Here is a 213,591-nt window from a genome sequence, read left to right as displayed (position 1 = left end):
TTGTAAGCTTTCGTACTTGGTGTGAGGCGCAATTTGCAAATGTTCTGCATGGTGTAGACTAACTGTGTCCTTTAACAGGACACTCCAGTGGATGTTTACTTCTAAAGGCCCTTTGCAAACGACAATATCTTTGACATTTGCGACGCCCTTTGCGTCAACGCTGTTTTTAAGCTCCAGGCTGTCACAACAGAGCTTCTGTTAGTGGACAAACTTACCTCTCCAAAGGTTTAAATAAGACTTAAAACCAAAAGTAATGAGATTTCAGACCCCAGATGGGTAAATCAATCCCTTTATATCCCGCTGTGCCCAGACTCTAATATGGAAGAACATTCATCACCGTCGTGATGACTTAAAACGAATCGTACATCTGCAAGCCAACCCTTATCTACATCACATAAAAAGGTTGAACGGTTCTCCAAGGACATGTAAAGTCAATGGAATAACCAAAAAATGTTTCTGAAAAGTGTTCACTGCAGGCTCTCTCTGATGATTAGACCTCGGCATAAACGCGCTAAAGACATAACCGTCTGTCCGTGAGTCGAATGGAAGAGCGTTTTGTGTCGGGGGTTATTTTTCTTGTCATTAGAATAGTACAGGCTTGTGAAAATGAATGCAGTTGCAGCTGTGGTAATGGTGTTTCATTTTAAGTGAGCGGGACATAGCGACTTGACCCCCTGCCTGACCTGTCTGTTCTGTGATTGACAGATATTGTGAATTGACGCCTTTGATTGACAATGAAAATGTTCTTTTAAACACAGCCAAACGCCCTTAAGGTTTCTCTGTGGTGGTATTGTGTTGCTCGAACACACAAGGCCGTCTGTTGTCTTTCAGCAGAACATCTAAGTTCTTCTTGACACCCGTGCAATTGTCCAATGACCTCAGTGGTAGTAAAAAACTACCTTTTTGGTATTGAACACCCAACTTAACTTCCATCCAATTATTTGGGGACAAAATTGTCTTGCCGGAGAAACCATCTGTTTTCAGTCCATTGGTTGGTCCATCTTCAAGAACACACATTTTCCATGACACTAGAATAATTACACTAAGTTCTTCCAGGGAGTGAATGACACTGTCATTAACACCAGGGGTTGAGAAGAGAACATGCCCTTCAAATTATGTCCTGTTAAACTGCACCTTCTTGAAAAAAAGATGTTTACAGCAATTACATCTTAATGATGTTCCCCTGCAGTCCGAGCCTTCAAGACTTCGAGTCATTTGCTGCAGAGGTCTAATCCGACTCTCCAGACGTTCCGAAAGGTACATTGAGTTGCGTGTATTCAGATTATAAATCATAGAGAAAAGTGTGTGATGTAGGCATGTTTAAACAATCCGTACACACTGTATGTTTTTTCCTAACGCTATTGTGTATATTGGGTCAATCGATCATTTTTATAGTGGATAAAGAATGAGAAATTTGATTTCAAAGGTGATAAATCTAAAAATTGTTTTACAGTGCATGCGCCATAAATACCCAGAGGTCCTGGGTTTGCGTCAATGGAACCGAAAGAGGAAACCTGAGGCACTCGTGGTGGCAGAGGCAGACCCAGGGGTGGTGACATCGGACAACAGATTACTTGGCTTGTAGGGCAATCTGGGATGCCAATTACGCACAATGCCAGATGGAGAGGGCAGGGGTGAAACACTAACCGGCTCGATTAATCTAAACCCTCCATCCGCAAAGTAAAACCCTGCCTTTGACTTTTGTCGAGAAAACTTGTCGACAAGATGTTTATTACCGTTTGATCGCTGTGTGGAAAATAGATTCCCCGAACCAGACACCGTCCTCTGTTTGTTAATATTCCTGCCCAATCAAAAGTGTAATTAGCACCTGCTTTCAATTACATTACTGTCGTGTCAAGCCGGAGATATAGATAGATAAATCATGTCTCACATCACGGAAGATGTGTCGAAATTAGAAAACTATTACAATGAGCTCATAGACGCTTTGACTTCAACGGGAAGATCGTTTATCTTCATCAAAGCGGGCTATCCTTGAGCAACTCATCTGGGGGGGCGTGTAATTGAAAAATGCAGGGAGATGTGATTGTTGGGAGCAATAATAATTTATTACTCTGGGCGCTTGGAGCTCGGGGAGCCATTTGTTTTCATTAACGCGAATTCAAATTACCTTTGTGATTAAAACGTGACGTTGACAGGCAGGAGCTCTGATCCACGAGACAGAACTGATGAGACCTCTAATAAGGGTTATTTGTTTCCCCGGCCGCCGAAAAAGAAGAGCGGTGCTGTTCCTTACTGCTTTCATTTCGCTGTTTATGTGATTGGAGATGTTAACCGTGATGGCTGCAAACTGTCTCTTTACAGAGAATGTGTCCCTGGTCATTAAAGAGCATCAGCTTATTGGATCTGTGAAGACAAAGGCAGAAGACGGAGATCAGAGATGGTCACTGCCGTACAGATGACATCATATGATACTAAGCAGCCATTCTTCCACTCGACTGGCTTTAAAGAATGGTGTTGAATAATGTGGATGGGTGCTCTGATAGCTTATGAACGTAAACAAGTGCTAACTCAATTTGGCACTATTGGAAGCGAGTAAGTTTATCAGATGTGCTCTGCCATGGGTCATTTGATCAGTGGGATGTCAACGTGGCTTATCTGACAAAGTCACTTCTTTTGTTAGAAGAACAGGCAAACATTGAGTTCTCAATTTGCAACCAACACTTTCTGAGAATGACTAAACTAGAGAATCTTTTTGTGGAAAACAAAAGAAGATGTCTTGAGAAATGTTTCAGACTTTTGTGTCCAAACAATAGAAGGTCATAAAAGGGCTGGAATGTTGGGTATATGAAAGTAAAATGTTTTGTTCTCCTTGAAAGCCTAAATTAGTTTGTAAAGAACACGTAGTGATATGCTTTATTCAAAAATTGAAAGAAAAAAAAGAAAAAGCTCACAGGAAATCAAGCAAACACTAACTACAATTTTAAATGTACATTTAGTCATTTCACATTTATCCAAAGTGACTTACAAAGAATTCAGGGACCTATAAGTGATATGTCATAACAATTTTATCAATATTAATATTTTGTTGATTTTCTTTTGCAGTAAAATTTTTTAGCCATTCTCCTGGGCCTTGACTTGATAAGTTTATTTATTAAAACTGTATATAAACATCTGTCTGAATAGAGTGGACATCACCCCTACTACCACCAATAATCCAGTTTAAGCATATGGTAATTTCTGGTGTTAAAGTGATAGTTCCCCCAAAAATGAATTCTGTCATCATTTACTCACCCTCTTGTCCTTTCAAACCTGTATGAAGGTTTTGGCAGAACACAAAATAAGACATTTTGAAGAAAGTTGGTAACCCATTTGCTTCTCTTGTGAATGGGTGCTAGTTAACAACATATATTTTTTTGTGTGTTCTGCGGAAGAAAGAAAGTCATACAGGTTTGAAATAACAAAAGGGTGAGTAAATCATGACAGAAATTTCATTTATGGGAGAACTTTAACACTCCTCCTGTTTTTACATGAATTGGGCTTTTATAGATGTGAAGTGTGTGTTTTATAGATGTAATATCCCAGAGCGATGTCAGAATATTGAAGAAATAAATAAAAAGAGATGCCTGCAGACTGAATTGTGTACCTGTAGATGGCACAAGAGGACTCAGTGGCATTTCTGATGTTTCTGTGCATCGGTGTGATGCTGATAAGATCCATGCCATTTACAATGCAGGAAAATGTCTTCTTCTCTGTGTGTTAATTTGTAGTTTCATATGGATAATAAAATGACCTTTTTTCTCAGAAGCTTGGAGAAATTACATATTCAAAAAACAGCAGCAGTGTTTTCCATAGACAATTTTCGGGTGTTTCATAGTTTTATAATTAGGTGTGGGTAGGAAATGACTTAAAACATTTTCCATAAAATATTTTTAAGCTTGAATGGCTTTCATCGGCACAAAAGTTTTCCTTTTCGGAAAACTGAATTTGACTGCCCGATTGTGAAATGTTCTGAATGTTGTTGTCCAAATTATTGTTGTTTTTACCAAGCAATATTAGCAACGTTTTAGTCGTTTTCCAAAATATGCTCCCCAAAAATTGGAAAATAAAGAAAATAGCTTTGTGCAGATCCTAGTAATAATGCTCATAAATACATTCTCCCAGGTGTGTGTGTTTGCGTAGGAAGAGGAAGTTCACAAGGTGTCTGAAGTTTTAGTAGCCGGTTTATACAGTATGAAGGATATGGAACATGCCATATTTCTCACATGTTGTCACTTCATTAATAATAAACAACGGTCACTGGCAGACACACACTCACACAGACTACTAAAGTGTTTTGCCTTCAGTATCATCAACCTTCTGGTTGAAAAAAGTCTCAGAGAGAGACAATGGGAAACGGGAGCTCCCCTGTCCCTACATAAAACGCACACAGTCTCCTCTCATCGTGTGGTAGATTTGGCTCCGGTTACCACACTTCCTCGTAATTCATCACTCGGCCAATCAAAAGGAGGAGCTGTCGCCCCCAGTCCACAGCTCGTGTTTCATCCAAATATCAGTCAATAATCAGGCATATCAGTCTGTCTGATCTGAGAGAACTCAGCTGAGGTCGCTTGGAAAGTGAGCTAAGAAAAAAGACATCAAAGGGTGTAAGCTGTATGTTGTGTATTCATACATCCAGCCAGCAATTTACCTCTGAAACGACTTAATTGATGCATAACGACTTGCTTCAATTTCTCCCTGCCTTTACGTTGTCCAAAAACAGCACAAATAGGAGAATTAGGCAAAAGAGAGGAAAAAGGAGAGGAAAGCCCAGGTGATGTGTTTGCACATATGGAATCCCCCTGTCTCTGTGGGCAGCTTGTTTCATTTTCCAAGCTTCTAAAAACAACAGCCATTTCACGAGAGGCACCCCTTCCATCTGCGAGCGGAAGATATTTAAAGTTCGGCTTCTTTCTTTTTTTCCTGAAATCAGCTGACCTGTCAGAGCTTATTTGATTCTGGAGATGTAACATTCTGCATATATGTTCTTGTAGCTCAAGTGGTTATTACTTTTAATAAAGGTGGCTGGCAGAAAATGTGGCATTTATCACATTCCGTAGATTACTACATTGAAATAAAGATTTTGACAAAACCGACTAAGACTGAAAATGTGTTTAAGGGGATCCGTACCAAAGGGTATTCTGAGCAATTACATTATCAAATCCATCACGGTTGCTTGTAAAGCAATGAAAACCAAAGCCGCTATGAACAACATCGCTGACATGAAATATCACCAAAAGAAAATGTCTAGAATCCCACAGATCTTCACGCAACAGTAAATGAACACTCCTCTGCTTTTTTATGGCTGCCTTTTACTGCTGCTAACATTGAGGTTCAATGCCATGATAAATGCCACACAACAAAGAACTTTCAGTCGCCTTTGTTGTGAAGTGTGAAGCTCACAAATTGTTAAGCCAGAGTTGAAATATTAAGTTTCCCTCCTCCACCCAACGTGTTTTAATGGCAGAAGTGGGAGAGGGCACAAATGCCAGAGGCTAAATCCAGGCCATCTGCTGTTCTCTGTGTAAAACAATGATAATATTCTCCTTTCCCATCAGCTTTGCCTTATCCTAAACATCCTTTATGTGTTTTCATAAATGCTTATGTAGATGCAGGTAAGAGCAACTAAAGTTGGGTTGGTTATACACTTATACGTGTATATGGCCATAAACAAACAACAGAAATAAGATCTTTTAGTATCACAGATCTCAATGTTATGAATATAATTTATATATAATCATGATCATTTTATAGAATTTTAAAATTTTTACAAAATTTTCATGTATAAGATCCAAAAAACTGATTTTTCACATATTTTTAAATAACGTTGAAAAAACATCAAATTACAGAATAGACTGCAAATTTGCAATATAAACAGGGGAAAGTGTTATTTTTACAGGGAAAACTGTTTTTTACGGAATATTTATTAATAATTAAAATAATTGTAATATAATTTATTTTTTTAACCGTTTTGTTTTACACTATATGAATATTAATCCTATAAAAATTCTCCCAAAGTCACATAATCCGTGTTCAGCTAGTTTTTGTGTATTTTTTATTTCTCTCGTAGAATTTGACACTTTGCAACATTAATGAGAACTTCATGAATCTCCTGAGTTTTGAATAATCTGTGCAATAAAAACTGCACCATTATGTCAGTTTTCTTTTTTCTGTATGAATTCAGCCACACATCCAGTAAATCACGTATGAAAATGTGTCCCACATGAAATAAATCAATACACTTTGTTTACACAGATTTCAAATAATTTAAGAAAAACAATTTCCATTTATTCAAAATAGACCTATTGAATTTCTTATAATACTTTGTAAATTTTTTCAATCTGAGAGTATTCTGGCTTGATTTGCCTGACCCTCTTAAACTGAAAACAACTGCCCTATAAAGCCACAGAATAATGATGATAATGAAGCTCGCTGACACACATTGTTTGCAGGAGAGAATTTAAACGTCTCACCTACAGTCAGATCTGGACCCGCGGGCCGCAGCGGGTGAGTGTGACTAATTATCTGGAGAATAGTATTTATACATGGCAGGGCCATTAGCAATTTAAGCTCATGGGTGGCACAGCGGGGAGAAACGACAGGCATTGTAACCGGCCACATCAGCCTCACTACGTCTTATTCAGCCCTTAAGCAGAGTCTGCCATTTCAGAGACCTTAACCTTCTTAGCGGGTTAGCAAAACAAACAAACGTCTCCCATTATGGAAAACTGCACTTGTTCTGCTTAGTCTCCAAAATGTTAAAAAGTAATTCAGCTCTGAATGCAAATTCAACTTGCAATATACTAAACAACTTGCATCTATGTTCTAATTTAATGGTTGCCCGTAGTGCATTTGCAATTGATTCATGCATTCGAGATTGAAATTTGTATGTTCGGTTTGGCCATTTACATTCTGTGCATAATATTGGTTAGACAGGAATTGTAAAAGGCATATGTACAAAAAGCAAAAGATCGACCAATGAAAAAAGAAAACCTGCCTGTCCATTGATGGAAGCCTAATGGCAGAGTGGTCAGTCATCATGAGCTTTCATAAAAGGTGTAAAAATACCAGACTGCTCCAAGATAAACTCTCTCTCCCAGAGTGTGGCATTTACCCTGGCCAAAGCCAGAGGGCCTGCACTTACCTGGAGAAAAGCTCCATTGATGTGAACTGGTGCAAAACGCTCGCTTCTGTTTGAAGTGTGCTGCACATGCTAGCCTGTGGGAAATACTGGGTTTTTCCATATTCTTCGCACTACAGACCGTGTGTCATGGGCAACCCCTGTTTGTACAGGTATTGGTGACAGCTTTTAACAGGGATATCCGAAATGACTCAGGATCACTTGGTAATTTTGGGAAATCTGTTTTTATTATAAAGCTGTGCTTTTTTACAACAGAAATGGTACCCAGAGACAAGAAAGAGCACCGAATATTCAGATATTTACAAGCATAACGTGCATTGGATAGCAAACAAACAAACGGAATGTAAAATGCTGCTCGATTCTTTTTTATAAACCTCACCTCAGTATTTCTATTTTTGGTTTTTATTGTTTAACTGTTGTTTGAAGCCAGTTCCGTACAAGTTTACAAAAAAGTTCATTGAATTAACGATAGAAATTTATTATTTTCCCAGTTGTAACCTCACAACAAAAATGATGATATTGTTTTATCATTACAAACATAAGAGACTTGCTTTATATTTTAAATAATTTTTATATAATGTAACACCATTCAAAGTGTGGTTAATAGTCTACTAAACATGATTTGCATGATTTGCATGACGGAATTATATACCTTATATTAAAGAATGTAGATTAATAGACTGAATAGATGTATGTGATCTCATTGAAAGAGGAGAAATGCAATAACTTTCATTCCATCGCTTTACTTTAAAGCACTCTCAGCACGTGTCAGCTCACCCATTGTCTCTCTGTGTTACCGTAGTGAATAAAAAGCCCACAGTTCAGGATATACATTTTAAGATCAGTGTTGCTTTAAGGACTTTGCTTTTAGCGGTTGAAAAACAGAGCACCAAAAGAACAGAGCAGTCACAGGACAAACATTTCTTTGGCTCTTTTTTGCTATGATTGATGACTTTTATCTCCAGTTTCAGTTTTATGTATTTATGTTTAACGTCTTTACAGTACCAGACACCCTGTGACGTTAAATGGTTTTTCCAGCTATTTAAAAATACCGTGAAGTGTTGTTTATGTAGTATAGACTAACAAGTAGCACCTCTGGGAAATTTAAACAGGAACATACCGGATTCAAACTCTTACAGTTTCCCGAAAATGCACAAAATCGGCAGTGTTGATTCATTCACATGCGTGTGTTTTTTGACAACCAAGACAAAGGAAGGAAAAATGTAAAGAAATTATGCAATTATAACTATTAAGCAAGAATGCACATCAATGTTAATAATTTTGTTGGCCTACACCAAATGAGTGAAGAGATAAAAAAAGGGAAATATCCACAAAACGTATATTTCAGTTAAATCAAACAGTCTGCAATTATTATGTATATTTATTCCAGTAAAGTTTGGGAAAATTTACATTACATCACATTTTGACATTTACTTTGTTCTGCGTCTAGCCAGATGTATAAAAAAAATCTGTGCAGAAATCTGTGCAGAAAAGTGTCTCTGCCAAATCACCACAAAGAGAAGAGAGCATCTCATGACACCCTAAATGATGATGTTTCACTAGCATGAGGTCACGAGTTACAGGAGACCTTACTTGTGAGTTAAGAGACAGCTTTGATCTAGCAGGTAAAGAGCATTAGACCCGCAGGCACCACATCACACCTGCCGCACAGTCCAGCTGCTGTCATTTCCACATCTGATGGCAATTATTCTTCAGTTATCGGCACCACGCCATTAACTTCATGCAAAAGTCACACCAAGTATGACAAGACTCATCAATCTTACGCTGTCACTTGTCTCCGAGACGCTGCTGCACTGTGAAGTGTTGCGCTTACATACTCAGAAAGCCCAATGATAGACCTATCTCTGATTCAGCACTCTTTTTATCTCAATATAATGTGATTTTTTTTACAGTTCCATGTTTACACTTTCACTTCATTCATTTTTGCTTTGCTTGGACACGAGGGGCCCTCGCTTACATAAGTCTTTCAAAACCCCAGAACCCGCTTCAAGAAACGCTAGCTTTGTTCTGTTTACCTTAACACTCCCTCGACCAAGGATACCTTTTCAAAGTTTTGGCACTCGTTCTCACATGGAGGAGCATGAAGATATCCAGTATTAGTTCACCAGCGCTCGTAATGTTCCAAAGGCCGTCTCATGGGCAAGACTTTGACAGAATATAAGGACTGCCGTGATTGTACTGGCACAGACTTTGGTCTTCTCTGTTTTTGCAGAGGCCTTCTTTTCTCAGCTCCTCATGTCGTGGATGTGTTTTCAGCATGCCCAGCGGGTTCTTAACTATCCACAAAGGCCTCTTCATTCATAGGCGGAGAATGCCAGCTGGTGTGAGCACTAACCAAATAATGACTCTATCTGCTCCAGCCCACTGACCTGCAGGGACAACACACACGACACCCCGTGGACTGGGAGCAATGTTTTGTGGGAAAAAATGTTGGATCATCAAGAGAACTAAAAAGGTATTATCGCTAAAAGGAGTTGGGATGAAGAAGGGGTTGGCAGTGTTTCAATAAATCCAATCATGTGTACACATCCACAGAAACAAAAGCCAACACAAGTCCGAGTTAATCTTGCTTCCAGTGATAATTGGTGCTGGAGTCATGCGAAATTGAATTAAGATGAAAATCATCATCTTTGTTCCTGAGTAGAACAGGACAAGCATTGTCTTGACAATGTTTCGAAAACCCTCTAATACACTCTACTTAATAAAATTAAACGCACACAATAACGCACAAACAAGTAAACAAAATGGAAAATAAATAAGGTAAATTAGACAGATTTTTATAGAAGCAGTGCCTGTTAGATGTATTCCCCGTGTGCACATAAGGCTGTTTTAAAAATACAGTTGTAGCTTGATTTTATATCAGAATTGATCAGATATGGTCACACTAAGATCAAGAAGTATTTTTCCGTCTCTATTTGCTGCTGTTAAGTTTTATAAAGTCTGAAAACATTAAAATTAGTTGAAAAATTAAACAAATTAGCTATTTCCTAAAATGTAGGAATATAACAAATAATCGTTATGTGTCTACATTTCATGAACAAATTATTTGTGTTGAGTTGATTCCTCTGGATCGAAACATAATTTTAAATATTAAACTGTTTTGAAGTAAATTTGACCTATTTGTATGCCTGTTATTTATAAATAACTGCTATTGTGTATAGTGTCACGGAACGCACGACAACGCCTCCTCCTAGTGTCATTAGGTCCCTCTCTCCTGCATACTAGGACTGCCTATCCCATTATCCAGTGCGTGTTATTCCCTGATCACCTCATTATAGTTTCATCAGTCTCACCTGTGCACCCTCAACTACCCTTTATCTGGACTGCTCTGTTCTGTTCCCTTTCGTGAAGTATTTTTTTTTTTTACCAAACCTCTGTGTCATTTTGTATCTCTTGGTACGCAGTGCTTTGGCGTTATCTCGTGTATTTGAGCTTGGACTTTGAACTCGTTTTTGTGAACCTTTGCTGCCTGCCTCTGTCTATTGCTTGATCGATTTTGATTCTGAATTACCCTTGACGTCTTTTGCGCTATATAAAACTGCATTTTGTTTACATGGATAGCTCTTTAAACAAGTTACAAGGTCCAGAAAAATGTCTTTGCTCTGTATTCTCACCCCTCATATTCTCATATTTGATTTATGTCATTTGACGTATGAGTTTGTTTGCACCATCAGTAATGCTCCAAGCTTAGACAGAGGTTAACAGTTTTAGGAGCCGGGGCATATAGTTAAAAGCAAATGTGGACATGGAGGACGACGGCCTCGTTTAACTTTCAGCATGAGTACTAAATTACATTGGCCTTTCACCTTAGTTAGCTTTAGATTAATGTCATGCATTATCAACCATAATATTCACTCAGTCAGCTCTAAGGGAGGACTCGTTCAGCTGTCTTTGGTATTTACAATCATGTTCCAAAGTTAAAGGTCAAAATTTTAAAGAGATTGTGCATTCACGGCCGTTGCATTATCACTGATTTGAATGTATGTTTAAGCTAAGCCGGAGCTTGACACAAAGACCTGTTCAGATCAGATACTAGTCATACTTATTGCATGAAAGGATTATATACTCTTTTATTTTGTCTTGACTTCATTTAATAAAGTAACGTCATTTGGTTCATTGTTGGGTTACAGCAGCAATAGTCTTAGAATGGTCTGTGCAGTCTGTTGTGGTTGTTTTCCGACGGGGTGGTTCGGTACTAGAATACAGTATACTGTACTATGCATGTGTGTGTATGTGTTTACTGGAGGAACGTTTCGAACATTTACTCTGGAAATGCTCCCAATGTAACACCTCAGGAAGTCTTGCCTGGTGGTCTATGGTCAGGCCTGTTAAATAACACAATTTGAAAGTAAAGTTTGGGAATGCATCCATTTGATTTGAGGATAGCAACATTCTGTGACAGCTACCTGGAACTTAAGTTCACTGCTTCTTGGTAACATCTGAAATATTTTCATCAGGAAAAACAAATCAGAAGACAGCAGCTGTTATTTTTAGAGCTGTTTTAACTCCACAGAGTGAAAATCTTCAAACCAAACACAGTTCAAACAAGAAGGTCTTTAGAGTTTCTCTTTTCAATCCTCAGTTCACAAAGTCGGCGTAACATTACTGTTAGTATTTCTTGTGCCGCAACATGTGCCTTCCATTACTGCATCTTTTTCCAGCGTGGTGTTGTTTTAACTGTAAAGCTGATACTGTCTTGATCAAGCTAACCGCATACGAGTTGACTCTGTAAGCTGGGACTGGATGTGCCCCTGTGCCACGGCTGATGATCGTATGGCGGGGGGGCTGACTTTCTGACCTGTTCACATGGCTAATAAAACATTCATAGAAGGAGAGGAATTCCAGTGTATAGTTTTGCCCTGTCTGTGATGTTTGGAATCCTGCAGTGACCCCATAGAGAGCGCCATTCTGTCTGCAGACAAAGGCCTGCTGTTCCTTCCATATCATCATGGACTAGACCAACACTTCTGACTGCACGCTGCTAAGCTAATCAAATATTTTTCTTCCACCGCAGAATTAGTCTCAACAAATACTTTATTTTTTGCTTGATTTCTTCCCTATTTTTTCTCGTAACCTCTGCAGATTCATCATGTACCAAATTGTGCCGCAGTTCATGCAGGTGGTCATGGGATTTGTATTTTTTGTGTGGTGAAAGTGGCCTCTTGAGTTGAAGACTGAAGCGAAGATTGAGTTCAATTGCTCTTACAACCGCCCGATTTACCCTAATTGCATGCCTTGCGTGTTGGAAAAATATCTGCTAGATTCCACAGCGGATCTGTTTGTTGTTATTTGGTTTTTTTAATTGAGACTCTAGAATTATACTTCATCTCTGTCAGCAAAGTCCAAGAGACCAATGAAATATTTATCGCTTTGGCTAAGATGCTCTACACAATCATTTCTTGAAAGAGCCATGTGATGAAGTTGGCACAAGAGGCAGTTCAGCTAAACAAATGATGGTTTGCAGTATTCCTGTCGGATTTATGTTTATTCACTTTCCTGACCCACAGGCACTTACCGTCCCTTTTCATCACAATAGACACTTTATGTAGCTGTCAGCGTGAACTCGCTGTGCATCAATTGTAATGGTTTTGTGGTTGGCGTTTAAGTAATCTTCCGTGGCTGTGAGTCTTACATTTCCCAACAATGAGAAGGGAAAGGGCTTTTCATCAAATTCTCATCATATTTTGAAAGGAGCCTCATCTTTATAGAGTCACTTTTATGATTCCTGATAGCTAGAAAAAAAATGTTTTCGGAGTCTAAAGCTGTCTGCCCCAGACAATGGAACACTGCAATTTCCTTCAGTTTTATATTCCAAAATCGGTTTCCAAAAAGGAAAACGTCCAACGCCACAGACACGGTGTTGTATTTGCAAAGACAGAGTTATATTCATTAAAGTCTAAGCGGTGCGTTGTCATTTCCTGAACAAGTCCCAGAGGCCCACGACCTTCACCTTCACAGCGAAGTCTTAAACCTCTATCGGTGACTGCCAGAAGGAAATACAATCAAAAGAAACTTCTAACTGTTGATTTAACAATGTAATAGAACAAATATGTAAAGAAATTTATGAGAACATTAACAGTTTTGTATTAATAAGCTAACTTTAATGGTTTGCAAATATATCTCTTTGACCTCATGCTTTCAGCTTGTTTAATGAAATAATATTTTCCCCACCAAAATTATTGCTTAGTTCAAAAGACAAATAATTGGGTAATTTTATAAACCTTCATTTTTTTATTTTTGTAACTTGCACTGACAAGGTAAATACTTATTGGCGGGAATTGCTTCTTGTTTTTTTCAATAATATAATATTAAGCTTCTCGTATTCAGCTGGAAAAGCAATATTTCTAAACCATTTTGGGAACATTCTTAAATAGGATGTAAGATTCACACTCCTTCCAGACTGAACAGTTTCAGGCTTCTATATATTGGATACGGATCGTCATTCATTGAATCTGTCTTATTCTTAAAATCAGCATCTTGTGATCTTGTCAGAACTCATTTGATTGGTTGTTTGATCATAATCAGATATTGCGTATCCATTTATTTCATGCAACTTCTAGTTTTGCTTCCCTTCGAACTCAGTGAAGTTTCTTTCTAGTTTTCTTTTTTTTTGTGGAAATATCAGGCGTAATTTTGGCTCAACTTTCACCATTACATTTTGCGATTTAACCAAATGACCCCACATTTCGTGCTCAATGGCGTTCTGGAGAAATTGCCGGGATTACCGTATAGTGTTTGATCAGAGCACAACTGTGCGAGCAAATTGTGGCCTCTGGCTCACCTCTGCCTTCACTTACTCTAAATGATGGCTGCCAGCATCCCATGGCTATACATTATGACCTTTCATTACCCTTTTTTTAGTTGCAAACAAACAATCCTGCCTTTTCCAGTTATTTTCCCAGTCCAGAGAGAATTCATCATAACAATGCTAAGAACAGAGAGTCCAAGGGGCCTGAATGATATCATTCTTGTAACATTAAAAGCCGTTAAAAGTCTCTATGAAGATTTTAACGGCCATATTCTCTGCTACAGCTATCATCCCTGTAGTGAATAAAAGTTTCAATGCCGGTCCTGGGACTTGGAATCGTACTGTACACATACAATGAAAATCTAAATAAACTGGTGTTGATTTTTATACAGATATAAATAATAAACAGCCGGGCTGGTACGTAAAATGATGTACAATATTGCATGTATCCCAAGATAGTATTTATTAGATTTATCTGCTGCTCTGGCTTATTCTTCCTGCTTTAGACCATATTTTACAAACTCAATGAATCTAAATACCCCAAGCTAGCATTACCATCTCCCTCGGCTCTTTAACCCTGCTAGTCTATATATTTTTATTGGCACGCGTTTCAAAAGGCCCCACAGAAATCCACACAGGTAAAGTAACGTGCTGAACGCCTCTAGACAATTGAGGTCAGGCTGCCTATAAGTTTGGATGCTGAGCGCCATTTGTGTGTTGTGGCATTTTGAGGCTGAATGTTTTGGATGGTTTTGAAATTGAGCATTGCAGAGGGTGCTTTGTTTGATCCATTGTGTCGTTTATTGAAAACACACAGATGTAAAGCTGTTATGATCTTCAAAGAGAAACGTGGGTCAATGGATTTAGGTTGGAATTTGGTTTGTTGGCGTATAAGGCGTGGTGAAGTACTGTAGAAGAGGGCATGATGTTACATTTCTGAACATGAGTTTCATTTGTGGAGAATCTTGCATGGTGGCTACAATTTCCTTGTGGCTTTGCTTCCTTTTGAACTGTGAGGGCAATTTGGGGCAAGTTTATGAATGTTAAAGAGGCTAAATTGAATTGAAAGCTTAGGATAAAAAAATAAGAAATACACATATATAATACATTAATAAATAAATAGCTTTATCATGTTTAAAACTAACTATTGAAATGACCTGGTGAAGTCTAAAATGTCTTTTTATCAGGTTAAGAAAATATGTCTATATACCTGAAAACATTTTGCTTTCCAGATTTAAAAGCATATATATGTGTCAGCTATGATTTATGTTGTATTGATTTTGCTCTGATTTGCTTGTAAAATAAACCTCTAGTTGCACTTATAGCTTTCTGGGTTTGGTTCGCAAGAAAATCTCTGGATGGATGAGCTGTCTCTAAAACCCTTTAACCAAGCCAGGATCAAATATCTTTATGGTCCTCGGCGATCTGTTTATGAGTCAACTTAGAAATGTAGGTCTTAACATGGACAGAGTGCTTAAACTCAGTAGACTTACTATTATGGTCAAATTATGAAAGGGATAAAAACACTCAATGTGGACAGAAAGATGAATAGGTGGGCAGAATAGCAGAATGGTGACGTAGTGTTACAAGAGCACTCTTGGAAGCAGTCACTCCTGAAAAAATCATCAATGTCCTATTCACCTTTTGTTGATAGAGTAAGGCGAGCAAAGAAGCTATTTCAAAAATCTTTCTGTAACCTTTGGTGTACAGAGACTGAAGAGGAAGTAAAATGTCTGCATTCTTTGAGCACTTGATAATTTAAAGAACAGGGCTGTGTTTCCCAAAAGCATTGTAAGCCTACGTTAACCGTAGCTCCATTGAAGACAGTGGTTCTAAGATCAACTTAAGGTTACGATGCTTTTGGGAAACGCTGCCCAGAACTTTAAATAAAAGTTTTAAATAAAAGTTATTTTATCACTTTAATTTATGGTGGGGGTTTTTTTGTGATAAAGTGAAACAAACACTTTTTTTTTCATTTACTTGTCTCTTGTCATTTCAAACCTGTATGACTTTCTTCTGCAGAGCACAAAATAAGTGATTTAGTAATTATCTTTTGTGATATGCAGAAGAACACAGAAGTCAAACAGGTTTGACCTGACAAGAGGGTGCCTAAATTATGACATTTATTGTCATGTTTGGGTGAACTATCCCTTTAACGTATATAATTATTTATTTGGATGGAACACTGTGTTTATGCACTTATAATGCTGTGTTCCAGGGGAAATATTGCCACCATCATTGCCAACTCTTTGACACTGGAGTACATATAAAAATGCCTATAGAATAATAATATATTTTTGTAGAATAAATCTCAATAGCAAGCTTCACTAACAACTTAATCACTGCAGCAAGAGGACAGTCAGCTCAAAGGTGACATGTGGCACTCGTGTGAAGCACCCAAGCTCAGCATGTGACCGTTTTCATGAAGACATTCAGCATAAACAAAGCCAAGCTTGTTCTTGGACAGGCCTCTGCGGGGAGAGAAAAGAGATCGGTATTGAAGGATAACTAATTTTGATTGACAGAAAGTTAAAGATGAAAGCCAGTCTGGTCCATGAGACCTTCTGATCACAGTAGTTAGGGGTGAAATCATGTTAGCCTTAAAGCCACAGCAGTGAGCTAGTGCAAACAGGACAGCATGAGGGAGTTTTATTACTTCTGGACCAGAACAATGGATGCACTGCATCTCTCCCTAAAGCCAAGTGATCTCATGGTCAGGCAAGGGCCACCGTCCAGAACTGGACAGACATTAGGGAATCTACCAATTCTTGCGCCTCTCCTATTCAACCTGTACATGCTCCCAATGAGCCAAATAATGAGAAATAACCAAATTGCTTACCACAGCTATGCAGACGACACACAGATATACTTAGCCCTATCGCCTAACGATTACAGCCCCATTGACTCCTTGCTCAAATGCATTGATGAAATAAATAGTTGGATGTGCCAAAACTTTCTTCAGTTAAACAAAGACAAAACTGAAGTCATTGCGTTTGGAAATAAAGATGAAGTTCTCAAGGTGAACGCGTACCTTCACTCTAAAGGTCAAACAACAAAAAATCAAGTCAGGAATCTCGGTGTGTCTCTAGAGTCAGACCTTAGCTTCAGTAGTCATGTCAAAGCAATAACTAAATCAGCATACTATCATCTGAAAAATATTGCAAGAATTAGATGCTTTGTTTCTAGTCAAGACTTAGAGAAACTAGTGCATGCTTTCATCACCAGCAGGGTGGATTATTGTAATGGGCTCCTTACTGGCCTTCCCAAAAAGACCATAAGACAGATGCAGCTCATACAGAACGCTGCGGCAAGGATTCTGAGCAGAACCAGAAAATATGATCATATCACACCAGTCCTCAGGTCTTTACACTGGCTACCAGTTACATATAGGATAGATTTTAAAGTTTTACTACTGGTATATAAATCGTTCAATGGCCTAGGACCTCAATACATTGCAGATATGCTCATTGAATACAGACCCAAAAGAACACTCAGGTCATTAGGATCGCATCAGCTAGAAATACCAAGGGTTCTCTCTAAGCAAGGAGAGTCTGCATTTAGCTATTATGCGAGCCGCAGCTGGAACCAGCTTCCAGAAGAGATCAGATGTGCTCCTACAGTAGTCACATTCAAATCCAGACTCAAAACACATCTGTTTAACTTTGCATTTGATTAATGTGCCACTGTGCCTCTGACCGTCCGACTGTTTGCGCTGTACTTTATTTTATTGATTATCTAATCTAAACTATATTTTATTTTATTTTATTAACTGGTTAATTTTTATTTTTCTTATTTCTTCTAAACTATGTTATTTTATTTTTTTATTCTTAACTGGTTACTTTTATTTTTCTTATTTCTTAACTGTTTTATCAAATGGATATTTTTAATTTCTTCTATGTAAAGCACTTTGAATTGCCATTGTGTATGAAATGTGCTATACAAATAAACTTGCCTTGCCTTGCCTTGCCTACCATGTCTATGGGGTTCATACCAGAACCATGGACATGGACGGATTCAGATCAGTCTGTTCTATTCATTGCATTCCATCTTCTGGATCGAGTTTGTGTAATACCTCCTGTGCTATACAAAGATGCTCTGTGTGGGTCAGAAATAGCAAGAGAGAGAGAGTGAGAGGATAGATGGACAGATACTGATGTATGTGGACTACAAACTACTCAGAGACAATAGAACAAGTGATGAGGAAATTTCAAATGACAAAAGTTACATATTGCATGCCATTATATCACAAATATACAGAAAGTACTCACAGCTAGCCAGGCTTGGCTCAGTGAAGCCAAGCAAAACGATTTGGTTTGGCCTGAAATGACATTTCATGCTGCTAGATGTTTAGTGGCAAAATGAAGAGAGAGAGAGAGAATGGGGAATACTGTATGGCATGTTAAATATTATAAATATAAAATCCAATTGCAAACCAACTTAACATTATTTTAGTTTCTTCATATTATTCGAGATTTCAAGTGTTCCACGAAGAAAAGCGAATTCGAACTTAAAAATGATGAGATGAAAAAAAACTATTCCTTTTTAGGAATATGCTAAGTATTGTGTTTCAGATCATGTATTTACAGAATAGAACATTCAGAGCTTTGACAGAGATTTACAGTCTAATAAAAACATTGCTTTCAAACACTTCTACTCTGTTATCTTGCAGGTATGCTGGAAGTGACTGAAGCCAGAAAAGATGCACGTTGCCATTAGGGCCATTTGGTGAGATTGGCACGTTGATATTGTGCTGTTCCAAAAGCCCCATTGTGATTGATCACTCAAGCCACTGCATGGATAATTGTATTTCACTTGAGATGCCATGATAGCCAATACAAACAGGGAAAATAGAAACAGAGAAGGTAATGACTTACTGCAGTTTCATTTTAAACATTCCTTGCAGATGCAAGATTTAATATATGGTTTCCTAAGATACACCATTGTCCTGATGCTGAGGAAAAGTGATTTGCAAATGGGAAGGAATGTCCCTTATTTTAAATATCAGCAACCATTTTATCATCCTCAAAAATATATAATATAAAATAATATAAATAATTAAATTAATAGATAATAGGTGCTACTGTCTTTGTGTGTAGTTTATCATTTTGTAGATATCAGAAGTAGACAAATAAACACATTGTTGCCATTAGTGGCTCAAGGATTCAGCACATGAATCTCATTATGTACTTAAAGACATTTTCATGCAAATGTTACATGCTAATGTCATGATAGGCCTATCAAAATCTCGCATTTTTCACTGGAATAACATTAATGTGATTTCAGGTTTGACCACCTTCTCCCCTCATTTTAACTTATAGCAAAAAACAGCCTCAGGAAATGAAAGACGCATCTGCCATTTATGAATCAAACCACGTAAACTGTTTATGTATTGACAATTGAGTTTAGCAACGCTATTTATTTTTGCCACCTATATCACATAACAAATCCATTCTCTTAGGAGTGGTTCACCACATTATTTTTATGACTATCCATTAAAATATTGTATATCATGGTTATTCATGGTATGACGGCAAGCTAAAACCACAACAAAATTTACTCAAATGAGGAGAACAAATAACTGCCAGCATAAGGATAGTATGAGAAAAGGAACAGCAATTGAACTGCTTGCCATCTTGGAGTCACATATTGTTTCTCGTTGTTGTTTTTAATATTATTTTCAATGTGATTTTCAAAGATTTTTAGTGCAATCTGTGAGCAGAGACCTCATATACTGTATGTCAGTAATGAGATAAAAAGTTTGTAAAAGTAATGAGGTTTTATTTCGTTTATACACATTTCAGCCCATTAATTTACTAAAAGATTGAAAAGAAATGCAAAGGATTTGCATATAAATGAAAGGAAGGCAGACAAGAAAATTGTGTGCTTTACAAGACCACAGGACCACTAGCTGTTTTATAATAAGGGACAAACATATTAAGGGAATTTGTTGCCAACCCTCTAAACAATACCTTAAGCTTATTCGCATCAATTCTTAGTTAGCTTGTTCATTAAAGAATCATAGTATTTTCCAAGACCAGCGGTATCTACGACAGAATAGCTCTCTATCTCTCTCTCTCTCGCGCTCCAGTCCAACTTAGAGATCCAACTGGTCGGCCACATTCAATAATCAAAGGTCTTCTGTGAACCGGAGTTAATTTGAATTCTTTCGCCCTTGTTCTGTTTTTATTCATTTTTAAAAGCGGTGTTGGATTCTGAAGCTTAATAGCTTCACCTTCCCACCGTCTAGCAATAAAAAGAGCTCTGGAAACAAAGCAGAGCAGAGGTATCTCCCCTCCTACTCGATTTATCCTGATTCCTGCAATTCACTCAGTAACAGTGTCCTAGTGGGCAGGAACGGCAGATTTTTAATGCAGATTTAGGGACACATTCAAGTGCGAAGTAAAAAGGGGGTCTCCAGTTGGGTCTTCAGGGGCCACAGGAGGTGTTTAATGGCACGCAGTGACCCAAACAGCCGAGCTTGTTACGGCCTCTCCACTGGAACCCCGGGCTTTCACAGAACCAGCATTGTTGGCATGGCACTGCAGACACTTCACACAAAAAACAGAGGTGACAGGGCCGTTCCCCCCAGTGTGCTTCACGTATTGAATGAAATCGCTATAATAAAAGTAAATAAAGGCACTCACTAATATTGAAAACTCTTTCAAAGTAGCTTTGCGTGTTATGCGTACATGAAGAGAAGAGAAGAGAAGAGAAGAGAAGAGAAGAGAAGAGAAGAGAAGAGAAGAGAAGAGAAGAGAAGAGAAGAGAAGAGAAGAGAAGAGAAGAGAAGAGAAGAGAAGAGAAGAGAAGAGAAGAGAAGAGAAGAGAAGAGAAGAGAAGAATGGCCATATGGGTCAGAAAGCATGCTTGATGGCATGTTTGTGAAAAGAAAAAACAACAGTAGAATACCTGAGCATCGTTCAATTCCAACGTATTCCCAGACTTCAGTGTGCATGTTGCTTGTTTGGTCCTCCTCTCGGCCTCCTGCTGGATCGGGTGTAATGTAGCGGCAGCTCCCGTTGGCTGATGGTCGGATACGTCAGCACCTCACTCAGCTTATGTCTGTTCCGTGGATTGTGGCGGTCAGAAGAAATAAGTCATGTATTACACGTTATGCACGAGACTGCTAGAGATCGTATCCGTTTCGTTATTGCACTGCGTTAGAAAGACGAGAAAAACAAATTTAGCATCACTGGAAAACGCTTTTCCAAGGTTGATTTCATCCTATTGGAAACCCTCAGTGTACTTTAACCATCTCCAGCGGTTTTCATAATCTACACGGAATTCAATATTCTGGAAAGTCTTGCTTTTGTTTTCATCATGGCATTTAAAACGATCGTTTTGACGCACCTGTTACTGTTTTGGGTTGGATCCGTAAGTAAAGCATCAGACGCTCCTGAGAGAAGTGCGCGCGACAGCGATGTGCTCGACATCCCGATGGACGCGCTCACGGCCACTGACGCGCTGGTGCAACACATGTTTAGGCTGTACGAGAAGTACAACGTTGAACCTAATGGACTTAAAGATGAGAATACTGTGAGAAGTTCTAAAGCAAAACCCGGTAAGTTAAATTGTTTAAAATAGTGCACGTGTGACATGTTATTTTAACGAAGGCTGTGTTTATGCCTATAGTGCTAAAAAAGGTGCGCTGTAAGAGTTGTTTTGAACTGAAATGACTTTGCATGTTTGAAAGTGACAAACAATATTTTTGTGGAATAGAAGCTGAACAAATTTTTCATTGCCTTTATAAGACAAACTGTGATGTTATGTCTATTCACTTGTTAAATTAACGCCATACAATCTATAAATATCATCATAGATTAACAAATAGGTAAAACCTGAGGTTAAATATTATAGAATTTAAGGAGCAGATTTTTTGCCATTATTTTGTCATTTAAAGTGTTTTGCTTGTCAGTGCATTATAATGTTATTCTTATGAAACAATACAATCTTAAGTTTATTAAAGCATTTACATATGTTAAAGCATTTAATCGATCAAAGGACATGCATTGTTAAAGGGTCTAATTCTTAGGGGAGCCTAAATAAACATTTCCATATGTCTGGTGTAGAAGTTCCATGTCTCCTTACTTCCTCGTGCTGTCTCCAAACCCATAGACACGGAACAAAAAGCCTGTTGTTTTACCCCATTTTCATAATTAATATGTAACTCAGCAGTTTCTCTCATATCTCTGCAGAGAATGCGGAGCAGAGGGTCTTGTACCGGCTGAATCTTACTTCCCTTCAGGGGTCCGAGGTGATTCTCACGTCTACATTTCACTTCTTCTTTGACAAACGGCCACGCCAAAGGTCCTGGTTCTGCCAGCGCTTTAAGAACCCGTCTTGTCGAAACAAGAACTACAATCATCTGCCTTCTTTTCATCTTCTTTTTCGCTCTCCCACATCTGGCTCCGCTTCAGGATCGTTGCTCGGAAATATCACCGTGGTTCCTCACAGACGTGGAGCCTGGCTGACCAAGGATGTGTCTGTCATTATAAAAGAGGCCCGAGATAAGAATCATCTTTTGATCACAGCGGAGCTGGATTACGGAGACAAGTATCAAAGGTATCAGGACCAGCTCTCACCCTCCAACCTACCATACTTGCTGGTGTTTGCAAATGACCTTGCCATATCAGAGCCCAACAGCGTGGCCCTGAGCCTGCAAAGATATGACCCTTTCCTCACAGACCACCAGCCGACTCAATCTCCACACGCTTCACCTGACCTACGCGTGAAGCGCGAACTGGACATAGATTTTCCCGATCCCATCGAAAACAATGAACTCCCGGAGGTGGAGTACAACAGCTTCAAACAGCATGATATGTGGGAAAGCGCTTACTTTGCCCTCAAGCCAAAGGCATTTAAAAAAGAGCATCGGAGAAAAGGCCAGGAGCACAGTGATGGATTCAGCAAGTCTCAGGTTCTCAAGTTTGATGAGAAAACCATGAAGAAGGCTCGGAGAAGGCAGTGGAAAGAACCTAAGGGTTGTTCCAGGAGATACCTGAAGGTGGACTTTGCAGATATCGGATGGAACGAATGGGTCCTGTCGCCCAAGTCTTTCGATGCCTTTTACTGTGCCGGAACGTGTGAATTTCCCATACCAAAGGTCAGAGGAGCCCACAGCGTGGCAGTGAATGTGAATAGTTTAGACATGTTGAAATATTTAAAAACGACTATGGTTAAAACCCTTTCTGTAGCCAGAGATTTTAAACAAAGAATCCCTTCAGAAAACCTTTCAGTTCCAGCACAACTGAAGCACACCAACTTTATGTGTAATTACAGTAAAGTAATTGTGTGCTAAATGGGGGTTTAAAACACACTTTGGACACATTTTCTAACTTTCCTACTTTAAATTTGAACTCTTTTTGTTAGAACAAAAATCTCTGCTCCATTAAGGAAATCAAAACGTTGCATACTAATTTACCTTCATTCTGTTTTCTGCCTATTTCAGGTGGTCCGACCCTCCAACCATGCAACCATCCAGAGCATAGTCAAAGCGGTTGGTATAATTCCAGGGATCCCAGAGCCCTGCTGCGTCCCTGAGAAGATGAAATCTCTTGCCGTACTATTTCTGGATGAAAGCAAAAACATCGTATTGAAGATCTACCCTAGCATGTCTGTGGAGACTTGTGCTTGTAGATAGACTGACAGTGGAATGGTCACAAGAGAGACATTGTTGTGGTTTTGACACCAGATTTGAGGCATATTGTCTGTAGTACGCACTTGTTAGAAAGTGCACACGTTGAGGTTACATTTTAAGGACTGCATCTTACTCATCGTATGTATTAAACCTTCCTTTCTGTAATATTTTAATTTCCTCTTTTTATCCATGAGGTTGTAAATATTTTTCTTGGTGCTAGATGAGTAACATGAGCACTTATAATTGCTAATATTTGCCGTCATCGCCATGACATGTGACTGTTCTACTTACACTTGTAAAATACTGGATGTACAACAAGGTTTTATAGCATAGGAAATATAAGGCTTTGTTTTACCAGAACTATTAAATTTCAGTGAAATGTAAATTAGATGGAATTATTCTATACTGTTTTTCTCAATGCTTGATGTAGTGACAAGTTGACCCTACAAAGTCATGTTGTATAGCTTCATTTTAAAGTCTAAAAATATAAAAATGTGAACCTTTTTTTCATTAAGCATTTGCAAAAGCTATTAGAATGACTGCAAAGCAGTCTGGTAGTTCAACTTAAAATCTAATCTGAGTTTAGTTTTGAAACAAAACTAACTTTGAGGAAAAGAAACAAACTATTAACAATTTTGTTTTGGAACATTTCCAGAGAACATCTTGCAGTTAATGGCTGAGGTCATAAATGCGTAGCGCCGGCGAGTTGCCTGTGTGTTTGTTTTATTTTAAGAGATGTTACACAATATTCCTTTGTTCTCTCAGCGAGGTACAGTGAATAAGACCATCTTGTATTCTGACACGTTTTCTACATGATAGTGTTTGGATTGGTGCCATATGCAAAGAGTGTTTGGGCCAAGTGTTTTAATGTGTATGAAACAGTTGTTGACTTGGATTCAATATATTATATTTTAGAGACTGTATTTTTGTAAATGTGTGTTTTAAATTATGAAAACTTGTCTTATAAGTAGAATAAAATATATAAGCCACCGTGTGTGTTTGTTTTTGGTAACATAAATATATATTGTAATATATTGTAAAACTGTGTGTAAATATATATTTGTTGTATCTGGTTGCCTCAACAATTTTGAGTTAATTCAGCTTAAAAATATAAATTGGCTCAATGTATTTGATGCACACTATTGACTAATATTTTAAGTTGAAGTAACTAAAAATATTTAGGCAACCAGGTAACTTATTTTTTGAACCAACTATTTTACCGTGTTATAATGATTTGAACACGATAAAAAATGTACGGATACAAATTCTCTCCACGGCTAGTATGCAGTTTCTACACCTGAACATCAAAGACATCGCCAACCCCCAGTTCCCACCTTTAACCAACTTCAAGAGCATCAGGTCTCAAAGTCCAGGAAGTTCACTTCTTATTTCAATAGATGACTTCACTCAACTCAAACTTAATTTGACTAAAACTCTAAATCCCACCAAGCCATGAATAAAAAGGGGAACCCAATTAGCCTCCACCATGTCCTCACTTTGCATAGTGATGTGTGTTGAATGCTTTCTCTGTGTGGTGTGTGAAAAGAGACTTAAGATATCAACATGGTTGAGGCAGCCACAATGCTAGATTGTGAATCGGCTGCTTAAACTGTGGACCGCTAAAATATCTAAGCTCGAAATATAATTTTGTTTTACAACAGTTCATTGACTTTGTGTAAAATAGCACTCGTCTACATTTATTAGCTTAGAAATTCAGCATCCAACTCTTGAGATGATAAATAAATGGATTCCAATGTAATAAGCTGTGAAGCTGTTTTCATCTCGCCTCTATGACCAAGTGCCCAGTTCTGACAGTGTCAGCATGAATGAGGTTTGTTGAAATGCAGATCATCTCACACAGAGACCATAAAATAACAGAAGAATTTGAGTTCCAGCGTCTAGCGGTAATGCCAACATCCACTAAAGCTACCCAGAAGCATTGAGGGTATACTATCAGGTGAATCCCCTCAGGCTATGTTTAGTTCTATGGGGAAGACTTTAATATTTAAATCAGTTGTAAATGAGACCAGAGGTTTCACCAAAATGTAAATACTCAACAGTTACCAAAAACCAAGGTCAATATTGACTTTTCCAAATGAGGCCTGATCAATTAATGGCCGTGATGAAAGATGCTCTTTAGAGCGAACAGAGGATTTTCTGTGTTGGTATAAATGACTCTGTCCTTAAGTGATTAAGGTCAGTAGCAGACTGCCAGGATCCTAATTACACCAATATTATGCAAGTGTATACATGTTAAGACATTTAGTACTTACACTTTTCAATAAGCAGAATCTTTGATTTTTTTTAGTTGAATGCAGAGAGGGATCCCTTTGACTTGCCTGTGAACTATCTCAGAGTGCTACCTTTATTACTTATGACTTTGTTTATAATTAAAGGGAGATTTTAACAAAACGAAGAATGTTAACAAAAATATGACTTAAAATGGGAAAGAACACATTGAGTTAGTCATGTCTGGCTTATTAACACAGCTGCTTTTTCACTTATTGCGAATTCAAACATTTAAGAATTGTTAGAGTGCACTCTGCTGGACGGTAATGCGATTGCGCATGTGTCTGAGCTCTTGCATTTCAAAATGACCTAGAAAGTGTATCGAAATCAACAACAGCAGTTTTTTTCTTGACAGCCACATTTTTACGTAACCAAATTTTTACATAAAGAACTTTATTACACACTGAAACCTAAATTGCGAAATAGGCTGAATAAACAGTTTGATACATGTTACATTATATTAGGGAACATGCTATGTTGTTTAAAGAGCAGCTGAAATAACTTGAAAACTAATACCTGGAATATACAGACTTAAACATGTATTAATGTTAAGTAAATTTTTTTATTTTTTTAAACAGCTGGCACTTTCACTTTCCAAATGTCATTGTGCAGTACTTCACATTAAAGAGATACCCCACCCAAAAATGTAAATTCTGACATCATTTCCTCGCAAGTTGTTTCAAACCTGTCAAAATGTATTTGTTCTGCTGAACAAAAGTGAAGATGTAAACAAATGTTATCAACTGAGATATCCGGAACATAATTGCCTACCATTCAGAAAAACTTTAAATGGCAGTCAAATGAGCCCTACAATGGCTGCTTTTCTAAATTCTACAAACTATCTAATTTTGTGTTCAACAGACTATGGTAGTCAATGATGTCCCAGAAATGTAATTTAGGAAATGTGTTACTTTGTGTTTCTATTCAGAAAAAAAATCATTTTATACAGGTTTGGAACAACTTGAGGGAGAGTAAATTATAACATCATTTTCATTTTTAAGTGAACTAACCTTTAAAAAAACAAGAGGCAAATATATGAGGATTATGTTCAAAATATTTAATGAAATGTCATTTTTACAATATTTTAATAAATACATCCTTCATGTCATTGTGCTGATAGAAATGTAGTAAAAGCAGTAGTAGATATCTGGGAACAAAACAACACTGTAACATAAAGGTTTGACATAGTGGTGGGAAAGGTTAGCAATTTCAAATATAAAATCTCTGTACAAAGCAATGTTGCAACTATTATTTTGCAGTCAGCTGTTAGCAAACGTGAAAAATACTTTTATAATATTAACCTTCCTCTGTAACATTTACATGTTCTTATCCTGACATTTGCAAGGCACTGTTACGTTGAAAATTCCTAGGGAATTAAACAGTAGTGATATCTAAGATGAAAATGATGAATCTCTATAGCCACCTAGTGGCGAGGAAGGTGAAGCCACATTTGCACTACATAGATCAAAAAAACAATAACTTGAGGGGAAAGACAATAACTTCTTTCCAAGCGGTAAAAAGTTTGAAACCTTTTTTTCAATCAACACTTTTCAGTCAATTCAAATGTTCTTAAAAGTAACCTAATCTGAAAAGTATTGACACTCCAACAACAATGGACCGTTATGTCACATATACTGGACAAATCCTATGCAAATCCTATTTCTAATTATTTCTACACTGTACACAAATTATGTGATCAATAACTCGTGACAAAGTGTATTTTTGCATCATCTAATTTCAAGCACTTTTTACATTTTTTACGTATACCTGTAAAAGAAAGTGACCTGATTCTTGTCTGTGAAACAACACACACTCGTGCATGGCATCTCGAAACATCGGTCTCAAATAAAGTGCGATTGAATAGTCTTAGTTATGAGAGGTCATGTGACGTGAGAGATGATGACGCTCTCTAAAGTACTCATTGCAGATGGGGCATGTAAGTTTCTCCTCTCTCCTCCGCCTCACCTGTGACTCTGCGGCGAACTCTTTTTTATGATGTGAGCGCATGTGAAACACTAAGTCGGAGGTCATCCGAAACGAGAGGTTGCATTTGGCGCACCAGTTCTGAACTGAAACACCCAACGGAGTGAAAGTAGGTGGAAGAAGTGTTAAAGAAGAAGCGGACTGCAGCTGACCACCTATAGCTCTAGTCCAGTGCTCGGGAGCGTAATAAAAAGAACATCCTGTAGCCAAAGAAGTGGGCATCACTCCACCTGCATTGCTGCCTGGCAAGTCTCCATGAAACAAGTGCGAGGCCAATACATTTCTGTATCCTAGAGCATGTTTTGATTTATAAGTGTCTGTTATATTATCCGAATTCTGTGGAGAGCATGGTTGAAGAGGTGAATGATTTTGAACTTCGGAGACAGGACGTTTGAAGGGTTCACAGAATGCGCTCTTCTGTTCCGCGTGCGCGCTCTTGGGCAAAACGAACGAGAACGCACTGCAGTCGGACTGTAGACTTGCACTTAGATTTTGTGACATTACATTCCGTGCCGACTCTTCTGTGCTTGACATTGTTGGTGTTTTTTTAACCTCAATAAATGCACTGGTTTTAGAGATCTTATTTGTGGATACATTGTCTGAAGTGAGTTTAACGGCAGATTCCGACAAATCCTTGAAAAGTGGATATTCTTTGTTTGCGTTAGTGGTGTTAATGTGATTACTGATGTTGGTTTTCTCCAGTAAAACCGTTTTTTTACTCGGAGGGCTTAAAGAAGCCTCGCATTTCCTTTTTCGAGTTATGGCCACGTCTTCTGGAGAATCGTTTGTTTTGTCCTCCAGATCTCTCGCAATGTTGTGGAAATCTACAACTTTGCGCTGTCGCTTGACTTCAGATGGTTTGTGATCGTCGTTAGGTCGGATTATATTGACTTTTTCCTGCGCGCATAAAAAACGACAGTGCGCAAGGAATGGGTTTTCGTTCTTGAAGGCCTGTCCGCATCTCGTGCATGTGAAGCCTGTAATGCAAATAAACACGCTATCAGACAATTTAGTACAAACTACATTATGAAATAATATCTAACAACAATCTATCTCTCATCAACTAATGATTTGAGAATTGTATATTGTAATAAATACTGTAGATCTATAGCCTATTAGCAATAATCTCAAAATCTCAACTGACCATCTGCCAAGGCCTTTGACTTTATGTCTGCGAATCCCAAAAGATGAGACAACTCCTCGTCGTACCAAACAAGAAGTTCGTCTCCCTCTTTCACGTCTCGATTAGTACGAAAGTGCAGTTGTCCATTCTTTAAGTAGGCCTCAGTATTCTGGTCTTCTGCACTCATTGCAGCCTGCACCAACCGTAGCCAAGGAACCACCAATGGGGAGCTTTTCATCGCATCAGGATCTATCTGTTGATAGAGAGGAAATATAGGCTATACACTATTTTTTGCAGCTAAAAAGTCACCTTTAGACAGAAATTTAGAACACAGTGCTATACTTTGTTTAGCTTACACGTATGCCCTATTTTACATTGTTCTCAAATTGAATTCACGTCGAACTCTTATTTAATTTAGAAAAACTGCAAACATCACCACAATAAAGCAATGTATACTAACATCACAAGCGTGAGACCAATGAATACATTTAATTGTGGGATTATTCCAGTGGTAATTACTCACCCTAAATATATACGATTTATTCCTTTTATCACATGATTTCAATGCAATGAAGGCTATCGTATCGTAAAATGCATTGTGAAGAACACAGGGTCCGAAAGAAGTCCCAGCTGGTACATCATGTGTAACTTGGACACTGGAGAAGAAATCTACGACGTGGTGATGGAGAAATTTGCTGTCATTAGTCCACAAGGAGCGGGGAATAAAGTTGTGCTCCATGTTTATTTCTATAAGAAATTGAAGAATTTAAAATATTAGTTTAACATGAATAAGACAAGTGAATCATAATAGCCTTTTGATATCGCGCAATGTCGAGCACTTAAACGATCGCTGACATTTGAAGGATAAATAGTTATTTTTACTTGTAAATATTTTAAAATAACAGTTTTGAAAGACACCACTTCCTTTAAATGGGTTCTGCTGCGCAAATCGTTTGAATACCCGACTGTTTTTAAATGACTCTTGAATGTAATGCCCGTTAGACAGAAAATTGCGTTTCTGTAGCCCATAATCATCCGTTTTAAAAAGAATGAAAACATCAAGCAGTCAATATTTCAACTCACCTAAGCCAAGGGATGACGGTATTCCAGAGCAGGTGCACAGTCCAAGCGGTCTGAGCGAGTATTCACACGATCACGACCGTCTCTTGATCCTGTCAGTCTCTTAACTGTCTTTTGCGCTGCGCTGTCACGCGTTTATCTCGCTCAGGACTGGACCAGGAGAGCTGGTGCGCCTCATTTCTCCCCAAACCCCCCTCGGGGGGCAATTTGATTGGTGTTTCAGCAGCTTTTTCATGCGTGCTAATGAGAAGAGAGGGTCATCAGTGACAAAATTCACAGCCCGTTTGATTTTAATCTGTGCCACACAGACTACAGTTAAAACAATTTAAAACCAACGATTATATAGAAAACACACACAGACAGACAAGAAAACCAGAGAATAAGAAATAGAGATGATGCAGTGCACTAACCGGAAATTATAAAAATGACATTGACATGAAGAGTGATAATCTTTCAATAAAAAACGTGTAATAACGGCTTCAAGCAGATCGCAATATACTGAAACTTTATGACATTTTTCTTTATCACCTTTTGACTGTTGAAAAGTTCTGTCGGCTTCATTTTAATAATGATTTGATCAAATTAGTCGAATCTGGTGTTTTTCCAATGGGTTTCACTCTGCGCATTATTAATACGCCTAAAGGGTTAACTCCATTCTGCATGTCTGTATTAAAACAATAGTAATATATTATAAAGTATACATTTATATTAGCTTTCTCGGAAAAAGGAAGTTTCAGTGAACTGTTGCCTGCATGGCCGCTCATCGTCCGATCTGGCCGCTCCTTCCTGAGGAGGGGCTTTCTCTGTTTTGGAAGCGGAGCTCGGGTGACTACGGAATATTATACTGTGATATTAGTTTTAAGTTATTTGACGAATACATATCCAGGACACGCCTTTTGTCTGCTTCAAAAAGGAAATGAAATGCAATTTGGCCAATGTGGTTTTAAAACCGATGAAATGGCACGTTCAATGATTTGTATGGGTCTTGCTGTGGGTATGTTAGGGATTCTTATGTCCGGTCTTCATACAGCAAAAGCGGAGTCGAGTTTCGAGAAAGATAAGAGGTCCTGTCATGGTGCTTTCGATTTATATTTTGTTGTCGACAAGTAAGTGCTCTTCTTATTTATGGCTTTTTATTCTCTGTGCACACTGCTGCGCGACCACTCTGACGCGTCTAGACTCGCAAGAGCCGCTGAAGTAGGCTAACAATGTTATAGACAGCAGAATAATACAAATGAATAACATTAAAAGCTTTGAATGCAATAGCACATGGTGCTATTAATTACTTATTTTTTCCAGGTATTCTAAACAATACGAAAGGGAACGTTTAATGATAAGAAAACCATATAAACTATATATAAGCCTATTGTTTATTGTAAACAAAATGCAAAGTTTGAAAAATATCTTATGGTTTTGTAACAGTGGAATCCTGATGTTTGTGTTTGTCAAAAGGTTTTAGACTCAGTTGATTTATGAACATGACTCTTTGCCCCTGGCAAAGCATGATTTCTTTTCTCACCTGGTGCTGCATGTTCACGTGCATATTTGTGCATCAAAGCAAGGGAGTCTTAATCAAAGGGCAAATTAAGAAATGGTTTTTAATTGTTTCCTCATTAAGATCACTTCAGTTCAACATGATTAAAAAGTAAGATGGATATAAAAAAGTAAGATGGACTGTTTTCATTTGCTTTGTCAATGAGACTGCTTCCAGAGAGAAGCAGAAACACTCTATAAGCCAGTTGATGGCATTTCAAAAATGCTTTGGTGACCAATGAAGGTACTTAAACCGCAGACTGCATTATGCAACTGACTGAGTATTTCTGTCTGATTTAAAAAAATGTTTTACAGTTTATTTTGTCTAACTATGCAACTAAATGTTTTCCGAACTTAGTTAGTTGTTTAAATATGTTGTTTAAATACAGCTTTTAAGTGTGTAATGAGCTCTTGAAGAGTGCAAGTAAGTAGTAGTAGGTGGTATATTTGCAGTTTCTCAGGACGTGCAAGAATATTCAAACAAGTTGGAACAGGCATGAGCTCAGTAAATAGTTTTCAGGTCATCAGATTTAGGTGTCTTTCCATTTTCGAAAATAATTTGGCTCATAAATGGATATTTGTATGAAACTGACTTATTTATTAATGTTTTAAAAGTGTATAATTTAAATTATGCAGTTTCAGTTCCTGCAGTTATAACCCTTTGTTGTTGCTTGAAGTGTAAACGCTTTTTAGTAACACTTCAGTTTGCTCTCCTGTTTTTAAAGTTTTCTGAATGCCTTTAGAGACCTAAGGGATTGCATGCATCATCAAGCTTTTGCCACACTTTCACATTTTTAATCAGCTCAATGGTTTTGGCTGAATTTGAGGCCTGAAATGCCACTCAGTGACCCTACACTAATTGTATATATCAACCCATCGGTTCAAAGAGTTTGTGGAAAGAAAAGCCGCTGGAGGGTTTTGCAGAAGTCAAATAGGCCGACTTTTGATAACCGTGACAGAGCCTTATACAGTCTTTGTACAGGGCTGACATTACTGATGTTTCTTGAAATATAAATATACTGGCCAGCAGCAGTGTTGTATTGCAGACTGACCTTAGTTCAAAAATCTAAAGAAAAAAATACAGACAGGATGAGTGAAACATCAAAGGAAACTACCACAGTCGGTTGCATAGTCTTTTTATTCTTGACTGCTGCACATCACTACTGTATTCAGATCACATCACATATGTGCCACAAGTAAAATGCCTATACTACAATAATATTCAAACACATGAAAGAAAAAGTGTGTATATTGCATGATTTGTACAGTCCACCAAACTTATCACTGTATCTAAAAAAACATGTATAGCATTTAAATGCACAATATTCCATTTTAAAACAGAGTACAGATCTCGCCCTTTTTGGCACAGACTATTTACACTAACTCCGTCCACCAATATGTGATTGGAATAGAAACCGACGCAAAGTTTGTAGGCCTATAGGGAGATAGGGATTGTTATCCACCTCTCGCTGAAAATGCTCTTTAATATTTTATGTTACCTAATTGATCATAAAGGCATTCAATCAAATAGATTTAAGACTTAAAATTATTTTTTATTCATAAAGTTTAGGTTTAGGGTAAGGGAAATTTTAAATTAGACTTTAAATTAGTCATATGACACAGCTAAAATTTATGTTGTCGTTTTTTTAAGATTTAAGGTTCAAAAACGCTGTATTTTCCACATAACATGCATATTTGTATCTCCTTTTTGCCCCGCCTCTCTAAAACGAGCAGAACTTATACAAAGCTGATCGCTCTGAAAAGCGAGGTGTGCTATGATTGGCCAGTGAACCAGTGAATAGCGATTGGTCGAAAACTGCATGCGTGTGACGGAAATGTAACGCCTCTTACCATATTTGGAACTTCAGGTTCCAAAGCAATTGTACTGACAGGTACGCCCACCTTTACATTTGGGTGGTCTTAGTCAAGTCATACCACTAACTGACATAGATTTGTGGGGGTGTGGTTACACGAGGGGTTTCAGGGAGGTCTGGGTGAGGATTCGGTTTAGATAGATTGCATCTTTTTTTCTTTAAAACTTTAATTTTTGCAATTGTACGTGTCAAATACATGCATGGGCAACTTAATTGACGCCACAGACAGAAAAACACGTATTCGCGCCATATGACCCCTTTAATATCTCCATAATTAACTATTTGTAAGTAAGTAACATCTAACTACTATTTCTACGTATAAGGTTATCGTTAGGCTATAACATATCTCTAAATGCTGCTTTTTTCACTTAGTGTAAACCTACTATTTAAACTTAGTGTAAATAGCATCGCTGCAATTTAAAATTACTGGTTTCATTGGAAATGTTTGTTTTGTCGTTGTTACAACCATGCTTACTAACAGTTCTCTAGCTATACAGTTTACAGAAGCCTCTGTCCCACATGTTCATTTGGGGCAGCGCTGAGCGCAGAACTGCTTGACATTCAAGTACCGTGAGAGCAATTCAAGTGCAGATTGCTCAGTATATTTCGAATCCCTCTCACCGGCATTTGATGTCAATCGCAGATCCTGTACGCGCAGCGCGGCACACACCTTTCAGTTTGCGTAATGTCACATTGTGTAACCAATGATGATGAAAATATGCAATGATATTACATGATTGCAAATGGCAAAGTAATTTTTTTAACATTGAATCGGTTGTCGTAAGGGCACTTCGGTGAAGAAACAAGCTCACTTTTGTTTGATAAACCACCTAAAACATGATCGTTTACCCACGAACACCCATTTGGAATTCGTCCAGTAAAAAATGTATTTGTCCAGCATCAAAAAATCCGAATTCCGGAAAGGGTTGTTACAATTGACACGCAGTTCAATCGAGGGTTTTGTTGCTGTGCATATTTGGGTTTAAAGTAAATAAACGTAAGGCTATAAAGCTTGTTAATCAGCGTCAAGCCGTGTTGAATGTTGCGCCATCTTGGTAGGATGGCTGCTTGTGCGTTCAATTCAGTGTTTTGTTTTTCGTGTTTGCTTAGGAAAAATAACTATGGTAGGTCGGTCTTTGTGTGTTAAAAACTGCAATAGCATTACGCAGAGTCGTTCAGGAAAAGCCCATTCTTTCGATTTCTCCACATATCAAACAAAACAAGCTGCCGTACATAACAAAACAAAATAGCAGTATTATACTTCTAAGATGGCGGCGCCACTGCAACATAGGGCATCAGCTTCACATTCTCTAATTAATATTTTTTGTATCACGCTGGTTACAGCTGAGGTATACATATGGTACAAAATACAATATTTTCTTTCAAAAGAATTGTAACTTTGAATTTTGTTTTTTTGCAAGCTGAAGTTTTATATTTTCATCTAGGCATATCAAGCTCCCCCAGTGTATTGTTGTGTAGGCTACATCTTGTTCAGGTGTGCTAAGAACTGACATGAAATTAGCATTGATTGCCTCATGTGGTGTTACAGAGTTGTTTCCTCACCCTTGTCAGAGATGGAGCTGTGAACCTTTTTGGAAGCGGATGTAGACGTCAGCTCTGTTTTGGATCCCAACCTGTTACATTCACCCGTTGCCATCTGTTCTCATTTTAACGGCTGGCTTCAGGAGGAAGGGGTGTTGCTACTGACTAGCAGGAGGCAGATTCATCTGACACAAAGGCAATTAGCCCTTGTTGGGAGCACTTTAAGCCCTATAATTAATTAGCAAGATGCGCACATTTTATAGAGTACCGAGGACTCAAGAAAGATAGTAATTGTTGTGTAATTCTGGTTAAAGCAGCTTTTATAGTACACAGAAGGCTTTGAAGCTTTGTTTATGTTATCGAATAGTGTATAAAATACAGGTTGTGGTTTTTTTCTAGATCTGGAAGTGTCAAACACCACTGGATTGAAATTTACTCCTTTGTGGAGCATCTTGCCGAGAAATTTATAAGGTGAAGCCTCTGCTTTCTTTGTGTTATACATCATACTTTGATGAAATCTTGTTGAATATGGTGTTGATTTATTTTTATAGCCCAATGTTACGGATGTCCTTCATAGTTTTCTCCACTCGTGGAACTACAATTTTGTCACTCACTGAGAAGAGGTACAACAAAACACCCATTAGCTTACCCAATGTGTCCAGACAACATCCGTGTTGCACATCTACACTTTACACTTACTCACAAAAAGTACTATTTACATTTTAATTAAGGGATGATATTACCAGAGGCCTAAATATGCTGAGGAGAGAAATACCAGGCGGTGATACATATATGAACCTTGGATTGGCAAAGGTATATGTATTTTTTAATCACCTTAAAAGTCTTCTGATTTACCCATGTTTAAAGTTACATCATGTCAGCCATGTAGTTCGATTCTGTTCATATGCTCCAGTATTGTTTGGTGGTGTGCTGACATCTCCAATCTAGTTCGGATCACTTCCCAACCCCCCTACCCCATTTATCTCCCTACCCCTTCATGACCCCTTTTTAAAGCCTGTCATCACAATCATTGATCTGTACACCTGCTTTTCAATTGCAGGCAAATGAGCAAATATATCACAGAACTTATGGTGAGTGTCACTCTGAATCAGCGTGCAATTCATTCCCACTTCCACTTGTATTCTGAAAAAGTGATGCTAAATGGAATGATGTTTATTTTGCAGGGGCAGCCAGTGTTATCATTGCACTGACGGACGGGGAGTTAACTGACTATCAATTTGTCACAGCGCAGCAAGAGGCAAGTACACAAGCCACTGATGTCACTATAGATGTGGCCTGTTCTTTTCTGGCTGTAATCAACAATGGCATGTGCTCAGTGCCAGAGCTGACTGTGTGATGCTCGTCTGTGTAGGCACAGAGAGCTCGGTCAATGGGAGCCATCGTATACTGTGTGGGTGTGAAAGACTTTAATCAGACTCAGGTAACAGCACACCACTGCACAATGAGTTACGTTGATGGCACCTGAGGTGTTTTGATCTCACCTGGCCTGTATTGGCATGGTTGTGCTGCTGTTTTAGCTTGCCACAATTGCGGACACCATCGAGCATGTGTTTCCTGTGATCGGAGGATTCCAGGCACTTGAAGGAGTGATCGATTCAGTGAGTCTCTTTGTTTCATGGGTTATGATTTTCATTTTTAAGTATTAAAAGCTTTTTCTTTTCTATATAGATAATCAAGAAATCCTGCATCGAGATTTTAGCAGCTGAACCGTCCAGTGTCTGCGCTGGTGGTAAGACTGATCTCACCATTTCACATTGTCTCTTTGCATGAATTGAAAACATTAAAATGCATTCACTAGGGCTGTCAAGCAATTTAATATTTGATCTTAAAAATTACATGACATGCAGATTATAAGAATCTTTACATTACATATACTGTAGTCATTTAGTATTCCTTGTTATCATAATGCAACTTTTAACATGATGTATGAAAAAATCACGTGATTAGACATTATCAAGAAAACAATACTACACAAAAGTCCTGTTAAAGGAATTTTCACCCAAAAATGAAAAATTCCATCATTTACTCACCATCAGATTGTTCCAAATTGGATACATTTATTTTTTATGCTAAACGGAAAGGGAAAGAAAGATATTTGGAAGAATCCCAGGAACTAAACAGATCTCATCCCCCATTGACTCCTATAGTATTTATTTTCTCTACTATTGCAGTAAATGGGGGATGAGATCGGTTTGGTTACTTCCAAATATATTTCTTTGTGTTCAACAGAACAAAGACATTTATACAGGTTTGGAACTTGATGGCGAGTTAATGATGACAGAATTTAAATTTTTGGGTGAACTATCCCTTTAACTGTGCTAATTTTGAGAAAGTGGCAAGCGGTCTAATCGTAGCTTGCGAGTTGCTCTTGCAAGAAAATGAAAATGGATCATGTCTGGACGAAGCTAATCCGCCTGTCCGAATCACCGGGGAGATGGCGCAGTAAGTGCACTCTCGCGCAGTAAGTGCATGCTAATAAGGTCATGTCAAGCCACATCCATCCTCTCTGGCCTACACACCAGTGCTCAATGTGGCAGGCCTGTCTGCTGAGCTGCAGCCAATTAAACAAATGGGCATTTCATTGGTAAAGGCGGTGCTGAACTGCAGCGCAGCTATTTGGCAGTAGCACCGCTAGACAACAGATCTGATGTGGCAAACTAGGCCAAGACGAACCAGCCAGGCAAAAAACGCACAGCTCTCTAATTTCACTTGAGCATTCTTAACAATAAGTTCTCTGTCACGTTGCGAGACATCAAACCCTGAAGCACACGGAGGGAGAGAGAGAGTATGCAGTGACCACTAGCACATAACAGCGGATAACACAACAATAACCCTGAAGTCTGTTCGCACATCCACTTTGTTGCCATCTCCTGTATTAATCTGTTTAATATAATATAATTCAGAATGATGGTTCCTGGAGGACATGTACAGTATGTCTACTTGCTTAAAGTCTAAATTGTATCTTATTGATGTCAAAGATAATGAAAATAGATACGGAAGATATATTTTCCATTCCTATGCGTTAGACTTTACAATAATTTTGTGATGGTTTCAAAATCATTAGACCCAGACAAATGTAGATTGAATGTAAATGACCCTACACCGTTCATAATAACGATTAATGAACATAATCCATAATGGAAACATTGCATGACAATGAATGTCTTAATTAATGAAACGTATTGTTATACTATTAAATCATTCTGGAAGTAATTCACTGTGCACCAGTGTCATCAATGAGCTACTATAAAAAAAATATAATAATATACATATAATAAGAAAAAAATCTGTATCATGTTCATGCACAGCAATGTCCGCATCTCAACATGGTTTGTTTTGGGGATAATTTCATCCCATCATTGGTTTGGTTTAGTTATAATGTAAAGGCAGTTCCACAGGAGATCAAACTGATGAGAAGTGACCAGCTCACGCAGCCTGCAAACAGGCCATCACTTCTGTCTTGAGAGAAGGTCCAGTCATCAAACGTGACAGCAATCGTTGCTTTGATTAATCCGCTTCCCCCCTTGAGCAGTGATTGAAGTGTCCATACTCGGACGTGGCACCTCCGCTCCAAACAGCCTGACCCATCAAACTATCAGGTGTGGATGGGAAGCGTCAGCTCTCCTGCGCGGCGCAGCGGGCACGAGCCAACAGCGTACCAGCCCCTGACCACCATCTCGCTGCCAGCACTGCCCGCTGCCAAGCCACTGTTGACCTTTTTACCCCTGCGCTGTCCTGTCAGAACCCGACACACCACGTCTGACAGTAACACGGGAAGAAAAGGACATAGATGTTGATGCCCGGACTCCAAAATTAAATGGAATTAGCCATTTCGGCTGCACGGACGTCACATTAAGCAGGCGTGAGCAAGAGAGCTGGGTAAATTTAGACACAGAGGTGGGGTGGAGAGGGGCATTTGCATGGCCGACAGGGTTAGGATAATTAGAGAGGAAATGACAGGTTAATTGGATGGGAGTGGAATTTGTTTTTCTATGAAAAGACAAGGGGATTTTTTGTACGGAGAATATTCGTTGCCCACGTTTCCCATGTTTCCCATGCATTATGTAGTTATGAAGGATTTTTATAGCTTTCTAGAGAAACCATTGGCATATCACAACATGCCTGTTTCCAGTTGAATGAGTAAAATGGAAATTCTGTCTTAGTCACTAGAACCTCATTTTGTTAATGCTAAAGGTTTAATGATACATTTGAATGTTTTTCACAGATTTTTGAAAGGAAGTAAATGGTACCCAGAAACCTTTGACCACAAATTATGTATGCACCATAAAAGTAGTTTAATGGTCTACAGAAGAAAATATTATATAGAAGACAAAATATGTTTTGGGTAAACTAATAGACTTTGATTAATGCCAAAAAGTTGTATATAGTCTCTCCCAAAAATATGTATGTATATAAAATATATATACAGCCACAGAAAGGGACTATTTTTTACGTTTTTTAGGTAAAATAATTTTTGTTTCAATCTGTGAACATAATATTTTCAAAATTTCAAATATATATATTTATTTGCAGAAAATGAACAGGTCAATGTTTTTTAGATCTCAAATAAGAAAAAAATAAGCAATACAACAGTAATATTTGTACATGTATTTAGGAAAAGTAAAAAAAGTTTATGAAAACCTTTTTATTTGTATAGGTCAAGTCATGCTGTCAGTCTTTCACTTTGCTGTTGGATGACTTTATGTCATTCCTGCGGTTTAATTTTGTTGAAATTGGCCACAACACATGTAAAAATGCTGATTGAATGAAAATTTGGAATGGTCTCTTAATTTCTCAGCGGCTGTATACATACATATTCGTATAGGAAAGAGCTGGTAGTGTTTCTTAAATTGTCCCTGACCTTTTTTTCTGATGGTACACTGCACAGAATATTTTTTATCTTTTGAACTTTAAAAACCATAATTGTCTGCGATGAAGCATCTTTCAGAACTGAATGGCAGGCACATAAGGGAATTCACTCAAATGCCCTCAAATCTCTGTCCAACACACACACGGATGCCCTCGATGCCATCAGTAAGGTCACATCCACTCCGTGTCCTCTGACGCCCACTGAGACAGGTTCTAAGTGAGCATGTTTTTCTCTCTAACATATGCTGCTTAGCAGCCGTCAGAAGGTCTACGGCATCCCCTCGGGGGTCTCAAAGGTCAGGAAGCCAGCTTTCTCGGCCACCAACGCAGCACCCCCAGCTACACGACTCCAAGAGATTTGTGAACCTCTTCACTTTTATTATTAGCACCAGTGGAGCAAATGCATTTTTTGCCAAGTTGAGTTGAGTGTTCCTGAAAGGTTAAGGATGGAAAAAGAAGCCCTCCAGCTAAGCATACTTAATAATTTTATAGTATATGTAAGAAAAGGTCTGCATGACACAAAGATCCACAGGAGATCTGGCATAGCCTTAGAGGGGGCTTACAATAATAAAGGCATATCAGTAATAAAAAAGTATTTAATGTCTTTCTCTATTTTAATGTCACTTCTCTATTTGTTTCACAAAACATTAATTTGAATGTGCCATAAACAAACCCTCTGAAATGTTTATAAATGTGTTCTTGTTTAATTTCTCCTAAGATTCATTTCAAGTCGTTGTCAGGGGAAATGGCTTTTTACATGCAAGAAACATCAAACAGGTTCTGTGCAGCTTTAAAATCAACGAGACTGTTACATTGGGTATGTTATATTACATTGCAAGCTTCACGTGCCCCTAAAAAGATGATGTAAATACACTCAGTAAATTGTTTTATATGACTATATTGGGAAATCAGATCGAAAAATATTTTCATGCTATTCTTTTGCAGATGAGAGGCCAGTCAGTATTGAAGACACGTTGCTCCTTTGCCCAGCACCGGTCATAAATGAGACTGGGAAGTAGGTGCTCTTCACACTGTCATATTTATGCATTACATGTTGGTACCCTTGAAAAATTAGGGTCAATGTCATGAAGAATTACGCTTATCTGTCAATCTCTACGCACCCTAACATGTGGAGACAACAGGCATGTGGTGTAAAAAGCCAGAGATGAGCGTATAATTAGCCTGCACGGAAGATTAGCCACCGTGGGCATGACCTGCGTGAAGTTTTCAGTGAGCGTGCGCTTTAACCCAAGGCTCTGGTGACGTTCTCAGCTGAGAAAGAAAAGAACAGACAGTGAAATACGGAGCCAGAGCAGAGCCCTCAAGAGTGACTACAAGTTTCTTCTAAGGCCTTTCACAGCAAATGAGCTACCGTTGGCGTAATGATTTGTACCGTCGGCTCTAGACACCTTGAGGATTTCATACGTCTTGTTCGTGTCAGGAAGATTCCTTGAGATAGTTTGAGTCTCCTCCATGTCCCGTTGATGGATTTTGTCAGCAAAATAAATTTTATTTAACACATAATTAGATTGAATCTACCATGGTTCGTTGGAAGTTCTGGTCTTGGGTATACTGTATACCTTAAGACAAAAATACATCTTTTAATGATACAAGCATGTTTATGTGCAACAATGTATGTAATAAATCAATATTTAATAAGGAAGTGCAGCTTGTCAGTGTGCATACATAGATAAGTTGTTTCTTCCTTGAGATTGGTGTTTTGAGACCAATTACTAATAGTTTTTTTTGCTAACTATTGCTTGTAATCTACGGGTCCTAAATGGAGAAAAAAACTTTTTCATTAATAGCGACTCTTGCTATCATCTGGTTATATGAACTTAAAGGGATAGTTCATCCAAAAATTCAATCATCATTTATTCACCCTCTTGTCATTTCAAACCTGTAAGACTTTCTATCTTCAATAAGATATTTTGGAGAGTTGGTAACTGAACAGCACTGGCACCCATTGACTTCTATTGTATGAACACAAAACCAATGCAGGTCAATGGGTGCTGGTTAACAGCATACTTCAAAATAACATTTGTGTTCTGCTGAAGAAAGAAAGTCACACAAGTTTCAAATGAAAAGAGGGTGAGTAAATGATGAGAGAATTTTTGGTTGAACTATCGCTTTAAATGTTGAGTAAATGATGTCCTGCATTGTAGAAGTCCATGATCTGGTATTTCTTGATTTCTGAGGGGTTTAGAAAAGGCAAATCGCACAGACTGTCGTCTCCTCCTCCGTGGGACAAAGCTGTCATCGCTGTCACTTAAACACGTGGTGACTGAGAGGCCTTCTGAAGACGTGCTCAAAAAGAGCCAGTCGCCTCCTGATTGATGGAAAAGGAGATGGATCTGTCACCGGTAACCCCCTCCCCCCTTTCTTCCTGTTGTGCCCCCCTTCAAACCCTCCCCCAGTTTGCCAACAGAGTGGCACTGGAAGGGCTGTGTAAGACAGACATGAAAGACAGAGGAGGGATGGGGGGCAACACCCCTTTAGTAACTTATTTTCAGCAAGAAATGTGTGTGACATCTTCCAGCAGATCAGCGCTCTGACTGCCTGTGGAAGAGCCAAACATGGAAGTTCCCTGAGAAATTGTCACGCGAAAATATTGAACATGGCATCATTGATTTTGATGTCGATAAGCAAGTCTTCATGAGCCATCGCATACAAGCCCATACTTTTCCTTCTTTCTCAAAACAAGGTTTTTCCCACATCACATTCTGGAATCTCCGGTGAGAATAACTTTATGTATTGTTCTTCAAAGTTTTGACATGCACAGCTCTGTTGTGCTTGCTAAGATAGAGCTTATCTGGCGAGTTCCTGTGCCTACGTGCTTTGAGCATGCTGGTCTCTGTGGGTCGGAGCTGTCCGCCCAAGAGGAATGCACTGGAAGTCTTTTAAGCGGCTGTGTCAAACAAACATTTACCACAGTTGAACCATTTTCTTACCCTGGCTCCAAATTCCACACGATAAAAAGAAAATGCTGAATGTAATCTAATTTAATGAGTCCATTACAAGCTCGCACATGTCCCTCAGAGGAATGTGAAGAGCTTGCTTTATTCAAAGGGTGTGATTGCTTTTCTCTCGCAGGGTGATATATCTGCAGGTCAGCATGAATGAGGGTTTGTCCTACATCACAAGCTCAGTGCACATCACCACCACCGAGTGTGTGAGTAGATCTGTCTAGCAACACCTGACACCTGAATATTTGTACCACTTATTTTTTATTCATCTTTTCCTTCCTCTTTCTCTTTCGTTTACTCTTTTGAGGTCTCCTCTGCTTTCTTTCATCAGAGGAGTCCGGTTTTGTCACGTAAGTTTAATTTGTTTCTTTGAACACCTGTTTCCCTCTTTAATTGTTATCTAAAACACCTAATTTAATCTCCTAGATCCTGTTGCAAGAAACTTAAATCTTAAGAACTCTTACAGGTAGATGTAATTGAATGGTTATGTCACTCATTTTCTTATGGTTTGAATGTCAGTAGTAAAGTAAAATAAGGTCTGTGGTTAATATAATTTAAACAGACTGTCCGGTTTCGTTCTACAACATACATTAAAGAGTCAAATTTTTTCGCAAATGTTTTGGAATTGTTTAGGCTTTTAGGACTACAGACTAAACAGCTCTGTTGCATTATGCAAAAAATACTCACGAAGATGTATGTTTCTCGCTGAACACAGTTTGATGGGACCATCCTGCTCATCTCATTACTGGTGGTCTCTCTGTTGGTGGGTCTAGTGTTCATGTGGTGGTTCTGGCCACTGTGCTGTACTGTGGTACGTCCTTTTCAGTTTCAACCCCAAAAATGATCAAACTATACATACTGTATTTATTTTTATTTTGAATGGCACATTTAAATCTTCCAAGTCAGGAAAAAGTTTAAACATCTCTCAAAGTATATGCAATTAAATATATTTTTGCAGTGTGTCTTAATTGTCTAAACATGTTGTTACCAGTTTATATTACTGTATACGAGTAAATGAAACATAACAATACATTTTGTTAGTAGATACTGTGGTATACATTACAATAGACATTCCAGAGATACCCAATTCATATTATTAACATCCTCACATTAATAAAATAAATGTTGGCGTTAATCACACTTTGCACAGCCCTATTCTGTGTTTCATACTGCACTATGCATTATGATGCTTTTATAGTGTTATGTTATTTTGTGCTTAGATTACATTCTTTTACAGATATTGGTTTCTATTTTAGGTCATCAAGGATCCGCCTCCACCCCCGCCGCCTGAGCCTGTGAGTCTAAATTTCTCTCCTATTATGTGTGAAAACAGCCAAAAACAATTTACAGTCGATATGAATCAGGCCGCTAAAAAAATTCAACTGCGTACCAGAAATACCATAATCCCTTGCAAACCATATTTGTTCACTGCCAGTGAAAGCTATGAGTGTAAATGCTTTTAAAAGCAGTCCGTTACCATGTAAGGCCATTTTCAACCTCAGATACACACTCAGTCTGAGCAAACCGTACTAGTGAGTGAGGAAAACTGCAGCCGTGAAAAATAAAGACAGGCGGGCAGTGCAAGTGGCCAGTGGGGACCACGGGCTGAACTGCAGGAAGACTGAATGGCATAATGCAGGGAAAGCCTCATAATGATCCTCTTGTGTTTGCTTTGTTACAAGAGGTCAAAGGCAAGCAGTCACCGAGGCTGATGGCAAATAAAAGAGCTTTGTGCAAATAGCTTTAGAGTGTGCATCTGTGGCTCTTAACACTGAGAGTGTAAACGGGGTGCTCTGTCTCAGGGGCTTCTATGGACGGAAGTTTCCTTTTGATATGATGACACAATGCGGTCGCCGCTTTTGTGGCCAGCATTACTTGACTGCATCTTTGTGTTTATTTTAACTATGTAGACTAATGTTTAGACAGTGTTTTGTGCATTGTCCTTCCTGCATTGATTACAGTAGGCCTATATGCCAATTGTATTTTGACTTGCTACAATCTTTAGGTTCAGATTGCATGTTTGCTTCTCAGGACTCTGAAGATGAAGATGGCATGCCCAAGAAGAAATGGCCTACAGTAGATGCATCCTACTATGGAGGAAGAGGAGTGGGCGGAATCAAAAGGATGGAGGTGATGTCGCCTGTTGTGCTCACAGGGTGTGATGCAGCTTCATATAGGGTTTCATTTGATCATAGGTTAACACAGGCTACAGGGGAATAAAGACCACATGGGATGTGTGATGTTATGAACCCTCGAGCCTTTAGAACACATCACTGTGACCTTAAATGCTCGCTGTCTGTCTGGTGCCAAAACTAGATCATATGACAGAGCTAGACACGTCTGTGCCTGTAGATCTACTCCTGTTATCTTCCAACAGTAGCTATTATGAAAGACCCGAGGATTATTGTCCTTTATAAAATAGATGCTTCATTCTTATTGCACGTTAAATGCACTACTTAGTAACACGTTGGTATAGTGTGAATGTATTATTAAGTATGTTGTTTTTCTGGGCGTAGGTCCGTTGGGGTAACAAGGGCTCCACTGAGGAAGGAGCTAAATTAGAAAAGCCAAAGAATGCCGTTGTGAAAATGCCAGAGGAGGAATATGAACCCTATGAACCAAAAGCCAGACGGCATGATGCACACAGATCTGCCCACCACAGAAAGTGGTACAGTCCTATACAGGTACAAAGGTTTTGTACTTACATTTGTGGAATTTCATGACATCTTGTGATGGTAAATTCCAATTTTTGAAAGATTTTAGTGCAACAGCTTTGTTTGTTTTAAAGGGAAAGCTGGATGCTTTGTGGGCCCTTTTCCGTAAAGGTTACAACCAGGTGTCACTCATGAGACCTCAACCTGGAGATCAGGTACAACCATAACAGTTCCATATTCCAAACAGCGTTCTTTGTCTTAATTCTAATGTCTTCATTAAGTTTATTCGATTAACTAAATCTATCTTCGGTCTGTTATTTGTAAACGTCCAAATGAAAGAAAGAACTGATTTCAATTTACTTTCTGTGTTTACGTTAAAAGAGTTTGTGTTGTTGCATTCCAAGTTTTCTTGATTAGTTTGTGATTTTTAGCTTGGAAGAATCTGGTCAACGCAATTTCCAATCCATGACAGTATGAACAAATAATGCATTGATGGGTTTATTTGACTGTGATTTGATTTCTCAAGGTTTTGTTAAAGCGATGGTTCACCCAAAAATGATTCTGTTATCATTTGTCATTTCAAACCTTTTTGACTTTCTTCTGCAGAACACAAAAGAAGACAAAGAATGTTGGTAACAGAACAACGGCGGTACCCATTGACATTAATTTTGTTCATACAATGAAAGTGAATGGGTACCATCTCAGTTACCAACATTCTTTAAAATATCTTATCTTGTTTTCTGCAGAAGAAAGACATACAGGTTTAAAATAACAAGAGTGACTTTATTAGTTATGTTAGTTATGTGGTCATATCAAAACAGGGGTACCTTCATTATTTATTTTTCTACTAGGGGTTTTGTTAAACAAGTCTATGTTTCAACACAATTTTAGTGTTAAAATTTCCTTTAGTCAGAGAAACACCCTCATGCTTTTTCCTTTGCGTGTTGTGGTCCAACCCTCAAGACAGCGTAACTTTCCCATCCCCACTGAGCATGCTCCGCATCCCAGACAGGAAATAGCAGTCTAATTGCGTTGTGTTCTTGTATTCTCATGCCGCTCATAATTCCTCCCCACATGGAACGGTCGTGTGGCCGAGCACAGTCTCTCATTCTTCTGCCGTCTTTGTAAGAGACGTCGCTCAGTTTCTGCTCTCTCTTCAGCCCGCATTATTCCATCAGCACAGGCCGTGTCATGGCAACACATCTGTGCGGCAATGAAAGGCATCTTTCATGTTGGCCACAGCGTATCGGCCGTACAGTATGATCCTATTGTAACTTCACTGTCCGCAGTAGATGGTCTGATCTGATTTACTCTGGTTTTATTCTATACGGCTTCATAATGATCTGCTTGTCTGAGGGAGCGTCCGAGTCCAGCTGCTCTGTGTAAGCTTCTGAAGGTGCTGGTGGAAGCGGCAGACTATGTAAAGAGATGGTTTGGGTGGAAACAGCTGTGCTATTCAGGGAGCTTTGAGTTGTTGTGTGCTTTATGCCCACCTGCAAAACAATACACTATGAGCTGTGCTCGTCTAGACTCAAATGGATCACTGTGTCCAAACAAGACCTCTGGTGAGATACAGACAGCTTGATTTCTGTCGAAGTCTGATATTCATTCGCTATATCATTCTTTCTATCTTTTGACTGTTTCTTTGCCCGTAACTGAACTTTAACACATTTTAGTTTTTTGTACGTTGATTAGTTTTTCAGACATTTCATTGGTTTAGAACGCTATTGTTTATATTTAACAATAATTGTATTATACATTTGCCTTTAGTGCTGTCACAATAAAAGATTTTAACTACACAAATATTGTACCCATTGGTATTATCACGGTATCTACTAATACGAAATAGATGTTATCAGTTGAATTCCTGTTTCATTTTGTTTATTTATTGAACCAGACTCAAAATACAAGTATAAAGATGCAGAGGCTTTTAAAGTGAAAAAATTAAAATTCTGTCATCATTTACTCACCCTCTTGTCATTTTAAACATGTCTGTCTTTCTTTCTTCTGCAAAGTGTAAAAGAAGATATTTTGAAGAATGTTTGTTGGTTCCCATTGGTTCCCTTTGAATTCTATTGTATGTACACAAACCAATGCAGGTCAATGGGGACCAACAGTTTTCGTTTACCAAAATTTTTTATGTTTTGCAGAAGAAAGCTAATCAAACCGTTTTGAAATGGGAGTAAATGTAAAATTTTGTTTTTGGGGCGCACTACTTCTTCAATGTTAAACGCTAACCCCCGCCTATTTAATTGTAATGTCTACTGATCCTAGCTCTAGGTAACTATTTACAATATTATGATATGTGTAGTATTGAGACAATATTAATAATCATGATTATTTATATAACGATATGGTATATAGTGACCCCTAATGAGCACCAATGCATTCTTATTGTTATAAACTAAAGCTTTCAACTCCTACCCCCTTTGAACTCCGACCAGCTCCCTTATATTATGAATGAATGCTAAACATTAACGTGTATGACCTAAACTAATGTTCCACAGATGCTTCTAGGGTCAAACTCTTTACCCATAAGCCCCAGCGCACACATTGTGATGCAGTGGTGACAGCCTTGCTTTATTGCCTGCTTATAGTTGTTGTGCAAAGAAAGAAGCTCTTGTTGTCGAATATCTTTGTTGGTCTTTTTGTCTCCCCAGTTTACAAGCCTCACCTCACATGGTCACTATCTGCCCCCTCACGTCTGAGAGCCATTAACATCCGAAAATCTGTGGGATAGAGAGTGTTTGTGACCTGCAGGAATGTAAAAGTTGTGACAAGAAAGGCTCTGGTTAACAGAAGGAAGTGGCTTTTTAACATAATTTATGAGTGAGGCTGAATGACTTGCCTCTTGAATTGTTCTCCATGTCACAGAGGTCTACGGTAGACTCTTGCCCTCATGTAACCGAAACTTGGTGGTCTCATTTAACATCTTATTAAACGGAGAGCCCCATAACGTGACATGGGGCCAATTCAGCCGGGTTTTATTGTGATAGTCCATTGTCAGGTTGGCGGGGGGTGGCGATGAATGATTCAGGTCTGTTGGCCGGGAGGCACAGCCATCACTTTGCCGGTCGTGTGTGACGAAACTGACAATTTGGTGAGCGGCACAGCAACAGGCGCACACAAGGGTGAGCATATGGTCCGAATGAGAATGGAGACTCATGAATACTGTGCAGATGTGATTGCAGGGAGAGAGGAAGAGAAATCTTGGCCATATGCTGTTTAATCACTGTGGATGGTCTCAAGAAGGCTACAAGCTTCTGTGGGCTTTACATGGTGCTGATGGATGTAAAATGTTATGTTCAGTGTGTTAAACCACAATGGCTGGTTTCACCTTTCTTGCAAGATGCGACAAAGCATCTAAACCTTTCCCCTCAAACGCAGTACACTTCGATACATGAATACTTCTTAACGGAATTAATGAATGTGTTTTTTTACTTTTATTTTTATATAAAAAAAAATTAACAGCAATTGTTAAATCATTTCTATGCATGAATTAGAAATAAAAATATGTTTTTATTCTGTATATTCTTTAAATTTATATTTTATTATATAAACTCTAATAAGCCTATAGTTAAAAATAAATAATCACGTTAGTAAAAGTTAAATGCAAATCCAAAAAGTTTTGACTCTAAATTTGCATTATATAAGCCACATTTAGAGTCTTGACTAAAAATGACTATAAATGCACGTCAGCAAGATCAAATTCTATATTCATGCACCACGTTGCTTGGGAAAATCCTAAGACGCGAGTATAAAGAATATTACTTGTGGGAATTACTGTGTAAATATCAATATTAAATGTGACTTTTTTTTTAAATGAATAAAATATTATTTAGGAGTCAAACATTCGCATGAAAATCAATCACAAGAATGCCCAAAGCAATTATTGTATTAATCTTTAACAAAAAAGCACAATATAAATAAATATATGTCCTGCTCTGATCTCTCACAACTCCAAACATTTGAATTACTTTCACTTGAGGGGAAAGGAGAGCTTATACGGGGGCGCCAGCTCCTGTCATGCTGTTTGAGCGTGTATCAAACAAACAGATGGAGAGTTTAAAGGCCACTAGCTAAACGGTGACAGTAAATATTCCCATCCTTTTGTTCGAGATTTATAGCATTAGACTGCAGATATAGGCAAACTGACCACATATGTGATTCTTGTATAATATTTTTATTATTATTTGAATTATATCCTCACCCTTATTTGTCTCATTTGTATATTGCATTATGGAATTAAAAAGTTTGCACATGCAAAATCAGGTGTGATCTGGTCTTTCACTCCAATTTAAATGAAATATCTAAACGTAAGAACCACCGTTTATAGAATAAAATATGAATGTATACAGAATAAAAACAGTCTATTGCTGTTAAATAAATGTTATATAAATAAATAAAAGTAAAATGATTAATTCCGTTTATAAACATGTATCCAAGTGTTCTGAGTTTGAGGGGTAAGGTTTAGATGCTTGGTCTCAATGCACTTGCATACGAATACATCACATTTCTTAAGCCTTGTGAACTCCATCACCAAAAGTGGGTGTGGAGTCATCCGGAGTTTCATTTTTTTAACTCAATGAGGCGTAAAGTGAGTTTTGAATGGCTTGGGTCAGTCTTTCTCTAAATTTGAACCCCAAACTCCTAGTTCCTTCTATAATATAAGCCCTTTTGACAACAATGAATCACTTCATTTTTTAAGAATGTATGCTTTCTCCTAGTCCAGCCTTTTCACTATGCCCTCCAACACTGTTTTTTACAAATAGCTATTCTTCTTAACGCTCTCTGCAGCGAGTCTTCAACCCCACCCCCATGATTTTAGGGACAGAATTGCAGTTGACAGCTGAGTTTCTGAATGTCTGAAGAGCTGTGGGTTCATCTCCTGGGCATTTCGAGCAAACTAGCAAGAGAACGCAGAGTAGGATCAGCTGCAGCAGATCTCAAGCTTCTGTTTTCGAATCCCACGCATTTCACAGAGAAGATCTCCAACTTGTCACCTCTGGTGTTTATCCCTCATATTGAATTGTAAAAACAGCATATCAATGCAAAATACAAAGTTTGACCTTTGTTTTATTCCTGGAGAGGACAAAAGTGATGGCAGTAGAATTTCTGTTTTTAACTGATAGTGATTCAGCCATCTGTCCTATTACTGCAGGGACGATGCATCAACTTTACCCGATTGAAAGCAGAGGAGCCAAGGTCACCACCACACAGTCACCTTTCACCTCCGCCGCCCCCTCCAGACCATCAGCCACTGATGCGGCCGGCCATATCTCCTCCGCCCACAAGACCACCATCCCGGGGACCCTCCATCAACCGCTCACCCCCAGGACCTCCACCGGCCCGAGCACCCCCAGGCCCCCGTGGACCCCCTCCGTCTCGACCCCCTCCCTGCCCTGGGAACAGCCATTGAAAACAATGGAGGGCCTTGAGAATGTTTGTAATCCAAATTTGTGATATTTACTAAAGCCACTGGTCTCCCACCGTTTCAGATTGTAGGTTTGTTGATCTGGATTTGGTCTGTTTATTTGGAACGAATCAAATGTTCTGTGACTTATCTGTTTATGTGTTGACCATAAAGAGATGCTCTGCATTCAATAAAATGGTGGCAGAGAATATAACACAGGCTAAATGGATGGAAAGGGTTTAAAGCACTTAATAACTTTTGAATGTTAACTCTGGGTGTTTGTATATAACATTTAGCATGTGAATTTGTGTGTCTGAATAGATGGAAAACAAGGTTAGAGATTTTTTTTATGATTTTAGTATTGAGTAAGTATGGTCTCCATTGTGCCCTGTTTTAGCTTTTTAAAGTGTGGAGTCGGAAAACAAAAATAGAAATTCTGATGCGTTATGACTGCAGGGCAGTGCAAACCGCTTATTTATTAAGCCTTGGGTTCCTGGTAGGCACTTGAACACAAATGACAGCGTGTCAACCAGTGGTACACGACACTTAACATTATGTTGTATATATTTTTTGCATTTTGCCTCAAGAATAATTAATAGACATGTGTATACAGCAATAAAATATTCATGGGCTTTACATCCTGTGCATTATCTGTATGTGCTTATCTACTTGAAATCATATGTGAATGTTATTTGGCTTCATTAATAAAAAATAAACCTTTCTCCCTCCGCCAGTTTTTTTTGAAGCGAGTAAATCAATAACATCCTTTTCTCATATTTCATCCTAATAAGAACTGAAAACGGTTTTACAGTAAGTTATCAAATCAATCAGTTGAGAAATGTCCAACAATTGAAATGTTCTTTGAATTCTCTCTCACGTTTAACATTTTCTTTTTAATTCCGATGTGGTCATCACAGATGTGTTTGGTTTAGTTATCAAAATCAAAGCCTTTATTGTCACATGCAATAAAGTTGTTGCATTGCTTGCCACTGTCTGTGTGCCATTCAAAAAGCTTTGATGAATATCCTGATGCCTGATCCCGAAGCTCGCCCCACTGTTAAAAGCTCCATAAAGAATTCATACTCAGCGGGGTGATGAGTCACATCATGTAACATGACATGATTCATATGGTCTTCTGACTGCAGCTCCTTTGGCTGGATGCACTGAATACTCTGTCAGTGTGTTGACAGTAGCCACAAAACCTGGAGCCCTGTGGCTGCTCTGGAATGTTCCCATTAGAGCCACTGACATCCACACATTATGACTAATATCCCTCAGCCTGCTGTGCTGAGACACCTCAATCCAGCTCCAAAAGAGAACAACTCGATATTATTTAATGACTTATCTGTACATTTGTGATATACAGTCTGTATCGTCCATATTATGGCTAAAGAGGAGTGAAAAAGCAGAATGCAGTCTATTTCACATCCTCTGAGCTCCAGTTTACTGTGAAGTCAAACAGTGCCCTCTGCTGGCTGTGAATACATCATACAACATCAACCTGGTTCTGTTTGGATAGCCTTCTTTCTTCTATCTACTATAATGTTGTACTAAATTTGATCAGTTTAGATCATTGATTCAAATACTCTGAACTAAAGGCTAGGAAATCATGTTATATTTCAAAGGGGCCATTGTCAGTGTTCGCTGCTGGAGCTAATCCAGCAGACGCCACCTTGAGCCGAGACTGTATCACTGTACTCTCACTGGGACCATTAGGACAGATCCATTCGAGTTTATTACAGTAAGATGAGACGTGTGACCTTCAGAAGACCATGATCACATTCGCACACATTATCATCTTCTGCTGAACATCTGTGGACAACATGAATGACACAGGGACATGTATAAGATCTAAAACACACTAGAATTGTATTTGTCAATCATTCAAACTGGGGTCCCACCAAGGTGGATCCAGGGGCCACAGATTTTGTGGCATTTTATTAAAGATAGAAATTGATCATACATTTTATGCCATCCAACATCAGAAAAATAAAACCATCAATCGAAATAATTGATGTTCTAGTATTGTACAGTGGTGTGAAAAAGTATTTGGAGGCCTCTCTAGCTTCAGTTAAGGTCAGTGTTCATGATTCTACAATAAGAAAGAGACTGTGCAAAAATGGCATCCATGGGAGAGTTCCAAGACGAAACCACTGCTGACCAAGGACACCACAAAAGGCTCGTCTCACATTTGCTAAAGAAACATCTTTATGATCCCCAAACATTTGGGCAAATATTCTGTGGACTGACGAGCCAATGGTTGAAGTTTTTGGAAGGCATGTTCCGTTACATCTGGGGTAAAACTAACACAGCAATTCAGAAAAGGAACATCATACCAACAGTCAAACATGGTTTTGGCAGAGTGATGGTCTGGGGGTGCTTTGTAGCTTCAGGTCCTGGACCACTGGCCATAATTCTGCGCTCTACAAGAAAATCCGAAAAGTGTCCGGCCATCGGTTTGTGACCTCAAGCTTAAATGCACTTGGGTTATACAGCAGGACAGTGATCCCAAACACAACAGCAAGTACACCTCCAAATGGCTAAAAAACTAAAATAAAGGTTTTGAAGTGGTCTAGTCAAAGTTCACACTTAAATCCAATTAAATGCTGTGGCATGACCTTAAAAGGCTGTTCGTGCTCGAAGACCCTCCAATGTGGCTGAATTAATTCTGCAAAGAGTGGGCCAAAATTCCTCATGTTTTTGGTTAAATACACATTCTGAGTAAGACAAGTCTTTATTTGGGGGGCGACAAAACCATGCACTCTACACAAAGATGTCCTTACCACGAAAAAGTATGAAAACCACTTAAAGAAACTAACATCTACCAACAGAAACATAGTATTAGTCAATGTTATAAGGGGTTTACCACATGCATACTGAAGAAAGAGACATGGGATAACTGCGTGATGTTTTCATTGCACATTTAGATTGAATGATGTTAATCGATTTAAACAAGGCACCTTGAAAAGCATTTTTACTCTTAAATCGACAAACATGTTTATTTTGTCCAACTTAGCAAGTACATAAATACATTTTGCACAAAGCTATCATCAACCTGCCATCTGCTTACAATAAAACCACAGCAAACATCATCTTTTGAGGAGAAGCTTCCATAGGAAATTCTCCTAAACAAGCATTAATACAGGATTTTTTCTGTCTACGTTTAATTCCATCATTCCATGAGAAATGACAGCAGCTCTAGGAAGAACCACAAGAAAATAATGTTATCCTGCAGATAAAGTCAATTTTCTGCCAGCATTCAAACACACGTGGACCGTGTTGATGTGCATCTCAAGCTTTTCTCTTACTCTGCAATGTTCTCTTTCCAGAGAGTGCTCCTTTCTTGGCTCCTCTGACCATACCTTTAAACTGGCCCTGCAGTTTGGCCTTTTTCCTGTGAACAAAGTTAAAGGTTCTGTTAAAAGTCACAGATATGTAAAGCGCAAGTGCATAAAGACTGAATCCATCTTATACCTGCGGTTCAGCTGGGCTTTTTCCAGAGGAACATAAGCGTACGGGTCAACCTTGCCTTTCTTCTTCACGTCACCCCCGTCCCTTCTGCAATGAACAGAGAGATGTTTCTTAAGGACCATTGTTAAATGTCATCACATGTTTTCATGTGTGTTGAAACATGTGTTGGTCACTATTACCAAATTGTTTGCTGTTCTATTCTCACCTTAGATTTATACTCCATGCCAACCTCCGCTCCTCCACCCAGAGGTCTGTGGATGCCTCTGCCACCAGCTGAGAGGTTCAACAATACAAATGTAAGAATCTTCACACATCTCACATTAAACCGGGCACATTTTTAGAGTTTACTCTACAAATAAAACCACAACTGTTGTGTAGTACCTTTATATTTCATTTTGGGTTCAACGTCCATATCGTCATCCATATCGTCGTGTATTTTCCTCCTTGAGTTCTTCTTCTGTTTTATAGAAAGAAACATCATTATTAGACAAACCCTAAATATAACAAACCTTTAACAATATTTTCCATGATGGTGATGCCTGTATATTATTGTATACATTTATACTTAAGAATATGGCAAACAATTTTATCCAAAACTAATTACAGTGCATTCAATAAGTATACATACTCATAACATTTTATAAGTATACAGCTGAGGAAAAATATAAAGAGACCATTTCAAAGACCATTTTTAGTTTTTCTGAATGTACTTTTTATAAGTTATATGTTTAGGTAAAATTATCATTTTTATTTCATTCTGTAAACTACTAACAATATTTCTTCCAAATTTGAAATAAAATTGTTTCTATTTGCAAAAAATTAACAATTAAGAAACAAAATAACAGAAAAGATGCTCTTAATTTGCCAAGAAAACAAGCTTATATTCATTTTTAAACAATACAACAGTAATATTTTAAGTTTAAAAGTATTTTTCTATGTGACTACCTCGATTTTATCACAGTTTTTGTGACCGTGTTTTGTCATACTGTCACTCTTTCAAATTGCTGTTGGATGACTTTGTCACTCCCGAAGTTTAATTTTGTTGAAATTCAACACACACTGGACTATAATGGCCACAATACAGCTAGAAATGCTGCTTAAATGAAAATTGGGAAAGTGTTCCTTAGGAATTCAACACAATCCTCTTCAAACTAAGTTACAGGAACACATATAATGTAATTACACATATACTCACCATTTTGACACCAGCTTCTTCCAGTATATCATCCATTTCTGTGTCTAAAAAGCAATTGGCAAATGATCAACATAAGGTTTATAACAAAAAGGATTTGGTATAAATGATGTCCTCCTACCTTTAGTTTTGTCTTCCTCATCATCATCATCATCTTTAATAATCAATCGTCCGTCTGACGTCACCTTGAACCCATGATCAACTTTGGGTGCCTTCTTCATGTCAGGATTGGTGGCTGGATAAACATATTTGATATAAATCTAAAATGTTCAACCTGTTGAAGACAATTATCAACCATCAAATAAAAAAAAGAGGTCTCTTACCCAGAACTCTCTGTGCTGCCTTTGGATCCAGGAAGTTGAGTGGTTCATCTGATACACCTTCCTTCAACCAGGCCTGACTTTTCTTCTTCACCACCTTCTTCTTCTTCTGACCCTTCTTGGGCTTCTCATCTTCATCAGAGTCAGCAGAGTCCGTCTCAGCCAGAATGTCCTCAATGCTGCACAGAGACAGATCCGTCGGTTGAATTACCAATAACAAAAAGGCTGACGTTTCATTTCATTAAAACTGGACACTCTTTTTGTACCTCTCTCCCTTCGGTTTAGACGTCTCGTCCTCACTGTCTGATTCATCCTCATCTTCCTTAACCAGCTGCTTGCGTCTTTTATTTCTGGCCTCCACTTTACGGATGTTCACCAGGACCTTGTGGTGGTCGGCAGGCAACATGCTCTTTACCAGCTCAAAGCTGAAAACAATTTACATGATGTTGCAAACAACAGAGATGAGCTCAAAGAAATGTATCAGAGGAACAGATGGTTATGTTTGGTCAGGTGACTCAACTTACCCAAATTTTCGAATTAATTTGGTGTAAATACTCTTAAGTTTTGCCCTTAAATGTCTTCGCATGTCATCTTTCATATTACTGATGCCTTCCATCTGCAAAAAAGAGAGCAATGAGAAATCCTCTTCTGCTGAAAACTTTAAATGTTAGTTCAACTATGAATGTTTAAGGACACTTACAATGACAGTCAAGTGACTGGCTAACACTTTCCCTTCCAGAGCGAAGAGAAGGACCTTGAGGAAGCCCAGAGATGCTTTGACTATTTCTCGTGTCCTGCTGGTGAGCAGCAGGCAGATGTTATGCAACAGCTGCTCCAGTGAGGTCACATCTATAGAATCTGCACACAATAATTCCACATTTATCTGGGCTTTTATACAATCTTGCACAAAATAATAAAACTATTTAAACATCATTAACAACAAATATAATAAAGCCACAAACTAAGCAATCGTTTTAAAGTTAACATGAAATAGAAGTTGCGGTGGTGTTTTCTGCCAAATTGTTATGTATATCTGAATAAAACAGTTTCTGGAATGTGGAAAATGCAGGGCGGGTCTTGACTTCATCTTTTGGGAATTGATTGGAATTTGGAAGTCTGGTTGTTGCAAAGACATTCAATAATTAATATCAATAAATGATTTATAATAAACTTAAATCAAAAATAATATTCTTTAAATTAAATTTTATCACTTTAAAGTAAGGGGAATATCTAAAGATCCTTTATTTGTGTTACAACGCATGTATAACGTCATTCTTTTTAAGCAAGATGATTTATAATTACTTAAAAATAATTACCAATAAATACTTCATGAACACTTACATTATTTTTCACATAACATAATGAAAACTCCAAAATAACAGGAAATGTGTTGTGTGACAGTCATCATTCTCACCTTTGTAATGAAACACTAGTCGTGTAAGAGCCAGCACTGTGCAGGTTATCATTGTGACGGAGCCAATGAGTCCAACGAACACATTCCCCAAATATTCATTCACAGCATCTGAAAAAACACACCACTCTTTATTAATTCCGTTCATATGTCCATACATCAACAAACCTAAAAGTTCAATCTGGATTTATCTTCATACCTTTCTGGTTCCCACAAAACCGCAGAAAAGCATTACCGATCTCAACCAGGAGGGTGTAGGCGTTTTTGCGGGCCCCTACAGACATTTCCTTTGTGCAAACGATGACCTAAACACACATATTTCATGTCATAACAATAAAGCTTTGATGAAGAAAACTGATTTCAGACAGTGTCACATGCAACTGTTCCTCTCATCTCACAACCGTACCTCAGGAAGCACTGCGATAATAAAATCCTTGTGTTCCGCGTTTATCTGCTTCACTATGTGGATTAGACACTTCAGTCTGGGCTAGAAAGTCAAAGACCAAATATTACTGCCATGCATTGTAATATCTGTTAATGTTTTTACAATCCAGTTTACTCGGGGTTCTTACACGTTTGGCAGGTGAGGACGCGGTCTTCAGGCTGTCCAGAAGAGTTATTTTCAGCCGCTCAAGATTAGTCAGAACAAAAGTTTTACAAGGTTCTCTCTCTCCTCCGCACATCTCCTCTAATACTCTGTAGGCCTTCTTCTGGATGCCTGAGTCCTTGCTCTATAAAACACACGTGTGTGCAGAATAATTAGATGAAGCCTGTTTATATAAGAGGTGTAAATATAGTTTGAGGTGCAAATGGGAAGATTTTCACCTCCAGGAAAGGTTTTATTAATTCAAATGTTTGGGTCATAGATGCTTCATCCACAAATGGAGCCATTGCTACAATCAGATCCATTACAGCAAGTCTGAAAAAACAAGAGCAGGTACATCATGAAGCTAATCTATCTGGTTCTTTCAGGCACTTCTCATACATAAAAGATCTCAAATAATTCTGTATTTAAAGATATGTTGAGCCAAAATAGAAAATTATTTCATCATTTACTCACACTCATGTCATTTCTAAGCTATATAACTTTCTTCTGCAGAACACATTAGAAGATATTTTTAAGAACATTGGCCTCCGTTTACTTTCATTGTATGGACAGAAAACAATTGTTTCAAAATATTTTCTTTTGTGCTCCACAGAAGAAAGTGTCATATACAGATTTTGAATGGAATAATGACAGATGTTTTATTTTGGGTAGACTCATAGTAAATGGCTGTAATAATTTACCGTGTGAACTCCGAGCTGTCTGCGCTGCCAGGTCTCTCCAATGCTTTCTGCAGGAACGTGCACACCATCTGATACACAAGAGCAGATATTCAGCACATCAAAAATCAACAGCATTGTGGAATCATATGTATTCTTCCAGTATGGCTTCTTAAGCATCCGTCTTCATTAGTACCTTCTGATCTGTGATGGTCAGATAAACTCTTATTGTGTCCAGGACAGCCATCCTAGAAACAAACGCCGCTCCAGGTGTAGGCTCCTGACTGTATATGTTAAACAAGATGGGGAGGAAGTTCTTGGCAAAGCGACTTACTTCCGCTTTTTCATCCTCTGTAGTAAAGCAATAGCATCCAAGAAAGTTTTATTTCCATATTGTAGAATTCCAAGGATTCTTATATTCTTCCGCACAAATACAAAGAAAGGCTGACCTGTTTCACAACTCTTGTTGATGAGTATGCGCAAGGCCTGACAGATGCACAGGCGGAGATCAGGGCATTCATTGAGAGCCTCACCCAAAGACCGGGCAATGTTCTTGAAAGATGTCAGATCTGTGGTTTTAGTGCAGAATCCAGGCAACATGGTCCAAATCTAACATAAGACAACATTATTAATAAGTTAATAAAACCAAATAAATCAAAAGAGTTACTCATTTAATCCAATATGAACATTTTCACATAATGGCATGAGCTGGTATTTATTGTACCTGCATATGTAGTGTCTGATAAACTTTGGCCATCAGTTTCTGACCCGACTGCTTTAGTTCTTCAGCTGGGATTGAAAAAGAAATCAAGTGACATGTTTAATTTAGCTGTCAATAGATTCAAATCTTTAATTCTGCAACTGATACTAATTGTTTTTACTAATCAAACCCATTATAATAAGTGTGTCCTTCCTACCTGTCTAAAAGGTATAGGAAATATACAGAAAATAAATAAAGTTCTCAAAACACTTTACAGTCTTTACTGCTAAATACATGCAGCGCCGCCGCTCCCACCACGCGCATCACGCACTGTGCGTAGGGCACCAAGTGCCGAGGGGGCACCAAAAATAGCCTGATGAATTTTAAAAATTTTAAGGCATATTTTAGCCATGTATATGTAAAAAAAAAACGGCCGAACAATCCTATATCACCCCATCCACACCACGGCAGTGCCGGTTGATCGCGCGTGCGCCTGACGCAGTTTGACAGAGGCCAGCTAGTGAAGAGCTATGTAGTGTATAAACCTCACTATCAATCAACAGAGACAGAGAGGGGGGGGGGGCATCATAATGGAATTATGCTTGGGGCACCAAAATGGCTAGCAGCGGCCCTGAATACATGAAATACAGAAGAATCCTCATTAAAGCAACAGCAGCACATTTAAGAACGCTGCCGCTCTAAGCAACTCTATAATGCACTTCCTATATATCCTAACACTATGCATTCATTTAAGACTTCATTTAACTCGTTGAAGACGAGAATTGCTTGCGAGAATACTAGACAAAATGTGCTTTCTGGCATAATCTTGTGTTTTTGTTCATTCAAGCCCGAAAAAAAAGTTAATACTCGTGCGCTTTCTGCCAGATTCTGACACAGCCTTTAGCCCAAGTGTACACCTGACGGGACCGCTGTTGCGTTGAGCCGTGTTCCACAGCCAGAAGCGACGTGTCAATACAACCATTTCAAGTGGTTTAGTGCCTAAATATTGTGAAGGCCTTTATATGAGTAAGAGCGGGATTATGTCATGTAACGCTAGACAATGATGACAGAAAAAAAAGAATGTTTTAAAATATTTTGAACGCGTTAAATCTGAAAAGAATGTATCGTATACGTTAACGCTGACAGCCCTAGTTAAATTATTTGTTTTTGTATAAAAAATAACAACAAGCAGCATTTTATCAAGTGAAGAGCAATGTGTACATGTATGAGAAGCACCGACACACCTGTTCGTCTGAGTTTGGTTGCCAGGGGTAAAAAGAAGGATGTAAAGTATGCCAGCCGTGTGTTCTTCACATGATCTCTTATGACTGGGATCAGCCAGCTACGTGGGAACTCCAGATCATCACTGCCGACAAATAAATACACAATTTAAAGTTTCAGTGTATAAAATGTAGCGCCATCTAGATTGCAACCTACAGCTCACTCCAGCCCTCCATTTCGAAGCACTACGGCAGCTGACAAAGAACTAAGATGTCTTCGTGTTTTCGTTTCTTTGCCAAAGGGGATAACATATTTACAATATAAAAAAAAGAATGCTCTGTAGAGCAGTTGTCCGTTTAGGGCTACTGTAGAAACAACATGACGAATTCCATGCAAGGGGATCCACGGTGTATCTGGATAGAACTGTGAACTAAATTTCTGAAACCGTGAGAAGAAACAGTTGATCAGCTCAGTTACTCACTCTGTTCCAGTGATGAGGAGGGGGATCGCATTCAGGACCACCTCTGGACCCATGCTTTCTACCGCACCACCCACAGCAAGATCCAGTTCTCCAGAGAAAGGAAAGCGAGGGGTGGCCCGGAGTTCACTGAGAGACTGAAGACTCTGAGGATGACATATACAACAGTTTATAGACATCTTCTAAAAAGAACAGCTTTTTACTACATCTGAAATTAATGCAAAGGTAAGGTATGGTCAGTCAGAATGTCAAAGTGCTCTGACAGGGTGATCTGAAGGATTTTATTTTTATTTAATATATTTATATGACTGTCTTGACTTCTAGATCCAACTTTTGAAGTGGCTCTGTATAGAATATACCTTAATCATAATGGGATGAGCCTGTTTTCCTGCGCCTTTGTAGAAGCAGCCTAGAATTTGCAGCACAAACGGCCAGGAGGCATGATAACGGTAGGACAACCCTTCCTCCACAGTGCTGAAGAAAAACCAAGAGGTTTATATACAATGTTACAATACATCAAGTTCTGTAAAATAACATGACAAGAGTCGTTCAAAGCAGCTCACCGGAAAATCTTAAGGATGTAGACCCCATTTCCAGATGATGTGCTTGGTAGAACAGGACCAATTTCTGCCATATGAGGAGCCACACATTCATTTATCAAAGTCTAGAAGGAGAAAATCATCAGCACAGAGTCAGAGATAAACTCCATGACAAACATCTGATGACATTGTTGACTGACTTCAGCACGTGCCATACCTTTAGCGTCTGAGATGCGGCTGAAACAACTTGCGTGTGTGGAGACAGGAGACATGACATCGAGATGTTGAACAAGCGAGGAAGATGTCCGAGACTCAGAGTGCACTGTAAACTAAAAGCCAGAGATGGAATAAGAACAGATTCTTCTTGAAGATGAAACTAGTGATGTGCTGAACAAGTTTTACCTGGAGAGATGAACATGAGCCTTCTCCATTACAGCAAGCCATGCTAATAAAGGCTGTAGATCATTCTCACTAGGAACATAGTCATACAAGGCCTGAAGGTGAGAATGTCATAGAATGATTTAGTAACACATGCAATGCAGAAAACACAGACATAACCTTTTAACGTAAAACAGATCAGATTGAAAAGAGAATGAATTTTGACGCTCACTGTGATAATCTGGGCGTTGAGTTCAGCAGACATACTGGAAAGATTGGATTTGCCACTGAAGAGTTTGTGGAAAGCCTGCATTGCAGCTGCGGTCACCAACTTTAGAGAAACAAAGGTGGGGTTTACAATCTCTCCATCGTGCCCCATATAATGACAGAGATCGAAATGTATGAGTTAAACATTCGTACCACATGGCTCAGGGTCATGACTCGCAGGAGGGTCTCGCAGCAAGACTTGACAGAACTGAGAGGCAACACAGACAGAAGTTCCTTCAGGAGACCCAGCACGTGGAGAGTGGTAGTGTGTTCTTTGTTTCCTTGAACAAAAAAGACAAACACTGTTCAATAGTTGATTACAAATGGAGGAATGACACAAGAAAGTGCTGGTCTTAATTATTAGGATGAAAAGTCTATTGATATACACCATTGCCATTAGGAAACAACAGTCGAGTCTGCTAAATGGAGTGATTGACCAATAAGAATCAAGTATTCCAAAGACAAGATCAGTAGGGCTGACAAACGATTAATCGCATCCAGAATTCACGTTTGTGTTTACATAATATCTGTGTACTGTGCATATAAATTTTGTATTTATAAACACACATATACATACATGCATGCATGCATGAACATTTATATGTCATTGTAATTATTGGTAAATATAAATAAATATATCTAAATATGAGATATGTATATTTTTGTGTTTATAAATACAGAATTAATATCCCCTAAATACTAACAATATTGTTAAATAGTAACATAAAAAATTTTTATAACTTGGATTGTTTAGTTATTTAATTGTAACTCATAAGACAATGATATGAGTCAGTGTTCAACTGACCTCCTGACTGCTCTATTTCCTTGCAGCAGAATTTGGCCGTGGTCACAGCAGCTGGGTGGTGGCTCGGGGCATTTTCAGAGAACAAGAACTCACTTCCGCGGAGGATGGAACAAACACCCTGCTGTGCCGCCTTTCGAACCTGTATATAGATTATATCATATCACAATAAAAAGATTAAGACTGTAGTGTACCATAGTATTTGATATTGAAATTGTAGTAATCTTGTAGAAAATTAATAAACACGGTATACACGAGTAAAGTTAAAAACAATAGTTTCTAAGAATTTTCCTGCAGTTTACTATTGTAAATACTATAGTATACTACGGTAATTTATGTGGACAAATATACCACCATTCTATAGTAAAAAAGGGAAATTTTGAACAAATTTAGGTAATCTTAAAATGATATGGCCCTAATTTATCCATCTGTAAGTAACATTAATGTCTTTTGTCAGTTACCTGCCTATTCATGATGAACGGCACTTGCATGTTTTTATTAAATGATGACAACAGCAGATTTATACTTGTGCTACAACTTTTGGGCCTGTGCTACCAAACTTTAAACCTCTCTTGCACCAGTGCTATTTGCTAAAAAAGTTAACCTTCAGCCTTAACACTAATAATAATAATTACTGCTTGCCTTTGTTTAATAGCAGTCACTGAGAGTAGGCCTATAACCAAATTCAGGCGGCAAATAATAAACTTTTATATTATATTATTATTTAAATTAAACATTTAAATTAAACATAATTTTCTTTATCTTTGGAAAAGTAATTTTTGATTTGACAAATGTACTTTTCCGAAGGAAAACCACATGACAATGCTTAATGTCAAGCCCTGAAGTAATCTGTATTTGTTATATAATAACGTCTGTTTCACAAAATGATGACAAACCTTTGGTTTGGCGTGCACTGTGAAGCTGAGGAGGCCGTGGTAAATCTGTAGAGTTGATGGGTAACTCCATACTGAGGGATCCTGTTTCCGCAACAAGGTTGCTAGACAGGATATAATCTGTGCAGAAACATAGCAGCAACAAACAAAGATAACCAAATGTCCTCATCATATCATTTCATTACAGCAGATCTTCTGTGCAAAAATGTACAAATCAATGCAGAATATACAAACCAAGCGCAGGTAGGACAAAGAATCAGAACTGGCTTGATTTGACATCACATCCATTAGGGCCTTGGCTGTGTCTGAGAACTTTTTCTTGAGTACTGCAGCAGGCACCCTTAAAAAATAAGATGAAAATTGGAAATATTCCTAGACAGCGGTTACAGACTGATGACTAACAAAACACTGCTTACCTTTTCATCACCAGGCTGAGGAGGTAGGCAACAGCTGCCAGTGATTCACTGCTTTCCACAGCTTCAAGAGTCGTCATCTGTGGATTGACAATGCATAAAACATTAAGTGATAGCTCACCCCAAAATAACTATGTTATTATTCACCCTCGTGTCACTTAAAGCACAACACAGGATATTTTGACAAATGTCTACCAGGGTCGGTGTTGTTTGGTTACCAATGTTCTTCAAAAATTATTTTGTGCTCTGCAAAAATGAAATTACATCGACCCACCAGGGCTGCAAAGTATTCTGTCTCTGTTTCCTTCCCTCCCTGAGATCGTATGACTTCTGTGACAGCTGCCAATACAGCGCAGATCTGTAAAACCAAACAAACACAGCTGTATTCAAGACATTCAAGGTGAACATTTGTACTATAACAACTCCATGATGCATGTTTGCACCCAATTTATATGCAGTACCTCCTTATGAGCTGCTGAGTTTGACTCCCAGTATCTCTGTACTTTCCTAAAGGTCATGTTGGAGCAGTCTGACAGTCCACTGAGGAATGTCCCTGAGGTTTTCTCGGTGAGTGCAGGCTCTTCCATGGCATCTCCTGCAGCATCACTGCTTCTCTCCAAACACCCTGACTGAAGCTCATTGTGGAGTTTCAGAGCATCTACTGTCAGATCACTCTTTTCTGAAACAAAAACGTAGGTTTGATAAATCCCACATTCACAGAATCAGACCAGTTTACCACTAAGTGTGTAATGTTAAGACCGTAAAAAGATTGACAGTCATACTGTAAGACATAAATACTGTAAAATATACAGCTGCTTTACTCATAAAAGTTTTTCGAACATCGTGACATCAAGTAAGTCGTCACCCCAAGTAAAGAAGCATTAATTTGATGCTGTTTACAGTGTAAAGCAGCCGATTTATCTGTGATCAGATACCCACGTGTTGTTAGCCAGGCCAGTCTTACCTATTGGTCGACTGAAGAATCGGCTCCTCGCAGCCTTTCTGAAACGACTTGTTTCTGGATTCGAGTCGCTGCTGTGTCCTTTCTTCCACCGCTTTAATTTTTGGGCTGCTCCGGATGGAAGTTTTCCGGATTTTACCATTTTGGCTATTTGGATTCTCTCAGTCCCCCAGTCACGTTGGTCTCGTGCCTCCTGCCTGCGTGTCGCACTGGTCATTACGTCATCGCGATGCGCCACCTACCCACACCGCGAAAGTGTTGTCAAAAAGCGCTTAATACTCCAATTTAAATACATTTAATTTGTTTTAATGTCAAACTAAATTTTTTAAGTTGATTTGTTGTAAATAACTACTACAGAAAAATAACGAACACTCTAGATAATTTACTAAATTAAAGTATGGATACAGCCATATACGGTAAAATATAAGTATACATAAATAGACATTGTATATCAAACTTTCATTTTTAGCACGCAAAAGGTGTTTTTACTTCCCTTTACGAATATTAATAATTTTTTGAGCTACAAGAGTAACCATGGTCTTCTGGAGTATTGATTACTTATGGCAATGGTTTTAATACAGTAACCATCGTTTAACTATGGTTTTTAAAACATGGTTTTCGTAACCATGGATATATTGTGGTAGCCATGTTTTTTAACTGTTGTAAAACCATGGCCACTTTTCGTAAGGGTTTGATTTGACATTGATACAGAGTAAACTAACAAATCTTCTTGGCTTGTTTTCCAGAGAAAAGGGAAAGAATAAATGTGAAACCTTCACTGTTCTAGGACTTTTTATCATGTAATCATACAAGACATGTCAGGTAAAGAATACATTCATATTAGTCGTAGTCATTTTTCTGAAATATTGTTTTATTTATTTTTCATCAATATATGTCTTAAAAAAATAAACATACTGGAACTAATTGATGCATATATTATAGGGTTCAACAAAATGGTTTGTAATGTGTTAATAAAACATTTCACATCATAAAATAGTACAATCTACTTGTGGTAATCTGGATTATCCCACAAATGTTGAGGACAAACCAAATAGTAAATTGATTTACCCAAGATTTACAATACAAAAGTAAAAAAATATTTCGATGGCTTTGCCAATTCGGCAGCACATAGACAGAATTCTGCTAAAATAATTGTCGCAGTACAAAAATAATTAGAAACTTAAAACTGTTGACACTTGACAGTGAAATTATATCACAATCTTGATCTAATTGTCTGCGTATTTCTATAGCACAAAATATTCTAATTTACAAATATTTAGAGTAGAAATAAACCATTAGATAAGAAATTTAAAATGCTATAATTATCTGTAAAAGTACAGCTACAAACAACTGTTTGTACACTGTTTGACACATTAATCATCAAAGATTATTAGTTGATAAGACCCGATATTTTCTTAGAACAATTCATCAATTTACAAAATTAAAATGATATGTTTTTCTACTTTATAATGTAGGCCAAGCTCCTCTCAACTCTTCTTAGTTTATAAAACTACCCCTAATGCGACTGTGATATATGTGCAATTGCAAAATAACGTTCCATAAACTTTGAAACCTTTGAAATAGGAAACGCGGTAACAACAAAAAGCTTCCTCATGGTCTTGAGTTTACTGTTTCCTTGTTCATGTTTGTGTCCTCATTTGAGAATAATGGGCTGACTAATAACGACCTGTATCACAAAGTCCTTCTGGATCTTGGTGTCCTGCAAGCGCATTTTATCTGTCAGCTGCTTGCCAGAGAAAAACCAGCGCTGGCAGGCGGCATCAATGTCTTCCTGAAGCTGAAGCTGTTTCTTCAGCTGCCGGATGGAGTCGGCCATGCTGGCACTGAGGCGGAGGTCTTTGCCGGTGGATAGACGCACCTTTAACTGAAACTCATTTTCTTTCTTTTCCTGTAGCTCTGATTGTTCAGACACATCTTTGCTCTCTGAGATGAGATTGACCGGTGGAGCCAAGCAGTATCCAGGAAGCTGATAGCGGTTTCCCAGTTCATCATAGCACTCCATAAGAGATCCTGAAAAAACAAAGCAACACCAGTCATCTCATAATTTGTGTATGTTTTTTTCTATATTTGAAAATATTCAAATTAGTCAATTAAATAGTTACTCCTATATAATTTGTACAAAAAATATTAGATAGCATCTTTTTCTATAGTGACTTCACACTTTTGTGAAACGTTATTAAATTCTTTATCTTTACCACAAGGCAACGTGATGCTGGCTCCATCTACAATAGCTTGTGCAAGCTCATGATCATTACACTCAACAGCTACTGCTGCAGCTTTCAATGCATCCCATATCTCTTGACGACCGTCAAAGGCAGGTGCCGTGTCCCAGAATTCATCTCTTTTACTTCGCAGTTGGCCCTCTGTCATCGGATAGTCACTTTTCCATTTAGGTTTGTCCTTTTTTAGAGGCTCATTGCGACCTGCAAAAGACAAAAACAAATGTAGAAATGTCACCTACAGAATACGTGGTTAATGATGCAAAATCTGTAGTGCAAAATGTGTTTACCCAAAGGGTCTTGTGCAGAAGAAAGCTCTTGAATAGAACTAGATAGATATTAATGTATCAGCTATGTGGTAGATTTTTATTGAATATTGACGTTTCACAGAAAAAAAGCACATTTACCAATTATATAAATGTGGCTAACAGCAGTTGGAGAAAAAACAAAAATTTTTATAGTGTGTGAGATTAAAACCTTAAGCAGGTGCCGCTTAACAGGATTTAGTGGCTTCTTACCCATCATGCATTACTCCTGGCCAGATGGGAATTTAGAAGAGAAAATCTTCGCCATGCACAACAATTAATTTGAAGTTTAATGAATAATTAAATGAAAATCAAGGTATCAGTTATTTTGCTTTTCACTGCACATAGCCACACCACGCTACAATAATCCACAATATTCAGGTATATTTATCAAGTGATCATGTCATTGAGGTATCATTGGGATTCTATAGTCAGACAAACCCAAACAGTCTGACAACTGCACTGTGCTCAAAAATCCTCTTTTCACTCAACTATGCAAGATTAAGTCATTGAGGGAATTCTCAATCTAAAACAGAAACTGGTAAAATATTCAAGAAATAGACAAGAAATGTCTTTAGTATCTTTAGGTTTGTACTTCAAAACTAAAAACACATTACTGTACACAGTGTGTGACATTAAACGAATAATCTTCAAACAAATCAAATCACAGACGCTTCTGATCCTTTACGCACGTACAAGTACAAATTGTGTGGTGTACAGTACTTACTTTTCAGAACGACAGTAATTGTGGGTTGATAGTCTCTTGAGTTTGCAACTCCCATGGTCAGATCAGACGGTTATTCCTTCAACCTGTTATTGGACAGCTTCTGAATTCATGCAGAGACCCAATCACTTCATGTGCACACTAGGTATCCAGCAAGACTTTGTTGGGACATTTGTGCAGTGGCTTATTCCAGTTTTCTTGCCCAATGTACACGCCCATCACCTCTTCCATCAAACTAAATACAACAAGTGGACAAATATAAATCAAAGTAGGTCACCAGAATAACATCTAGTGGCAAGAAATAGCACCTGCTTTTAAAATCACTGTTTTAGGTTAAAGCGTTTGTACTTTCACAACAAACTTAATCCTGTCAAATCTATTTAAGACCAGGACAAAGGTACAAAAATAAACTGTGACAGTAAATCCCAGGATTGTCCAGAGCAGAAGGCAAGGAATGCTTCTCTGGGAACACCCAAGCGCTTCCAAAAATCCCCATCTAAGCTAAGATCTTGATTTCTTGGTAAAAGAAGCTGTGGAATAACATATTTGTGTCATTTAAACAGAAATCTAGAAATTGCTCAGTCAATCCAATGTCTGTGCGTCTTCAAAAGTAAAAAGCATACTTGATGGTTTTGTAAACAGTAATTATAATTTTTTTGCAATGTCTGACAGTGATGAGAAATGAGCTTTGTAAACAGTGTGTTAATTTATTTATTCACTCTAAAGAGCATCAAACAGAACCGCTTAGACAGGAGTGGCCAGGAGATCAAATCTTACCTCGCTGTTTTGTGCTGTATTTGGGTGTATTTCTGAAGGACAGGTGTGTGCCTTGTTGCATCATTCGATAACAACATCCCATCCCTCCTACTCACGCAGCTCAGACCATGTGATGATTGCATGCATGCAAATTAATAAATGCATTTTGTGAATGATACCCATATAAAGCCAGCCAATGACGACAACAACTAATTTTATAAAACCAGCTGGCAGATTATGTTTAATTCACTGTTCTGGATAATTCTGTAGATTCAGCATGTGTGGATCAGCAAACATTGCTTCTGGATTGTGCCAGTGTGGTGTTAAAAATGACTCCCACAAATTATGACTCCCAGAATATAAGATTGTCAGCATATAAAATATGTTTTAACTAAAGATCATGGGGCTGATTATGTTATTTGACAAAAAAAAAGCTGTTTTCAGGAAAATGTCCTAAAGTCTATCGTAATTAATAAATATACTTAATTTTGATATCTAAAAATAAATTGAAATCTTAATTTAATATATTGAATTAAAAACACATACCAAATATTAAATATAAACAATTTACAAATTAAAATAAAACAATACAAATTAAATCAAAATATTTTTTTGTTCCAAAACTAGTGCTTGAGGTAACTAGTTATCTTTGATATTAACTTTCTTAATGGGTGAATGACCAATTAGAAAACACATACAGTAAGAGTTCAAACAGATGCTATTCTACCACCTAACAGCAAGGATGTTGATTTATATGTTAAACAATTTCATTAATGTTCATTATAGGAATTAATTTACTGATAAAATGTAAAATCTAAATGCAGAGGGAGAGCACACAGGCAAAAAGATAATGCATTGTTAAGAAAGGCTACAAACAAAAGTGGCAAGACATGTTTAATGTTTAAACATTACAAGATATTGTAAAATGTTGTGGAAAATATTTTGAGAAATTATTTTGTGGTTTTGTGTCAATGGAGACCAAATGTTGTTGGCTCCAATCTTCTTCAAAATATCTCCTTTCGTGTTCTGCAGAACTTTTTTATAAAGATTTGGAATAACATGATGGTGAGTAAATTATGAGCAAATCTATTGCGATGTAGATGAATTTGGAAAGAATCTATTGCATTTTAGATCATATAAATCTTAAATAATGACACTGTGTAACATACGTTTTGAGTTGACACCCTTATTTACACACATAAAAACGTTCCACATGGCTGCAAACCCCTGCTTTAAGCACAGTGTTTTTCATAGTTTTTCCTAGCAGTCAACATCATTTCATTACAAAATATTAATAGAAAAGATAAAAAAGAATATCCATCCTAAAGGATAGTCCTTTCATTTGACCAGAAAGAGCAAAAGTCTTCCAATGAGACTTTTTACTTTGTAAATCTGGGCTCTGCATTTGCCGTATTTTCAGGGCTTTAGTTTGCATTCAGCCATGGCACATTGGGTGAGAGTCACCTCCGACAGTGTTGGCCATCACCAACTGAGACAATCAGATCTGTAATGTCTCAGACTGGTATCATGTCTTTTTTAAGAGGGTGGATGTCCCATGTCAGTCCGTCACCATAAGGGGCATGTCCAGAGGGCAGGAAAACACGTGTCAGCCAATGACTGCGGAGATGTAACAAAACACAAAAATGGTTACAATTCAGAATACTACAGCATTTAGTACTTGTTTAGTACTGAGGTCATAGACAAATATGTTATGTGTAGACAGTCCAGTAGAGCACTGAACCGTCCAGTAGTGCAAATAACAAAACTTTAAGCAGGTGTGCAGTGAGGGGGGGAGAGGAGAGTGTAGCGGTATATGAGGGGCAGTGGGATCAGCGAAGGGCAGAGTTCAATAAAGAGAGTCTGCTGGTCCTGGTCCGGAGGCACCTGAAACGCCTGCCGGAGGGCAGGAGAGAAAACAGTCTGTGGACGGGATGAGAGGAGTCCTTCAAAGGGATACTCTACCCAAAAATTTTAATTCTGTCATGAATTACCCACCCTCTAGTTGTTCCAAACATGTATAAGTTTCTTTGTTCGGTTGAACACAAAGAGAGATATAAGCAACCAACAGTTCTGAAGCAACACTGACTACCAATTTAAATGGTAGTCAAAAGTGCCCCAGAACTGTTTGTTTTCCTACATTCCTCAAAGTATCTTCTTTTGCAGAACCAAAAAATTACTAATGGCATAACTATGGCAGTTTCAGAACTGTTGGTTGCTAACATTATTCCAAAATATCTCTCTTTGTGTTCAACCGAACAAAGAAATGTATACATGTCTGGAACAACTAGAGGGTGAGTAATTCATGACAGAATTTTCCTTTTTGGGTGGAGTTACCCTTTAAGAATGCCCTGAGCTCCACATAGACAGCATCTCTTCTGAATGTCCTCAATGGCTTGAAGTGAAATCCCTGTGATGCCCTTTTCACCCACCTGTGACACAGGTGGTCAGGATGCTCTCTTTTGTGAAGGGATAGAAGTTCACCAGGATAGACGGGGACAGCTGGTTATTATTGTTGCTATTAATTTCGTTGCCTTAAAGTTCCAATGTGTCATTATTGGGAGATCTATTGACAGAAATGCAATTTCATATACATAACTATATCTTCAGAGGTGTATCCTTACACAATGAAGCATTAGGTTTTCATTACCTTCGGCAAAGAAGCAAAAACTTGACGACATGTTAGTTCTGTGTCAGCCGCCTTAAGGGGGTCGCACAACGGAAGCGCTGAGCTGCGAAGCGCCATGTCTAGGACAACTCTGTTATTAATGTGGTAGACTCGAGAGGTTTCTGTATTAATGGGCTGTTTTTCTGTTATTCCCAAACAGATAAATGCATCTTGCAACTTATGGTGAAGTCAGTGTGTACATTAAATTATTTCAGTCAAATAATATCTCATTTAATTTTATACTATGCGAGTGGCGGGTTGTGGCGCTGCAGGACTCAGAACAGAGTTGTAGAGTTACAGTTGTAGTGAGGCGCGGGATGGCAGCGTCGGTGTGTGTACACTCATAGAAAACAATATGTTAATTTTTACAAACAATGGCGCTACACTGTGTGGCTCTGTCCTTCCGTCTCCGGTGTGAAACCCCATTTAGTGTTTCGAAAGGGAGGGGTGGAGTGAGCATCACAGGTAGATGCCGCTATATTTCATACACTGGACCTTTAAACAGTCCTGTAGACCAGAATGGTTATAATAACTGGTCTCATATAAGCTGAAATCTTTGTATTAGACTGTAACAATAAGAGCCGATGATAGGAACAGTTTAAATTGATTCGTTTTAAGTCTTACCTTCTCTTCTCCACACCCAAAAACACCTTCCAGTTGTTTAGTTTTCCATAATTGAAAGGATTCCGATAAACCTTAAAATAATAAAATCAAGTTGATTTCTATTTCACTTAAGATAATTTTAAACGGCTTTACACAGATATATTAGATTTAAATGTTAGACTCATCAGATTTAAATCAGACATTACGGACATGCACACTCACCCTTCCACGTTTCGACAAGCGCTTGGCCTCTTTGTTATTTATATGACGTTCAATGCTGGTCTCTCCACGGGTGATCAGTATAGCATGCCATAATGTGAGAGCTCCATTAGCCACTGCCACTGTACTGATTCAAAAAACATTAAAGATGTGGGTCTACAGAAATATTGGAAGCAGTATTGGAGCTTAAAGAATAATCTTTTCAAAAAATTTACCTTGTGAGGACCCACATGTATATAATACTCTTGTGAAACATCCTGTCTTTATAGGTATATGGAGGTTGAAAAACCATCTGTGTCAAGGTAAGAAGAAAAATATTATAAACTGTAAGAATAAATAAATATTACTTTTTTTAATATTATGAATGTATCATCATACATGACTATATCAAATGTTTTCAATGCATTCTTAAAGTTAACTGTTGGACTACTTGGAAAAATAGAAATCTTTCAACTCTTCAAAAATTTACTTTTGACGTTTATCACGGAAAAAAAGGAACATAAGGTTTCAGCAAGATATATAAAAGCTGTGCAAAGCTTACAGAGGCTAAAGTTCAGGAAATCCTCCCTCAACCATCTGCTAGAAAAGCAATTTAAATATAATCCTAATATCATTATAACAGTTGTAAAGGCAAGCTAACAGCAAGAACCACAGAAAACAGAGTGGTCTCTTATACCTTCCCAGCAGTGGATTCTGACGGTACAATACCAATGAGCATCCCAATCCCTGTCACCGGGACCCCCTGTTTCTCCCCTTCCATGTGCCTAAATTGCTATGGAATAGCAGAGAGACCACATTCTTTAAAAACAGCTACCCACTACAAAATACGTTTTTGAAAAAAGAAGTGGATGATACACACACAAGCAGAAAGAACATACAATGCCATCCACTATTATTGGCACCCTTGGTAAATAAATCTGCATTTGTTCTTGTTTTGATCTTTTATAAAAAAAAAAAAGTAAACAATTTGAAATGGGTTTTTTTTTCTCTGATACACACTGGGCACAAATATTGGCCCTCCTAAATTCTTTTAATATTAAAATTTTCTGAGCACAACAAGGTGACTAGAAACACCATGAAACTTCTTGTTGCACAGAAGAACAATATTATGTAACACAAACCCCCTTAATCATTCATAACAATGGATAAAACCAAATAATATAGTTCTGATGTGCAGCAAAAGATTGTTGAGCTACACAAAATAGAAAGTGGATTTAAAAGGAAATGGTTGAAACAATAAATAAATCCCATTTTCAACATCAGGACAACGATTAAGAAGTTTTAATGGACTGGAGATGTTGCAAATCTGCCTGAAAGAGAATGTGTGTCTATCTATCTTATTTAATACACTCCGCAAAAGTTTTACAATGTGATATTCCCCCTACTGCAAATAGTTTTCCTTCAATGAAATATTGGAATTTTTTAAATAAAAGATCAAAACGAGAAACAATGCAGATTTAGTTTTACAAACTTCTTTGTTCATATTTACCAAGAGTGCCAATAATAGTGGAGGACACTGTATACACCACTATATACAGAATAAGATAAATAAGCGCACAGATTTAAAGCTTGTAAGTGAATGAAAGGTTCACATTTACGATACAGCTAATGAATCCTAAATTAAGTGAAAGTAAAAAACAAGGCCTTACATCTATGGAGTGGTATGCATCGATGAAGAGATTACGGCCACTGATGCTGCAATACATGCAGCCCAATGTCAAAGACAGACAGAACGAGAAGAAATAACGATGATTGAAATGACCAACACAATTGTTGAGCCAAGCTGAAAATATAGAATTAAGGAATAAAACACACAAGATACCGCCATAAGACCTTAATCACTAAACATGAGCAGAACTAATCGTGTCTCCAAGTGGCCCTTGGGCATCCTTTTTATTATCGTAATATTTGCTAGTCACATTTCAATATATCTAATGTGTCTTATCAATAAGGCTCTTTCAAACTTATTTCATTATGGCTTTCGTTAATTTTTACTAAAAATTAATTCCTTAAAAAAAGTTTGCTCTGTTTGGCAAGTAAATCAAGAAAATCTTATGTGTATTTTTCAGAACACATATTGTACGTTAATGATTTCAAAAGGATACGACAATGATGATCCATTTTTAAAATACAGCTGGAAAGAAAACAGAAGTGTGTTATTTTTTGCATGATAGTAAAATATGCTGTTGATCTTCAAATTGGATATGCATGTTCCAGAAATGTGTAATTCTCTTACGTTTTGCAGATGCCGCAGTGATGACTTCTGGCTGGTTTAGGAATTACACATTTTTTACAGAAAGAAACAAACGGGACGTCATTTTTCATCTGAAAGAATAGAATGAAAGAAGAGCTGTTACTGTTGCTCACACATGATGTTAAACATGCACTGAGATTTCCTGTGGCTCAGTGGTGAGAGCACAGCGCTAGCAATGCCAAAGTCATGGTTTCTATCCCAGGGATTGCACATACTTAGAAACTAATGTATAATATAATACAATGTAAGTCGCTTTGGATAAAAGCGCCTGCCAAATGCATAAATGTTAATGTAAATGTACTGCAGCTCTGCTGAAATGTGGTATATCAGTGGTTGGTAAACCTTAGGAGGATTTCCAGGAGGGGTCTTTGTGGCTTTATAGTAATGGAAGGCTATCATGACTATTATCCAGTGTCCATAACAGATGTGCCACATTATCCAGCCAGGAGAGTATGTTTGCAAGATCAGTGGTAGAAGGCAGTAGTATGCAATGAAGATAACAGAACTGGTCAGAGCTACTACTAAAAAAACAAAGACCTAAAAAGAAACAGAAAAAGTGCAAGATATAAGATACAATTTCCCCACACTAAAATATAAACAATACAATAATGAAAGGATAATTGGCCATTTACCATTCCAAACCAGCGTGTGACAACCTCCACCATCCAAAACACTGGCTCAAGAATGCAGTCAAACACCACTTCAGAGTTTGTGAGTGAATTAAAATAAAGCGACTGGAGGATGAGTTTCATGTAGCTTACAGGTTGCCTCAGTCTTCGGGGCAGGCGACTGCGGCTGTGCCTGCTACACCCCCGCAGGCATCTCAGCAGCAGGTGCATGGCGGTAGAACAGGGTTGCATATTCTACCCCTGTAAAAGGCAGGCTGTTATCGTTTACAAAGGAATTCCCTGAATATCGGCACAAGCAAGTTATACCACCGATGAGCAGCTACCTCAGCTACGATCTTCTTGTGTTAAGCCTAATTAATGAAGTATCCGCCAAAGCAGCTGGCATGGATTGATCCAAACAAATAATGCAAGCATGGTTTAGTTTTCTGATACCTTAGATGATCTGATACAAAGAATACAAAGACACAACAAATGGATTACTCCAAATATTGGGTGTTTTTGCATAGTTTAACACTGACTGCATTGATTCACAGCACATAAAAAGGCATGGCTATTGTAGGTTCACTTTACAAAACATTGCATAGCATGGGTTGGGTCAAAACGGGCATGGTTACGCTAGTGACTAATGCTCCTTTCCCTAGATTTGTGGTTCTATCTAGACAGTGCTTTAATCTTACTAGAAGAGTTTCAATTCAACCCATAAAAGTCGCTTTGGATAAAAGCTTCTGCTAAATGACTAAATGTAAAAGCCACTCTATTTGTTATTCCCTTCTGACATCTTAGTCGCACACAGACATCTGTAGTCTGTAATGATACGAAGATTTTTAGCAACCAAAAATATTTATATAGTGGAACATGAAATAAATGGCAAACCAACTTCCAAACAATAACTGCATAGATATGAAGTGTGGACACAAAAAACTTTATGCTAGCATTACAGTCTAGACATTGTACCAGTAATGTAACCTACAGATCCAGACATTCTACATTGCTGACACAAAAGATTCTTGTTGAGAACAGCACCACCCATCTACTGTTTATTGATTGAGAACAAATAGAAAAGAAAAAGGACATTTAAGATCAATAATGGATAACAAAAGGAACTGTGTGGTTTTTATAGAATATAGTATGCCCCACTATACCCCCATATTATAAACTGCGGCTTTAGTGATGGGACATATTGTGCGTCTATCGCTTAAAAATGATTATTAAGACGACAAGGGAAGGCAAAAAATACACATATTTGTAAATGTGTAGGTGACTTAAAATACAAAATAGAAGTTATATCTTATGAAAGGTCATCTATGATGTTTAGTATCTATTATTTAGTATCTATATTTAATTCGCTCTGGCTGGATCAAAACAGCGACGGTGGAACATCGCGGAAATATATGCAGTCTGTTTTCTTACCTGCTCGAGATCTGCCCTTAACGACGAGATAGACTCAACTCATGATACCGCTAAAAGACAATCTAACCGTGACAGATGGAAGCAAATAAATGCTAACAGTAGTTTTCAACCCATTTAATTTAATCCTATGCCTGCTTGCTGCGCAGGACTGTGACGCTGAGAATTCTGGGAATTGGGGTTTGAAGGAGTGGAAGGCGAAAATACTTGCTGAATTTTTTTTTTATCCGTTTATTATTTTTATTTGTACATTGCTTCTCATTTTAATGACATTTGTTAAATAATTTTAATAATTTGTTAAAAACTCGTTGTTTAGTTAGAGTGCGTGTATTTGCGACTGTCATCAAACAGTGGCACAGAATCATGGGAATTGTAGTATTACCTTGTAGCTGTTCGCACGTGTTCTGGCACTACAGCGACTGAAAGCGTAGACATGGCATTCAGTTTCAACTTCGATATTCCTTTAAATGCAGAGGAAACAACTGATAAAGAAAGCACCGACGACAAGGCAAAAGATGTGGAACCTAAATGCTCGGTATGGGAATTTTACATTCTAACGTTAGCTAGTTCCGGCTTAATATGCTAAAGCACCGATATAAAGTTGGTTTTCGACGTTGGATGTTAGAAGGATTTTCTGTCGCGAATAATGTCAAAAGATCTTTAGTGGATAAGTTTAAATGTATACTATTAAGGTATTAACACGTAGAAGTCGACACAGATGACATCTTATATGTTTAAATATTCCTTAATGCGCTGCAACGGATTTACGCAGGTTAGGGACCGTCTGCAAACTACGTGAAACCTTTTGCCTTTGATAAATATAGGTGTAGAGAGAGATAGGACGTGATTTGAGAGGGATCTGGAAGGACGCCAAGCCGGGAATCAAACTGATCAAAATAACCCCACTTGTGGTCTTTGAACTTCACCACTTGACTACTTTCATGACATATTTCCAGTTTTTTGGCCAAAGTGTTCTAGTGGGCCTGAAGTTCCCAAGTGAGCATGTAGTATTTCTAACCCCTTTGGACTAGGGTGGCCATACGTCCGGCTTTTGGCCGGACAGTCCGGATTTTGAGCCCCCTGTCCGGCGTCCGGCGCAGCATCAAGCCGGACACTCATTTGTCCTCCTTTTCGGGGTTGCTCTGAATCGGCCTTAAAAAACGCGCTGTAAAACCTTTATTGGGACGCAGCAGCATAGCGTCTGCCGCCGTAAGATCTCCGGTCAAACAAATGATTGGCTGAAAGAGGTGTCAAATAAATATCTGATATATAATTGGTTAAAAACGTAAACAAGCCTCCACGAACTGAGGCTACATCATAACGTTAAAATGCCGAAACGTCCGACATCATTTAATCCGGAATGGACAGAAGAGCACGAATTCATATCAAAAAGCAGTAGTGATGCTTTCCATGGATTTTGCATACTATGTCGCTGTGAAGTGGACGTTAGTTGTAAAGGGAAAGCCGCCATTGACCGACATGCCAGCACTGAAAAACATAAAGGTAACCGATGAGCTGCTGGTACGTCTTCCCTTAGGTCTTAATTTCGAGAGGCAACATCACCCCAGGATGACAAAATCTCTGCTGCAGAGCTTTGTAAAGTCTATCATGCAGTCACCAGTCATACAGGAGTATCTTGAATAAATACAAATACTGTGAACAAACACTTTTTTGCCTCTGTTACACATAGGTCTACATAAAGATATGTTGTTGATCAAATTGTCTGGCAATGAATAGAGTAGGCTATTTCAGAATCACTGTATCATGATACCATAGATATGATAGACAAAATTGTATTGTTTTTGCGAGTACACCAGATGTAGTTATTCTTGCCTCACTAAATGCCGCAAAGTGTCCTCCTTTTTGGTGTTATGGAAATGGCCACCCTACTTGGGACACACTTAGCCACTGCAAACCTATAATGTTAATTGATGTTGTGTTTCTATTATGTAATATTTAATTACATAGTCAAGTCAGATTTATCTTTATAGCACTTTTTTTGTATTTTATCAAGCAGCTGTACCCGAAAAAGCAAAAACAAAACGAAACACATGTTCCAAACATGGAATTAATAAAGAGATAACCAAAAAGAAGTTGTGTGACTTACTCTGTAAAGCTTCCCGCAACATCTCGCGACCCGGGCAAAAAGTCTCATGGTATATGAGTCCTCACTGCAGCCTGTAGCGTGATGACGTACTGGATCAGTCCAATACGTCATGTATGTTGTACTACAGATGCTCCGTGGTGTATTTTGAAGACACATGCGCAGTAATGGTGCAGATGAACTGAATTTTTGTTATTGTACGTACTTTAATGCTTACGATCTCTCAGTTTGCTGCAAAATCTTTGCCAGTTTTTTCTTATTTGTTCCATTTCAATAGATTTTCTTGTGCTATAGTTTTGTAAATAAAACCAACATCAAACTGTTCTTCTTTGAACCAGAAACAACAGACACCAATTAGATTTTAAATGTATTTTTTAATTGAAGCATTTAGATGAAATAACAGTTTTTGCTCTTTGTTTTTGCTTTGCAGACGGTCCCTATCCTAATACATTCAGCATGTCTCTTGTCATTTTGCTAATTAGGTAAAGAAATATTGATGTTTTCCGAGGTTGAATATCTGAAAAATGTCAAACGTCGAACCAACTTTACATCGGTTCCTAAAGCTGCTTTGGAAGACAACTGATTTGAAATGATGCTGATATGAATGCAGGATTTATGTAGAATAATACATATTTTTGGGTTTCTGTCACAAGAAATCATAAGCGCATTTTTTTCAGGAAGCAAGTCCAACAGTCCAAAAGAAACAGAAGGATGCTCTAGAGCATAAACCTTTGCTCGATCCACTGTCACATCTTGAGAACTGGGTGTCCGAAACTATCACCATAGGTGCACTACCTCCTCTTCTGTGTCTCAATGAATCTGTGTTTGAGAGGACTTCAGCTGAACGTGAGGACACTGAGGAGATACTGGCCAAGACATTGACTGAAAACTCGGATCTCATCTCTGGAGTTTATGAGGGTGGACTTAAGATATGGGAATGCACTTACGATCTTCTTGAGTACATTGATGAGGGGGGAGAAATCTTCTCTGGGAAAAGGCTGTTAGACTTGGGTTGCGGAGCGGGGATACTTGGCATACTTGCATTAAAGAGGGGATCCAGCAAAGTTGATTTTCAGGATTATAACAGCACAGTGATAGAGCAGCTAACAATACCAAATGTGTTTCTCAACTGTGAAGATGACATCGATGATGAGGAGACGGGAGAGAAAAATGGCAGCCCACCAACAAAGAAAAAAGCCCTGAATGCATCACAAAAATCATTGTTAGATTGTTGTGGCTTCTTTTCGGGGGACTGGAACTCTTTTCTTTTACTTATGAAAAAGAAAAATCCTTTACCGAAGTATGATATTATAGTTACGTCTGAAACCATTTACAACACAGACTACTACTCATCGCTTCATGATGTATTTCGTGATCTGCTCGCTGAGAATGGCATTGTTTATTTGGCAACCAAGTCTCACTATTTTGGAGTAGGGGGTGGCCTTCATTTGTTTCAGAAGTTTGTAGAACAGAATAATGTTTTTCAAATTAAGCATTTAAAAGATGTGGAACAAGGTCTGAAGAGACATATTTTATCATTGACATTCAAAAAATGACCATTTAAATCTAGTGCAATGCTGTCAGACTGCAGTCATGAAGGGCCACATTCCTGCAGATTAGATCTAGTCCTGCTATGCAAGGCAGTGGACTTTCAGTTTGGCAATGGGCTGGAATGACAAAGGTTCTGCTCGCCACTCATTATTGGGATATAAAACAGCTTTTAAGTAGCTTTAAAGATAATTTCTTTGAGTGTTTATGGTCATAGATCTAACTTTCATAACAGTGCCTAAAGGTAAATGTAAACTGTAACATGCAATGTTGAACCTGTAAAATAAAGTACACAGTATATTTTCTCAAAGCACTTCATAACTACAGTATCATAAAATAAAGAATTGAACATGATAGATCAGAACTTAACACTGGTTTAATGTGAAATTAAACAGATTTATGATACCTATTTAGTACAAAACAGGCTTTTAAAGAAATGTAAATGGTCCGAGTGAAGTTAATAAAGCTTGACCAAACATTCTTGTCAAAATAAAGTGGAGACTTAAGTGGTAACTTCTTTAAAGGAATGTCTTGCATAAACAAATGAAAAACAAAATGTGGTCCTTGTAAACGGTTTAAACAATAAATATTGGTAATTATGAATTTTTTATCAACTTGTACACACAACTTCTCATCAATCTCATATAGAACTCGCCTTTGTTGAACATTTAACCGCTTAAAGCAATTCAGTGCTTGTGTATAATTTAAAATATTTCAAGAAAATACTTTATTTCTTTGCTTTTCCCTGGGCAGCCACAGCCGCCATGGCCTTGCGTACAGTCTCCTTGTCTCCAAGGAATTGCATGGGCTTGATAGGCTTCAGGTTCTTGTCCAGCTCATAAAGTATAGGGATGCCTGTGGGCAGATTCAGCTCCATGATGGCTTCCTCAGACATTCCTGCGAATGTGAGCATTAATTAAGAGAATTACATTTTCAGACTTATTTAAAATATTTGGATAATTACACATTTTCCATAATCATGGGAATTTAAAAGATAAGGTCTAACATACCTTCTAAGTGTTTCACAATCCCTCTCAAACTGTTTCCATGAGCAGCAATCAACACTCTCTTTCCCTCCTTGATCTGAGGCACAATCTCCTCGTTCCAGAATGGTAGTGCTCGTGCAATAGTGTCCTTCAGACTCTCACAGGATGGCAGCTGGTCCTCAGTCAAGTCAGAATAACGTCTATCCTATAGAAAGAACAGACATGCAACAAGACATAAAATACATGTATTGAATACATGCTAGCAGACCTACTACAAGTATTGCTTGACTTCTAGCCAACAGAAGAGCCAGATTGCTAAAATTATATTTGCACATTTCCTTCCATACAAATAAGCTTTGCTCTTTGTTTTCTGAACCTTAGCACTTATTAACCACACACACGTCAGTTTCAGCACATAACATCAATGTACAGAGATAAACAAAGATGTTTAAAACTAGCACACCAACTTATGAGTAGACCTGATTTTCTTTATTATAAACACTGCCATGGTCACATATAGATAAAACTGGATCTGCAGGTTCTTTTATAATTTGACAATGTCTCATTAAAGCTTCTTAAACCAAACGACTTACAATGACGGCTATAGACATAAATATAAAGGAATATAAATAATGCGTATTTAAAAACAGAATATGTTACTGTCCCCCGGTTTCACAGACAAGGCTTAAGACTAAAATGAATTTTGAGCCGTCTAAACTGTCTTAAAATAAGGTTTCAATAGTACTAGTATAAAGGAAAAGGCGTAAGCTGTCACACCTCGCTGATGAATCTGTAAAAGTCCTGATCTTCATCCATGACTGGCGGTGGGATGTCATAGGAGCGCCTCCAAATCTTAACCTGTGCTTCACCATGCCTGGCAGCGGTCTCGGCCTTGTTTAAACCAGTGAGACCACCATAGTGGCGTTCATTCAACCGCCAGGTCCTGTGTACAGGCAGCCACATCTGATCGATGCTGTCCAGGACGATCCATAGCGTCCGGACAGCTCTCTTCAGCACCGACGTGTAACAAATGTCAAACTCGAACCTTGCATCTGCAAAAGTAAAGCGTTTTGATCCAAAATCTTAAATACAAGATATCTCTTTCTTTCGGTAAAATGACACATCAATGGAAATGTTGAGAAATTTAAAACGTGAGAAATTAAAAAATACGTTTCATACAGCACGTTCGCATCCTAGGTCCCGCCCACAAACTCCTGTAAATAATATGCAAACTACCAAGTCATTGGTTCAGATTTCATAGAGCGCACACGTCACATTGAGGAAAGGCTGCAGTTTTATATTTTCTTCTTAAAAGGAAGGCGTTTCAATTCCTAAACTATAAATCATATATAAATATGAAAAGCAAATCAACCGGGGGTCTCCAATTTAGACACAAGCGTTCGTTACAAACATCTGAGGTGATAAAACACAGGACGGAAAGTTACATACAGTTTTCGTTATACTAACAGTCTCACATATCACGAATCCTTGTTTCAAACAAACCTTTTAAAGCTTGACCGCCTCTCTTTGCCTCCCGAACCCCTGTCTCGCTCAGGTCCGCGTCGAACCATCCACAGAAACGATTATCTTGGTTCCAGCAGCTCTCGCCGTGGCGAATGAGAACAATCTTGTAAGCAGCCATTTTTTATATATATAAATATTAGAATATGAGAGGTATTCACTGAAAGTCGGACGTTGGTTGAGGTCTGAACAAGTTGAAACGTTCTGAGTCTGACAGAACCTTGTCAAGAAGACCCTCCTCTAAGTTGATCCGAGTCTGTGAGGAATGACGTTCAGACCGCCCATCTCAGCGCTGCACCAATCAAAAAACTCGAAAAGAAACGACCAACCACGTGTTAAACCCCAAGCTCGAAGTGGATAAAACGGTAAACGTGAAGTAGGATTGCACGGTATACCGGTGCAACGGTAGCATCGCCTCTCTATTTTTGAAATGGTAGTATCGTTATAAATGATGCATATGCGCATTAATATTCTTTTGAACACATACATCTGCCTTTTTGCGGTGTTTATCTCCTAAATCAGTGTGTGTTTTGAATGACTCGAAGGAGACAATGATTCAAACTAGCGTTCTGAACGAGTCTTTTAAATGATTCACTAACTCAGTGGAAAATATACGACACCTACTGGCCGTCTTAGTTCTGCATTTAAATTAAGCCTAATATTTCCCTTTTTAAAGACTGCTGTATCAAAGAAAATTGTCCCACATTTGAATTAGTTACCACGTGAAAAAAATCCAGTGTACTTTAGTATTTAGATTAGATTAGATTCAACTTTATTGTCATTACACATATACAAGTCAAGTACAGTGTAACGAAATGTAGTTTAGGTCTAACCAGAAGTGCAATTAGCAAGTGCAGGATATACAGTTAGAATAAATACAGAATACAATATTGGGAAAATATTATACAGTGGGCATGGACTATGAAAATATTTTACAGTAGGTATGTCCTTATGAAAATATGACAGTAAACTACTAAAACTCATAGACACTAGTGTTTTTGAGTCTTACCATAGTAAATACTTAAGTATACTAAAGTATTTGCTACAATTTATCCAGTTACTACAGTTAATACAGCAACATATTTTAGTGCAAACTATAATACAGTTTACTGACATGTTACAGAAATGTTAAAGGTTAATATTCTCAAAGAACACACTATGGGGCGCTTTGCCGGACAGGGATTAGACTAGTCCTAGACTAAAATAAATGCTAGAGCTTTCCAAACCAAAAACAACTTGCGCTGCCATATCTTAAAATACATCATTGCTTTTGTGTTGTCTCAAAATGCACACAAGTAATGTTTTTAGCAAGGCCTGTTTGGTAAAACATCTTACATTTCCTGATTAAATTAAGGCCCAGACCTGATTTAAAAGAATCCCTGTCTGGGAAACCACTCCTATAACTTTCATATTTAATGTAATTTTATAGTATAATCTGTACTGTATATAAATAATATATATAGTACTTATTATATATAGTTTTTGTATCACTTTGTAGGTTTACTTATTGAAATGAACAAATTTACAAACAAGATTAACTATTTATCATTCTCAAGGCAGACATAGTTAACTAAAATCTGTAACAGCAATAAGTCTTAATTCAATATAAAATGAGGGAAAGAGAAAAAAAAGATAAATAAATCATAAAAAGTACTGTTTCGTTTTGTTTGTGAGTTACTAAACACCAATCACAGACGTCAGAAAATTGCCCTCTGAGAAAATGTGAGTTTTTTTCTCTCACACACGCGCCACCTGCTGGAGGAGAAAAAAGATGCAAACCGAGTACTTGCGTAGACAAGTCGTATTAGCTGTCGTCTTCGAACTCTGCATATGAATGTTTTAATTATTTGGTAAAATTGTGCAGAATGCATCAGGCAACAACATCAGCACAGATAGCGCACTGGTTCACCGTCGGGGCGCAGTTTGCGAACATCAGAATCACAGATGAAGTAAAAAAGGAAAGCGAAGCCGACGGTATTTGTTCTGCGGACAGGTAAGAATCTTGAAGGCATTATGAGTGCTTTTGCTTTTAGTTGGGAGAACAAAGCGCCGATGTACTTTCATAAATTATAACCTACTAAATAAAGTGTGTCAAGAAGCTAAAAGCTTTATCATCATTTCTGACCTAACCGGGTCGCTAATGGCGCTAATTAGAGCAAACACCATGAAACACGTGGGCAGATCCATTTATCAGCTATCTTAAAATGTTTAAAAGATGATGGACTTGGTTATGATTGCCCTAAAAACTTAGTAGTTTTGCATCGGTATGGCTGATAGATAATGTTAGAATTGCATAATCGTGTGACACGAGACAAAACCACACACATATCCTCTACAGGTCTTTAGGGCCGTCTTCTGAGCAGAGCTCTCCAGAAAAAGACAAATCAGATGGGGGAAACCAGAGGAGGAGAAGGCCAGAGAAAATAAGTAACTATACACATCTGTATACATGCACACTATAGTTTATCTGCCAAAAAGTCTAGTATTATTTTGTAACCACTAGAATAATGTCAGATAAATATGTAATTTGCACTTTGCCTATTAATTGACCTGTTTTGACATGACCTCTGAACCCCAGGTCCAGGGACCAACCCCCCTCTACTGGCCACTTATGAGTATCCAATTCTTCCTATAACTAAGAACAGACAAGAGGTAAGGATACGAGAGCACAACATAACCAACGTTCTCAATCCCTTAAAATAAATCAAGAAGCATATTCAGATGCATTCATCTGATCAGCATAGTATATGTTTGCTTTGCTTATATATCTGCATAATTAAGCTGTATTGAAGTATGGGTTGTTAGGATAGGACAATATCTGGATACGACCGTTTTAAACTCTGGAGTCCGAGGGTGCAAAAAATCTCGTTTTTAAATCTATTTGTTAATCTATCGTTTTGACCCTTACAATATTTTTTTTGGCTTTTTACTAAAAGTTTTTCTGTGCGACTTAAAGTAGCAATGTGGAATTTTAAGGAGGATCTATTGACAGAAATGCAATATAATAAACAAAACTATTTCTTCAGAGGTGTATAAAGACCTTATGTAATGAACCGTTATGTTTGTATTACCTTAGAATAAGCTATTTATATGTACATACAGAGCGGGCATACATTGAATTCGCCATGTTGCGCCGGCATGTTTTGTACAGTAGCCCTAAACGGACAAACAGCTCAACAAAGGGCGCTTCCGCTCCTTCTACCCTGCGGTACGTAGTCAGGCTGTCCCTGACTTCACAAAGGGGGGATGTCTACTAACTTACTGCTATCTTGCGGTCAGATCAAACGCCTTTGGTCCAGGGTCACATATGTTTAAAAACAAATTCGGTGATGTTGTGTCACTGTCTGTATTTTGTGTGTGTATGTGTCTTTTTAGTTGGTCTCTCTGATTGAGAATAACTCCGTCATCATTATTCGTGGAGCAACAGGCAGTGGGAAAACCACCCAGCTTCCACAGTTCATCCTGGATCATTATGCAGAGAGAAACATGCCGTGTAACCTGGTGGTCACTCAGCCTCGCAAGATTGGCGCCACCAGCATTGCCCGCTGGGTAGCACGTGAACGCAAATGCACCCTGGGGAGCTTGGTGGGGTATCAGGTGTGAGATGCATGCAGTAACCTGCTTTCTAAAACTTAATGCATTTTGAAGGTTCAACAAACAACAGAGTTGGTAACTTTCTTGATCTATTACTCTTCAGGTGGGTTTGCAAAAAATGGCCACAGAACACACCAAACTGATTTTTGTGACCACAGGAGTCTTACTGCAGAAGTTAGTGGGGTCCAAAACTCTCACAGAGTACTCGCACATCTTCATTGATGAGGTATGTACAGTTTTTAAAGTTTAGAGTGTAAATTAAGCCAGTCAGCACAGTTCTGTCAGTCGCTGTTGGGCTCAATCTCATGCAATCTCTTGTTCAGGTCCATGAGAGAACAGAAGAACTTGATTTTCTGTTGCTGGTTGTCAGAAAACTACTTAACTCCAATTCCAGATATGTCAAGGTTTGTGTGCCAAACACACACACACACACACACACACACACACACACACACACACACACACATTTGTCCGTGTTCTTTCACTTTATATAACACAGGATTCAAGGAACATGATTGCATTTGTAATTGAGCCTATAGGATAATGTTTAGCTGTTTCCACAGTTTACATTTTTACAAAGTTTGCTTTAACATGTCAGAATGCATGTTATATGTCATACATCCTTATTTCATTACCTTTGCCTAGTATATAGAAGTTACTAAAATGTGTCGTTTTGGGGAAAATATGCCCAAAGCTACTTTTCTGTAGTTTTAAATAATCACTCAACACACAACACATTTGTATGTTTGTAATCCAATGTCCATCTCTCCTCGCCCTCCAGGTCATTCTCATGTCTGCCACCATAAACTGTGCTGAGTTCGCTGAGTACTTTGGAACTCTTATCCGCAATCAGATGAATCCGGCGTATGTTTTTGAGGTGGAAGGAGCCCCGTACACCATTGAAGAGTTTTACTTGGATGACATCAAAACCATCCTGCCCGCTGGAGTTAATGTATGGCAGATAGAGAGTGTGCATTTGGAACTTTGTGTTGTAGCAGACACACACTGGATAAATGTTTGTGTGTGTGTGTGTTTGTCAGGTGCAAGTCCAAGATGACCCATATATTCCTGAGGAGATGTATAATGTTGCTGTCTCCCTCATCCAGAACTTTGATGAGATGGAGGGTAAAGATCAAAGGTCAGACTTCACAATCATGTATGCAGGGTATACAGCCGTGGAAAACAAGCGAGAGACCATTTCAAATGTTCATTTAATCAGCATTTATAGATGTATTGTGGTCATTCCAGTCCAAAGTCTGTTGAATGTTTATATGAGACTCTCAGTAATACAGCTTCAGTGGTCTCCGTGTGTGTGGCACAGATGCTCGGAGCAGGCTGGATGTGCTTCTCAGCCGGAGAGAGGCAGCGTGCTCGTCTTTCTGCCTGGGCTTGCTGAAATTCAGTATATGCAGGAGGCCCTCGGAAAACTGGTACGCAAAAGGTATGTCTGTCAATACTGTGTTTATATGCTGTAAGTGTGCATGTTTATAAATGTGCTTACAGGTGCATTTGTGCTCTATCAGGTTGCAGGTGTATCCTCTCCACTCCTCAGTCACTTTAGAGGAGCAAAATGGGGTGTTTTTGGTGCCTGTACCAGGGTACAGAAAGGTATTCTTCATCTAAGCGGAAGTCTTGTTCAGTTAGCATCATTTGTGCATTTGTATGCCTCTTGTGTAAGAAGGATGTGGTAGTCCATGGACTCCTGAGTTTTTGTGTTTACAGATTATTCTCTCCACAAACATCGCAGAGAGTTCGGTCACTGTGCCTGATGTTAAATATGGTGGGTGTTATCACACTGGTCTTTAAAACACCTATATGGTCTTCTCGTGAAAATTTGTATGAGTTTTTTTCTACTCTGTGTGTGTGTTTCATGCAGTGATTGACTTCTGCCTGGTACGTCAGTTGGTTTGTGATAAGGAAACCAATTACAGATCTCTCTGTATCACCTGGGCATCAAAGACAAGTTGTAACCAGCGTCGAGGTACAAAACATGTGCACTGAAGTTTAATTCAACTGGTGTGTGACTGGTTTTCTGAAAGGGAGTTTGCATTTCTTCCCAGGTCGTGCCGGACGGGTATCTAAAGGGTTTTGCTACAGGCTGGTGACCAGGCGCTTCTGGGAGAACGAGATTCGGGATTATACAATCCCAGAGATGCTGGTGAGTCATCAATTCATATACAAATTCATATTAAATTCTTAGGAGTTGGTGATAATTTATGAGTGTGTATGTATGTTTTGAACCGCAGCGGTCTCCGTTGGCCAGTACATTACTGAAGGTGAAGTTGTTGGATATGGGCGACCCCCGTACCGTTCTCTCCACAGCCCTTACACCACCCAACCTCAGTGACATTGAAAGGACCGTCCTGCAACTTAAACAGGTTTGATTCACATATGGGCCTATTTGCTCATTCATTGATTTTTTACATTAATTCAAGCCTGTTTAATTCTTACTGCAAGGAAAGTATGGTCATATTGTGATTTCCTGTATGTGTGTGTAGATCGGTGCTCTGTCTGTAGAAAACAACAGTCACAGGCAGTTCGATGGAAATTTGACATTTTTGGGTCGTGTGTTGGCACACCTTCCCGTGGACTTGCAGTTGGGGAAGCTGATCGTTCTTGGCCACGTGTTTGGCTGTCTGGAGGAGTGTATCATCATCGGTATAACACTGCATTTATATGCAAATATGTATATCATGAAATTATAGTATGAAGCTCTCACCACACTATATTGCCATTTCAAAACGATATAATCTGTCTTTGCCTCAGCTGCGTCCCTTTCTCTGAAGAGTTTCTTTGCTATGCCATCCCTGCAGCATTTGGCCGGGTACAGGTAGGTTGATCTTTGACCTCACATGCGCTTTATAGGTGTTGATCCTAAGATTATGATGTAATGTGTACGGTTGACTTCCCAGGAGTAAGTTGGCTTTTGCACAGAACGTTCCGAGTGACTTCATCGCTTTCGTCAATGCCTTTAAGGTAATGCATGCTTGGTTAACACAGAACCTTGCATAGTTTCATATACCGTCCATAATGCATGTGACGGTAAAATAATATTGCTATTGGTCTGAATATTGTTTTTTAGGCTTGGTATACATCTCGAGCTAAAGGAGAACTCAGACACCCAAAGGTAAATGTGGTATACATGCAATGGGTTGTTGTGTTTAGAAACGGCTGGTCAGAGCACAGGAGGGTGGGATGTAAGATTAAATGCAAGATATTAACCTCAAATGTGACTTTAAAATGCTGTGAATAAACACGATCTGCACCTTTGTGTTTTTTCTTCAGGATGAACTGGAATGGGGCAAAGAAAACTGCATTCAGATCAAACAGATCAGAGAGGTATGCACACTGCACATACACATGCTCTACAGAATCTGTACGTTGTTTTTATGTTGTGTTTGTTTTAGGTTGCAGAGCTCTTTGAGGATCTGAAGAATAGAGTGTCCAGATTCAACATGAACATCAGCAGTACCTCAAATCCAACAGACTACACCAGCCTTCACAAACAGAGATTCATCCTGCAGGTATAGACAAACACACACAAAATAAACAGACACTCACGCCCTCTTTTCTTACAGTCCGTTATATGTGTATACAAGGTGTGTGTACTAGCTGCTTCGTAATCTGACATGTCTGTCTTCATGTAGGTGGTGATCGCAGGTGCATTCTTCCCAAACTATTTCACCCAGGGAGAGATTGATGAGCAGATGGCATCAAAAGAACTTTCTGGAAATGACCCCAAAACCACCATCATGGTACCCTTGCTTTTGCTGGAAGGGTAGCATTTGTATCTTTTGTCTTTCTTTGTACAGTCCCTTACTTTCTCTTTGTCTCCTAGATTAGGAATTTGCCTCCATTTTCATTCCTGTCTTACAAGCAGATACAGTCTCTGTTCCGTCAGTGTGGACAGGTCAAAACCATCAGTTTTGATGGGTCCAGGTAACAGTCTCTTTACACTTCAGCATTCTTTAACGGTGCATTTTGTTTGTCATTACTTGGAGTGCCATACTTGCGTGCTTTCAGAGCGTATGTAGAGTTTAATCGCTCATATGCGAGGGAGTCAGGCGTCCTTCCTGAGGTGTTGTTGGCATTGCTGCGGGCGCGACAGACTCCGGCTATGCAACTGCAGGTGCACCATGCAGATGAGGTGGAGTTCCATGCTAACGGAAAGCCTATATCACACCTACGTCACGCCAGGTAGCCACATGCCCTCTCATACAGTAATATTACGTCCTTAAGAAGTAGTGTTGAAAAAGCATTACTTTTTTTTTAAATGTCAGTTTACGATTTATTCAATATATACACTTAAAGGTTACTGTGTTATAAAGTACAGAAATCTCTTTTAGGATTAACGTGGATGTTCAGAGTCATGTTGTCTATCCTGTTGGGGTTCTGAACAGCTCAGTAGATCCGAAGAAACTTCCATCCAGCAGGGAGTTTGTCATAAACATCACAGAGGTGAAATGCATTTTTTGTCAGGTTACAGCATGATGCAAAACAAATGTGTGTGTGTATTTGAGTGTAAGATTATGAATGTGTCCATAGGTGATCGATGTGGGCCATTTTTGGGGCTTTCAGACAGACCAGAGCAGCGTGGAGAAACAGTGTCAGTTGACAGCAGCATTAAACATGAGAGATCTGAGACCCGTGTCTGTCTCTCTGTACCCAAACCTGCTGTGTGTGGCCCCTTTCACAGACTCACAACAACCGGCTAAATACTACAGAGCCAAAATACTGCACATCCTGGGCAGCAACGTAGAGGTACAAGAGGCACACACAGATGCTGTGGCGGTTCTACATTGAATTGCACCCCGGGCGAGACCACCTTTGAGCAAATTTATTATTTTATTATGACAAACCGTCATATTTTATTATAACAACATAAGTGAAAGAGAAAATTAAATTTCTCAATTGCATAAATAAATTTTTTTGTGCACCTTATGGCTTGTGCACCTGTCCATCTCTGTTTATTTGGCATTCGACAATCAACAGATTTCTCATCTCCCCAACACTGTAACTCACGTCACGAAACGAGTCAGGGCCAGAAAGACTAAACCAATTCACCTTGGTGAGGTGACACATAATCGTTTTGTATTACTTAGCCATTTCAGAAAAACTAAAATAAAAGCTTTGGGTCATGACCGAAAGGACAAGATCCCGGATACAGGCGGCTGAAATGAGCTTCCTCCGCAGGGTAGCTGGGCGATCCCTTAGAGATAGGGTGAGAAGCTCGGTCACCCGGGAGGAGCTCGGAGTAGAGCCGCTGCTCCTTTACATCGAGAGGGGTCAGCTGAGGTGGCTTGGGCATCTATTACGGATGCCTACTGGACACCTTCCCCTGAAGGTGTTCCGGGCCCGTCCGACCGGGAGGAGACCCCGGGGAAGACCTATTACACGCTGGTGGGACTATGTCTCCCGGCTGGCCTGGGAACGCCTCGGTGTCCCCCCAGAAGAGCTGGAGGAAGTGTCTAGGGTGAGGGATGTCTGGGCATCTCTGCTTAGACTGCTGCCCCCGCGACCCGGCCCCGGATAAGCGTTAGAAAATGGATGGATGGAGAAAAACTAAAATGTGCAGGAACTATAGGCCTGTATTGATTACATTATGAATAAAATGTGCGTTATTTGGAAGAAAGTCGAGGTGGTGTGTGACTAACTTTAGCCCGCTAATTGAATTCGCGTTATGGGAGGCTAGCTATCTCATAATCACGGCCCTACTAGAGCAAGCTCCTGATTTGTTAACACGGCACGGATTTTCGCCAAAATTCAGATTTTTCAACTAGCACGAATCATTTGAACGCTCATTTCGCGTCATTCATGCGAATCGCACCACAAGTTGGTCTATCGCGTCTTTGCATTGACTTAACATGTAAATCACCAGAGGTGAACTATCACATTCCCCTTCTCACACACACGGCACCTTCTCAGCATGCAGGGGTGCCAAATTTCCAATACCCCACACAATGAATGAATGATAGGTAATAGAAAACCGCTTTGCGGCGGCCCTAGAGGTTTTTTTTTACTGCTTGTGCCGCCCCTCATATGACATTAAAAAATGCCGCCCCTGGCAACTACCTGGTTCGCCCGTGCCTAAAACCGCTACTGCTTGCAGGCCTTAAAGTGACCGTTCACCAAAAATTTAAATTCTGTCTTCATTTACTCAACCTCAAGTTGTTACAAATCTGTGTACATTTCTTTATTCTGGTAAACGGAAAAATGCTAGTAACCAAACATTCCTTGGCCACCATACTACTACCATATTAGGAAAAATTGCTTAGTAAATGTCTTTGTGCTGTTTAACACAAAATATATTTTGAAGAATGTAGGAAAGCAAGCACTTTTGACTACCACTGTCATTTCTTCTGACCAGTTACTTTTGGTGAGAAGTTACGTGTGTTTGTGTGTGTGCAGGTGTTTTTTGTTGATTTTGGAAACACGTTTAAAGTCCCATGCAGCAGTCTGAAAGAGCTCCCATCTGACCTCACAACCCCGCCATTTCAAGTATTGTTTTCTTTTTTCCCCTAATGAATTCTAAGATCGCTATATTACAGGCAGTTTTGTTCATTTATTGATATCCTTCAATGCATACTTTATCTGCATGTTTCTCTGCAGGCGCAGGAGTTTTGCATTGCAGGCATGAGTCCATCTGCGCAGTCGCTGATTCTGGGCGATCGCTGGAGCAGTCGAGCACGGAACCGCTTTAAGACGCTCACGAGCGGCCACTCCGCCATCGTGTCCCTTTACTCCATCCTGCACGGCATCGTGCGTGTAGACCTGCACATCACCACAGAGACGGGGGATGTCAGCGTGTCTGACCTGCTGGTGCAGGAAGGACACGCCTGTCACGTACCAGAAAGCTTTGAGAGTCAGGTAACCACGGATAATGTTTTCTTGTAAACGTTAAATTCAGACAGGAAATGTATTGTTTATTGTTGCTTAGCGACACCGAATGATTAAAAATGGAGGACCTAAATTATATCTGCATTAAAAATGCCTAATACTGACTTAAGCTTGGTGTAAAACATGAACTGCAGTTTTATTCATGAATCCTGACCTGAAATCGGCCAGTAACTGTCCGACTCTCTCTCTTTCTCGCTCTCTTTTTTATTTGCAGCAGTCACATGAGGTTCTGATGTCTCTGTATCAGGATATGGCCAGTGGTAGATTTACTCCCAGTTCTACTGGTGCTTCCGTGAACAGCAGGAGAGAGGAAGACAAACTTCTCATCGATGAGCTTCTTCAGCACTTCCCTTCTAGTAGAAACACCCCCAAGTGCAAGGTGGTGGCATAGCAACTCTTTGAGCACCTGTTACTGAATTGCCCTCAAACCTCTTGCACTTTATAGTGTCAAATATGATAACTTAATTCATATACTTATAAAACCTTATTATTTAATCAATTCTTTATTTTTTTCTTTTAGTGAAGAGAATGTACTAGCCAACTTTTCATATAATGACAATGAATTGAGACTTGCTGTTGCAAATAATTCATTAATAATAAAAGTGAAAATGAGAGAGGTTCTCTTTTTATAGGCAGTGGTTCATGGTCCCAGCAGCCCACATAAGGTCAGCTTCCACAGCATGACCAGAGTCAGCCAGTTCAGGTAGGACACAAATGTTAATCTCATAGAAAGACACCTTGATCGCTTGCTTGCTCTGAAGTGTTGTCGGTTTGGCTTGGTTGTAGGACTGTTTCCATTGAGAGGAACAGTATAAACTCTGTAATGGTGAATGAAAATCCCCAAGACTGGCATGAGAGGATGCTGGTGGCTGCATCAGTGTCTCTTGCTGCCTCAGGTACACACACACGCAAACAAACAATCAAATAGGCACGATGATCACTGGCTGTGGTTATATAGCTCAGCTGGTATAGCAACACCAAGATCATGGGTTTGAAAGCCTGGATTCATTGACCTGGTGTATAAAAAGAAACATGCTAAATGCAATTCAAGTCACTTGATAAATGCATATGTTATTGTTTCTATTATATTGGCCAAAATATTCTTACCATGGTAATGTCTTGTCAAGTTGCTCATTTTTTGCATTGTACAGGTTCACGCATCTTGTTGAAGGAAACAACTCTGATGCCTCACATCCATGGCCTTCCAGCTTTTATTACTATGCTCTTCACTCCAGTCATGGAACTACGGTATATAGTCACCATGGAAAGCTTCGTACAGCACTTATTGGGACGCAAAAACCCAATGATGTTTGAGAAAAAGATGGTTCTTTCATCTCACAAATATCAGCAATATATGGACCACAAATTCCGATCCAAACTGCTTTGTCTTAAAGGGACAGTTCACGCAAAAATGTACATTTACTAGCCCTAGTTGTTCCAAATCTTTATAAATATCTTTGTTCTGATAAACACAGAAAAATATATTTGGATGAATGCTTGAAACTAAACAGTTCTTGGCCACCACTGACTACCATAATAGGAAGATATTTTAAAGAATAGTAGGAAAAATTCCAACAGTAGTCAAAAGTGCACCAGAACAGTTTGCTTTCCTACGTTTCTTTAAAATATCTTCTTTTGTGTTCATCAGAACAAAGACATTTATAAAGATTTGGGTGAGTAAATGAACTCGAGGGTGAGTAAATGAAGACAGAATATTCATTTTTGCGTGAGCTGCTCCTTTAAATGAAGACCAGCTCAGTTTAACTATATACACATGCATGCTGAGATGTACTATAATTACAGGACTGATGAGGAAAGGACTTATTTTACTGGCACTCTGTGTGGACTGGGCTGGAACTCTGTCACTCAACAGGCAGTGCTTCCAGAACATGACATTGAGCTTGCCTTTGACGTCAAGATCGGTATTGAAGACATCATAGAGGTATGACTGGGTTTGGAGTGGCACATTAATATAATGCTGTTTCCGCAAATTGTGAACAACATGTAGACTATGCAGAGTCCAATATGCAGTTAACCCACAATACTGTATGTCCTAGAATGCAATGCAGTCTGCTGGTAGAAATTTTAGCCATTCTTTTTTGTTTTTATTGTTGTGTTTCTTGACTCATTTGATACGACTGAATGAGGCCTCTGCCTGTGTGTAGATAAATGCATTGAGGGGTACAGTGAACAGGCTGGTGTGTGAGGGACCGAATGGCCTGCTACACTTGAGCCACGACAAGATCAGCAGACTACAGGAGGAGGCACGTGAACAACTGGTCAGGTACTTCTTCCATCCTCATTTTGACTAGTTCGCCTGCTGTGGGTGAGTGATGAATAGTTTTGACTGTTTATGTAAATCTCATCCTCAGACTCTTTATTAAAAACCCTCCCAGACCAGAGTGCACACCCCTGTACTTCGACAAACCCAAGAAATGGAACTTGGTAAGTAGTGTTAAATTCGTTAACGAAAATAATGATGACAAATATTTGTTAATGACGAAAAAAATATTCGTTCGAAAATAATGACGGAAAATATTCATCCCCAACAATTTTCCCAGGACGAAGACGAAAAGAAAGGCCATTAAACAACTGAGACTTTCAACACACAATATCGTTGACGAAAAATTAAGAGACTAAAATGTAGTTATAAAAATAAATAAATAAAAACTTACCCAAAAATTATTTTTACAGATTTTTCAGAGCTTTCATGTTTGTGGTCGCCAGATAACAGGATTTGAGATCCCCCAAACAGGGATGAACGGTTAAAAAAGTATACGTGCCAGTGGATAACTTAATTTCTGCAATCTGGCAACCACGCGCCAAAACATGACTGTGGAAGCGCCATTGGTGAGGATCTTAAGTCAATAAACAAGAGTTTAGCTATCTCCAGCCGGTCTGTGTTCTCTCATGAGCTGCTCGAGCCGCGTTGATCTCTACTACATTGTTTGCGATTGTGGTTGCTAAATAAAGACATCCCACCTCGTGAAAACTGTGAGTCCGTTCACAACGTTCCAATGGTCAGTCGCGTTGTCTCGGTTAATTGTCAATGTTTTGCGGGGATCAGGAAGATGCTAGTAATTTGAAGGTTAATTAAGGGAGATGTTGGATGTCAATGAATAGGCCTATGCACTTATCAGACCTCTTTGGGAATACTTATTAGCTGAAGTTGAATAAACTATGCACATGATTTGACATTCCATTGATTTGTGTTTATTGGTATAAGAGATGCTTATAATGAAATATAAAAACACATTTTTCATACGACGACAATCACTGTGATTATAATTTTTAGCAAGTACAAATTTTGAACAGTTTAACCATTATACAGCATGATGAAAATGTGACTAAGTTTAAATTGACTAAAACGAGATGAAAATTCATAGACGTTTAGTCGACTTAATTGGACTAAACAGGACAAGGATAACTAAAAATTATAATAACTGAAAAGTGTATTTGTCATGGGTCTAAATCTAAGACTAAAATGAAAAATCCACTCATTTAACCACTGATTGTGATGTTTTTGTGTCATCAGGTGGACCGCTCCCAGCAGATGGAACTACAGGAGAAGGATGATGGGAAATCCAAAGCTCTTCTGTTTCGGCTGCATCCCATCACGCTTCTGAACATGTGAGGAGCATGAGGCAGCACTTAAACCTTCAATTGATGGTAGAATATGCTATTGTATTCAGAAAGCATTCCAGAGGAGGTCATTTTGTTGGGTTTTGGTTGAATTCTTAGACCCCATATCTCCTCCCTAAGTGTTATTTCTGTTAAATGTGTAACGTTCGTTATGTTTATGCACAAAAGAGAGACGTTTAAGGTCAATATGTTACACCATAATTCTAAATTTGGGAAATTGTTAAAAAGGAAAATGTTATGTTTTAAAACAACATCAATCCAAGTTATCTGCGGACAGTTCTGTTCTTTGCATTGTTTTTTATTGTCCTTGCTGTAGAGGTTTGCAGTAAAATAATTATTTACTATCCTTTCCTACTTTACTATACTTTTGTGGTCTGGAATGAAGTGTATGAAAAAGATTACAAGGATCTATTCTATGGATTCTAACCTCTGGATTATAGGCTCACAAGGATTTCTCATCTTGACCGATACAACAACACCCTCCGGTCCCTTCATGCCTTTTTATCTCCATTTTCTCATTTGTTGTAAAACACCAGCACATTTTACATTAAGGAACATTTATTTCTCATTCATCAATTAAATACAGAGTGCAAATAGTTAAAGACCTTAAAATAACCGAACACTGAACATCGTACAAAGTTGGACAAAGTTTAGTATAGCTGAAATTGTTCTGCAGTCTTGACTGTCAAGTGCCTTAACAGAAGCACCACAAGCTTTTCTTTGAACACCTACGCGTGTCCCTACAGTTTTGCAAAAATTACAATTACCACATTTAGTAATAACATCTTCGAATAATCATTGTGCTCAAATACACAGAAGAAAAGAAAACAAAAAACAATCCACAATTCATTGCGATATTAATATGTATGTCTGTACACAGAGCCACTCTTAACAGTGACAGCGAACGGAAGCGATTAATCGACATGGCAGCAGGAGATTATATGACAGGCATGAGTTTCATCTTTGTCACATTGTACAGCAGGAAATAAACACTGTAAAATAAAGCAAAGAGGAAGAGCACTGTAGAGATAGCAAATATTTACTCCAAGACGGGACTTCATGCATTTAAATCAGAAGCAATGGAATAGAAAAGCATGTTGTGTTCCTCTGGTACGATATATCTGGAACTGTGATCTAATGATCTAAATCTGTGTTTGCTAGTAGTGCAGGGCTACTGTACACCTGTGACTGAAGAAAGTAGGTGTTATAATTTATGCCTTTACATTAACATGACCATATTTTTTTTGGTGGTATATTGGCCTCCTGTGTAGTTGGGATCCTTCAGTGCTGGCAAAAAGTTTTTACTGTAATAGTGTTACTGGCTATAGTGTTTACTCGTGCAGAAGCTGAGAGTTTATTCCTTCTTTTTGGCCCCAGGAACCTTTTCTCTAATTCTGAAAAACAAGAATAATTCAATGAGAATATTTTTTACGAAATTGTTTCGGTTTACAAATGGTTTGGGTGTTAAAGGGATAGTTCACCCAAAAATGAAAATTCTGTCATCCACTCCCTTTTACGCTGTTCCAAACCTGCAGTTTGCAGACTAATCGAATCAAAATATTTGATATTTGGGGCACTACCACAGTCCCTGAACTGTTTCCACATTCTTCAAAATATCTTCACATTTCTTTTCATCAGAACAAACTTAATGTATATAGGTTCGGAACAACTCGAGGGTGAGCTATCCCTTTAAGAATTTAGTCTGACTCACTTTCCCATTATGGAGTTAACCTGGGAGCGCACCAGTCCTAAATACTGATCAATCTGCGTCTGAAAGAGACCAAACAAAAGTGAGATTTCACCTTTGAGAGCATGAACAATAGCATGATTCTCACTAATATGGCAAGTTTTTACCTGGTACTTCTCATAAACCACTGGAACGCTGAACATGGAGATCACCGCTAAAGAGACAGAGATAAAGTGAGCAGGTTTGACACTATCAGAGAGATAGAGACACTGGCTGGCTTTCAGAGTATTTGATGATGTAATTTGTTTGAGGTTGCAACACCCTGACCCACAGCATTGTGTAAATCCTCAACCTCTTGAGTATAGAATTTTGAGTGTGTACTTAAGATAAGGACGACAATCAAAAAACACCACGCAAGAACCCTCTGAATGATTCTTCAGTCATTCAGAGGAGGGCAAAAATATCGGCCATTTTTATCAGGGATTTTAAGTCCATGATGAAGCCAGTAGACTTCAGATTGCATTGATCAATTCTTAGAAAATCTCTTTTTTCTAACCTTTATCTAATGTCGTCCTATAAAAAAAAATATATGAACAACCATTAAATACTTAAAATGCTAATTTTAACATGCCTCCTTTAGAAATGCACCTTTTGGAGTTAAACACTATAATTTGTGAAACTTCTGTATTGTTTATGTTGTATTCTTACCCAGAATCAGAAGGGTCAGTCCATTAAACAGAGCTCCCACATAGGTCAACAACCACATCAACACTGCAAACTAAACACAAATAAGGTATTATTCATAGATCCATGTAAACATAAATTGTGGCATTCAATTTAATTGGATTTTTGCATACAGTACAAATGGATTTATAAAGTAAAAGTGAGTGCGCTGTCCTCAGATAATCTGAAAACCGTAACAATCTTAAAGTTGGAGAATTTTTTTCCATATTGAAGAAAGCAATTTTAAAGAGAAGTTAATTCTAATCAAACACAAAATAACATTATTCTGAGCTCAATTTCCAGCTGTGTTTTTACCTTAATCGAGTCAACCAGATCCTGAACGAGGAACAGCCTGCGAAGCTCCTTCATAGTGGAGTTGACATACAGCTGAATTTTATCCACATACTTGCTAATCTGGTCTGGAGAGAGAGCAATATCTACCTCCAGATATGCCCTGGAAGATAGAGAAGCCAGGTTGGATAAATACACAATTATTCATTGCCAAATCACAAACTTGACACAAACTACGGCAGAGGTCTCCAATCCTGAGGGGAAGAGTTTAGCTCCACCCCTAATCGAAACACCCAAACCAAAAAATTCACATTTTTAGGATTACTAGAATACTCTAGACAGATTTGTTAGATTAGGGTTGGAACTACATATTGCAGACCTCCTGAGCTAAGGGTTTACTAACTTGAAGGGGTGTCCCTCATCGTTTTTCTGCACCGCCTGCATGACTGATTTGTAGACTCGGAAGCTGACGGTGGCAGAGAGGACAGCCAGAGCGAGGTACGCAATAACGCTCACCACGCTGAACTGGGTTAAAGAGAACAGCAGCAGCAATACGCTACCAAACACCAGTCCAGACTGCTTCACATCCCGCCAGTGTAACAGATCCACCACTGAAGAGAGAGAGAGAAAAGAGGAAAAGGAGATTAGAAAATGAAACATTCATTACTAAGATTTATTGAGGATAAACTCTAAATTTCTGTAGTGAAATCACACTTAGAATCAACTGTAGGGCCTGGTTGGACAGTATCCATACAATCAGACCATTTTATGATGTGTATGGGTAAATGACGTATAAGGATTTGGAAAATACAAATACATATAAAAAGTTTTTCTAACATTAAGAATATGGTGTTTACCTTAATGCATATTACAATTTTAAATGAAGTTATTTTAGTGTTTTTCATCATATTGTATGTGGTGTGACCAAGATTTATCTTTAAATTAATTTATTTCCTTGACATGATTAACATTTTTTTTACAAATCCTTAGTATTTAAAGTGTTTAAAAATGAAGTATTTGCGTATCGTTAAGTTTTGGTAAGTATGTTTTAGTTCTGTAATTTTGTCATCTTAAATGAACAAAATAAAACGCATTTTTCCTTCAAATTGCTTGACTTATATAAAAGGTTTTAAAAATACCTTTCACAAACAGAGATTTATATTTCATCCACAAAAGTTTGTTACATTTTATTGGTCTCACCACAAGCGGTCATTATACGTCGTTGACCCTATACAAAATGCTAAATGTTGTGTGTCAGATAAAAAAAAAATTCAAACAGTAAATTATAGGGCGGGTCACAAAGGGCATACACAAACTGCTTTTTTGTGCCATTTATCAGTATTTCAATAATTCTTAACTAAAGAAGTTTCAGTAGGCTGTGACGAAATCAGTGGAAACAATTTAGAGCAATACGTACATTTCTATGCTGAGAAATTTCTATTTTCGAAGAAAGTTTTTCCTGTTATTCTCTCATTCTCTATAACTGTACATTATCTATAGAAGCCCTCCTGTTTAACCTTGGGACTATCAATTCACACCTGTCCACCTCTCAGAGCACCAAACTAACATAAACCATCTGTGTGTGCACATACTGTTGAGAAACAGCACAAAAAGCCATGTAATCAGAAGTGTTGTAATCTAATGTTCAATACAAACAGTGAGCTACCAGCCTTGCTCATTCAGAGACTTTGGCATGTAGTAGAATGTATTTTTGTAGCATGGTTGATTCTGCAATGGCACCATCTTAAGTTACAGCGACAATCCCCTTAGAACAACTAAAGAGTTGAGTGTCTTGCTCAAGGGCACAATGGAGAGAGACTTCTCTTTGCAAAGCTGAAACCTGTATTGTTTATTCACCCTGACCTTTAACCTAGGCTACACCATGCTAGACGTGCATCTTACAACACTCCCAAACAACAATCAAGTCTTATTTTTTGGTCAAACATAACTCGGGTATGTCAGCTGATAGACCAGATCTTACTGCTCTTTTACAGGAAAATCTTTAAAGGTTCGGACAAATAAAAAGGAGTGAAGTAAAATCGTTGCCATGAGAACCACCTCTGAATCATCTCTTCAGTCTCTACAGCAACTGAGAGCTCTTTGTTTTCTACACCTGAATTAGTTTCTTCGGTTTCTGCTTGCTTTGTAAAAACTTTTACACACACTCACATTAGCTGATCTGTTACACTCTAGTATGTGCATGACATCTTTAGTCCCGTGTGAGATTCTCCCATCGGTCCTATGGGGCTAAAATTAGCCTGGCAGAGCTTAGAGGAGGGCAAAAATATCGGCCATTTTTATCAGGGATTTTAAGTCCATGATGAAGCCAGTAGACTTCAGATTACATTGATCAATTCTTAGAAAATCTCTTTTTTGCTAACCTCTATCTAATGTCGTCCTATAAAAAAAGATATGAACAACCATTAAATACTTAAAATGCTAATTTTAACACACCTCCTTTAATGTTATCTTTACACAATATAAAGCATTCATTATTCATATTTCTAATACACAACTGCCATATTGCTTGGTTTACTTCAAATATTTTACACCCAAGTACAATAACACCGTTTAAGTGTAAAAATAAGATGTACATACAATGTCAAAGTATCCCATATCAACATGAACCAATACAGACACACAGAACAATTCTGTCACAGATATCTCGCATTTTTTGCCAAATCACTAATGCTAAAAGAAGAGAGATACTGACCTGAAGCACCCATGACTGCAGACATTGAGAAAAGAGAGACAGTGAGTGGGAACGCACACAAAAGGAGAGAGAATGAGAGAGAGAATGAGGGAGGGGCGGCTCCTGCTACCATTGGCTATTCAAGAATGGAGGAACATACACACATGGAGGCTTAAGAACAGCATAACAGGTGACAAATGGTACAGACCACGGCAAACACACACGTTCGCAAAAGCATTGCCATGACCCATTCACAGAAGCTAATTAATCCACATCCGAGTGATGTGCTTCTCCTATGTAATGAAAAAGAAAGGGGGCAGCGGCTGTTGCTATAGATACAGTGTTCCAGTTTCTTACACACAACGCTTAGGGGGCCAGCTTAAAATAAGATGGTGGGGGGGTAATGTCGTGTTTAAATGTCGGCATGTAATTATAGTACCAGAGATCCACATCCAGCATGGCAGCCATGCCAACACGATAACCTTTCACTTCCTGAGTTAAAGGTCACGGCCATAGGGATGGCCTATTCTGGCAACAAGAGGTCAAGGCTTGGCTGGTTAGTACTGACCTGGTGACAAATTCTGCACTTATGGCATTCAGTCCAGACTACATTAGTGTTGTTACAACATCATTCTTCAGATAAAGTGGTCACATGACAATTACAGGTAACTTGGATGCAGAACTGAGCGCCCATGAGAAAATATGGCAGCATTCATTGTAATAAATGGGATGCTAATGGGGCATTTCTCTATGTATTATCAATCTTTTTGGTTTGTAAAAAGATCAATTAAATATAATATATAATTAAATATAAATATAATTGGGGATAGTTCACCCAAAAATTAACAACGGCAGTACTCATTCACTTCTATTGTAATGACACAAAACCAATGCAAGTGAATGGGTACCACCGTTGTTCCGTTACCAACATTCTTCAAAATATCTTCTTTTGTGTGCTGCAGAAGAAAGAAAATCTATTTATTTGAGTGAAATATCCCTTTAAATTTGGGATTTAGTAGCTATACGTGTTCTGGTAGCTATATTCCATAATACCATTTATTGCCATAATTGATATTCAGACAATTGTTACCGTGGGCAATAAAAATGAATACTTCTAGATAAAATATTAGCATAATTGTTAACATTCTCAGAAATCACAAAAGTGTACTTTCTATCAATAAGTCAAGATTCCAAAAGTTCTATCAAAATCATTTCTTATGGAGACTGAGCAAATGTGAACAAAACCTATTAAGTGTATATATATATCTTCAGGCAAGCTGATATATTTTTTAATGCGGGAAATGTTCTAGCAATTATCACGATGTAAAAAAACTTCCATCACACGCTTAGTTGTAGTTTATTGGTTGACTGAATGTCAGCTAATCTGAATGGCTGAAAATAGATGACCTAAACCGCAACTGAAGACCTACTATAACAATCCTATAACAATGTTCTACCATTGTGCTCCTAGTCAAGACTCCAGTTAATTTCAGAGGAAACTGCCGCTGGATTTACTGTGAAAAAGCTTAAATGCACTGAAAAAGAAGATGCATCTCAACATTATCCTAGGCACACAGCCCTAGAAATTCCAGAGCTAAATAGAACGATAGTAAACGATAGGAATACTCTTAGAATGATTCACTGATTGGTTAATCACATGACAGGAAAGGGTGTGTTACTGGCAAGATGATTTGAGGCAAACAAGCACAGTTAACTGTCAGATTCCTTGCTGCTTTTGGCCAATCAGAGAATGTTAAACTGTATGCTTAGAGTCTTTTCATTTAGTGGATGAATAGTTTATTCTGATTATTAAATATACGATGTTTACTAAAGAGGAATGATGTCTACAACCTTTTAAAGAGAATAGCGATTGACTTCCAGCCTTTAATGGTTTAAAAAATGCAGACTCACTGATCGTTTTATATATTTATGTGTTGGTTTGTGCAAATCTGAGTCCCTGAGTGTGCATGTAAAAGCTGTCCGAGTGAGAAGAAGAGACCCCGGAGTGGTCTGGGGTTTGATATGAATCATCAAAAATAAAGAGATGACTTTACGGTGATGTCATACTTGTCCTGCAAGGAAAAGTATAATGCCATACAAATTCAGCAAAGCATAGAGAAACAAATTAGAAAGGAGTTGAAAGAAAGTGCTTGTGTTAAATTATTAGTGTAATTTCTAGATACAGCATATAATACTAAAAAAGAGATGAGATTTACAATTAAGTAATAGCGTTCGCTTTTTTGAAAGGGGGCCAAAGACTAAATCTATCTCCCAATTTAAATGCAACAATTTCAGATGTTAACACATCTACACACACAAATACCAACACTGACACAATGCAGTTCCTCCAGATGGTGTATCTTTACTTCACCCCAACTCCCTTCATCTAATTATACTGTAAAAAAAATGCCTGTTATTCTACTGGTACAGTCCTGAAAAACAACCTCTCCAGGTATCATGGATGCCTGTTGAAGAGAATGACGTAATCAAAATGGGTGTGACCTGGTTGCTATAGTGACAGCCTCATCCATCGCTGCTGCAACCGTGATTAAACATAAAAACAGCCTGAATTCTGTGCTGTAGCAACCACGTACAAAACAGAAGGGTACCGTGTAAGCATAGCTCCGAAACAGACAGACCACCTGCCACCCCCACCCTATATCCCAAAACAGCTGCCTCCCCTTTGTCCGACCAGCACAGAAACGAAAGGAAGCAACGGCATATTACAAGCCACAAATCAGCACAAATAAAGTAAATTATTAAATACATACACAGCAAAAAATATATATCTGTGTAGTAGAATTAATAGATTGATATTCAGTTTTACACAAACACACAAGCACACAGATGCTGTACCCTGCCCTCTCCAGCCGCACGCTTTCTTTTCTTTATCCATGTCTCTCCCCTCGTCAACTGTGGTTTCTCTCGCTGTTTTCTGGAATCTCTTTTCCCCTTCGCTGATGTTATGTCTTCCCGAGACCCACTATCTCACACGTCCAAACGGCATGAATGGACAGAACAGAGAGGAAAAGCAAGATAAGAGGAGAGACAAAAGATGGAAGAGAAAGAGGCTTCCAATGTTAGCGACAGGGATTCACAGACAGAGAAACAGAGTGAGCAAGGGAGAGAGAGAGAAAGAGGGAGGGAGATGATGTTGGATGAAACAGTAAACACTGCAGCCTCCACCGCAGAGAGTGGAGCGTACCATATGCGATGCCTGGAGCATGAGGGGGAGATCAGATCAAAGTGGCCCCACCCTGTGCCCCCCCCACACACATAAAGCTCATACATAAACATAAGCAGCTGTCACGTGATATAGATGAAATAAAGAATGGCATTGTTGTTAGCTAAAAAAAGGGTGGAGTGTATTATATCAGCATATTTTTTAAGCCTTCGAGGAATTGTGGGTAATGTAGTTTTCCCTAATCTGGATGAATTTGAAAACAAAATGGCCCTGATAAAATCTATTATGATTTAATCTACAATGAGTGCCAAGGTATTTAAGGGCATGCTTCACCCAAAAAAATATTAATGACAATTCTGTCATTATTTACTCACCTTCGAGTTGTTCCAAATCTGTATAAATGTAATTGTTCTGATGAACTCAGAGAAAGATACTTGGAAGAATGCTTATAACCATTTTGCCAATTGTTTACCAAAGTAAGGAGCAATATAATGGTGGTTTTCTGTCCTTCAAAATGTTTTATTTTGTGTTCAACAGAACAAAAAATTATAAAGTAATTTGATCTACTATGGGAGTTAAGGGGGGGCAAGATCTGTTTGATTATAAGCGTTCTTCTAAATATCTTTCTCTGTGTTCTTCAGAGCAATTAAATTGATGACAGAAATTTCATTTTTGGGTGAAGTTCCCATTTAAAGAAAAAAGAGCAAGAAGTGACACAGGAATTTATTTTGTGTTTATCTTTCGGTGTAGTAGGTTTTTGCTTATTTATTATTTTCGTCTGATGTTTCCTTTTGCATCTTCCTCCAAATGGCTCTCCTACAGCTTAAGCTCCCTGCCTCCAGTGTTACTATGGCAACAGGCTGATCTGTGCTGTGATCCAGATTGTCTCAGGATTGCAGTCAGTCTACAATAGAGCACACTAGATAAATGTTTTTAACATTATGTTGTTAAATACCCATCTCTTTCACATGAAAGTATGTGGTATTTACCAACAGGTTCTTAAAGGAGATATTTACTGTATATCTAAGTATTTAATTAAAATCCCTCAGCTTTGTTACAGAAACTACCAGTCTCTACCGCCCTCTGCAGGCCATTCATAGATGAAGCCCTAAAAAGGCGTTGACCTCTTTTTTCCAGCATTCCAGAACCTTCAGTTGTACTCCATAGACAACGCATGAAAATGTGTGTATGAAAACAATACACAACATAAATCTGTTATTTAGCCACTCTGTTTGTCTGTTGTTTTATCTATCCTGCTGAAAAACGATGGAAATTCTAATGGATTTAGAATAGTCTAGTTAAATGGGAATTGTGTTGTTTTTAATGGAAACCAAAATTGTCACTGCAGGTCTCTAAGATGCTGTATTGGGTTCTGTTGGTAGGATGTTATATAGCAGACGGGAACCAATGGAAATTGGTTTTAATGGTAAACCTTATAATGATATTTATAATAGAAACTATTAACATTGTATTTTTTCAGCAGGTTATAGCTGCCAGCATTGTCTTGGTAACACTTAAGTTATAAAGTTATGTAGGCCTATATATGGCACTGTTTCATAGACAAGGCTTAGTTTAAGCCAGGACTATGCTTTAGTTAAATTAGAATATAAATAGCTTTTTTTTAAATGCCTTAGATAAAAACATTATTAGTGTGCATCTTGAGACAAAACAATGGCACTGACAAATGTTTTCAATTTAGACAGCTCAAATTTTCATTTTAGTCTGGGACTAGTCCTAAACCGTGCAAATATATGATTATTGCAGGAAATACAATTAATAAACAATAAAATAAATAAATATAATATAATAACAAATGTGTGTGTGTATGTGTCATCAACAGCTGTTCCCTTATATAAATATGTGCATGCACTGCCCCCATTTTACAAGAGGATTATAAAACTACTGTTTACAAGATTCTAGAGAGTAACCACTTGATCCAAAACACAATTCATTTCTCTCCGCTGCCAATGTTCATTCTTTCAACCTCAGTCAACTGTCACAATGTCAGAGTTTCAATGACAAATGGATCAGATTCACACAAACATTGTGTGCATTAAAGACAGACTTTGATTTCTGATTCAAGCAATTTTACATCTGTGTGCTCTGGTTGAGTGAACAAATAAATAAACACAGCAGTGCCTCAGTTAGTCTTCAGAGGATATACTGTACAGACATGAAAAGAATTAAGAGACCATATTAAAATATTTTAAAAAAATACAGTTTCACTATTTATAGGTATGTGTTCAGGGGTTTTAATTATTTTTCTTTAATTCTGTGAACTACTAACAATATTTTGCACTAATTTCAAATAAAAAGATTGTTTCTATTTTAAACTGGCGAAACAAGTCAAAATAATAGAAAAGATGCTCTGTATTTTTTCAGACCTCAAATACTGCAAAGAAAACAAGTTCATATTCACATTTAAGCAATACAACAGTAATATTTGTAATTAGGAAAAGTAAAAAAATATATATTTTTAATGTAATAACCTTGATTTTAATCAGTTTTCATGTGTCTGTCTTGTCATGTTGTCAATCTTTCACATTGCTGTTGGATGACTTTATGTCACTCATGAGGAACGGCCACAATACATCTAGAAATGCTGATTAAATAAGAATTTGGAATGGTCTTAATTCTTTCTGCGGCTGTTTATATATTTTTACATGAGAAACATCAGTATACCCTAAATTCCATGTACACCTTTCAAGCACAGTTCAAAAGAATTGAGAATACTGAAAGAAAGTGAGAATACTGGAATTTTTCTGGAAAATCTCTTTAAATCAGCCATGACTGAACTCGATACAAATCTTTCATTGTCTTTCTCTCATTGAAGCTGGGTTTTCTAAATAGACTTAGCTGTGATAATGACATGAACAGTGCATACTCTGAGCAGCATTACAGACCTGTGGACGGGCAACACAACTACACACTCAAACCAAGCCACAAGCTGATAAGAAACCAGATGAATTACACAATAAATCCAAACAACCAAGATTTAGAGATCCAGGGCTGTGAAACATCTGAGAGATCCTGTGGTCATTGTTTTCTCATGGTTTTTGTAGCGCATTTATTTCTCAGTTCTGCGAAAGTTTAAATGTTTTTTATTTATTTAACCAATACACTGTAGATTTTGTTCAAAACATTCACAAAAGTCCAAGGTTAAGACCAACCCCCAAGCGCCAATGCAGAAAGCAATTGTAACAAAAACGGACAAAACAAGGGATGTTAGCAATTAATCAAAACCCAAGTCCCTTTAGTGGAGGGGTTCTCAACCTTTTTGATTCCAAGGCCCCCCCATTGTATTCAACAATATTCAAAGGCCCCCCTCCTCCCATTCACAAAAACTCATATTTTTTACCTAATAAAATATTTTAGAGCTTGTCATTAACTAGAAAATTATTTATATATTACAAAAGTCATCATTTCAAAGATAGTTTTGTCCAATTTTAGTAATCTTGAGGCCCCCTTTGAAGTCAGCCGGGGCCCCCTATGGGTCCCGGCTCCCCTGTTGAGAACCACTGCTTTAGGGAAACTGGCAACTCGGCTCACTCTGTGCGTGCAACACATCTGAGCAGCTATTTCAGACTCAAATCCTATCTACTCAAATGTGGAAAGACAGATAAATGTAAAATTGCTGGCTGTAAACACAATTAAATAACATGTGTCCGAACAACAATTAAATTTGACATCATCCATCATGAATTTGGTTCTTCATGTCAAATTGTGCTTTAAAAGGTTTTTCTTCACAAAATATGTATTGACAGTTTTATGGGATGCACTCACCTGGCCCGAAGTTCACTTTTGTTCTGTGTTTGGTTATTGGTCAGGCTAGGGGCTCGTAAGATAACAATATATTTTAGATTTCATTTATATTAATATTTTATTGTATATTAATTTTATTAAATTAAAACTGCTCAACAAATATTGATTCTTTGCAGAGGTCTACCGGAAATTTGGGCCACATAACGTTTATGTTGTTGCCAATGAAACGTCTATAGAACCCCGCCCTAGAGAATCAAAATTTAGTTCAATATTAGTTTAATCAACACATCCATCATGTTGTTTCAGTTAAGAGTGTTGTTGTAAATGTGTTCAACTTCACATCATCATAATGTTCATCACATCATCATCATCAGAGGACATTCTCTGTCATAGTACAGAACTAACCCTAGATTCCAAACCCACGCCGCCCACTGTGCTGCTGTTACTCTGACAGGTTGCAGAGCAATGTTAAAAGTGACATCAGCCTTTAAAATAGCTGATGAATGATAATCGATGGATAGTCTCCAGTTTGTCGTCCTCTGTACAAACCGACAGCTAATCTCTTTACAATGAATTGATACTTAAGTCACTGTAGATATGAACTACACTGTCGGACCAAATGAGATTTATGTGGCGTGTGAACAAAGCATCATGCAGTGAAACCTCTTACCTTTCTGTTTGTTGATGCTATGGAAGAACACAAGCGGAGCTGCATCTTTCTCCGTGGTTGCACTCTCAATACTGCTTTTGCTTTCACTCTCCTGGTCCTGAATGGAGTGTTGCTCCAGAGCCACTGTCAATGTTCCCATTACAGCAGGCCTGGGTTTGGTGGACCAGCTGTCTTCTGGTTGTGGCTTGGGCTCTTCAATGGGTGTTATTTGTTCTTTCTCTTTTTCCTTTTCCTTCTCTTCTTCTTTCTCTTTCAAGGTGCTTGCTGGGGGTTTGATGAAGGGAGAGGTGGATGCAACAGGAGTTGTGATGGGCTTAGAGGAAGTAAGATCTGGGATCAGCGGAGACGTTTCAGGACGTTTTGGGGCAGAGTATTCCTGCTCCCTCTTGGGACTCTCCTCAGAAGCTGATTCAATTAGTAGGTCGCTGTCAAGCTCCGCCTCCCTTTCTTCTCTCAACAGGCTGTAGAGTGGTGGGTTGCTAGGTTGACCAAACCCCCCTTTCATGCCTCCAGATAGCTCGAATGGGTTACTAGCGCTGACCTTGTCTGGTTGAGGCTTTTCAAATGGGTTGCTAGCTTTATCACTGACAGATGTGTAGCTGGTCTGCTCGAACGGATTGCTAGATTGACTAAATCCACCTTTTGAGGTTGGGGATTTTGGTGTCAAGTCATGCGTCGGCGAATCGGATTCTTCAGCAACCTGCTCAATTTCTGAATCCCCAGATTCATCTCCACTGATGTTAAGGTCTTGAGCCCATGGAGAGGAGGGTTTAGGTGAGCTCTTGATGTCTTGATCTTCTTGAACATTTGGACGATAGGTGGTGATGATGGAATCTTGGGTGGAGCTCACAGACTTCATTCCAGCAGGCTGGAACAGCACATCAGATGGAGACTCTCGACCTGAAAAAGAGTGAAGGGAAAAGTGTAAAAGAAGAGCAATTAAAAAGTAGCAAAATAATGTTAAGGTAATATAATAACCATACTGGTGTATTTTGGTGCTCTGATGACTGAAACTGTACTGTTGTGAAAATGATCCTAGTTATTATAGTTTTAATTTCAGTATTAATGTAGTTTAATTATTATTTTGAATCAACCTTTTGATTTTTAGTTTTCATGAATTTCTTATCGCTTTTATTATGCACTTTTGTCATTTGATTATTAATTTTTTTTTTATGTTGCTATATAAGATTAACAAAATGTTTTAGCTGTTAAAAAGTTTAGTTATTTGTCAATTAATAATTGTAATGCCTCAACTTAAACTTATTCATTTTCACTTAGCTTAGTTTTTCAATAATATTTATGCTGATACTTCATTTTATTTTAATTAAAAAATAATTATAATAGTTTTAATGAACTATAAAAATGTTAGGGTCAGACTAGATTTTCAGAATGCCGACCCTTGTACTTTTTTCAATTACACATCATGGATTCCAACATATTTTTTTCCTGCTATTGTAAAGCTATATTGTACAAAACTGGATTGTGATATAATACTATCATTAACATTTCCTCCAAAGGTCACATTGGGGATTATTGTTCTTCTATTGGTCACACGTTGTAACATGATACAAATTCGCTGGTCAAACTTGACTTAATGAACGCAGCAAAGTGCAATTGTTTTTGCAGGAGCTTATGTTTCCGGTCTATAACATTCACACTCTTATGAATAAAAGTCAATAGAACAATAAGTCTAGTGTAACCACGACTTAACCTTGGTGGAAATTTAGTAAAAAGTCAGCCGTGTCACATGTGGGAAGGATCAGTGTTATTATGGTTACTAAAACTGAAATAAAAATAAACCAAACCTACGTATTAAGCAATGAAATAAATAAATGACAAAAGCACATTTATAGCACAAGCACAAAATAAAAAAAAGACAATAATACTGTACCATGAAAACAAAAAATATGAAAAAATATAAATAAAGGTTAATTAAGTTATTAAGTTATATTCAAAAATTAAAAGCCTAAAATAAGATATGCACCTGTAGGGGAGTGGTTAGGGGAGTGGTTAGCCGAAGAGGCCTCGCTGTCGTCCTCTGGTTCTGAAAGTGTTACAGTGGGAAGACCCTGCTGACCAAAACTGAGAACATTCTCTTTTTCAGATACACCCCCTTGTGGAGACACCCTCACAGGCTGGGCCGCAGCATGGTGGGACTCTGTCGTAACGGTGATTTTCACAGGGCTGGCATTCTGTGGTGTTTCCATCCTACGATACGAACGGAAATCGGCCAACTCTTCATCTGAAGGATCTTCCACGTAAGGAAATGTGTGCTGCCCACCCGCCGAACCCGGACTATCCTTCACCTCCACATCTTCAGAACCGAGAGGGCTCTTCTCCAAATAGCGTCCCAGATCGAAGGGGTCATGGCTGGATTCTTTACTTTCCTTTTCCTGCGGCTTCGGCTTGTAATCTTGAAAGTCATCTTCGTCTTCATCATCGTCATCATCTCCAAAGGCTGCCATGGAGGGCTGCTGCTTATTTTTGGCATCGCCAACACTACCAAAATCACAGAGGTCATCCCCCATGTCCATGTAGCTGTAATGGTCAGTCTTGTGCGAGCTTTGCAGGGTCGTCTGGTGATCCGAGGGGTCACCCGGGGTCATGCCAATCCCAGAGTCGGTTCCAGTGGGAGCAGGTGGAGAACGGTTGCCCTCGGAGAAAAGAGCAGCGCCGTCATTGAAAGGATTAGAGGAGGACTTTGAGGAAAGGAGAGATGTGTAAAGATCCCCTTCTCCTGGGGACGACTTCATAAACATATCAGACAGAGAGTCACCTAGAGAAAGAGAAATAGAATGTTAAGAGTATAAAGAAAACAAAAGCTGACGGCAACACAGGCGGAAAAAGCATTCATTAGTACAGCTGGGAATCGAGAACTAAAATAACAGTATATACATTACCAAGAACAGTTTTTTCGTTCAAAAAATATTACCAAAAAGATTTCATTTTATTTAGTTATGTCCATTTAAGGGACTCTTTCAAATCATTACAATTTGCAGGAAAGGGAAGACATAGAATAACGTGCAATGTTTGTTGTATGTAAGGGAGGGGGTGTGTAATATGCAAAAGATGTAGTACAGCTAGCTGAACACATAAGCAAAAAAAAGAGTATTAATCTGTCTTTCATAGCTGTAAATTTGATTATCACTGGACTTAGAACAAAAGAATATGGGGTACACAAAGACAGCATTGAAAGGATAGTTTACCCAAAAATATACAATATTTTTCCTGTGGTAGTGAATGATGCCTAGAACTGTCAGTTGCTAATATTCCTTTTTGGGTGAAATATCCCTTTAAACTTTCAGACTCTGTTTAGTCCCTGTGTGCTAGATCAAAGCACAGCTGTCTGAGACACAGCTGGAACATCTAGTGTTCTGTCTCTGTGAAATCAGTCAAGTTATAAGAGGATTATGGAAAGTTGAACAATAAACTTTGTGACTTTGACATCTCTAATAACCAGTACACAATTTGGAGAGGGTACCAATGTTACTGAAGGCACTACAATGGACCTAAAATCCAGGCCAGCAGATATAAAATGGACCTGCTTAATAAGTGACAGCGCCTTGTGTTTTATCATTTACTGTTTAGCTTTCATTCTTTTGCATAACACAAATTTTAAAGAATGTTGGTAACCGAACAATGGCTGTAGCCATTCACTTGCATTAGTTTTGTGCCCATTCAATAAAAGTGAATGGGTACCGCTGTTGATCGGTTACCAACATACTTCAAAGTATCTTCTTTTGCGAAGGCCAAAGTCATACAGGTTTGATGACAAGAGGGTGAGTAAATTATAAACTAGGGTGAACTATCTCTTTAAATGTATTTATTGACAAAAATGAGATTCTAGATCTTCACCACTGTGAACTATCACAGGCTCGCTCTGGCTGAAAGTGACAGGAGGAATGTTCCTTAACAATTGATCTCCCTCGCTGCCTTGCTCTGTCGCCTGACTGACTTTGTGAATACGGACCAGAGTGTCCACACCAACATTCTTCCTCGTCTAGTCTTTTTCTCCGTATTAGCCAGGTGGAGAGAGACAGTCAGAAGACAGATAGAGTGAGCAGGATGGCGATTATAGAGGACATCTTGAAAAGCCTGAGTGATGTTATTGATGATACGATCAGAGTTGCGGCATTTCTGCTCAAATCAAGCCGCTCACCATGTATTTCCGCACATCCATATCATTTAAAAAGCAGCGAGCTCACTGACTTGGCTATCGTAGAAAGACTCTTGTTCGGCCTATAAATAGACCTCATTGTGTTAATTTTAAAAGGAAAAATGCTAAAGACTGAGCCAAAGACAGCCCAAAACGACTCGGTTTGAAAGACAGGAAGAGAGAAAAAATAGAAAGAGAGACAGAGTGAGAGGGGTGGGAGTAAAAGTGCATTTGAATGTGTTTGAGACAATATGCGTAGCTGGGCTCGGATCCACAGGAGGCCCTGGCTCATGAATATTTGAGCGTGTGAGAAAGACTGTGCATGGGTTTATGCGTGCATATGTGTGCATGCATAGTTTGCCCACAGCTAATAATAGCCCTTTGAGCCATAATGTCGGCTTAATCAGATTCCCAATGAACCAAGAAACACCTGCAGAACCAGAAACTGATAATTAGTCTCACAACCTGAAAACTGTCTTACAAGCTTCGTGGAGGAATAGTTTAACCAACCAACTACACCCTTGAATCAAAATTTCCCCATGTTTTACTCACCCTCAAGGCATCCTAACTGAATATGGTTTTCTTCTTGAAGAATAATGTAGTCTGAGTTATAATACCATTATAACTATAAGAAGTCATTTTACTTCCAAGCGGTAGAATGGGAGTGAATGGGTGTTGACTTTTTAAAGCTCCAAAAAGTGCATCTATCGATCAAAGCACTGCTCTCTGTGGTCTTCTGAAGCGAATCGATTGGTTTGTTTAAGATAAATATCCATATTGACAGCGCTACTAACATTGATGTCTAGCTTCCGTCATCTCTCGAATGAAAAAACAAGCCTCTGGTTTTGGAGCTTCAAAAAGTCAACACCCATTATCCCGCTTTGAAGTAAAATGATACATGGTATTATAACACCGACTGCATTATTCTTCAAGAAGAAAACCATTTTCCGTTAGGATGCCTTGAGAGTGAGTAAAACATTGGGAAAATGTTATGCAGGGGTGAAGTACTGCTTTAAGCTCCTAAATGCATAAAAATAACAAAATCATCATAAACAGCTTATGGCATAGGCATTTTTTTTATTTGACGGATGAGAAAGAATATCAGTAAATTACTTTGGGTTTTGAAATCAATATGTTAGCCTTAGCCTAAATATCTGTAAACTAATATACTGTTAACGAATGTCTCTCACTTCCACCAGTATGGATCAATGATTTTTATGATCTCATCCTGCACTTCAGCTTACCGTCTCCCAGATTGTGAGGTAAACAATCGGCCATATATTAAAAGAGGGGGTAGACACTCAATATGCCCCACCCTAACTTCCTGTTTTAGTGGAAATTGCATCAAGACATCATACAAAGCTGTGCATTTCATTTACGTAAACTGTTCATCAGGCAAAGCTTAAAGTGGCCATTAAAGTGTTTCACAGAAAAAATAACAGCATCCATGTTTAGAAAAACACGGGAGTGAGTTATATTAAACTTTCATTTAAATTTATGAAAATTTGTAAAAGTGAATGATGTACCATAATATGTGCACATGTGTATGAAAGTTCTATATCGTGTGTGAATTTTTATGTTATCTATGTAATAGATGGAAAGAGGAAAAACTATTTTTTTGGTCACTCAAGTCCTGCATAAGTTAAAATGATCTGCATCAATGGTTAATAAAAGAATAACCTTGTTCAACTCACTTTGGGACCACATACACTCTCTCTGTTCCTTCACTTCACTTTAATCATCTCTATTTAAAGCACCCATATCTATATAAAGATGTAGTGAGGCCAGAATTAGTAAACCCCAGTCCAAAAAACTTGACAATGTGAGCTGTCATATTGAAGTTTAATAGTCCAGCTATGAAACATGAGGACATTTATTGGAGGCGTGGACAATAGCTAGTTATTGAGCTATGATTTAAAACTGTAAGAAAACACAATGATAAAGACATAGAGCAAGACGTATTACAGGAAATATGTGAAATGTGCTGATGTCATGGACAGTAATTATGACCATAGCTGTGGCTTTGTGAAAACAGGACAGGATCTACAAAGGCATCAATAGCTTTGAGATGTGTCTTGCCGTCATTTCTGCATAATTCTAAAAAACAACACACAGCACACTATAATATTTGTTTGTTTTATTGTGTGTGTGGTTTGTTTGACCATACAGCTTAAACCAGTTGTCTAGAGCCCGCTGCGTGTTTGTGTATGCACTGTCACACCCATGGCCTTGTCTGTCTCTTCATCTTCAATTCACCATCTTCTTCTTTTATCCCCGGCTTTACCGGCGACGATAGCAAGCGGATTTCGCCGCAAAGACGCACAATGCGCAATAATATACGGAATTACCTGTAGATGCAGTTTCCATGGCAACCCCGCTTGCTTCAAAGGAGTGGAATTGTTGCTCGGGCGCGCTCGTCTCGCGTTCCCAGCCTTTTGCGTGAAGATCGTCCCGCATTTCGTCAAAACGGGGCCCTGCGCTCCCAAACATCCCGTTCTTCTCCTCTCCGAACCACTTGCCATCTAAACCCGGCCCCTCGTTCGAATTAGCGGACATGCTTACAGGGAGAGACGCAGAGATGACTATCACGAAGCGAGAACGACTCTCTGAAATGTCAGACGGAATTCAAGATGTGACGCTTAATATGGCCGATCCTGACCGATGCTTCCCGTCTCGCGGCAGCGGAGCCAGTGGGCTCGATGTGTTTGGTTCAGCGTCTCAGAGCTGACGTCACTGTATCTGTGCGCCTCGCGGTTGGCACGGATTTAGGACGGAGAGAACGACATTCCGGTTAGAGGACGGTCCGCGTGCGCGCGCCTACACACCACGGGCGTGGTTCACACTACAACAAAGTGTTTATAGCCTATAATATACACCTACGTATTTCTGTTTGGTGTAAGAGTAAAAGACAGACATACTGTAAACTAGGCATAACAGGGAGATGCCATCCCACAATAAATATATAAATATTTATGTTAGGCATAGTTTAGAAAAAAACACAAATGATCTACCCTACATCTACATGATGTTACTCAAACATTTTATGTAGATGTACTATCAATGTTAAGAAATAAACACAATACAATGGCAGGTTGAACGCGACCGCGTTCGAGCGCGCTTCTCTGATGAGCTGGCGCCATCTGCCGGCAGGAAGCGTTACATTCTGACAGGGCTTCCTTAGCAACGGCGACCCACGCTTCCTTAGCTACAGCCTAACGTAAACAATAGAATGCGCTAAATAAAGAGGAAAATCACAACAATTGTAGCTGGAGAGTTGATATGCTTATCTTTAAATATGTGGTGAAGTATGTTAAAACGCAATGCTGCCGTTAAACCTTACGCTGCAAAGCGTGTTAACTGATAGGTTTATTTCGTGTGAAGGAATTTGACCCGGCCAGTTCATCCGGTGGGCTATGGACTGAAAACAACAATATTTATATATAGTTATACAGGTACATTTTGAATGTACATTTACATGTTACTATAACAGAAACATTATTGCTGTGCAAATAGTCAACTAGATAATGTAAACGTTTGTGAACAAACGTTATGTTGGCTTGAAAAAGCCAAGTCTGAAAGTTTAATATAGCGTTAAGTTGTCTGTGATTGATAGATAGATACATTTGTTTTAATTTTTTTGAAAATGTCTAATTGGTTGAATGATTTACAGTAATACTTATTCAAATAATAGTTTTTAAGGCCATCATGACACAGAGAGAGCAGCAGAGACTAAATCCAGATGAAGAAATTATAAAAGAGCTGGTGAGAGATCTACTTTATACTTTGATCCTTTACTTACCACTGTTTTGCATGTGTATAGTGTTATTATTTAAAAAATTCTTAAAATCAGCGATTGTGCTCTGTTTATTTCCTCAGTGTGTGTCCAATGGAGTATCCTATGAGAAGGTGTCTCAGGAAGGCGGTGAGATCATGGGCCTAGAGATGTTTTTCTCTGGGTTTCCACGTATGTTGGGTCTCTCTCTCTTTCCCAGACTATCTAGGCTCACCATCGTAGGCCAGACCATCAGCTCAATCCAGGGCCTGGAGTACTGCCCACTTCTCAAGGCATTATGGGTGGTGGAGTGCAGGTTAAATGTAAGTCACACCACAGACAAAATAAATATTCCAAACAGCCACATGATAAAATAAAGTTTTTGTAAGTGTCTTTCTTCAAGAATGGAGAGTTTAGTTTAAATATATCTGTTAACTTTCTTTAAAAGAAAACTAGCAAAATTAGTTGTTTTATTAATTCATCGTGGATGAAAGAAGCTGGATCATGAATAAAAAGGGTATTTGATTTGTCTGTTATTGTTTGTCTGTTGTAGGAGATTTCAGGCTTGCAGAACTGTCTGCAACTACAAAAGTTATATCTGTATGACAACAACATCCAGCGTATCACAAATCTAGAAATGCTGGTCAACCTTCATGTTCTGTGGCTCAATAAGAACCAGATCTCTGAAATAGAGGTAGGCTGATTATAAACAAGTGTTGTGGTGCAAACGTATTGAAGTAAAAGTTTTATATTTAACTTATATAAGCAGTGTTGTAATGTTAGTTATTGTTCTTAATGAAAATTACTATAAAGGAAGTCTAGCTTTTTATACTAGGAATTTGTTAAGAAAGCCTATTTGTGTGTCCACTTTGTGTTTTAATTTCTTTGGCAGGGATTGAGTTCACTTGTAAATCTTGAGGAGCTGCATCTTGCTGATAATGCCATCGAGACACTTGGTAAGTTTACTGTACTGTAAAATTTTTGCTATTTTTTTATGGGGCACATTATTTTAACTGTACACTCTAATCTTGGATTTCTTCATCTTTGAGGTCATAGCCTGGATCCGAACACCAGTCTCCAAAACCTAAACCTCTCAGGAAATAAAATCAGTTCTTTTAAGGTATGAGAATGTTATTATTTTACCTGTCATTTTTATTAACGGTTCATAACAAAGCAATGTACTGTAGCTTCAAGCGCTTGAATGATGCTTTAAATGATGCAGCTTATTGAGGTGAGATGTGTTAAATAAATTCCCTGTTGGACAATAAAACAGAAACAAAGATTCAATATGATCTACATTAAAGGAACAACCCAGGTCAGAATATGCGACCAGAATATCATATATGTTTTGTGTCGGCTGTTTTGACTTGGTTTAGTAAGCATCTACCCACAACCCTGTGAATTGTATCAGAGACTATTTCACAGGCATGCATCGCTCACAATTTCTTCCAAAAATGTAAAAATCTTCTTCTCTATGCATTTAAGCCATCAGATTGTTGATTGCCATTTGTGTAGAGTCCATTTTGATGGTGTCCAAGATTACTGGAGAATAGTTTTTCTCCAGCCGTCACGCTGCTATTACTGCAGGCCTGTATCCACAAGCTTTTACTGAGCTCTCTCTCACCTACTCACTACAGATCTGATTACTATTATTTCTGTTTGTTTTGTGCGGACTCTGTACTTTCTCAACTACCCTGGAGAAATTTGATAATTTCAGGAACGGCTCAATTTAAGTTTTTGCTTTTTAATTCACAGCATTACCATAATGTGGCATCTCTGCCCAGGCAATTTTCTTTCCCATCTCTATTTACCAGAAGATACACAGAGGCACTTTTGAAATAAGCCAGATAAATATTTTCATTTTCAAGTGGTGTGGAGTCTGAACGAGGCGTGCGTCTCTGAATGGGAGTCTTTGTTATTTTGTGCGAGTCGAGAGATTGAAAGGTCTTGGCGCTCTTTGTGTGTTTCGGCTCTTCAGAGCTCGTTCTGTGTTACAAACACAGGCTCGTGACACAAGCAGACAGGTGTTGATGTGATGCTTTTTGTACTGTTAATCCGTGGGCTCATTGTTGAGATGAACTGTACTCTTGCTTGTATGGTGAAGGTTCTTTTCCCTAATGGGAAGCTAAATGCACTTCCATTTAATGGTGAACGTAACGGGGTACAAGCAAAATGTTTCACTTGTGTGGACGGAGGTTTTATCCTGATTTTGCATGACAATATTAATATTAAAATAACACCAGACTGCATGTATTGTAAAATTTGACCACACATGTATGTAAAAAATGGCCTGTTGTTGATGCTCTGCAGTGGCTAGGGTGTTATGAAGGGTTACTAGGTAATGGCTAACTAAAGTTTTTTTGCCTTTTTAAGGCATATATTTCAACGAAAGTTGTAAAAATTATAGACCAATAAAACTGTTCTGGTCCTTAAATATGCCCATTTAGTCTAAACCTATTAATGTTTTTTGGGCCTGCTGATTATCTTCTGTCTGAAAATCATACACCGGATCGCTTAAAAAGTAATATCACACCTCTTAACATGCCACACAATTTGAGGTGTTATTCATGTCCATGGCATAAACAGTTTGAGATTGGTACTGCATGATAATCCAATAAAGCAAAAGTAACAATGATGCTTTTCTTGAACTCTTGTGTTCTTTGTAGGAGCTGACCCATCTCACTCGGCTGTCCCAACTGAGACAACTGAGTCTGACAGACCCTCAGTCCAGTCCAAACCCAGTATGTCTCCTCTATAATTACTACACACACGTCCTGTATCACATGCCGCAGCTGCAACGTCTGGACACGTATGATGTTTCAATTAAACATCTCAAAGATGCAGCAGAGGTAAGAACAGAAGTGTGATAGTTTGGGTTTATCTGAGTGTTCGGTTAATGAGAATTATGGCCAAACATGCTTCTGTGTCAGTCCACAGTGCTAAAGAAGATGATGTATTACACCATGCGGGTACGATGTGCTCAACGACAGTTTGATGAACTCAAAGCCAAGCTCAGACAGCACAAAAAAGATCAAATACAACTCCCAGAGGAGAGAATATGGGTGCTAACACACACGCTCAGAAATGTGGGTAAAAAATGCAAATTAACTTACTAAACTTGCCATTATAGAATGTGTGTGTTATATGTTTTTGCTATTTCTGAGCAGTTGGAATGTGAGCTGTCAAATATACAGGGAGCTGGCAAGAATTCATGTGAACCTGAGGATATTTTCTCTGACCGTGAGCAGAAACTCCAGTGCAAACTGGAAGCTGTCAGAGACCGACTGAAGATCTGGGAACAACGTTTGAAGGAGTGAGTAAGCATATTTTTGTCTGTGTGTATTATCTGTGATAATTGTACAAAGGTTTTGGTGTGTGTTTGTGTTTTAGGGTAGGGGCGTGTTACCAGCTTGATCTGGCTTTGGCTTCGGAAAGAAAGGAGACGATGGTGCATCTCCTATTGTTGGAGCTGGAAACTGTGGGAAATATTCGATTTGAGGAGGGAAACACAAATGATCCTTGGTACTACACATGTTATACAAACAAGATCTGTTACATTAAAACACATGTTACTGACTGTGTCTGTTCCCTCAGGTTCACCTCCTGTTATGATCTCCTGCTGTCTCGTTTCTGCGCGTGGGATTACAAAACTCACCACATCAGTGGCATTAAAATCAATCGTATCATCCGGATCCATAACCAAGCCCTGCGGCTGCGCTTCCAGGACAAATTGCATTCTCTCAATATGGAGTCTTCAGCCATCTCACAGTAAGTCAAGCAGAGTGGTAGCATCATAAAATCAGGATGTATGAAAGGTAGCTTTTCATCTGAGGCTCAGACAAGACAGAAAAAGGTATCTCTCTCCCCCACAAAATGTTTTTATCTTAAGCAAAATGGATTTTATGAACTGTATATTCAAAGTTGATGAAATCACACTGGTAGCATTTGTATGTGTGTGACAGGAACTACAAGCGCCATACGGAGTATCTGTTCTACGTGCCTGATCCAGAGCATTCCTGCGAGAGCGATGAGATACTCCACATCGCAGAAAGTGGTTTAAAATCCGCTGATGCATATAAGGTACCAAACTCTTCACAGGCAAACAAATATGATAATTTTCCCTTTAATCATATAAATTTTAACATGGATGCATCTGTCTTGCCCTCAGGCGTTAGGCAGAGAGAGAGCTGTTCCTCTCTCTAACAGTGTGAGCGTGTGTGACAGACTGCGGATGACATTCCTCCAGAAAACATCAGAATGTAACCCTGCCGACCCGCTTTCCTTCAGACACGGTCTGGATCCTCTAACATTTATATTTACATTTTGGCATTTAGCAGATGCTTTTATCCTAAGTGATATACTAGAGTGAGAAAACAATAAAATAATACATCATGGGGGGAGGTAAAATATTACAGAAATTGCTACAACTAGTTACCCGGTTTAACAATGCTAGATAACATCTCGAAACTGTTTTCTCTCAAAAAGTCAACAAATTAAAAGGTGTTTTCATAAGGCATGTTTTTATAAACACAATATAAATATGCGCAGTGCACATACATATGTTATGTAGACACAAACTTTTATTCTGATGAATTTTTTGACAGGCCCAGTGTTTATATTTGTGTTTATAGGTCAGTTGATCATTTCTAAAGTGTTCCTGGGCCGCAATGTTGCAGTAAAGGAGGGAGTCCCTATAGATTGTAAATATTACCCAAGAGCAAACTCTGTTTACCTGAGTACCAACTCAAAACAACACACAGCACTAACAGCCCCTGGTAAGTTTGAGTGTACATTACCGGAAATCATGAGCTGAACAGAGCAATAATGAGTTTGTGTATCTGTCTGTGTGCGTCAGACTGTGACTGTATGCAGAGGCAGAAACTGTGGTACGTCTTTGACCATGAAATGGTGCTTCCAGAATACCTTGTGGACTTTGAATATATCACACAGGTAATTTATGCAAAATAAATGCGGGGGTAATTAGAGTTTACTGTTCTTCAGAAAATACATTTTGCATCTTATCAGGACACACCTGAGCACTCCTCTTCTTCAGACTCCTCCTCTGTTACACATTTTTCCACTGCTGTTGCCTCATCTGAGTCCCGTGCTGAGCTGGACCTGGATGAGGAGGCATTAAACATGGAACCCATCCTGAAACCCCACCCTAAGATGCTCAGTCTAGATGAGAAATATATACTGACAGTGGCCAGAGCAAATGTGCTCAGTCAGATCACAGTGAGTATATATCATCATTCAACTGACAATACCAATTCAATTCAATTCAATTTTATTTATATAGCGCTTTTCACAATTTGCATTGTTCCAAAGCAGCTTTACAGGGGAAAAACTAAAAACCCAAGAAAGGGCAAAACACACTACATGGTGTGTTATATAATAAATCCAATTATTCTAGTAAATAATATCTAATGTCAGCTTCTCCTGGTGGTTTATTTAGCATATTTGTTAATTTCTCCCATTTTGTTCCACATTGAATGTCTTTTTTTATGTGTGAAAACAGTTTCAATATCATTGGGTAAGTCAGTTGTACCATGGTGCAATATTTTTCTCATTTATCTTTTTTGACTTCGTAGGTGCAACAGCTTCTAATGTATTAGAGAAAATAGTACCCAATTTCCTGGTCATGACATCGAGCGATATTTATTGGTATGGTTATTAAAGGAGTCAGATCTGGCAAGCTCTTTGCGAAGCTATCTTTAGTAGCGGAGGTGATTGTTCTACCCTGTCGATAACGAGTTAAAGGGCTGATTCCTGACGTGCGCAAAGTACCCGTTATAAGATAGTGATCGGTGACATCGTCGCTTTGAGGCATAATGTCTATATTGGTTAGATCGGCTCCGTGAGATATAATCAGGTATACCAATGTACAATGACCCCAAAAAGTGTTTAAAGACACAAAAACAATTGTTTGTCACACAGGTGCTGAATCTACATGGCAACAGTCTGAATAAACTATCAGAGATTTCTCGACTCACTGCTCTGCAGCGTCTCACCCTCAGCTTTAATGACTTAACTCGTCTGGGTGATATTTCACACATGGTAATAATTACATTTCTCCCACTTTGTTCCACATTGAATGTCTTTTTTTATGTGTGAAAACAGTTTCAATATCATTGGGTAAGTCAGTTGTTTATCATGTGTTTCTACCAAAACAAACGACAAGACTTTAGTAACTGTACACCAGCTTTTTTTAAAACACCATTTGTAAAAAGATTGTGTCTTATTATTTTCTCCGTCTGTCTCTCTTACAATTTTTAGCCAAATCTGGAATATCTCGACGTTAGTTTTAATCGTATTTCGACTCTGGAGGGTCTGCGAGGACTTAGCCGACTGAAAGAACTGGATCTTCGCTGGAATCAGTTGATACGTGTTAGGGATGACATGAATGTGTTGCGTAAACACACTCCAGCTCTCCACCGCCTGGACACACGGCATAATCCATGGCACAGGGTACTAGTCACTTTACATTACATTATTTACATAACAAACATAAAACTGAAAAATACCCACAGTTATCACTGCTGTGGCCCTGTTGCATACTGGGGGTGCACATCATTGTGATCATTAAATCACACATGTTTACATTTAAATTTGATATGCAGTCGTTTGTGTGTTTCAGCATGAGTGTGAGCGTATGGTGATTCTGGGTCGGCTGAAGACCCTCACTCATCTGGATGACATTTTAGTGATGGAAGAGGAGGCAGCTGCCGCGGCTCAAATGGCTGCCCGATCCAGAATAAACCAGGTGTGTGTCTGTTCTGGGTTTACACAATGTTAATAAGTAAGTAAATTTTATCTTTAATTTATTTTAAAAATTTGATATAAATATTTAATATTGTTTTTATATATAATATATATATGTGTGTGTGTGTGTGTGTGTGTGTGCAGGCATCTCTGGTCATCCACTCTTGGACTGATAGTGAACCGCCGCGCAGTCTGAGTTTGCTGTCTTCTGTTGTTCACCTACTCACACAGATGAACCCGTCTCCATGGAAACACTCCAATGCGCTTGAGCCAGGCTGGACTGCCAAAGTATGCAAAAACCACAAAGGATGATATATTGCAAAATGTCCAGATTTCATAATGGTATTTAACAATGTAGGAACTCCAGCAGTTTTCGGTAAATTACACCTTACATTGCTTTTTAATGCGGGCTTGAACACACGAAAGGGTAAATAAATGACAGAATTAACATGGTTGAACAAATCAGACTAATTGTGCTATTGTGTTTTTAGATCACAGCGCTGAATCTGGATGGTCAGCAGTTGACACGACTCAGTAATCTAGACCAGCTGGTAAATCTACGCTGGGCTTCATTTGACAAGAATGAGTTAACTCATATTGAGGGTCTGGAACACTGGCCTCTACTGGAGGAACTATCACTTAACTGCAACAATATAAGCAGATTGCAAGGTACTGCATCTCACCTTTCTTAGTCCATCACTTACTTTTTGGCTCTCTCTGTATAAAGTTATACAATGTGATTTTATATACACCTTTAGCTGCTTTTGTTTGTTGTGTTTGTGGTAGTTTCCTGTACGCTGCAAAGACTGACGCGTCTGAGCATTAACAGCAACAACCTACAGTGTTTAGATGGAGATGTGTTAGACCGGCTGCCCAACCTTCACTTCCTGTCTGTTGAGGACAACATCATCTCCTCTCTACGTGGACTTCAAAGGTCACGCTTATTATTCGAGCTATACATCGGCAACAATGACATAAGCACCACACGTGAAATCTACAATTTAAAGGTAATTTGATTATTATCTGAGAGTATTTTATGTGAATCCATGTTTATCACAATGCTTCTCAAGACAGCACCTAATAAAAATGATGGAGATCTATCAGCAGTGTAATGGGCTGCTGGAGGAGGAATGTAGCAGTGAATATAATATACCAGGATGGTGCTGATGTAGCATCTGTTTCTTTTAGACACTTTCTAGTTTAATCATTTTGGATCTGTATGGAAACCCCCTGGTGAACAAACTGGAGAACTACAGGATCTACATGGTGTTCCACCTGCCTTCTCTCAGAGCACTGGATGGAGTGGCTGTGGTACATACAAATATCAGTTAAAAGCCATTCAAATGTTTTTCTTCTCAGAACTTTTGCATCTCAGTAAAACTGAATGTGGAGCTCCAAAAAGAATCATACACCTGGCACTATTTTAACCTTTTGTGTGTGCAGGAGGTGTGCGAGTCAGAAGCTGCCAAAGATGTGTTTGAAGGACGTCTTACTGCAGATATGGTGGATGAGAAACTGGGAAACACTAACTACAGAGAGCTATCAGAACTCAATCTGCAGTCCAGCTCAATCAGGTACATTTCATACGTTCACTGTGATGCTGTGGTCAACATTACATTAACACAGCTCAAGCTATTGTTTTTTCTCCCCATCTTTCTTTGTTATGTGAATGTTTTAGGATGGTGGATCTGGCTCCTGCTGATTTGTTTGGTAATTTGCGCAGTATTAATCTAGAACACAATAACCTCACATCTTTCAGTGGTCTCCTCTTCCTGCCCAATATCAAGGTATTTATGTGCTAGGAAAGGGATTAGTTATAAATTAGTACAAAATATATATAAATCTGTCGATGCGATTGTGTTTACTCGTTGTTTATGTTATCGTTGTAACTTGCATATTTATGCAGATTTTAGTTTTAAATTGTCTCATTTATTATATTATTATATTTTTAATGATTTTAAAGCACACACTTTAAACAATTATAAACCCCAAAAAATACATCTCTTCATGCATAAATTGCTCTTAAACCTTTTTTGTGTAAGACCTTTATAGTTTTAATGTTTGTGTCCACGCAGGTGTTGTTTCTGAACTACAACCACATTGAGTCCATTCTGCCACGTCAAAAAGTACAGAGTCACATGAGCAGCAAGCAGGTTCTTTATCATAAAGTCACTTCCAGTGGTTATGGGCAGCAGAACAGCAGGCTCAGCAGGTACCACACACACATCCATCTTGAAATCATCCATTGGACTGATGTAGTTACCTGTGTACCAGTAGGGGGCATCCTGATTACATGTTGAAAAGATTCTCAGACACTATCGAGTCTCTGTATGTCAATTTTACAGAAGCAAATTTCTTGTTAAATGCAAATTTTCTTAAACAACAAACTTGACATACTAAACAACTTTTCAGCAACTGTCTAAACTGTTTCAGCTGCCATATCTTTTTGGATGACACATTTCTGTACATTTTTTCGTTTTGTTTGCTTTCTCTCTCACTCTCTCACCCTGCTTTATGGGTTTGTAGAGAAGGAGAATCTCGTGATAATCAGGAGCCTCTGATGCCCAGTTTAGAAGTTCTGCATCTAGGTCATAACGGCATTTCCAGCCTGTTGACTTTACAGCTGAGCCGACTGACTAACCTAAGAGCACTGTTCCTACAAGGTAAAAAACTCTCAACTGTGCGCACACACAATCTTTCTTTGCTCGGAGAATTAATTCTCTTCTGTTCACTCTTTCAGGGAATGATATTAGTCAGGTGGACGGACTGGAGGGTCTGCAGAGGCTACGCGAGTTGGTTCTGGATCGAAATCGAATCAAGTCTTTGAATGAGAACTCGTTCCGCGGACAGGAGGTTCTGGTGGACCTGCGTCTGGCAGAGAATCGAATACGCAAACTGAATCACCTGCAGCCGCTCACAGGGCTCAGAAGACTGTTTTTAGACATGAACAAAATACAGGTACACAGAAACATCGAAATATCAATATACTGTGTTCAATCAAAAGCTTGGTAGCTTCTTTTGGTCTTATCTATACTTGCTATTATCATACAATGAAATAAGACTGTGATATCCAACATATCCAAAAAAGCACCATTAAAAGAAATCTTTACAAGTCTTGTGAATTCATAAAAAGATTTCGTTTGAGGACCAGATTTCAAATAATAAAAAGTTAATATTGTTGAAAATGTTGAAAACGTATCTTCCTTTTATTCTACTGGAGGAAAAACATTTGGTATGTGATCAACTATATTTTTTTATTAAAAAAACATCCTAGCAGTGGGCATAGATGTCCATTTGTCAGACAGGAATCTGTTGAACATACTGCTTATGTTATTGTACAGTGTATCGTATTGTACAATGAGAACATATTTAAGTGATGTAGGTCAGGGTTACATATGATTTCATTAGCAGTGCAAACTCAAATAAAAAATGCATGTGTGTGTGTACGTTTTGGTATTTGAAGCTTGCTTTAATTACTCACCTCCACATTTGCATCTCTCTATATGCGTGTGCCTGCAGTTTTGCTGTAATTACAAAATGACAGTAATTCAGTCACTTAGCGCGTTTGTTTTAGTGTTGTTAGGCCCTTTGAGAGCACTGTCGTTTCCCTGCCCCCGAATATAGAGTAATTACAGACACCCATTACCGTACCAGCAAAGCAGCCCAAGAGGACAATTAACCAGTATTTACATTGATTGAAGGTCAGAGATGCTTGAATGTTTGCATGTGTGTGTCTGTTTTTCACTCATTCACCTCTACATTCTTTTTTCCTGTCTCTTTCTCTATTGACTGTGTTGTAGAAGATGATCACAATCATGACATGTTAACAAAAATGTTTACTCTTATTATACAAAATCCTTGATATATAAAATGTTGTGCATTGAGCTTTTGAAAAGGTTTGTTATTGTAACATTATGTGTGTCACAAACATTTCTAAGACCCAATGTGATTTGTTTGTGTTGCAGGATGTTTCAGAGCTGGAGAAACTGGAGGTTCTCCCTTTCCTCATAGAACTGTCTGTAGTTGGCAACCCAGTAAGTGTTTTTCTCACTGTATGTACACTTCAAGAAGTAGTTCAAAATGAAAATTCTGTCATTATTTACACGCCCTCTTGTCATTTCAAACCCGTGACAACAGAAGATATTTTTTTTATATTGTTACCAATACAAGTGATTGGGGGGTTATTAACAGCATTCTTCAAAATATCTTCTTTTGTGTTCTGTGGAAGAAAGAAAGTCAATCAGGTTTGAAAGGACAGGGGAGTGAGTAAATGATGACAGCATTTTCATAATGATACCCATTTGTATGCACTTGAAACATACATCACAATTCATGTTTAGTTATTTTATATTGCTTTTGCCTCTGTTTAAAGTCTGAAAAGGGGGTCACAATTTACTCTTATTGGTAACAGAAAACCAAAACACCACTGAAAAAATTCGGTTTAGAAGATCAAAGAAAGCCTTTGAAGGTTTGAATGACACAAAGGTTTGAATTTTCAAGTGTGTTAAATCATAATGTATTTTATTCCAGGTGTCACGGAGGTCCCTCCACAGGCAAGCAGTGGTTTTGCATCTGTCTAGACTGCAGGTTCTGGATGGTATCACTATCACCCTGGAGGAAAGAACAAGAGCAGAGCTTTTATCCAATGAAGCACAGGTAGCTCACACACAGGCCTTTTCTATCCAGGTGAAGCTTTAAGTCTGAGTCCTGAAATTGGAACAAGACCCAAATCACATATATTTATGGGTGTGTATGTGTGCAGGGTTCTAGCTCAGGTGCTGCTGATATGACTTTACCAGGTTTGGTACCATTGATGACCCGACCAGTTCCTCTTAGACGTACCAGTCTGAATCCAGGAATACACATACTTATAACTGATCACCAAGAAGACACACATGATATAGGCAGACGTACGTATACATACTGTACATCACACCAATAGATGCACGTTTTTGTGATCTACAAACTGTTTTTTATGCGTGTTTGCAGATAAGAAGCAGAGAGGAGGTGTCTCTCTCCTGCGTGGCCTTCAAAGTGATGTGAGCTTCAGACAGATCAGAGGAGCTTCTAGCCATTACCCAACAGTACTGCAGCCGACTGGACACAGAGTTTTCTCTATTTATCCTAACAGTGATCTTGACAGCAGGTGTGTATACACACTAATACACTAGTTCACTTAAGTGCTGCGAAAGGCAATAAAGGTATTTATGAATGCTGTGATTACGTTCTTCACAGGTACCAATTTCATGGCGGTCCCAGGCCTAAACCTCCTCTGTAACTGCAGAACCATAGTGACACACTGTGTGTGCATGTTTGGACATGTGTGTTCTTCACACAAAATTTCCTAGATCTATGGATCTTGAACTTTTTGTTTATTCATTTTTAAAATATGTTTATTAAATGTGAATATCATAAAGATATGAAATGCTTATTTCTCTGAATGGTGTCTTTTGTCTGAAGGTTAGAGAAGATTCAGTCAAATTATGAAGTTTCTAAACTCGACTATTAAAGGCATAGTTCACACAAAAATGGACATTCTTTCAAAATTTTGAATTTATCACAAAATATTTATTTGGGGTGAACTATAACCCTTTAATGGTCCCAATAATAATACTTTCACATTTATTTTCTTTGCTCATCTCACTCACTAAATAAATACTTTGATTATATTAATAATTAAATTTTGAAATATAATACTTTTTATAAATATAAAAATGTTATTACTGCTGGTTCGGGGAAAAAACATGATTGTCCATGATTGTAGTAATGACTGTGGAAGATCACAGGGCCTTACACAGCCAATAAACATTTATGTGTATTATTTTTTAGGACCAGCACATCAAACAGACATTTCAAAGTTTTACGATCAGCTTTTCTTCAGCGAGTATAAGCCCATTTCGAGCTCGCTATGATGGAAGAGTTCTTGTTACAGCTTTAGCAAACAGTGATTTGTGTCAGACTGTGACACTGAAAAGAAAGCAGAGGTTTTCATCTGTTTTTAGTGGCCTGTATCATGAGGGCAGTTTAACAGCACAACTGAATCGCCACTGTTTGGAGAAATTCAAAGGCAATCAAACACATAATGTGTTCAGTAAAAACCTGTCATCACAGCTCAGGGTAATTCTCTTCCTGTTTTTCTCTGGAACATAATGGTGAGGGGTTGGCAAGGGGGAGAAAAGGAGAGAACCTAAACCGCCAGAATGAAAAGATATATTGAAATGTGAAGAAAATGAGAAAGGAAAGGCGAAGTAAATTCTTTCGAATTTAATGGTGATCCTGCTGTGGAAATAACACAGAGCACAGTGTGTTGTCCAAGCTCTGTTTAATGGAAGTCAGAGACAGTTTACTCCTCACTGGTTGATCTGTCTCTTCATATGCAGAGATGTGTGTGTTAACAGTATGATAATGGAATTCACATCTTCAGAGATCTGTACTTTTATCTATGGATTCTGACGCATATCATCTATCCTCCTTTGGTGCTTCCAACCATCCATAGATACACTATACTGTAGATACATGTATATCTACAGTAAATCCATTCATTCCTCATCCATCCACCCATGCATCTATATATATACATACAGTAAATATCCATACAGTCTATCCATCCATATTGTACATATACTATATTGGGAGTGCATATATTGTGAGACCACTTCGGAAGACATAAACAATGGTAATCCAATGATGGTCCAGAAGAACCTGCCGTTTTAATTTTTTCACCCTACCCAAATGTTTGAACAAAATACAACAGAACATTTATAACTAAATCAAAATGTTAAACTAATATATTTAAGATCTAATTATGTGACATTCAAAAATAACAAAAAATTCTAAAACCGGAAGGCTTCTGGTCCAGTGTTTTGACTATAAATGTGATTTCATCCATCCATCCATCCATCACCGTGTGTCGGATATCGCCGCCCTTCAGGTCGCATTGCGCAACTGCAGCATCAGCAGACGCAACGATGGATTTTAGCCACAGAAAACGCCGTCTACCTAGTGCGCGCCCCGCCAACATGCCTCAGTTAGAGGTAGGTTATGTTAAATAATGAAATGTTTTTATTATGTGCGTTCAACCCGTTCAAAACATATCGCCTTTTAAACACAAACAGGAGCTGCTAACGCTAGCCGAGCTAACCCGCTCCCCTGCTCTCTTTATCTGCTGTATGGAATCAATCAGGCTAACGTAATCGTGTAATGTGATATAAACTCTGTGTGTTTGGTTTTTGTTATGCTCATCAAACGCGTTGTTAGGTTCATGTTTGTTTCTCTGGTCGTCATAGCTGCGGGGTTAGCATGTGAACGGATCGAAGCTCACGACTGCATGAAATAAAATCTGATGCATCTAAATAAATAAAAGGATCAGAAATGTGTATTCATGGGACCAACCTTTAAATTCGTTGTTATGTTTTGACGCTGATTTGACCCAAATTACCCTCTGGACCAGCTGTGTTTATGTTCTGCTTTTGTTGTCGATACACTCATCTCTCTACATGCTATTTTGCTCGTGGCAACAGACAGGTAAACTGGGACTCAGATTAAATCGTTTACATGCACAAATGTGTCGAGTTTAAAATCACGTCTAATGTAAACATCAATTAAAAATACAGTATGTATATTACACCAATTCATGCTACATGTCTGTGTGTGTGTTTTTCCAGTGACTCATTGTCAACGCCACAGGGCATGTGTGTGTGTTTTGGAGCAGTTGGGAGGCGATGACTGAGTCTGTCCCCACCGTGCTGTGTTCATCACCATGGGGCCAGATGTGCCCCTGCTCAACGACTACAAGCAGGAATTCTTCTGGAAGCGCTTCCCGCAGACTGTGTTGGGAGGGCCGAGGTTGAAACTCGGCTACTGTGCTCCACCATATGTGTACGTGCACCAGCTGGTGTTATTCTTGACCCCATGGCTGTTGGGAGGCATTGGGACGGCCCTGTACCAGTTGAGTGTGCTGGACGACACCTGGGCGGGCGTTGTTTCTGGTATGCTCATGCTGGGTGTGGGCGCCACCGTGCAGGGACTGGCTCAGTGTATGGCACGGAGGACAGGGCTGGTACAAAGACTGCCAGCTACTAATAACATCCTCGCAGATGAGGAGGAGGTGGAGTTTACACACTGCGTGGCACTTGAGACGGTACGGTTTGTGGTGCCTGGGAAAAAGTTTATGGCTAATGTGGTTCTTCATACGTTGCTTGCCGGAGCACTGTGCGGGTTGTCCACATGGTATCTGCTGCCGGATAGACTGGGCAGCTTGTATGGGCACACAGAAGCTGGACTAGGTGCTGTCGTGCCTTTGTTTGCTCTGAGCTGGGTGACCGTGTGTATCGCAGAGTACTCGCTTATCGTCAATACTGCGACAGAAACGGCAACGTTTCAACCACAGGATACGTACGAAATCACACCTCTTACCAGACCCCTCTACATACTCGCCTTCATCGCTGTGGACCTGGCTTTAAGGTACAACATCTTCTTCTCTTTTAAACCATTCACTGAGTATTGAGAAGTCGTTTTGTAGGTTGTTGATAGAAACGTCATATGCTTATAACATTGATTGTTAAAGAATTTACCAGAATATTCAAATGCTTTCATAATTTACTTGCCCCATGCCTTACTTCTTTCGGTAGAACACAAACGTATTTAGCATTGAACCAACAGATCTGAGCCCTGCATTCAAATTGGTTTGCAAGAAATATCAGCCATCATGTGTAGTTTTTTCATCTCCAGGGTCTAATTTTCTCTCATTTGTCTTAAGATTTGCAGATTCTGCTGTTGTGGAATTGCAGGTAGCGGCTCAAGTGCTTCATGTGGTGTTTGTGGTTCTGCCGGTGCTTTGGGCTTTGGGAATGCTCTCCCCATTGGACGCTCTTCTGCTGTGGGCCATGGAACAGACTTTGGTGCATGGCCTGGGTGGGTCTGCCATGTCCACCAACATCAGGTGAACATTGTGCCCAACTTTCACTGAAACCGATGCCTCCCGATTTCACATTTTTGTTTAGTTTTTTTTAGACTATTTCCTTATGGAAAACTGGAGTAAAGTTAACATTATTTCCAGACCTGTTTTTTTTAAAGTAATATAGAAATCTAATTTCACTAGATTTAAAGGGATGGTTCAGACAAAAATACAAATTCAGACATTGTTTTTTAAATCATCATATGACATTTTGAGAAATGTCTATACAATGGAAGTCAATGGGGTCAAATGTTTTCAACATCCTTCAAAATACCTTCTTTTGTGTACTGCAGAAGAAAGTCAAACAGGTTTGAAATGACGAGAGGGCATGTAAATGATGAAAACAAAATCCTTTTTGGGTGAACTGCCCCTTTGATTGTGCTACACGCCCATAACTAGATAAGATTTCCGCGTTGTTGTTTAGTCAATAAAATGTTCTAAATCTGTTCCTTCACCATAAGTGTTGTTGGATTTTGTTTTGCTCTCTTTGGTTGTTTTTGTTCCATGAACCTTGTGAGTGAGTTGAAGTTGTGCTGAATTCTTCTGGTCACATACCCATAACAATAAATGTTATGACTTATGACACTATATGATCTATTAAGAAGTTGTTTCTTATAAAAGTTAGTTTTTTCTCTCTTCTTTCAGGCTGTTAGTCATGTTCCTGTCATCTACGTGTGTTGCCATCTGTACATTCTTTATTCCCTCTTCCCTGGGCGTTGTCCTCTTCACCGTTGGCATGGGCTACCTCCTGAGTCAGGACCTGAGCCAGCTGCTGGTGCTAGTAAAGGGGGGTTCTTCGACCTTGGGTCTTGGCTGGTGGGGTCTTCCTCTTTCACTGCTGCTCTTACTAGGGGCCTTGACTGAGGCAGGACTCCTTCATCAGTTGTACCCCAACTTTGTAAACGAAACATTGAGTGTGAACTCTATAGGGAACTGGGGGTCTTCTGTGGTACCTCAAAGCCCACAGGGGGTGATAGGCTTGCTCCTTATTGCCCTGTTTCTCATTACCCGTCTACTGAGAGAGCTTCAGGGGGCATGTGTTCTCGGAGGGGCCGTGCTTAACCCGCTCTATCCTAAAAGGGTCACGACAGCACAGGCTTTTAGGAGGAAGACTCGTGGGCTACGTGTCGCAGGGATAATCAGGAGGGTGCTATTGAACCTGGGTGAGGCGTTTGCATTTTGTCCACCTACATGAAACCTTGACATCTTGACTTTGTTTTTCAATTTTAAAGATTTGAGAAATGTTCAAATGTGTATGGTTATTAATGGATTTGTCCACGTCTGACTTTGCAGTTAGTCCTTTGGCGATGATCGCGTTTTTATCTGTGGACGAGTCTTTTGCGAAGCTGCACACAGCCTCCCTCGCTATTGGCTTCACACGAGCATTCAGGGTGGTACGACATTTTGTCAAAACTTAAAGCTTTATGAGGATGTAGAACCCTGTTTACATGAAACCCCTTGACCTGTGGCTTTTGTACGACAGGTGTGGCAGAACTCTGAGGCTGGGCTGTTGCAGATGGTGTTGGTGGTGATCATCAGGCTCGCTGGGGGACACAGAGTAGTGCACTGGCATGAAATGGGCACTACGGTACAGCTGATTCTGGTAAGTCGTAAAAACAACACATGGAGGCCAACATTGGCTTTTAAGATAACTAATGTTGACCATAATGTGCTTTTTATTCATTTTCTTTCTCACTGGCAGGTCTCTCTGATCGTCAATCGCATGACTCAGTTTGTGTATAAGCTTAATTTCGCTCTTACGGTCTTGATCACATCTTGGACAGAGAGTAAACAGCGGCGTCAGTCCGCAGGCACTCTGCTGGCCCTCAACGCTGCTCTGTGTCCACTGCTGTTGGCCGTGGTGGTCCTCTCTGCCCTTCTCTCCGCCCCTCTCCTCCCTCTCTTCACACTACCTGTCTTCCTGGTGGGGTTCCCCAGGCCACTGCGCTCCTGGCCGGGCACCCCTGGCACCGCCTGCCCTTGCCCAGACTCTGTATATTACCAGCAACTCTGCAAAAGACTGGCATCAGCTTTCAGACCAGCACTTGCTAATGGCACTTTTGGTGAGTTTCACCAAATAATATATGACTTTTTATATTTTTATACTTAAATAACTCTATAGGCTTAAGTATCTCTTAACTGTTTTGTGACTGGTTGTAGGTTCATGTTCTCCTGGGACTCACTACCTTGGGCGCTTCCAGGGTCGGCTTCTGTGGATTTCAGTTCTCGAAAGAGGCTACGGCTACTGCACTGTCAATATTAAGGTAAACATACTTTCTTTTCTTTGGAAGCAAATAAATAGTTTAAATTGCAGATGAGTCGGCATACAACAGTTTGTGGTTTCTCTACTGTTTGATATTTTGAGTGTTGATTGACTGAATGTTTTTTTATCACAGGGTTTAGAACTACAGGAAACATCGTGCCACACTGTTGAGGCTCGACGTGTTGATGAAGTGTTTGAAGGGGCTTTTGATCATGTGGAGCGTCCCGGTCAGTGTTTCCGTCTATTGAACCCTCACTGGGGTAACGCTCTAACTCCCTGCTCCGTGTTGCCCGTCAGGGTCTATTCTGATGCCCAAAATGTTCTAACAGGCATCATCGATTCCCCTGACCACCTGCGTCAGCTAAACTCAGATTTTCTTAAAACACTCGTCTGGATTTTGTTGCGTTACTGTGTGCAGAATTTGACTTGTGGTACTCATCGAACAAAAGGGCAGTCTGTACAGAACTCTGGACGCAAGTCGCAGAGCTCCCAGCATACCGTGCCCCTGGAGCCTGGTCCGGCTGTGGTTAAAGTTGTAATAGACTCTCAAGTGCGTCCTGAGTCCTCCTCTTCCTATCATTTGAGGGGGCAGGACAGTTCCAGCCTATCGTCCTTTGCTGATTGGTCAGATGAGGATGATCTGTTTGGTCCGATGCCTGTGCGGCGGCCAATAAAAATGATGGTACGGACAGATGAAACAAAGGAGGAGCTCGGGTTAGGGGTATCTTTGCCAGGGTCTGTAGAAATCCACAGTCTATATGAAAGCATGGCACTGTCCTCGCTTCCCACCCTTAGACCTCTGGGCATGGGTCTGGGGCTTGGCCTGCCCATTGCAGATAAAGGGAAGGATAAGATCCCCACTCTCACTTCAACCACCATCCCATGCAACGCTCAGCCACTACACTTCACCAGCCCGCACTCAGAACTCTTCTCTTTGCCTATGGACTGGCGGACCACCCCCTTACATTTCTCTAAAATACAGGTTTTGCACCCTTGCTTCCCGGAGGCCTGGTTTTTCTTCTGTTTGTCCCGATTAGTGGGGGAGAGCTTTGGGGAAGGAGACTTTGAGCAGATGACGCAAGGTTTGCTGGAGGACAGTGCCCTGCGGGAGCTGTATAGCCAGGTGGTTCTGTCCTGTTGTGTGGCGCTTGGAGCAGACACTCAGATGTTCAATCCCAATCTGCTGTTCAGGTTGTACTGTGGGGACAGCCCCTGGACCGAGGGACTGGAGTGGCTACAAACCAATAAAGAGCTGCATCAGCTCACACTCAGGGCTTTCAGGTAAATCCTAATTAAGATTCCATACTTGTTTTGCATTGTAAAGAGGCCTCAACTTAATTTTATCGGTTGAAGGAGGAAATATTTGATGATTTAAAGATTATTCTCTGTATGTAGGTACAGTGTCAAACTTTTGGTAGACCAGGCTTCTCTTGGTCCAGTAGAGACTCTGGAGGAGCTTTACACAACTTTACAGGATTATCATGACAACTGGTTCATTGGCCTGGTAACAGACTGTGGTTGGCAAGACAGTGTTGTACAGGAGAAGCCCTTCCTGTTCTCTCTTGGACATGACCTCACCATGGTAACAACAAAAAAAATTACATTCATTTGGGTTATATAAGAGAGTCCCCCTTTGATAATTGTAGTGTTTTGAATCATACTCTAGATTTTTTTCACTGCCAGATAAAGCGGGAGAGCATTTTTATCCCATTCTATGAATTGTTTTCCCATTATTTCTACAGGGAAACATTGAATGAGGTATAGGAATTTTAATAAGAATTGAAACAATAAAAATGAGCGTATTGAGTTAAATCTAAAAAAGGGAATTACATTCTATTTTTGCAGTTGGGAAAATACAAAATACTAATTTTGGACAACTATGTCTTTTGTTAAGTGGATCCCTTCGTACTTAAATGTTTTTGTATTCCATTTCAACAACAACATTTCAACAGCCCCACCCACTACTATATTTTATGGTCTAGAATTCCAATCCATATATACAGTATGTAAGATAATGATAACAAATATGTTCATTTTGGCTACAGTTGATTTCAGTGGGGGCAAGTACATTTCAAATGTAAAAACTTCTCACTGAGCTGAGATAATTTACTGTTTTATTACTTGCATATCCAAATGGAAATTATTAAAATCACCTTTCTGTCTTTTTCATAGGGGACATATACAAGCCGTGTGTTATCCCTGCAGGAGAATTTGGTGCAGGTTGGAGTTCTGAATGAGGAAGGTGTGAGGGGTCAGTGGGCCAACCTGTCTTGGGAGCTGCTGTACGCTACAAATGATGACGAGGAGCGCTACAGTATTCAGGCTCATCCAGTGATGCTGAGGAACTTGACCGTTCAGGCAGCTGATCCACCGCTGGGATACCCCATCTACTCATCCCCGCTCATCCACCTGCGCTGTTTATGAGTCACTTTGAGTGACACCCCTTAAAGTTTTTTACCTGCACATCTTCTCATTTGTGATCAGCATGCAAACAGGTGCTACCCACTATTGCAACTTCATGCTATCAAGCTAAATATTTTGACTGAATTTCTTCCTGTACAGGGTACAGAATTGCCGCTACAGTGACATTACGATCTGAAATGAGTCCACAAGTTAATAGAGGTCTGCAGCTGAAATATGTACTGATTTTTAACAGACCTGTGCTCCTGAACACACACTAATCTATTAAGCAGGCACTCCACACATTCATACCTTAGACTCATTCAGACACAGGACCTGGATTTATTATTTTCTCCAGAAATCGTGCCCAATTTTATGAACAACGGACCTACGTAAGTTCTGGGTGTCCTTGACTAAATCTTACCTCACATTGAACTTTCATTTTGCTATTACATTTTTCCGTTTTCACATTAAGCATTTATCAGGATGTCTAAAAAAGGTATAAATGCTGCTGCCCTTTTATGAACCCGTTTGTCCAATCTGAAGAAGGTGCCTTGGTAAAATTTTTGAATGGTTATTAAAATTCTTGTTTAACATTTGCGCACCTCATGGAAAAGGTAATTTCTTTCAGTGTTCCTTCCACTTCCACTTCGGCTTGGTATTTGTATAGTTGTTTAATTGCATAGGTGAAATATAAATGTTTTCCTATTCATCATTTTTGAATCACAAAATGTTTTAATATTGACACAAATATAATACATGCATCAACGGCAAAATCTTTTTTTCTATTATTTGCATTTGTTTTTAATACAGCAAGCAAATGATTCCCTTTTCCGTTTAAATAGTGGTAGTCTTAATCATTGTTTAGTAGATTTTTGTTTTAGAAGATTTGGTCCTTCCACTCCAAGAATGTTCTGGAATGCATCCATTTATACTTTAGAATAAGATGGAAAATATAACTAATTCAGGTGGTTTTGATCTTTGGCTTGCTAAAGTATGCAGAGTCTGCATCCTAAAAAAGGCAAGTTTCAGAAAGAGAAAAATCAGGGAAAAGACATTAATCAAAATGGTATCAGAGTAAAGGGATAGTTCACCCAAATTTTTTTATTCTGTCATGACTTGCTAGTTGTTCCAAATCTGTATAACTTTGTTTGGTTGATCTTACACACATTGTAGGTATTTGAATGAATATTTCTGAAATCTGTTTGCTATCCTACATTCTTCAAAATATCTTCTGTATTCAATAGAACAAAAAAACAAAGTAATTTTTCCTACTATGGCAGTCAATGGGGTCCAAGAACTGTTTGGTTATCATTTATAATTTTGGGTGGACTACCCCTTTAATGTATTTGTGATTAATCTTACTGCAGTCTATTATAAATATAATCTACTTTTATGTATATCTAATCTCTATTCATTTCAAATGCCAGTACTCACCAATCCAGCTTTGAAGTTTTGCACACGCTGTTTACCCAGAATATTTGTGAAGTACCAAGCCAAAGTGGGAGTGTACTGCCACATATAGCAGAACAGAAGAAATGGCTGTTGAGCAATCCACATCTCTTTTACGTGGTTGGCCAGACCTACCAGGATGAGATGGACACAACGCTCCGTAGACATCTTATGCATTTGATCACCAGCTGTGGAAACAGGCTAGTGCAAGAAATGTGAAAATAAATGAAGACGACAAATGGAAGTGTAATGGTGATAATCTTTGCTTTTTGAGCTGATGTGGCACCTTCTCAAGATGCTCGGTGAACGCATTGTGAACGATGCTTGATATTACAGGTCCAGGGCAGATTGTACTGATACTGATGTTTGGATAATCTGTGAGTTCTGTTCTGAGACTTTTAAAGAAACCCTGCAGAAACAACATTTTATTCCATACAGGAGATTTTTTCATTTAATACCTGTCTATATGACGATATTTCCTGTATCAGATGATATACAGTACATATCACATGTACATGTTTTGTGATCAATTTGTGATGTTTGCTCTCACCTGCACTGCATGCTTGCTTGCAGTATACCCTGTTGCCAATGGTGCCCCTACAAAGCCTACGACGCTACTGACGGTTGCTATGATACCACTACCACGGCGCATCATGTGGGGTAGCACCTGCTTAGTGACAGATACGGTGCCAAGATAGTTGAGCTCCATAAGTGCCTCGTACACATCCACATCTGTGTCCATAAAAAGTGAACGCTGGCTCCTACCACCGTTATTTATGAGCACATCTATCTGAAAATCCAGACACAACCAAAGCTTTGTGAAATCTTTCGAAAAACAGTGCAAGATATTTGTCGGGGACTTGATCCTCGACTATTTGTGTTTCATATTAACTGAATTATTTCAGTTAAAAAAATAAAAAACATCAGATGTGAAAAACAGAATGCATTTACATCACCAAAGTGCTTCAAAGCTGTCTCTGTTTTTTCCTTATGCGATGCACGGTCCATCAAATCGAGGGGAATAACAAGAATATCGTCATCCTTTAGAGAGGAGCGCTCTAATAGGAGAAATATAATGTCTTTCAGCTCTGTCAAACTGTGTTTATTTTTAGCACATTGTGTAACGCAGGACAGACACTTGTACACACATTCAGGGTCACACTTAGTTATATAGGCTATAAAGAGACATGAATGACTGTGTACATATTTGAGATCTTTTGTGCGTTAACTCTAGAATCGCAAGTTTCCTTGGATCTTATCATACCTAAACAAGTGCGCTTCACCCTCTCCAGCTCATTCTCTCTACGGGCAGACAGCACTAACCGAGCACCAAGCACAGAGAGTTGATAGGCCAGTTCCTCCCCGATACCACTGGATGCTCCAGTAATCCAGACCACTTTGCCTCGCAACTTTGACTCTGAAAAAAATATTAAAAACACTACATTGTAGAGATAGAAAAGAATACCCCCCCCCTTAAAATAATCACATTTTGTTGCTTTGCTGCTTGAAATGAAGATGGACACCGTTTTTGTTTTATCGAGCTGTATTTTTTTAAATGCAATTTATAACATCAAGCTATTACACCAAGTTACAAGTGTGATTTCAGCCGATAGAGGGCTGCTTAGGTAGTAGCGGCAGTATAAAGTGACCAGTTAAAAGTTGTCCTACAACTAAAATAATTTTAGAGAGATTATTTTAAGGTCGAAAAAAAAGTCTCGTTGCTGCTTTAAAGCAAAAGGTGGTTCAATAAAATAGTGACACAAGGGGTGATCCTTTTTTCAACTCAGTGATTTTTTTTTTGTTTTAAGATTTTCTGACTTTTTGGTGTTATGTTTTTCTCTTGAATGTTATAAGTTGCACTGAGTAAATACAGCTGGATAAAATGAAAACTTTGTCGATCTTCATTTCAAGCTGCAAAGCCATAAAATGTTATTATTTTAAAGGGGGGGGGGGTGGTTATTTTCTATATCCACTGTAACCAAGTTCCTGTAAAAACTCAAATTCAGTGTATTGGTTTGGTAAGCACTGTATATACTTTTGCAGAGACATATAGTTATAAAGTTGAATCTGATCTTAGAAAATGTATGCGGTGATGAAAAATACACAAGTATGTGTACTGTGTGATCATTTTTTTGCACTTTTATAGAGACAGTCCAGACTCTGGCATTAATGCATTTGGCAGGCTTGCTGTTCAGTTCATTCATTACGTGCGTTCCCTGGGTTCGAGCCCATGGCCTTTGTGCTGCAACGGAGTAACAGGAACAGAGTGCAGCTTGTCCTTGTCCCAGTCAAAAGCTACTTTAATTTGTGTCAATGAATGTGGATTGTGCCAAACTCCCTTTAAACATGGCACAGTCAACCACATGGTGCAAATTCCACAATTCTAGAGTTGTGACACTTGACGTTGTGACAGCAGACAGACAAAGTCAAAGCGATATACTGCTACCGTTGTTCTTTACATACAAACGACGATGAACACAAAACATTATTGCTGTAAGAAAAATGCATGTCAATTTCTACCTGGTGTGCTGCCGATCTTCTCCGCCCATAATAAAGTCAGATCGGCGTCACCAAAAATGAAGCGAAGAAGTTGCGTAAGGACATAAACGGCGACTCCTAAGACAATCACACATGACCAGCACACCTCCATTTTTTTCTGCACTAACAAAAGAGGTGAGAAACTTACAAACTTCCGAAGCTAGTTCAGAGTATTAAGTTTCTCTAGCTGATAACGTTGGTGCTCCTTGCGCAAGCCGAGCGATTTACAGCTCTGTTTGCGAATTACAACATGAGTCTTCCGTCTCCAATATGGGCTGGGACAGACTGCTCTGCGGATTTAAAATCTTATGCGACCCGGCAGGACCCGCTGTTTTATTGAAAACCTTCCGGGTTCAGATTAATTCCTTATGGAGCGCACTACAGCGGTTACACTGTTTAATGTTACGTTTATTTTCTGTTTATTTTCTTTCTGTTTATTTTTCTTTTTTGTTAAATTTTTTCTATTTATTAGTTAAATATGAAGTGCAGCTAGCCTGGTACGCTGTTGTCTGTCGACCCATTAAGTCAAAACAACCCTTACGAAGAGTCACATGGTAACCATAGTTACATCAGTTGTTACTATTGTACAAAACAATGGCCGGTGTCATGCAGAGAAGCCTCAATGTTCGATATATAATAATAATAATAATAATAATAATAAAATGTAATAAAAGCAAATATAAGATATAACTGAATCAAACATTTACTCGTTAATATATTTTGGCTAAAATGGCTTTTGGTCAATTTCTGAACAAATGTGTGACAGTGTTAATACAAATGTTTTAGACAATAATTGTATGAAACAAATTGCATTGAGTTTGTTTTGAAACACATTAAGACTCAAGACACCTGTTAAAGACACAATTTGCTAGTTTTTATTCATTCAGAATGAGGTTAAAATGGTAATTTCTTGAGGAGTGATGGATGGATGATCGATGGTTGAATGATGTAATGGTGATGAAAGAATGATGTACAGATGGAGGAATAGTGAATGAGAAGAGATGATGATGATGATGATGATGATGGAGAGATGATGATGTCATTCTTTTAAGTACGCAGCCCTGCTCAATCCACATCCGGGTCCCTTCACTGCTGCTGGTGTGCAGAGATTCGGTCCCGAACACAGCGGACCAAAATAGCGGTCAAATCTGCCACTTCTCATTTAACACATACATTCGGGACGCAAAATAAGTGGGAATGATGCATTCCTGGTTTAGACAGATAATGGAGATTCGCTCGTTCACAGACTGAATGCAAAGCAAAACAAGCCACCAGCCTGTTTCTCTGTCTTCACCGCCGCGCTTAGTTTATATCCATTACTTTCTCTTTGCCCTTCTCTCTTTCTATTTTTAACTCCTCCGCAACCGAGCTCTCTGGGACTTCAGTGGGTAAGTTAATTTGCTTTTGTGCTAAACGTGCGTGAATGATAGACGTAGCCTGTTAGCATGCACGCTAAGGGAGTAGGTCGCCGTTGCGTGAGCTTAGCGGGCTTACCCGCCGCCTGTATCCGTCGCGTAGCGCTCAGAGGCCCCCAAGATGGACACTTTATCTTGAGGCTTAAAGTTGGCCTTGTCATTATTTAACCTACTTTGAACTCCATCAATGAACGTCTAGCAGACATTCAACTCGTTCTCTTTCACGTTTAACGTTACACCCGCTAGTAGACTTTACTTCGTTTACTTGTTTTGATAACGGCGAGATCAAGCCAAGTAGTAACGGGAGTGTCAGTGTTAGCATGAGGCTAACCCATTAGTAGGCTCGCGACACCATGACGTAATGTGGAATACTGGCGCGTGAACATGCGGCAGGTCTGCACGAGCCTGTTTAAATGTCAAATATTAGCAACACTATAGTAGCACCACTAACAAGGGCGAAGAACATGAATTGCGCCTGTCTGAACCTGAAGGTTACTGAAGCAACAAGCCCAAATCTGCAGGTCGGGCATACACAGGCTTATTTTATACAATACACAGGCCTCGTGCTCAGTTTGATGATTGTGATTGACGGGTGGTGAATTGTGGTCAGAATGCATCTGTACTTTTCTATTTTTAGTAAGCGAGTGTTTAGTGTGCATTTCAGAGTGTTAGCTGACGGCCATACATGGCAGAGAGAACCCTCTGTGTGTGTGTGTGTGTGTGTGTGTGTGTGTCTGCCTGCCTTGTGTGTTTAAACTTGTGGCTGTTGGCATTCCTTTGGTTTATTTCTAAAGTAGCCAGTGGTATGACAAGACTTTGTGAGTTTCAGTCGTAGTGAATTATAAATAGGGACCTTGTGTTTGGTGTGTGAGCTTTCACACTTGATTCTAGTAGTGAATGTATTTTTCTTTAGTGCCAACTGCCATCCCTCCTATTAAAGGTTTCACGGGTTCACGTAACCCAATTCTTTTATGTTATAAACAGACATTGCCCTTGGTAAATGCTTATTGGGATCGACTGCAGTTATTGATCAGTATTAAGGTTGTGGTTTGATTAACTGTACAAAATGATCTTTGATGGTCACCCTGAAAATATTCCCATATTGTATTGGTGTTGAACCTTTACTCTCGCCATGCCTTCAGTTTATTTCTAAAGTGACAAACAGTATGCTATACAAAACTGTACATTTCAGCCATTATATGCAAATGCTCTCTAAATAAATAAATGGGAAGGATAATGTTGGTTCTTCTAGAAAGTAAACAATTTACACACCACTAGCGTCACTAAACAATAAAAGGTATTTTTAAAATTTGTCTGTGGAGTCTTCAGTGTCTTCCATTAGAAATCAACATTGGTTTACCCAGTGCTAAGTCCAGCACACACGTTTACTTTTCTATTTCTCATCATACTTGAATATTTTCTTTCAGATTCTTAAACAGTAAAGATGGGTGCATTTCTGGATAAGCCAAAGATGGAGAAGCACAACGCTCGTGGGGAGGGAAACCACCTGCGCTACGGCCTAAGCAGCATGCAGGGTTGGCGCGTAGAGATGGAGGATGCGCATACTGCTGTCATCGGTCTGCCCAATGGCCTCGACCCCTGGTCTTTCTTTGCCGTTTACGATGGGCACGCGGGATCGCAGGTGGCGCGGTACTGCTGCGAGAACCTCCTGGAGCACATCACCAACAACCCTGACTTCCAGGGTGGTGGTGGAGGTGGCGTTCCAAATGCGGAGCCCAACGCAGACAGTGTGAAATCCGGCATCCGCACTGGTTTTCTGCAGATCGATGATCACATGCGGCAGATCTCGGAGAAGAAGCATGGTGGAGCCGACCGCAGTGGCTCGACGGCCGTTGGTGTGATGATCTCGCCCCGCCACACCTACTTCATCAACTGCGGAGATTCGCGGGGGCTGCTGAGCCGCGGAGGGGCTGTGCACTTCTTCACACAGGACCATAAACCCAGCAATCCACTGGAGAAAGAGAGAATTCAGAATGCTGGAGGGTCTGTGATGATCCAGCGTGTGAACGGGTCTCTGGCGGTATCCAGGGCTCTTGGGGACTTTGACTATAAGTGCGTGCACGGGAAGGGTCCCACGGAGCAGCTGGTGTCTCCGGAGCCAGAGGTTTATGCTATAGAGCGATCGGAGGAGGAGGACGAGTTTATTGTACTGGCTTGTGATGGGATCTGGGATGTGATGGCTAATGAGGAGCTGTGTGATTTTGTTCGTTCCCGGCTTGAGGTGACTGATGATCTGGAGAGGATCTGCAATGAAATTGTAGATACCTGTTTATACAAGGTCAGTGTAAACAAACACTCGCCTGAAATAACCAATGTATGTTTCTGTAACGTGTGGATAATTGTGAAAATTTATAAATATTACAGTCATCACTAATTCACATTCTAAATCTATGCTCAGTGCTTCTCCGGTTCTGTATTTTGACTCCTCCTTTCGTCTGTGATTGGACAGGGAAGCCGTGACAACATGAGTGTCGTGTTGGTGTGTTTCGTCAGTGCACCGAAGGTTTCTCCTGAGGCTGTCAAAAGAGAGGCGGAGCTCGATAAGTACCTGGAGAGTCGAGTAGAAGGTAAGCGCAAACTGCGTGTTATTAAACTTAAATGGATATGTCAGAGGCAAAAATATTCCCCATGATTTATTCACCCTCCTGACTGAATATGACTTTCTTCCTGAAGAATAATGCAATAATTAATATTGAATTATTAATATAATACCATGTATCATTTTTGTTCCAAGCGGTAGAATGGGAGTAAATGGGAGGCAAAAGCTCCAAAAAGTGCATCCAGTGAGCAAAGAACAGTTTGACACGGCTCTGTGGTCTTAACAAAGGTCTTTATGAAGCGAATCAATGCTTTTGTTTAAGAGAAATATCCATATGGACAGTGCTATTAACGTTATTGTCTAACTTCTGTTGTCCCTTTGGCTGCACGAGAGAACCATAGGCTTGTTTTTTTGATCGATGATGCACTTTTTGGAGCTTCAAAAAATTGCACCCCATTCACTCCCGTTCTACGGCTTAGAAGAAAAAAGTTTGTTGTATTATAACTCTGACTGCATTTTTCTTCAAGAAGAAAGTCATATTCAGTCAGGATGCCTTGAGGGTGAGTAAAACATGGGGAAATTTAGTTTAGCCTCTGAAATATCTTTAAGCAGTGAGCTGCATTTGATCCAGCGGGATTAAAAAACAACACAACATTGCTTTCTATTAATTCTTGTGTAACAGAGATTCTGAAGAGGCAGGGGGACGAAGGCGTGCCAGACCTGGTTCACGTGATGCGCACATTAGCATCCGAGAGCATTCCCAATTTACCACCTGGAGGAGAGTTGGCCAGCAAGTGAGTTTGAGTTGGTGTTTCTTTCCTTTTCCCCCCTCTTTCCTATCATGCTTATACCCGTGTTTGTGTTTGTTATAGGCGGAGTGTAATTGAAGCAGTATACAACAAACTCAACCCATACAGGAATGAGGATACAGTGAGTACATCACACTGTGTGTGTGTGTGTGTGTGTGTGTGTGTGTGCGCGTGTGTGTGAATGCTGCCATGTTTTGTTTTGATTTCTGTCACGGTGCATGACTGCATTTGTTATTTTGAGCATTTATGTCATTTCTTTGTGCATGTTGCCATCCTGCTTCATAATATCTGCTCAGACTGTGATTTGAAAATACAAATAGATTAGAAAGAAAATTATGATTTATATCTGCATCTATTTATATAAAAATTGTGTTATAGTGTGTGAGATTTGATTTTAAATCAGCATCTTCAGGTGATCTTCAGCACTCAGTGTTTTGGGCTTTAATGTAGCTTTTTTTGACATGCAAACCTCAGTCTGTTTTTCTGGTTTGTCTCACGTAATTTCAAAAGCATTTCAGGCCACATGGGCAGTTCTAAAAACTATTCATTTCTGTTCTATCTTTTTGCGCTCCTCTTTAATCATTTATTCTCCCTATTCATGTTGTCTCATTCATATGCATAAGGGGCAGTTCAGCCTGCTAAGTGTGATTCTGGTGGGATGGTGTGAGCATTTGTGGGCTAATGCTGTATGACACGTTGGTGGTGTTTTTCCTCTTTGACGTTTCACTTTAAGTTGCATCCTTGAGTACCGCTTTCAAGGCAACTGTAGGTTTTTATTAGATTATTACAGCCAGTGTGGTAATACCAAGAATAGTTTGTCTGTCAGCTGAACAGAATCCTTGTCAGCTGTTATAATAGAAGTGCAGAGAAGATGTTGTGACTAGCATTGTAACAGGTCAGTTTCTTGCAATGCATCAGTCAATCCAACCTTTAATTTTAAAGTGTCCCATCACTACCAGGGGAGTCAAAGACAAACTACCACACCAGGGCCATAATAAAATATTTACATGTACTGTGTGATATTGCTAATACAAGTACCATTTGATATTTTCAGATTTTTGCATTCAGCATGAATCTTGATCTATATAATTCGTTCTGCTTTATATTTCACACTCAAAACCACCTTGAATGTCAGATATATTGTCTAGGTTTAGACAGCAGGGAATATTTTTTGCAAACATGTTGCTTTTTGTGTGCTTGTAATTCTATGCATTCATTCCCACATTCATGTTTCCTTATACATTTTGACCATTCAGTAGGGCTGTGCAATTAATCGAAAATTAATCGTAATCGTCAATTTTGGTCTTCATCAATTACAAAAACAAAAGAATCGAGGCAAAAGATTGTGCCGCATTCCATTTCGCAAGGATCTTCTCCTTTCTTGTAGTATAAATCCACAGCGCACACCTTTCCTTTACAGGGGTTCAGCAGTGCAATTTCTTTACATAATTTTTCAGTTAAATTCACAGTTTAAAAGCCAAGTTTTTTATTTATTTTCTATGTTGCTTTAAAGGTTATTGCGTAATGCTGTTAAATAATAAGGATCTCAATATTGGCCAAAATAATCACGATGTGTCTTAATCGAGCAGCCCTACCATTCGGTTAATTTATTGATGTTTCATGAAGTGCAGCTTTTCTACACATCAAATGCTGTAATTTCTCTCATTTTGGATATTTTCTTGAGCCCAAGATGATCTCAATCCCAATTTCCTAAAATATTTTATTTCTTCACTATCCTCACATATCTCATTTATTCATTTTATCTATGTTTAATGATGTGTAACACACACCTCATTTCCTGAGTGGTTGGAAATTTGGAGATGGTGGCATCTCACAAGCTGCTCTCCTCCTCTCTCCATTCAAGGACTCTGCATCCACGGATGACATGTGGTAGCCCCGCCCCATTTAACACTGCACAGAGTTTACAACCCTCCAGAACCCCTGCACAAGAACCCACCACAGGACCCGACACCAGAACCCGCACAAGAACCCTCATACAGACAACTACTACAGGATCTGCACAAGAACCCTACCACAGCCCAGCTTGGCTGCTCTGGACTGCTCAGAGGAAGAGGAACAGGAGGAAGCGGCTGACATCTCTCCTCCCTTGTTCACATAACCTTCCCTCTCAGAGCAAGGCAATGGTACTTTCTGGAAATGTCCGCATACTCTTATGCCCCGAATCACTTTCTTCCCACAACCTTTTATCCTTAACCCTCTTAAAATTTTGTTGGTGTAATTATTAATTTGATTCACATTTCCTTGTGTGTTTGTATATTTCAGCTTTTATTTTCTGTGAAGTGCAATTGTCTTGTTCAAAGAAAAGCCTGTATCAAATGCAGCTTGAGTTTTAAGTTTATAAAAGGAAAAAAACGGCACATCCTTACGCCCGCCTGCTTTTCTGTTTCCTATCCGACCCGCAAAACCCATCACAGCATCTGCCTCCCCAATTTCCCTTAATGTCTTTTTTTAAACAAATTGTTTTTGTATTGTTATTTTATAAGTGAAACGGGTAAATGATATGGGCTCACAGCACAGTACAGTAAGCTTTTTTGTAAATCTACGGCACAGATGACAGTAATTATGTTCTCTTTAGTACTACTGTTTTTCTCTTTCTAGTGGGGTCTTTTTTCCCCTCTTCCTCTGAGGAAACCGCTTTAAGTCCTGCTTAAAATAAGCTGAACTTGCGTGCGTGTGTAAAAAAGTAGAAGCGTGAGTGAGAAATAAGTGCATGTTCAAACCTCCCCAACTGTTCCCATAGTGAAGCTTGTTTTATGTGTAAATGTGTTACCTGATTGGCCGAACCTTGACTTTCCCCGCCTCGTTTCTTTCATCACCAACACTAGGACTCTCTTCACTCAGTGTTCTGCAGCTTTTGATTTTTAAGACAGCTAATAGGAGCAAACTAGACCAGCACGTGTGCTTGCTGGGAAAAGGAATAGTAAGGAAGCACTCAAAATTGAGATGTCCTGTTATGTGTGTGTGTGGATGTTTGTGCAAATTGTGTGAATGGATGTTTTTGAGAGTTTTATTGTGCTTAATCCGATGTGGGATATTTAAGCTTTTTGACACGCGTATAAGGCTTTAGCTGTAGCACTCGCTCATCCATCTGTACTGCTCAGAGAGGGAGAGTGTCACATGCTTTCAGATGTTTTGGCTTTTTCTTACTTCAACTTTTTTATTTTACATTGATTATATTATCTGCATCCTTTTTCTTTTTTTTTGGATGTCTTTAAAGTTTTTAATTTGAATTTTTTTGTGAAAGAACAAATCCAGTGTAATGCAGTGAGCCGGCCTTGTAGTGCGGCGCTTGCATGTGTTCCTCTGACCAATAGGGAGCGCAACAGAGTACTGTTTGCTGCTAAGTATGTGATTGATTGATTTATTCCTTTTAATGCTCTTAGGTTATTTCCTTCTGCATCTTTCCCCTCTTTCTCCAATGCTATATGTAACGTGTAGTTCTGATTTTCTTTTCTTTTAGAGAGGTTTAAGAGATTGTCACTTCTGTTCATATGATCTTTGATTGTCTGAAGTGTAACATGGTAAAAAAAATCCTCCGAGTCTGTGTCCCTACCTCCCTTAACTAAATCATATTTGTTGAATAGATTATATTGCAGTAATTCCCTTGAGTCTGATTAGTAGACTGTTTCCTAATCCCATATGTCTGCATATTGAAATAAGGTTAGTCTTTTAAAACCTCACAGGGTGATTTAATAAAATTTCAAACTAATTTTGTTCTAAAATGACAATCTAACAGTGTATAACTAATGTAAACGGAAAGAATATCCCTGTATCCATTATGCTTTGGCTTGTGTTATAACATGAGCTTAAAGACCATTGTGTTTGTGTGCGGTGTATGTTTTCCCCAGTGGAAGTTGAGATATTTGTCAAATAGGAGGATTTGCTAAATAAATCTGTGATTAAAGGGACAGTTCATTTACAAAACGTTTTTGATCACCCTTTTGTTGCTGTACACGTCACAACAACAAACCTTTTAACAATGCTGTCTCTTTTTTCCTTGCATGAAAGTAAATGTGGACTACAATTTTGCCTAACCAGTCTTTTCTTTACACTTAAGAAAGAAGACTGAGAAGATTGTAAAGGTTAGGAACAGCATGAGGGTGAGTAAATGATTGGATTGATGATTTTACCGGATGAACTATCCCTTTAATAAAATGTTTTAGGATGGCATTAGAGGCCAGGATATATTTGTGTTTTTTGGGTTTTGCGTCTGCAAATCTGTAGTCGCTTTAGGAATGTAGACAAGAGGAACAACTATTAACAGGCTGCTGTTGGATTGCTTAACCTTCAGTTTGGACTTAAGCAACTTGTAAGTGAACGTTGACATTGCGTTTAACTGTAGGTGCAAATCTTTCAGATAGCTGCATTGTTTTTTATATATATATTGCTGTTGTACAGGTTTATCCCTTCATTAGATTATACATACAGATTTTTTAAATCAAAACAATTGGGGCAGGAGAATTGAATTAAGAGGTTCGGTAATGGCATACAATGAAAACATACGTCACCAGTTATTGACTGTAGAAGTGCTTATTAATGTGTTATTACTTTGTCCTGTCACTCAAGTTGGCACGGTCATTTTTCAAGGAATTCATATCGTGCATGAAACTGCTTTTTTATTGTGCGTAAGCTTTTTGGTTTACTTTTTTGAAAGCATTTTTTTCCACCACTGAAGACGCTCGTATTTTAGTTTTATGCTCTTAAATCCTATTTCTGTGTTCACTAGTTTCATAGTGTTAGCTTGGTAGCAGATTTATTTGGTATATCTGGACCTGCCTCCTTAAACCAAGTGATTGATGCAGCCTTAACGCATCCTGCGAAACCCCAAAAGCTGTCACAGTGTGCTCATAGGTTGCTGTAGGCTTTATATGACAGAGCCTCCTATGTACCTTCCACAGTTTTGTGCAAAAGAGAATTTTGCAATTAAACCTCATGGACACATGTATGGTTTTTCACTCTGAAATCCCACCTCTGTCCCAAGCCGGATTTTCGTTTTGCCCATTTCAGTCATCTGCTGTCCTCATAAGCTAAGCTATTTTTGTTAAATAATTGATATGTATATTTGTATTCATTTATAAATATGTACACAAAATGAAGTGAGTAATCAAGGATAATCTGTTTTCCCTCTAACCCACTGTGACCCTATGGTCATCTTCTAACTGTTCTACTGTCCGTTTTTGTTGTTTTAATCTTTTCAGACTGGAAATAAACCTATTTTATTTGAAATCGTTTCGGTTTGACTATTTTTGCGAAAAACAGGCCCAGGGCAGTACCAGATTTCTTATTTGTATTTATGGACCTAATACAGTTGAAAATAGTTAAATCATCCTGTGTGTGTGTTTCCACTATAGATTAAATTTCGAGTCATAATTTTAAGGACTTTTTGATTGTTTAAACAGAAATCTTTTTGCTCTTTTATTTGACAGATAATATGCGGGTTCATGGAAAAGACAAAACTATTCATAATTTACTGATATTTTAATTGCAAATAAACAGATGTGACCAAGTAGTTTTAATAAAGGAACTCAGGGACATATTGGAAGTTTGCTTGCATTTTATCCTGTAGCACGGAGAGAGCTGGGGCAGTGATTTTAAGTTTCTAACCTGTCTGTTGTGTTCATGAGAAGTTAAACCTTTTAACCCTTAAAGTTACATGTTTTGAACTGAATGGCTTGTCTCTATATGAATTACTCTCATGTAGTAATTAATTTGTATATTGAGTTTCTCATTAAAATGTTTTATTTTAAATTGGATTAAAAACGTGAGTCATGTAGGGGTGAGACTTTGTCTGCAAAAAACAACAATGAATTAATAAAGACTGGTGTCTGTGGCTGACATTCTCACAGTGTGTTGATAACACTGAGAACACACAAACTATTCTTGAATGTTACACAGTGCGTTTCAATGTCCTTTTTGCTCATATAATCGTTTCTTTTGTTAAATTGCCAGGTGGGGGCAGTGTTTGTTGGGTTGAATGAACACACAGGAAAACATCATTCTGTTAAGAACAGCGTAGACTATTGTTAAAATTAACAAAACAGGTTTTATTTAGTAAGAGTGTCAAGTATAAATTATATTGTAATAAACTTAAAAGTACTGTGGTACATGTCATAATCAATCCTGTTTTTTTAAGAATCAGAATTCTAAAAGACCATTGATGTCGACATCAAGAGTTAAAATATTAGAAGTAAATAAATCTGAACCTGTACTAAAAACGTCAAGCTACTTAAGGTTGCGTTATTGTATATCTGTTTTTATTTTTTTGCAACTGCACAGACTAGCACAAAACAATTCAGCCAGCCAATAGCAGACAGATAATATTGAGGGCACTATTACACTCATCTGTGCATTTCTCATATCTTTTCTCTTCAGTTATTCTCTTTTTCAATTGCATGCAGTTGTCACTCTCTCTTATTCTCAGCCATTGTAAAGCACTGCTGTGTGGAACAGTTGCTACATGAGCTATTTTTCATTTATTGTTTTGAGCTTTCAGCGCTGAAGCATGTTTGTTAACCAACTGTTTCACTAGGCATTTTTTTGGTGACTGACCAAAAGATGTATGAGAGATAACTTCTATATTTTTCTCTCAACCAATGTGTGATTGCTAAGTGTGTATTGCAAACTTTGGCATGCATCATTTTGCTCTCTTTGGAGTGTATTTTTGTCTACAGACACCACTTGTTTTGTTCTTATTCCTCCAGGATCCAGACATCCTTTTCTTCAGAGGTTTCCGCTAGATTCTGCACAATCCCCCGTCTCCTTTCCTCTGATCTCCTATTCTCCTACTATCCTATTACTGTTCCTTATGTGTTTGATTTTGGATGCCTTTTAGATTCCTTTTTTGTATGTCTATTAATGATAGGAGCTTTCTAAAATAAGCATCCCGTTAGTTAGCAAATGCACATTTAGTTTTAAATGTAGTTTATAATATAAACTTGCTTTAATCTCAGTCACATCATGATAATATTACATTTCTAAACATTAGACACAGTGTATCCACTCATTGTGAGTGGATATTTCCATTAACATGAATCCATGCTTTTCACACCGAATGCTGTTTATCTTGGCTTGTAAAGTTTTTAATAATTGTTCACAAACAGGTAATACGGAGTCATCGTGTAAAGCAAATCTTTGCAATCTTTCCTTATTCTCTATGAAGCGTGAAACAGCCATTTGATTGTATTTTGTGATGCAATAATCATCCAAAATACAAGGGAACAAGACCACTGCTTTCTGTTGTGTGGTGTAATAAGAACCTCAGACCACAGAAATGATGTGAAACCTGTGAAGGGACCAGTCCACAGTAAAAGTATCTTCCTGTAGAGTCAGTGGAAAGAGAGCTTTTCATTGGTGCTGATGGTACAGATTACCTCACAAAGGATTCAGTTACCACATTGGCCTCAGATGGGTCCAGCTGTGTGATTTTGGTTCATGTCCTTTTTATGCTCAACTGAGGAATTCACTAAGAGTAACCTGCGTCAGAAGTCATTATTTAAAAAAAGCATCCAATTCAGGTAATAGCACACACAAGGCCAAAATTTCCGCTGAATGGTGATTCTTAAACTTCTGAGCTCTAGGATGATCAGTATGTAGCTGGCTTTGGACTGAACAGCATCGGTCCACCACTGTCACCCAGACACCCAAATTGGCTATTCAAAATGACAAAAGTGCACCTGTCCACATCATATGTCTTTCCATGTTTGAGTACAGCAAAGTGCTGTTTCAATGCAGATGGTACTGCTACAGATTATTGTTACATTTTGCACTGGGGCTGCTGATTAATGAATTCATCCAAAGTGCAGAATCGCCCTGTTCCAATTATCCAAAGTAAATGACAAAAAGTCACATTCATATTTTTAGTTGAAGAAAAATGTTTGCTTATAGGACAGCTTTCCTTTCAATGTATGGTGCTTAATATTAAATAAAAAGAATAAATAAACATCACTAAACTGCGTTTTTATAGTGTTTTGTTAAGATAAAATGTTCTTCACAATGTCTCCTTATAATAAACTGGTTTAATAAAAATATTTTATAATAATTATCAAAACAGAATCATCCATGTGAAATTTGAAGGAAAACTCGCTTTCGGTGTTCTCAGTAAAGGTCACTATGGTGTGTTACTGACACCCTTAGGTGTGACTTTTCCTCGTCGTGGCATTTCATGTCAGACATATATCACTTCTCAGTTGCAGATCACGTTGACGTCTGGTGCTTGATAGCTTTAGAGGAAAGTGTCTCGCTCACATGTAAACAATACAGGATTTGAAAAGCGAATTCTGTAGACTGTGTGTTGTTAAATTCGTTTTTATAGATTTTTTTGTGCAAAACATAATGCTCTTTCTTTATTCATCATGCTTTACGTTCTGTGAGAAACTGTGTGTTTTTCTGCCTCTTTTTCTGCCTCTCTCTCTCTTTGTTGAACAGGTGCCACTTTGAGCCCTAACAATAGTGCTTTAAGTTTGTCGTTCAATTGCTCAGTGGGAAGTTTTCTGCTTCCGTTTGCCATTTGGAAGACGGGATGAGGACGAGGTAGTAGAGAGAGAGGGAGCCTATGTGGCACATCCCCCTGGTTGCTTTGCTGTTAAAGAAGAGTTGGGCTTTTTGGTAAATATGTAAATGATGCACCGTGAAGACTTCCTGCCTGTCACGATTCTTAAAGAACATAAAGAAGTGATTCAGAATATAACTGTCAAAGGAAATAAAAACAAGGAATAGAAACATGTCGAAGTTAGGCACCGTATGTTGTGTAAAACTGTGGCTGTGCAAGTAGAGCCAACATTTTCCTCTGAATGTGGGCAACATTTAGCTACGGAAAATTACCACCAGAATCTATTTTAATTTGCATATAAAATTGTACCCTTTCCCAAAAATGACTAGTTCCCTCACAACGTTAAATTAACCCTTTCACTTTACCAGAAGATTATTATTAATGAATCATTTAATTCAGCTCTTCCTTTTCCGAAAGTTGCAACCAACAGAAGAGAAAGTTTATCCTCTGTTCATTGGATATAACATTTTATTTTAGTGATATCAAAATCCAAATCATTTTAAGTTCAAAACAAAGATTTATTTAGTAATATTGATATCAATTGGCAATATTGTATAGTTTGATTTGCACTTTAATGTGTCTGCACAAAATGTGCTATTTGAAAAAGATACATACATTAGTTTAGCAAAATGAAAAATGACCTATTCCTTAACCAGGGCCTTTTTTCCACTGTAGATTAAGGACATACATTCATTAAATCACGTGTCTCACAGATACCCTTTGCTTGTATTGTTAATGTCAATGTACCTACCATAAATCAAATGTCTAAATATACTTTTAGCCCTCGAATATGTCTTTTGAAGCTATTTCTCAAAGCTGTATTGAATCGACAAGGAAAGACTGTAAATTGACATTTTATAGAACAGATATTAGGGGTCATGACATTTGTCAGGATGGAAACAGGATTAGAATCCAACCGACAATTTAGTATCTTGATTTGTTAATTAAAAATGTTTGCTTATAGTTAATTGAAGTTTAATTTTCGTTAATTAAATTTACAGTGCCTCAGTATGACTGATATGTTTAATTCAACACAATTGTAGAATTATTTCCATTCATAAATTCGATCAATTACCCACGTCACAAATTACCTTGTAAAATGTATCATTGTCAATTGTACACATTTAGAATAGAGTTGTCGTCCTCTTTAAGCGTGTTACAACGGCAACACGACCCTACCAAAAACATCAGCGTTTTACATTTTTACATGACAAAATAAATATCTTACGTATTTGTTGGTAATTGTAGGCTATAAAACAAAGTATATAAGATGCGATTTATGTTGTCATGTAAACATTGTCGTCTTTTTTTCAGTGCCACACTGGCTCCATTCTGGAGTTTCCGTGCACGGATGGTTCGAGTGGCCCGCTATTGTCCCACATCGACTCGGATGGAGTAAGCACTAGGCCTACTTTGGGTGGTCCGACAGGCCCCCTCGGTCCACAATAGCTTCGTGCCCAATTATGATGAGGACGTTTTTGTACTTAAAGGTTGTTGATTTACGGCTTGCAGTTCAACTGCCTCCAATTACGATTCTGAGTGCATCCAAGGTGAAGGGCGCAGCCGTGCATGTGCAAATACATTCTCTAGGATGAATAGTGGAAGTCCGTTTTGTTGTTCAGGTAAGATATTCCTATTTTTTAAAATGTACATAAAAAATTTATTGTTAATATGATGTTTGCTATAGAGTTCCGAGACGATTCTGTAACGTTAAGCACGAATAATGTTTTTTGGTTTGTTAGCAATAGAAAACTTTAATTTCAAGAAGCCCGTCATGTCTGCGTTCTATGCATATACAGTTCAAATGTTTATGGTGTTTGACTTCAACGTAATATAAATGTTTAAAAACTGTAAAGAGACGTAAATTCAAGTCATTGAAACCTATGGGCTATTTTCTATCACTTAATACTCGTTAGTCTGTTAAGCTTGGATCATTGAATTTGAATAAAAATATTATTATTATTATAGCTAGGTCATAGATCAAATATATTACTTGTTTTTTTCGTTCTTTTGAAAGGAATATTTGCTCACATTTAAAATTATCTGTGTTTGTTTTCAAAAGTTGTTGTTTTTGGCCCATTTAATCGGTAGGATACATATATAGGCATATATATATATATATATATATATATATATATATATATATATATATATATATATATATATATATATAATATATATATATTTTTTTTGTTGGCTGTAGCCATCCATATTTTACAACAGTTTGAAATAAATAAAACCAGCGGCTCTCAAACAGCAGAGTATATTTCGCTGCAAAAGAACGTATATTCTGAATTGCAATGATGCGTTTACTGTTGTCAATATTTAAGTCATTTGCATGCGTTGCCTAAACATTATTGTTGACAACTGAATGTTGTCGACTTTTCCACATTACAATATTAACATTTTTAGTTTAGATTATTAAAGGCAAAAATGAAAATCGTAATTGTTTTTAATACAGTTCCTTGACGTTTAAAGGTATTTGTTAAAATGGTATTTAGAGCACTGTGATAAATGATGAATTTTCCTCTGAAGATTGTGTTACTATGACACTGAAGGTTTGAAGGTTTCAATCTGATCTCTAGCATCTCATCTTGTCTAAAAGTTAATATCTGTCTTGTATTAAGGTTCTTATTAGAACGTTTTTTTCTTTTTTAGAACATTTTCTTTTACCTTTTATAGTTTAAAGAACATTTTGTTAATCAGAAAGTTTCGGATGCTTTAGAAGGTTTTTTAGTGAACCATTCAGCCAAATATGGTTCTTTTATGGCAACATGAAGCATATTTATTTTGTTTACGTTTCCATCACTTTTCAAGTGAATAACTTTTTTCTTACCGACAAGACTTATTTCTCATTGGTTCAAAACAGATGAATTTTCAGTTTAAAATCTACAGCCAGAGTAATAGCAAGAAGTCTAACAGCCATTGAGACACAGTTAAGACTCGCTCACCGATGTCATTTATAGCTTTGCTGCACTTGGCTGGCCTTCACCTCTGAAACGTTCCTTTCATCACACTGTATGAGTTCCCTGTTAGTTTCCTGTTGTGTATCTGCGTTGGTCACTGCTCAAACTGATAGCAAATCTAAAATGAAATCTTATTCTGAAGCAAACAGTTATGATAGCAGCCACAAAGAAGAGCTGTGAATATGTAAGTCAGAAAGGTTAGGGGTAAGAGACAGTCAGTCATTATTGCAGAGATGTACTTTTTTCCATATGGATTTTTGAAAATGTGTTTCTGAACAGTGAGACAGTTAAGGCCAGAGAAATTCCTAAGCAACATCGACCCTGTTATCTGTAAAGAGAGAAAGCGTAGGATCTCTATTTCTCGACTCTTTCCAGCCCTTTCACAACACAACATTCTTTTCTTTAAACTAACTTATTCAATTATGGACAGTGGTTCCACATAACACAACTATGTTATCTCTACTCAAATACTTAATGAATGAAGAACTGAACTGAATTAAGTAAACTTAAACAACCATCCCCATATTTTCCAAATAACTTGAATCAATCAAATTCATACTGAAAGTATTTAAGTAGAGATAACATGTTTCCATTCTGTGGAATCGTCCACAATTGAACTAAGTTTTAAGTTTAAGTAAGATATTTTCTGATAAATCTGTTATTTTTAACAAGCACCAAATAAGCTAAATATTGCTCTTGTAGGAGTTAGCAGAAGTTGGTTTTGTTACACTCATGGCATGCCCCAAGTACCTTTTTTATCAAAGCAATTTAAAATTTGGTTGGCAGGTCCTCAACCCAAGGACATGCTTTACACTTTACCACAATGGTAAACCCCCAAAAACATCAACTGTTTTAAAAACAAACATATATATCCCGGTTTCATCATTATGATGAAAGATGCACAAAACATAATTTTATTGCAACTTTTACTTTTACCCTATTCAAACCAAAGCATAACTGTTTTAAGTCTGTTCAACAAAATGCTATTGTGTTTAAACATTAAACAAAATGAATTGTTTAAATAAATAGTATCAGAAAATCTTTTTTTTTGAGTGCAGGACTAAATGGGACTCATTTTGAAGATACTTTTTTCAAAGTGCGGCTGTTTTTGTAATATATTAATTGAAATATGCTTAAAATACAATGCGCTCTCTCTTTTGTTCTTCGTCGTACGCTGAAAGCATTGACTGTTCTCTTTACCTGTCTACACGTGGGCACATTGTTCAAGTTTTACATTTTGTGATCCCATCGCAATCCCATGCGGTCTGCTGAGGTTCAGATGTTAATGAACAGCAACCCTCACGTGCATGCTAGAAATATACGTGTTACCCTTTCTTCCATCCGATCTCAGGGCTTGCTTATTTTTTGTCATTCTTCACAAAGTTGTCAAACACTTAAGCCAGAAAAGCATTGTGCGCACAAGGAAACCACCCCACAATGTTGTATTTGCCTTCACCTCTGTGCAGGTGGGGGGGCTGAGAGAAACACGAAACTGAAAGAGTCCGTGAGCCTTAACAAGCTCCAAATAGAAAAAGAACATCATTTTCATTAGGCTGCCAAACAATAGGAGAGGCCCCTGTGTTTTTGGGGAGGTCTTTTCTGTTTGTGTGTGTGTGTTTTCTTGGAATATGCCTCGTCTGCGAGTGTGTGTATGTGTGTGAAAGACTGTGTGTGTGACTGTCCTCTTTCCTGACTGCTTTGTCTGAGTTGGTATTGTGTATTTCTCACAGAAAGGACTTCTTGGTCAATAGGGAGTAGAGTACTGTGAACTCAACAAGCCCCCCCCAAACATACACCCAGACACCCCTCTCAGCAGGCCGGAGCTGAGAGAGAGACTGCAGTTGGACTTGTTGCTAGGTGACTGACAGGCAAGTGCTCAAGTCAGGGTCCGTTTTTAAAAGCTAAAACCGCTCTTTAAAAAATGTTTGACTGCGAGGTCAGAAAAGGTTTTGCTTAATCAATGCAAAGGACAATTAAAACAATCTCTTAGAAAGTGGGCTGATAGAAATATTTGTTACCATTCTTTCTTCTGGTGATTTCTGTATTGTTAAATATTACTGAATCTCTAGAATACTCTTTCTAATCACAAGTTCTTCTGCCATATCTTTTTGTTACTGTATATCATTTTAGAATAAATAATTGACCCTTTCTCAGGCAAAAAACTGCTCTTGTGTTAGTGAGTGGTCTCTTTCTTCTCACAAGATATAATCAGACTTTCTGGGTTCTGATCATCACCTTATTTTGCTTTAATGACTGACTCCATTGCATTATGTCTCACTAAATACATTTTATTTTATTTTACTAGTCACTGTCAATGACAGTTTTAAGGGATATTTCAGCCAAAACAAAAAACATGTACTCATTTATCACCCTTGGTTGAAAAACCTGTATGTGACTCTATTGTCATATTATTGTTGCTTTAGATTTGCAACCACATGTGAGTAACAATGTTCTTTCTCTTTCTCTTTCTCTTTCTTTTTCTCTTTTTCTTTCTTTTTCTTTCTTTTTCTTTCTTTCTTTTCTTTTCTTTTAGTCTGTTCCGCTAGATTTGACAATGTTTTTCAATTCAAATATGTGACCGTGGACTACGAAACCAGTCAAAAAAGGTCAATTTGCCAAAATTGAGATTTATCCATCATCCGAAAGCTGAATAAAAAAGCTTCCCATTGATGGATGATTTGTTAGGCAATATTTGGCAAAATAATTGACTCACATATGTGCATGCGTGTGCAAGGAGTGTAATGGCATTGACAAGTGATTGCTAAACTTTAAAATAACCCTATAACAGATGGCGTTGTCTGTTAGCTGATTGGCTAAAACGATTAACTTGTATATCTTTACGTGGATAAACTGTCTTGGAAAAACCCACTCAAATACAAACCACCTCTCTCTCTCTCTTTCTGTACACTAGAGATGCTGTGAGTGAACAGAGGCAGCAAAAAGCTGAATCCAGAAGATTCCTCTATAGCTGAGGGCTTGAGGCTTGATCTCAGATTTATGAGTCACTCATTGCAAGAGTATCACAGCACAGCCACAGCACAGCGCATTCCCTGACAGAGTAAGACAGTCACAGAACCCAAAGTGACATGTCACATTTACTCACAACTGTGTGTGTGTGTGAAGTGAGATGAGTCTCCACTGTCACTGGTTGTCAGACTCACTGCTGAAGTAACCACACACACACCGTTTTTTTAAAAGATGACCTGTTTCTCAATGTCACTTTTCTTTGTCACTAGTGAGTGAAACAACTGCCTTAAGACATCCAATATGTGATTCCCTCAACAAGCATACAGTTTCTAGATTTTTATATAAAAAATGAAAAGTGTCAGATTGGCATTTGACATATGCCCTGAATACACAAATAACGGCCATCTGTAAACATCTTACTGACACACACATTACTGACCTTGTCATCCATGCATGCACACGCTCCTGCTCTCTTTCTGTAACCGTAACTAAATTCATTCAGCAACTTTTATCCTCTCAGATGGCATTCAGCGTTTACAGAAGTGGTGGCAGATAATAATTTTGTAGCGATTATACAATTACTTATCCACATCCAAGATGTTTTACGCTTTGTCTGTCTTGAATCTGATTTCCACTTGGTTGCCTTCAGGATTTCCTGTGGGTTTCAGTCAAAATTAAAAACTACCATTTTACAAACCTATAAGAATATTTTGTAGAATATAGTAGTTATTCTGAACAAACATTTATTTTTGACAGCCAATGGCATGATGTTAATGAGATGATACTGGAAACTGCTTCAAGACAACGATTGCATTAACTTTAATGGGTTTTTACAAATTATAATAAATTAATGTTCATGTAAATAATCCTTGAAGGCAAAGCACAGTCAGTTACATGTGCGGAACACATAGGTCACCAGTAAGTTGTCCACCGTTTTGACTGATTTGTGGTTATCAGAACAGGGGTAAGTGGAGCTTCTCCGGTCCTGGTGTGTCTCGTTGCTAGGTAACAGTTAATGTAGACCGAAATGGCTCATTTGTGTCTGGGATAGACTAGATATTGCATTCTCAGGTTTTAAAGCTAAGGGTTTTGTTTGATTCCTGTAATGCAAATGAAAATGCGAAACAACATGATAATTGAAATTCTCCATCAGATCTTTACCTCATTTACGTGTGCATTGCAATTGTCTATCGTTAAGATATGTTAGAGTATATTTAAATCTGTAAAATACTAAAAACCTTTGAATGCGCATTGTAACAGTCAAAATATAGTGGCAAACTTAACAAAATATAGATAGGAAACGGATGTTGCTTATTCATGTTCTGCTGTTGGATAACAGAGAGACACAGAGAGCGAGAGATAGATAAGCTAGAAGGGTCAGAGGATAAGAGGTCTTCTCTGTTACCACAAATCCCAGATTACATCTAAACGGGACAATGCCGTAGCTGGACACCGATCTGTCAGGACACACCCACGCGCACAGAAGTCTTTAATTCATCTGGCGTGTCCGCGTACTGAAGCAAATACAGATTTTATTTAATCGAATCCCTCATTCATTTGCTATTATCTGGGCCAGTGAAGTATTAGTAAGCCACGGAAGCTCTGACAGACATGATATCTTAATTAGAACGTAAATCCCCGGCCTATAGGCTTGCTTTTGCTTTAACTGAGATCTTCTGAGATGAGAGGAGAACAAAGCCACTGTAGCTTTGCAGCGAAACATATGTCATTTTGCAAATCATTAAGTATTGTGAGTTTGCGTGAGTGCACTTGTTTGACAAGTACTGCAGATACTTTTTTTTAATCCTCTGTTTATAGTGGAACTTGTCAGACTGAGTTGTGATATACTCTCACTGGTCTTACACACTGGTGAAATTGTCTGATGTAGTTTGTTAAATAATTTGTCATGAAAAGAATGTGTGGATCATCATGTCTGATTTGTTTGTGTTAACAGAGAGCAAGTAGAAAACTGAACTCTTTGAATGAGTGTCACTCCTTATCTTTCCTCTCTCGCTCTCTGTCATTCAGGGATAGCGGTGTCAGGCATTACATTATGTGTGTAATCCTTATTATTCAGTTTGTGCATGCTCCATCTCTGACTTCTCTTTGGCATATACATGAAACAGGATGTCATTTTGACAGCAACTGCGAGAAATGGAACAAATTATTCTTCACATTTTATTTACCAGATAACTGATTTAATTTGATAGCCTTAATTGCTCGTTTTGGTTTAGAGCACATACTTTTGTTGTTGAAAACTTTAGTTTAAAGAAAGACAATATTTTTATAAGTAGCCTTATGGAATTGTTAGTTATAAATTAAAATCTTTAGATTGTTGCAGTATGGCACGATTTTCATATATTTCTGTTGATCCTAAATTTGTTAAACCATTAGGATGTCAAAATACGTCTTTCAGGAAATGTGGAATCTGTTGTACAGGCACCCCACATAACCAGTGCCTTCTAAAGTCATTATTTATTTAGCGTAGTCAAGTGATCTCTAAAGCCATCTATTTCGTACTGGGGGATTTAGTGGAAGACATTGCATATGTTGAGATTAAGATGAATATAACTTTGAAATATTTACGGAGCTCTAAATAGTTCAGAACTGCTTCCCAGAGAGAGAGAGAGATGTGCAAGTGTAACTTAACTCTCAAGGTCAGATAAAGGCTATATGCCCCTTATATTACTTGATTTGATTGCTCAATTATCTAATTCTAAGTTAAAATAGGATCTGTTTTGATAAAATTACAGTTATTTATATATATAGCTATATATATATACATATCGTAATTTATCATTTGGAAATACCACCTTTGTGTAAACCAATGGCTTTTCCAAACATTTATACATATCCATAAACCATAAACTGTGAAAAATGTATTATAATTGTATAACAAATGTTACTGACGTCTGCTATGTTTTAACGGTCATTTAATAGACGACTCGAATGGAATTGCTTCCAAATCTGCCAAATGACAACACTACGTTCCATGTGTTTGAGCAGAGCAAACGTAAAGGTCAGAATCACGCTTTCGCTGAAAGGCGCTGTTGCGCGCTGGGTGGTGCTGAAATCCAGCGCAGCTTCACGCGTGATTGGCAACCCTGACAGTGATTGACGTGTGTCCATGGCAACCACGCAGCCAATCTGACAAGTCCGATAAAATATCGCCAGCAGGGGCTAAATGTTCTTTTATTTTTTCCCTCAGAAAACACTTTGGCACCAGTTTTTATGCTCACACGCAATCAATGAAGAGATTTCGCCGTTCCGGCTGCTAGAGCCTGCCGCATGGCATCGCTCCTAAGCTTGTTTTTTGAAACAGCTGTTAACTTTTGTCATTTTCTGTTTGTCTGGATTCTGCAGAGACACTGAACAAAAAGAAGGGCGAGACAGGCGAGCAACACCAAACGGCAGGTGCGAAGAAGAGAGAGATTAGAGACCGGAAGGATAGACAAGTCTCCATGTTCCAGCTGCCTATTCTGAATTTCAGCCCCCAGCAGGTCGCGGGGGTCTGCGAGACGCTAGAGGAAAGCGGCGACGTGGAGAGGCTCGGGCGCTTCCTCTGGTCTCTCCCGGTGGCGCCGTCCGCCTGTGAAGTCCTCGGGAAGAACGAGTCCGTCCTGCGCGCGCGCGCTGTCGTGGCCTTTCACGCGGGCAACTTCCGTGAGCTTTACCACATATTAGAAAACCACAAATTTACCAAAGACTCACACGCGAAGCTACAAGCTCTCTGGCTCGAGGCGCATTACCAGGAAGCCGAGAAACTCCGTGGACGTCCGTTGGGACCCGTGGACAAGTATCGTGTCCGAAAGAAGTTTCCACTGCCTAGGACGATATGGGACGGCGAGCAGAAAACTCACTGTTTTAAGGAGAGGACACGGCATCTGTTGAGAGAGTGGTACCTGCAGGACCCTTACCCGAACCCCAACAAAAAGAGAGAGCTGGCGCAAGCGACTGGCCTCACACCTACACAAGTGGGCAATTGGTTTAAAAATCGGAGGCAGAGAGACCGGGCGGCAGCGGCCAAGAACAGGTATAGACCCTTTATCAACGTGTGCAGTACGATGATCTACAATAGCACATGTTTACATGATGCTTTTGATTACCTGCCCCATTGGGCACATATGAACTGCTGAGAATAAATTAAAATATTAGGAATAAATATCCTTGCGTAAATATTTTGAAATGTATCTCTTCTCTGGACCAGTACACTTAAAATAAAATAACCCTAACGTCCCATAGCACATCTGTCATTCTCATATCATTAGTCAAATGGTTAAATTGTGTAACTCGTGGTTTACTGCAACTTGAATATTTTGTGGGATAAGTGTTGTATAGACAGTCTTTAGAAAAACCTAAATATATGTATAAATATTTGGTTTTATTGAAAGTAAAAAAATGTCATGGGCGCATCACTTTAGGTCAACTAGTGATCAATTAGGTTCCATAAACAAGAGGTATTTTACAAGTGTTATTTTATCATTTTTCAAAGAGAAAAATTATATCTATAGGGCGATATATAAAAATAGACACCTCGCATTTTCATCTGAGGCTATTCCTGCCCGAAAACCTCACTAACAAAACATTTTGAAGATTCGTCTGTCTTTGGATGGTGTGAGGGGTGCGTATAAATAAATATCCTTTGACTTCTTCGCAGTTGAATTTGATAAAAGCAAGACTTTCTAACTGCTAAAATTATTCTGCGTAACAAAACACAAGGCATTTCTTTTTTATCATTTTGTTCAAGTTTTGTCTCCATGAATGACGATGCCAACGAAAACACATCTTAAAACTGTTTCTTCGTCCCTGAAGGCTACAGCAGCAGGTTCTGTCTGGTGTCTCGATCAGATCGCTGGGGGACGATGACACCACAGGAGACCGACTGGAACCCGCCTCAAGCCCAGAGGTCAGTCTCTCGAGCAAGGCCGCCCCCTCCGCCATCTCGATCACCTCCAGCGACAGTGAATGTGACATCTAACCTGACAAGCTTCAAAAGAGCAAACAGGGGAACTGTAAGAGACAATCAAAAAACAACAAACTCTAGTGCCTGTTAACGGCCCAAGGAGAGCACAGAGCCTAAAATGTGAAGGATTGAAGGGGCCTGCGAATATTGCATTCGTTGACGTGATCAGTAAAAAGGCGCATGCGTCTCACGACAACAGCCAAAGGGATCTTTTGGGGGGGGATATCATAGGGCCGAACATGCTATTGTATTTGTGTGTACTTCATTATGAAACGACTAAATAATGTTTATGTTCACTTGTCTTTTTAATATATACAGTGTTTATTTACATATTTTAAATGTCATTGGTACATTCTTTGTGATTATCTTTTTTATTAGAATTTTTGTCGTGCGTCAGTACTGCGCGTTGTGAAAGTTCTTGAAAACAGTTAACCGTGATTAAAAATAATAAAATCACTGTTTAGCTATAAGCAATGATTGCAAATTCATAACGGTAATTTATTTTCCTATGAGTCAATTTGACTTAACGTGTCTAGTAATGGAGAAGTCGAACTGAGAAAAATTATGCAATTTGGTATTTCACGTGAACGGTTAACGTGGCCCATTGTTTACCCGAAAGTGAACGCATGCATGCAAAGTGTGAACAGAACATATTCCACAACAGATTTGCAACAGACGGGGATCAAATATGTTGGATGTTTTAATGCATCCCTGCGAGCTCAATCTCTTACACACACGAGCAGTAATTGGCTAAAATGCTTCTTGTAGTGTAATGCGCTTTGACAGCACAGGGTCAGCGAAAGGCCGAGGCGCTTTCCCGGATGTCAACACAAACTAAGCTGTTACGTGGTGTTTCTTTCAGATTTGTGGAGGTTTCCCTGCATGTACGCACACTGAGCGGATAAAAAGATATATGTAATGGCCCAAGCAAGCCTTTGTAAACACGGCTTGGCATGGGATTTGCTGAAAATACGTGATTTTGTTTGTTTTTAACTTCTATTGCTTTATTCGTTCATTTTTATAGAGCTGAGATCAATTGAATATGTAAGCAATTTCATGGTATTGTTTTATGGGTTGCAATTTTATTTAAACGCGGTAGCCTAAGCCTTTAGCCTTTATCCAAACAATCATTTCGTTTTTAGTCGTTATTTTTTATATGGCAATAATATTAACAATATTAACAATCTGGTTTAAAATAATGTGCAATATATTTGACCGTTTTTATTCGTAATTTCACAACCATGGAAATAATTTCTGTCAAGGGGAAAGCAAAAAACTGAATTAAATCATATTTGTATTGATCGTTTAAATCTTTTTCGTATTTAGAGTGAGAATGCATTTCCGTATACATTCTTAATGTAGGCTAAGTTCATTTGATTCACGTTCTTGCGTTTAAACATACTCAATGTGTTTGTTTGGCAAATTATTTAATTAACGCAAAAACAACGCACCTCTGTTTCCCATCTGTCTCAAGAGTTCACGGTGTGCACCTGGGTTTAACCCACGCCTTTCATTAACGTTCCCTATAAAAAGCACAAGCTGTATTTTTCAATCTTCTTTCAATCTAAACAACAGTGGGGCAAAACTAAGTGTTCCTAGCAAGAAAAAGGAGAAAAGGGGGAGCCAAAGTAAGGGTGGGGAGAGCAGCACGGCTTTATTTACACACTGGATACAGAGTGGTGGAAAATTTCCGTTTCTTTTAAACTCTGGGGAGTGCAGGGTGGGCCGATGAAAAAGTCTTTTTAGCAGTCAATAAGGTTGTCAAACTGGTCAACGGTAATCAGCGCTAATGACGAGCTGGAGAGCGCTGAGCTAACAAAGAAACTCCCGCCGTCCCCTCCTCAAAGCCTCAGCTTGAACACTCTGTGCTGGGGTTGCCAGAGGTACAGAAATATCAACTTTCTTTTTAATTAGTTTGTAACTTTCTTTGTCATTTATTTGTGCAGTTGGCTGTTTAAAAGTGTGTTAATTATAAAAATGAAAGAATATACAAATGTGTAAATCAAAGTGTGTAATAGCTCAAGATTATTTACAACAAAGGAAACGTATTATTATTATTAATTATACAATAACAAAAATCTAGGCTATCTTCAAATTGAATGGTGTAATTTTCTAGTAATTTTCAAGTGGAGTATTAGTGTTAAAGCCTATAAACTTTGCCTCCCAGTTCAGCAACAGATAGTACACAATTGTTTACTTTAATCCGTTAGTTTTTTACATATATGTATTGAGAAAGTAGCATGCTTTGTCAATTAAATATTTAGTTTTTTGTGGTCGCATGGAGCATTATGGGCTAATGCCATTTATTCAAGAAACACCGTATCTAAACGGTATAGCCTATATAATTGGAATTGTTTTTAATATACTTACGTGTTGAATGAGTCTAGGATGCCTTTGCATTTTTCGCTTATTTATTTATTTATTTATTTATTCATGGTTCCCAACGGATTTATCGAATGCTTTCCATGTTTCTTGTTTGCGACCTCTGGTGGCCAAATATGGCGTGGCACAAAGCACAGATTTTTACACTGAACAGATATGAAAACATACCACATAACGAAACATTATACGACGGTGTGCTAGTTGATTTAAAAGGTATGCTTGTATGATCCTCCCATGTTTGTTTCCGACCACCTGCCATTATTATTTAATAAGCACTTTTATTTAAAACAATTTACACATTGCAGAGTTTGAGAAGTAAAACAAAACGTTCACAAATACAAGATTAAACCAAAAAAATGCAAATTTTCATAGTTTATTTTTAAGGGTTTCAAAAGTGTGTCATTTGTGAGTGTGTGAAGTGTTGTTGAGTTAGGTCTAAGCATTACTTTAAGAAGGACTCTGGAATTGAACAGTCTGTCTGTATACCGCGGTGTAAAGACCTAAGTTGTAAGTAGAATTTCATAATTTTATACAGTAGTCTGTAAGAAGTTGTTTGAAGAACGGCGATGCAAGTTTACTTTCAGCCAACATTCAGCACCATGGACAGCAACAGAACACAGCACTCCACAGTTAATGAATTTCCTTAATTATGGATAGCAAATCCATCCGCAGTCAACCAAAAACTTAGACAACTAAAGAAATTGATATTTAATTGTGAACATAACACAATTGTCTAGGTTCACAAATAAAAACAGGGGCCCTTATTAACTGCTGCAGAAATATACACCCTAAAAGGATTTTGCAACATGCGCTTCATGTGGTAGGCCTATATTTTGCTTTTATTAGGTAACAGCCGCGAAAGTTTCCTCAGCAAAGAAACTAATCTGTTTTTAAATCCAGTGTCAATTGTCGAGACTCTGTTATTAGAAAAAAAAATTACAAGTCGAGAGAGATCGAGAACTGGCAGGAAAGTAATACAGTTATTGAAAAGCGATAGGCAGTAAGTAATTGTACGTGATTTGAAGCTTGAGCCTCTCAAAGTTTGAAAGCTTCTCAATTATCTCCATCCATGACACTTCATTTAGCAAGTCAGGTGGTACAATCCTTGTCAGGCAACATGGAGTAACGAGTCTTTCCTATTTATGTAAAAAGACAGAATTGTGGTATAGCCTATAGCTCCTTCTGGGGTTTGAACCTCCTTTGGATTACAAGTTTAACGTTTCAGTTAAACTTCGACATGTTGCCACACTCAGACTTAAATTCTGCCTCCTTTCAGATTTAAATTCAATACGCAAATGAAACAGCTCTTGGTTACATAACAGCTATAGGCCTACTGTCGAGACATGTGTACAGTGGGGGTGTAACGGTTCTCGGAAAAAAAATGAACCGTACGGTTCATGCCGTACGATGGATACGCATTTAATACCTACAACAAATCATATAATGCAGACAAATCTCATATTTGATTTACGCATGGTGTCCCTTCATCACGCGGGTGGTGTGAGCGCGTGAGTGCAGGTGAGACCTGAGCACAAGGAAAGTCTGAGACATGGCGCAAATATGGAGTTGTCTTTGAAGTCTTGCGCTTAAACGGACAAATTCACACACGGAGTAGGTCAACATGCCCCTCTTGTCGAGTATCTTAAAAAACGTGGTAGGTTATGTCAAGTAAACTGACGAAGCAGACGAAAAACAACGCATGTGTACAGTATCTGTGTACCGGAACGTTGCGTTCCTCTTAAAGCGACAGTAGCATGTTCCTGTTGTCTGTTAAAAGTAAAGGAAATCAATCACTGCTTGTGACTCACTAGCTTCTGTATCTTCAATTATTCATCATATGATAATTTGTACAGATGCAATTTTATGTTTTATTTGATTACTTTCATTCATTTCTATACCTTAAAATGTAGGCCTACTTATATGGTACCTATCTTATTTTCTGCTTTGCTCTGTTGTTTTATTGGTGCTGTTGCTTGATTAATTGATCTTATTTTTATTTGTCAGTAGTCCCTTTTCTCATAACATAGAACAAACCGAACAGGACCCGTGACACAAACCGAACCGTGAGTCATTTGAACCGTTATACCCCTAGTGGACAGTGTTTTTGACAATCAGTATTATGATGCAATCCCTCTCGCAGTCGCTAGAGGGAGACAAGTACCTTGCATAATATGGGCATGTTGCCACATTCAGACTTAGATTCTGCCTCATTTCAGATTCAAACTCTATACGCAAGTGAAACAGCTCAGGATTGTATAATAGCTATGAAGTCGAGATATGTGGACAGTGTTTTTGACAATCATTATTATGATGCAATCCCTCTCGCAGTCACTAGGGGGAGACAAGTACCTTTGCATAATATTTTTATCAATGAGTGATAAGATGTTTACTCTCTTGTAAATTCCTAATCTTTGGCGTCTTGTAAGTACAGCGTTAAAGGTTTCACACCACTTTTTGATACTCTCAGTTGTTGTTCGCAGTGTGGATTTTGAATTCTGCCTTTGTAGTTTAATAAGTAAATCTACGCCCCATTTCTTCAATATTATTATTGAACATTATGGAATTATTGAATATTGAAGAATATTCTCTTAAACGACACATTTAAGTTCAATTTGAATTTTAACGTTTATATTGACTTAACTATGTTTTATTCTTAACACACATTTAAATGAATGGAATTCTTAGATAGATTTGTTTTAGCCATCTGCAGATTTTAGAATGTCAGGCATTAGAATATCATTATTGTGATACCTCAAATTACCATCAGAAGGAGGAATTTGCAACGGTTTACTGCTGATCCTAGTACCTAAATAATAATGAGATGGGTATCATGACCACAAAGAATACAGTTGTTAAAAAACCCACCACGAAGTGTTATTTAAATGTTCATACTTTGCTTTACAAGGAGAACAATGCGGTAGTTGTATTTGTTTAACTGTAGATACATTGTACTTAGTTACATGAACTTAGTTGGTCAGTATTTACCACGTATTATTGTTAATGGAATAAAAAGGTAAAAGAAAGAAGGAAAATAAAAGAGGGTGCAATGCCTGCTGGGATACCGTTTATAAATCAGAAGTCTGTGTGGTTCTCCTGCTGAAATCTAAAATTTACCCATTTCAATAGTCACTGTGAATTTAGATTATTTTGATTTAGAAAGAACTACTTATTCAATGCCAAGACATCTACTATGATTACTAAGATTCAGCTATGAAATGAGGTTGTGTGTCTATTGTATAGATTGTGTCCAATGCTTTAATCTATATCACACTGACCTCATTGTTGTAATTATACCCCTACATGAGAATGAGTCCCAAAGAAAAACAGGAAGCTATCCTATTTCTGTTTTCATTTCCTGAGTTTTTTCTTTAATGGAGCCATCTAGAGTTTTATCCTGTTTCTCTCTCCTTCTCGAAGGAGGGAAATTTTGGCTTTATAATTCCATGCAATTTTACATTCAGAGCATTAATGCAGACATACGTTTCTACACATTAGATCTTCCAATTTGCTTATTTCTAAGTTGTTTCTTTATGGGGGGATATCTGCTATAATTTCATAAAACATATTTCAAAAGTAATTAATCATCCCATATCCCTTTACCACAAACACATGCTAGTCTTCGTCGGGGGTGGGCAGTTGAAGTATGTTGTCAGGTCATGTTGTATCGGAAATAGAATCCCCCTCTTCTGGCTCTCATGATAGTTCCTTTAAAAGCTCTTTAAAAAAGAGTGGCCGACGCTACTGTCACGTTATAGAGATTTGGCAAACCTGCGAAAGTATTTCATTATTTAAAAAAAGTATATTTTCGGTTTGAATAAAACCCTGGGAGTGGGAGCAATAGCCATAACGATAGATTTTAAACGGATAGTTCACCCAAAAATCTAAATTATGTCATCATTTAATCAACCTTTGTGTAATTTCACACATGTATAAATTACCTTGTTTTAATGAACACTTTTTCACTAATGAGCGATTTTCACTAACTACCATACTATTAAATGGTAGTCAGAAGTGCTCCAGAACTGTTTGTTTTCCAAAATGCATCACAATATCGAATTTTGTGTTTAATGGAACAAAAAACTATATTTGTTTCTATGGTAGTGAATGATGTCACCGAACTGAACATTTCTAGCATTCTTCCAAATATATATCTTTGTGTTCAACAGAACAAATAATTGTGTACAGGTTTGAATGAGTAAATGATGACAGAATTTCATGATTTCTGAGTCAAGGTGTAAGTTTGCATGGAGATCAGGGTTACCCCACTTGACCCGTATGCTGTGCACAAGAAGTCTTTAGAATTTGCGCTTTTCGTTAAGTGACTTAGCGGCAGGACTAAGGTTTTTATAATGTAGAGAGCAGAGCAACTGTCTCAAATATATCTTAACCCCAGTTGGAGGTCCCGGGAACTGGTCAGACAAAGAAAGTATAAAAATTGGCCGTTTGGCGTTTTACTGATAAACTTTTATTATGCTATTTAGATTTCTCAGTTTCTTGAGTAACTGCCAACATGATAATGTCCTCACGTTGACGTTAAACAGTTTGCTTAAACGTTTAAATATTTTTGTTTGTTGGTGCATAAAGATGAACTTTATTTTGGTGTATAGCCTAAATTCCTTCATAAATATTTAATGAAAAGCCTAAACTTTTCAGACAGACTGACTGACTGAAAGGAAATTCGTGGTGTGGATGGATGTTGAAGGGTGCCCCCTTCATTCCTGCAATCAAGCCCTTCTACACCCGGAGAATGGTTTTCATTAGTGCCCGGAAACCCTCTGCACTCTCTTCACAACCAGTTTCGGTGACAAGGCGATCGAGGTAAGTGAGACAGAACGAGTTGTGGTGGGGCGGAGAATATTGAAGTTTGGGTATGTTTCCCTACGTGGTCGGATTTCATGTTTGCTTAAATACTCTGGAAGTACAACCGTTCATCAAATCATTTAGTTTCGTATGCTTGGTCTGATTTAAAAACATAACATTTTAATAAAAGTTCACAATTGCTTGTTTTCAGCTGACACTAAAAGCAGTTTGGAAAAAGGTATTAAGCATTAGGTTTGATAGAGGACCGTTTGAGGGGCACATGTTTTAACTTTTGGTGGCCCAGAACTAATAAAATGTTATTGACAGTCTTGGGATATTACTGTAAGAGTTTTTCTTATCGAAAAGCTACAAGAGGAGTGATTAAGTGTGTTTGTTGACTTTTTACATTGAACAAAAAAGAGACTTTTCTCGTAGTCTGGCGCCTCTTGGTCGTCTCTTTGGCGGCCAATCTTTCTTTTTGACGTTTTAAACGTTCTCATTTTTCACGCGCTCGCGCTCATGACATGCCCTCTTCTGACGTGTCACGCGGATTGCCATATTTGCATTATTATCTTCCATTGTTTTATTTACTTTGACCAAAAGATGAATAGAATTTAAGATCAAAATGTCTTTCGCTGTTTTTGTGTATAGTACCTGATTTAAAAATACTTAGGCCTATCAACATTTTGTACCACTGAACAAAACAAAACTGATATTGGAAGCCATTTTTATTAAACCTCATTCTTGAGGTTCTCATTCGTGCTTTCCCAAACTGAAAAAACATCTATAAATTAATCTTTGAGTAACACAATATAAATTATTCATTTTTTATCCAGTACCAAGCAATACTCTGAATATGTTTAAATGATGGCCTTGTTGGTTTCACAAAAGGGATTTTCTTTCCATTTCCCCGCCTTGCTAAATTCGATTTAGCAATCGTACTCTGCGTCGTGAATATGATATGGAGTAATACCGTAAATATGGGTTTTTCGTATTTTTTACTTGTTCCAGTCTTGTCTTTCAAAATGTGAATGAGACATCCTAGGATCCTAAATCCACAAGGCTGGATGTGAGAGATCCCAATAGCGAATCCTGGATCTGGTGCGGATGTCCTTGCATGCTGTGTATCGGATGCTGTGCTCCGAGCCCGGGCATTGGGTATGGATTAGCCCCAGTATTGCTCATGTCCCCCTGCAGCAGAAGCACGGAGTTGTGCTCGGGGCTCTGCGGCGGAGAAAACTCATCCTCCGAGCTGGACATGAGCGACTTTACTCCGTCGAGCGGGGACCGCTGGTTCTTATTACCGCCAATGCCGTTGTTCTCACTGTTTTCTCTGTTGGGGAATATTATATATTTTACAATTTCATACAATTAGGCTACTTAAAATAGCAAAGGTGATTAACTGTGTCATGCTGTTATGATAGTCTATAATATTTAAAAACAAGAAAATTATTTAATTAGCTGACAGAAATAGTGACAGATAATGGTGGGTACACCGATAAATATCACTCTCTAAAAATTTGGAAAGAATAAAAATAACAACCTCTTTTCTGAGAAACTGTGTGCGAGGCAATATAATCTTTGTGTGGATTATTTTTCACTGTCTCAAAATCTCCTGTTTTGTTAGGACGAGTTACATTTTTTATCTATAGGCCTATGCTTATATGACAGAAAATAAAATTACACACTCAGAATCTGTCACTAAATGACACTAAGGCCTAAATCCTTACAAATCATGTCACTGTAACAATCTGTCCAAAATATTTTTTTTTCTGTTTCGTTCGTTATGATAAATAGAAATAAAAAATTACAGTAACGATTAATTTGTGATCAAATAAATAAGTAAAATATTTTAAGAAATAAAAATACACATTTGTAAATAGCTCCGTAATACATTAACGTTTATTAGGTTCGTGCATTTAGCCAAACTATGAGGGGAATATTTTTTATCAAATCTTTAAATATTGCGAATATATCTCTTGTCTCTAAGACCGCCTTCAATAAAGAATTGGTTTAAACTTAAAGCACTTTAAAAACTGTAACAAATATTAAAGTTCGACAGAGATATTTTTATCTGGATCTCACCTCTCTTTCGCTTCTGCTGCTCGGTCTCTCTGCCTCCTGTTTTTAAACCAGTTGCTGACTTGTGTGGTGGTCAACCCCGTTGCATCCGACAGCTCCCTTTTCTCCCGTGGAGATGGATACGGATTGTGAGTATACCATTCACGCAGCACACCCCGAGACTTCTCTTTGAAGCAGTAACTGGTCTCCTCACCGTCCCAGATCGTACGGGGCAAAGGAAATTTCCTGCGCACACGGTATTTTCCCACAGCTCCGAGAGGGCGGCCTCGCAACTTTTCCGCCTCCACATAGTGCGCTTTAAGCCACAGCTGCTGAAGTTTAGGATGGTTATGTGCGGAGAACTGGTGGCTTTCGAGGATCTTGAAGAGATCACGGAAGTTTCCCCGATGGAACGCCACCACGGCCTTCGCTTTAAGTACGGATTCGTTCTTGTGGAGATGGTCGCAGGCTGGCAGGGACCAGAGGAAACGTCCGAGCCTCTCCAGATTCCCACCCTGCTGCAGCACCTCGCAGACGCATGCGACCTGCTCCTGGGTAAAGCCAAAGGAGGGCAAGATTGACATGATTCACCGATCCGATCCACCGCGTAATTTACCCTAATCCAAGGCTCTGTGCGCGTGCCCCAGGACAAAACGTCCCGTGTCACTTTCAAAGCACCCCTTTACCGGGATCAATATCCAAAAAATGTTAATGAAGTTCAAATATTGGTCATGACCGTCTGTTGTCTAGATTTTCAGCTCTACTGTCACCCTCCCAAGATCTACACGTGAGCTTCGGTCGTGGATTGTCCGTGTAGATATATGACAGAGAAACCCAGCACAGCGTCATTCCGTGATTAACTAGCCCCGGTCTGTTCTGGAACCGGCCAGCAGAGTAGAACTGCATCTACAGATCCGTTCCGTTTCCTCCCCGGAGGGCGGACGTCAAGGCCTGAAACTGGAGACCCTGAAAACACACACGCACGGACGCGCGTGCACATACTCACTGATAGGCCCCTAATAAATTATTAAATGATCACAGAAGCCTACACGTGCACCTCAGCAACCTTGCATGTGGAATATAAATGGCATCCTATTTTTCTGAACACAGTTTTAACACGTCGTTTGATTTCAGTTGAATGACACTATACTTTAATTTATCATTAGCTGCTGCATATTATTTCACAGTATTATATTTATGTTTCAAAATGATTGTTATTGACTTTTTAATAACAAACGACCTGTTATCGCTCTTCTAAGCGGCAAAATTAGAATATGGTGAGACAACCTGTTTCGTCATCCACACACACACACACACACATATATATATATATATATATATATATATATAGATAGATAGATAGATAGATAGATAGATAGATAGATAGATAGATAGATAGATAGATAGATAGATAGATAGATAGATAGATTTTTTAAAGATAAACAGTATATGATTTTATACCGAACTTCGAAAAAGGTTGACTGTGTGAAACCGTGTGGTTTGTCTGAAACACTAAACCGATCCATTAGCGAATAACTTGTGAGCTCCCTCCCGGTCGCAGCTCTTTATCTCTCAAGATATCTGTAACACTACACCAGGACATCCAGCTGGACCTGCCTGAGGTTGTTTAACTTTTTTTAAAAATATTCCCCTAATTTATTTCTTAAGGTTCTATAGACAGTGTGGGGATTAAAATATCGCAATTTTAATTATTATCAGTGTAATCTTTAATTGGTCCCTGAACACCTGTAAAAACAATCATCATGATTAGTTAAACAGGGAGCGTTTGCGTGCCCCCTCCCTTTCTCTTAATGGTTTATTAATGTCGTTGAACATACATGGTTTACTCAGCATTACATGCAAGCGTTACACAAATTTATTAGAACTTAAATGTTCGAACAGATGTTCTATCACAATTCATATAATGTGAGGTCATATGGCTTGTTTTATGTCAATGCTGTTTATCAGACAGGATTTTAAAAACTGTCTAAATGTAAAAAATGCGTTGCTTGTTTTACTCATATTTCACTCACTGAATTCTTTTTTAAATGGCAATCTTATATTTACGATAGCTTTGATGTTGATTAGCGTATAACTAATTATTGTGTAAAGTATTTCAGGTCTATTTCTAACCCATTAGTTCAGACATTTATCGTTAAAAACGCATTTTGCGTAAACCTTTTTCTTCTGTACAGAGACGTCAACAGGGGCTACTCAGGTTACGTTATGTCAATGCACCCCCTCCATCAGATCCTGTACCAGCCCCCCAGTCACAGCGACATGCCCGCTCTCAGATCATGATCATTTCAAGATGTTCTCATTGACCGACAGAAGTGCGCGCATACTTGCCCCAACGTCACCAATAATCCCACTCTGACGAGAACACACAAACCGTCATCATGGTTTATGTTCAGTAGCCAGTGCCACCACTGTGAAGGTGTAAACAGTTTTTTTCGCCTTTGAATGTGTGTTTATGAGTTTTCGGTATGATGTTAATTAAAGGCTGAGCAGAGGAGAATCCAGCTCCTATTAGTCGTAGTTGCAGCCGTTGGTGAAATAATAAAAAGCAGCATATAATTATATGCCCAATGACATACATTATATTGGAGCTTTAAACCAAATTTTAATATCGTTTAATACATATATGAATTTAAGAAAGATATACGCAGTTGCATTCAAGATTGTAAAGAGAATTTGCGAATTGGAGAATTTCGCTCTTATTGCTCTTATTAGGTCTATAACAAGCTATTATTTTATATTATACATGCCAGTTATATACCATTTATTGAGACTTGAGAAACAGAAATGAAATAGAATTACATATCTTTCGCTGTTGTTAAATAAAAAAGACCAGTTTTTGTACAAATATGTTTACTTAAGGGATAAAAATAAAACTATGGGATGTAATAGGCCCTAATATATAAACAATAAACCCTATACATTTTAAGTCTTCTGTTTTTTACAGGGGCCACTTGCAAAAACCTAGCCGCTAAATTAAGACTTATCAATTATGACTAGCAATGATTTAGGACCAGTCAGACTTACTTCAATTTGACCAATCTACCTTTTTAGGCAACTGACCAGTTATGACCAGTCTTGAATAAACAAAAGGATTCGACTAACTTCTAGGACTAGTCTAAGTAGGCCTATATATGCAACCGGCCCCAGGAAGATGGCGCCAGTCGGCGAGGTCTTCCGGCTATTGCCACAAATATTATTTTGCATGACACGCCCCTCTGACTTTTTTGTCATTTCTGTACTTCATTTTTACATTTCACTCTTTTTCTGATGTAAGGCAATGCAAATGTGGGCTTTTTAAGGTTTCAACTCTGAAGCTGGCAACAAACCAGGCTTAAGTCTAGTCCCAGACTAAAGTGCAAGTTTGAGTTGTCTTATGAAAATAACTTGCACTGACACATCTTAAAGGTATAGTTCAAAATGAAAAATTGAAAATGCTGTCAGTATTTACACACGTCAAGTCAAGTCAAGTCAGCTTTATTTATATAGCGCTTTTTACAATTTTCATTGTTACAAAGCAGCTGTACAAGAAAAAATGACTATAAGTAAAACATAAAAGGTTATGGAATTCAAAACACAGGTCAAATATCAGACACACAATAAATTCCTATATGCAGTGTTAATTAAATAAGACTACCAAATTCTAGCAGCCCCCCCGGCCAGGCAAAACAGTGCAAAACAGTATGCAAACGGTGGCGAGGAACCCAAAACTCCATTGGAGGAGAAAAAAAACCTCGGAGGGAAACCAGGCCTAACCAGGCCTAACCACCCTCTTGTCATTTAAAACCTGCATAATGTTCTTTCTTCTGCAGAACATAAAATAAGATATTTTGAAAGATGTTCAAAAAACAAAAAAACTATGGATCCATGCATTGACTTGCATTGGTATTGTGTACAATACAATTGAAGCTTTTGGTTACCAATATTTTTATAAATGTCCTCCTTTGTGTTTTGCAGAAGAAAGAAAATCACACAGGTTTGAAATACAAATTTGGCGATTAAATTATGACAGAAGTTTCATTTTGAAGGTGAACTATTCTTTTAAAATATGTGTCATTGCTTTGTCTCAAGATGCACACAGTAATGTTTTAACTAAAGCACTTTTATATAATATGCTTAAATTAACTAAGGTTAGCCCTGTCTGTGAAACTGGGCCCAATTATAGACTATTAAAGAAACATTAAATTAATATAAAATATAAAGAATAATATCTTACACTCTGAAAAATGGTCTGTGTGTGGCCTGTTGAAAGTAACTAAAAAAACAGTTGCTGTAGGTCTTTCGTTCTCTGTGGTCCAATTTCATTAGGGGGCATGGATTACCCTGGGCCGTGTGTGGGTCTGTGCGCTTGTATGGGTGTGTTTTTGCTTTATTGAAATTCTAATACACTTTTATCTTAAGCATTTTACAGACCAGTGTTTATTTTGTGTATTTCTTAAAAACATTAAGACAAATCTAACTGCAACAAAAAGATAATAGTCAAAAGCGGGCAGTTACTGTTTATTTCTGTTTACAAAAAAAATACTACTGACTTCTGTACCTCTCTCGCTCTCCTTCTCTCTCAGCAGCCATACCGAAGAAATTGTGTAAGGCTGGAGAGGTCAAAGTGCATTAAAGATCAATTACAGAATGACAGCCTCATATCCCAAAGGCAAAGTGAGTGTGACAAAAAAATCATATTGACTTATGAATAAGGAGGTTAATGATTCTATTTTAATCTTTGCTTTTTACTGTACAAAGTAAGCTATACTAGTATAGACCATTTAAGAAATATGATTCAAATCAATACACAGGTATGTGCATTTTCCTGTCAGCACACATATCTGCCATTGTACATTTACCCATTCACGCTTACACAAATCTGGTTATTTACTGTCAGTACCTCACCAGTAAAATTCTCTCTCACAGGTATGAAGCACAGCTGAGGAACCGAGGCATAGAGCTACGTGTGCCCTTTCACCTCTCATTAGTGGGGGTGTGGGGTGGGGTTCAGGTTACAAATCCAGCTCTGTTTGCTATTCAGGGTTAAACCCCCCCTTCCTTTGAAAACCCTCAGAGGTGAGAGGTCATCGTTTTTAATAAGGCTCAGTTTGAGGGCTTCATATTTTTTATTATAGGTTCTCTTTGCGTTCCCGTACTTGCACAGTGTGAGGTATGTGTGACGTTTAAGTGCGGTTTCAATCACAAACTTTTTATTTCCATGTTGTTAAAAAAGTGACATGGACATCATTCTCCAATCTCAGATCAACTCACAGAAAAACGACACAAAAACTGGAGCATGTCTCTCGATTCATCATTCATCAGCGGATTCATTGTTCGAGCTGGTTACCTGATACCTGGCCCTCTCCATGGCAACAGGGTCACCTGGGCTGTTTGGGAACAGGTGACAATGCTCCTGTTTCAATCATACAATCTGCTGCAATTATCTCTTTCTCTATTGTACTTTTTTTGTACATGCCTCTTTCCTTATAACTTAAATGCTGGAATATGCTCTACAGAGTCTTCGGTTTCTTCAATATGTCAAATGCTCATGATGTTTAACAATCAGCTAGACAGTCTGGCATCAACAATTATGTGGCTGGATAGGCAGTGGTTTTGTGTCATCAAACTGTTTTGATGTGTTTGAAAGACATGCAAGGCCTGTCTGTACACATTTACAAATCAGAAAGAATTTATCTGCCTGTGTGTTTCTCTGCCTCTTTCTGGGCTCCCCTAACAGGAGACGACAGGGCCTCCAGAAATCGCCCTCCTGTTTATTTGAATTTAGGAGTCTGAGACAAGAGCAGCTTGCTAACAAGCTCCAGACCACCAGGCATGTGCAAACGATCACCACTGATTTTCCTGCACCCCGTCTGGCCTTTCTGTATCAGGTCTCCCCTCTCTTGCCCTCCCTGACTACTGAAATCTTTAGATTTGCATGTTTCCTGTCCACTGGAATATTTAACGTCTATTATAGACATAAGAGTAGAACACAAACAAAATAAAGTGAAAACCAGCACACTTTTGAGACTTTCTCACAGTCATTAATAAAGTGACTCAGGTGAGGCAACATGTATTAAATATAAATATTCAGTCGCACACTTTTGTGCATTTTTTAATAGAAAAATACATGTTTTGTTCAACTTTATACATTTTGTTCATGCTAAAATAATAGTCACACAAGGATCTTAAGTGTTTTTGATCATGCACAACTCTGCATTTGTTAATTTCACACATAATTTATCCTTTTAATATCCTTTTAAATTCTGATTATCCTGTAAGACATGTTTGCAGTTTATTATACCAGACAGCATTGCTATCTCGGTCCTAGAATGGTAGTTAAATACTGCAGATATTTGTGCATTTAAGGTTGCACACATAACAACCTTAAAACTCACTCAAAAACACTCTTGTATAAATATTTTCCCACATTTACAACTGTGCCATGTATATTTTTGGGTTTAAAATATAAACAAATAGCTTAATTGTATTTATTGCTAGTATTGCTTCGAATTGACATTTCATTTGTTAGTAGTTTTTTGCTGGTTCACTGTAAAAAACAGATGGTGCGTTTATCACTTTGGTGGAGCAATACATAACAGTCGGATCTCTGGTTGCATGTCAGCCCTATTGAAAATGTTTTTCAATCATATTGGAAAACCAGAACTAACTAAACTGTTGTGTAATAATGCATGTCTCGGACCTGTGTACATCAAATAACCTAAAACTTTATTTAAAATAATGTAATTGTGTTAGTACTGATTTGTGTTTTGTGTTTCTGTAACGGCTTCCTATTGTGCATACTTAAATGTTACACTCCGCTTTTAAAATCTGTTTGTGTGTGAGTGAGTGTGTGTGTGTGAATGTGACCTTTAACGTTCAGATGACACTGCAGGGCTGTAGAACATAGATGTCACATGACCAGACGCCCACCTGTCCGCTAAACTCAACTCTTCTTGGCAGAAACAAGCAGGTGACAACCATAAAATACACATATGTCCACACTCCCCACAGTGAGAGAAAGAGGAAGAGACAGAAAGAAAATGACATCTAGTAGTCTAGGCATTCAGTATCTGTAGTTCCAAAATTTACGTAAACACTTTTCAAAGAAACTAGAGCATGGAGAGATATGAAGAATTGCATATGAAGTATTATAAACTAGAGTTGATCCTACATCTGTGTAGAGAGAAAAAGAAAAACAAACACTTTGGAAAAATGTTTCCTCCAAATTTGACTTTGCATAGATTATCCAAACCACACTGGTGTGCGCTATTAAATCTGGCGACAGGCTAACAAAAATAATTTAATACTTACATTAAAAACAAAACATTCATAGGCTGAAACCATCAAATTCAATCAACGTTCAAATATAGTGTAAAAGAACATTTTAACATAAGTTCAAAGGTCATTCATCTCTTCTTCTATATGAACTGTCTTTAACTTAGTCAGTTGTTTTTCCCCTTCTTCCTCCATTGCTCCTACCATCTCCCCTGTGACCTTCTCCCTCTCTGATACCGCACACAGGAAGTCTCCATTTAGGCTCGAGGTCATATGACCTCTGAACTCACCGGTAATGTCTGTTTGGGCGAGTAAGGTTGCGCTCACTGTGAGAGTGGTGTACCCTTGCTGGGTCGTTGTCACTGTGGTGTTAAGTGAGGTGGGGGAGTTGTGGGTGGGGTCAGGGGTGTTCGTGTATCCCAGGTGACCAGTCTGCTCCAGGTGAAGCATGGGATGATAAATGTACCCGTTAGTGCTCTCCAGTGGTTCCTTCTTTACCGTGGACAGCGTGTGTGCGGCAGCCAGGTCGTAGAGTACTGGGCTGGGCTCGAGGGAGGTCAGTCGCAGCCTATCATGCTCCTGGAGGTGGCTCAGAGATGTTGAAGAGCTGAAAGTGCCATCACCTGATGACAATAGAGAAGATAAAGCTCTTTAATTCTCATAACACACACACAACAGACTGCAGTCCTCTGATTAAGTTCACAGGAACGATATCCTCCTTAACAGTGTAACATCAGGCTGACTTACCTTGTGTAACTGATGATGGTGACGATGAGAGTTGCAAAGGAGGAAGTACCAGCTTATCTGAAACCACCCCCATGCTGTAACCGTCGAGCTGCAGGGCTCCATCAGACGCAGCAGCACTAAACGCCAAGCTAATCGATGCATCCCTATCCCGGGCTGACACTTCCGGGCTCGCATTCTCCACTTTCACCTCTGCTTCCATCCCATTCACGCTGCAGAGAAATGAGGGGTATGCCGAAGCCGCATCTGTCACCCCTGACGACAATGTTACTCCTTTATCCTGCTCTGCACTGTTCATCTCCACACCTGCAGCAGACCTGCAAGCCAGAGGCTGGAGTCCAACATTCATGCCACTGAATAGCACATGTCCTGTGGAAGACAGGAAGGCTGGGGTGCCGTTTTGGTATATGGAGGTGGGTGTGTTCACAGAGACGCCATTAAAGATGATGGCAGGTGGGGAGATGGAGTTCCTGCTGTCTCCAACCTGCTGGATGATGACCCCGGCCTCCAGAGCTCCAGAGCAGAGAGGCACGGATGCATTACCCATGGTCCCATCGGCACAGGTCGACATCGGACACGGGGACAAAGACTCCTGACCTTTACTGCTCTCATCCTCTGTACTGTGATTTCCATCTGACTCACTAAGAGAGAGAGATGGATCATTATCAACGAATTCAGTATAACTTTTAATTTTTTTGTTGTTCATCATAATGCGTGAAGTCTCATACTGCCAAGTTACTCAAAGGAATAGTTCACCAACAAATCAAAATTCCCTAACATTTTGGGACCTGTACATAGTGACTGCCAGGGTTTATAAAGATCTTCTGAAGCTAAATCAAAACATTAAAATTATAAATATGTTGCCATATTTCAATTTAGCACTTGGATATGTTTGTTTTGGTTTCCATTTTGACAAATAATCTCAAAATATTAATAGTCTTCTCACACAAACCTAATGTTTCAGAAAACATTAGTCACAGAAGTTGGTTGATTACATCATCATTAATGCTTTTGTTTAAGATGGAGCTTCAACATATTAACCGATTTATGTTCAAGTTATGTTAAAGTGACAAATTATTTAATACAAAACAATCCATAGGCATATACATCCAGGATGACATGAGAATATTATGAGAGACTTTTCATGTTTAGGTGAAGGATGCCTTTACTTTGAGCGACGTTCTTTCCAATTTATTTTTCTTATCTTGAACCACTTTTTAATTCTAGTAAATAATATTGTCTTAATAATGAGCTATTGGAATGGTATGTTTTTTTAAATAAACACATTGTTAAACATTGTTAAATTGCCATTCAGATTTAAAAGTAACCGAAATATAAAACATTTAAAATCATTTACATAATTAAGTGCATGTTTTCAAGCTATTTCTTCATCATTTGTTCCAATGGGGTAATGCACAATTTGTAACTATTAATACAATTTAAAAAGTTTGGTTTAAAAAGGTCTTTAATGTGCAATCGTTCAGGGTGACGCAGCTGTATTAAGATAGAGATGGGTGTGCGCAGAGACAAATGGGGAGGTGAGTGTCCACTAAACACCGCGGGACCCCCAGATCAGAGCCTTAATTTGTGTCAACAGTCTTTACTACCGACTCTTTCCAGGCACGCACACACCATTTGGCGCAATGAGTCCTATGGCGACACCAACTCGAGATCACAGCGTGATTCAACAAATGGTCAGCTTTATTTCCGAAGTGTCCTCAGCCAAACGGGAACGGTCACAAGTGAGGTTAAATTTACCTGGTATTTTAGAGTCAGTACAGTCCAATACAGCGCATTCCATCCAGTGATGAGGGTCAGCTGTGACGACATTTCACATAAACTTCAGCTGTTCAAACATAAATTCGTGTAGTTGAGAGGGAGAGATGAACGCGCTTCGTGAATGACTGGAGCAGCTGCGCGACTTTGACAGGACTTTACAACTCCAGTGTGTCTAAACAATGTCCTCTTAATTCAGACTCAGCGAAATGTTATCATTTAGGTTTTTTTTGTGGAAAAGTGTCATTATGTGTGGGAGCTGACAGGACACAACAACGACAACGTTCATGGAGGAAAATGCTTTTCCTCTAGGAAAAAGCAACGTGTGACATAAGCTTTCTGTGAATGGAAAGTTGTATATGTGTGTTTGAGGGAGGTCACCTCCGCCAGGTGTGCCTGAGCTTTGTTCACAAAAGAGAAACGCATTAAAGTAAATCCTGTATGCCCAGTGTGTGTATGTTTGTTTTTAAGTGTGTGTTAAAACAGAGTGCTGAAGAGAAGGTTTTACCTATTCCCTCAAGCTAAAAGAAATGTAAATAGTTCATAGTGATTTATATTAAGTACTCACTCAAAATAAACACACACACACACACAAATATATAGGAGATAGTGACTCGCACGATACATATACACATTTTATCCGTTGGAAGTTTTTAAAATAGATTTAGAGAGTGTTTTTGTATAATGAAAGGTCGTAGGCAAAAACAAGTATACAATGCATAATGATCGAAAAGTCGCAATTTCTAAAACGTTCATTAAATCTATTTAGAACCAATGATAGAAGACGGACGAAGAATCTGCCAGGTTGAAAATATACGCGTCACTCAGCCAGTGTTCTGTGTCTACCTCAAAGGATCTGAGAGTAAAATCTGATCTTAAAAGTTTATACAAATCATCTCATTCTTACTGTATTCGTTTATCTTCATCAAACAAAATGAATGTTGTGTGAACTTGAAAACTTTTCTCACCTCTTGCACTGCGCCTCGGAGGGGTTTCTGTCTCTCTGCCTCCTGTTTTTGAACCAGTTGCTGACCTGTGTCAGGGAAAGTCCCGTGATCTTGGCCAGATTCCTCTTCTCGGCTGGGGACGGGTACCGGTTCTGCTTATACAGGTCCTTCAGCGCGTTCCTGGAGCGTTCTTTGAAGCAGTACACCGTCTCCTCTCCATCCCAGATGGTACGGGGCAGGGGATACTTCCGTCGCAGGCGGTATTTATCCACTGCGCCCAGCGGTCTACCGCGGGCCTTCTCCGCCTCTGTGTACCGGGCTTTGTACCATAAATCCTGCAGTGCAGAGTGGCACGAAGGGTTGAAGCTGTGGCTCTCCAAAATGCTGTAAAGCTCCTGGTAGCGCGCCTGATGGAAAGCCACCAGCGCCTTTGCGCGGATGATACTCTCGTTACCGCGCAGTAAGTCGCTCTGTGGCAGAGACCAGAGAAACCGGGCGAGGCGATCCACGTTGCCTCCTTGCTGAAGCGCCTCGCAAACACACGCAACCTGCTCCGGCGAGAAAGCCAAAGAATTAGAGGCTGCTGTGGGTGAACAGCGCGCGGTCAAAGAGTCCATACTGGGCATCTTGCGCTCCGATGGAGAGGGCTGCTGCTGCCCCAGAAGCATCACAGTGGAAGCCGGAGTGTCTAGAGTCAGGAGTTTGACTTGCCCCTGACCCTCCGCGGAAATCTCGAGAGGTTCCGTGGACTTCACATTTTCCTGTTTGATGTCGCCTGCCACTGTCACTTCACTAGAGGAAGCAGACATCGTTTTTTTTCTTCACCTCAGATTGCTTTAGTCTATTACCCCGCCTCGTTTTTGCCAAAGCTGCTCAGGTTACCCGTGCGCCATGCGAGTGATATCGGGTGTCTCTGTAAGTGGATAGCTTTCGCCTTTCGCTCCTGTGTGACTTCTTCTCAGCCCGAGTTTGGGGGTGACGCACGATTGGCTTAGGGAAGATTCAGAGGGGGCGGGGCGACCGCAGTTTATTAAAATGAATCTGTCACTCAAGCGTGACGCTTTCACCTGCGCTAGGTGAGCCCTCATTCGTGTCTTTTGTGAGCTGCTGTGTTTACTCTGAGCTCAATAGATTTAGACTGTTCATTGAGGTACTTCAAACGACACAGAAATGTTGAAAACGACAAGCCCTTACCCTCCGCTGTTCTTCTGCCCTGTTGCTGTTATAATGACCATACAAAATGTAGCATAAGTGCACTTTATGACGTAAATACTAGCATCAATTGTGTCTGTGCAGTACAGCAAACGTTACACATATATGACATCTTTTTTATGTTTTCAAAATAATACAAACATACATTAAAATGTAACAATATTAACATAAATGAATGATAGATTTATATATAATTCATATAAATTCATAAATAGACCTTTATGTTTCTTGTTTTTCAAACAGCCCTGTCTGGCTCAAGTTGGGATAGGAACGATATTTTTACACGTATTTGTTTCCTTCAGGACACTTTTGAATGTAGGACCTCGGCTTACAAAGCCTGCAAAAGTGTCAAAGCCGAACTCCTGGTTTGATTGTTTATTAAGACAGATATTAATAATAATGGATGATCAAGGATGCCCGAGATGCAAGACGACCAAGTACAGGAATCCATCTCTGAAGCTAATGGTCAATGTGTGTGGACACACGCTGTAAGTAAATACGATCTCGTTTTTTAATACTAATTTAAAAGTAAATTGACGTGTTTTCACTAGTGAGTATAGAAAACAGGTGTTTTCATGACATGTACACAAATCACTATCGTTACTACTGTTAACCTCTTCGCGTGTAATAAGTTTGTTAAACATGTTAAAAACGTTACCATGGTAAATTAACTAACTAGTTGCCCAGATGATAGTAAAAGTCTCACCACAGTTATTGTCGCTACTATCAGACCAGAAGAAAGCATTATGTGAACTCTTTCAAACCTGTCATGTAACTGTACAATTAAAGGACTACTTCACCCAAATATGAAAATTCCGAGTTATTACAAATGTGTATACATGTATTTGTTCTGATGAACACAGAGACATAGATTTGAAAAAATGCTTATAACCAAACAGATCTCAACACCCTTTGGGTTTTAACTTTTGGGGGAAGTATCACTTTAATACCATTATTGTCATGGTGCACTTTGTGAAAATAAATACGGGCAACAACATGGGCCCATACTATAGCTTTTTATTTGGTTTACGTGAGCAGTCTGATCTGTCTTTTCAAAAGTTTAATAGACAGGTGTCTGTCTGGAAGATGTCTTATTATATCTAGACATAGATAAATGCACATAGAGATTGTAGCATGTGGAGTACATGGGTCTAAAGTCATGTGACTCCTTGTTCTCTGGTTGCCCTTGACTTGCAGAGAATGTCAGGACACACAGGGGACTGCAGTGCTGACCTGGGACCATATGAATATATTACACACCGAAGACACACAGCTGGAAACAGTCCAACACGCATATCTCCCAGTCACTCTGTTAAAGCTTATGCAAAAAAATTCAAATTTTAGCGACATATGATTAAATACAGTTGATGGAATGGGAGGATGACATGTATGTGTGTGTGTGTGTGAGAGAGAGAGAGAGAGAGAGACCTTTAAAGCTTGATGCTGAGTGTGTCCCTGTGACCTGCAGAGCTGAAGAGAGGACACAAGTAAGTGTGTGTGTAAGATAGTTGATGAGAAGAACACAGGTAGCTATTTGTGTGCGTGTCTGAAATGCAGGGGTTTGCAGATTTGGTGTGTGTGTGTGATGGAGTAAGTTTTGCTGATTTAGAGGAGTATAGTAACCTTTCAGCATGCTGACAAACACAGATCGGGGTTGGAGAACAAGCGGGATGTGTCTAGCAATTGTTTACCTGAGAATCTGTCTGCCTGCATGTGAGGTTTGCATGTGTCATGTTGCGTTTGTTAAGGTCATGGGTCAGGGAGAACTGTTGTTTAACCTTTAAAGTTGATATCTAAAAGTGAAAGAAATCATGATTTTTGTATATTATATTTATGAGTTTTTTTCAAATGTTTCGGAATAAATATATTTAAAATTGTCATTAAATGTCAAAACACAAACTGTTTACGGCAACTAATTTATTCAATTTTTTAAAGAAAAAATTGAAGACAAACAGAAAGCTGCTCAGTGGAAAATGAAATGCTGTTTATTGTATTTCAGTTAGAAACATGCATAAATCCCACGCTAGATTGAATATTGCTTTCAGTGACGCACACCCACACACATGCACATAGTGTTTTGTCAGCCCTTAATGTTCATGTCTGGTTTGCTTCAAACCTGAGCTCCTGTCATCACCCCAATATGATTGAATAAAACCACCACACACACACACACACACACACACACACATCAGACCTCTGTTTTATCCATTAGTCTAACTTATAGCTCCGTTTGGAAAGTTTCTGGATCCAAATTTCACCCTCTGAAGCATAGAGATGATTGAAATGTGAGTTTGCATGGAATAGCTTTTGAAGGTTTTTCCAGCAGATTTCACATTTCATTACTATTTATTTTGACTCATACTCTTTACGCAGAGCTTCTGCCAGTATGAACAGTCCACCAATAACACATGCATGGCTATGTGTGTGTTTCAGGTGTGAGAGCTGTGTGGACATGCTGTTTGTTCGTGGCTCAGGTAACTGTGTGCAGTGTAACACTCCTCTCAGAAAGAGTAATTTCCGTGTGCAGCTTTTTGAAGATCCAGCCATCGATAAAGAGGTGGAGATCCGCAAGAAGGTTCTTAAAATGTATGTGAGTGTATTACTATGTGTGCATCCAAAGAAGTGATCTATAAAAATATGTTTTGAAACAAGTTCTTGTCTTCTTCATTCATCAGTTATAATAAAAGGGAATTAGATTTTCCCTCTCTGAAAGGATATAATGACTACCTAGAGCAAGTGGAGGAGATTGGTGAGATACTTTTATCAGTTTATTTATTTATGACTATTTTTAAAAGATTTTTAAGAAGATTTTTTCAGTTGCTGACAGAGTTTTTATCTTTGTCTATATGTGTGTCCAGTGTACAACTTGACTAATAACTTAGATGTTGAAAAGACAAAGCAGATGATGGAGCAGTACCAACGAGAGAACCGGGACGTTATACAGAGAAACAAAGCCAAACTGGTGAGTGTGTGTGTGTTCCTGGTCTGAATGGACAATTTTGATTGAGCGAATGCCTGATTTGACATGTGATATCCTGGTTTAAGAGGAAGAGGAAGTAGATTGTAGCACCAATCGGGTTGACATTTTTTGGGAGTCATGACTCGTGACCTAACGGTCAGTGCATGTGCTCCAGACATGTTGAGCCTACTGCTTTGTTATTCTCTTCCCTTGGGTGATGTGTAGTGGCTTACACCGTGTCTACACCGGACGCCAAGACAAAAAAACGCATTAGAATCCATTATAATTTTACATTTTTCACATCCGGTGTAGACACAGTATTAAGCACGCACAGTCCGAAATGTTCATATACGTTTTTCATATTTGTCATCCTTAAAATTCGTCACACACAGAAACCTTGCACACAGAGACAGATGCCTGATAATGAATCCATTGCGTTCGCATTGCCACTCTCCTTATCTCTTTCATCCCTTGCTTCTCTCCACAGTACTTCACTAAGTAGACTGTCCTCACTCTCTGCCTACATTTTCTTGCATAACTTTACCTGTCAACACTCCAGTTTTCGCAGAGAGTCTCCTGTTTTTCACACCCATCTGCCGCCATCCATCCGTTTTGTTATTTCTCCCGTAGCCTATTTAAGTTTCTCCCATTAATGCAATTGCGAACGGACCGACGGAGACCGCGGACCGCCCTGGGAACCCTGAAAACCCTGTGGGTCTACTGGATTTTAAATGTTGAAGTATGGTCTTCTTGCTTTTGGCACCGTAGCTATAAAATCAGTACATACTATCCTGTTATCAAGCTGTTCCGCAATCATCTGCTACTACTGCTACTCTATTCTATTCTAATGCTGTGTTACACAGAAGAAGCTTGTTTAATAGGCCGCATCTTCAAGAATGCAGGTGAATAATCATCATTCCTTCTCTCTTTGTAAGACGCGTGAGCAGGAGGAGTTGGAGGAGTTGTTGTTACTGGAGCAGCAGGATTTTGAGCAGAGGAGACTGCAGACCCTTCAGGACGAACAGAGACAACTACAGGCCAAGAGGAAAAACAAACAGGCCCTGCTGGATGAACTGGTAACAAAATTCCTATTTGATGTCTGCATTTACATCAGCAGGACATTTTTTTTATTGTTCCCTCTTCTGCAATTAGTCTCTGAGATGTCTCCTGTCCGAAGTAATAAAGACATCCAGAAGATGTCTGTAAGATGTTTATGACTTGGGATTTATGTAAAGCTGCTCTTTCTAAGATGTTTATCTGATGTTTTTACACAGCAGGGGCCTCATTTATAAAACTTTGCGTAGGATTTGCGTCAGAAGTGGCGTACGGATGAAACATAGGATGTGCGTACGCACAGAAATATTCGAATTTATAAAACCGGGCGCACGCACATCCTACGCAGTTTTCCCTTAATAAATCACAATCAATTCTAAATGTAGCACAGCTTTTGCGGCTTCATGTCACGCCCATAGTTGTCCATAAATAACTGAAACGCCCACAAGTTAATATTCATCGATTGTGAAATCAAGGCAAACACAGAGAGGAAATCAAAAAAACGTAACTTCACTCAATCTGAAGTAGAAGTTATCGTTGGCGAGGTGGAAAAGAGGAGACAAATGTTGTATGGAGGGCACAGTATGGGCATTACTAATGCCAAAAAGGCACTTGAGTGGCAAAAGGTTGCAGACGCTGAAAATGCTGTAGCCTCACAACCTCGGACCGTGGCCGAAATAAAAAAGAAATGGTCGGACATCAAAGTCGAGGCAAAAAAGCGTCTAGCGCTCCATCGCCAGAGTATGTCTGCCACGGGTGGGGGAAATGGGAAATAGTTCAGTGCAAATGTAATTTCTTGCAGCTTTCTGAATGGTTGAGACATACGTCATACGTTATTTTATCAAAAATAAAACAAACTAAAGGCATATGCATGAATACCATGATTCCGTAGCTGATGAAGACATTTTTACTTTGAAAACAACTTTCCGCAGTGGACAATTAATACATCTATCTGTGGGCTGTCTATCTATTTATCTATCTGCTCCGCCAGACAGACACATTGACGAGAATATCAGTTTTGTACATGATTTCGTTCCATATTATTTATGATGATGAATGGCATAACATGCCAAGATTATTGCATAACATATTTCACTTTTCTTTTCGCAAATATGTGTTAATTAGCATTTCTGTTGTAATTTTTGTTTTGATTTTGTTTGTTTTACACTGCAGATCGATCAAACGGGTGTTCGTGTAGGCTGTTAATTGTAAGACTTGCTTTGTGAAGTCTTCATGTTATTTATGAGAGGCAGTATTGCCATTTCTTTTACACAACGGTCTACAGTTTCACACACTTTCACGTGTTTCTTCCATCTGCCGACAGTGTCACCATTTCTCATTTCACCCGTTTTTGTGCGTACGCCTGGGTCAGAGCTTGCGTGAAGGACCACACATTTTCCCGTCAAGGTTGCTTTTTATAAATACCAATTATTGCGTAGAGAGTGGCATACGCCTTCTTTTGTGCGTACGCAACGTTTATAAATGAGGCCCCAGATGTTTTCCAGGTATCCAGATGTACCTGTGGTATCTGAGTAGTTTGTTTGTTATTCCAACTGAATCTGCCTGTCCATAAATCCATAGAGAAATTACAGTGGCACTCACTGTAATGACAAAATCTGATCTTGTTGGTTGTGTGACCCATATCCTGTAGGCTTTATTTCCTGATCTGAATGTTGTGTGTGTGCGTACAGGAGAGCTCTCAGTTACCTGCGGCCTTGCTCTTGGCTCAACATAAAGATCGAGCCTCTCAGCTGGAGACTCAGATAGAAAAACAGAAGCAGAACGTCAAACCGACAAACATCTTCTCTACTGGAATAATGATGGTGAGCGAACATCACATGTACACACACACACACACAGACACAGAAAGATCTCATCTGTTTATGGACGTTGGAACCGTTTTCTGTGATAATATTGTACTCTGTACACACAGACACTCATGTTTGTATTAGCCAGTGTTTGAATATGTGGTGGGAGTTTGTGCGTGTCTGTGTTTATATAATTTTGTAGTGTGTGTGTGTTGCAAAACAGGCACAACTGGTTTGTTCTTAAAACCCCTTCAGCGGTCACTTTAAAGGACACCGACCTGAATCAACATGTCGTGAATGTGCTGCAAAAGAGGAAGTGTGAGTGCCATTTGAGAATAAAAACAGGGAAAGCAGCACAAAACGTGCACACCTGTTTAAGGAATTGTGTGTGTGTTTGGCACAGTGAGGATAGCAGTGAGAAAGAAGTATTGTTAGGTTGGATTCCTTAACTCTTTACTATTCCAATGTAAGGAATGTGTGTGGCAGTGTGGCTTTTCGAGAACTAGTAGAGGAGTATGTTGAGTCCGGAGTATGTTACAGGGCATTGAAAGGACACAGGCTCTCACACTTGTTACTTGAGATCACTCAGAGCCAGCTGGTGGGACCTCAAAAACCAAATTAATCCTGACTGAACCTGTATGTGTGTTCACTAGTGTTACACAGTTAATTCAGGTCCTGAATGAGTAGCTATATTTTGGTTGGTGCATTTAACTGTATTTTGTTGTGGTTGGAAATATGAATGTGTGAAGGTTTTTTCGTTTGCTTAAATACAGGAGAAGGGCGTGCTTGTGTGATGATTTTAAAATGTGCTGATCTGAGGTGTGTGTGAAGGTCAGCAGAGGTGCTGATAGACGGTTTATATTTGTTGACCTTGAAGAGCCCTGAAGACCTGCATAGTCAGAGCCCCGACACACTTTCCCGCGTGAAAAATGTTCTCATTCTGTCACTATCTTGATTTAACATAATTGTTCTGTGTTTTGTTGGTTTATCTAGTTCATGACGGTTTGGTGAGGAAAAAAAATGATCTGTGTGCAAAAGGAACAAATAAATGAGCCTTTGCATTGTAGAGCCATAACTTTTGTGTGCCAGGTGAAATGTAGTGTGGTTCCCAAGACAGCGGTTCTAAATACAGAACCAGGGGAGATGGTTTATTTAAAAAATGTAAAATTTAAGTCCATGTCGTAAAAAGATGTTTACTATGTGTTAATGTTAAACACATGGACCGATTCGCTGGCCAGGCAGGGGCGAGGTTAAACTGGCGGACGGTAATGATTGTCGAACCGCAGCAGATATGATTGATTTGAACACAAGGCCCGTTAAACAGTGTGTAACTGCTTGGAGTGTAACTCTGAACACACATAGAACCGTAGGGGAGTGGGGGGGGTTCAGCTTTGGGATTTCCTTCCTTCTCCACCCCCGCGCTGTAATGAAGATGGATCGAGCTGGCAGCTCTGTTTTGGGGCGCTGGGGAGGGAATATGTATCTATAGTTCTATAGTCAGTCAACATGCTCCGCAGCATCAGCAGCATTTCTCTGTACCCTCACAACACCTTAAACTGATGTCAAGAGCAGATGTTTGTATGCGAGTTGGTAAAGATGGAGCAGTGGTTTATGATCTAGTGTGTGTATGTGCATACTGGTAATTTAACACGTTTTCCACTGGTTTAAGGATGTTGACAGGATAATCTCTGGAATATATAAAGAATGTTGTGTGAGAGCTATTTTGGGGTTGTTCATCTTGAAAGAGAGAATTGAGTTACTTGAAATTATCTAAAACTTTCACGTGTACATAAACGGTTACTTAGATTGAAATGGAAATTATTTCTGTGCGTTTGTAGAATTATAAATCTGCATCCATATAGGTACTTGCAAATAAACAACAGCACAAAAGAGTTTGATTGAAATTTTCAATGTTTTTCTTTCAATGTTTACAATAACAATATTTTGACCCTCACAGATGAGCTACATAAATGAAATATGTTATCTTGAATACAAGTTGCTTTGGAAAAAAGTGTCAAATGTATAAATGTAAATTAAATGAAAAGCTTGTGTATATAAAATGCATTTAACTATATTTAAAGTTTTTGGGGACAGGTAAAACTGTTTCCGAAATTTATGTTATACTGTGGAAGACACAATGACCAGGACGCAAATGTGAAAACTGTTAAAGAATTCAGTTTTCTGCTACTAACCAAATATTGGTGATACAAATAATGCAAAATACAGTTTAATGGCCAGGAAATTTTCTATTCATCCACCATTGCAAAAATGTAATTTTGGACCCTAGTTTTATCAGATTGGGTTGTTCTATTGCCGCAGATTATAAAACGTCTCTTTCAAACACTATTTTTCATTCTGTCTGTTTTTTATCTGTTCAGTTTTCCACTTCAGTTTTGGACTTTATTCTTCTTTGCTGTTTTGTTGCCATTTAAATGCATACTGTACAGTACAGTTGGCCAAAGTTAAGACAATGTCTCCCATGGAAATTCCAACTACACACACGCGCACAAACTCCTTCCATGCTGTGGTTTCTGTCTGTCTCCAGTAAGTTCAGTCTCCCCTGTGTGTGTGTTGCCTTTGTATGTGTGTTGGCAGCAAGCAGTGTTGTCATACATCTTTAGATCTCCTGGTTGGATCTGGAGGGGTGTGTGTGTTGGCGCTCATGCATCTGTGTGTGTGACTTGATCTCAATGTCTGTGTGTGTTGTTTAAATGAGGTCATCCACATTAACTGTTCCTTTTAAACTCACAGTGAGTGTATGGTACATGTGCCCACTTCATTTGTCCTCAATGACACAAAACTGACAGTTATTTACAAACATATCAGCAACATTATAATGAGAATAGCTTTTTATTTTTATATTTTTTGACATACAGAAAAATGCAGACAAACAGATGTATTCAATTGTGATTATAAACATGATTGAAGTGATTGAGGTACAATGCTCTCACTGTCTCTGTCTTTCTCATTGTCTCAGGGTCAGACGGTGTCTTTGGCTCCTGTGACTCGTGTGGAAGAGGTGTTGTATGTGTATCAGCCTATGCACTTCGATACATATGGCCCCCCCATTCCAGAACTGGATCAGCTGGGCCGACTGGGGTAAGAAACACTAAAAACATAAATTTAAAGCTACAGGATGACAAAACAATTTTTTGCAAACACATCTTAACATGGAATTTTAAATGTGATCCAGATAGAAATAGTCAAAAACTGTGAATATTAAATAAGAAGAAACCAGATACATGCGTGTGTTGTCCGTAGTTTTTAGAAAGGGAAGAATGGGATTATCATCTCTTTACCCTCTGCCCTGATGGTGAGTGTGTGTTTGACAGAGATAAATGACCTTTTATTTAGACAAATAAACCACATCTCCCATGATGCCCTGCTCCCAGGGTAAACAGGAAGTATGCTGACATATGTGCTATGCTTGCAGTTTCATACTTTACTCTACTCTTAAAGGGATAGTTCACATTCTGTCATAAATTTGTATTTGGTTAAACACAGAGAAAGATATTTGGATGGATGTTTGTAACCGAACAGTTCATGGACCCCATTCACTACAATGGTGGAAACAAATTCAATGGTAGTCAAAAGAAGATTGAATAGAAAGATTTTTTCATATTAACTAAATATTGCATTAAATCAGAAGCATAACATGATCTGGCCTTTGAGGCTTATCTTTGCCAATTTGCACTTGATTATAGCATTTCTGACCTCTCAAGAATAAACCAAGCCTTTACACACGCACACAATTTTAGATTTATGTCAATAATTATAGATTTTAACTACACACACAAACACACTTATGCATGTTTTTCGTATACAGCTAATAGTTTTAAATATCAGAGTGATATAATAGTGTAAATATCACTCTAACACACCCTAACAGAAAACAGTGCATGTTTTTAATTATTTTCTATAGTCTTATTTAGCTTGCTTTTGGAGATAGATGCCGCCAGAGTATAGATATGAACACACACACACACTGAAATCTATAGCATTCTTATAATGTGGTTTGGGTTGAAAAGCAATTGGGTTATGAAAAGAAATGACGGGTGGATCTCTGTCTCTTTGTTTTTTCTCCTTCATTCTGGAATCTTTTTTCTCTTCTGTTATTTCATCAAAGAGTTTGACCAGCTTCTGTCGTTTGAACTGGAGAGCGACTGTGTGCGGAAGAATCTCTAAGTGTTTGTGTGTATTTGTGTGTGTGAGGTTGACAGAGAGATTGATTGTTTTTTGCTATTTGTCTTCGTGTGTTTTGACAGTGAGTAAGTAGAGATTTATGTTGGAATAGGTTGTGTTTTTGGAGGGTCGTGTATGTATTCACTTCCTTCTCGCCCTTGGGGCCAACCTCTCTCTCACTCTCTCTCTCGCGTTCTCTTTCTGTCGCTCTCTCACACTGTTCTGTACCTGAATAAATACAGATTGGGTGGGGCATTTTATTAAAGACAGCTGTGTGTGTGTGTGTCTTGAAAGGAGGTGATTGGGTTGAAATTTTCTCTTTTCCACATTGAACCGTATGTATGTGCACAGTTGTGTGTGTGTTTGTGAGGGAGATATGTATGAATAGAGATGTAGCCAAGATGGCCCTGCACTCTCCTATTTAGAAATGTCTCTGTTTGTTTTCCCACTTTTTGGGAGATCAGTACATGTATGCGTCCCCAACTCCCCTCCGGATTACACTTTTCATTGTTGGACTGTACAAGTCCTTTGATGACTTAATCATCTTACCATCAAACATTTTCAAGACAGACACACATTTACTCCGTGTTGAGTGATGTTCTATGAGTTTAAAGACATGTTTTCAAAATGTTGGGAAATTAAAGAAGCTTTAGCTTTTGACAGGACACAGCTTGTGTGTGTCTGTGTTTATATTATAACTTGATGATTTGTAAAACGTTTTGAATAAAGTCAAATACAGTGTATCGGAGAGTGCAAGAGATTTCCCACAACATTAGCCTGATGATTTTTATTTTCCGTTTAAAATGTTTATCGCCATAAAATATTGAGTGAAAATTGAAGAAGAATCTCATAGTCTTTGGTATTCACTGGCTGTTTGGCATAGTCTCTCGTTTTTGCTTTAATGGAATCAAATGCTTGTTAATGCATCTTATCCTTTAGTTTTTTGGAAATTTTTAAAGAGCACTTTGCATAGTTCAGAGGAATCATAAACTGAACTACAATTCTTTTTGTATAAGGACGATAGCTCGTGACAGATTTTCTTGCATTTGGTTAGAGATCTAATAAATGTGTACTTTATTTCAAGTTTGAACGTTTAATAGTTTTTATTCATATATTTTGTGTCATTTATTGTGTCATTGTAGGTTTAGTCTTCTCCTTTAGGTTTCTCTCGTTCGTGTTTGAGGGGCTGTTGCCGAGGGCTCATTTTTCATAACTATGGCAATGTTTAGGCTACAATGTCTAGAAAAACACACTTTGCCATACAGGAAGTCATTCTGTGCCAGGCAGGAAGTAATCCATCAGAAGGTCAGTTGAGGGAGTGTGAGTGTGGAAAGGGTCAGTAGCTTTATTGTGTTTTTCACCATAAATCTGGTGGGTTATTATTTATATAATAGTTTTCAGTTATTAAGTTTGTATAAATAAAAAAGTACATAATGTTTGCGAAGAGTTTTTGTCTTTAAACAAAATTATGTTAAGTGGCGATTCTGAGATGGAGGGATAAAGGGATACAACACTAACTTAATGCATCTGAATGATGTCAAGTACTGTTGACATTAAACTGTGAGTCCTCTCTCTCTCTCTCTCTCTCTCTCCTTTCCATCAGTCAGTGTTTGAGGTGAATGTTTTTAAAACAGCATTTTGATTCGAAGGGTTAGGGATAGATTGAAAATTTGCATATGCAAACAAGCTTAAAACAAAGATTCTGGTCTGGGCATAAAGAATTAATTTGGCTTGCAAATAGTCACTTTTTCTATGCATAGAAGAAAGAGTTTTAAAATCTACCTTCGGGGTGCATAATGGAAAATGAATGGATATACTAAACAGGTTTGCCCTGCGTCTCTTTAAATATGCGAATTTGAGTGAATTTTGCATTTTGCACTGCTGCAGTGTTGTGGATTTTCCGTTTGAGCAAGGAATGTTCATACACAGCCCCCGGCTATGCATGTGTGTGTTTTTGTGTGGTGTTGTTTCGGTTTGCCTCGTTCAGAGTGCATGTGTCTGTGGTGTTGTCGTTTTCCTTGACAACAGAAGTCGCACAAGCAATGTGATAATCCCTGGCCTCTTCATACTCTACAGACACACGCTGCCTCTATAAACAGCAGTATATCTGTGGACCAGTAGGTTTTAATGATGCATTATGTCCTGGTGGAACCCAAGTTGCCTCATGGCTCCTGTGTAGATGAGTTTGCTCCTTGACCTCTGATGAGAATATTTGTGTCATGGATGAGTTGTAGTTTGATATATGTGTGTGACATGGCAATGCAGGCAACCAGATCTGCTTGTGGAATGTGTGTGTGTGTGTGAGAGAGAGAGAGAGAGAGAGAGAGAGAGAGAGAGAGAGAGAGAGAGAGAGAGAGAGAGACTGACAGCTAGACACTGACCCTGTTAAAATGACAGATTGTTCAACAGCTGCCCGTGTATCGCTCGAAGTTTCTTTAGCTTTCATCCTAAGGAAAACATTTCTAAGTTGAATTGTGGGTTTCTCAAACACGCCTGCTTAAATAAGAGTAAAGGGCAAACTCAGCTACTTTTGATATTACTAGAAGGATTTTGAAATGAAATCCTAAAAATCTGAAAACGATTCTGAGACCATTTCAGAGATATTTATTCTGATTTTAAAATGATCTATTTATGGGTGTGTTTACATTAAATTATAATTTTAGTTTCAATATTTCATAAAAATAATTACATACAATGCATGTACAGTATTTACCCATCATGATTTATGTTTGAGATTTGTAAGGTTTTTATTGATCATGAATGCTCTTTGACAGTGATTCATCTATGTAATTTCATATGTGTGGTTTGTGGATGAATGATTCAGAAGTGAAGCACGACTGCTAAGTGCATTAGCTCAGGGTCCAGCGTTACGTCAATCTCTGTTTGTTTAGAAAGTATGTGAAGCTGAGAGCAGTTTAATTGTTTCTGATTATACCTGATACCCTCTTTCCTTTCCTCTCATTCTCTCTCCCTCCGTTCCCCTCTTTTCACTGTAGCATTAGTTTACATTTCATTCTCAGTTCTCTCTTGATGAATGGCTGCTGCGGGAGATTTTTTTTAAATGACACCTCGGGGTGCTGTGGGATTTCACAAGCATTTGGTTATTACAGTGACAGGTTTACATGAAATTTATTTTTTTCTATAAAGACTAAATAAATTATTGACATTTTGGTAATAAAGCAATGTATTTTTATTGAGTATGCATTGTCTAATATAGTGTTTATATGCATTTCCATCTATACACTATCGGTCAAAAGTCTTTGAACAGTTTCTAATTCATATTTTTTCCACATTTTAGAAACTCACCAAAACTTTGGAATAGCACAAAGGGAACTATGTTTATGGATTATGTTGTTATCTTTTGGGTTAAATTAGCAGAAATTTTCTCTTGGGATTGATTTTATCATGCCGCCACTTGGGGTTTACCTTTAGATGTTTAGAAGTTCCCATCTATTCTGAGCTCTTATTGGCAAAATCTTTTTTTGTCAAAGTCATCCATTTCAAAGACATTTTTATATATATACATATATAAGATTAGTTTATAATTAAAAAATACATGCACCCTTTTTTTATTTTAAGTCATTGACATGCTATGTAATACAGGACAGCTGAGCCGCTCCCTCTAGAGGATAAAACACACACCACATTTCCAAGATTTATTTCCAAGATTCTCAGTGGTCTGTGTTATTCTCTAACTGTCCTCTTTTTGTGTATAGGTATTTGAATCATGTGCGCACAGCATCCCTACAGGATCAGGCTGGTGGTTATACATCAGGATTGGCCTGCCATCGTGCTGTCCAGGATGCATTCAGTGGCCTATTTTTGTGATATTTCTATAAACTACAATCCTTTCTGGTCTACTGTTCATCATACTATGTTTATCTGAAGACTCATTCAAGAGGAGAGAGGCAGGCGGTGAATGGATGGGGAAGGATTATGGGACTTTGTGAATATGACTGAATTCATAATACACTGGCTCCTGGGGTTTATGCTGAGGAATAATGTGAAAGAACTTTAATAGTTGTACATGTATATTTGTTGATAATTTGTCATATTTTTGTAATGCGGTTTCGTTTAAATAAATGGGGAAAAAATGTCCTTGTGTCAGTTTTTTTGTCTATAAAGAATTTAAATACATCAGTACATAGCATCACCCACAAGGCATGATTGTTTATTTTAAATCAATAAGTAAAAGAAAAAACAAAACATTACAATGTTAGAGAAACCATTTGTTTCTTTAATCTGTCTGTTCTTCACACTTCTGTTTCTTAGGACACGGTTCCTCTGAGCTGTCTAGAAAGGAAGAAAGACAAAAATTTCAGATGTCTAGTACAACACATAGGCTATAGAGTTTCCCCCACTGTGACCTGACTGCCTGTCCATTGAATGTGTGGTGTCCATAATTAATAGTTCAACCAAAATGGAAAATTGTCAACATCTACTCATCCTCATGTCACGTAAAATGTGTTTTTTCCATTTTCAGTTATTGTCTGAATTTTGACCTGTTTCGCATACAAAGCGAATATAATGCAAATCTCTTAGTGTGAAGTCATGAAATGTAATAAATAATAGAAGTGGTTTAATTTCAAAATGTATTCCCAAATGACATTTCAAAATGTGGGTCTCTTACCTCTGTCTTGCGTATGCTGTCTGTACAGGACTTCTTTAGGTAGAGTGAAACTCACACACATCATCTCCTTATTAGGTGACACGTTCCTCACCATGTGCACAGAACATTGGCCTTGAAGTGAAGTCTTTAAACGGGCTTCTGCCCGCTCCACTATATCCCTCTGGGGGTCATCTTCTTTGGAGAATCCGTAGCAATGCACTTGAGGGAGGTTAACCTGGCAGGAAAGGCTTTGGTCTGGTTCTAACAGATCTATGAAAGCATCCAGAAATTCCAGTGCCAGCGCAGGAAGATTCATCACCACATGAATTTTCTGTGAGCCCCTCATTAGAGCAGGCAGGCGCTCTTTTACTGGTCCTCGGATGAAGTCCCGGCCATCCATGTTAAAAGAAGTGATCTTGTCAACTTTGTTGAGTTTACCATTGTGCTGGAGCCAGCGGAAAGATTCTGGGTTTAAGTCATTAGCAAAGATGTAGCAGCCTCGACGGGCAGCTGGGACAGCAAATGGACCGACCCCGGCAAAAACGTCAATTACGATATCGCCACGTTGAAGTAAAGACACTATGCGCTCATGTTCCGTGCTGAGTCGAGGGTTCCAGTAAACTCGAGAGAAATCAAACTCGTAAAAAATGCCATTCTCACGTACCTGAGAGAGGTAAATCCAAATGTTAATAAATATTATATACTGAATGAAACACATTATTTTTGATAATTTTGTTGACTCGTTGTGTCAAGTGAGCTCACCTTTGCCACCATGTTATCCTCTCCTGCCAAAACCTCCATCTGGAAGTTCCTGTAGGTGGAGTCTATGGTGTTGGTCTTGTTGACCACGCAAGTAATGCCAGGGTTCTTATCCATGATTACCTGACCTGAAAGAAAACAGTCCAAAGTTCATAAACAAACACAAAAGTTTATATTTATTATTTACTCTCTTCTTATGTCCCTCTTTTACTATTACCAATCAGCTTTCTAAAGGGAATTTGATGGTCTCTCAGGTTCATGTGAGCGATGTGTCCCACTCTGCTAAATCCCGATGTCACATCCTGTCCCTCAGGAAGTACAGCTCGCAATATCTCATCACTCTTAAGATTCTCATAGGTGAGTTTCAGTTCATATCTCTGGATCTCCTGAGGAACTCCAAATGCTTTTAAAGCTGCTGCCTCCTCACTGCCAAATGAATCTGTTGATGTTATGCTGCTTGGATCTAACAGAACTAGCCGGTGCTCACACTTACAGCTTCCTTCTTTATTATTTTCTTCCAGAACACGTTTAATTCCAGGCCTCTGTAGCACCACTTTCTTCAGACTCTTCACTACTTTGTTGAGAACATTGGTTGGAACGCATATGGCAGGAACGTTGACCGCCTGGGTAAAAGCAGCTTTGTCAAGGTCTGTCATGCCCCGGACTGCTGGTGGGGGGCTGTATAGCCCCAGATCTGTTAATTTTTTAGATTGGTCTGTCATCATAAATCTGTGAAAACTGACAAGAGTTGACAAATGGAGGGTGTTTCTCACAATCTTGTTGGAATTCTCAGTATGGCAAATAATAGGAGAAGAGATGCAACTTTGATGTTTCTTCCCCAGTAACGACAGTCTGTGGGTTCCGTGAAGAATCGTGTATAATGAAAAAAGAAGGTATAAACATAAAGGTGGATAAAATGTAACTGATAAACATACACACCAGGACACACATTCATTAACTTTACCACGGATTCAATGAAAAGCAGAAGACTGTTAACTACATTTAAAAAACGGCAGGCAAATCTAGCCATTTAGCCATACAACGTAAGAACGTATTATTTCTAAACGATTACCTAAAACACAAGTGCAAGTTTTACACGATAAGAAAAATATTTACAAATTACCTTCTCCAGAAAGCTGCCATGCGTTACGCGTTTACGTCATTTCTATGCGACGAGCTCTGCGTGATGTGATTGGTTGGCGGGACCTGTGACGCTTCAATAAGGGGACAGGGACGGATTTCTTTGATCACGTGAACGGGGATGTTTTTGTTAGTGAAGAAACATTGAAGCCGGTGGAATGAGAGCGTGTAATTCCGGGCACATATCCTGACGGCACTGTTAATATATATATGAGAGAGGGTCGAAGACCTTCTGCGAAGGGGAGTGAAAAGTAAACAGGAAAAGTTGGAAAATGGGGAAAAACGGAGCAAACCGCAGCGAGCAGGTGGAGAGCGAGTATGAGCCCATTGGTGGTGAAGAGAGTAGACCGCTGTTAGCGCAGGTAAAACAACTTATGTCAAAGAAACACAAATGGACACATACGATTACAAATAAAGCAGAAATTATAAACAAATATAAGCACAAAAAGTTTCAATTAAAATAATAAAGATTACGTATAAATTAACGTTCTGTATTTCTTGTACCCACATACATACTACGGCAACACTACATGTGAAAATCACAGATTAAAGCGGTTCGGACAGATTTAATTGAAAAGTCAATTTCAAATATGATTATTAAAGCCGACATTTTTTAATCGTTTTATGTGGCTGTATTTCCTGATTTTAGAAGCTAAACTGTCAGTTACACGTGAGTTGCCAGTATTATAAATATAAAGCTGCACCCTAATACGTTGAATAGAAATGGATGTACTTAACGTTACTTTTTGTATTTCACTTGACATCGTGCTGCCTCAGGCGTTTAGTCACGTTGACATCATCACATGCTGATCTCATGCAATTTTATTGCTTCTTCATAGTGGTTTTGCTTCCTTATGCCATAGTCTTTTCTAGGATGCTGGTGCTGTTTTTGCCTTTACATTCAGAACCAGACTTCCCTTAATGATGAAGTCCACCATTACAATCGATCACGTTTGATATTTGCATTGCTCACATGTATGTCATACTTGTGGATAGTAAATATTTTAATTATTCACTGTGGTGTTGGGCTGCCTTACAGGATGTTCAGGTTAGAGGTGCATCCTTTGCATCATCGGCCTTTAATCTGATGAACGCCATCATGGGGAGCGGCATCCTGGGTCTCGCATATGTCATGGCCAATACGGGTATCGTTGGGTTCAGGTATCCACTGACACAACGTTAAAGTTTCCAATAAACATGAAGACAGAACATTGACAGAACTAGTGGCATATTGTTAATAACTGTAGAAATTTTATAATGCATTCAAAAATCTTTGAATAGAAAGAAGGGGTGCATTTGGAAGTCGGTTTTATCCAAAGCATGGTTAACATCTTGTATTTCACCCAGAACTTTCTTTTAGGCTTGTAGTGTTGAAATCACACAGATCATGTTTTCTCAACCCTGCATGACTGTTTTTCACAGTGTTCTTTTGCTGGTGGTGTCCAGTTTGGCTGCTTACTCGATCCATCTCCTGCTGCTTCTTTGTGACAAAACAGGTAACATCAGCGCTCCCTTTTGACCCCTTCATTACCCTACTCCTATTTATTTTAGATACTGTGCTACCATATGTGAATTAAAGAATGTGGAATTTTGGATCATTTCTTACACTCATTTCTTATGTTTGCCAAATATAACTAATCTTTCTGTGAGCCTCAGCATTTTTTGTGTGTGTTAGGCATCAACTCGTATGAAGTTCTTGGAGAGAAAGCCTTTAACAAACCCGGCAAGGTCAGTTAATATCACAAATCTGGCCTGTCCAAACAAGATTAATATGAAAAGTTTATTTGATAATGATTACCTCTAGGAATATGTTTTTATACTGTCACTCCTGTTAAACATGTTTGTATATGTTTTCTTTTCTCTCCTAGATCTTGGTGGCCTGTACTATTCTGATTCAAAATATTGGAGGTGAGGCTTTGGTTTTTTGTTACATTTTTATGTGGTAAAATTCACATTAGCTTATTTGAAATGTTCATTTTATTGACTCTTTTTATTGGTATTAATGCATATTTTCTATTATCTGGTAATATGGCACATATACTGTGTGTGCGTACGTGTTTGCGTGTGTGTAAGAATACTGGCAGTATCTTCTATTGCTATAGCAGTTTGAGAAGTTTGCTGCAAACAATAGCTGTGGTGTTAAATTATTAATAATAAAAGAAATGAAAATCTCTCTCTTTCTCTTCTTTCTATCTGTCTTTCTCTCTACACTGCTGGCTGTATGAACGGTAGTGAGTATTATATATGTTGTGTGTTCAATACCAGTGAAACAGGACTCATTAATATACTTACCCTTAAAAGTCAACTGTGTACAGGACTGCATATGTAAAAGGAATGCAGCTGTATGTGCTTTTTTTGTATGAGAAGTTTTTTGGCTTTATCGTGTTATTTGTAAACTAATGTATGTGTGACTATGTCACTCGTGGCTAAAGGGCATATTGGTGTTAGTTTATTGCGTGTATGGTGACCTCAACACTGTTCTCTTTGTTATATTGGCTGTATTGCCTGTTGGTTTTGTCAGAGTGGATTGATTTGTGTCTTTGTCAGAATGTCTGTTGTGTGTATGGCAGATTTTGTGTAACGTGCATGTGTAATGTTCTCTTTGTTTTTCTTTTTTTAGCCATGTCCACCTACTTGTTCATCTTAAAGTCAGAAATGCCTGCCACCATCACCAGCTTCATGAGCACAGAGCCTACTGGGTAAATAATGCATGGTGACCTTGCCGCATTGTAACACAATATGTTATATATAGCTATGTTATATGTAGATGTCCCTTTAAATGAGAGGCTGTCATACAACATACATGATGAATGAATCTATGAATTATTTTGCTGGAAGAAAAAGGAGAGCTACAAAAACCGAAATAAGAACACTTTTGAACGTTCTCTTTTCTCTGCCTTTAAGCAGCGGTCTGCACAAGAGAAAAGCAAAAGTATTTCAGGGTAAAGAATGTAACAGTCATTATTTTATTAGCCGCTGTGCTGAGTTGTGGTTCGCCTGTACCCTGTCCTCGCACAGCTGTTTTGCATTACAGGTCCGCTCGCGTAAACCTCACACACATGTTCCACCCAATGAGAGTCATGCCTGCCCAGAATCCCCTTCACCAGCACAATTACTGCGACCAGACACACACACAAACATCGCAACTGAGAGCAGAAAAAATCACAACCCCGCCACAGCATAAACGCTAAAGTTTAGCCATTTACCGTAAAATAACATTTTTCTTTCAGTAAAGCAATTCATCTTCATTTTTGCAAGGGGATCAACTGGGCTGTCTAGTGCCTCCCTGTTCCTGAGAGAAGAACCACAGGAGTCCAGCTCTTGATCACACACAGACGCATGCACCCCAACCTGTTAAAGATTCAGATTATAAATGGAGGAAAAGCCACTGTGATCCAAACTGTTTGTTAAGAGATAGAAAGAGAATCAGAGGAGCATTTGGCATTGAATGTGGGGTTTAAGGGGTAGTAGATAAGGGAACTATGTGACTACACAAATGCATACGTGGATTTAAAGACCACATGGAAAGGCCTGTTTTCTTTCATGTGTGGACATATCTCTTGTCCAAACTTTCTGTTCAACTTGTCCCTTAAAAAACAGCCAAAACATTATTTACTTTTCGTCTTATTTCTTCTTGCACTCTAGAAAGTGGTATGAGGATGGAGTTACTCTGTTGATTTTAATCACCATTTTTGTGGTCTTGCCATTGGCTCTACTACCAAAGATTGGTGAGTGTAATGTTGTCTTTAGGTGTGTTTTATTCTCTGTGTCTCTCCGGTATATTTGTAACCATTGGTATCTTTTTCCTTCTCAGGTTTCCTGGGATACACTAGCAGTCTTGCATTCCTCTTTATGTTATTTTTTACTGTAGTGGTAAGTCCCTCTCTTTGTTTCTCTCTCTTTTTCTGTCACTCTCGTGGTCATGTTTTGATATCTCTCACAGGTGGTGGTAAAAAAATGGTCCATTCCTTGCCCGCTGCCAGTCAACTCCACCGTGAGCCTGGTAAAGACCACATACATCTTCACACAGCTGGACGGCATGTCTTAACACAGATTTATATCCAAAACATCTAGAAATATAGTAAAGCTCACCTAGAACTTTCACATAATGTGGTCATCTTACATTTATATACTGGCCCATGGATGTTATACTGTATTAATCTTTGAAAATACAGATAGATACTCCATTTGATTTTGTAGATTGATTGGATCCAGCTCTCCAGAAACAGGTCTTTATAAGGGAAGTTACCCTTGACCCCCTTTAGCCAGAGGTCAAGGCTTTTTTTAACTGAGATGTGGTTTTGAGGGATTTGCAGTTCAGGAGTGTTTAAGAACTTCATCCCATGATATAGTTAACATTACGTAAATGTGACCCTGCCTGTAAATATCCAACTACACGATTTCGTTGTGATTTAATGTTTTCTATATAAATTTGCTGTGGAAATATAACATTGATATATATGTAGTATTGACTTTATAAGGACTGAAATCAATGTTTGGGAAGCCCACCTCATTTTTTGTGCAAAATAATACCATGTAAGGTCAATTTAAAAATGTATTTCAGTATTATAAATCTTAATTTAAATGTATCAAATATATTTACAGAGCTAAGCACAGATTAGCTAGTTTTGTAATTTTTTTGGCTATGATTACTTTAATGCTCATAATCTAATAATGACATTATGTCTTCACTTTTATTCCTGATCCAGTTTTTGTGCCAAATCATCTTTTTTCTTCTGTCCCTAGAGCTTAAATACCTCTCAATGCACCCCACAGCTGTTTGTGATCTCTAGTAAGGTAAGTATATTTCACTGAGAAAGGAGAGATGTTTTGATTGAAAGACCGCCCTACAGGACCCTTAGAAACACAAATATTAGTTGTAATATTATATGATAACGATTACACAGCAGGAGGGTGAGAAATGATTGTGTCTGTGCGTTGCAGAGTGCTTATGCCATCCCTACAATGGCTTTCTCCTTCCTGTGCCATACTGCTGTTTTACCCATTTACTGCGAGTTACACAGGTCAGTTTATTCAGGATTTTATTCTGTACATGGTTTTCTTACTGTTTACGTCCTGTTTTCTTACTGTATGTATGTGGGTTTTAGGCCGACAAAACGGAGAATGCAGAACGTGACAAATGTCAGCATCTTTCTTAGTTTCGTGCTTTACCTGATCTCTGCACTTTTTGGCTACCTCACTTTCTATGGTAGGAACGTTGCACATAAAAGCTACATGAAAAGGGCAAAGCATAAGTTCAAACATGAATGAAACCAAAGACCTATATTTAAAAGAAGACATGCTAGTAGGTGTATTATTTTTGTAAGAATGTAGTATTTATACTGTACGTACTAGGCATATTTTCTGTACACACAAAATATTTGGAAGACCTGAGTCTTTCGTTTGCCATACGTTAAGTAAACAACAGATACAATGTCCCAGAATGCAATGGAATCGCCCTGCTTCTACATTTTTCCTGTCAAAATGTAACCACACGTAAGAGGATCTCCAATTAAATCTGAAATTGGCCTAAATTAATGTGTTATTCACAGCCCACGTGGACTCAGAGTTGCTGCAAGGATATGATACCTACCTACCACGTGATGTGTTGGTGATGTCAGTGCGTCTTGCAATCCTATTGGCTGTTCTGCTCACTGTGCCTCTAATTCACTTCCCAGTAAGTTTATCACCATGCTTTAAAAAAAATGTGGTTCTGAATTTTTCCAATTTTCAGCTCGACACAGGCTGTCTGTCTCATTCTCATAGGCACGTAAGTCGATGTTGATGTTATTCAGAGGAGAGAGAGAGTTCTCTTGGCTCTCTCACTGTCTTTCCTGTTTTTTCATCCTTACACTTGTGCTGCTGCTCGCCATCTTTGTCCCTGACATCAGGAATGTCTTCGGTGTGGTGGGTGAGTGCGTGTCTGTTCTTTTCATACTTCACTCTGAAATTCATAACTGTTCATAACTTTAACAAGTGTGTGTCTGTGTGTTTTTTAGGTGCAACGACCTCCACATGTTTGTTGTTTGTGTATCCAGGAATGTTTTATTTGAGAATCAGCTCTGAACCAATCAAATCTTTCAACTCAGCAGGGGTATGTAAATTCCTCTGCGCTGCTAATGCAAGATTTACCAACCGAGCTACATGAACACATGAATGTACATTTCTTTACCCAAGCATTATTACCAAGATTTCACTCCTTTATCTCTCGCTATTTTTCTAGGCTGTATCTCTGTTGGTGATTGGCCTGGTTGTTGGTGTTCTCAGTCTGTGTGTCATCATTGTTTCCTGGGTTCAAGGTTCCTGACTTGGGACTTCATCATTGTGCGCCACATTTCAAGAGCAATAGATTCAACACATCCTAGCTTGAAGAGGCACCTTATTTTATAGGTCGCACTACAGTGAAGACTTTGTACAGTATCAAATTCTGCTTGAAGAAGACTCAGACTATTAAAAGCACTTAAATACTTAACAATGACAGAGACACAATTCAATGGTTTATGTTAACATGTCCACAGAGCACTGAAATGCTTCATAATGGATTTGTGAAGGACAATACAGAGTTTTGTGAGCCTCAAAAACCATCAGACCAAAGAATTAAAGAATTGAATTGCTGCTGCTAACTGAATACGCAGGAATACTCCATTCCATGTTCGTCTATGGATCTAAATGCATGTTGTATTACATTTTTTTTGAAAAGTTTGGCACTGCATTTACGTGTTATAAAAGTATGCTTGTCCATTCCATTTATGACAAGTTTATTTTTAGATTTACATTTAACATTCCAAAGTCTTTCGGTCATATACATTTAAAAAGCCTTTTTCTTGGATTGTTTTGATCAAGAACACTTATGTGATGTTTTTTAACATTGCTACACTAATTATCACAGTAATGTTTTTTATTTCAAATCAAATAAATAAAGGGAAGAAACTATTATATCTGGTTCTTCATTTGATTTTTTTGGTCTTATTACATCACGTGTTGGGACATCTGGAAAAGAAGAGTGTGTGATGCATGTTTAGTCTAACAGATCCAGGCTTTAGGGTGTTTTTACTGGTTTATGTGCGAGTAAGATTGATAGGCGGGCTGATTTTTCTTCATTGATTTGGACAGAGGGCTCTCTGTATGTCAGATAATGGAAAACAAATGCTCAGTGTTATGAGTGTGTATATGTGTGAGTGTGTGTGTGTGTAGTCTTTGACCTTTGCTCTCTCCTGCTGTTTCTAATACGCTGCATTAGCTTGAGAGACCGCCCAAAGTAATGCATTTCATAACATGTACACACATACACACTCTTACTTACTTGGTTAAATGTGGTAGTTGTTTTATCCCTGAACTGTGCAACTGAAACAGGCACCCATTCCCTTCTATTGTATGGACACAAAACCAATGCAAGCGAATGGGTGCCAGTTAACAATATTCTTCAAAATATCTTCTTTTGCATTCTGCGGAAGAAATAAAGTCATACAGGGTTGAAATGAAAAAGATGGTGAGTAAATGATGACATCATTTTCATTTTTGGGTCACTTTAAGGCTTCATTTAATCCAAAACTGGAATAAGGTTATATTTGCAATGCTCTTGGGATTTACCGATTTACTTCAAAATGTTTGTGGGTGAGTAAGAGGAAAAGTAAGAGATGAGAAAATATTTTAAAAGTCATGCTTGGGAATTCTGGGTGAACTTGGATGAGATTGGCCTGGGGAAAATGTCTTTAAAACAACATTTCACGGCAAGTTTAAATGATAGGAAAATTAGATGCACTGTGCCTTTGGGCAACAGGTTTGAATAAATGATTCTGTCTTTTTCTGGCCTCATTTCAGTCCTGATTTCAGATTGCTTTACCTTCCACAGTCCATTCACTCACACACACTCTTTCCAGCAGAAACATCTGCTGACTGTTATTCGCCGCCTACAGGAGGTGATTTTGCTGTATGCCTTTCTGATTTCTTTTCATGCTGATTGGTTCTTCCATGGTAACATCTGCTTTTCTCTCTTTCTTTCTTCCTGCACCTCTGTTCTTCTTTCTCCTCAATCGATTTTCATGCTCCATCAGTATCATGCTCGCTGTGTCACAGACGTTTAGTAAATCATTCTGAAGACTCTGTTAAGAGGAGTGAGGTCTGCAATAAACGCACACAATCCAGGGTCTTTTTCAGGAGGAGAAAAATCTGAATTATCATCCTGGGTCCTGTAAAGTGGACCTCTAAAGTATAGCCTTATCAGCCCCAGAGAAAGAGGGGCAGACCCCGAATATTTTATCCCAGCCCCCTTGGAATTTATAGTGACAGCCCTGACATAATCACACACACTCTCTTACCTCACTTTGCTCTTTCTTTATCTGCCTTCTAAAACTTGTAATTTTGTCCTTATGACTGATTTGAACTGAGTCCACATCACATCTGGAGTTCATTTGACCCACACACACACTCTCTCACTCTGCCCTGTATCACAAACTTACGCCTTGGCTTTAAAACGTCTGTTCTGTCCTCTCTGCTGTCTCTCCCTGTCACTCTTTTTTCAGCTCAGTTCCTTAAACACTCACTCCATCATTCACTCTCTCCTTTTGCTCTAAATTTTCTTTTTCTTTTTTTATGTTCTCTTACCGCAGCTGTTGCCATACCAGTCCGACTCAGCACACACACACTTATGGCCTTTCACCCATAAATACCGCACCCCAATCTCAACAGGGCACACACCGTCATGGTGAAGCAACGGTTCTTTAAGCGTTATGGTGTTTGTCTGTGAAAATGGGAGATTTGGGAGCAGTTTAAAACTTCATGATATGTGTGCGATTACGAGAGCTGGATGAGATTCACTGGATGTGTTCGGGTTTGCACACATGCTTTTGTGTGAATTTGGGTTTAGTTTATGGTGTTGTGACCTGGCACAAAGACACTAGAGAGCCATTACACACATAAACATGAAATGCACATTTGTTCTGTCCTGACAACCAAAGACTGATATCAATAAAAACTATGTGGCTAGCTTAGCTCCCTGTGAAAGAAAACAGTGACCCCAATTTAAACTCACAA

General features: G+C 38.6%; 20 protein-coding genes across 47 annotated transcripts; 10 read left to right on the top strand and 10 right to left on the bottom strand.

Moving 5' to 3' along the window:
• Positions 1-20,828: 20,828 nt before the first annotated feature.
• Positions 20,829-24,534, top strand: gdf10a (growth differentiation factor 10a). Its single transcript, XM_079472458.1, has 3 exons — positions 20,829-21,468; positions 22,103-23,010; positions 23,356-24,534. Exons 1-3 carry the CDS (start codon positions 21,228-21,230, stop codon positions 23,545-23,547), a joined length of 1,341 nt encoding a protein of 446 aa, XP_079328584.1. The 5' UTR covers positions 20,829-21,227; the 3' UTR covers positions 23,548-24,534.
• A 1,680-nt stretch (positions 24,535-26,214) lies between these two features.
• znf488 (zinc finger protein 488) lies at positions 26,215-35,102 on the bottom strand. The gene is made up of 5 exons (XM_079472845.1): positions 34,990-35,102; positions 30,023-30,259; positions 29,463-29,686; positions 28,961-29,192; positions 26,215-28,793 (listed from the first exon to the last, which is right to left on the bottom strand). Exons 3-5 carry the CDS (start codon positions 29,676-29,678, stop codon positions 27,700-27,702), a joined length of 1,542 nt encoding a protein of 513 aa, XP_079328971.1. The 5' UTR covers positions 29,679-29,686; positions 30,023-30,259; positions 34,990-35,102; the 3' UTR covers positions 26,215-27,699.
• antxr1d (ANTXR cell adhesion molecule 1d) lies at positions 30,849-51,630 on the top strand. 5 transcript variants are annotated; one of them, XM_079472842.1, is made up of 20 exons: positions 34,461-34,550; positions 34,872-34,921; positions 34,999-35,164; positions 35,368-35,439; positions 35,520-35,591; positions 35,700-35,781; positions 36,029-36,059; positions 36,153-36,226; positions 36,341-36,409; positions 36,507-36,587; positions 36,658-36,718; positions 40,577-40,675; positions 40,804-40,873; positions 42,952-43,030; positions 43,540-43,635; positions 44,081-44,119; positions 44,856-44,954; positions 45,341-45,508; positions 45,613-45,693; positions 50,640-51,630. In XM_079472842.1, exons 5-20 carry the CDS (start codon positions 35,524-35,526, stop codon positions 50,895-50,897), a joined length of 1,455 nt encoding a protein of 484 aa, XP_079328968.1. In that variant the 5' UTR covers positions 34,461-34,550; positions 34,872-34,921; positions 34,999-35,164; positions 35,368-35,439; positions 35,520-35,523; the 3' UTR covers positions 50,898-51,630. The 5 variants fall into 5 exon arrangements, with proteins under 5 accessions (XP_079328966.1, XP_079328968.1, XP_079328970.1 ...); XM_079472844.1 differs by lacking the exon at positions 34,872-34,921 and having other exon boundaries at positions 50,640-51,623; XM_079472840.1 differs by lacking the exons at positions 34,461-34,550; positions 34,872-34,921; positions 34,999-35,164 and adding an exon at positions 30,849-31,125 and having other exon boundaries at positions 50,640-51,623.
• A 1,142-nt stretch (positions 51,631-52,772) lies between these two features.
• rrp12 (ribosomal RNA processing 12 homolog) lies at positions 52,773-65,446 on the bottom strand. Its single transcript, XM_079472873.1, is given in 35 exon segments — positions 52,773-54,285; positions 54,366-54,439; positions 54,441-54,449; positions 54,568-54,635; positions 54,744-54,819; positions 55,558-55,601; positions 55,676-55,789; positions 55,878-56,053; positions 56,141-56,299; positions 56,399-56,490; positions 56,575-56,732; positions 57,289-57,396; positions 57,485-57,590; positions 57,692-57,772; positions 57,858-58,016; positions 58,111-58,204; positions 58,573-58,640; positions 58,745-58,899; positions 58,998-59,157; positions 59,273-59,337; positions 60,493-60,614; positions 60,951-61,093; positions 61,307-61,421; positions 61,511-61,611; positions 61,704-61,815; positions 61,889-61,980; positions 62,097-62,195; positions 62,285-62,412; positions 62,937-63,075; positions 63,830-63,946; positions 64,061-64,166; positions 64,243-64,319; positions 64,514-64,597; positions 64,701-64,918; positions 65,204-65,446. Coding segments are annotated over 35 exon segments (3,936 nt in total). The 5' UTR covers positions 65,418-65,446; the 3' UTR covers positions 52,773-54,182.
• A 531-nt stretch (positions 65,447-65,977) lies between these two features.
• ubtd1a (ubiquitin domain containing 1a) lies at positions 65,978-68,847 on the bottom strand. The gene is made up of 3 exons (XM_079473600.1): positions 68,473-68,847; positions 67,417-67,644; positions 65,978-67,231 (listed from the first exon to the last, which is right to left on the bottom strand). Exons 1-3 carry the CDS (start codon positions 68,525-68,527, stop codon positions 66,855-66,857), a joined length of 660 nt encoding a protein of 219 aa, XP_079329726.1. The 5' UTR covers positions 68,528-68,847; the 3' UTR covers positions 65,978-66,854.
• Positions 68,848-69,727: 880 nt separating this feature from the next.
• Positions 69,728-77,797, bottom strand: zdhhc16a (zDHHC palmitoyltransferase 16a). 6 transcript variants are annotated; one of them, XM_079472275.1, is made up of 12 exons: positions 77,006-77,171; positions 75,919-76,037; positions 75,599-75,835; positions 75,309-75,503; positions 74,949-75,037; positions 74,818-74,846; positions 74,362-74,495; positions 73,389-73,484; positions 72,928-73,004; positions 72,716-72,839; positions 72,515-72,585; positions 70,010-70,842 (listed from the first exon to the last, which is right to left on the bottom strand). In XM_079472275.1, the coding sequence occupies exons 3-12, from the start codon at positions 75,824-75,826 to the stop codon at positions 70,740-70,742; spliced, it is 1,146 nt and encodes a 381-aa protein (XP_079328401.1). In that variant the 5' UTR covers positions 75,827-75,835; positions 75,919-76,037; positions 77,006-77,171; the 3' UTR covers positions 70,010-70,739. The 6 variants fall into 6 exon arrangements, with proteins under 6 accessions (XP_079328399.1, XP_079328400.1, XP_079328401.1 ...); XM_079472276.1 differs by lacking the exon at positions 77,006-77,171 and adding an exon at positions 77,385-77,797 and having other exon boundaries at positions 70,102-70,842; XM_079472277.1 differs by having other exon boundaries at positions 70,102-70,842; positions 75,919-75,973; positions 77,006-77,172.
• On the top strand, positions 77,366-81,360 carry mettl18 (methyltransferase 18, RPL3 N3-histidine). Its single transcript, XM_079472280.1, has 2 exons — positions 77,366-77,537; positions 79,784-81,360. Exons 1-2 carry the CDS (start codon positions 77,436-77,438, stop codon positions 80,660-80,662), a joined length of 981 nt encoding a protein of 326 aa, XP_079328406.1. The 5' UTR covers positions 77,366-77,435; the 3' UTR covers positions 80,663-81,360.
• pgam1a (phosphoglycerate mutase 1a) lies at positions 80,597-83,642 on the bottom strand. 3 transcript variants are annotated; one of them, XM_079472282.1, is made up of 4 exons: positions 82,811-83,120; positions 82,418-82,692; positions 81,665-81,845; positions 80,597-81,551 (listed from the first exon to the last, which is right to left on the bottom strand). In XM_079472282.1, the coding sequence occupies exons 1-4, from the start codon at positions 82,830-82,832 to the stop codon at positions 81,382-81,384; spliced, it is 648 nt and encodes a 215-aa protein (XP_079328408.1). In that variant the 5' UTR covers positions 82,833-83,120; the 3' UTR covers positions 80,597-81,381. The 3 variants fall into 3 exon arrangements, with proteins under 3 accessions (XP_079328408.1, XP_079328409.1, XP_079328407.1); XM_079472283.1 differs by having other exon boundaries at positions 80,627-81,551; positions 82,820-83,122; XM_079472281.1 differs by lacking the exon at positions 82,811-83,120 and adding an exon at positions 83,144-83,642 and having other exon boundaries at positions 80,994-81,551.
• Positions 83,643-84,868: 1,226 nt separating this feature from the next.
• tdrd9 (tudor domain containing 9) lies at positions 84,869-97,641 on the top strand. Its single transcript, XM_079472269.1, has 35 exons — positions 84,869-85,154; positions 85,500-85,588; positions 85,740-85,813; positions 86,537-86,758; positions 86,859-86,981; positions 87,079-87,159; positions 87,537-87,707; positions 87,796-87,893; positions 88,077-88,196; positions 88,279-88,363; positions 88,478-88,535; positions 88,632-88,736; positions 88,816-88,913; positions 89,002-89,133; positions 89,254-89,413; positions 89,522-89,585; positions 89,668-89,731; positions 89,838-89,882; positions 90,041-90,094; positions 90,163-90,279; positions 90,403-90,510; positions 90,594-90,694; positions 90,779-90,952; positions 91,102-91,213; positions 91,301-91,516; positions 93,164-93,253; positions 93,365-93,622; positions 93,867-94,031; positions 94,285-94,355; positions 94,439-94,548; positions 94,804-94,900; positions 95,456-95,594; positions 95,818-95,936; positions 96,025-96,097; positions 97,188-97,641. Exons 1-35 carry the CDS (start codon positions 85,027-85,029, stop codon positions 97,284-97,286), a joined length of 4,020 nt encoding a protein of 1,339 aa, XP_079328395.1. The 5' UTR covers positions 84,869-85,026; the 3' UTR covers positions 97,287-97,641.
• Positions 97,327-117,280, bottom strand: rtn1a (reticulon 1a). 3 transcript variants are annotated; one of them, XM_079472270.1, is made up of 9 exons: positions 116,808-117,280; positions 112,288-113,079; positions 110,304-111,203; positions 100,399-100,606; positions 100,020-100,158; positions 99,690-99,759; positions 99,149-99,195; positions 99,006-99,064; positions 97,327-98,688 (listed from the first exon to the last, which is right to left on the bottom strand). In XM_079472270.1, the coding sequence occupies exons 1-9, from the start codon at positions 117,013-117,015 to the stop codon at positions 98,649-98,651; spliced, it is 2,463 nt and encodes an 820-aa protein (XP_079328396.1). In that variant the 5' UTR covers positions 117,016-117,280; the 3' UTR covers positions 97,327-98,648. The 3 variants fall into 3 exon arrangements, with proteins under 3 accessions (XP_079328396.1, XP_079328397.1, XP_079328398.1); XM_079472271.1 differs by lacking the exons at positions 110,304-111,203; positions 112,288-113,079; positions 116,808-117,280 and adding an exon at positions 105,544-105,895; XM_079472272.1 differs by lacking the exons at positions 110,304-111,203; positions 112,288-113,079; positions 116,808-117,280 and adding an exon at positions 102,709-102,746.
• Positions 117,281-118,386: 1,106 nt separating this feature from the next.
• Positions 118,387-130,271, top strand: lrrc9 (leucine rich repeat containing 9; the record flags this gene model as incomplete). Its single annotated transcript, XM_079473432.1, has 31 exons — positions 118,387-118,554; positions 118,785-118,925; positions 119,124-119,187; positions 119,281-119,351; positions 120,898-121,080; positions 121,162-121,317; positions 121,399-121,544; positions 121,622-121,753; positions 121,826-121,999; positions 122,194-122,311; positions 122,400-122,523; positions 122,863-123,006; positions 123,087-123,181; positions 123,257-123,466; positions 124,169-124,288; positions 124,508-124,699; positions 124,869-124,994; positions 125,138-125,281; positions 125,485-125,662; positions 125,780-126,000; positions 126,182-126,304; positions 126,437-126,567; positions 126,672-126,780; positions 127,069-127,205; positions 127,520-127,656; positions 127,734-127,951; positions 128,959-129,027; positions 129,524-129,649; positions 129,756-129,903; positions 129,983-130,139; positions 130,229-130,271. The coding sequence occupies exons 1-31, from the start codon at positions 118,390-118,392 to the stop codon at positions 130,269-130,271; spliced, it is 4,302 nt and encodes a 1,433-aa protein (XP_079329558.1). The 5' UTR covers positions 118,387-118,389.
• Positions 130,272-131,890: 1,619 nt separating this feature from the next.
• On the top strand, positions 131,891-139,399 carry pcnx4 (pecanex 4). The gene is made up of 11 exons (XM_079472870.1): positions 131,891-132,027; positions 132,658-133,456; positions 133,752-133,934; positions 134,595-135,112; positions 135,243-135,343; positions 135,433-135,552; positions 135,652-136,012; positions 136,110-136,213; positions 136,346-137,493; positions 137,608-137,794; positions 138,385-139,399. Exons 2-11 carry the CDS (start codon positions 132,753-132,755, stop codon positions 138,634-138,636), a joined length of 3,678 nt encoding a protein of 1,225 aa, XP_079328996.1. The 5' UTR covers positions 131,891-132,027; positions 132,658-132,752; the 3' UTR covers positions 138,637-139,399.
• Positions 139,325-142,977, bottom strand: dhrs7 (dehydrogenase/reductase (SDR family) member 7). The gene is made up of 7 exons (XM_079472871.1): positions 142,585-142,977; positions 141,329-141,481; positions 141,016-141,122; positions 140,615-140,854; positions 140,351-140,473; positions 140,050-140,265; positions 139,325-139,624 (listed from the first exon to the last, which is right to left on the bottom strand). Exons 1-7 carry the CDS (start codon positions 142,712-142,714, stop codon positions 139,577-139,579), a joined length of 1,017 nt encoding a protein of 338 aa, XP_079328997.1. The 5' UTR covers positions 142,715-142,977; the 3' UTR covers positions 139,325-139,576.
• Positions 142,978-143,576: 599 nt separating this feature from the next.
• Positions 143,577-152,940, top strand: ppm1aa (protein phosphatase, Mg2+/Mn2+ dependent, 1Aa). Of its 2 annotated transcripts, none has more exons than XM_079472868.1 (6): positions 143,577-143,990; positions 145,445-146,316; positions 146,488-146,605; positions 147,260-147,371; positions 147,450-147,507; positions 149,251-152,940. In XM_079472868.1, exons 2-6 carry the CDS (start codon positions 145,462-145,464, stop codon positions 149,278-149,280), a joined length of 1,173 nt encoding a protein of 390 aa, XP_079328994.1. In that variant the 5' UTR covers positions 143,577-143,990; positions 145,445-145,461; the 3' UTR covers positions 149,281-152,940. The 2 variants fall into 2 exon arrangements, with proteins under 2 accessions (XP_079328994.1, XP_079328995.1); XM_079472869.1 differs by having other exon boundaries at positions 143,670-143,990; positions 151,465-151,556.
• A 12,007-nt stretch (positions 152,941-164,947) lies between these two features.
• On the top strand, positions 164,948-167,323 carry six6a (SIX homeobox 6a). Its single transcript, XM_079473633.1, has 2 exons — positions 164,948-165,921; positions 166,701-167,323. Exons 1-2 carry the CDS (start codon positions 165,350-165,352, stop codon positions 166,864-166,866), a joined length of 738 nt encoding a protein of 245 aa, XP_079329759.1. The 5' UTR covers positions 164,948-165,349; the 3' UTR covers positions 166,867-167,323.
• A 7,427-nt stretch (positions 167,324-174,750) lies between these two features.
• On the bottom strand, positions 174,751-176,967 carry six1a (SIX homeobox 1a). The gene is made up of 2 exons (XM_079473636.1): positions 176,119-176,967; positions 174,751-175,366 (listed from the first exon to the last, which is right to left on the bottom strand). The coding sequence occupies exons 1-2, from the start codon at positions 176,676-176,678 to the stop codon at positions 175,075-175,077; spliced, it is 852 nt and encodes a 283-aa protein (XP_079329762.1). The 5' UTR covers positions 176,679-176,967; the 3' UTR covers positions 174,751-175,074.
• A 5,197-nt stretch (positions 176,968-182,164) lies between these two features.
• Positions 182,165-187,801, bottom strand: six4a (SIX homeobox 4a). The gene is made up of 3 exons (XM_079473927.1): positions 186,858-187,801; positions 184,117-184,754; positions 182,165-183,992 (listed from the first exon to the last, which is right to left on the bottom strand). The coding sequence occupies exons 1-3, from the start codon at positions 187,643-187,645 to the stop codon at positions 183,490-183,492; spliced, it is 1,929 nt and encodes a 642-aa protein (XP_079330053.1). The 5' UTR covers positions 187,646-187,801; the 3' UTR covers positions 182,165-183,489.
• A 549-nt stretch (positions 187,802-188,350) lies between these two features.
• On the top strand, positions 188,351-202,138 carry mnat1 (MNAT1 component of CDK activating kinase). Of its 3 annotated transcripts, XM_079473693.1 has the most exons (9): positions 188,351-188,536; positions 189,246-189,535; positions 190,482-190,634; positions 190,724-190,797; positions 190,907-191,010; positions 191,943-192,083; positions 193,752-193,883; positions 196,846-196,967; positions 201,767-202,138. In XM_079473693.1, the coding sequence occupies exons 3-9, from the start codon at positions 190,501-190,503 to the stop codon at positions 201,876-201,878; spliced, it is 819 nt and encodes a 272-aa protein (XP_079329819.1). In that variant the 5' UTR covers positions 188,351-188,536; positions 189,246-189,535; positions 190,482-190,500; the 3' UTR covers positions 201,879-202,138. The 3 variants fall into 3 exon arrangements, with proteins under 3 accessions (XP_079329819.1, XP_079329818.1, XP_079329817.1); XM_079473692.1 differs by having other exon boundaries at positions 188,354-188,536; positions 189,246-190,634; XM_079473691.1 differs by lacking the exon at positions 189,246-189,535 and having other exon boundaries at positions 188,356-188,536.
• On the bottom strand, positions 201,972-204,612 carry trmt5 (tRNA methyltransferase 5). 12 transcript variants are annotated; one of them, XM_079473684.1, is made up of 6 exons: positions 204,542-204,612; positions 204,192-204,270; positions 203,636-204,112; positions 203,422-203,546; positions 202,681-203,323; positions 201,972-202,343 (listed from the first exon to the last, which is right to left on the bottom strand). In XM_079473684.1, exons 3-6 carry the CDS (start codon positions 204,072-204,074, stop codon positions 202,288-202,290), a joined length of 1,263 nt encoding a protein of 420 aa, XP_079329810.1. In that variant the 5' UTR covers positions 204,075-204,112; positions 204,192-204,270; positions 204,542-204,612; the 3' UTR covers positions 201,972-202,287. The 12 variants fall into 12 exon arrangements, with proteins under 12 accessions (XP_079329810.1, XP_079329809.1, XP_079329813.1 ...); XM_079473682.1 differs by having other exon boundaries at positions 202,124-202,343; positions 204,535-204,559; XM_079473681.1 differs by having other exon boundaries at positions 202,124-202,343; positions 204,358-204,548.
• A 24-nt stretch (positions 204,613-204,636) lies between these two features.
• Positions 204,637-211,516, top strand: slc38a6 (solute carrier family 38 member 6). The gene is made up of 16 exons (XM_079472748.1): positions 204,637-204,920; positions 205,598-205,719; positions 205,981-206,054; positions 206,234-206,286; positions 206,427-206,466; positions 207,179-207,257; positions 208,204-208,286; positions 208,373-208,431; positions 208,502-208,561; positions 209,305-209,355; positions 209,503-209,582; positions 209,667-209,767; positions 210,111-210,235; positions 210,325-210,469; positions 210,558-210,652; positions 210,782-211,516. The coding sequence occupies exons 1-16, from the start codon at positions 204,831-204,833 to the stop codon at positions 210,863-210,865; spliced, it is 1,341 nt and encodes a 446-aa protein (XP_079328874.1). The 5' UTR covers positions 204,637-204,830; the 3' UTR covers positions 210,866-211,516.
• Positions 211,517-213,591: the final 2,075 nt, after the last annotated feature.

This window comes from Barbatula barbatula, assembly GCF_947034865.1.
Source record: "Barbatula barbatula genome assembly, chromosome: 14".
Classification (NCBI taxonomy): domain Eukaryota; kingdom Metazoa; phylum Chordata; class Actinopteri; order Cypriniformes; family Nemacheilidae; genus Barbatula; species Barbatula barbatula.
Note: the sequence above shows the minus strand (reverse complement) of the source record. Positions and strands in the feature narration are given on the sequence as shown.

Excerpts from the sequence above, each read along its gene's own strand:
- mnat1 (XM_079473691.1), top strand. The coding sequence starts at position 188,448 with ATGGATGATCAAGGATGCCCGAGATGCAAGACGACCAAGTACAGGAAT. Across the intron at positions 192,084-193,751 it reads AGGCCCTGCTGGATGAACTG|GAGAGCTCTCAGTTACCTGC; the intron begins GTAACAAAATTC and ends GTGTGCGTACAG. Across the intron at positions 196,968-201,766 it reads GATCAGCTGGGCCGACTGGG|GTATTTGAATCATGTGCGCA; the intron begins GTAAGAAACACT and ends TTTTGTGTATAG.
- six1a (XM_079473636.1), bottom strand. The coding sequence starts at position 176,678 with ATGTCAATCTTGCCCTCCTTTGGCTTTACCCAGGAGCAGGTCGCATGC. Across the intron at positions 175,367-176,118 it reads GCAGCAGAAGCGAAAGAGAG|AGAAAACAGTGAGAACAACG; the intron begins GTGAGATCCAGA and ends ATTCCCCAACAG.
- mettl18 (XM_079472280.1), top strand. The coding sequence starts at position 77,436 with ATGGCATTCAGTTTCAACTTCGATATTCCTTTAAATGCAGAGGAAACA. Across the intron at positions 77,538-79,783 it reads ATGTGGAACCTAAATGCTCG|GAAGCAAGTCCAACAGTCCA; the intron begins GTATGGGAATTT and ends CATTTTTTTCAG.
- six4a (XM_079473927.1), bottom strand. The coding sequence starts at position 187,645 with ATGTCTGCTTCCTCTAGTGAAGTGACAGTGGCAGGCGACATCAAACAG. Across the intron at positions 184,755-186,857 it reads TCCGAGGCGCAGTGCAAGAG|TGAGTCAGATGGAAATCACA; the intron begins GTGAGAAAAGTT and ends TCTCTCTCTTAG. Across the intron at positions 183,993-184,116 it reads ACCATCATCAGTTACACAAG|GTGATGGCACTTTCAGCTCT; the intron begins GTAAGTCAGCCT and ends TATTGTCATCAG.
- pgam1a (XM_079472281.1), bottom strand. The coding sequence starts at position 83,282 with ATGGCTGCTTACAAGATTGTTCTCATTCGCCACGGCGAGAGCTGCTGG. Across the intron at positions 82,693-83,143 it reads AGGCGGTCAAGCTTTAAAAG|ATGCAAGGTTCGAGTTTGAC; the intron begins GTTTGTTTGAAA and ends TTACTTTTGCAG. Across the intron at positions 81,552-81,664 it reads GATTGTGAAACACTTAGAAG|GAATGTCTGAGGAAGCCATC; the intron begins GTATGTTAGACC and ends TCACATTCGCAG.
- gdf10a (XM_079472458.1), top strand. The coding sequence starts at position 21,228 with ATGGCATTTAAAACGATCGTTTTGACGCACCTGTTACTGTTTTGGGTT. Across the intron at positions 21,469-22,102 it reads AAGTTCTAAAGCAAAACCCG|AGAATGCGGAGCAGAGGGTC; the intron begins GTAAGTTAAATT and ends ATATCTCTGCAG. Across the intron at positions 23,011-23,355 it reads GTGAATTTCCCATACCAAAG|GTGGTCCGACCCTCCAACCA; the intron begins GTCAGAGGAGCC and ends TGCCTATTTCAG.
- ppm1aa (XM_079472868.1), top strand. The coding sequence starts at position 145,462 with ATGGGTGCATTTCTGGATAAGCCAAAGATGGAGAAGCACAACGCTCGT. Across the intron at positions 146,317-146,487 it reads TAGATACCTGTTTATACAAG|GGAAGCCGTGACAACATGAG; the intron begins GTCAGTGTAAAC and ends GTGATTGGACAG. Across the intron at positions 146,606-147,259 it reads CCTGGAGAGTCGAGTAGAAG|AGATTCTGAAGAGGCAGGGG; the intron begins GTAAGCGCAAAC and ends CTTGTGTAACAG.
- tdrd9 (XM_079472269.1), top strand. The coding sequence starts at position 85,027 with ATGCATCAGGCAACAACATCAGCACAGATAGCGCACTGGTTCACCGTC. Across the intron at positions 88,536-88,631 it reads TGTGCCTGATGTTAAATATG|TGATTGACTTCTGCCTGGTA; the intron begins GTGGGTGTTATC and ends TGTTTCATGCAG. Across the intron at positions 89,414-89,521 it reads GGAGGAGTGTATCATCATCG|CTGCGTCCCTTTCTCTGAAG; the intron begins GTATAACACTGC and ends TCTTTGCCTCAG.
- rtn1a (XM_079472270.1), bottom strand. The coding sequence starts at position 117,015 with ATGTCCGCTAATTCGAACGAGGGGCCGGGTTTAGATGGCAAGTGGTTC. Across the intron at positions 113,080-116,807 it reads CATGGAAACTGCATCTACAG|GTGACTCTCTGTCTGATATG; the intron begins GTAATTCCGTAT and ends CTCTTTCTCTAG. Across the intron at positions 99,065-99,148 it reads TGGTTTATGAGAAGTACCAG|ACGCAGATTGATCAGTATTT; the intron begins GTAAAAACTTGC and ends GGTCTCTTTCAG.
- trmt5 (XM_079473679.1), bottom strand. The coding sequence starts at position 204,561 with ATGGCAGCTTTCTGGAGAAG. Across the intron at positions 203,324-203,421 it reads AGGATAACATGGTGGCAAAG|GTACGTGAGAATGGCATTTT; the intron begins GTGAGCTCACTT and ends TACCTCTCTCAG. Across the intron at positions 202,344-202,680 it reads ACAGCATACGCAAGACAGAG|ACAGCTCAGAGGAACCGTGT; the intron begins GTAAGAGACCCA and ends CTTCCTTTCTAG.
- ubtd1a (XM_079473600.1), bottom strand. The coding sequence starts at position 68,527 with ATGGGAGTTGCAAACTCAAGAGACTATCAACCCACAATTACTGTCGTT. Across the intron at positions 67,645-68,472 it reads AATTACTGTCGTTCTGAAAA|GTCGCAATGAGCCTCTAAAA; the intron begins GTAAGTACTGTA and ends TGTCTTTTGCAG. Across the intron at positions 67,232-67,416 it reads CAGCATCACGTTGCCTTGTG|GATCTCTTATGGAGTGCTAT; the intron begins GTAAAGATAAAG and ends TTGTTTTTTCAG.
- dhrs7 (XM_079472871.1), bottom strand. The coding sequence starts at position 142,714 with ATGGAGGTGTGCTGGTCATGTGTGATTGTCTTAGGAGTCGCCGTTTAT. Across the intron at positions 140,855-141,015 it reads CTTTGAAGCACTTTGGTGAT|ATAGATGTGCTCATAAATAA; the intron begins GTAAATGCATTC and ends CTGGATTTTCAG. Across the intron at positions 140,266-140,350 it reads TCACCGAGCATCTTGAGAAG|CCTGTTTCCACAGCTGGTGA; the intron begins GTGCCACATCAG and ends TTCTTGCACTAG.
- six6a (XM_079473633.1), top strand. The coding sequence starts at position 165,350 with ATGTTCCAGCTGCCTATTCTGAATTTCAGCCCCCAGCAGGTCGCGGGG. Across the intron at positions 165,922-166,700 it reads GCGGCAGCGGCCAAGAACAG|GCTACAGCAGCAGGTTCTGT; the intron begins GTATAGACCCTT and ends TCGTCCCTGAAG.
- zdhhc16a (XM_079472276.1), bottom strand. The coding sequence starts at position 75,826 with ATGCAACCCTGTTCTACCGCCATGCACCTGCTGCTGAGATGCCTGCGG. Across the intron at positions 75,038-75,308 it reads CTCCTGGAAATCCTCCTAAG|ATGAAAAATGACGTCCCGTT; the intron begins GTTTACCAACCA and ends CTATTCTTTCAG. Across the intron at positions 74,847-74,948 it reads CACTGCGGCATCTGCAAAAC|CTGTATTTTAAAAATGGATC; the intron begins GTAAGAGAATTA and ends TTTTCTTTCCAG.
- znf488 (XM_079472845.1), bottom strand. The coding sequence starts at position 29,678 with ATGGAGCACAACTTTATTCCCCGCTCCTTGTGGACTAATGACAGCAAA. Across the intron at positions 29,193-29,462 it reads ATAAATCGTATATATTTAGG|ATAGATCCTGATGCGATGAA; the intron begins GTGAGTAATTAC and ends CTCTATCAACAG. Across the intron at positions 28,794-28,960 it reads GTCAAAGGCCTTGGCAGATG|GCTTCACATGCACGAGATGC; the intron begins GTCAGTTGAGAT and ends TTTGCATTACAG.
- antxr1d (XM_079472840.1), top strand. The coding sequence starts at position 30,941 with ATGCAATTTGGCCAATGTGGTTTTAAAACCGATGAAATGGCACGTTCA. Across the intron at positions 31,126-35,367 it reads TTATATTTTGTTGTCGACAA|ATCTGGAAGTGTCAAACACC; the intron begins GTAAGTGCTCTT and ends GTTTTTTTCTAG. Across the intron at positions 36,719-40,576 it reads GTCCAGTGTCTGCGCTGGTG|ATTCATTTCAAGTCGTTGTC; the intron begins GTAAGACTGATC and ends ATTTCTCCTAAG.
- pcnx4 (XM_079472870.1), top strand. The coding sequence starts at position 132,753 with ATGGGGCCAGATGTGCCCCTGCTCAACGACTACAAGCAGGAATTCTTC. Across the intron at positions 135,113-135,242 it reads GAGGGTGCTATTGAACCTGG|TTAGTCCTTTGGCGATGATC; the intron begins GTGAGGCGTTTG and ends CTGACTTTGCAG. Across the intron at positions 136,214-136,345 it reads ACTGCACTGTCAATATTAAG|GGTTTAGAACTACAGGAAAC; the intron begins GTAAACATACTT and ends TTTTTATCACAG.
- slc38a6 (XM_079472748.1), top strand. The coding sequence starts at position 204,831 with ATGGGGAAAAACGGAGCAAACCGCAGCGAGCAGGTGGAGAGCGAGTAT. Across the intron at positions 204,921-205,597 it reads GTAGACCGCTGTTAGCGCAG|GATGTTCAGGTTAGAGGTGC; the intron begins GTAAAACAACTT and ends GCTGCCTTACAG. Across the intron at positions 210,470-210,557 it reads GAATGTCTTCGGTGTGGTGG|GTGCAACGACCTCCACATGT; the intron begins GTGAGTGCGTGT and ends TGTGTTTTTTAG.